Below are 272368 nucleotides of genomic sequence, written 5' to 3' on the forward strand. Positions count from 1 at the left end.
AGATGTAGAGTTGTAGATGTAGTGATGTAGAGAGTTGTAGATGTAGAGAGTTGTAGATGTAGAGATGTAGAGAGTTGTAGATGTAGAGTTGTAGAGAGTTGTAGATGTAGAGTTGAAGAGAGTTGTAGATGTAGAGTTGTAGATGTAGAGAGTTGTAGATGCAGAGTTGTAGATGTAGAGAGTTGTAGATGCAGAGATGTAGATACAGAGTTGTAGATGCAGAGTTGTAGATGCAGAGATGTAGAGTTGTAGATGTAGAGGTGTAGATGTAGAGTGTTGTAGAGTTGTAGATGTAGAGAGTTGTAGATGTAGAGATGTAGATGCAGAGTTGTAGATGCAGAGTTGTAGAGATGTAGAGAGTTGTAGATGTAGAGATATAGAGTTGTAGATGTAGAGTTGTAGATGCAGAGTTGTAGAGTTGTAGATGTAGAGATGCAGAGTTGTAGATGTAGAGATGTAGATGCAGAGATGTAGATGCAGAGTTGTAGAGAGTTGTAGATTTGGAGTTGTAGATGTAGAGATAGAGTTGTAGATGTAGAGTTGTAGATGCAGAGATGCAGAGTTGTAGAGAGTTGTAGATGTAGAGTTGTAGATGTAGAGATATAGAGTTGTAGATGTAGAGTTGTAGATGCAGAGTTGTAGAGATGCAGAGTTGTAGATGCAGAGTTGTAGAGTTGTAGATGCAGAGTTGTAGATGTAGAGATGTAGATGTAGAGTTGTAGAGAGTTGTAGATGTAGAGATGTAGAGTTGTAGATGTAGAGATGTAGAGTTGTAGAGAGTTGTAGATGTAGAGATGTAGAGTTGTAGAGAGTTGTAGATGTAGTGATGTAGAGAGTTGTAGATGTAGAGAGTTGTAGATGTAGAGTTGTAGAGAGTTGTAGATGTAGTGATGTAGAGAGTTGTAGATGTAGAGAGTTGTAGAGAGTTGTAGATGTAGAGTTGTAGAGAGTTGTAGATGTAGAGTTGTAGATGTAGAGAGTTGTAGATGCAGAGAGTTGTAGATGTAGAGAGTTGTAGATGCAGAGTTTTAGAGTTGTAGATGTAGAGTTGTAGATGTAGAGTGTTGTAGAGTTGTAGATGTAGAGAGTTGTAGATGTAGAGATGTAGATGCAGAGTTGTAGATGCAGAGTTGTAGATGCAGAGTTGTAGAGATGTAGAGAGTTGTAGATGTAGAGATACAGAGTTGTAGATGTAGAGTTGTAGATGCAGAGTTGTAGAGTTGTAGATGTAGAGATGCAGAGTTGTAGATGTAGAGATGTAGATGCAGAGATGTAGATGCAGAGATGTAGATGCAGAGTTGTAGAGAGTTGTAGATGTAGAGTTGTAGATGTAGAGATAGAGTTGTAGATGTAGAGATATAGAGTTGTAGAGAGTTGTAGATGTAGAGTTGTAGAGTTGTAGATGCAGAGTTGTAGATGCAGAGATGTAGATGCAGAGTTGTAGAGATGTAGAGAGTTGTAGATGTAGAGTTGTAGATGTAGAGTTGTAGATGTAGAGATATAGAGTTGTAGATGTAGAGTTGTAGATGCAGAGTTGTAGAGTTGTAGATGTAGAGATGCAGAGTTGTAGATGTAGAGATGCAGAGTTGTAGATGCAGAGTTGTAGAGTTGTAGATGCAGAGTTGTAGATGTAGAGATGTAGATGCAGAGTTGTAGATGCAGAGATGTAGATGCAGAGTTGTAGAGAGTTGTAGATGTAGAGTTGTAGAGTTGTAGATGCAGAGTTGTAGATGTAGAGATGTAGATGCAGAGTTGTAGATGCAGAGATGTAGATGCAGAGATGTAGAGAGTTGTAGATGTAGAGTTGTAGAGTTGTAGATGCAGAGTTGTAGATGTAGAGATGTAGATGCAGAGTTGTAGATGCAGAGATGTAGATGCAGAGATGTAGATGCAGAGTTGTAGAGAGTTGTAGATGTAGAGTTGTAGATGTAGAGAGTTGTAGATGTAGAGATATAGAGTTGTAGATGTAGAGTTGTAGATGCAGAGTTGTAGAGTTGTAGATGCAGAGTTGTAGATGCAGAGTTGTAGATGCAGAGTTGTAGAGATGTAGATGTAGATGCAGAGTTGTAGATGTAGAGTTGTAGAGAGTTGTAGATGTAGAGATGTAGAGTTGTAGATGCAGAGTTGTAGATGTAGAGATGTAGATGCAGAGTTGTAGATGCAGAGATGTAGATGCAGAGATGTAGATGCAGAGTTGTAGAGAGTTGTAGATTTAGAGTTGTAGATGTAGAGATAGAGTTGTAGATGTAGAGATATAGAGTTGTAGATGTAGAGTTGTAGATGCAGAGTTGTAGATGTAGAGATGTAGATGCAGAGATGTAGATGCAGAGATGTAGATGCAGAGTTGTAGAGAGTTGTAGATGTAGAGATAGGGTTGTAGATGTAGAGATATAGAGTTGTAGATGTAGAGTTGTAGATGCAGAGTTGTAGAGTTGTAGATGTAGAGATGCAGAGTTGTAGATGCAGAGTTGTAGAGTTGTAGATGCAGAGATGTAGATGCAGAGATGTAGATGCAGAGTTGTAGAGATGTAGAGATGTAGATGCAGAGTTGTAGATGCAGAGATGTAGATGCAGAGTTGTAGAGAGTTGTAGATGTAGAGTTGTAGAGTTGTAGATGCAGAGTTGTAGATGTAGAGATGTAGATGCAGAGTTGTAGATGCAGAGATGTAGATGCAGAGATGTAGATGCAGAGTTGTAGAGAGTTGTAGATGTAGAGTTGTAGATGTAGAGAGTTGTAGATGTAGAGATGCAGAGTTGTAGATGTAGAGATGCAGAGTTGCAGATGCAGAGTTGTAGAGTTGTAGATGCAGAGATGTAGATGCAGAGTTGTAGATGCAGAGATGTAGATGCAGAGTTGTAGAGAGTTGTAGATGTAGAGTTGTAGAGTTGTAGATGCAGAGTTGTAGATGTAGAGATGTAGATGCAGAGTTGTAGATGCAGAGATGTAGATGCAGAGATGTAGATGCAGAGTTGTAGAGAGTTGTAGATGTAGAGAGTTGTAGATGTAGAGATAGAGTTGTAGATGTAGAGTTGTAGATGCAGAGTTGTAGAGTTGTAGATGCAGAGTTGTAGATGCAGAGTTGTAGAGATGTAGATGTAGATGCAGAGTTGTAGATGTAGAGTTGTAGAGAGTTGTAGATGTAGAGATGTAGAGTTGTAGATGCAGAGTTGTAGATGTAGAGATGTAGATGCAGAGTTGTAGATGCAGAGATGTAGATGCAGAGATGTAGATGCAGAGTTGTAGAGAGTTGTAGATTTAGAGTTGTAGATGTAGAGATAGAGTTGTAGATGTAGAGATATAGAGTTGTAGATGTAGAGTTGTAGATGCAGAGTTGTAGAGTTGTAGATGTAGAGATGCAGAGTTGTAGATGTAGAGATGCAGAGTTGTAGATGCAGAGTTGTAGAGTTGTAGATGCAGAGTTGTAGATGTAGAGATGTAGATGCAGAGTTGTAGATGCAGAGATGTAGATGCAGAGTTGTAGAGAGTTGTAGATGTAGAGTTGTAGAGTTGTAGATGCAGAGTTGTAGATGTAGAGATGTAGATGCAGAGTTGTAGATGCAGAGATGTAGATGCAGAGATGTAGATGCAGAGTTGTAGAGAGTTGTAGATGTAGAGTTGTAGATGTAGAGAGTTGTAGATGTAGAGATATAGATGTAGAGTTGTAGATGCAGAGTTGTAGAGTTGTAGATGCAGAGTTGTAGATGCAGAGTTGTAGATGCAGAGTTGTAGAGATGTAGATGTAGATGCAGAGTTGTAGATGTAGAGTTGTAGAGAGTTGTAGATGTAGAGATGTAGAGTTGTAGATGCAGAGTTGTAGATGTAGAGATGTAGATGCAGAGTTGTAGATGCAGAGATGTAGATGCAGAGATGTAGATGCAGAGTTGTAGAGAGTTGTAGATTTAGAGTTGTAGATGTAGAGATAGAGTTGTAGATGTAGAGATATAGAGTTGTAGATGTAGAGTTGTAGATGCAGAGTTGTAGAGTTGTAGATGCAGAGATGTAGATGTAGAGATGTAGATGCAGAGATGTAGATGCAGAGATGTAGATGCAGAGTTGTAGAGAGTTGTAGATGTAGAGTTGTAGATGTAGAGATATAGAGTTGTAGATGTAGAGATATAGAGTTGTAGATGTAGAGTTGTAGATGCAGAGTTGTAGAGTTGTAGATGTAGAGATGCAGAGTTGTAGATGCAGAGTTGTAGAGTTGTAGATGCAGAGTTGTAGATGCAGAGATGTAGATGCAGAGATGTAGATGTAGAGTTGTAGAGATGTAGAGATGTAGATGCAGAGTTGTAGATGCAGAGATGTAGATGCAGAGTTGTAGAGAGTTGTAGATGTAGAGTTGTAGAGTTGTAGATGCAGAGTTGTAGATGTAGAGATGTAGATGCAGAGTTGTAGATGCAGAGATGTAGATGCAGAGATGTAGATGCAGAGTTGTAGAGAGTTGTAGATGTAGAGTTGTAGATGTAGAGAGTTGTAGATGTAGAGATGCAGAGTTGTAGATGTAGAGATGCAGAGTTGCAGATGCAGAGTTGTAGAGTTGTAGATGCAGAGATGTAGATGCAGAGTTGTAGATGCAGAGATGTAGATGCAGAGTTGTAGAGAGTTGTAGATGTAGAGTTGTAGAGTTGTAGATGCAGAGTTGTAGATGTAGAGATGTAGATGCAGAGTTGTAGATGCAGAGATGTAGATGCAGAGATGTAGATGCAGAGTTGTAGAGAGTTGTAGATGTAGAGTTGTAGATGTAGAGAGTTGTAGATGTAGAGATATAGAGTTGTAGATGTAGAGTTGTAGATGCAGAGTTGTAGAGTTGTAGATGCAGAGTTGTAGAGATGTAGATGTAGATGCAGAGTTGTAGATGTAGAGTTGTAGAGAGTTGTAGATGTAGAGATGTAGAGTTGTAGATGCAGAGTTGTAGATGTAGAGATGTAGATGCAGAGTTGTAGATGCAGAGATGTAGATGCAGAGATGTAGATGCAGAGTTGTAGAGAGTTGTAGATTTAGTGTTGTAGATGTAGAGATAGAGTTGTAGATGTAGAGATATAGAGTTGTAGATGTAGAGTTGTAGATGTAGAGTTGTAGAGTTGGAGATGCAGAGTTGTAGATGCAGAGTTGTAGATGCAGAGTTGTAGAGATGTAGATGTAGATGTAGAGTTGTAGATGTAGATGCAGAGTTGTAGATGTAGATGTAGAGTTGTAGAGAGTTGTAGATGTAGAGATGTAGAGATTTGTAGATGTAGAGATTTGTAGATGTAGAGATGTAGAGAGTTGTAGATGTAGAGTTGTAGAGAGTTGTAGATGTAGAGTTGTAGAGAGTTGTAGATGCAGAGAGTTGTAGATGTAGAGAGTTGTAGATGCAGAGTTGTAGATGCAGAGTTGTAGATGCAGAGATGTAGAGTTGTAGATGTAGAGTTGTAGATGTAGAGTGTTGTAGAGTTGTAGATGTAGAGAGTTGTAGATGTAGAGATGTAGATGCAGAGTTGTAGAGATGTAGAGAGTTGTAGATGTAGAGTTGTAGATGTAGAGATAGAGTTGTAGATGTAGAGTTGTAGATGTAGAGATATAGAGTTGTAGATGCAGAGTTGTAGATGTAGAGATGCAGAGTTGTAGATGTAGAGATAGAGATGTAGATGCAGAGTTGTAGAGAGTTGTAGATGTAGAGTTGTAGATGTAGAGATAGAGTTGTAGAGTTGTAGATGTAGAGAGTTGTAGATGTAGAGTTGTAGAGAGTTGTAGATGTAGAGTTGTAGAGAGTTGTAGATGTAGAGTTGTAGATGTAGAGTTGTAGATGTAGAGAGTTGTAGATGCAGAGAGTTGTAGATGTAGAGAGTTGTAGATGCAGAGATGTAGATGCAGAGTTGTAGATTTAGAGTTGTAGATGCAGAGGTAGAGATGTAGAGTTGTAGATGTAGAGTTGTAGATGTAGAGATGTAGATGTAGAGTTGTAGATGTAGAGATGTAGAGAGTTGTAGATGTAGAGTTGTAGAGAGTTGTAGATGTAGAGTTGTAGAGAGTTGTAGATGTAGAGTTGTAGATGTAGAGTTGTAGATGTAGAGAGTTGTAGATGCAGAGAGTTGTAGATGTAGAGAGTTGTAGATGCAGAGATGTAGATGCAGAGTTGTAGATTTAGAGTTGTAGATGCAGAGGTAGAGATGTAGAGTTGTAGATGTAGAGTTGTAGATGTAGAGATGTAGATGTAGAGTTGTAGATGTAGAGATGTAGAGAGTTGTAGATTTGTAGATGTAGAGTTGTAGATGTAGAGTTGTAGATGTAGAGAGTTTTAGATGTAGAGAGTTGCAGATGCAGAGTTGTAGATGCAGAGATGTAGATGCAGAGGTAGAGATGTAGAGTTGTAGAGAGTTGTAGATGTAGAGTTGTAGAGAGTTGTAGATGTAGAGATGTAGAGTTGTAGATGTAGAGATGTAGAGAGTTGTAGATGTAGAGTTGTAGATGTAGAGAGTTGTAGATGTAGAGATAGAGTTGTAGATGTAGAGTTGTAGATGCAGAGTTGTAGAGTTGTAGATGCAGAGTTGTAGATGCAGAGTTGTAGAGATGTAGATGTAGATGTAGAGTTGTAGATGTAGATGCAGAGTTGTAGATGTAGAGATGTAGATGTAGAGTTGTAGAGAGTTGTAGATGTAGAGATGTAGAGTTGTAGATGTAGAGATGTAGAGTTGTAGAGAGTTGTAGATGTAGTGATGTAGAGAGTTGTAGATGTAGAGAGTTGTAGAGAGTTGTAGATGTAGAGTTGTAGAGAGTTGTAGATGTAGAGTTGTAGATGTAGAGAGTTGTAGATGCAGAGAGTTGTAGATGTAGAGAGTTGTAGATGCAGAGTTGTAGAGTTGTAGATGTAGAGTTGTAGATGTAGAGTGTTGTAGAGTTGTAGATGTAGAGAGTTGTAGATGTAGAGATGTAGATGCAGAGATGTAGATGCAGAGATGTAGATGCAGAGTTGTAGAGAGTTGTAGATGTAGAGTTGTAGATGTAGAGAGTTGTAGATGTAGAGATATAGAGTTGTAGATGTAGAGTTGTAGATGCAGAGTTGTAGAGATGTAGATGTAGAGTTGTAGATGTAGAGTTGTAGAGAGTTGTAGATGTAGAGATGTAGAGTTGTAGATGCAGAGTTGTAGATGTAGAGATGTAGATGCAGAGTTGTAGATGCAGAGTTGTAGATGTAGAGTTGTAGATGTAGAGTGTTGTAGAGTTGTAGATGTAGATGTAGAGATGTAGATGCAGAGTTGTAGATGCAGATTTGTAGAGTTGTAGATGTAGAGATGCAGAGTTGTAGATGTAGAGATGTAGATGCAGAGATGTAGATTCGGAGATGTAGATGCAGAGTTGTAGAGAGTTGTAGATGTAGAGTTGTAGATGCAGAGTTGTAGATGTAGAGATGTAGATGCAGAGTTGTAGATGCAGAGATGTAGATGCAGATATGTAGATATAGAGTTGTAGAGAGTTGTAGATGTAGAGATAGAGTTGTAGATGTAGAGTTGTAGATGCAGAGTTGTAGAGTTGTAGATGCAGAGTTGTAGATGCAGAGTTGTAGAGATGTAGATGTAGAGTTGTAGATGTAGATGCAGAGTTGTAGATGTAGAGATGTAGATGTAGAGTTGTAGAGAGTTGTAGATGTAGAGATGTAGAGTTGTAGATGTAGAGATGTAGAGTTGTAGAGAGTTGTAGATGTAGTGATGTAGAGAGTTGTAGATGTAGAGAGTTGTAGATGTAGAGATGTAGAGAGTTGTAGATGTAGAGTTGTAGAGAGTTGTAGATGTAGAGTTGTAGAGAGTTGTAGATGTAGAGTTGTAGATGTAGAGTTGTAGATGTAGAGAGTTGTAGATGCAGAGAGTTGTAGATGTAGAGAGTTGTAGATGCAGAGATGTAGATGCAGAGTTGTAGATTTAGAGTTGTAGATGCAGAGGTAGAGATGTAGAGTTGTAGATGTAGAGTTGTAGATGTAGAGATGTAGATGTAGAGTTGTAGATGTAGAGATGTAGAGAGTTGTAGATTTGTAGATGTAGAGTTGTAGATGTAGAGTTGTAGATGTAGAGAGTTTTAGATGTAGAGAGTTGCAGATGCAGAGTTGTAGATGCAGAGATGTAGATGCAGAGGTAGAGATGTAGAGTTGTAGAGAGTTGTAGATGTAGAGATGTAGAGTTGTAGATGTAGAGATGTAGATGTAGAGATGTAGAGAGTTGTAGATGTAGAGATGTAGATGTAGGGAGTTGTAGATGTAGAGATGTAGATGTAGTGTTGTAGATGTAGAGATGTAGAGAGTTGTAGATGTAGAGATGTAGATGCAGAGATGTAGATGCAGAGTTGTAGAGGGTTGTAGATGTAGAGTTGTAGATGTAGAGATAGAGTTGTAGATCTAGAGATATAGAGTTGTAGATGTAGAGTTGTAGATGCAGAGTTGTAGAGTTGTAGATGTAGAGATGCAGAGTTGTAGATGCAGAGTTGTAGATGCAGAGTTGTAGATGCAGAGTTGTAGAGATGTAGATGTGGATGTAGAGTTGTAGATGTAGATGCAGAGTTGTAGATGTAGAGATGTAGATAGAGAGTTGTAGATGTAGAGATGTAGGGTTGTAGAGATGTAGAGTTGTAGATGTAGTGATGTAGAGAGTTGTAGATGTAGAGAGTTGTAGATGTAGAGATGTAGAGAGTTGTAGATGTAGAGTTGTAGAGAGTTGTAGATGTAGAGTTGAAGAGAGTTGTAGATGTAGAGTTGTAGATGTAGAGAGTTGTAGATGCAGAGTTGTAGATGTAGAGAGTTGTAGATGCAGAGATGTAGATACAGAGTTGTAGATGCAGAGTTGTAGATGCAGAGATGTAGAGTTGTAGATGTAGAGGTGTAGATGTAGAGTGTTGTAGAGTTGTAGATGTAGAGAGTTGTAGATGTAGAGATGTAGATGCAGAGTTGTAGATGCAGAGTTGTAGAGATGTAGAGAGTTGTAGATGTAGAGATATAGAGTTGTAGATGTAGAGTTGTAGATGCAGAGTTGTAGAGTTGTAGATGTAGAGATGCAGAGTTGTAGATGTAGAGATGTAGATGCAGAGATGTAGATGCAGAGTTGTAGAGAGTTGTAGATTTGGAGTTGTAGATGTAGAGATAGAGTTGTAGATGTAGAGTTGTAGATGCAGAGATGCAGAGTTGTAGAGAGTTGTAGATGTAGAGTTGTAGATGTAGAGATATAGAGTTGTAGATGTAGAGTTGTAGATGCAGAGTTGTAGAGATGCAGAGTTGTAGATGCAGAGTTGTAGAGTTGTAGATGCAGAGTTGTAGATGTAGAGATGTAGATGTAGAGTTGTAGAGAGTTGTAGATGTAGAGATGTAGAGTTGTAGATGTAGAGATGTAGAGTTGTAGAGAGTTGTAGATGTAGAGATGTAGAGTTGTAGAGAGTTGTAGATGTAGTGATGTAGAGAGTTGTAGATGTAGAGAGTTGTAGATGTAGAGTTGTAGAGAGTTGTAGATGTAGTGATGTAGAGAGTTGTAGATGTAGAGAGTTGTAGAGAGTTGTAGATGTAGAGTTGTAGAGAGTTGTAGATGTAGAGTTGTAGATGTAGAGAGTTGTAGATGCAGAGAGTTGTAGATGTAGAGAGTTGTAGATGCAGAGTTTTAGAGTTGTAGATGTAGAGTTGTAGATGCAGAGTTGTAGAGTTGTAGATGTAGAGATGCAGAGTTGTAGATGTAGAGATGCAGAGTTGTAGATGCAGAGTTGTAGAGTTGTAGATGCAGAGTTGTAGATGTAGAGATGTAGATGCAGAGTTGTAGATGCAGAGATGTAGATGCAGAGTTGTAGAGAGTTGTAGATGTAGAGTTGTAGAGTTGTAGATGCAGAGTTGTAGATGTAGAGATGTAGATGCAGAGTTGTAGATGCAGAGATGTAGATGCAGAGATGTAGAGAGTTGTAGATGTAGAGTTGTAGAGTTGTAGATGCAGAGTTGTAGATGTAGAGATGTAGATGCAGAGTTGTAGATGCAGAGATGTAGATGCAGAGATGTAGATGCAGAGTTGTAGAGAGTTGTAGATGTAGAGTTGTAGATGTAGAGAGTTGTAGATGTAGAGATATAGAGTTGTAGATGTAGAGTTGTAGATGCAGAGTTGTAGAGTTGTAGATGCAGAGTTGTAGATGCAGAGTTGTAGATGCAGAGTTGTAGAGATGTAGATGTAGATGCAGAGTTGTAGATGTAGAGTTGTAGAGAGTTGTAGATGTAGAGATGTAGAGTTGTAGATGCAGAGTTGTAGATGTAGAGATGTAGATGCAGAGTTGTAGATGCAGAGATGTAGATGCAGAGATGTAGATGCAGAGTTGTAGAGAGTTGTAGATTTAGAGTTGTAGATGTAGAGATAGAGTTGTAGATGTAGAGATATAGAGTTGTAGATGTAGAGTTGTAGATGCAGAGTTGTAGATGTAGAGATGTAGATGCAGAGATGTAGATGCAGAGATGTAGATGCAGAGTTGTAGAGAGTTGTAGATGTAGAGATAGGGTTGTAGATGTAGAGATATAGAGTTGTAGATGTAGAGTTGTAGATGCAGAGTTGTAGAGTTGTAGATGTAGAGATGCAGAGTTGTAGATGCAGAGTTGTAGAGTTGTAGATGCAGAGATGTAGATGCAGAGATGTAGATGCAGAGTTGTAGAGATGTAGAGATGTAGATGCAGAGTTGTAGATGCAGAGATGTAGATGCAGAGTTGTAGAGAGTTGTAGATGTAGAGTTGTAGAGTTGTAGATGCAGAGTTGTAGATGTAGAGATGTAGATGCAGAGTTGTAGATGCAGAGATGTAGATGCAGAGATGTAGATGCAGAGTTGTAGAGAGTTGTAGATGTAGAGTTGTAGATGTAGAGAGTTGTAGATGTAGAGATGCAGAGTTGTAGATGTAGAGATGCAGAGTTGCAGATGCAGAGTTGTAGAGTTGTAGATGCAGAGATGTAGATGCAGAGTTGTAGATGCAGAGATGTAGATGCAGAGTTGTAGAGAGTTGTAGATGTAGAGTTGTAGAGTTGTAGATGCAGAGTTGTAGATGTAGAGATGTAGATGCAGAGTTGTAGATGCAGAGATGTAGATGCAGAGATGTAGATGCAGAGTTGTAGAGAGTTGTAGATGTAGAGAGTTGTAGATGCAGAGTTGTAGAGTTGTAGATGCAGAGTTGTAGATGCAGAGTTGTAGAGATGTAGATGTAGATGCAGAGTTGTAGATGTAGAGTTGTAGAGAGTTGTAGATGTAGAGATGTAGAGTTGTAGATGCAGAGTTGTAGATGTAGAGATGTAGATGCAGAGTTGTAGATGCAGAGATGTAGATGCAGAGATGTAGATGCAGAGTTGTAGAGAGTTGTAGATTTAGAGTTGTAGATGTAGAGATAGAGTTGTAGATGTAGAGATATAGAGTTGTAGATGTAGAGTTGTAGATGCAGAGTTGTAGAGTTGTAGATGTAGAGATGCAGAGTTGTAGATGTAGAGATGCAGAGTTGTAGATGCAGAGTTGTAGAGTTGTAGATGCAGAGTTGTAGATGTAGAGATGTAGATGCAGAGTTGTAGATGCAGAGATGTAGATGCAGAGTTGTAGAGAGTTGTAGATGTAGAGTTGTAGAGTTGTAGATGCAGAGTTGTAGATGTAGAGATGTAGATGCAGAGTTGTAGATGCAGAGATGTAGATGCAGAGATGTAGATGCAGAGTTGTAGAGAGTTGTAGATGTAGAGTTGTAGATGTAGAGAGTTGTAGATGTAGAGATATAGAGTTGTAGATGTAGAGTTGTAGATGCAGAGTTGTAGAGTTGTAGATGCAGAGTTGTAGATGCAGAGTTGTAGAGATGTAGATGTAGATGCAGAGTTGTAGATGTAGAGTTGTAGAGAGTTGTAGATGTAGAGATGTAGAGTTGTAGATGCAGAGTTGTAGATGTAGAGATGTAGATGCAGAGTTGTAGATGCAGAGATGTAGATGCAGAGATGTAGATGCAGAGTTGTAGAGAGTTGTAGATTTAGAGTTGTAGATGTAGAGATAGAGTTGTAGATGTAGAGATATAGAGTTGTAGATGTAGAGTTGTAGATGCAGAGTTGTAGAGTTGTAGATGCAGAGATGTAGATGTAGAGATGTAGATGCAGAGATGTAGATGCAGAGATGTAGATGCAGAGTTGTAGAGAGTTGTAGAGAGTTGTAGATGTAGAGATATAGAGTTGTAGATGTAGAGATATAGAGTTGTAGATGTAGAGTTGTAGATGCAGAGTTGTAGAGTTGTAGATGTAGAGATGCAGAGTTGTAGATGCAGAGTTGTAGAGTTGTAGATGCAGAGTTGTAGATGCAGAGATGTAGATGCAGAGTTGTAGAGATGTAGAGATGTAGATGCAGAGTTGTAGATGCAGAGATGTAGATGCAGAGTTGTAGAGAGTTGTAGATGTAGAGTTGTAGAGTTGTAGATGCAGAGTTGTAGATGTAGAGATGTAGATGCAGAGTTGTAGATGCAGAGATGTAGATGCAGAGATGTAGATGCAGAGTTGTAGAGAGTTGTAGATGTAGAGAGTTGTAGATGTAGAGATGCAGAGTTGTAGATGTAGAGATGCAGAGTTGCAGATGCAGAGTTGTAGAGTTGTAGATGCAGAGATGTAGATGCAGAGTTGTAGATGCAGAGATGTAGATGCAGAGTTGTAGAGAGTTGTAGATGTAGAGTTGTAGAGTTGTAGATGCAGAGTTGTAGATGTAGAGATGTAGATGCAGAGTTGTAGATGCAGAGATGTAGATGCAGAGATGTAGATGCAGAGTTGTAGAGAGTTGTAGATGTAGAGTTGTAGATGTAGAGAGTTGTAGATGTAGAGATATAGAGTTGTAGATGTAGAGTTGTAGATGCAGAGTTGTAGAGTTGTAGATGCAGAGTTGTAGAGATGTAGATGTAGATGCAGAGTTGTAGATGTAGAGTTGTAGAGAGTTGTAGATGTAGAGATGTAGAGTTGTAGATGCAGAGTTGTAGATGTAGAGATGTAGATGCAGAGTTGTAGATGCAGAGATGTAGATGCAGAGATGTAGATGCAGAGTTGTAGAGAGTTGTAGATTTAGTGTTGTAGATGTAGAGATAGAGTTGTAGATGTAGAGATATAGAGTTGTAGATGTAGAGATATAGAGTTGTAGATGTAGAGTTGTAGATGCAGAGTTGTAGAGTTGTAGATGCAGAGTTGTAGATGCAGAGTTGTAGATGCAGAGTTGTAGATGCAGAGTTGTAGATGCAGAGTTGTAGATGTAAGGAGACGCCGGATTCGGAGGGATCCATTCGCAGGTTTTTATTAGAGCATCAGACAGGCAGAGTCAATGACAGCAGACAGGGCAACGTAGAGCAGACAGGATCGTAGTCAGCGGGCAGGCAGGGGTCGGGGCAGGCAGAGAGCAATCAGCAGTACGGTCCGGGGTCACTAAACAGGGATCAAGACTAGGAGAAAACGCTCAGAAATGACAGCCGGGGCAGAATCAAGACTTCGCAGTGAGTGTGTGGGTGTCAGTGGCTTTTGTGTGTGTGTCAATGAGGTGCAGGTGTGTGTGTCAATGAGGTGCAGGTGTGTGTCATCAGTGGTGTTGTGGAATCAGTCCCAGGTGTGAAGCATGATGGGAGATGGAGTTCGAAACCAGTTAGTACTCGGGAGAGGGGTCCCTCCGATGGCGAGAGGGAGGCGGTGCGGGAGCGTCCTTCGTAACAGAGCCCCCCCCCTGTGAGCGGCTCCTGACGCGAAGAGATACGCGGCGCCGAGGTCTTCCGCGGGGACGAGGGGCCGGCTTCTCCGGGTGTGCGCGATGAAACTCCTCCGTGAGTGTGGGGCCAAGGATGTCCTTAGCGTCGGCCCAGGATCGCTCCTCCGGACCGAACCCCTCCCAGTCCACCAGATATTGGAGGGTCTTGCCCCGGCGTCTGGAGTCGAGCAGCTCATGCACACGGTAAGCCTCCTCGCCGTCGACCAGGATGGCGGGGGGAGGTTGTGACGTGGATCTCTCCTCCCGCGCTCCTCTCGGGCCATCGGCAGGTTTTAGCAGGGAGACATGGAATGTAGGGGAAATACGGTAGTTGGCGGGTAGGTCTAATCGAAAGGATACAGGGGTAATTTGCTTCTTAATTTGAAATGGACCCTCATACCTGGGGCTGAGCTTGCGACATGGGAGTCGAAGTCGGAGGTCTTTGGTGGAGAGCCAGACCCACTCTCCGGGACTGTACTGGGGACCAGGACGACGGCGACGGTTGGCCTGACCTTCCTGGCGTCTAACGGCGTGGAGGAGGTGAGTGTGGGCCTGGTTCCAAGTCTCCTCGCTTCTCTGCAACCACTCTGTAACGGATGGTAGGTTAGTGGGCTCCCCTGACCACGGGAATAGCGGTGGCTGAAAGCCCAAGACGCATTGGAACGGGGTGATGCCCGTGGCGGGTTTGACCAGCGAATTCTGGGCGTATTCGGCCCAGAATAGATATCTGCTCCACTCCGTCTGTTGTCGCTGGCAGTATGAGCGGAGGAAACGGATAACGTCCTGGTTCAGACGCTCAGTCTGCCCATTGGATTGTGGGTGGTAACCGGAGGTGAGGCTGACGTTAACGTTGAGGCGTTGGAAGAAGGCGGACCATACTCTGGAGGTGAATTGGGGTCCCCGGTCTGACACTATGTCCTCCGGTAGTCCGTAGAAACGGAAGACCTGGTTGCAGAGCAGTTCCGCAGTGGCTAGTGCTGTGCGAAGTCTTCTGTAAGGAGACGCCGGATTCGGAGGGATCCATTCGCAGGTTTTTATTAGAGCATCAGACAGGCAGAGTCAATGACAGCAGACAGGGCAACGTAGAGCAGACAGGATCGTAGTCAGCGGGCAGGCAGGGGTCGGGGCAGGCAGAGAGCAATCAGCAGTACGGTCCGGGGTCACTAAACAGGGATCAAGACTAGGAGAAAACGCTCAGAAATGACAGCCGGGGCAGAATCAAGACTTCGCAGTGAGTGTGTGGGTGTCAGTGGCTTTTGTGTGTGTGTCAATGAGGTGCAGGTGTGTGTGTCAATGAGGTGCAGGTGTGTGTCATCAGTGGTGTTGTGGAATCAGTCCCAGGTGTGAAGCATGATGGGAGATGGAGTTCGAAACCAGTTAGTACTCGGGAGAGGGGTCCCTCCGATGGCGAGAGGGAGGCGGTGCGGGAGCGTCCTTCGTAACAGTAGAGATGTAGATGTAGATGTAGAGTTGTAGATGTAGATGCAGAGTTGTAGATGTAGATGTAGAGTTGTAGAGAGTTGTAGATGTAGAGATGTAGAGATTTGTAGATGTAGAGATTTGTAGATGTAGAGATGTAGAGAGTTGTAGATGTAGAGTTGTAGAGAGTTGTAGATGCAGAGAGTTGTAGATGTAGAGAGTTGTAGATGCAGAGTTGTAGATGCAGAGTTGTAGATGCAGAGATGTAGAGTTGTAGATGTAGAGTTGTAGATGTAGAGTGTTGTAGAGTTGTAGATGTAGAGAGTTGTAGATGTAGAGATGTAGATGCAGAGTTGTAGAGATGTAGAGAGTTGTAGATGTAGAGTTGTAGATGTAGAGATAGAGTTGTAGATGTAGAGTTGTAGATGTAGAGATATAGAGTTGTAGATGTAGAGTTGTAGATGCAGAGTTGTAGATGTAGAGATGCAGAGTTGTAGATGTAGAGATAGAGATGTAGATGCAGAGTTGTAGAGAGTTGTAGATGTAGAGTTGTAGATGTAGAGATAGAGTTGTAGAGTTGTAGATGTAGAGAGTTGTAGATGCAGAGTTGTAGATGTAGAGTTGTAGATGCAGAGTTGTAGATGCAGAGATGTAGATGCAGAGATGTAGATGCAGAGTTGTAGAGATGTAGAGATGTAGATGCAGAGTTGTAGATGCAGAGATGTAGATGCAGAGTTGTAGAGAGTTGTAGATGTAGAGTTGTAGAGTTGTAGATGCAGAGTTGTAGATGTAGAGATGTAGATGCAGAGTTGTAGATGCAGAGATGTAGATGCAGAGATGTAGATGCAGAGTTGTAGAGAGTTGTAGATGTAGAGTTGTAGATGTAGAGAGTTGTAGATGTAGAGATGCAGAGTTGTAGATGTAGAGATGCAGAGTTGCAGATGCAGAGTTGTAGAGTTGTAGATGCAGAGATGTAGATGCAGAGTTGTAGATGCAGAGATGTAGATGCAGAGTTGTAGAGAGTTGTAGATGTAGAGTTGTAGAGTTGTAGATGCAGAGTTGTAGATGTAGAGATGTAGATGCAGAGTTGTAGATGCAGAGATGTAGATGCAGAGATGTAGATGCAGAGTTGTAGAGAGTTGTAGATGTAGAGTTGTAGATGTAGAGAGTTGTAGATGTAGAGATATAGAGTTGTAGATGTAGAGTTGTAGATGCAGAGTTGTAGAGTTGTAGATGCAGAGTTGTAGAGATGTAGATGTAGATGCAGAGTTGTAGATGTAGAGTTGTAGAGAGTTGTAGATGTAGAGATGTAGAGTTGTAGATGCAGAGTTGTAGATGTAGAGATGTAGATGCAGAGTTGTAGATGCAGAGATGTAGATGCAGAGATGTAGATGCAGAGTTGTAGAGAGTTGTAGATTTAGTGTTGTAGATGTAGAGATAGAGTTGTAGATGTAGAGATATAGAGTTGTAGATGTAGAGTTGTAGATGCAGAGTTGTAGAGTTGTAGATGCAGAGTTGTAGATGCAGAGTTGTAGATGCAGAGTTGTAGAGATGTAGATGTAGATGTAGAGTTGTAGATGTAGATGCAGAGTTGTAGATGTAGATGTAGAGTTGTAGAGAGTTGTAGATGTAGAGATGTAGAGATTTGTAGATGTAGAGATTTGTAGATGTAGAGATGTAGAGAGTTGTAGATGTAGAGTTGTAGAGAGTTGTAGATGTAGAGTTGTAGAGAGTTGTAGATGCAGAGAGTTGTAGATGTAGAGAGTTGTAGATGCAGAGTTGTAGATGCAGAGTTGTAGATGCAGAGATGTAGAGTTGTAGATGTAGAGTTGTAGATGTAGAGTGTTGTAGAGTTGTAGATGTAGAGAGTTGTAGATGTAGAGATGTAGATGCAGAGTTGTAGAGATGTAGAGAGTTGTAGATGTAGAGTTGTAGATGTAGAGATAGAGTTGTAGATGTAGAGTTGTAGATGTAGAGATATAGAGTTGTAGATGTAGAGTTGTAGATGCAGAGTTGTAGATGTAGAGATGCAGAGTTGTAGATGTAGAGATAGAGATGTAGATGCAGAGTTGTAGAGAGTTGTAGATGTAGAGTTGTAGATGTAGAGATAGAGTTGTAGAGTTGTAGATGTAGAGAGTTGTAGATGCAGAGTTGTAGATGTAGAGTTGTAGATGCAGAGTTGTAGATGTAGAGATGTAGATGTAGAGTTGTAGATGTAGAGAGTTGTAGATTTGTAGATGTAGAGAGTTGTAGATGTAGAGAGTTGTAGATGCAGAGATGTAGATGCAGAGATGTAGATGCAGAGATGTAGATGCAGAGGTAGAGATGTAGAGTTGTAGAGAGTTGTAGATGTAGAGATGTAGAGTTGTAGATGTAGAGATGTAGAGAGTTGTAGATGTAGAGTTGTAGATGTAGAGATGTAGATATGTAGAGAGTTGTAGGTGTAGAGATGTAGATGCAGAGATGTAGATGCAGAGATGTAGATGCAGAGTTGTAGAGAGTTGTAGATGTAGAGTTGTAGATGTAGAGATAGAGTTGTAGATGTAGAGATATAGAGTTGTAGATGCAGAGTTGTAGATGTAGAGTTGTAGAGAGTTGTAGATGTAGAGATGTAGAGTTGTAGATGTAGTGATGTAGAGAGTTGTAGAGTTGTAGAGGTGTAGATGCAGAGATGTAGATGTAGAGTTGTAGATGTAGAGAGTTGTAGATGCAGAGTTGTAGATGCAGAGTTGTAGATGCAGAGGTAGAGATGTAGAGGTGTAGAGAGTTGTAGAGATGTAGAGAGTTGTAGATGTAGAGTTGTAGATGTAGAAAGTTGTAGATGTAGAGTTGTAGATGTAGAGATATAGAGAGTTGTAGATGTAGAGTTGTAGATGTAGAGATGTATATGTAGAGATGTAGAGATGTAGATGTAGAGAGTTGTAGATGCAGAGAGTTGTAGATGCAGAGTTGTAGATGTAGAGTTGTAGATGCAGAGTTGTAGATGTAGAGTTGTAGATGTAGAGTTGTAGATGTAGAGTTGTAGATGCAGAGGTAGAGATGTAGAGATGTAGATGTAGAGTTGTAGATGTAGAGATGTAGATGTAGAGTTGTAGATGTAGAGATGTAGAGAGTTGTAGATTTGTAGATGTAGAGAGTTGTAGATGTAGAGAGTTGTAGATGTAGAGAGTTGTAGATGCAGAGTTGTAGATGCAGAGATGTAGATGCAGAGGTAGAGATGTAGAGTTGTAGAGAGTTGTAGATGTAGAGATGTAGAGTTGTAGATGTAGAGATGTAGAGAGTTGTAGATGTAGAGATGTAGATATGTAGAGAGTTGTAGATGTAGAGATGTAGATGCAGAGATGTAGATGCAGAGTTGTAGAGAGTTGTAGATGTAGAGTTGTAGATGTAGATGTAGAGATATAGAGTTGTAGAGTTGTAGATGCAGAGTTGTAGAGATGTAGATGTAGAGTTGTAGATGTAGATGCAGAGTTGTAGATGTAGAGTTGTAGATGTAGAGATGTAGAGTTGTAGATGTAGTGATGTAGAGAGTTGTAGATGTAGAGAGTTGTAGAGTTGTAGAGGTGTAGAGGCAGAGATGTAGATGTAGAGTTGTAGATGTAGAGAGTTGTAGATGTAGAGAGTTGTAGATGCAGAGTTGTAGATGCAGAGTTGTAGATGCAGAGGTAGAGATGTACAGGTGTAGAGAGTTGTAGAGATGTAGAGAGTTGTAGATGTAGAGTTGTAGATGTAGAGAGTTGTAGATGTAGAGTTGTAGATGTAGAGATATAGAGAGTTGTAGATGTAGAGTTGTAGATGTAGAGATGTATATGTAGAGATGTAGAGTTGTAGATGTAGAGAGTTGTAGATGCAGAGAGTTGTAGATGCAGAGTTGTAGATGTAGAGTTGTAGATGTAGAGTTGTAGATGTAGAGTTGTAGATGCAGAGGTAGAGATGTAGAGTTGTAGATGTAGAGTTGTAGATGTAGAGATGTAGATGTAGAGATCTAGAGAGTTGTAGATTTGTAGATGTAGAGAATTGTAGATGTAGAGTTGTAGATGTAGAGAGTTGTAGATGCAGAGTTGTAGATGCAGAGATGTAGATGCAGAGATGTAGATGCAGAGATGTAGATGCAGAGGTAGAGATGTCGAGAGTTGTAGATGTAGAGTTGTAGATGTAGAGAGTTGTAGATGTAGACGAGTTGTAGATGTAGAGATGTAGATGTAGAGTTGTAGATGTAGAGAGTTGTAGATGTAGAGTTGTAGATGTAGAGTTGTTATAATGTGATGAACGACTGCAGCGCGTTGAGGGTTGATGCTGCTTCACGTCAAGTGGCGTGAGGAGCACAGACGCATATAAAGGCCTTTACATGCGTCTAGGAGACACTCGGCTGGATCCTCATTGGTCCAAATAAAAATTAAAAATCCCTCAGTCAGCGACGCGAAAGTTTCAATCCTGCCGCCGCGCGGAATTTTGGGACGTAATTATCTTCTATACTTTCGTGCAGAACGGCGCTCTGGTTCTTATTCTGAGCCTTCCTAAGAAGAAGAATGAAGATCAAGCCAGCTTGTTTCAATTAGTGTTAATTACAGGAATCGTGGAAAAAGGTGCAAGTTTTTTTTTGTTTTTTGAGGCGGCGGGGGATCCGTGGTGCCCCCCGAGGCAGCGGTTCAACATTCCGCCCTGCACATCTGGGTGTGCTTGTGAACGTATGCTAATAACAGCCCTGCACGTAACGTAAGAGACGTCGGACTGTTTGGTCCGGGCCGTCCATGTTATTCGCGTACTAAAGTGACGAACACACCCGGAATGATCAGCGTGCTCGGCTGCAGCTTTGGTTTCATCCTGGTTTGTAATCTGTGAGACGGGATATTTATGGCGATCGGACACAGAGAGACTCGGGGCTCCTGAAGGGCAAAAAACCAAACGAAGGTTCACGAGTTCTACTGGAACAGAAACCTTAAAACAACTGGGCGTTCTGCTCGGGTTTACAGGAATACCAACACCTCTTCCTGCAAACAGCCGGCAGATCAACGATAGACAACATGGATCGACTCAAAACACCACAGAGATCAATTTACTTCTTTTATTTATTCTCTCAAAGTAGAAATCGTTTTTTTTAAAGTGCATTTGTACAATGTGGATTCTTCTCGGGGAGCATCAACGTTTGCTGTATCGCTCTTTTTTTTGGTGAATAACCCAAAATGTTTTTTCCTGTCAAAAAGTGCTTCATACGGATCAAAATATCAGGCGATGCTCAGTGATCGCTTAGTGTCTGAATCGGCGTTTCAATGGTTCGAGTTACGCAGACATCGTGAAACCTTCTGGTGAACTAAACTTGTCATGGGGAGATTATTTAGCCAGTGATGACAAAATGAAATGAGAAATTAATTTCACTTCCAAGCCCAATTTATTTCCCCCCCATTTCAATTATTTGATCATCCAGAATAATTACCGTTCCCCCCCTGAAGACACAAACGTCTCGTTTTCTCAAGAAGAGAGAAACCAAAAGGTTTTGTTTTTCTCAAGAACAAATTCTCCTGGAAAAAAAAAGCTTCTTTGGAAATCCATCATTTGGATTTTTCCCTCTGGAGGTGTTTGAATCACCGACGTGTCCCCAGAGAAAACAGAACAAACATCAACTCTTCAACACAAGCTGCTCATCTCGTAAACACATTTAAGACATTTGAAGACAAAAAAAAAAAAAAAAAGACAAAATGGAACAAAAGATGGAATCACCACGTTGGGACGAACAGAACAAATCAATCGTAGATCCACAACAGAACGACATTCGCATCGAACGCGCTGCCGATACGCGACACACACTCGGTAATGGCTTTGTGTTTCCATTGGCTTCGTCAGAAGAGAACGTGCTTCAGTGATCATTTGGCTACTTCATCCACCGTGAACCCCTCAGAAGAACGAGGTCCATCAAAGGAAGAAAGGCAACAGTACTTCAGTCAAAGAACCGGCGGCTGCAGAGCGCATCGCCTCCTAAAGTACTCATGCGACAACCGCACGAGAGGAAACGAGAGCGCCGACCCACGACCCACGTCCATCGGTGAAATGTACAGGGAACTATTGCACGGCGCGGTAAACATGGAGCGACGCCAACAAGGCGGAACAACGTGCACGTCGGTCCTGTACGACGTCGCGTGTTGAAATGAAGCGACTTCAACGTGGAAGACAAAGAGGGGAGTTGAAATCGATGAAAGACGACGGAATGATGGCTTTGAAACGGGGGGGGGGGGGCGAAGCGCCCTCCGACCCGCCGTCACGTGTAAACGAGGGTTCAGTCTCAACACGGGGTCGTTAGCTTAGCTGCGCTTTATGTACATTGTCGTCTTTTCCCAACAGACAGCCGGTCATCTGCAAAAGGTCCAATCGCGGGTTTCGCTGTGAGAAATAGAAAATAACACTAAATAGAATGAAGGTATCGCCTTGGAAGCGTGCAGACCGGAGTCCCGTACCCGCCACCTCCTCACGCTCTGACCATCAGAGGAAAAGAGAAGCGTTGTGGTGGAAACCGCCCCCCCCCTCACACCCCGGAGTCAGAGTACATGCCGTTGATGAGGTAGTCCACCTGGGTGTAGTCCTTCCTCCGGTAGCTCTCGTAGGCCTGCGTGACAAACACGCCCACCGTGACCAAGAAGAAGAGCAGGCCGAAGAGCAGCACGGCCAGCAGGGCCGCCGTATCCACCAGCCGGCTGGTCAGGGCGGCGCCCGCCACGCCCGCCACGGCGCCCGTGGATGTAGGACCTCTGGGTAAAAGGGTTTGGACCGGTGGGCCCCTCGCTGTTGGGGCGCTCGGCTGTGGCGGGTCAGCCGACGGTTCTGGAGGAGACGCCTTTGGACCCCTGGTTGTGGGAGTGGCGACAGTTGCATTGCCAAGCATGGCCGTGGTGGTTGCTTCTGCAACTGTTGCGGTGTGTTCTACAGCTCCAGATGTGGATGTTGCTGCAGACGTTGTTCTCGTTGTTGCTGCTGCTGCAGACGTTGTTGCTGCAGATGTTGCTGCTGTTGCCGTTGTAAACGCTGGTGTTGGTGTTGTTGTGGTAGACGCTGTTGATGTGGTCGTAGGCGCTGGTGTTGTTGATGTTGTTGTCGTAGGCGCTGGTGTTGTTGTCGTAGGCGCTGTTGATGTTGTCGTAGACGCTGTTGATGTTATTGTAGACGCTGTTGATGTCGTAGGCGCTGGTGTTGTTGATGTTGTTGTCGTAGGCGCTGTTGTTGTTGTCGTAGGCGCTGTTGATGTTGTCGTAGACGCTGTTGATGTTATTGTAGACGCTGTTGATGTCGTAGGCGCTGGTGTTGTTGATGTTGTTGTTGTAGGCGCTGGTGTTGTTGTCGTAGGCGCTGGTGTTGTTGATGTTGTTGTCGTAGGCGCTGGTGTTGTTGTCGTAGACGCTGTTGTTGTTGTTGTCGTAGACGCTGGTGGTGTGGGGGCTTCAGGTCCAGTGGATTCATTCCTCAGGTGTCCCGTCCCATTGGGCCAGTCCTCCTGCGTACCGTCTGAGGGACCTTTGAGATGCTCATCTGTGGCATTTACAACAACAACAGTCAGCACCACATGTAAAAGGTTAAAAACATCAATTCATCATTGAACACACGTGACGTGAACAACACACTGTATGTAAAGGCAATGTGGGGAGAAGCAGCACATCAGTCTTTGGAGCCATTTAGAAGACATGTAGTTTAACGATTCTCAATGTAAAAGTGGAGGCAACGCTTCCAGACCTTGAGGCCGGTGAGGTGACGTTTTCTGAGGGACGGGCGGTTTCTCAGCCATGACTTTTGTGACCAATTTGAGATTTCAGTCAAATCAATGAAGCTGCAGAGCTGTGGGCTAAAACGTCTCTGTACAACATGCCGGGGCCCCGTGGAGGAACCCGCAGTGTGCGTTGAGTCAATACAGCAGCCCTTCAAACAGAACATGAACCCAAAGGGCCACCAGGGTAAGACTCCGCCCATTGTAGAGTACTAGTATAGTCTATAGCAGTACTAGTATAGTGTATAGTAGTATAGTGTATAGTAGTATAGTGTATAGCAGTACTAGTATAGTGTATAGCGGTATAGTGTATATCAGTATAGTGTATAGTAGTACTAGTTTAGTGTATAGTAGTACTAGTATAGTGTATAATAGTAGTAGTAGTAGTATAGTCTATAGTAGTACTAGTAGTATAGGGTACAGTAGTACTAGTGTATAGTAGTATAGTGTATAGCAGTAGTAGTATAGTGTATAGCGGTATAGTGTATATCAGTATAGTGTATAGTAGTACTAGTTTAGTGTATAGTAGTACTAGTATAGTGTATAATAGTAGTAGTAGTAGTATAGTCTATAGTAGTACTAGTAGTATAGGGTACAGTAGTACTAGTGTATAGTAGTATAGTGTATAGCAGTAGTAGTAGTATAGTGTATAGTAGTACTAGTTTAGTTTAGTGTATAGTAGTACTAGTATAGTGTATAGTAGTAGTAGTAGTATCGACTAACGTGTTGGGGATGTTCATTTCAATGTAAAATGAATACGGTGGCCCTCATGCTCCTGTATTGTGCGAGAAGTCAGTACATGGCACATGGCCACATGTTGTGAAGGCATCTGGGGATATCTGAGCTGTGTCTCGGCGTCTGCAGCGCCATGTGTTACCTTGTGTTGTGACGGCCGGAGTCACAGCGGCCTCTCTGGGCGCTGAGGAGGAGCAGCGGGTGAGGAGGAGGAGCAGGCAGAGGAGGCGAAGACATGCAGACGGACTCAGCGTTGAGGGACCCGGGGACATGGTGGGCTGGGGAGGTATCCACACACATACACTTGAACAGTCGGGGTGTTGAGGCTCTGCTGAAATGGGAGGATGGAGTCCAGCAGGAAGTGAAGGCAGCATCCGCTCTCTGGACCTGCACGAGACACCGACACCACCCATCAATTCTGTATTAATGCACCGGAAACAAGGATTAAACCACAAGTTCCCTTAAACAGCTGTAGGTGAAGTGACTGCAGTCACAGATCCTGCCCCACGTGGGGCTCTAGTGCGTGTTTGGGTTCATGGTGATGGGAGGGCTTCAGTGACGCAACCCCTTCCGACCCCCCAGGGGTTTGGTTTCAGGTTGCCCACAGACCAACGTGGGCACTGACTGCCCCCCAGAGCAGGTCAGTGCAGCAGAGGCACGCGATGACCAAAAGGAAGCATGAAACCTTTTCCTGCAGAGGTGTGATTTTATACAAATAAACCGAAGCCTGGAGCTTCCATATGTGATCACAGATGAAAATATAATACCAAATGTTTCCTACATGAGCCGGTATGGAAGAACCATAAGACCCCACCTTAAAGAAGCGTATCGTCCTCATGAAGGTCCCCTGATTAATCGGAGCGCCTGTGAACACCATGACCTCCTGAATGGTTGGTCAGCGTAGGTGATCGAAGCACCTTCTAACACTGAGGGAATCCTGAAGGCACCTTCCCACCATGAGAACGGCACCTCGCGGTCGGACGGTGAGAAAGGAACCTTCCACCGACCGCCGCTTTTCCCCACTTTGATAGAGCTGAACCTCGTGGGATTTTCTCTACCAGTCAAGAGGTTTGGACCGAGCCTCTGACTGGTACTGAATGAACTGCTGGAGAGAACCGTGGCAGCGCCTCCTGGGGAGGCTGGTGATTGGCCGATAAGTGAGTCATCTCGAATGCAAACAGGGCGCCGGGAAGCCGGCGTCACACCCCTACTGGTGTTTACATCTACTGGTTTCCACCCAATTAAAGTCAACAAGCAGCGTAACTTAACAAACAACGAAAGAAAGAAAGAAAGCGTGCAGGGCAGCAGAAGTCCAGTGGCTTCAGGCCCACGACTCCAGAAGGTTTCCTCCATCCGGATCCACCGCGATGAAGATGCAGAGGGACACGTGTTCAGACGTTTGACGTCACGGGGTTAGAGTCGCTTTAAACACAAACACGCGCGCGCGGGGGGGCGGGGGTGGGGGTGGGAAACCAGTCGTTGGTGTGACGACCGGGGTCAAGGTTCAAGGTCCGACAGCGACGAGGACTCGGTTTGACGTCACCTCCACGCATGACGTAACAACCATTTAAAAGCCAACCGACAGACGCAACCGCGGAACAGAAACGTAACGTCACTTGAAACGCAAACCGCCGTTTAACCGCGCGAGCAACGCCGAAGTTTTGGGCCGTTTTCGGGCCAACTTTTTCTGCGGGAAAACTCCCAAATACCCGCGAAGTGCGTGTGGAGACGCTGCGGGTGACGTTAGCTAACACGCCGGCACCGTTTGACCGGAGAGAGAGAGACACACCGGACCACGGCGGCCCCGCTGCGGAGAACGTACGTGACCGATGAAAACGTCACCTTTCACCCTCTTACCAGCGGGGTGCTGCGGACAGTTCGGGCAGGTAGCGGCGGACGGAGGGGGACACTTCCTGTAGCGGCGGAACGCTTCTTCTTCTACGGCTTTATTTCCGGCACGGTTGGCAAACCGCCGGCCGGCGCGCGCCCCCTGCAGTTCACGACCAAAAACACGATGGGATTAAACACACACACACACACACACACACACCTGCTGCAGTTACCAGCCGTGTGTGTAATGACATGAAATAACAAAAAAAAAGCATCTCCTAAAGTGAGGTCTTTACATTCCTGTCAGGCTTTACTCCGCTAACCTGCTGTGTTATTTTATTACAACACTGGTGACATTTGGGCTGTAATGTCAATCATAATCCAAACCCAACTTTATGCACACTGACGTGTGAAATATTCTAACACCAATTTATCAGAAAGCGTTATTAAATCCAGAGGCACACAGCCAACAACAGGGGGGGAACAGGTCACTGGTGCACATGCAGAGCAGTAACCAGCCCAGACACACTACTGGACGAAAAGCTTGCAATATGAAAATTATAAGTAGATCTAGATCCACTTAGACTGACATTTGTTTTAACACAAACAGTGGAATAAATTAGGGGAAAAAAAGATATATCAGTTATATGTGTATACTTTATAGACATAATAATTAATTGTACAGGCTGGAATACTATCCTTGACCACAGTATTGCAGTCAAGTTTTATATAAATATTACATTTAGTCATCAAAGCAATTTTGACAAAAAGCCGTAAAACGCCATTCAAAACGACGCACTTTCATACTAAGAAGTACGAAATAAATATCCTCAATTGTGAATCATATTACATTTGACGTTGTCGTGGTGACATGACGGTTGTTCTCAAAGCGCTGTTTCATTCATTCACGAGGGGTCAGAGGTCAGGGGTCAGGGTTAAGGGGTGACGCGGGCGTTGGTTTCGTGCGTACGTACGCTTGTTGTCGCTGCAGGGCCACCCGGGGGGGGGGGGGGGGCGGGCCGCGCTCACTGTGCGGCAGGTCGCTCGCGCCTCGGTCGCGGTCCAAAGTCCAAAGAGGAGCGACGGCCAATTAAACCCCCCCCCCGAGGGCCGCGAGGGCAACGCCCCCCTCCCCGCACGCGCGCACCGCGGCCGGTCAGCCGGAGACGTCAGAGCCAGAGACCCAGCAGCGGTGACGCTTGACGGTAGACCTGTTGAGACCCGCTCCGTCCTCCCGTCCTCCCGTCCTCGCAGCACCGGACCCTCGCGATGTCCCTTCCCGCCGCCACGCGCCTCCTCGGGAGCGCCCTGAGGGCCCGGCTCGTCCCCGCGGCCGGCCTGTCGTCCAAACCCGCCAAACACCACATCTCCGCAGGGGTGAGTGCCCGACAAGGACACGGACACGCGTCCCCCCCGCGGGGCGCGCGCGCCCGCGCTCTCATTAGTTGGCGTAGTTTTAATAGTTTCATGTGCTTTGCACTTGTCGCTTTTCACCGCTAAATCTAAACCGCGTCTTATTGTCCTGTTCATGTGTCCCGCAAAAAGCTCCGCTCCGCATTTTAGGAATTCGATCCGATCAGATGAGTTTATTTTTAACTCGCGCGCTTCGCCATTATTGCGCACCGGTGCGACACGTAGTTAAGTTTCTATTCCGAGTGACCTTGATCACGTGAAAAAACGACATTTTGATAAGGAAATAAAAGCAGCAGGAACATCACATTCTTTTAAATGAATTGTGGAAATAGTTGCATTGAATTTGATGAGCCAAGTACTTTTTCTTATGTTATTAATATTATACATATAAAACTATATTTATGACGTTAATACATAGTTGCACTGCACCTTTGTGGTTTGCACGATCGGTGGGACCTGACGGGTCCTGACGGGACCTGACGGGACCTGATGGGTCCTGACGGGTCCTGACGGGACCTGATGGGTCCTGACGGGTCCTGACGGGACCTGATGGGACCTGACGGGTCCTGACGGGTCCTGACGGGACCTGACGGGTCCTGACGGGACCTGACGGGTCCTGACGGGTCCTGACGGGTCCTGATGGGACCTGACGGGTCCTGACGCGTCGTGTTGTGCGTGTCCCTCAGGAGCAGGCGGTGGCCATGACGGTCCTCTTCGTAGCCATGCTGGGGCCCTCCGGCTGGATACTGGCTCACCTGGAAGACTACAAGAACAAGAAGTAGAGGAGGAGGAGTGCCGTGGTGCCGTCCCGGATGAAGATGCCAGTCTGCCCCCCCCGTCCTCCTCCAGACGATGACGCCACGCTGTTTGTGCACTTCTCGTGCACGTCTGTGCACGAGCTCTTACCAATAAATGTGTTAATTGCAGAGTGCGCGTCCTGATTCCACAATGAAACGAAAGCAGCCTCTGGATTCTGTCGATGTCTTTACTGACGGAATTGTTTCAGCTTGATGAAGTCAGACGTGGGGCTGCTCTTCTGGTTCCTCTGATCCACACACACGGGTCTGAGGTCACGCTCAGATCCTCCTGCCGAGTCCACACAGGCCCAAATATTCTGCCATATTATATATATCCAACATTATTCTCAGCAATTAAGAATAAATACTTTAGCTGGAGTTCTGTATTAAATTACTCACATTATGACACGTAACATGTCGTTATTATTGGTCACAATAAGTTTATGGTGCATAAATGTGCAATTTATTACAAATATGCTCTGGGTTCCAGGAAGTGACCTAGTGATTATTTATATGAAGGAACATCTTTGTCATTACGTTTGAATGTGTAGAAAGAGGCGTTTCCTCATCAAACGGGTTCACTTCATTTCACATCGGGGATGAGAAACGAGGAGACGAGGAGGAAGAGGAGCGACGGAAAGAGACTGAGATTTGTACACTTTGTGATCTCTCAACTTTCCGTTATGCTTTATTGTTTTGTAGTAAACGGTGTAATAAGGACAAGATGTTTCTGACCAAATGAATCATAAGCTCAGGATTTAGCTGCTTATAAAATGTTTATACAAAAAAGGAACTTTAATATCCAGCCTACGTCTGTCAACTAGACGTGCGTTTATTCAACACGTCTTTGTCTCAGACGTCTCCGATACTGTGAATCCCAATTTAAAAGTGGACAAAGACGGCTTGAACGTGATTCGGTGTTTTAAATGAAACGCAGCGGTGAGGAGGAGGCAGAGATGAAGCACGCGTCATAGAGGAAACTATTTTATTCCAGAAAAAAAAGAATAAATAAACCATTGGCACTTAATTTACTCTGATTAAAATCAACTTTTAAAATCTGGTTAAAACTGAACAGAAGCGGTGCAGGAATGTGGAAATAAAGAGGTTCTATTACAGCAGACGCTCACACGCGACTTCCACCAATTCCATCACTTTACTACTCTAACATCACAGGAGCGTCCAAAGCTAAATGCTTGAGGATGGAAGCCGTTCTCTGCAACAATGAGCATAATAATGATTCAAAATCAAGAGTTTAGCGGCTCAGTGGACTCCTCAGTGACCCGACGTCCTGCTGGTGAGCTGAGGAACTGCGCTCTGTTGGGGATCCAATAAACTGGGACGGGCCCAGTCTGCACCTCCTTTTCTCCTTCTGCACATCCGCACCGCGCGGGACAGTCCTGACTGACTCGTGCTGCTGTGACAGATGTCGGAGGGTTGCACGTATTCTCCGAGGGGATGAGAAGATCCAGCGTTTGCTCTTGCGTCGAGTTGCAGAGGCTCGTGGGATTAACTAAGACCACGGCGGCGTGAACACAATGTCCGGAGGGAACGCGCACAAACTACAAGGGAAGAAACATTCTGTGTGTGACAGACGGCAAAATCAATCAGTACACGTTTATGAAATTCAATTGAAAATAAAAGAAAGAAATTCTGTGCGGCTGATGTTTGTGTAGAAACGACCCGACGCGTTAAAGTGAGACAAAGGCGCTGAATGTAAAATCAAAGGCCAATAATGAAAACTTGTATGTGGATTGAGTTCTTTGTTCAGTGTACCGCAGAAACATTTGGTCATGAGGATTCAAAAAAGCTATAAAAGACCTGGAAATAATTTAGAATATGTAAAAATCCATTCAGTGTGACAAAATGAGACACCTGTAAAATCACAGAGAGGAGGGAAGCTCTCGTTTAGTGAACGGACCCCCCCCATCTACTCCGATGAATCAGTGACATTCTCTACGCTGCATGTGCCATAAAAAGGATCGTAAGAAAAGGAAAAAACTTCACTTGATGCTCGTTTTGAATCAACTTGTGTACAAAGTTTCCCACTAACTGGAATGAACAACAACACGCAGGCAGTCAGGTTTCAGTTAGACTCAACAAAAACACGAGGAGGAACAAAAAGGAGCAGCGAGAGAGACCGTGGTGAAGAACAAACTGCCCTGAAGAGAAAACACCACTTTGGAAGTTAGAAAATAGAAGTTAAGGCCTCAAGGGGAAAAGCCAGAATCTTTGCATATAACCCTTGTGTTCTCGTCCCCGTCATTGCATGGAGTACACACACACACACACACACCCTGAGATTAGGTTAGTGTCGTCCAGCTGTTAACCCGTAGCCCCTGGCAACAGGGAGATAACAGCATCCACATGGTGCAGGAACGACTGAAGGGTCACGCAGCATCGCGCCGTCCTCCGGCGGAGGCGTCACACGGACGACCAGCAATCAGAATCCACTCCGCCAGCAGGACACCAGGACACGCGTCCCGGGTACCACTCGCTGCTGCTAGAGGGTGGCGAGGACCCGGAGGAACGAGATGATGAGGACGCAGAAGGACTGGCCCACGCCGAACACCAGGGCCTCCAACGAGATCATCCGCTTTCCCGCCGCCTTGTACACGCCGGCTATGGCTGCACCTTCACAGTGGATGTTAGAAAACGAAAACCAGGGAAGAGCGTTAGAGTCAAGTTTCATTCCGATACGTTCAAGTTGGAATCAGTAAATGCAAACTTACATTGAACCGTAAAATGCAGTTGTGGACGAGGAACATGAATGATACAACATAGATTAACGTTAGCTGTTGGTGCTAACGTTAGCTGCTGTAGGTAGAACATTGTAAAACACACAGAGGAAGTGATTCCACAGTGTTTTACAAATGAGGGAAATGTGTGGAAGGAAGCTCCTGCGTGAGGTTCTGACCTCGAGGTTTCTGGTAGCATGAGATCTTTACCCGAGCCAGATCAATAGGACCCAATATACAAGAACGGGTAGTGGCTTACTGGTGAGCATCCCCCCGAAAACCGGTCCGAGGAGGCCCATGAGGAGGATGGCGATGGGCATGAACCGGGCCATCTTGTGCTGGCGCAGCGTGGCGATGGACAGCAGAACCGCGGGCAGGTGGAAGATCAGCGAGGAGACGGCGGCCCACAGGAACACGCCGTACCACATCTCTGGACAAACACACGGCAAAGCACGTTGCGCAGGACGCTTGGCAAATAAAAGGAAAACAACAGACAACAGGCAGAGACGAGAGTCTCAGGTTGACTTTGGCCTTCAAGTAATAAAAGGAAGACACATATTCTTCATTGCATTACACAGGAGCAGCTAGTGTCTAAAATCTATGTTAATGGACTCTGATGTGCTCTTTCTTTCCAAAAGGGAATTCCTGGACATGGACTTAGTAGGCCCGGCTCGGCCCGGCTCGGTGTCCTCGGGCTATCGAACCGGATGTTGTGAGGCGAACAGCTGGGTCTCTTCCGCTTATCAGCAGTAGACAAAAGGCCTCGACGGAGGCTCAGCGGCGGGTTTGAATCAACTTAAAATAGCGAAGCAACTCACAACTTCTAACTTTAAAACCACCAACAGTAAACAGGACAACAGCGCCAACATACACGCCTAAAATAAATATAATATAAGAAGTAATAAGAAATATTATACAGGGAGTTGTGATCCCAAACACCCGTTGGGATACAGCAGGAAGTTAGCTGAGCTAGCATCACTGCTACAACGTACCGTGACTAAGCTAACGGTACAAACGCGCGGGAACGTATTTAAAGGCAAACTCGGCACATCCAGATGTTACCCATGTTCGTTAAAAGTAACTTCCAGAGGTGCCGAAGACGTGACAGCCTTTCAGTACACACACACACACACACACACACCGCCCGCTAGCAGGCTACCAAACATTAGCCCACCTGAGAAGTCGTCGAGGGACGTGTCGTTTCCTCGGTGCGAGCCATTTTTCCTCGGCACTAAATTCAACCCGAGTATTTGCTGGACGAACCCAATGTCGCTGTACCGGTCCTGCATGTCTGGACCCTGTACGCTACCCAGCACGGAGGACAGACGGCCAGCGCACCTCCAGAAACCACGCGAGTCTGCGGGGGGACCCGACGCAACAGGGCTAGCTAGCATCAGGCTAGCCGGGCGCTGTCAACACAACAACTTCTTTTGACGTCACGCGAAACGACGCGCGGTTCGCCCCGGCGCCGCGTCTGTCAGGCGGTTAACGGCGCCGCCGGAGCCGGCAGCGTCCGGGTTCGGTGGCGCCACGGATCCACATCGGCGGCGGCGGATGGTCACAACGCGGCCCGCAGGGGAGGGAAAGGCGGGAGCGGCTGGACGTGTCTGCCGTTAGCGCGTAAACTGCCTGCGAGGCTAAACTCCGGGAATACTTGTCCCCACAGAGACACCTGAGTGGGTCACAATAGAGACGGAAAGGCCGTTATTTCACTTTCACTCGGTAATATTCAAAATGTATTCAATTTGTATTAACGTCACCAACATAAATGTATATATATAAAATATTAAGGTAAGTTTGAGGTTTATTAAAATAGCTGAACCTCCCTGACATCTCAGTATTGAATAATAATAAAATAACAATACCTATAATATTTCAAGAACATGGTTTGAAAGAAGTTTCTGGCTCAAATTGTCAAATAGACCTGCGTAGGTGTGTGTGTGTGTGTGTGTGTGTGTGTGTGTGTCCGTCTGCATGTTGCACAGTGAGCTGCAGAGAACCCCCGAGTCAGTTGCTTTCCTACTACTTAACATGAGATGTGAGTGATAATTCGTAGACGACGTCGACAAAGCGGATAGTTTGCATGCTGGTCGCTTAAAGACGTCTCCGGCGGGAAGCTTCTGCTCTCGAGGTGTGAGGGAGACACGCACCTGCTCCTGTCACACGTGCACGTTCCTCGTGAGGAACATCTCTGAAGTATCAGACCTGAGTTCACCTTAAAGACGGAGCGACTCTGAGCAGCAACTCTGCTCCTCACAAGAATAACTGATTTAACACCATCGTAATCCAAGATGCGATGATTAGAGGAGGCGAATCAATAATCATTTAACTAACTTCCAATAGTGGGAAGAGATCAGCAGGAGAAAGGCACCAAGTCACTTACATTACACACAACTATTCCATCTAATATGAAGCTCATGAAACATGCTTATGAATATTATTATTACAGAGCATGCAGAGTAACACAGCTGTAGGCCAAATGAAGATGAAAGTGAAAGGGAAACATTCACCAAGCATTCTTTATTGTCTCTTGAACAGAAAAATCTACAAACATCACGTGGCTTCCAATGAAATCCACCCACAGTTTGCATTACGTCGTGTGTTCCCACTGATATGACGCACGGCAGCCTCCACGACAAGTCGCCTCCCACCCGTCAGGCGCCGGAAAAAAAAAATGAAGACTCAAAAAACGACAGATTCATTCGACACGCGCGGTCCCGGCAGAAGAAGCGTCCGCTCTCGTTTCAGTTACACAATAAATATCACCCGCGTATCAGCGCTGTCCGCCTCCGTACGGTTTGACCTCCGACCCGGAGGCGCCGCGATGTTTGTCCGACGTTTTATCGTTAAGATGTGTAGTCTTAGGTCTGACAAAAAAAAAACTTGAATAAATAGAAAAGCTGTTTTTGGGTGCGTAGGATGCCAATCGATAAGATCTTGACGGGGAGGTGATTTCTTCACGGGTAGAACTTGTTGTTGTTTATCTTCTTTTCTTTTGTCCTGTGGTGCAAAGAAAACAAGAGCTGTGACGTTGAGACGGGAGCACGCGCGGCGTGGCGTGGGGGCCCGCGGGGGCGGGGGCGGGGCGCTCACCTCTCTCCGCCGCTGCCCTCCCGGGTCAGCGGGTTGTGTTGGCGCGGCGCGGCGCGCTGGATGTTAGTGTGCGTGTCGTACAGGAAAGGCTCGCCGCCGACCTCCGCCTGCTTCTTCTTCAGCTGGCCGGAGGACGAGTACAGCTCCTCCTCCGCTTTCTGCGCGGGCGAGTCGTGTGAACACGAGTGCACATCTGTGCTGATGTCCTGCGTGTGCGTGTGCGTGTGCGTGTGCGTGTGCTCACCCCTGACTGTTGGACGTTGATGAAGACCAGCAGAGACGCCAGCTCCAAGTCTTCACTGTAGCCGTTCTTCAGCGGCACAGAGCGGTAACCTGGAGGAACATTTCCTGCAGTCAAGTTCCTTCCGTGTTCCTTTACGACACCATGACAAGGGTCATGCCTAACTCCCCCCCCCCAACACGTATGTTAGTTACATCAGAGCGGGATGAAGCTTCTCTGCGTCTCCCCGGGTGTAAACGCTTCATACCTCCCCATGGTTCATTTAGCAGGATACACACCAATGAAACGGACGCTTCAGGTAGTCGGGAGGCACCGCGTCCCCTCGTTGTCCCTCCGTCCTCTACTAGTAAAGAGAGCTCGTGTCCTTTGTATTTATTCCAATAATATTGGAAAATATTAGGCCACACTTATGGCGCGTTTCCACCGAGCGATACGGGTCGGGTCGGGTCCCTTTTATTTGTGTCTCCACCGCCAAAAGCTGAGAATGGTACCAAAAATCCTTTTTGGGTTCCCTTCCGTTGGGGCACCTGGCACAGTTGTTTGGTACTAAAGGGCGGAGCTAGACTCACTGCAGAGCGTTGATTGGTTGAAAGAGTGTCGTCATTTGGGGAAAGACAACAACACGTAACACGCTTGCAGCGTATAGCCTTTGCTCAAACAAAGATGGCCGTCTCCTTGTGACAAACAGCCGCATATCGAGAAGCAGGAACAGGATCGGCTGCACGTCCTCCGTTGTTGTTTGCGGTTAGCTTTCAGTTTTCGCGCGATCGAATGACGTCAATCTACTTTCCGTCATGTACCACGCCTATCAAGTGACGTCATCACTACTTTCTGGAATACACCACGCCTATCAAGTGACGTCATCACTACTTTCTGGAATACACCACGCCTATCAAGTAAGGGTACTGTTGGCGGTGGAAACGCTCGCCAAATCATGGTTAACAGACCCGACCCGTACCGTCCCGCTCGGTGGAAATTAAAGCCTTTGGTTACATGCCGGTTGGTCTCTGATGTTTCTTGTGCAGAATATAAAGATTTTTTAAACAGAATCGTTATTACACAGGACGATTTTGATGAAATATCTCATCAATGACCTTTGCATTCGGTTGCTTTTCCTGTCAGAACCTTTTGTCAAACTATTTGCACATGAATGTGAGAACACACACACACACACACATATATATGTGTGCATACTACGTGAGCTTTTCGTGTCCCCCCCCCCCCACCTGAGCGGATGCCTTTGACGGGAAACGTGGCCTGAGCCAGGAAGTTGGGGTCTGAGAACATGTCCTCCTCGTTCACCACGAAGCGCAGGAAGGTGAGCTCAGGCTCGTGCACGGTGAAGACCGCCGAGTCCGCCGGGGACTTCCACACCGGGTTCAGACCGTTGTCCCCTGCAGGCGACAGGACGACAGCGCCGGTCACACGAGCACAGACTGACAGACAGACAGACTGCCCCCCCCCCCCCTCTTTCCCTGGCGCCCCCTCCTTACGATAGACCATGGTCTTGAACTTCTCCTCGTCGTGCCCGCACAGCTCGATCTCCACAAAGGGACTGGCGATGCTGCGTCCGGGCTTCGGCAGGTGTCTGGCGGCGATCACCTGCAGACGCACGCAGCTGCAGCTCATCACGGTGTGTGTGTGCGTGTGCGTGTGCGTGTTTGTGTGCACGTACCCGAACCACAATGTCGTACTTGACCTTCTTCCTCTCCTGCTGGGGCTCGTAGCCGTCGTCGCGCATGAGCTCCGGCTGCAGCACGTAACCCGTGCGTCCGTTCTGACTGAAGAGGGCGCTGTTCAGCTGAGTGTATTTATCTGGGGGACACGACAAAAACGTGCAAAACGTGCAAAACTGTTACTTATCAGGGAACAAATAAGGGAAAAAAGGGGCCTGTGAGTGCAAAGTGATGCACACGTTTAACTTAACTGATGGCTTTCTGCACAGCGTGCACCCAGCCTTTGGCTCGGCGAGTCAAAAACCAGTGGTGTGGTCTGTATTTTGGTAGTGAGTGCACCCTGACTGCTGTAAAATGTGCCACTTGTGTTGCCGTTGACCCCCGTTTATAAATAATGCCCCAAACTGGATTGGATCTGGACTGGACACCACGGCGGGCCTGATGTGGATAACGATCTGTGCCCCCTCCCCCGAGATGCCCCGCCGCCACCGCACCTGCAGTCTGAAAGTTGAGAGCCACCATGTGACAGCCGAGGGCCCACAGCGGGTAGGGGTCGTAGTTGGACGACTCCACGCGCTGGCCCTTCGGGTAGACGCGACTCAGCGCCTTGCGGTTGTAGCACAGGAACTCCCTGGTGCGGCTCTTCCCCGGCATCTTGTTCTCCACGAAGGAGCGGATCTGCTTGTAGGTGTAGCGGTCTGCGGGGGGACAAAGATTTGAGGGGTCCGCGTCGAACCGCTGGTAGTTCCAGTCGATGGCAACGGACCTGTGAACCTCACACGGGCAACAGTGAAAGCTGAGGCCCGTTGCCTTTTCATGGTGAACTTAACTGCCACTCATTGCTGGCAGATACAGATCTCTTTGAATGTTTGGTTACTGCAGCAAAACTCATTTCGCGCTTCTCGCGGTTTTACTTTGCTTTGTAAATCAAAACTTGGCACCGATTCTCCACCGTGAGGCCGCGGCGGTTTTATCGTCAGATCAGCAAGTCGCTCGCCTTCGAGGGCCTCTTTCCGTGTCTGCATTGTTTACCAAAGCGGTCCTTCTCCTTGCTGAGCGGCTGACAGTAGACCACCAGGTCGGACATCTCCATGGCAACCTCTGCCTTCTTCTCCACTTCCTCCTGCTGTCTGATCTGAGATTGGACAGAAAAGAAACCGCCACTTCCTGTTTGCACGGCGATGCAGGTGGAGCGTGCCCACTGTGCCTACCAAGCAGGTTTCGATCGTGAGCCGCCCCCTTATAGCTTTAGCGTGAACTAGTGTTCCACAGAATGACGGCGAGGAAAACCACGAGGTGAGCAGTCACATTTCATAGCAAAATGATGCGAGCAGCGACTGAGAGAACGCTGGTATGAATATCAGACACACGGGGTGAGATGCTGACCACTCGTTCTTGGTAGTACTTGTCGTTCATCGCTCTCTGCGTGATGTTCCAGCCCACTTGGTACCACTCGAACAGCTCCTCCAGGGAGTCGGCCGCCAGGTCGAACTGCAGGCTGTCCTGCTCCACGTCCTGCAGGGTCAACACGTTGGGCTTCCCGTTCTTACCGCTCCTCACTGGAGACGAGAAGCTCGGTGAGGGGGGGGGGGGGGGGGGACTTATACACTTTGTACACTTTGGGATCAATCACGTGTATCCCTCAAAATTAAATCACCCTAATTGCTTAATGGGGGGGGGGGGGGGGCGGCAGACGGCCGCCTCCAGTTCTGAGGGGTTAAGCCTCCTCGCAGTTGTCTTATAACCTGCATTCTCTATACTCACCAGCAGGGGGCGACTCCTCCGGTCTCTAGAAACAAGACTCGACTTCTCTCTTAATTTAATCAATATTGATAAATATAAATGAAAGTTTATGATATTACTCTTCTTCAATAAGTAAGTCGCTCTGGGTAAAAGAAAAATGTAATGATTTTTTGGTTTTGCTCGGCTAATTGCTCGTCCGACTACTCGGAGGACTCACAGTTTTGGATGTTGCACTTGGAGATGTCCACCACGCCTTTACACAGCTCGCCCAGCGGGTTGTCCTCCATGTCCTGTTTCAATGCACGCAGTGGATCGTTATTACTACCATCACTATATTATTGATTGATCGTGAGCTGGACGCCAACGTTCACCTGTCCTTTGACGTCAGGTTTGGTGTTGTTGGACACCTCCTCCACAAAGTTGGACGGGAAGAAGAGCTGCAGCCTTCCGCCGTAGTCGCCTTTCCACCTGTCGAGCCACACGGTGAACGGCGCGTGCTGGTGGTGATGCATTGCGTGGGGGGGGGGGGTAACGCCCACTCACCATCCGTTGCTCTGCTTTGAGACGTTGTGGATCAGGGCTCCTTTGCTGAAGCTGTGCTCGTCGGGGTTTTTGGCCTGGTAGCTGTAGACGGCCCTCACTGTGCTTTGAGGCTGGAGGAGACAAACGCACACTGTCGTGTCTCCGCCGTGTACGGTTGGCAGTGTGTGTGTGTGTGTGTGTGTGTGAATACACACCAGTATGGGCTCGATCTCGTTGGGCTCCACGTAGGTCTTCACCTCGTACAGAGAGGCACAGTCCTTCTCCTGTGGCAGCACGGTACACATTCAGGACACGTTACTGGATTTAAAAACGTACCGATTCCAGGCTTAAATGTTCAAGTAGCAGCAAGCGGACAAGAGGGTTCGTTTGCAGAAATTCGGGACTCCCAGTTCGTGAACCTAATGACCTGTGACGAACAAAGTACTATGTACAAATTCAATGTTGAGGTACTTCACTGGACTACAATATCCCCATTTGATGGTACTACTTTGTATTCATCACAAAGGTAAATATTGCACTTTCACTACATGTGTTTGCTCCTGGTGGAACTCACGGTGCTGAAGTGGTCCACCAGCTCGGGGGTCACTGGGTAACGCAGCTTGATCTTGCGATACAGCGGCTTCTTCCTGAAGTACTCGACCAGGTCCACGAGGCTCTCGAACTCCGTGGTGGTGCCCAGAAGGTACATGTTGCCCTCCTTCTGGACGCGGCAGTGTTTGACCTTACCGTCGCCTCTGAATAAGACACACAATTAACACACGCGCGGATCCGGCAACGGCAACGAAAGGCTGAACCGCCGTCGCACCTGAACGTGATGGCGAAGGAGTCTGGTTCTCCTTCCCTCTGTCGGATGAGGAACGCGCCGTCTCTGGGAATCCTCAGCAGGTAGTCCTCGGCCTGGCCTCTGCTCAGGTTACTGTAGAACCACCTGCACACACACACAGCCCTGCACGGTGAATCCCAGCCGTGTCCTGAATGCACGCCGACTCGCAGACCCTGCGGCCGGACAAGGATCCCGCGGAGGACACGTTTGACGAACCCTTTCTGCAGGTGCGGGTCGGGCTGCGGCACGGCGCCGGTGAGGCGCAGCTCGAAGTCCTGGCAGCGCAGCGGGTTCTCCCTGTAGTGCTGGATCAGCGAGTACACGCTGGGGAAGTGCAGGTTCGGCGTCAGGTAGAAGTACGTGTGCGGCCCCTCCGAACCCGAGCGGATGCGGCAGTGCTGGACTCTCCCGCTGCGCCTGAACACACGCACACAAAAGGTGCTCAGGGGGGGGGGGGACACCTTTGGCGTGTTCCGCCAGAACGAGACCACCACGGCGTACCAGAAGGAGAGGGTGAAGTCTTTGACGTAGGTATCGCTCGGCCGGGCCAGGAAGGTGCCGTCTATCCCCCCGTTCTCCACGCAGTAGTCGTGGATCAGCCGCTCGGCCATCACGCGGCCTTCCTTCAGGCGCCCGTGGAACCACGGCTCCGAGAGGTGCAAGTCCTGGAACTGAGAACCAGGAGAAGGACTTATGCTTCCTTCCTTCCCCGATATGCACAGCACCAAAGGGTTGACCGGTACCGCAGTTTGATTTCCGTCTCGCATTTAACGTTTGATAATAATGATCACATCAGAAAAGGGAGTTTAAGGCTAAAGTGCCTCAAAGCCGACCGCCACGTTATATTAACAGTTCATGCGTTGTTGTTTTTTCGTGTCTTTACCTTCCGGGGATCGTCTTCCTCCTCCTCGTACTCCTCTGCATAATACAGCTTGTCCTCAGAGATCACGCAGTAGTGCTTGTTCCACCGCTGCCAAAGACACGTCAAGACATACGCGTTGGACTTTAAATGCAAAGAGACGACTCACTCGGGTTGGAATATCATCTTTTTTCTCCACATCAATCCCGACGTGTTGGAATCATAACCCGGCATGGATAATAAGGTTGTTACAGGGTTTGTAGTGGTCTGTCGTGATGCAGGGTTAGGGTTAGTTACCTGGTCCACGGGGTCCCAGATCTCCAGGTCTCCCTGTTTCTGCCCCTTCCTGAGGTCTCTGGTGATTCCTCCCTCCACACTGAGCTTCTTGTGCTGCACCAGGAGGTAAACCAGAAGGTTCACAAAAACCCATCGACGCCTAAGGCCCGGCCAGCGGTGAACAGCTTCGGTACTTTTCGGCGTCGATGAACGAACGAACGAAGATCCCGCGGAATACGGCGATGTGGATTTGGGCCGTACCTTGAGGATGATCTTGCCCCTGAGCTGCGTCGGCGACGGCAGCTGCTCGGCCATCTCCTCCACCGGCTCGGTCAGCAGTTTGTCCCCGAACACGTCTCTGAAGATGCGGGCCATCTGGCGCTGCTGCTCCACCGGGCAGTGCTCCTCTATGGACAGGATCACCGGGAACCTGAGGGGGGGGGGGGGGGCTTTATTGTTACCGTTTCCTAACTGATAGTCTTAAAGTGGCACAAGACATTTTTGTTTGGTCAAAAATAAAATATTAAAACTAGTTCCATTAGTGTAAAAAAAGAAAAAAACAACTAAGTGGAGCTTAATGACATAATAATATTAAAATAATAATAATAATATTAAATAATAATAATAAAATATTAACAATATTAAATAATAATATTAAATAATAATATTAAAATAATAATAATAATATTAAAATAATCTGAGCAAACATTCACGCAAAATCTCAAATGCAGTTGAGCAAGTGACCTTTTTCTGGATTTTTCACAGCTTTGTCTATCAAGCCTAACACATTGCTCACAATCAAGCCAATGTGGATAAACATTAATATGGGCTAGAAAGCCGACTCTGTTTGAGCCACAGATGCAGTCGCGGCGTTTCCTGTCACTCTTACTCGGACGTGACAAATGCGTGATCGTTGATGGCTTTGACCACATCCTCAAACTTGATCCTGGTGGTCCTGGTCCAGCCGTGGTAGATGATGGGCTCCCCGGGCCCTTCCCAGCAGTCCACTGCAACGGGGCAAAGTGGCACACAAACACACAATAAGCGGGTGCTGACGGCGCAAGACGGCGCAAGACGGCGCGCACAACGGGACGGATCGCACTGACGTTCCACACAGCGGCATCCCAGACGCAGGCAGCGCACGTAGGCCTCTGTGGAGGACTCACTGCGCAGCTGGTCCCCGGTCAGGTAGCTGGGGAGACACGGGACAGGGGACAGGGGACAGGGGAGAGGTCAAGCCGTGTTGCCTCTGCTTGTGTTACCAAAAGAAAAGGTTTGTAATGCGTAACTCATTGGTGGTAATAAAACAGTTGGCTTCCCTTCATGAATCGGCTATAAACCATTAACAAGGACAACGGTTGTGTTGCCAGGGCACAAAAACAACACCCGCATTGGGTTCACCAAACCAGTGCCCATGACGTAACTTTAACTTCAACCAGAACAGTGTTTTGTTAATAAACCCAATTTGTAAAGCAGACCTTTTAACTTCTTATACTTGGTCATGGAGTGCGAGTGAATGTCACTGGCGTGGTGCACGCGTGCGCCTCATACTCACGTGTTGTGTGACGAGTTGATCCAGTAGTGGGACAGCGGGTTGTTCATGTCCAGGTTGCAGATCTCGGAGAACTTCTCATTCCACACAGAGTTCTCCTTGGAGAAGAGGAAGCTGAGGAACTAGAGGAGGAATCGGCTTCAGATGTAGGCAGATGTTTTCCCGGTACGTTGGGCGTTTGTCTGGGAGGCGTATTGTGCGGCAGCAGTCCGACAGAGCAGAATACCTCGCTGACGGTGAACTCGGGGTCATTGGTCTTCCTCATGGTGTCGTCGATGAAGGTGGTCATCAGCTCTCTGACCTGGTTCAGGTCACTGGCCCAGGATTCCTGAGGGACGAGAGGACGGCAGAAGAGAGCGACGTGCTGTCTGATATCCTGTTTTTGCCCCGTTAGCTTTGGTCGGCTACAGGACAGTTGTCCTGGATGGACAGTTGATGGACAGCTGGACAGTTGATGGACAGCTGTCCTGGAGCCGATTATCATATCAAATTGTTTTCTGGAAATTTTCCTCATTATTTGCTGCATATTTAACATGCAGCCAAATCTAGACTTTGAATCTTTTCGTTTCACTTTTTTCAGAAACACGACATTTGCTAATTTCTTTATTTTTTTGCTGGTAAACAACATGTTTTTTGCGTCATTTGGCGAGAAGCACAATAACCGTTCAGCATATTGTGATTGAGGCATCGCTGTACTTATGTGACCTTTTGCTGGTAGATGAGGAATCGTTGGAAGTCGTGGAGCAGGACTGCTGAGGCCTCTGGTTTATCCGTGTTACTGTATGACGAGCCGGAGCAAACACACGGTCACACAAAGTACACAACGTGCTCACAAGCATCCGTTTACATCAGTGTGTTTGGCAAAGCTGGACGGGAAAAAAGAAGCTCACCCCAAAATAAAAGCACAGGATTCCCTTTTGAACTCATCCAGGATCTGTGTTCAGAAGATCATGTGAATGAGGATGCTGTAATAATACATATATAATACATATATGAATTATATTTAATCATTTCAGACTCACCTCATTCTGTTCGAACATTATGAGGTTGTACAATTTATGAAACTGTGCAAAGTCCAGGCGGTCTTTCTTTCCTCCCACTTCCTGTGACAGCAGAACAAAATAACAAGGCCGAGACTGAGAAAGACTAGTTTGCATTCTGGATTAGACTGCTAGTCCTCTGGTGGACCAGAACGTGACACGCAGAGGAGAACACGGGAGAACCTGGAACTTGTCTTTGAGGGAACGAGAGCTGGGGGGCTTGTAGTTGATGGAGGCAAGCAGAACCTTCAGCTCCTTCATGGAGATACTGGGAAAGACACAAAGATCACAACCGCACACATGTTGTTGCGTGTGAAACATTTAGAAAGAAGATAAAACTGAGCTTGCACATGTGAACAGTACCTGTGTGTTTTGGTCTGATTGACAGAATACATCTGCTTCCTCAGCCAACTGGGAGATAAGGAACACATGGGATCAGTTGTTGGATCAGTGGTTCTCACTAGCAGCTGTGGTACGTGTCCGTTAGTCTACCTCTCGATGAGGACCGGAGTCGGAGCTTCCAGCGTCTCCTGCCTCAGCAGCTCTAGTCCTGTCAGCCACTTCTGGGCCTCCTGCACAGAATCCGCTGGAAAAGGAGCAACGCAGAAAGTGTCACTGTCCACTGTGAGGGAATCTGATCCTGTGTTTAGGAAATACTTCTATAGGGTCATTGTTCACACCAGTAGAGCTGTTTGGCATTCAAGCACACTTTGCTGAAAGCTCGGCTGAACATAACATAATCCACACTGTATCAAAGCACCGCATGGTGCGTTCAAAAGCACTGTATGGTGCATTCAAAGACACTGAATGGTGCATTCAAAGACAATGCATGGTGCATTCAAAAGCACTGCATGGTGCATTCAAAAGCACCGCATGGTGCATTCAAAGACACCGCATGGTGCATTCAAAAGTACCGCATGGTGCATTCAAAAGCACCGTATGGTGCATTCAAAAGTACTGCATGGTGCGTTCAAAAACACTGCATGGTGCGTTCAAAAGCACTGCATGGTGCGTTCAAAAGCACTGTATGGTGCATTCAAAAGCACTGCATGGTGCATTCAAAGACACTGCATAGTGCATTCAAAAGTACCGCATGGTGCATTCAAAAGTACTGCATGGTGCATTCAAAGACACTGCATAGTGCATTCAAAAGTACCGCATGGTGCATTCAAAAGTACTGCATGGTGCATTCAAAAGCACCGCATGGTGCATTCAAAGACACTGCATAGTGCATTCAAAAGCACCGTATGGTGCATTCAAAAGTACCGCATGGTGCATTCAAAGACACCGCATAGTGCATTCAAAAGTACCGCATGGTGCGTTCAAAAACACTGCATGGTGCGTTCAAAAGCACTGTATGGTGCATTCAAAAGCACCGCATGGTGCATTCAAAGACACCGCATAGTGCATTCAAAAGTACCGCATGGTGCATTCAAAAGTACTGCATGGTGCATTCAAAAGCACCGCATGGTGCATTCAAAGACACTGCATAGTGCATTCAAAAGCACCGTATGGTGCATTCAAAAGCTCCGTATGGTGCATTCAAAAGTACCGCATGGTGCGTTCAAAAACACTGCATGGTGCGTTCAAAAGCACTGTATGGTGCATTCAAAAGCACTGCATGGTGCATTCAAAGACACTGCATAGTGCATTCAAAAGTACCGCATGGTGCATTCAAAAGTACTGCATGGTGCATTCAAAAGTACTGCATGGTGCATTCAAAGACACTGCATAGTGCATTCAAAGACACTGCATAGTGCATTCAAAAGTACCGCATGGTGCATTCAAAAGTACCGCATGGTGCATTCAAAAGTACTGCATGGTGCATTCAAAAGTACTGCATGGTGCATTCAAAGACACTGCATAGTGCATTTAAAGACACTGCATAGTGCATTCAAAAGCACCGCATGGTGCATTCAAAAGCACCGTATGGTGCATTCAAAAGCACTGCATGGTGCATTCAAAAGCACTGCATGGTGCGTTCAAAAGCACTGCATGGTGCGTTCAAAAGCACTGCATGGTGCATTCAAAGACACTGCATAGTGCATTCAAAATCACTGCATGGTGCATTCAAATGCTCCCCTTGCAGCTGTGGATGAGCGAGCCACGGAGTGAATGTAATGTTTAGATCTGTTAAATGGATTTGGAACCAGTCGTGGTTAATCGTTAAGTGATACTTGTTACCCAGACAGGTTGGAAGGAGATGTGCATTTATAAAATGCATTACATTATCAGGTAAAAACTAGGCAGTCATAGAACCTGCATGTCCAGCAGGGGGCGACTCCTCTGGTTGAATAGACCTCTATGTGAAAATGACTCTACTTCTCTCTTGATTTATTCCCCCAGTAAAGATTGTCAACATGTCTTTATGGTCTCAGTCTCTAGTTTCACGTCTTCTTCAACACAGCATGATGTTCATTTAGTAATTATGGTCCATTTAGAGTCAATTAGCCCATAAAGCCGAGTGTCATTTAGGGCGGGGCTCCTGTGATTGACGGGTATCTGCCGCTACCAGAACCGCACAAGGCGCCTCCACGTGGTTCCTCTGCATGGAAACTTCCGTGTATCGGTTGCAAAAAACATAATGGCGACGAAATCCAAGATAGAGACGGCAAAATAAAGTGTGTCATCGTATAATTAACTGGTGTTATGCTACAGTGGGCGCGAGAGCACACCCGCTGCTTTAGCTTCTTAATGATTATAACAGCGAATAAAGACCATTTCCAGATGATGGTTCACTTTTACACTGATCTGATCTCTATGAAATCCATTTAGTTTAATATTCATAAACATCATTGAAATATGAGCGACTTTATAGTCGAGCTGCAGACGACGTCCCTTTCAGCATGTTGAGTTCTGGTTTGACACAGGAAATGATCAACAGAACACCAAAGATCTAACGTCATTTGGAGGAACGAATAAAGATCTCACCTCCCAGGCTGAGGGTGTTGAGGACAAACAGTGAGCCGTAGAAGATGGTGAAGCAGGAGTTTTCATCGTGTTTGTCCTTCCCGTCTTTAAAGCGCTCAAAGTCCTTAGAGTTCCTCCCTGGACGAACCTCCCTGATCTCAAACAGGTCCACTGAAACACAGCAGTTATCTATGGGTCATCACCTGGGCTTCAGATGAATCCAGTCACGTGGATCCTCTTTTAAACACTTAAATAGTCCGTTTTCATGCCCCTAAATTTCCCCAGAAATGGGATTAATTCAGCAACTAGCATTCGACATTTACCTGGTTTACATGTGAAGCTAACGGGAAATGTTTTAGCAGCTTATGTCATTTATCTGAACTTAGAAATTCACATTTTACTTGCTCAATAACACAAATAGCATAGCAACAAAAGTTGATAAAGTCGTAAGGCCAAGCGGCTAACAGAGCAGCTAGCGCCGTTAGCCATGCTACAAGCTAGCATCCTAAAACGGGCTGCTAATTCTAACAAAGAATAACTTTGTGTTCCGTATTTCTCAATAAACCAGTTGTCCGGAGCTTCACTCAAGTTGTGTATCGAATAAAACCTTTTTCATTTTGAGACGTTAACGTGCTAAGTGCGTCCCACGTTAGCATGCAGAAGGCTCCCGCTCCCTCGCTCTTTACCCAGAGGCCCGTTGAGGCAAAGCGCCACCCTGAGGCAGCGCCTCCTTCGAGGACGGAGGGACAGAATAAGGTCTGCCCACATTTCAAATGTAAATAATTGAAAATATCCTTCTGAACATTTGACTTTCCACCTTAAGCAGCACTGAGGTTCCCGAAACTATGGCACATTACGCACGTTACGCTAAGGAAATGACTATTGTGGTTAGCGTGACGTATGTCGTCCCAATGGAGACGAGACGAATGAGAACCATTCAACGTGAACCACGCGGGAGACGACGCCGACAACGCCGGCGGGCGACGGTTTCCTACTCACGGACGCCGTCGGTTTTGTCCGCCGTGCGGGTCCACGCCACCTGCCGGGTCTCCATGATGACCTGCACGGTGAGCCGCTCCGCCTTCTGCCGGAACACCGTCATCACCACCCCCATCTCCAGGTCCCGCTTGATCGCCATCTTCTTGTACTCCGTCATCTCCAACTGCTGCTTCGGTCGAGCCATCTCTGCAGCTGAGACGGGGGACAGGGGGGACACGGGGGGACACCAGACGGCTGTGGTCAACGGGAGCTTCATAATGTGAATGACAGGTCCTTTTTGTGTAGTCTGCAGTCTTATTAAAGACCAGGATGAGCTCATGAAGCCTGTTTCCTTTAACGTGTATGTTCATGTTCAAGGTCCTGAAAGGATCTGAAATCATTACAAAAGATGCTTCATATCCAGCAATTCAACATTAACAGCGTTTCAAAAAGCAAACAAAGTGAAGAGCGCTGTGTTTTGCGCGTCGTGGCGTCAATGATTAATCCCACACACTCGCGCCCTAAACAAATGATGCCGTCCCTGCGGGAGGGATCGTTTCTGTCGGCATGACTGCGGCATTGTTCCGTCCCGCGAAATGTCCTCACGCCGCCCGCGAAGCGTTACACAAATACTGCGGCGATGCTCCAGGAGCGCCGGCGTTCATGTGAAATGAGGATGTTGCTCTGTTTCTGTGTGTTATTCCTTATACACACTCACAAGTGTCTACACGCTCTCTCTCGTGCTAAATGGGAGCAAATAACCTTCATTTTGTGTGGTCGGGATGAACCGCTGTCAGAGGCCCTGAGGGACGGACGGTGGGTTTGTGAGTTGTCGGTTTGACTGAGGTCTAAGCCGCCGTCCCAGCGCGCTTCAGCGAAACGTGGAACAAACGAAACATTTTGGAGACACAAAGAGAACAGCGGCGCCTTCACCTGAAGCCAAAGTCGAGAGGCAAGCAAATAATGGAGATAACACACACACACGCACACACACACACGCACACACTTCTGCAAATTCCTCATTGATTAGTGTGAAATGAAACGGCGTCTTTCTGAGCGTCAAACAGCGGCTGTCAGCGTGCAGGGAGCGGTGCTCTGGGGGCCCGGTGAGTTGATGAGAACATGAACGTGATGATGGGATAACACAGCTGCTCGGGGGGCCCCTGGTCCACCTCCGGCGGCGTCGTCGTCCCCCCCCCCTGAAGCCGCTCTCTGGGTGTGCAGGTGCGCCGCCGCAAGTGTGAAGTGGTTTGCATGTGAGCGCGACACCACCGGAGGCCCCGTTTGCACTGCGACCCCCCCCAAGCCGCGGGCCCTCCGCTGGGTCGGCTACACACAAGGGACGGAGGGCTCTCGGTACTCGGGAGTTCTGGCAGCACTAATGAACCTCCACACATGTGAAATACCAGCAAGCACCAACACACCCCGTTTAACGACAGACGTGCAGGAAGAGAGAGGAGAGCATCCCGGTGGTCCCGAGCCCCCCCCTTTAGTTCAAAGGGAATCGCCACAAGAAACATGAATGAATCCAAATCATTGGTGATAAACTACAAAGTGTCGCCCGTGTCCTTCTTGTGAAAAGACAATTTGAACATTACAAATAAAAAAGTTACAGTTAAGTTACTGCACGAAGAGCTGCTTCATATCAACGCAATATTTAAAGTAGCATGTCTCCCCCCTAAAGAGGGGGAGGTGGGGGGGGGGGGGGACATGGGCATATGTCGTCAGAAAGAGAAACATGTATAATCACAACTTGTCGGTATAAATGAGCCTTAAGGTGTGAAGTGAGCGCACAAAGGAACCGACACGGGCCCGACACCCCGCTGTGAGCGGCCCGGGGCACGAAGCCGACCCCCGTCCTCCCCCCCCGTCCTCCCCCCGTGCAGAACGGAACCCGCTGACCGTGAGAGTGATTGAAGCGCTGGAAGGAGACACCGGACCCACCTTTGCGCGCGAGGAGCCGGTTCTGTTCCGCCGTCTATCCGCGCATGATCGTGAAAGTGGTGAAATGAGGCGCGGGGGGGGGAGGATGTGGAGCTTCAGGCCGCCCGCAAAACGGTCAGTTCCTCAATCTGCGTGCACAAGGAAGTAAAAGTGCACTCGCACTGCAGCGCGGCCTGCAAGTTGTAAAAAAAAAAAAAAAAAAAAAAAAAGCCCCGGAAACCAGGCCGGTATCTATGCAAACCGGCCCCGCGGGTGTCACCGGGAGCGCGCCCGCGCGGCCCCTCCGAGGGGGGCCTCGTGGCCCCCGGGGGCCCCCTCAGCGGGCCGCGCCCCGGGGCTTTAAGCGCAGAAACACGCGCCATCTTAAAGAGGGCTCCATCGACCCCCGTGCAGTCTGACAGGTGGTTGTCAAGCTGCATTAATGTACAAAACAACAACAACAACAACAACAAACGCATTTCCTGCAGCAGTGGAGGATTAAGTGCCGTGAAAAGGGTGTGACATGTGACATGTGATATGTGACATGTGACATGTGGTGATCCCCAGCACCAAATACGTTCACATCTCTGGAAATAAAAGTCTGCAATAATTTCCATAAACAAATACGGAGGCCGGCATGAGGATTCTTCACGGGCCGCTGTGTGCGATATGTGAGGCATTTGCATGTGTAACTCGCCTCAGGTGATTTGCATGGCAGCAGAACAGGTGGGGGGGGGGGGGGGGGGGGTGAATACAAAGCTGCCTCTGCCTCCTGGCGGGGGGGGGGGTCGGGGGAGGGATGTGGTGGTTTAGGTTATGACACACACAGACCTGCTGGGTGTTAGCGTTTTAATATTGTTCCGCAACTTTCTTTTTATTCACCGCGATGACGATGACGTCAATATTCGCCCACATTTTGCTGATGCGAGTGTAACGTTCAGGCTCATTAGGAAACCTCGGTCCTTCTGACGTGTCCGCGTTCATTATGAAACACCAACGGGAATGAATTAAAAAAAGTTGGTAAAAACGGGTTGAGAATGTGATGAGAAAACCAGTTTCACTCCCGATTTGTTGACATTTTATCAACCGTTGACGTTCGTTACGTTGAGATTATGTCGAATATGATACAATGACACAACACACATTGTGCGACGTTGTAGATTTGCTCCAAACAAGAAAGAAACAACACGATGGCCGTCCGTCCTCCCATTTAATGCGACGTGGTTGGACACACAGCAGAGCAGAGGCTACAGACAGAAAGCTGGAGGTAGATTTGTCTTCACAGCTCCTGGAGATCCGCCCGTCCTCCGAAACCGTTGATCCTCGACGTTCCGCTGCCTCGTATCCACTTGGTTGTTTCTACCGTGTGTGCTGAGGATTTACTACAGCGGGTTCGCCTGGATGCTCGGAGGAGCTGAGGGGGGGGGGGGGGGGGGGGGGGGGGGACACGCCTGAGACACCTTGGTTCCTCTCACACCTTCAGAGATCAGAATGGACTAGAAGATGCCTTCAGACGCGGTTTTATTAGCAGTGACTTCTCACAGCCGATCGGCGACTTTAGTGTCGTGTGCAGTTACTTTTGAGCCCTCGGTGGGAAGACTCTGCTGTTCCAAACTGACTGAGCTTCAGCTTTTGGCCCAGAAGAACGGAGGAACATTTCCATCTCGACACGTAAGCTGGTGGAGTTCTATCCGCTCGGGGCGGCTGAATACTCACGCAGGCAACAGACGCTTTAGTTCTCGTTGTTTGCGTCACAATAAAGAGGTATTTAGCAGCTCAAACGTAGTGCGTTTGTGTTCATCATCATCAACGGCACAACAAGAGGAGCCTCCTCAGTGTGTGAACGGGTGAATTATGACACGAAGGGTAAAACAAATCATCATTACATTGGACTCATAATGGTTCTTATCTACAGCGAGTTGTAAACTGGCTTATTTGAGAAAAATGCACTTTCTTGTTTCTTGTTCTTCTGAGTTTGTTTCCTTATGGTTGAAATGTTCTTATTGTGAGTCGCTTTGGATAAAAGCGTCAGATAAACGACACGTGATGTAATTATAATGTAATATAATTATAAATTATAATGATATGTAAATTAAAGCCTGCCTGGGAGAAGAACCCGAATGCTTTCAGTGCCATCGAGAACACAAGTCTCTTGTGGGAAAACAACAACAAAATCCACCAGCCTGAAATAGTGCAGCTGAACAAAAAGAAGGGAAATAAAGACTTTTCCCACCATCATTCTTCATCGTTTTCATTCTAGAATAATTAAAAGAACCCGGCGAGGTGAGGTAGGTGCTGCGCGGAAGGCAGGGAAGGAGAAACCTCGGGGTCGTATGCTGCATGTGACATATGACCCCGAGGCCCCTCCCTGGTCCTCCTCCTCCTCCCTGAGGCCCCTCCCTGGTCCTCCTCCTCCTCCCTGAGGCCCCTCCCTGGGCCTCCTCCTCCTCCTCCCTGGTCCTCCTCCTCCTCCTCCTCCTCCCTGGTCCTCCTCCTCCTCCTCCCTGGTCCTCCTCCTCCTCCTCCTCCGGCTCCCTGAGGCCCCTCCCTGGTCCTCCTCCTCCGGCTCCCTGAGGCCCCTCCCTGGTCCTCCTCCTCCGGCTCCCTGAGGCCCCTCACTGGTCCTCCTCCGGCTCCCTGAGGCCCTGACTGTGCAGGGTCTTCCCCGTCATCTCCATCATGGCCTGGACCTCTAGATCCGCATCCAGGACGCTCTTCCTGCAGCCGCCGTCCTCGTCCTGAAACACACGGAAGGAGCGAATGTGAGCGAGTCTCCCCGCTGCTTTGTTCACCGGTCCCAGTGGAAACGCACGCCGCCCGGCTGCATTTTCGTCCATTAAATGAAGTGGCTCTGACCTCCTCCGGCGCGGGGGGTCTGCCCACCGCCCACACCTCCACCGAGTCCACGGAGAAGTCCTCCTCGCCGGAGAGCCGGGGGCTGCCGTAGGTGGTGCACTTGGGCCGCGCGCGGCTGTGGCCGCGGCCGAAGTCGCTGTCCAGCCACAGGCCGAAGTACCCGTGCTGACCGCCCATTCCCTGAGGGGGGGGGACGAGAACACAGACGTGACCAGTTTGTCAGCAGGAGACTGAATATCAGAAAGCACGAGGAGGAGGAGGAGGAGGAGGAGCCCCACCAGGCCGTTGGGCATGGTCTGCTGCCCGTGGTTGAGGTACATGTAGTGCTCGTTGTAGCCGGTCGCCGTGTACACTCGCAGTCGGGGGGAGACGGTGAACAGGAAGCACCTCGAGTCGCCTGCGGGCACAGAGATTATGGTCACGGAGTGAAGATGTCGTGAGGATGGCCACGTTCCTCCTGTCCAGCCCCGCGCCGCGCTCTACGGCAGTCGAACAGCGGCGTGGTTCTCACGCGCTCACCCTGGAACTGGGGCTTGACCTCCCAGCCGCGGGAGGCGAAGGCCCCGAACACGTGGCCCCCGGCGTCTCTGACGAGCAGCAGCGTGGGGCCGCCCCCTTTCGTCAGGCCGCTCGCCATGCGGGCGAAGCTCTCCCCGTGCAGCTGCGTGGAGAACACCAGCCTCCAGGGGGCGCTGCAGCCGTCCGGCAGCTGCAAGGGGCACAGGAGTTGTGCGAGTGTGTCGTTCAAAAGGGCAAAAGGTCAAAGGGGGGATTTTAAGTTGCTAGATGATTAAAAAACAAACAGCTAAGCTGTTTTAAAGCAAATGATCGATGAGCTCGTTGACCTGTGCGGCCAGAAACATCAGGGTGGGAACGTCCAGCAGCACGCGCGTCAGGTCTCTCCAGGGCGTCTCTTTGCAGGGGGGCAGCAGGCGGGGGGCCGGCCGGCCGCCCAGGGACACGTCCAAGCCCTCGGCCACCAGCATCTCCAGGTACGACGACACCTGGGACATCCTGAAGATCCAGTCCTCCACAGAGGAAACGTCATGACCTGCCTGATCTGAGGAGAGGAGAAGAACGGAGACGTTTACGGGGGAGGTGGCGCGTAGAGGGGGGGGGGGGAAACGACCTCCGTGTACCCGAGGGTCCGAGTTCAGAACAAATCTGCTCCGCCAGGAGTTCGACGCCCCGCGACTGGTCACCCATCTTCTCCGGCTGCCAGGCCTGCAGGTGCCCCCTGTGGACCAGGGTCTGGACTACAGCCGAAATCAGGTCCTGGAGGAACTGCAGGAGAAAGGGCTTGAGTGAGGACGGAGGGCGCCGGGACGAGGGGGGGGGACGTGCCGCACGGCGCCGCCCGCTCACCTCCGCCAGCCGCTCGCGCGGCACAGACGTCCCGGCCTCGTCCCCGCGCTGGGACATGGCCACGACGAGGGGAGCCCGCTCTTCGGCGGTGCCTCGCAGGACGTCGGCCAGGAAGATGACCAGCTGCTCCCGGCTCACCGCGGAGGACGCTGCGGCCGCGACGGCGGCGGCTTCGCCTGCAGCTGCCGGGTCGATGCGGCACATGCAGCGGTAGAGCCTCCTCACCATGGAGTCCGGCGCCACGCTGCCCATGGAGGACTTGGGGGCGGGGGGACGGGCAAAAGGAGCGCTTGATTATAGACATACGGGTCACGGCGTGCCCCCTTCGCGCCCCCCCCCGCCCGGCGCGGTCTCACCTGCAGCATCTCCAGAGTCAGAGCGGTTTCCCCCGCCGCCGAGGCGCCCAGCAGCCTGTCGAAGACGCCCTCCACCGCCGGCAGCTCGCCGGGGCGGAAGCGGGCCAGACGCTTCTTCACCACCACGCTCTCCGCGTTTCCCATGATGCCCTGCGAACGCGACCACAGTGAGGACCAAGGCCCGTTGTTTAACACCAACCCCCCCCCAGAGCCAGTAACTCCATCCAGCTGCCTACGCCTTTTGCAATGATGTCAATCATTTGTTTTGGGATTTTAATAAATATTTGTATGCATTGTAGCACACACGATTTTACTGTTTTTCCACGTTACTTTTGGGGCACATGCGCCTTGACCGTCTTACACACAATAGCAATGAGGATCGATCTCAAAATTACTGACTTTACTCAAAATTACTGACGAACAAAGCAACTAAACTCCGTCCGAAAATGTCGTACGTGCGCGTCGTCCCTCGTGTCGTCTCCCAGGGCCGAAATAAGACGTCAAACGCCGCGAAGCGTGGATTTACGTGATGAAACAGCCGCTGCTCACCGCGCTTCCTTCTCCTCGGCGATCCGCTGACGCGCGTCACGTGACGCGCGGAGCCGCGCAGAGGCTCTCGGGTAATGCTAGCAGCTCTCAGCTAGCTGCCGGCCCGGCCGCCGTTGTCCGCCGCGGTTTGTTAGCTTCGGCTAAGCTAGGCTAGGTAGCAAAAGCGCCGTCCTTACCTCACGTTTCCTCCGCGACCCTCCGGGCGTAGAAGGAGCTCGTTCCCCCCGAAAAGAAGCGCACCCGGACGGGGACGCCGAGCCGTAGAAGCACGGCAGCTCAAGCTCTCCAGTCTGCAAAAACCGCTAAATTGTGTGTGAGCCGAGCGAGGCCTTCGAGCGACGCATGCGCAGTGTAGGTGCGCGGCGATGCCGCGGGGCTCCAGCAGGGGGCGCTGGAGAGCTGGACGAGACAGATATATATAAAGCCTTTATACATGTTCGTATATTAAGCTTTTAAATCAATGAGGGCTGTGGCCCTTCGACCCCTCCAGCAGGAACAACCGGATTTTACAAGTAAAGTGCCAGAAAAATGAGACTAAATGAAGCCATTCATTTGAACTGAAGTGTGGTTTACACTTTTTATTTTAACGTTTTGCACAGGCGATACAAAGTAGACACCGACAACGCCACTGTCCCCCAATCCGATCGCCCACCCATCATCCATCACGCCCACGCAGACGCCTGCCGATCGACGGGGCGCCGCGAGCAGGAAGTGCAGTCCATCTTCCACCAGCAGAGTCTGCACAGGAGCAGCCGGAGACCCGCACGGCAGACACTTGAAAAGCGCCTTTTAAGGGCATGCGGTGCGCCGCGTGAGGGCCCCCCCCCACCCCCCCCCCCCCGTGGGTGTGTTGCATTGCAATGAGGTCCTGTAGGACAGTGGATGCGCTGACGTTGGTGAGACGGTGGAAGGTGAAGGTGACGCGCAAACAGGATACCGATAGATGAACGAGAAGACAAAACAGCCAGACGATGGTTTTCCGAGTCGTCCGGCGTGCGTCTACTGCACAAGTTCCCAAAGTTGACATCTGGGTGACATTTGACCTTGTAGCCTGTCGGCCCACATAAAGAGAGCACTACCTACTGTGGGCATGGCAACCATGTTGATCATTAGACCTGTAGACTCTGGCTTATGTTTTGGCTACTTGTTCCTTCAGAGTCTGAAACTCTCTGAAAGCTGAGACGCAAAGGACGCAAGTTCCAAATGCCCGGAAACTTTATATATATATTGAGTGTACAGTTGTAAAAAGGTGAAGCTCAGACCCGTTTAGTCTCCATCTGGCTGCTTCTCTTTGCTGCTTTCATTTCTCCATTTGTCAGTGAACCGGACGGCGCACACGGGGGTTTTGCGTGTTGCTCACAGGTCTCAATAAAACGGAGCCCTGTCTTGATCGCGGCGTGCGTGCCGGGACTCGCCGGTTCTTCTTTTCTCTTCCCTTCGCCTGCCGGGGCCTCCTCTCGGCTGCATCCCTATATGGTAAAAGGGCTCGCTGCTGTCGCCGCTGCACAGGAAATACGCTATTTGAATGCCACGTTTGAAAAGAAGAGAGAGAGAGAGAGAAAAAAAAAAAAAAAAAAGCCACACGCCGCACGTAGACTCGGCGAGGCCTTCAAAGTCTTCTCGTGCGCTTTAGGAAATGCTTCTCTGGGGTAATTGTAGCTCACTTGCGCTTTCTCCGTTTTGTCTGTGTTCTCCGTCCAGCGGGTGAAGGTCAAAGGTCGTTCTTACATGTGGGTCGCTCTGCACGCGTCTCCCGGAGGAAGTCAAACGGGGCGGGCGTCGTTTAAAGTGGACACGGTTCTTAGCCGAGCGACGTCCCGGCGCGCAGAGGCCGATCTCGTGAGACACAGGAAAACACGCTGCAGTCACGCATCTGGTGACTGGAGGTTACTCGATTGACTTTACCACCAATCACTGCGGACATCACTTTGTAAATACTGATTTGGGACGTAAACTGTGAGGAGAACCAGGACCTGCCGGTCCTGACCCGGGACCAGACCCGGGACCCGACTCAACCTTGGACTTGAATGTCTAGACTTGCGAACAACAAACCGCTGGTGACACTTGATGCAAGAAGTATTGGCTGCAAGAAACGTAATCTCATTAAGCTTCTTAACCCACTAATTGTAAGAACGTTCTCGTGTAATATTTGGCAACTGGAAATATTTGCGTGAGTGTGCAACAATATAATCAACCCGACGCAAACACACAAACACAAAGAACCAACTGGTGGTCCGTCCGGGTCAGCTGAGCCACACGATATGTACTGTTTTAATAAACGCACTGCGTGTGTTCATCTCCTCGTCTTCGCAGCTCCTCTTCCTCTGCGTCTCTGTGCAGCAGGTGAGACGTCACACATGATTCAACCAATCGGACGCCAGCGAGACACGTTGGCCGTATCCTCTGACGTACCTGCAGCAGCAGCGCGTTCAGTGGGTGACGCGTCCCGTGCTGTTACATCTGCAGCAGTACCCCCCCCCGGGTACGTCCGCCAAGTACCAGAGCACCTGCTTCAGGTGACAACGAGACCTTCTCGAATCTGGAGGTCGTTTGCACAGACGTACGAATGCTGCATGAGCCGCAAACGCAAACCGATCGTGTCTTAAGGCGCCGCGTTGCACCAGTGACGACTTGCGTCAGGCCGCCAGCGGCCGTTAAACGTGTCTCAGCACAACAAATCAATCTCCCCGCGATCGGCGTCCGTGCACCGGCTAGTTAAGGTGGCGGAGTCGTCTCATCAAAACGCACAAGTGCGACCTAAAAGGAAACAAAGCGCATCGTTTGGGAGCAACAAGCACACGGCCAGGACAAGTCTCTGCACGCCAGTGAAGGTCGGAGGGAAAACGCCAGAGACAACAGCGGGGGGGGGATGTGGCACGTGATGAGGAAAACACACCAGGGCAGGAAGCAGGAAGTCAACCCGGGGACACGAGAGGCCGGACACTACACAACAAAACCCACGCTGTGACGTCCTCGCCAGCAGACGCGGATGAAGGATGGACAACGACGAGAAAGATAACACGAGGAGACACAAGGAGACCACAAGGAGACACAAGGAGACACAAGGAGACCACAAGGAGACACGAGGAGACACAATGAGACCACAAGGAGACACAAGGAGACACAAGGAGACCACAAGGAGACACAAGGAGACACAAGGAGACCACAAGGAGACACGAGGAGACACAAGGAGACCACAAGGAGACACAAGGAGACACAATGAGACCACAAGGAGACACAAGGAGACCACAAGAAGACACAAGGAGACCACAAGGAGACACAATGAGACACAAGGAGACACAAGGAGACACAATGAGACACAAGGAGACCACAAGGAGACACAAGGAGACCACAAGGAGACACAAGGAGACCAGAAGAACGAGATCGCAGCAAAAAGGGGTTAAACAACCGTAAATAGAAACAGGGAAATAACAAACTCACAGTTCCAGTCCTTCATTCTCGTCATAAATGTCCGTACAGAAACGCGGAAGCGGTTCGACCTTTGGATGCAGAAGGTTAAATAAATGAATGACCATCTAACCGGGTTTCGCTGATCCGTGCGGAGCCGAGAGTTATAGTTTGATTAAACGCTTCAGCGGCAAATGGATTCGCGGTGCGTCGTGTAAGTTAAATGGGGAGAGAAGGAAGCGCAGCGTTTGTGTGAGACGCACACAGGGGCATCGGCTCCGACAGGCGACAACTGGCCTCGGAAACAAACGCCACTGTCGTCGCCAACGCCGCACATGATGCAACGGTGTTCCCGTTCCGTTCACTGTGCCGAGTCAGAACTCTGCACAAAAAAATGAAGCAACACAGATGACGTCTTTAAATAAGAGGGGGGGGGGGGGTCATCAGTAGTAACACAAGTGACATCGCATCAGACAGACGCCCCACTGTCGCAAACTCGCTGAGCAAGATGCTCGTTTGGGGCGGGGGAGTGAAGTGGCCCCCGGCTCGTTAGTGACCAACAATGGCTCCTGTGTGCAGGAGGGCCCCCTGCCCGCCCCCCCTTGTCACATGGCCGGCAAGCGTCTGAACAGAGAGACCCCGAACCCCCCCCCGACAGCCCTTCGTCCACCCGCCACACATGATCTCCCCCTCTCTCCCTCTTCACGTCTCAGGGTGGCCCCCAAAACCTTTGCAATTTACATTTCACTCCCATTGAAGTAAGTCGTGCCGGTCCTGCACCCCAAGACGAGACAACGGGACCTATTTCTAGTAACTACGTCATGTGGTGCTGGACCACAGAGCAGAGCAGCAACGCTTCGTCTTTGTTGTAAAGAACCAAGAGGTGGAAGGATGTGAGCTGGCTGGAGGGACGTTGGGCAAGATGCAGCAGGCTTAGTCCACTATGCAGGCTGCAGCAGGCTTAGTCCACTATGCAGGCTGCAGCAGGCTTAGTCCACTATGCAGGCTGCAGCATAGTTAGTCCACTATGCAGGCTGCAGCAGGCTTAGTCCACTATGCAGGCTGCAGCAGGTCTAGTCCACTATGCAGGCTGCAGCAGGTCTAGTCCACTATGCAGACTGCAGCAGGCTTAGTCCACTATGCAGGCTGCAGCAGGCTTAGTCCACTATGCAGGCTGCAGCATAGTTAGTCCACTATGCAGGCTGCAGCAGGCTTAGTCCACTATGCAGGCTGCAGCATAGTTAGTCCACTATGCAGGCTGCAGCAGGCTTAGTCCACTATGCAGGCTGCAGCATAGTTAGTCCACTATGCAGGCTGCAGCAGGCTTAGTCCACTATGCAGGCTGCAGCAGGTCTAGTCCACTATGCAGGCTGCAGCAGGCTTAGTCCACTATGCAGGCTGCAGCAGGCTTAGTCCACTATGCAGGCTGCAGCAGGTCTAGTCCACTATGCAGGCTGCAGCAGGCTTAGTCCACTATGCAGGCTGCAGCAGGCTTAGTCCACTATGCAGGCTGCAGCATAGTTAGTCCACTATGCAGGCTGCAGCAGGTCTAGTCCACTATGCAGACTGCAGCAGGCTTAGTCCACTATGCAGGCTGCAGCAGGCTTAGTCCACTATGCAGGTTGCAGCAGGCCTAGTCCACTATGCAGGCTGCAGCAGGTCTAGTCCACTATGCAGGCTGCAGCAGGCCGAGTCCACTATGCAGGCTGCAGCAGGTCGAGTCCACTATGCAGGCTGCAGCAGGCCGAGTCCACAATGCAGGCTGCAGCAGGCCTAGTCCACTATGTAGGCTGCAGCAGGTCTAGTCCACTATGCAGGCTGCAGCAGGCTTAGTCCACTATGTAGGCTGCAGCAGGTCTAGTCCACTATGCAGGCTGCAGCAGGCTTAGTCCACTATGCAGGCTGCAGCAGGCCTAGTCCACTATGCAGGCTGCAGCAGGCTTAGTCCACTATGCAAGCTGCAGCAGGCCTAGTCCACTATGCAGGCTGCAGCAGGCTTAGTCCACTATGCAAGCTGCAGCAGGTCTAGTCCACTATGCAGGCTGCAGCAGGTCTAGTCCACTATGCAGGCTGCAGCAGGTCTAGTCCACTATGCAAGCTGCAGCAGGTCTAGTCCACTATGCAGATTGCAGCAGGCCTAGTCCACTATGCAGGATGCAGCAGGCCTAGTCCACTATGCAGGCTGCAGCAGGTCTAGTCCACTATGCAGATTGCAGCAGGCCTAGTCCACTATGCAGGGTGCAGCAGGCTTAGTCCACTATGCAGACTGCATCAGGCTTAGTCCACTATGCAGGCTGCAGCAGGTCTAGTCCACTATTCAGGCTGCAGCAGGCCTAGTCCACTATGCAGGCCGCAGCAGGCCTAGTCCACTATGCAGGCTGCAGCAGGTCTAGTCCACTATGCAGGCTGCAGCAGGCCTAGTCCACTATGCAGGCTGCAACAGGCCTAGTCCACTATGCAGGCTGCAGCAGGTCTAGTCCACTATGCAGGCTGCAGCAGGCCTAGTCCACTATGCAGGCTGCAGCAGGCCTAGTCCACTATGTAGGCTGCAGCAGGTCTAGTCCACTATGCAGGCTGCAGCAGGTCTAGTCCACTATGCAGGCTGCAGCAGGCCTAGTCCACTATGCAGGCTGCAGCAGGCTTAGTCCACTATGCAGGCTGCAGCAGGTCTAGTCCACTATGCAGGCTGCAGCAGGCCTAGTCCACTATGCAGGCTGCAGCAGGCTTAGTCCACTATGTAGGCTGCAGCAGGTCTAGTCCACTATGCAGGCTGCAGCAGGCTTAGTCCACTATGCAGGCTGCAGCAGGCTTAGTCCACTATGCAGGCTGCAGCAGGCTTAGTCCACTATGCAGGCTGCAGCAGGCTTAGTCCACTATGCAGGCTGCAGCATAGTTAGTCCACTATGCAGGCTGCAGCAGGCTTAGTCCACTATGCAGGCTGCAGCAGGTCTAGTCCACTATGCAGGCTGCAGCAGGCTTAGTCCACTATGCAGGCTGCAGCAGGTCTAGTCCACTATGCAGACTGCAGCAGGCTTAGTCCACTATGCAGGCTGCAGCAGGCTTAGTCCACTATGCAGGCTGCAGCAGGTCTAGTCCACTATGCAGACTGCAGCAGGCTTAGTCCACTATGCAGGCTGCAGCATAGTTAGTCCACTATGCAGGCTGCAGCAGGCTTAGTCCACTATGCAGGCTGCAGCAGGCTTAGTCCACTATGCAGGCTGCAGCATAGTTAGTCCACTATGCAGGCTGCAGCAGGCTTAGTCCACTATGCAGGCTGCAGCATAGTTAGTCCACTATGCAGGCTGCAGCAGGCTTAGTCCACTATGCAGGCTGCAGCAGGTCTAGTCCACTATGCAGGCTGCAGCAGGCTTAGTCCACTATGCAGGCTGCAGCAGGCTTAGTCCACTATGCAGGCTGCAGCAGGTCTAGTCCACTATGCAGGCTGCAGCAGGCTTAGTCCACTATGCAGGCTGCAGCAGGCTTAGTCCACTATGCAGGCTGCAGCATAGTTAGTCCACTATGCAGGCTGCAGCAGGTCTAGTCCACTATGCAGACTGCAGCAGGCTTAGTCCACTATGCAGGCTGCAGCAGGCTTAGTCCACTATGCAGGTTGCAGCAGGCCTAGTCCACTATGCAGGCTGCAGCAGGTCTAGTCCACTATGCAGGCTGCAGCAGGCCGAGTCCACTATGCAGGCTGCAGCAGGTCGAGTCCACTATGCAGGCTGCAGCAGGCCGAGTCCACAATGCAGGCTGCAGCAGGCCTAGTCCACTATGTAGGCTGCAGCAGGTCTAGTCCACTATGCAGGCTGCAGCAGGCTTAGTCCACTATGTAGGCTGCAGCAGGTCTAGTCCACTATGCAGGCTGCAGCAGGCTTAGTCCACTATGCAGGCTGCAGCAGGCCTAGTCCACTATGCAGGCTGCAGCAGGCTTAGTCCACTATGCAAGCTGCAGCAGGCCTAGTCCACTATGCAGGCTGCAGCAGGCTTAGTCCACTATGCAAGCTGCAGCAGGTCTAGTCCACTATGCAGGCTGCAGCAGGTCTAGTCCACTATGCAGGCTGCAGCAGGTCTAGTCCACTATGCAAGCTGCAGCAGGTCTAGTCCACTATGCAGATTGCAGCAGGCCTAGTCCACTATGCAGGATGCAGCAGGCCTAGTCCACTATGCAGGCTGCAGCAGGTCTAGTCCACTATGCAGATTGCAGCAGGCCTAGTCCACTATGCAGGGTGCAGCAGGCTTAGTCCACTATGCAGACTGCATCAGGCTTAGTCCACTATGCAGGCTGCAGCAGGTCTAGTCCACTATTCAGGCTGCAGCAGGCCTAGTCCACTATGCAGGCCGCAGCAGGCCTAGTCCACTATGCAGGCTGCAGCAGGTCTAGTCCACTATGCAGGCTGCAGCAGGCCTAGTCCACTATGCAGGCTGCAACAGGCCTAGTCCACTATGCAGGCTGCAGCAGGTCTAGTCCACTATGCAGGCTGCAGCAGGCCTAGTCCACTATGCAGGCTGCAGCAGGCCTAGTCCACTATGTAGGCTGCAGCAGGTCTAGTCCACTATGCAGGCTGCAGCAGGCCTAGTCCACTATGCAGGCTGCAGCAGGCTTAGTCCACTATGCAGGCTGCAGCAGGTCTAGTCCACTATGCAGGCTGCAGCAGGCCTAGTCCACTATGCAGGCTGCAGCAGGCTTAGTCCACTATGTAGGCTGCAGCAGGTCTAGTCCACTATGCAGGCTGCAGCAGGCTTAGTCCACTATGCAGGCTGCAGCAGGCTTAGTCCACTATGCAGGCTGCAGCAGGCTTAGTCCACTATGCAGGCTGCAGCAGGCTTAGTCCACTATGCAGGCTGCAGCATAGTTAGTCCACTATGCAGGCTGCAGCAGGCTTAGTCCACTATGCAGGCTGCAGCAGGTCTAGTCCACTATGCAGGCTGCAGCAGGCTTAGTCCACTATGCAGGCTGCAGCAGGTCTAGTCCACTATGCAGACTGCAGCAGGCTTAGTCCACTATGCAGGCTGCAGCAGGCTTAGTCCACTATGCAGGCTGCAGCATAGTTAGTCCACTATGCAGGCTGCAGCAGGCTTAGTCCACTATGCAGGCTGCAGCATAGTTAGTCCACTATGCAGGCTGCAGCAGGCTTAGTCCACTATGCAGGCTGCAGCAGGTCTAGTCCACTATGCAGGCTGCAGCAGGCTTAGTCCACTATGCAGGCTGCAGCAGGCTTAGTCCACTATGCAGGCTGCAGCAGGTCTAGTCCACTATGCAGGCTGCAGCAGGCTTAGTCCACTATGCAGGCTGCAGCAGGCTTAGTCCACTATGCAGGCTGCAGCATAGTTAGTCCACTATGCAGGCTGCAGCAGGTCTAGTCCACTATGCAGGCTGCAGCAGGCTTAGTCCACTATGCAGGCTGCAGCAGGCTTAGTCCACTATGCAGGTTGCAGCAGGCCTAGTCCACTATGCAGGCTGCAGCAGGTCTAGTCCACTATGCAGGCTGCAGCAGGCCGAGTCCACTATGCAGGCTGCAGCAGGTCGAGTCCACTATGCAGGCTGCAGCAGGCCGAGTCCACAATGCAGGCTGCAGCAGGCCTAGTCCACTATGTAGGCTGCAGCAGGTCTAGTCCACTATGCAGGCTGCAGCAGGCTTAGTCCACTATGTAGGCTGCAGCAGGTCTAGTCCACTATGCAGGCTGCAGCAGGCTTAGTCCACTATGCAGGCTGCAGCAGGCCTAGTCCACTATGCAGGCTGCAGCAGGCTTAGTCCACTATGCAAGCTGCAGCAGGCCTAGTCCACTATGCAGGCTGCAGCAGGCTTAGTCCACTATGCAAGCTGCAGCAGGTCTAGTCCACTATGCAGGCTGCAGCAGGTCTAGTCCACTATGCAGGCTGCAGCAGGTCTAGTCCACTATGCAAGCTGCAGCAGGTCTAGTCCACTATGCAGATTGCAGCAGGCCTAGTCCACTATGCAGGGTGCAGCAGGCCTAGTCCACTATGCAGGCTGCAGCAGGTCTAGTCCACTATGCAGATTGCAGCAGGCCTAGTCCACTATGCAGGGTGCAGCAGGCTTAGTCCACTATGCAGACTGCATCAGGCTTAGTCCACTATGCAGGCTGCAGCAGGTCTAGTCCACTATTCAGGCTGCAGCAGGCCTAGTCCACTATGCAGGCCGCAGCAGGCCTAGTCCACTATGTAGGCTGCAGCAGGTCTAGTCCACTATGCAGGCTGCAGCAGGCCTAGTCCACTATGCAGGCTGAAGCAGGCTTAGTCCACTATGCAGGCTGCAGCAGGCCTAGTCCACTATGCAGGCTGCAGCAGGCTTAGTCCACTATGCAGGCTGCAGCAGGCCTAGTCCACTATGCAGGCTGCAGCAGGCTTAGTCCACTATGCAGGCTGCAGCAGGTCTAGTCCACTATGCAGGCTGCAGCAGGCCTAGTCCACTATGCAGGCTGCAGCAGGCTTAGTCCACTATGTAGGCTGCAGCAGGTCTAGTCCACTATGCAGGCTGCAGCAGGCTTAGTCCACTATGCAGGCTGCAGCAGGCTTAGTCCACTATGCAGGCTGCAGCAGGCTTAGTCCACTATGCAGGCTGCAGCATAGTTAGTCCACTATGCAGGCTGCAGCAGGCTTAGTCCACTATGCAGGCTGCAGCAGGTCTAGTCCACTATGCAGGCTGCAGCAGGCTTAGTCCACTATGCAGGCTGCAGCATAGTTAGTCCACTATGCAGGCTGCAGCAGGTCTAGTCCACTATGCAGGCTGCAGCATAGTTAGTCCACTATGCAGGCTGCAGCAGGCTTAGTCCACTATGCAGGCTGCAGCAGGCCTAGTCTACTATGCAGGGTGCAGCAGGCCTAGTCCACTATGCAGGCTGCAGCAGGCCTAGTCCACTATGCAGGCTGCAGCAGGCCTAGTCCACTATGCAGGGTGCAGCAGGCCTAGTCCACTATGCAGGCTGCAGCAGGCCTAGTCCACTATGCAGGCTGCAGCAGGCCTAGTCCACTATGCAGGGTGCAGCAGGTCTAGTCCACTATGCAGGCTGAAAGGAATCCAGAGGAGCAGAGGACCTGAGGCGGAGACACAACGTGAGGTGGTGAGTGTTTTAGCCGCAGCATAAGTTCCGGGTTTGTGGTGGACGGCTGGAGAATATAAAGCCTGGAGCTCGATTGGTGGATTACAGCTCTGTCGGTCAATTAGTGGGAGGAGCTCCGCCAAAGACCACGACGAGCTTTCTGCTGGTAATAAGAGCTTGTAAATTATTCACATTACAACAAACAAAGTGCAACAATGACTCTTATGAAAGCAAAAGGAAAACGGTCTTACAAACGAATGCATCACGTCCGCCCATCCAAAACACGTCCTTGGAGACGTTATGAGCTGATTCACCGTTGACTGACAGGCCTGACGGCCTCGCAGCACTCTGGTCTGCTTGGATCTGGGCCCCCTGCTGAGCCGTGACCAACCAAATGCTGAATGAGTCAAACAGACAAAGATCCAACGTGAAGGGAAACCGACGGACTACATTTTGAAAGGCTTTTGTTCTCCAAACTAAATGTCTCACACTGCTGATGATTTTACCGCTGTAAGTGTTTCAGCCTTTCAGCGTTTGGAGGCAAACATTGTTTTTGTGGGCTATTAGAGATGTTTAAACAGGAGCAGACGCACATGTCACAGATTAGATTAGACATTTAGAGCGTCTCTCACAGTGTTGCAGTCCAGACTAAATACATATACACATAAATGAGGTAATAAACAGGCAGTTCAGAGACACAACCCCCCGTTTTGGCCTTGAACTGATTGTCTTTGTCTTTGCTGCTGATTCAGGGCGTCCTCGCCGCCAAGACCAACCTAGAGGTTTAGTGTCACCGCGACACCCGAGTGCACTTTGTGACTACATCCACCAACACACATACTTATATGCACATACAACATATTTATTATAAACAAATTCTATTTCATTTATTATTTATAAATATTCAATATTTTATTTATTATTTATAAATAGTTTATTATTTATAAATATTTTTTATTTATTATATAAATATGTTGTATTCACATACAGCATATTTATTATACACATATTTTATTTTATTAATTATATAAATATGTTGTATTTATATACAACATATTTATTCTAAACATATTTAATTTTATTTATTATTTATAAATATTTAATTTTAATTTATAAATATTGTATTATTTATAAATATTTTATTTTATTTATTATATAAATATGTTGTATTTACATACAACATATTTATATTTGGTTATGTAAAATAACCTGAAACAACCTAGAGGTTTAGTGTCAACGCGACACCCGAGTTCACTTTGTGACTACATCCACCAACACACATACTTATATGCACATACAACATATTTATTATAAAAAAAAAATATTTTATTTATTATTTATAAATAGTTTATTATTTATAAATATTTTTTTATTTATTATTTATTATAGAAATATGTTGTATTCACATACAACATATTTATTATAAACATATTTTATTTTATTATTTATAAATAGTTTATTTTTATTTCTTATTTATAAATATTTTGTTATTTATTATTTATTATATAAATATGTTGTATTTACATACAACATATTTATATTTGGTTATATAAAATAACCAAAAGCAGCCTACCATCATCCCGTTACTGTGAGGGCACTTTGCTTCTAAACACGGACAGAAAAAACAAACAAGTCCGTCGCCAACACGTGGAGACGACGGGTGTCCAAAAGACAATTCTTGCCTTTCTCTCTTTGTCCTCGCACACGCATGCTTGGACAGAGCACATGACTCCCTGTGGGTTGTAAAATATGCTGCCGTGTTGAGGCGGCCCGAGGAATGCAGGAAGGGTCTGAGTGGTGCCGCTCTGCAGGGACCAATCGAAGTGCTGAAGCCATAACCCAGTGTCCCCCCCAGAACCTTCAGCCTGAACCCTCAGGGACCTCATTGACCTCACCGGCTCTGCAAGGGCTTGAAAGGAAATTCAAATGGGACTTTGTACTCTGTAAAGAGGCTGTGGACCAACAGTGAAAGGTACAACCGCCACGTTCGTCTTTAACAAAGCCCGACGATTGTTTTCCTGGATGTGGGCGATCGGTTCCTCCGGAGACACGCGTGACAGCAGCAGGGAGGCCGGATCCCGTGTGTCTCCTTCACGCCCCGAGAGAAGACGCTTCCCACGAGAGACGCTCCTCAAATAGTTATATCTCATCATGTCATCATGACTTATTTAAGCTTTTTTTAGTCCGACCAGCCTCATTGACAAGCACGTAGCTGAATGATGGAAGAGCTGGGTTCACGTCACAGCACTGAGCCGTTTCAGATCCAGATGTTCCAGGAGGAGAGCCACTGGAATGGTCCTCGCCGGGTTGGCAGTGCTCATCACAAGTCCGCTCTCCACCCGCACTGACCAGATGTTGCTCCAGCAGCAGGGCTGATGTTGTTTCATGCTTGTGGTTTGAAAAACGCACACTGACATGCTGATCTGAGCGAGTGGCTTCATCCCTTCTCCCGTGTGCGGCCTGCGCGGGATCCACCAATAAATGTGTGCAGTCGTGTTGAGGACCACCAACGCTTCCTCATTTTCTGCAACGTGCAACTAAATGATTATTTATAAATGCCCCCAAAGAGAAAATGAATCTAAATGACATCTTTAATTCCCACAATGGTCAACTGTCACTTCCCAACAGAGCGACACCAGAGCTCCGTCATTATGCAAGCGGCGATTAGTCCGTATGGATCACTGCGGAGCACGTGCACACGCACGCGCACGGGCTGAACTGAAGCCACGTCTGACCAGCAGCCGAGTCACGAAGCCATCGACGCGTTCGTCAGCTGTAGCAGAACTATGCATGAAGGACATCTGTCGTTGCCGGGTGCAACTAATGCAACCGTTCAAACCTCGATTGAACTGCATAAAAAGGAAGGAAGTGGGATGTCGGCGCAGCAGAAAACACGGAAGCAAACTGCACCACATTAGCGCGCTGATAAGTAACTCGGTAACGCTGCTTCTGGAATGACTAACATTAAATAAGTTATGTATTCAGCTATTTAATGCCCTAACAGGAGAGCGCGTCGCTGCACCGGTAACCATGGAAACCCCTCAGGTAAACGCTGAGCTGCTCCGTGTCCTAAACAGTCCCCGTCACGGCCCCGAGGTGCAGGGCAAGAAGTGCACGTGTGCTTATCCGAGATGTCGGATTACGCGTCAATGTTATGAACGAAGTTTGTGGCCCTTCTAGAGGATTATGGCTGAAGCACAGACGAGGTCCAACAGGTTTTTTATGGTTGTAAAACGTCGTATAACATGAGATGGTGAAGAACCAGTTTAGAATTAATGCTTAATAGACACACAAGACGCTCAACTTTTGGAAAAAAAACATCAATTTTATTTTGAAATGACAGATCTTGTGCCCACTCAGTTTTCTTTCTTCCTCTTTTTTTTTTCCAACCATAATTTCGTTTTTTTGAAAATCTCTTCTGCCAATGAGCAACAACAATGCTCTTAAAAATGAAATAAAAAAAAAGGTAAAACTCTTCGGAGAAAATAAACTTGATCTAAAAATAACAAACAAAAAAAGAAAAAAAAGGTACAAGAAAAACATCCATTGATTTATTTTGAAGGGACGGGGGAGGAGAGAGAGGACTCGAAACCAAATAAACAAGAGATGCTACAACGGGGAAAATGGCTCTTCACCGCGTCCCGCTGCCAATGCGAGCATGACAGCCAATCACAGTGTAGTGTTCACCAGCTCCCATGATGCCCCTCTCTCCCCGGGAGGCTAAGGCAGTCAAACACAGCGGGTTACAGGAGGCGTGGACCTCCGAGCGGTAGATTGTGAGATGAATCACCAGAGGGAAAGATCTCCGGCCCGGGGGGGGGGGGGAGATCTTTTTGAGACTTCGGGGGGAAAACATTCAATATTTGACAATAACTGCTGCCGTGGACAATTTATCAGCTGTTCGTCGGTGTTCTTGTGGCTTAATATCTACAGGCGGAAAGCCTGCCGTTAGATCGCGTGCTCTGATTCTGCCACGGCTTCCATTGATCACGCCCAACAAAAAGCGGAGGGGGAAAGTAAAGAGCAATGCAATCAGGTCCAGAATTGATCATTCACGAAGAAAAGCCACATTTGGACTAAATATAAGCAGGGATTCACAGCACAAAGCACAAGTATGAAGACAGACGGGTGAGTTGCAGTTGGCAACGGTCAACTTTGAGGCTACAATCCAAAACCACAGCAGTCTGGCTGCAGACGAGGAGCTAAACGTGGACGACATGACTCGGCGTTACTCACAGCAGCCACAAAGCATCAAGCACATGGTTAGAGAGCGGAGATCTTCTCCTGCCGGAGGTACAGTGTGTCGCGACCGAGAGCTGCGCTGTCAAACACAAAGAGCTTCCTAAAAGTTTGGTCCTCGTCACGTGGAAACTTCCCCCCCCCCCGTCGCCCGGCTGAGATGAGGAGGAGCGCGATGGCCAACCACGGACCTCCTGGGGAAGAGGGCACGGGCCGCGAGTGGCGAGGAAGGAAGGTCGACCCCCCCCCCCCCCCCCCCCCCCCCTCACTCGCCTATCTGACGCTACGGCTAGCAGCCAGTTAGCTTAGCTCAGTACCGAGACTTAACATAGGGGGGAAAATGGGAGAAAAACAACTAGAATCATACCAGCGCCTTGAATGCGGTTTAATTTACGGGGCCTCTTTGTTTGATTGGTCCAGTCTAGAAATGCAGTTAGCAGCGCCGCTGGTTTTGGAACGGGACAGAAAGTTTGTTCATTAGCTTCAGAAGTGCTGGTAGTCAGCGCCGGACAGCCGTTCCTTGTTCCATTATGCTAAGCTAATGTTGTTATTCCGCTCAAAGACAAGAAAGTGCTATTTATCTTCTCACGTTAGGGGATTCACACACCGGGGTAACACATATTGTACGGGTAAAACGTTAGCATTAATGCATGAATAAGCCTCTGAGTTGTATTTACCAATGAGGGTTAATGTTTCGGAGCATTTGCACTGCAAATAAACTAATCATGCTGTACGGAACGCGTTCAGTGGAGTCTCTATTTGTGCAACGACACGACTCTGTAAGCTGGACGAGATGGCCAATTCATTCACACCTTTCATATGTTGGTGTCATTTGGACAAGCCTCGGGCCACCGAGACCCGGACTTTGAGGAAAATGCGCTGTCGCCTGTCTTACTGAAGCTGTTAATGGTAAAAATAAGGGAACTACAGTTTTCTATTAAGCCGGTGTTCAGCGTTGGGTCGCATTAGATTTACGCTGGTCCTGCTGCAACTCACATTTGTTTGCGCGGGCATTTCCCTTTTCGTAAAGCCTCCACCCCGCCCTCGCCCTCTGCCCAACCTCCACCCTCAGCGGCACACCCCTCCCTGACCCCACCCCCCCTCCCCACCCGTCCAGTGGACCACGACACTGCTCTACTCGGCCTGGGCGTCGTAGTTGGCTCCGCCGGCCTTCTTCAGCTCTGTGCGGATGTTGTCCGCGTCCAGTTCCCTCGGGTCGCTGAACATGAACTCCTTGGCAAAGTTCTGGAATACAAAAAAACACGTTCAGAAAATCCAGTTACTTTTCACACGTAGCAGAATGGGAACATATTGTGCCTTTTTTTTTTATATTGTGCATTTTTTTTTTATACGGATCGCAAAAAATACAAACATGATTTTTTTTTCTTCAGAGATCGTCAATAATTGGCTCATTTAGGCTTTGATCTACTTTAAATTGGGATATTGGCGCCGTGCTAAATGTTGTGAATTAGCGTATGTGAGCACTTTACAATAGTAAAGTGCTCACATATGGTGTGACAACAATGTGGGGACAAAGAAACAATAATTGTTAAAACTTCCATGCGCGTTAGCTAGCTAGCTTAGCGCGTTAGCTAGCTAGCTTGCTAACTCCCACAACTTCATGCTAACGTTACAGAAGAGCACCGCGTAACCGGCAGGACTTGGTATATGTTGGTAGAATATTTAGCCAGATTTAATTGTTTATAACCGTTGAAATAGCTTATGCTAACCTCAAGCGCTGCTAGTTAATGCTAGTCGCTAGCATCTTGAGTGACGTTATGATTAGCGTTAAGGGAGAGCGCCGTGAATTGGATTCTTACATGAAAAGCTGGGACATGTGTATGCTAGTAATTAGCATTAGCTCAAGCCATGTGAATGCTAGGGATTAGCATAAGCGCTTCGGAAGCTAGTCCAAAGGGTGGAGGTTAGTCTTCACGGTGAGGCGCGTCCATGTTTCCCTCGGATGAGCCAACCGCACAAATTCACTAGTAGCTGCTATGGAAATTTATAACACAAAATGTGTGAAAAGACTGTCGCTATCAAGCTAACAGATAGCACGTCTGTAGCGGTTAACATAGCTCTCTGAAATTAGGCTGATTATTCACTGCATTGTGTCTTTAACATTTCATTTAACAAAGAGTTGATAAAAAAGACTTTCCCAACTAAAGCTAAGCTAAGCTAAATGTCTTCATGAGGATTCCTTGATTGAATAAAAACCATCATTTGTCCGACTCTCTGCAAACGATCCGTTCACCGAAAACCACACAGCTTCACGACGCGCGAGCCGCTGACCTGCACGATCTCTTTGACCAGCGCCTTGTCGGTGCTGATCTTGGCGCGCTGCAGCCCGCTGATGTTCTCGCCGATCCAGGTGATCAGGGTGAACTTGGCCCGTTTGCTCATGGCGTCCCCCATCGTGATCCGCACGAAGGCAAACAGGCGGGCGTCATCTGAGGGAGGAGACGGAAGAGGCCGCGTTGAGAATCAGAACAGTGCAGCCGAGGTTCACACATTGGAACGCAGATGAATACAAAAAGGTTCTGTTTTTTTTTTTTTTTTTAAGGTTCCAAACGCAGCGGTGGAGTCCGAGCAGCTGAAACCTGAACATTTCCTGCATGAGACGCCAAAACATTTGTGGCGCTTTCTTCTCCCGGCTTGCACCCCCTCAGGCCTCCAGAACCCCCCCTCAGGCCTCCAGGACCTCCAGGACCCCCCCTCAGGCCTCCAGGACCCCCCCTCAGGCCTCCAGGACCTCCAGGACCCCCCCTCAGGCCTCCAGGACCCCCCCTCAGGCCTCCAGAACCCCCCCCTCAGGCCTCCAGGACCCCCCCTCAGGCCTCCAGAACCCCCCCCTCAGGCCTCCAGAACCCCCCCTCAGGCCTCCAGAACCCCCCCCTCAGGCCTCCAGGACCTCCCCTCAGGCCTCCAGAACCCCCCCTCAGGCCTCCAGGACCTCCCCCTCAGGCCTCCAGAACCCCCCCCCAGGCCTCCAGAACCCCCCCTCAGGCCTCCAGAACCCCCCCTCAGGCCGCCAGAACCTATTCAGCTGAAACAATGAGCCTTTTCGCAAGCTGCACTGGTGACAAACCCATCGGCTCTTAAGTGGCTTGTACGAGCGATTTAAGGAAACCTTTTGAGTTTGAATGAAAAGCCGTCGCCACGTTGTGTTTTTGCAACCAATAAACAGCTGACATGTCCGGATGTGGAAACTCTTGACGGATCTCTTCACTGGAAAGGTCTTTTTTTTTTTTAAAACAAGAGTCGCACTCGGTGGATTTCTGTCACGTGTAAAAAGGGAACAGAGAAGCCGCAGCCAAAAACTGCCAGAGGGGAAGAAAAGAGCCACGAACACGAACACGCCTCCAAAAGGCCGACGGAGACAAGGCCATCATTTAAACTGGGAAGTGAAATAAACAGCGTGAATTAAAAGCGTTGTTAAAGAGGTTTGGGTTCCCCCTCAAAACCCAGGAAGTCTCCGGGTTTCATTTTCTACGCAGCGCCAAGATCACAAGACAAGTGATTTATGTCGGTTTGTTTCCCGTTTAAAGAACGCTGGATTTCATCTCCCCCGTATTATAATTAAAGAAGCGGTTTGTCTGTAACGCAACAATAAAGACAACGACCATCACATAAATAATATTCTCAAATCAAAGAGCCCTAAAAAGGTCACCAGCCAAGCGGCTGAAACCGGACGTTCAGCCATCAGCTTCCTGTGCTCTCAACTATTGAGCAACTCATGTGCCGACTGAAAAGAAAAGTGTGTTTAAGATATTAGGAACGCTTTTAAGATTCGGTTTTCACCACTTCGACTGAACCCGTTATTCGGCCTCCACAAGTCGTGACAGTTCACATCCCTGCAGGACGACACAAACTCTGAGAGTAAATCAATTGACGACGGACCGAAGAGTCGATGGCACCACAGGTCGATCCTTTGGGTCTCAACGAAACGTCTGCAACATACTTGTCAAAACACCACGAGGATCCTTTAAAAAAAAAGGACCCGGTCCGAAAAACTGCTCCCATTTCACAGTGACGACACAATGAGGAAGCTCATTCCAGCCACTCGTGCGTGACGACGGTTTGCACACAGACTCACACAGAGTTCCTACGTTATCAGCAGTTATCAGACCTCCTCCGTGGCCGTGTTCTCAGATCAGAGCCGCCGCACGTTAAAGCGGAGCGGCCACCATAAAGGAGTCTTATCGGGTTCAGCAATGAAGGACACTGTGAGGTTCGACACCCGGTGACCCTTTGCCTCCACTCTCAAAACGCATTACTTCCTCACTTTTGTTTCCTGGTTCCGTCTTTCCTCGAGCCGCGCTGACTCTGCACTTTTCTCCATGAGTGAGGTCATCATCTCCCAAGGGGGATGCATCCTGACAACCGGGTCTTTATCATCTAGGGTCCCTTGGTGGAGGAGCTCCTCGGTTTTCGGACGACGTTCTGACAGACAGACGGAACGCAAGCGAAGCTGCTGGTCCGATTCACGCGTCCCACAGAACGGACCAGTTCTATTTCAACCAAACACCACCTGCTTCACCTTTGGAGCCGACCTAGAAGAACCTCGGAGGAACCCCAGTCCATCGGGGTCAGCGCGAATGGAGTTCAGCATTCTTGTGCAAACTGGGCACAAGACGTGCAAACATGCGAAACTCTGACCCGCTGGTGGCGCTAGAGGAAAGGTCACGGTCCCATTGAAGCCATCAGCACGACAAAATGCAATATTTACTAGAACAGCAATTGTGGGAGGACAGGACGCCTTCAGGAGACGCCGGGTTTCCCCCGAGGCGCCACGAAGAATTCACGACGGCGACTAAATAAGTGATTGCGTGGCGCCACATTTTAAATCAGCAGACCTTGTGCAGCAAAAGAGGCAACAATGTATCAGAGAGCCACACCCGGCAGAGCAGCACGCGTCCACGCCAGACGCTTCCTATATGCTCCCCTTTCTCTTCTTGAGACGAACCAAAGCGGCTCCACAAGTCTGCTGCGTTAATTCACTCATGTAATCCCGATGGAGGTGCTATTCTGGAAGAAGAAGCAACAGGTGAACATGAACGCCGACCCGACGGGGGAACCTAAAGTTCCCACAGCTCCACGTAGCAGATTCACGAGAGCAACACACAGAGAGATTAAGCGCTTCGTCTTGTGAAAGACAAAGACAGGACATTGCGGGAGAGATTACGCGGCGCGGTCCGGCTGCAGGGCTCAGGGGGCCGGTGGGTGACGGAGCACCGGGCGTTTTAAGGGATTAGTGTCCTGCCACGTCAAGCCGCGTGGCCCCGTCCACACACACACACACACACACACACACACACAATAAGATCCAGCGCTTACCTGTGCACATGCTCTTAAAGTCCTCGTAGTCCGCCCCGGTCCCTGCGGGCAGGATCATGGCGCCCTCGTATTTGAACGCGGCCCTGGAGGATGCACAACGACCACCGGCGTTACTTACCGCCACCTGCGACATTGTGGCGCACATCGAGCCCCCCCATTTTTTTATTTTTTTATTTGTTATTTATGCAAACTGCAGCAATGCACACAAGATCGCCCCGCAAACCCCCCCCGATGCGAGGTGGAGGTGGTATGGGGGGGGGGGGGGGGGGGGTGAGGAGGGGAGGGGGGCGTATCGGCCATGTGCGTGTGTCACGACTATAACGTTATCCTCTGTGAATACGGGACAAAGGAAATTACTGCTGCCCCGCCGGGGGCCTGGTGCGGGTGCAGCGTGCGGCCGCTGGCGCAGAACGCGGATCGGACGGGATCAGCCGAGGACGGGACGGGACGGGACGGGGCGCTGCGTCCAGCGTGCGCGCGCGCGCGCGTTGGCTTTTTAGGGCGGAACCCGGCGGAAGGATGGGAGCCGCAAAGCGCCTCCGACGCGCCGCTCCAGCGCGCTTTCAAATATCGAACAATTTAAAACGTTGTGTTGGTTAAACGCGGATGTTCACGTGACTAAAACGCGCGGCGCATCTTGCCGTCCGCGTCCCCGGGGGCGCGTCTTCCACTCGGCGCGCACCCGGTTCGCGGTTTCGCAATAGAAGTTGACGTTTTATCCAAAGCCTCTTATGGATCCTCCGCGCGTCGCCGCGGAGGCGCAGTGGGCGGTACCGGCTCACCAGAAGGGACGTTTATAACGAAGATCTGATGGTAAAAACGGATTGATCGACGCATTGGATGTTCGCTGGCGGGTTTCCATTAGTCGCGCGACACCGAAGGTTAAGTGTTTTTTTTTTTTTCTAGATTAATCGCATCCTTTAACGGCGCGCGGGGACGTGCGTGCCGCGCACTCACCAGTTCACGTCCGTGTTGTCGTCTCTGACTTGGTTGTAAGCGTCTCTGCAAGCCTCTTTGTCGATTTGGGTCGCCATGTTCCCCCTCAGAGAGAAGTGGGAAGAGTGGAAGTCGCCGTCGTGTCGGTCCGAACCCGGAGAGCGCTGCTGGCACCGCGTCAAGGAGAAGCTCTCACGGGCGGGCGATGCGCATCGGGGGGTCCGCGGGTCTCGCTGCAGAGCTTCGCTCCCAAAAAAAAAATCACACGACCTCCGCACCGGCACCGGCTGCTCTGCTGCTCTGCTGGGCCGATCAGACCGATGGGTTCACCTTCTACTTGTGGATGATGGACGGAGTGAGGCCGCCTTTAAGGCAGACGCAACGCTCCGACCCCGATGTTCCGGGAAGGACTTTCAAAATAAAGCTGAACAAAAAAAGAGACGGGGGAATTCCTGCAGCCAAATGGTTCCTGGTTCCTGATTCACCGATTGTGACTTTATGTGTGTTCACATACATGTTTATTAAGGTTCATCTCAAAATGGATGGATCGATAGATACTTTATTGATCCCCCGAGAGGGAAATTTTGGTATCACAGCAGCATGTACAGGGAAGAAAATAGGATAAAAAGATACACATTATATACAATATAATAAGATAGAAATATTAAATTGAATTACATTAAATAAACTAAACTGAAACAAAAGAATAACCTTCCAAAAGAGACATTAATAATAATTTGTAAAAGGAGAAGAGGAAGCAGCAACATCGTGTTTTTGATGAGGACACCAGCTGCCACTTTCAGATTCCTCTTGAAGTAGGTTTCATCATCACAGCGCATTAACCTCACAAGCAACGTCTAGTTTACTTACATTTGCTGTATATTTGATCTGTTATGGAGGTGAAGGTGAAGAAATGATTAGTTTACAAGAATGTCATATATGCACAGAAACTAACTGCTGCACTTTGAGGAATCAGATATTGTTGGAAGGACAACAAGTTCGTTCTTTTCTTATGCGAGAAAATGCCAAATACCTTTGCATATATAATATTATTTTTCAGTGAGACACGTCAGTTTTATTCTGAAGGCAAAACAGTCAACTTCCGGTTTTTCTTGTTCTAACGGATCCAACTTGCCTTGTGCGGAGGTATTGAAATCCACACATTTGGCTTTTAGTCGTTTTATTTTAGTTGCAAGCTTTTGTCCTGTAAGGTCAATTATTTGGAAGTATACGAGCAGCCACATATTCCAAGCAGCACAGTACTACACTACCCTGAATGATGTAGTATTTGGCTACTCAGTACTTGGCTACTACAACAGATACACATCTACACACCACAATCAGTGAGCCGGGCAGGGATTGCATGTAGATTGTACTACATTAAAGTACAGTATGGAGTACAGTCAGCACAGAGGCTAAAGGCGTCGTCCCTTCTTCCGGGCGCAACCTGCAGCCTCCACCAGCTCCACCTGCTCCATAATGACCGAGCAGGAGGGGGGCAGCACCGACCACCCGGCCTGAGCTCCACCACTGCACCGCTCCGCCACCTGCTGGTGCAGCAACAGCCCATCTGAGTAGTTCCAGGGAGCAGCTGCTCACATGAGAACGGAAACGTTATCGATGCACATCAACGGCCTTCACGATACGCGTTTTGTGCATCTTGATGTAAAACGTTGCAGTCAATGTTACTTTGCTTTATGTACTTCATGCTGTCACATGATAAATGTTTATGTTTTAAAAGATAGATGTTGACAGGATGTCGGTTACACCTCAAAACCTTTTTTAACACGCTGGTGTTAATCATTTCTAGGGGTTTTATCATTAATACCAGCGTTTCTCCGTTTCAATGTCATGGTGGTTACAGGTATGTTTTGGATGTTTCTCTATAGTGATCCAGCGCTTGACGTGACTACATTTCAATTTGGCTTCCATTCAAATTTGATTTTGAATGTTACACAAATACATTTATTTTACATATTGACTTTGATTAGGCGCGTGTCCGTTTGCAAATCCACTTTTTTAAAGGGATTTAAAGACCTACAATCCAAGTGCTCTTATTTATAACCCTCACAACTACATAGTCTACAATAATTAAGGACGTTTGGAGAAAATGAAATACAGTATTAAAGCAGCCTTCGCAATGGAAGACATTCACTTGTTTAGTGTCCTTTTATCTAGGACCATGGAGACAGGCTTTGTGGGCGGGACCCTCCGCTCTCCGCCAATCAGAGGCGCGCTTCTTGGGCCGCGGTGCCCACTGGGATGATTGACAGGCTCAACCAGGTTCTCCGGTTCTGTTTTTATTGTGGTTCTTACCGGTAGCAGCATGTTTCTGCATCGTGAGTGTGGGTCGGTATCTGTAATTCGGCGTGTGATCAGATCTTGAACGTAACTCGCGTAGACACGATCGCGTCATCGGTCTGAAAGGGTTTGGTTTCAAAATAAAGGGCATACTAATGAGGTGATGACATTTCAAAGCGAAAATGATCTAAACAGTCATGTTTTTGAGAGCGCGTGGGTTCCCGGCGGTAGTGTCACTCATTTAGGTGTCACCTCCGTGTCTGAAGCTCCACGGGTGCAGCAAAACAATAATTCAAGGCGTTATTTTGAAAACCTACGCCGGAAGTCGTTTGTTTATTGGAGCTAGCTTAACATGCTACACTGACCGGCTCTTTCTTACTGTAAGTAACCGTGTTTTTTGGGGGAGCACGTCTCTCTGTAAAGAGAGTTTTTGGACAGTTTGTCCAGCGCAACCAAGCTCTTTCCGTCGTTGACGAGCGTCGGCCGGTTCGTCCTTAAGTCGAGCTGCGCCTCCTTTCCGCTGCTGGCCGGAAGTAACGAGGACGCGGGGGACCGCTTCGTGTTGCGCGCGCATCTTTGGATCTCAACAACGGGAACCCGCCTCGACGGTGCGCATCAGGACGTGACGTCACTTACGGTTGACGGTTTGTGTCTTCCAGCTGACGGACCCGCGTACTGTCGCAAGCACGGGGGGGACAGAAGGGGGGGACAGAAAGGGAGGACAGAAGGGCCCTGCGCGCGAGGACACGTCTGCGTCAGGTGAGGATACACGGCTTTGCTCTGACGCAGTGACGTTGTACCGCGACACTACCTTTACGTTGTGGTGCGTGTTCTTTAGAGGATGCCCGCGTGAGGAAGCGTGATGGCTGATGGGAAACCGAGTCCTGCGTTTGGGCCCCGGCGGATCAGTGAGTCCTCCAAGGTCTGTGTGTGTGTGTGTGTGTGTGTGTGTGTGTGTGTGTGTGTGTGTGTGTGTGTGTGTGTGTGTGTGTGTGGCTGTCAAACTATTGCAAACACACATTGTCAACTGGGCGCTAATAAGACGACAATAAGGGGGGAAACTTGGAGCACCGTGTACCAAACGGCGGCGTTGTGTCTGCAGGTGTTCCACTGGGCGGACCAAGCCGCCGAGGCGCTGCGGGGCCTCGACGAGCAGCGGCGCCGCGGCCAGTTCTGCGATGTGGTGCTGGTGGCGGACAACCGGCGGGTCCCCGCCCACCGGGCCCTGCTGGCCGTGTCCAGCCCGTACTTCCACGCCATGTTCACCTTGGGCATGAGGGAGGAACGCCAGCAGGAGGTACACGACCGCGTGTCTCAAGTGTGCGACGTCCTCCGCATCCTGCCCATGTCCTCTTCCTGTCTGCAGGTTGAGCTGGTCGGGATGTCCTACGTCGGTCTGAACGCCGTCGTGGACTTCCTGTACAGCGGCGAGCTGCCATTGGATGGAGGAAACATCGACCGTGTGCTGGAAGCTTCCCACCTTCTGCAGGTGAGACGCTGTTCAGCCCAAAGGGGCGAATGAACTGGGGTGTCTCATGCTCGTACGCAGGAGGACCAGTTACCATGGATACGCCACAAAGCGCTGTGGTGTATAATGTGGACAAGGCTGAAAGATATTTGTCATTCATTCATATTCATTCAGTTCACCAAGAAAGTGTCCAAAATAGTTTTTAACAGTTGCTAAATAAATAAATAAATAATAATAATAATAATAGTGTTCTCATCATTTAGTTCTACTTATAACATTGAATGTAATGAGATACATCTTCCAAAATTCTGAATTTCGTCAGTAGATATGTTCTATGATACACACCAGGCAGCAGGATTGTAATGAGGACAAAATAAGCCCAAACCCTCCCACCTCCCAGGGTTTATATATATGATAGAAAACGTATTACAAATTTTAGGAACTAAAACATGATGGATGGATTGAGATTCTGATGGATTGAGATTCTGATGGATTGAGATTCTGATGGATTGAGACTATGATGGATTGAGACTATGAAGGAGTCAGACTATGATGGATTCAGATTATGAAGGATTGAGACTATGAAGGATTGAGACTATGATGGATTGAGACTATGATGGATTGAGACTATGATGGATTGAGACTATGATGGATTGAGACTATGAAGGAGTCAGACTATGATGGATTCAGATTATGAAGGATTGAGACTATGATGGATTGAGACTATGATGGATTGAGACTATGAAGGAGTCAGACTATGAAGGATTCAGATTATGATGGATTGAGACTATGAAGGATTGAGACTATTAAGGATTGAGACTATGAAGGATTGAGACTATGAAGGATTGAGACTATGAAGGGGTCAGACTATGAAGGATTCAGACTATGAAGGATTGAGACTATGAAGGATTGAGACTATGATGGATTGAGACTATGAAGGAGTCAGACTATGATGGAGTCAGACTATGATGGATTGAGACTATGATGGATTGAGACTATGAAGGATTGAGACTATGAAGGATTGAGACTATGAAGGATTGAGACTATGAAGGATTGAGACTATGAAGGATTCAGACTATGAAGGATTGAGACTATGAAGGATTGAGACTATGAAGGAGTCAGACTATGAAGGAGTCAGACTATGAAGGAGTCAGACTATGAAGGAGTCAGACTATGATGGATTCAGATTATGAAGGATTGAGACTATGAAGGATTGAGACTATGATGGATTGAGACTATGATGGATTGAGACTATGATGGATTGAGACTATGATGGATTGAGACTATGATGGATTGAGACTATGATGGATTGAGACTATGAAGGAGTCAGACTATGATGGATTCAGATTATGAAGGATTGAGACTATGATGGATTGAGACTATGATGGATTGAGACTATGAAGGAGTCAGACTATGAAGGATTCAGATTATGATGGATTGAGACTATGAAGGATTGAGACTATGAAGGGGTCAGACTATGAAGGATTCAGACTATGAAGGATTCAGACTATGAAGGATTGAGACTATGATGGATTGAGACTATGATGGATTGAGACTATGATGGATTGAGACTATGAAGGAGTCAGACTATGATGGATTGAGACTATGATGGATTGAGACTATGATGGATTGAGACTATGATGGATTGAGACTATGAAGGATTCAGATTATGATGGATTGAGACTATGAAGGATTGAGACTATGAAGGATTGAGACTATGAAGGATTGAGACTATGAAGGAGTCAGACTATGAAGGATTCAGACTATGAAGGATTCAGATTATGATGGATTCAGACTATGAATGATTGAGACTATGATGGATTGAGACTATGATGGATTGAGACTATGAAGGATTGAGACTATGATGGATTGAAACTATGATGGATTGAGACTATGATGGATTGAGACTATGAAGGATTGAGACTATGATGGATTGAGACTATGATGGATTGAGACTATGATGGATTGAGACTATGAAGGATTGAGACTATGATGGATTGAGACTATGATGGATTGAGACTATGATGGATTGAGACTATGATGGATTGAGACTATGATGGATTGAGACTATGATGGATGGACGTGTGAAGTGTAATCATGCTGCTCAGGTGTGTCGCGTGGTGGACTTCTGCTGCCAGTACCTGGAGAGGGAGGTGAGCGAGGACAACTACCTGTACCTGCAGGAGCTCGCCCTGCTCTACAGCCTGGAGCGGCTCGACGCCTTCATCGACCGCTTCGTCCTGGCGCGCTTCGCCACGCTGTCCCTCACCCCCGACTTCCTCAGCAACACCCCGCCGCACAAACTGGCGTCCTACCTGTCCAGTGGGCAGGTAAACAACCCGCCTCGTTCGGGTTGTGTAGCCACCGCGCGTTTCTTCTCCACTTCGGGAGTTCTCCAAGAAGCCGCTCCTCTCCCCGTCCTCAGGTCCAGCACCGCGGCGAGCAGGAGCTCTTCCAGGCCGCCATGCGGTGGCTCGCCGAGGCCCCGGAGCGGACGGCCCACGCCGCGCGGCTCCTCGCGCACGTCCGCTTCCCCCTGATGCCGGCGGGGGAGCTGGCTGAGCGGGTGCGGCCGGCGCTGCAGGCCCTCCCCACCACGGAGGCCGGCTGCGAGGCCCTGGTGGAGGAAGCACTGGGGTACCACGCCAGGCCCAGCGCCCAGCCGCTGCTGCAGACCGCGCGCACCGCGCTGAGGGGCGGGGCAGAGCGCCTGCTGCTGATTGGAGGAGAGGTATTGTCCAGTTGAAAGGAGGGACTGGCCCACCTCTCTGCTTCTCCATGACCACGTAACCCCCCCCCCCTTCCTCCAGGTGTCGGAGCGTGGCGAGGAGCTGAGCGCCAACGTGTGCCGCCTGGACGCCGAGACGGGCGTCTGGGAGGTGGAAACCGAGCTGCCGGCCAAGCGGAGCCACCACTGCCTGGCAGTGCTGGGGGGCTTCGTATTCGCCGCCGGGGGAAGCTCGTCCAGGGACGACGGCGGGGACGCCGCCTGCAACCTGCTCTACCGATACGACCCCCGCCACGGCCGGTGGACCAGGGTACCCGGGGGGGGAGACGTACTTTTGTGCAGGCCGTCCTGCCTTTGAGGGGTCTGAGTCGGCCATGCTTTTTGTCTCGCAGGGCGCTCCGATGATCGAGCGGCGAGTGGACTTCTACCTGGGGGCGGTGGGAGACTCCCTGATCGCCGTGGGGGGGAGAAACGACACCGGCGCGCTGTCCTCGGTGGAGGTGTACCGTCCCTCTGAGGACTGCTGGTCCTACGTGGCCGCACTGCCCAGGTAGGGACGCGTGGCGCCTCGGGGTTTGGCACTCGTGGTCCCCTGAGGATGTACCGTTAACTCCTCCCCCCCCCCCTCCCCAGGTTGACTTACGGCCACGCTGGGACGGTGCACCGCGGCGTGGTCTACATCTCAGGCGGTCACGACTACCAGATCGGCCCGTACCGCCGCGACGTCCTGAGCTTCGACCCGGCGGCGGCGGGCGGGGCGTGGGCGAAGCGGCGGGCCATGTCCCTGGCGAGGGGCTGGCACTGCATGGCCTCCCCCAACCACCTCATCTACGCCATCGGGGGCAGCGACGACCACGAGGACACGGCGGAGCGCTTCGACATCCTCCACGTGGAGTCCTACGAGCCGCGCGGCGGCGGCCAGTGGACCCGGGTGGCGCCGCTGCTGCTGCCCAGCAGCGAGGCGGGGCTCGCCGTGTGGGCGGGGAGGATCTACGTGCTCGGGGGCTACAGCTGGGAGAGCATGGCGTTCTCCAGGGCCTCCCAGGTGTACGACCCCGACGAGGGCTCGTGGTCCAGGGGGCCCGACCTGCCGAAGTGCGTCGCGGGGGCCTCGGCGTGCGTGTGCGCGGTGAGACCCTCGCCGGCGGCGGAGACCAAGGAGAGGGGACGCGGGCCGAAAGGGGGATCAAACCCCACGTAGCAGCGTCGCACTCGACGAGGTCATCGGGCTGCGACCTGTTCTGGTTGGGAGAAGAACTCGCTTTCGTTTATAAATCTGCTCGACCTGCAGCGGAGACACGTGGGACCGCCGGGGGGAGACGAACGTCTGTCCCGTCCACGTCTGCCGGAGCCGAGTGACGGAAAATAAGACTCAAATGCAAATGACGTGTCGGCGCCACGGCGTCTTTAACATGCAAAGAAGAAACATCACAACCGTAACTTGTGTTGAAATGTGTTTTTGTGTGTGTGAACAGATCAAGTTTGGCCTAAAATTCTTATTTCTGTATTATATTTAATAAAAAAAAAAAAGCAGGTGTTGAGACAAACGTGCAGTTTTATTCATTACAAAATCTGACGGACAACCTGGTCTTTGTTACATCACGTTCTTAAAGGGCCGTTTTCACTTTGAGGATTAAGCAAACGAGGCCTGGAGGATCCCCGGCGCGTGGCGCCGCCTGCAGCTGCTCTCCAGCCTCGTTGTCGTGGTGATAGCAGACGGCGTCTCTCCTCTCCTCATGCGAAGGGGTAGTACGGATGAGACTGGACTCTGAGAGACAGGGCGGCAGGCCGTCACCACGTACTACCGCGTACTACCGCGTACCAACATGTGCTGTTGTCCACTCACTCTTCGAGCGTGAAGGTCCTCCGGCCGCGGTCCAGTCCTCTCAGTGCCCTCGTGTCCTCGTCGGTCAGACTGAAGTCAAAGATCTGCACGAAAGTCGAGAGTTGGACAAAAGAGGCCCCAGTGAACCCGTGACTCTTGCGGTGCAGCTGCGTGAGACGCGTGTTGGGACGGAGCCCGAGGGGACGGGGACGCGGTGAGCTTCTACCTTGGTGTTCTGCATGATGCGATGGGGGTTGTCGCTGTTTGGGATGACTGCAACGCTCTGCTGCACGTGGTACCTCAGCAGTATCTGAGAGAACGCTGCTTTTACTAACAAGGGAACACGCGCACACACACACGCGCACACAGCACTCGACATCACGGACCTGTGCAGGACTGCGTCTGTGCTTCTGGGCTATATCGGCCACCACGGGGTCCTCCAGGAGCTTCTCTGGATCCGCATCTCCTCTGGACCTGAAGCAAGATACAAAAGGCATAGCTGATGTTTTCGTCTTTTTATCGCGGAAAGGAATCGGACGCGAGGGCCCCCCCCCCCCCCCCCGCTCACGTCTCTGGGGGTCCAAGGGGGCTGAAGGCGGTCACGGCGATGTCCTTGGATCTGCAGAACTCTATCATCTCTGTCTGCGCCAGGTAGGGATGAAGCTCAACCTGCGGAACGACACGGCGCCACACAGCGAGGCGTTTTAAAGCGCAGCCCGTTGCTACGTCGCGTGACCGCTACAGTGACGTGCCGCGGTACGAATAGGCTGAACGTGCAGAACCTGGTTGACGGCAGGAGGTTCTCTGCACAGGGCGACGAGTCTCTCCAGCTGCAGCCTGTTGAAGTTGGACACGCCGATGCTCCTCACCTTCCCCGAGGCTTTCAGGGCTTCCATCCCCTACAGGGAGACACGCAGCAGAGCACACGCGCATTGTAGTTCGTAGACGGATGATTATTATTGTGGGTGAACGTGTCAGGTTCTTACCCTCCACACGTCCACGTAGTCCACGTCAGACGTCAGCACCCGTCCGTCCTTCTGTGGGAAAAGCTCGTCGCCCACTTTCTAGGATGAGGAGGAGGAGGAAGAAGAGTCAAGCCGTGTTTCACCACGTGATTAGAATGACAAAGCAGCTGAATGCAGATTGTCCGACTGGTACGTTTGGGGTTTATTGTGCTCAACCTTCAGGCCGACGGGGAAATGCACCAGGTAAAGGTCCAGGTAGTCCAGCTGCAGATCCTTCAGGGACTTATTCAGGCATGTGGGGATGTCCTCTGGGGCGTGGTGGGTGCACCACAGCTACACAGCGACGGCACAACACAAAACACCTTGAGTTTAGGCAGCAGCCGCCGATCCGCTCGTCACAAATGCACGGGTGCGAACAGACGGCGTCGTCCCCCCCCCCCGGGGGCGTCGCCGCTCCACCCACCTTGCCGACGACGAACATGTCGCGGCGGCGGACGACGCCCTGCCGCATCTTGGAGCGCAGGGCCTCGCCGACGTGCGCCTCGTTGCCGTAGAGGCGGGCGGTGTCTATGTGGCGGTAGCCCGCCGCGATGGCGGCCTCCACCGCGCCCTGCGGCGAGGCGCGGGGCGGACGGGAGCCCTGCGGGGAAACGAGCAAACGGGGTGAACAGGCGTGTCACACGCGTCCTGCGCATTGAAATTCTTGTGCTTGTCTTTTCTGGACAGCCGACCGATTTTAAAATTAAAATTAAAATACGATATTTACATAAATGTACATGAAATAAAAATAAAAAGGAGGAAAAGTGCAAAACTGAGCCGGTTGTAAAAAGAAAAACTTTGACAACGTTGACTAGCAGCGATGGAGACGGTGACCTCCACCCTCGAGCTGAGCGCCTGACTAGATGATCCAACCGACCTTCTAGCACGTAGAAGGTCTAACAGACTCGGAGGTCTCACTTGAGTGACAGGAGGCCCGGTGACAGTTGGTCAGACCAACCGTCAAACACAGAGCACGCGGGTGTCCTCTTACCGATACGCCGCATGTGTTCATCACAGCCAAACAGGAGATAAATCTATCAGACCGGTTTGAATGACTTGTGCCGTTTGACCTTGAGGGGTTTCGGGCGACCAGGAGACGGCAGACTTCTTTGGCAGACGTCCTCCGGTAAACACCGTCGCGCCTTTACGACCCCGGAAAAAAAAAACAGAGATCCGAGTGCACAAAGTACCTTCCACGTCCCGAAACCCAGGAGCGGCATGCGGGTGCCGTCGCTCAGCTCCACGGACCGTCCCGCCTCCATGGAGACGCCGGACTCAAAGCAAACTAAACCCTCTTGCTGAGGCGTCGGGCCTCTTCCTCTTTATCTCCCCGACGGCCACCGTCGGGTCGGCGTTCCTTCCTCTTTACTCGACTTCCCCCTCGCTGAGGCCGCGGCGTCTCTCTCTCTCTCTCCTTTGCTTTATCGCTCCGGTGGTTAATCATTGGGCAGCAACACAAGCACCGTGCCGCGGGCGAGGAGGGAGGGGCATGTCGCAAAGGTCACTCGTCTCATAGGGGCCGGAGGGCCCACACACACACACACACACACACACACACAGGTGAATGTGCTGTAATCTGTCCAGGGCATCAGACGGCGGTGTTGTTGTTGTGTGTCTGCGCGGTTTGCTCTCAAAAGTAAAGGACGTGTTAAAAACGACTTGATACATTTAAAAGTTTATTCTCAAAACTACTCAACCAGTGTGGCAAGTTACTGAAAATGAGTATTTAGTTACAGCTACTAGTTACTTCTTTTAAAGGTGATTGAATTACTCACCAGTTACTGTGTATCAAAAGTAATTAGTTACTCTGGAATGAAACTTTTAAGTAACTTTTATGCTTTTTAAATGCAATGAATATAAATGGTACTGAACAGTCAAACACAATAAACACATTTTTTAGACCTATTTATTGTAATCAACAGGCCTTCAAATCAAGAAATAGTACAAAAGTCCCTTTTAATACTTAACTTAATACAGAATAACTGTTTCAGGTGTCGGACTCGACGCACAACGTTTGGTGACACAACTGTTTAGTGCCGACAGGCAGCTGTTTACTTACTATTTGCCGGCCGGCCGCTTCGCGTCACCAAAGAGAGGAACATTTCAATTTCAGTAATTGTAACTGCGTTAATTTATTTTAGTTGCATGCTCGTTACCGGTAAAAGTAGTGGAATTACAGTACTGCGCTACTTTGTAACCAACACTGGTCGTGTATGATAATACCCCCCATTAAAATCACCAAGCAATGTCATCGGTTGAAGGTATTTGGTCGATTACCCCAAAACGTTGGCCCGCCGATGCCACGGGCGAACACTGGAAAGCGTTTAGATAACGCGCACGCAAAAACATAAAACGTTAAAATGTCCCAGCTCGCAATGCAACAAAGAGAAACGTCTCATCGCCCCCGGTCAGAAACCGCACAACGTTCCACCGTCACGTCGTGATGGATGGCGTGAAAACAAGATATAAAATATGCTGTTGTGCGCCGTTCGGTCTGTTGTCGATCGGCAAACTGCTTTGTTCTTACAGCCAACACGTTTTTATTGGCTAGCTGGTAATAAAACCAGTAAATACATTTATACGTGACGCACAATTGACGCACAGACACAGAGAATGTTTGAATGTTCTGATGAAGGCCACGCCGATGTAGTACGTAACATGGATACTAGTCTATGTATTAACCTCCCATTGGGGCAGCGGGGACGTCTACAACACTGCAGCTCACATCAAGGAGGTTACGTCACAGCATTGGACAAATCATATAAATACACACAAACACGCTGCCTGTATAAAATATAAATATTAGGTCTGCTCGCTGCAGACGCTTCACATCACAGTCAGACGCCTTTACGTCGCCGCGCTGACGCCGACGCGCAGTTTTCTGCATCCTAACTCCTTCATCTTTAACTGGACATACGGCAGAATAAAAACGCCAAAGCCGGTTCCATCAGCGGATGTTTGACGGCGGCGTCCTCCGCGCTCCGCGCTCGGCGGGGACGCCGTCACTGGTCCAGGTTGTTGCCGTTGCGGCTGCGGGGCCGATGGTGGCGCCGACAGAAGTCCCGGATCCGACCGCAGGCCTCCACCATCATCTCCTCGGGCACCGTCACCACAATGCGGAAGAAGTTGGGGTACTCGAAGGCCTGGCGAGGGGGGGGCGAGAGGATAACGGCCATCAGAGACGCGTCTTTCTCTAAATGTGAACGAAGGGGACGACGGGTCGCTGAGGTCTTACCGAGGCAGGGAGACAGAAGACCGACTGCTCGGTCACCAGTTGTTGAGTGAAGTCCACGTCGTCCTTAAAGCCTGGAAAGTGGTCCATGTCAATCCCCACCTGGACAAATGTTGTAAAAAGGGGAGATTTTCATCAATTGCCACCTCGTCGGGTTTTTCAATCGCCACATAAGCGGGATAAACCACACTCACCATGAGGTACATGGCTCCTGAGGGCATGACGGGGTTCAGGCCGGGGACGGCGTTCAGCTCATTGAAGCAGATCTCAGAGTTGGTCTGAAGAAAACAGTGTGAAGCATCAGCCTTTTATATGAACACGTGAGTGTTAATCACAAATCAGCAGTCAGATTGTGTTTAAACACGAGTGGCTGCCGCTGGTTGGTTTGCCGCGCCGTCTGTCTGATAAGTTGGCTCAACTTTTAGCAGGATGTTCTCTCTCTGTCTGAAATGCTTTGACCACATCATCATTTTAGCACATTAAATGTCTGCAGAATCCATTCTGGCTCCCGACAACACGTCAAGAAGACGTTGTGTAACGTTAACCCATCCAGGGACCCCTGAAGCAGCATTAACGTCTATAGAAGACGAGTCGTTGGGTGCAGATGGGTGCCCACCTTCAGGAAGCCGACGGTGCTGTCGTAGAAGCCTTGGGGCGTGTTGTTGAGGATGCTCTCCAGGGCTCCCTGGACGACGGTGCAGGCTCCCAGGATGCGTTGGCTCAGTTTCAACAGGCCCTGGCGGATCTGCGGGCAGGAATGCGAGCGTCACCCAACGAGACGTCTTCTCGTTCCCTCCGCCCAACCCGAGAAGGCGCATACCTTTGACCCAAACACGTCGTTCCTGTCGTGGATGAGGATCCATCCCATCCTCCAGCCGGGAACCAGCCAGCGCTTAGCCAAGCCGCTGCAGGAGAGGACGGGCACGTCGGTGCTTAGGGACGCCATGGACGGGCAGCTGCATCCCGGGAAAACCTGATGACAACGTGACATGCTGGTGACGTAGCGCTCGGGTGGCTATTGAAATTCTCATTCCAGTCTTCAGCAAACTGCTAGCTTGAAAGCTGCGAGTAATCGTGGTGTCATTGTGGTTGTTCATCGTCCTTAACAAGGACCGGACTATTTGCCACTCCAAAGCTGAAGCTGGTTCGGTGCCTTTTTGGGGGCAAGACGTTTGACCCCAAAGTGGCCCCCGTGGCTCCCCGGGGGAGGAAGGTTAGCTAGGCCTTGATGGACAGGAGCGAAGGGGCCCTGTCATCAGTGCATGAATGGATGAACGATGACGTCCGGTGGTCGGAGGACTAGAAAAGCTCCACGCGAGTACATGTGTTTCTTCTATCGGTCTCTCGGCAGTCAAACGCTCCCCTGGGCGATCAGGCTGGAGGGGTCTGACGGGGTCTGAGAAACCAGCTTATCCGGAGCGCTGAGAAAGAACCGACTACGCACCAAAACAACAACAACAACAGAAAGATGCTGAAGCAAAATGAAAACAAAGCTTTCATGTGTGAATGACCCTTCTGACATTAGACACATCCTACTAGATAAACAGGGTATAAACCCATGAACTACTGTGCAGCACAGAGGCTTTGGGGGGGGGGGGGCAGTAACCACATAGAAAGCTGGTTCTCATTAGAAGCCAAACCTCTTTGGGATCCGCCCCGCGTCCTATTGGTCCGACTGCTACGAATGACATAACAGCAGCGTGAGCCACGAGCCGGAGTTCGCCCCCCCCCACCTCCTCGCAGGAGGACCACAGAACCCATTGTGCTCAGCCAGGTAACGCTGATGCACGAAGGGTTACGGCCGCTGTGCAGACCTACACGCATCCTCCACCCAGCGGGGGGGGGGCTCGGTTTACTGCTCGGGCAGTTTACTGCTCTTATCCCTCCCCCTCCCCCCCCATTCCAGCTCCCCGCCAGACCCACAGCCCCGTTCCTCGCAAGCTGCTCCGGTGCCAGAACCCGACTTCTGCACTGATTGCAAACACATGCACAAAATCGCAAAGTCATTCTGGTGGGCTTGAGTTCAGCGTTGAGCGGTCGGGCGGAGATGCTTGAACCCAGACACCCCATTTTTCCATTTGCACCAACAACCCAAAACTGAACCCAAATTGAAAAACTCAATGGTGAGAAATCTTTGTTGTGGCTGCTCTTTATTTTTTCCACATGTGTCCTTGAACAAAGAAGCCTTGACTTGTATCATCACAATGTCACCAGGGCGGAAAACTACTGGCAAACAGCTCGCACCTTATCTGCCCGTTCCCCTTGACCTGCAGCAGTCTGCGTTCATGTGCACATCTGTGTACACGTTTGCATGACCTCCGGTGAAAGTTGACCGGTTCAGGCTCGTCAAGGCCGACGGCCGGCGCCAAAGCTCCGGGACGAATGTGCTGGAAATGTCTTTTTTTTTCTTGGAAACATTCAAATTTGGTCTTTTTAACCCTTTATGATCTCAACTTATTTGACATTTTTTTACCATTCGTATATAAAGATTCAATCACCGTTCTTGCTGATTAAACGTGTACCAAACCAATGTCCATTTATTTGATGGTTTTCTCACATTAATGAAAAACATTTCGGTTAAATGTGCCGTAGTTGTTTATCACCTGAAGTCCCACGAGACAGATGTTACCAAATAAACCTAAAAGCAGAAGATTAGATGAAAGTGAGAATAAAGCTCTTATACATTGTCAAGCGCTAACAAGACGTGCAGCACAAACGTCAGACGCCAACATGACAACCGTCTATCAACTATCTGTTATCCTGGATAAGGTCTGCCACCAAACGCCGAACCCAAGACTTTGTGGCGGTTCGATCGCCGGCTGAGCCGCCTGTGTCCTTGGGCAAGAACCGTAGCCCAAAATGACACAGCTACACAGCCTGATGCTGCAACACGACTTGCCCTTGCTGACCCCCCCATGCGCCCCTCATTCACGGCACATACCCCCACATGGAACGCAACCCGCACCCGTCACTGTGGCGCTGCAACTCACCATGTCGCTGTAGATTTCATCCGCCAGAACGGGGACGCAGCGTCTGGAGGCCACTGGAAAAGGAGACAAAGACAAATTCTGCCGTTTCACTTGGGACAAGCCAAATGCCGCCGCGGGTCCAAATTCACGCTGCCCCCCGACTCCACTGCCAATACGAAGACGTGCAGCGATTGGAACGTCCTCGTGGCGGACCGGCAGCTGACCTTGGAGGATTTTCCGCAGGTGTTCCTCGCTGAAGACGGAGCCACACGGGTTGGACGGGTTGGTGACGATCATACAGGACGTCCTCTCGTCAATCAGGCTCTCCATTTGCTGCAGGTCCACCTCCCACGACTTCTCTGGCTGCGAATCAGAAGGGAGGTTGGGGTGATGGACGCTGCGGTTAGTTTAGTTTACGCCTCACCTGCCGAAGACCTGGAACTCACTCGTTCATGGGTTTTATTGAGACGTAAGCCGTCACCTACCAGCAGGTTGTAGAGTTTGACCTCGATGCCCATGGAGACAGCCAGGGTCTTGTAGAGGGAGAAGCCCGGGCACGGGACCAGGATGTTGTCCCCGGGGTTGCACAGGACACTGATAGCCAGGTCGATGGCCTGACTGCAGCCGCTGGCCAGAATCACGTCCTGCAGGAACCAGAACACCCACACACAAGTTGACGCAGGCGATGAGGACGAAAGGAAAGGTCGGAGGTGTTAGACGGGGGGGGGGGGGGGGGGGGGAGCACCTCGGCCTCCAGCGGCGCCTCGGGGCAGCTGTAGAAGCTGGCTACGGCCTGCCGGCTCTTCAGGTAACCTGCCGGCGGGCAAACGGGTGCGTTAGATTGTTAGAGGCGTCTTCTCTGGTTGGGCTGCTGAGCATGCGACACGCTGACATCACCACCACATCTCACTCCTGTGCATCGGTTTGACTGTTTCTAAAAAACTAAAATCCCATTTCTTTCCTCTCACGCCGATGTCGTGCAGCTCACCGACAGAAGGAGCGTAGCCGTTGTACTGTTGGGAGTCTATGGCGTCTTTCAGCGCCTGCAGCACGGCGTTATCTGTCGGCAGATTCCCAAACACAGTGGGATCCCCTGGGGAACAAAGGTGATGGAAGGCCTCCAGTTAGGAGCGACTGAGGGTCAAAAGACTGAATAAATAGAAGGTGCATGCGGTGAATAGTGTTGTGGTATTCGGTCTTATTGGCCTGACTTGTTTCTGGTATCAGACAGGAAGTGGAACTCATTCGTCATTGATGATATTTACATCAAATAGATCATATTTCTCCAGAAGTGTGTAAACAGGGATTTGGTCACCTATGGAAAGCGAGATCATGGGTTTGTCCGGGTTGGGCGTGAGCTCCATCCCGTCCACGATGGCCCTGATGGGATTCAGGGTGTTGTTGGCCATCTCGGAGGGCCTCACGTCCCACCTCTGCCTGCGGCTCGCGGCCTTGGTGGGACCGGCGCCGCCTCCGACTCCAGGCGAGTTCTGTCTTCGGCTGTTGCCGCCGGTTTGGCCGCGGACTTTATTCCCGTTCAGCTGCACCGCGCGGGACTCGTTGTCCATCGTGGAACTGACGAAGAGGACGGCGAGCAGAAGAGCAGCAAAGCACATTTACTCAATTCAAGTCTTCCCCTCCGGAGGAATAATGTATCAACTCCTTTACATTTACCCAATAGATGGAATTGGTCTTTTCTTTACTCAGTTTTTTGACTTTATGTCATTTCATGAAATGTGTGTTTCGGATTAAACTCCCAACCCTGTAATAACAAGTCAAAATGATTTCCTCTTCATCTTTTGATAAAGATGAATTCATAACATATTACAATATGTAACAATGTAACACGCAGTCAGACTTCTCACTGGCTTTACTTACTTTAAGACATACAGACCGAGATAACCCAGAATAAAGGTGATGAATAGATTCTTTACATTCAAAGAGCATAATCTTGCTCGATTCTTAAGAGTTCTCCCCCAAATTAACATTATTATCCAAAAACCATCAGCTTCTGTAGCTATTTGTGACATCCTCTCCCTTGAAAAACACCTAAATAACAAACCAGAACGTCACGCAAACACCTTCCCAGGTGACTTGTTTAGCATCAGACAATCCTACTCGCCACTTACCTCCTTAGATACGCGACTCCCAGAAAGCAGCGGCGCGTGCGGGACGATGAACAGTGAGTCGTGGGGGTTTCGCGGCGGTTATATATGGAGGGCCCCCGAGCGCGGGTGTAGAGCCTTGCCCTCCCTTCCATTGGTCGAGGCCGAGGGCTGAGCCCTCACACGCCTCCTACGCCGCTAACAAGAACCATCCGCGCAATCAATTACCTACCGGGGGGGGGGACAGATGCGTGGCGTCGTACTGGAATCAACAGAGAGGGCGCAAAGTGCACGAGCGGCGGCATCCCTACATATTCCCATAGCGTGTGTGGTCACGTGACCCTCAGTGGGAAACACTGCAGAGGCTGAGGGGGATTTGCCTTTATAGCTATTGGTGGGGGGGGGGTTGACGTGCTAAAGCGAACACCACAACGGTACCGCATGACGGACACGTAGTCGCTGCGTGCTGCGATGAGAGCACCTCGACATGTTCCAGTACCTTCGGCGGGTCGGTGACCTGCGGTTTGCAGCGGGAAGGGAAAAGAGCAGCGGGCCACGCTGTGGATAACATATGTAACAACATCTGGGGAAAAGCACTCCAGCTGTTTTGAGGTTTTCAGGGAGGAGGCCCGCTCTACAGAGAGAGTGAAACGGCGCCAGTGGCGGTGAATTAGGTCGTCTGGGGGAAGCGGGGGCAATGAGTGCTGTACTTTTGCACCAATTATGACAAGAAGGTTTATTTTATTTGTATTGATAGCAAAAATAATTCATTCCACAGTAGTTTTAAGGCAAAAAAACCTGCTGAACTTTCCACTACACCCGGCAACAAATATGAAACAAGCCACCGATCCAGCTGGTACGTAAATAGGAAAACTGCATTTGTGACCCTCGCGTCCCTCAAAAAAAAATGCAAAGTCATGGTGGAGTTTCAGAGCTCGGCCTCCAACATGCAGCTGGCACAAGCAAGCGTGTGTTACCTTGCAAGCACATACTAAGGTGTCACATACAAACACTGAAGAGGAAGCACTATTGATACCTGCAGACAACAAACAGGGCAAAGCTGAACGTCAGCTGCATCCTCATTTTACCTTTAAACCCACTCAGCTGCATTGTGATGCATTCAGGCTCCGTCCAGTGAACGTGGCAGTTATCGCATTATTATGATAATGTAAAACATTGTGATGCACAGTTCTTTGAAGACGATATTGTCCCAGAAACATAAAGATATATATTGTAGATTATTTATGAGCCGTTGACCCTGCAGCTCTGACATCCAAGCTGCTAATAACAAAGGAAGCAGAGCGTCGGCTCATCGGTCGTCGCTCTTTGGCCTCGGATGTGACGCAACGCTGCCGCAAGAAAACCAGTAAACACGCACAGCTCGTACGCACGCGTGGAGATAAATAGAACCGATCGAATCCACCCTAAAACATCATCATTTGATGCGTCAATGCAGCGCTACGTTTCTGTAACGAACGCGTCCTCCGATAAAAGGCGTTTGCAGTCAGTCACTTAATGATATGATGACATCATCGGCGCTGACGCAGGGATTCCACGCTCACCACGCAAGCACACTTCACTTTTTGAGAGGATTTTCTTTTTAATGGCGTTACATAGTATCCCCCCCCCCCCCCCTCGGTACTTTGTACCTCGCCCTCTAACCACCACCGGCTCGCTTCTTGCGCTTTACGGAGATCAACTACGTCACATCAGATCACAGCTACAGCGGTTCGATGAACTAAATTCATTTTATTTCGTAAAGCCCCCCAAAAATCCCAAATTTTGCCTGAAAGGGACTGAAAAGGGGACCTTCAACGGCGGAGAGAACAGGAAAAACCCTCAGGCGGAGACGGGATCTCCGTCCCAGGATGTGCGTGGGACGGGAACGATTCAAATAGGGGGCAGAAGGCCACTGCAGCAACGACCTCCACCCAGACAGAAGCACCGTCAGGCAGACGGCGGCGAGGAGAGAAGAGAGCGGAAGCTGCTTCCACAGGAGAGGCGCTGGATGACTGGAGGCTCCCGTCCTACTTCTTAAGACTTTACACCAGCTTCTCAGCGGGTGGAGGACACCCGGGTCTGGTTAAACAGGCTTTACTGTGATGTGCATCAGGGGTCTCCGTCTGTCTGCGTGGTGCTACAAGCTCCTTGTAATAGGATCCCTTTCAAGTTCTTGTTAATACGAGTCCTGCAGGATTCTGCATCAGCTGCAGAAGCTCAAGAGAACTACGAGACCTGATGATGAAGAAGTGATCCAGCATAGAACAAATTTGATAGATTAAAGATGAAAAACACAGTTCTTTTAATCTGAGGGTTTAAACGCACACGTCCTGGTCAGAGAGACGCGGAGATTCTTCTGAGCCACGCAGACGTTCCACTACCCACCAACTGATCCAGGATCTGATCAAATAACCCGTAGAATCATCTTTAGTTCAACAGGACGTTGCAGGTCATCCAGGTTTTGATGTCCTCAAAGTCCAACAATCATTTCTAAACGCCCGACATTAAGGAGGAAGGCATTTCTCGGGTGGAGGTTCTTTCTACAACTAAATCATCATCATTTTAATTCGTCCGTAGGGAAACCACACGGCGAGCATGAAGCCCGTCACGCGTCAGCGCTCCTCGTTACACATTAGATCCTGAACATGTGATGAACTTGGAGGTTATTATGGAATAAACACGCCGTCGTGGGCCTGAGAAAATGTTGCACGCGTTGAATATTTTACTTATTATTGCATTATTGTAGTGAACTTATTGAAATGTAATATCTCTCCACCTCTAAAGCAATTTCTAAAGGTTTGCTTTCTAGAAGCGGCACATGGCACAACTTTTCATATGTCACGTAACATACAAGCACACACACACACACAATATGATTTTCTCCATTAGGGATTAACAAAGTATTTGTTGACGTTCTTCACGGTCAAAATATTTAATTTAGTGCAGCGTGAATTCTCCAGCGCACATGCTGCGCTACTGCGAGGGGAGTCTCTTCTTCTTAAAGCGAGGTTTATACTCCGGGTCGCCGTGAAACGGGTCCTCGCTGTCACTGCTCGAATCACCCGAGTAAAGAGTGTTGACGTCAAAGGAAGAATCGGCATCTTTGTCCTCGTCCTCGTCCCGCCTGCTGGCTGGTACCACGGAGGATCTGGGCTTTGTCGCCCGACAGCACTGCTGAGCACTCAATCTGTAAACCCTCACGTAGGGCTGCGGCAGGTCCGGCTGCGGCAGGTGGTCCCGCGGCAGGTCCGGCTGCGGCAGGTGGTCTGGCTGCGGCAGGTCAGTCCGCGGCAGGTCCGGCGGCAGATGCGAAGCCTGACTCGGCGGTGACGGCTTGGCGTGGACCCTTGGGCCTCTGCTGGGCTCGGCCCCGAGGGCCAGACAGCCGGCAGGAGATGAAGGAGCCGGTTCCATTTTGACCGCGGCGTTTGGGGCGGTCGCTGCTGCTGGGTGGGTCGCAGGGTCTTTGCTCGTTGCTAGAGGTCCGGCGTCGCGCTCTGCGGTGTGGCGGTGAGGAGACGTCAGCACCTCCGGACCGAGAACCCGTTTGACACCGGACGCGGGCGTCAAGCGTTTCAGAAGCACTCGACAGGGTTTACAGGTGACGGAGGCAATGTCCAGCAGTCGGACCACCGGGGACAAGCGGACGGACGCGCGAGTGTCTCTGGAGGAGAGCGGAAGTTCTGTATGAGACGCATCAATCCCCGATCCAGCGGACCCGGACCTCCGGTCGCCTTCAGGAGCCTGGACTCCGGCGAGAAGGTGGGCGGCGGTCTGCGTGGGCGGACGTGGTTGGTCAGGGGGCAACGGGACGATGTCAGAAGGCGTGAGGTCCTCCGATGAAGGGGCGTCGGGTGAGGACGACGGGAACAGCAGCGGGGACGAGGAAGCGTGGGCCTGTGGCGGCGGCGGCAGCTCTTCGGAGCACTCCTGCAGGATGCTCCTCACCCATCGCTGGTGCTTGGAGCAGAACTGAGGGGAGGCGGGGGCCTCCTCCGTCCTCCTGGCCGCCTCCTCTCCGTCGGCCTCTGTCCCCCCCAGAAAAACCTCCGGCTGAAAGCGCGGGAGAGTCTCAGGGGGCTCTGAAGAACGCCGCCGCCGCAGAGCGGGCCGAGAGGGCGGAGACATCTCCATTGCCGTCGACGGAGACGTGCTGCCCGGACGACAGGAAGCAACATCTGGAGGGACGGAGAGGCGGCGCATCGTGATTAACCAACGCAGGACCCACATTGAAACACAGGAGGTATCGCACATGGAAGCACAAAGAGACCGGATTCCGCTTCGAGTGAGTCACTGAAGAGCAGAATCTTCTCACCAGACCTCGGCGCTCGTCGCGGCCAACGCCGCCGTTAGCCGCGACTAGCACGTAGCACACGGAGCTACGCGTCGGACTGCTTTCCGTCACGCGCTCAATTGAATGAATTCATGAGATTCTCCATCACGTGACGCGACACAGGACGGCGCCCCCTTGGTGGGGTGTGCTCGCTGTGCCGCCGGTGTGCCCCCCCCCCGTTTGGTTTACCCCTCCTGGGTGTGATCATCTGCACGGTGGTTTTGTGTAGCAAACCTTAGCGTGTCAATGTGGACGAGGTGGATAACGTGAAAAGCGCCGCGTCTCGTCGGGTGCAATCGAGATTCGGGGGCGCGTTGTTGTTGATCACTAATCGATGGGACCTGTAGAAGGAGTTACTCTCCTTGCAGGGGGGGGGGGGGGGGGGGGCCACGGCCACCATTGGTCAGAGAACGGTCACCCAGGTGAGTCCCTCCCCGTTTTTCCCCATGGAAGGTTTTTCATTGTCTGGGGAGGTTTTCCTGTGCCGATGTGTACAGACTACAAATTTGCCTCAGAGGGCTTTGCAATTTGCGATTTTGGGCTCTACAAAATAAAATAAACTGAGGGGGGGGGTCACACAGTGAGCTTCACTTCTGCAGGCGGTCGAGTTTCTCACCACAGCGCAGCAGTTTCTTCAGAGTGGTCGCTACGTCGGCGGCGTCAGAGGTAATTACTTCCATCAGCAGCTTCTCCTCCTCCTCCTCCTCCTCAGTCACAGGGCTCTCCTTCTTCAGTATCTGGTGCAAACATCCATCCAATGAGACGTTTGCATCATGGGAGGGCAGAGGGAATTCAAGAGAGGGGGGACTTGAGAAACCCAGTCTCTCCTCACCCCGTTTCACAATAAAAATCAAGAAGACATTTAAATAAAACTACTTGTGACCAGAAGAGTCGCCCCCTGCTGGCCAGTATGCACATTTACACTTCACTGCAGAACCGCCGGATCTGATCGACCAAAATGATGCTTTCATAAAGAGCATCACACACACACACACACACACACACCTTGTCAATGTAGGAGTCTCCTGGTAACGCGGCCTCCAACTCTTGCAGGTAGTGCAGCAGCCGGTCCTCTACTTTCTGGGCGTAACGTTCACCGTACTGCTCCTCCATCTGGTTCTGAAGGTCAGCAACAACCAGACGCGTCACCACCACTAGCAAACGTCTGGCTCGCGCCGCTTTAATGCGATTGGCGACGGCAAGTGTGCCGTGCGTTGGCTCACCGCGACGTAATATTCCAGTTTGTCCTTGTTCATTGCGAGCGCTTGTGCCAGAGTCTTAAAGTCCAGATGGTTCTTCCTCATTAGGAACATTTCACGTTGGCTCTGCACAAGAGAGAAAGGACGCAAGATGTTTGTGATGACAAGAGGCCGATTACTGCAACACTTAATAACGTGCATCAACTGAGAAACAGGCGGACAGATGAAACCAGATGTAGAAGGTACACCTACACATTGGCCCTGGTACTGAGGGAGTTTACTCGGGAAGAACTGGCTGGTTTTTAACACGGTTTCCACCATTCCTCGGCCGACCCGGAGCATCCTCATGATGACCTGGAAGCAGAGACACACGCGTGTGTGAAGCACACAGTGAACGGATGGATGGATGGATGGATGGATGGACGGATGGATGCTACCACTCATCTGCTCACCAGCGTCTTCAGACCAAACGTGATCTTCATGTGTTTGATGGAAGCCACCAGGCCGGGCAGGAGCCGGTGAGTGGCCTCCAGGAAGCCCACCGCTCGCTCGAACCGCCCCACGTCCCGGTTCTTCACGATGGAAAAGACCCGAGCGGCGGCGACGCGGAGCCTCCACGGATCCTCCAGGCCGAGCGGCCGAGGGTCCACGTCCGGCCAAACGGACGCGTCCACGGCGGAGGTCATCCTGCTCTCATCTACACACACACACACACACACACACACACACACACACACACACACACACACACACACACAGTAAGGTATTCCACTGTGACTGTCGCTCACGTGACTATAACTTTGTTTTAGCTGCACAGTAAACAAGCCTTAACCGACCTTGCTGTACTTCCATCATCTAGTGAGCCCAGACGTACTCGGTGATCCACAGGAAGTTGCGTGTTGCCGGCGGGCCGCAACTCCATCAGGAGTCTAGTGGCGCTCCGCCGCGTCAGGTTTGTGCCGGAGGACCCGGATGAGCCGTCTCACAGCCCCCCCCCCCCCGCAGAGACGGACATGTACCGGCGTGTCGCGGGCGGCTGCGAACGGTTGCGCGCGCTCTTATTGTCTACGGCGGTTCGCTACAAATTACATCCGGGTCACGCTCTCCGGTGGCCAAAATAAAGTTACGGACGGAGCTTCCCCTGTAAGAAACATTGGCGCATACGACGTATAGTCTTTTATTGTGAAATCTGGGAACCCGGAACTAGTCAAACGGAGCTTAAACGTCTCTTTTCCGGTCGTCACCTTCAGTTCCGAGTATGTGGTCTTTTTTTTTTCTGTTACCGCGGAACCATTCAGCGTTTTTTAAACGTGCAGCTAAGGTTACAATGCTTAGTTAGAGGCATCTGGACTTTGTGTGTGTGGGTGCGTAGCTCAACTACGCTAACGTGCTAACAAGTTAGCTTTGTGGCTGGCTACAGCTATTGAATGGATGGAGTTGTTTAGGCTCACCAGCGTACCCCGTCGGCGGTGTTAGCTGAGCAATAGAATCAATTAATCCAGTCTAAAACTAACTGCGCAAATATTTGTGTGAACCAATAAAAGTAAAGTATATGATAAAATGACAAAACGTACTTATTGCCCTGAAAGCGTACTCGGTCAGAATAATTTAAATGATGTCATAGACCATGTGACGTAACAACTCCACGCACATTGGCTTTAAATTCTTGAATAATTCTAGTAATACACAGCACATAAGCGATGTAGGTCACCCTGACCTCCACCGTGGAGGATCATGGCCTATTTGTGTGTAACGGATCCTTCAGTGGCCACTGAAAGGGAAATCAGGTGTTTTGTTTGTTTGTCCACAGACGTGCTCCAATGGTGGTGGGGGGGTCTTGTGACACTTTGAACCAAACAACCTCCCTATTCCTGCCTCCTCGACCCCCCCCCCACGTGTAACCAGCCCGCAGCGCCGCCATGAACCAAACGTCCTGTGCGTTCCTGCTCCAGCTCTCCAGGGGGGGGCTGACAGCGGCGGGCCGCCGCGGCCGCTCGCACTCCAGCAGCATCAAGGTGCGCCCCTATCTGCAGTACATAAAACGCAAGGTCCTGTCCCATCCCAGCCCCCCGTACAGCCACGTGTGCCAGGTGGGCGACCCGGTGCTGCGTGCGCACGCGGCTCCCGTGGACCCCGCCGCCATCCCCGGCCCGGAGGTCCAAAAGGTCATCGCCACTATGGTGAAAGTGATGCGGAAGCTGCGGTGCGTGGGACTCAGCGCGCCTCAGGTCGGGGTGCCTCTCCGCATCCTGAGCCTGGAATACCCCGAGAGGATGGTGAGGGACAGCCCGCCCCCCTCCAGGGAGCTGCTCGGCCTCTCCGTGCAGCCGCTCAGGATCTTCGTCAACCCCCACATGACCGTCCTCGACAGCCGCACGGCGCTCTTCCAGGAAGCCTGCGAGAGCATCTCGGGCTACTCGGCCGCGGTGCCCCGCTTCCTGTCGGTGGGAGTGTCGGGTGTGTTTGCGGCTCAATCCAACGACATCTCACCTAAGATCTGTTTTAGCAGGTTTAAGATCAGTTTAGTAAAGTAATCCCCGTCTCTAAAACTGTTAAACTCATAGAATACCCCCCCCCCCCCAGGTCTGAACGAGAAGGGGGAAGCCGTCACGTGGCGCGCCAGCGGCTGGCCGGCCCGGATCCTCCAGCACGAGATGGACCACCTGGACGGCGTCCTCTACGTGGACCGCATGGACAGCAAGACGTTCATCAACATCGGCTGGCAGGAACACAATGAGTAGCGGACCTTTCGGGGGGGACAAACGCGGCGGGACGCAGGAAGGGACGCGCCTGTGTGGAAGTCCTTCACGACAGCGGAGCTGATAGTGAATCCTGATTGTCCCCCCACGACCGTGGACGGGTCCAGGACACGGAGGACTCGCCTCAGGACAAACGCGACGGATTCTACGTCCGTCGCTTTATCTGTCTGAGGCGTTGAGATTGTGTGCGACGTGACGAGTGATACAGGCGAATAAAAAGGAGGCTGACAGGTCCAGTAGGGATCCTCTGACCTTATTGCATTGCAATCTGCACTCATTGTTACACGTCCAGAACCAATATTTGGTTATTAAATTGTTTTTTTGCAGCGCAAAGAAATAACAGCATCAAATCTTTGGGAATGGAAAGAGTTTTTCATGCAATAACTACAAGAAATATCACAAAATGCACATGTTTATTTCATCATTTTTATTTAAATACCTAGTTTGACTTTGACCCATTTTAAATAACCTGTCCAAAAAGGAATTACAGTTGCGGTCAAAAGTTTACATACGCTTCTAAAGAACATAATGTCATGGTTCTCTTGGGTTGGAACACATACGGCTTTATCACAAAAAAGCATTCAAGTTTGTTTCTTTTATCACTTTTAACAAAATCTGCTGGGTCAAAAATATACAAAAATATACATAGAGCAGTGCTGATACTTGGTTACGCGTCACGTGGCCATTTCCACTTCAATTAGGCGCTTTTGGGAGCCGTCCTCAGGCTTCTCGTTGAATCTTTGACCGCTCCGCTTGACAGAATTGGTGCAGTTCAGTTAAATGTGATGGCTTTCTGACATGGACTTGTTTCTTCAGCGTTGTCCACATGGTTTAGCCGTTCTATTACCACTTTTGATGTGTGTTTGGGGTCATTGTCCTGTTGGAGCACCCAACTGCGCCCAAGACCCGACCTTCAGGCTGATGATTTTTCCCCGGGGTACGTTTTGGGGCTCCTGGAGAAGCCGTGAGGAGCCAAACAGCTGGATTTCTGTTTCGTCTGACCACAGAACTTTCCTCAGAAGGTCTCATCTTTGTCCACGTGATCAGCAGCAAACCGTCGAGCCTTAAGGTGCCGCTTTTGGAGCAAGAGCTTCCTTCTTGCACGTCAGCCTCTCCGTCCATGGAGATGCAAAACACGCTTGTCTGTGGACACGGACGCCGGTGTTCCAGCAGCTTCTCATTCTTGGCAGATGTGCTTTTTGGTGGTTCTCGGTGGACTCTTCGCCCTCCTGACCAATGTTCTCTCAGCAGCAGGTGATAGCGTGTGTTTTCTTCCTGATGGTGACCAAACAGTGCCGTGCAAACTACTGTTTTCACTGTTGCTCTTGTCTATTAAATTAGACAATAAAGTTGAATCTAATCTAATCTGCTCTTGGGACCTGCAGCTGCTTTGAAATGTCTCCAAGTCACTTTCCTGACTTGTTCAAGTCAATGATTCGCTCTTTCCGATCCACGCTGAGCTCCTTTGACTTTCCCCATTGTAGCGTTTGTATCCAATGAGCTTCATTTAAATGGCCTCAGAGAAGCTGTAGTCACTCATAATCACTCACAAGACGGTAAGAGGCCATAAGGCTCATTTCATTGACACAACTTTCTCACCAATATTGCTAATTCATGTTGCTGTATGTATATTTTTGACCCAGCAGATTTGATCACTTTTTCTGTTAACGCATAATAAAGTCAAACAAGAACCAAACTTCATGAATGTTTTTTGTGACAAAGAAGTATGTGTTCCAATCAAAAATCAGACTTGTAGAAATAACTGGAAACCCAAGAGAGCCACAACACTGCGTTCTTTACCACAACTGTGTCATCATGTTGGTATCAGCTGGGGAGGTTCTGTCGCAGGAGGCGGGTCAGCTCGTGTTAGTGTTTGTCGCGTGAAGATGACGTCCCAGGCCCGTGGCTATTTCACACGCTTCGGTTAAAGTCAGTCCCGAGTTGAAGAAATCAGACCTGTCGTTATTAGGCATAGAAATATCAGTGTAGAAAAAACACGTTGCCATATTAAGAAATATCCTCCAACCTGATATTGATTACACGCATTCAACATTTTAAAAGTTGGTTTTCAAGCTGAAATCAAACACCGCTGTTTAAGAAATCGCTATTTTCCCATTGACAGTGAAGGCCACTCTGTCCAATCGTTGGGCACCAAAAATAATTTTAAACCTAAAAGGCGCCATTTTCCCCCCTTCGAGTAGCCCGCTGCGACTTTACTATCGTCAAGAAACGTTTTTCATGGACAACATGGACACATTATTGAATACTGGGCTCACTATGAATGCCTCTAAGTTCAAAAGCTCACTGGAACGAATCATAGACAAGGTGCGTTGGCGAGGCTAGCAGGCTAGCGGGCTAGCGGGCTATCGGTGGATGCGGCAGCGTAGTAGCACAGCTAACGTTAGCTTAGGCTAACGTCAGCGATGGCTGCTTAACGTTTCCTCTGTTTGTTTTCAACAGTATTCAAAGCTTCACTCCCAAGATGGGGCTCTGGAAGTCGACCTGGACCACACCAATTGCCGCAGTAAATTTACTTATTTAAATTTAATTTATCTAATTCAAGATCACAGTAAAAGGCGACGTCATAGTGACGTCATGCTCTTTAGGATGTGTTGTGGTAACAGTAACGTTGATATATATTATAAATATTCATATTCATAATGTATGTCCATATATTAAAAAAGCGTTTTCACTTCAAATGTGTCTTCTAAACGATCCATCAACACATTTGACTGTTTAAACACGAATTCAATGATATAAGTCATTTTATTTTTGTCTTCACTCGGTTAAACGGACCAGTCGGTCATTTGTCTCCCGCTTTGTAGTTGTCTCATGACCTCATTGTGTGTCTTTTTCTGTCCTCGCTCTTTGCATGATGAAGCGTTACAACAATACATCCAGCGGTCTAAAGCAGAGATCACCCAGCTGGAGTCAAAGGTCTGTACATGAGTCACTGTGGGAGAATCCTGCTGGGTCGACATCGACTGATTTCAACAACCCGAAGATAACGTTCATTCATGTCAAACGAATAATACGTGTTTTACTCAAGATGTTTGTATTCCTCAGCTTTCAGTGACTTAACAGATAGCAGTCAAGTTCAGAAAATAGAGATGCTGCACGACTGTTGGATAAATAAAAACGATCACCGACTCGTACATTTGTGAATCGATTCAGAATCGTAGATGAATTTCAGATCTCATATTTATTCCTTAAGACTTCGATGTGTTTTATCGTCTTTGAGTCCTCGTTAAGTTTAGATATTAAACATGTGTGCAGTGATTTACAACCCAATACTTGTCGTTTCCTCAGAGCCTGACAGACTTAAGCGAGGAATCGATGACGGGCACGTATCCAAGACCGAACACAACAGCAGCAACTCACCATGTTTGTGTTTATTCATTATTAATCTGAATTCTTTGACATTTCGTCCTCCCCAGTCCAGGACATTTCAACAGGCTCTCCGGTAAATGCACTTAATTAATCCAAACACTTCAGTATCCAGTGATTCCTATTTATTCATTGTGGTTTGTTGTGAACAGTTGGACGTCTTGCATGAAGATGGCGGCGCTGACGAGACTCGGTTGCCTCTGGAGGACAACGGTGAGAGCAGGAAAGCAACAGACGTTTAAAGCACAACATGGCAGAGCAGAGCTATCGCATTTAAAAAAAAAAACGCGCGATGTCGGAAGTATGGAAAGCCAAACGTGTTTCTAGCCGCTGTTCTTGGTTTGGTGGACGTTGATTTATTAGAGCTGCAGTATCTGGACTTCAAAAGCATTTATTTACATCCAGCTATTTATACCCACATGTCAAATATGATCTTATAACCGAAGAAACTCATAGGTGACCATGTTCTCCTTCCTTCAGGTTGGTCTCACAGCGACTTGACTGGTCTGACCACGAGCTCGCTGGAGGACAACCAGAGGAGCGTTTCTGAGACGGATGTTCAGCCCGAGGACGGAGACCAGGAGCTGGAAATGAGCCTGAGGAGTCACGGCGGCTCTCTGGTGGAGCTCTACCCCGGCATGATCAGCCGAATAGGAAAGGCGTGGCGGCGAAAGCACGTCTTCGAGGCCGCCGACACGGTGCTGAGGCGCTACGGCAGGTGGAGGCGGCACGCGGGCAGAAGCAGTCTCGGCAGCACCTTCATCGTCCCGATGAGACACAACGGCCGGAATCCAGAACGCGAAGCAAGCCGCACGCCGTCAGGGGAGAGCCGAGGGCAGTGTGTGGGGACAGAGACCACCCACCGGCCCCCCGTGAGGACGGTAAACGCGTCTCCTCGGGGGACGCGTCAGGAGCACCACCAGCCGGTCCTCGTCATGGACTTCTCTGGACCTTCTGAGGCCTTCGAGCCACGGGAGAGCTCGCTGAACGAGACCTTCACGGTGTCCCAAGCTTTCGGGCCAGGGGAGCCGCCCTCTTTAGGGACAGGGGAACCGCCCACTTTCCGGCTGGGGGAACCGCCCTCTTTCCGGCTGGGCGAGCCGCCCTCTTTAGGGCCAGGAGAACCGCCCACTTTCCGTCTGGGAGAACCGCCCACTTTCCGGCTGGGGGAACCTCCCTCTTTCCGGCTGGGGGAACCGCCCTCGGCGTGCACGTTCAGTCCCTCGCGGTCCTGCCGTCCCGCTGCCAAGGCTCCCACAGACACGCCTTCCAGGTCCAGGAGGCCGTCGCTCAACGCGCCCTCGCTGCAGGCGGACGTCTGCTCCGCGTACGCAAGCGAAACCGCCGAAGAAAGATCAGACTTCTACGGCTCTCCGGTCCGGCGGGGTCCTGCGTGGGCGGGGCCCGGCCTCGGCAGGTCTCCTCGCGGCTTCTCCAGGAGCCCCAAAACGTACCCCGGGGAAAGCCTTCCCAGAACCTCTCCGGGGAGATCGAACTCCACCCCTCCGCGGAAGACGCTTCGCCCTCGAGACGTGCATCCCTGGCTCCACCCACAGGCAGCGCCGGCGGCAGGCCGTCTTTCCTTTGACTCCTCCCTGCGGCCCGTCCGCGTCTCCTACTCGCCGAAGAAGCTCGACGAGGACTTCCTGAAGCTCTACCACAAGTTCGTGTGCCAGAGCCGGTCGGCGTCCTTCAGCGGGCTCCCCTGCCGCTTCTGTGCCAGAAGCTCCGAGGCCGGCCGGGCTCCTCCTCCCTCGTCCTCGGCCCTGGCGGCTCTCGCCCTGTCGCCCCACCGCTCCCTCCTGAGGAAACGCCACAGGGAGCTGGACCGGGACGCACACCCCCTGTCCAAGCGCTACCGGGACGAGCACTGCCCGTCCTCCCCGGGCTCCAAGCGCCACGGCAGAGAGGTGCTGAGGCGCCGTCTGCTTCAACCTCAATACGCCGCCGGGCCACAAGGCGCGTTTTCACGGACTGAGCGTGTGGCGGCGGTCAGCGGACGCACATCAGGAGGCCTGAATGAGTCGGAGCGGATCCGCCTGCCGTCGTAAGCTCCTGAGGTCACCTTGAGTTCTTTGAATTTAAACAGAAAAGTACCTAAAACACCAGAAGAGAGAAGGAAAAGCTAACGAATGTCAGTGAGAAGCTTCTTCGTGGTCGATGTTCACTTTCTCAGTAGATTTCTTATCTGTTGCTTGTAATAAAAATGTCTGGAAAATAAAGCGCTTGTTTTCATTTCATCAGTTACACTTTTACATTATTCTCATGCACATTAAGGCCGAGAAAACAAAAGCAACCAAGAGGCCAAATAGAACTTGGATGAGGAAAATAAACTTTGGTCTGCAGCCTCGTGCGCTTTTCTGACACTAAATTCTTGAGGTTTAAATGTGAAACGTGGGGGTCGTGTAGGAATCGTGTGACGTGATCGATCGTCGTGTTTTAAGGGCTACAAGCAACGAGCTTCTGTTCTTTAGTGACGCCGTGGATTCTTCTAGATGTTGATTCACAAAACCACCACAAAGAGACTCAAATTAACCATGAAGTGAACTAAAGGGGGGGGGGTCATAATATACGTCTCCTCTCTAAATGTCGGTTGTAAACTAAACCGAACAATGTGATTTGCCATTGTCTAAATAAGTCTGTGGGACGTCTCCTCGGTGCGACCACAGAACCTCGCCACTGTCCCGGAACGAGGAGACAACTTGAGAACAATCCCTCAAAACGGAACAAAAGCATTTCAAACTTTTTACTTACATTACGTCACATGTCATTTAGCAGACGCTTTTATCCAAAGCGACTTCAGTGCATCAAACCACAAGGACACAAACTCAGAAGAACAAGAAAGTGCAATTTCCTCAAATAAGCCGATGTACAACTCGCTGTAGATAAGAACCATTATAAGTCCAATGTAAGTGCTACAGGTAGTTAGTGTGTTAGTGGAGGTAGAGTCTGAAGAGGTGTGTCTTTAGTCTGAAGATGTGAAGGCTCTCTGTGGTCCTGATGTCTTCAGAAACCTCCTTCCACCATTTAGGAGCAGGACAGCAAAGAGTGGTGATGCTTTTGGCAGCAGAGATAGAAGCAGAAAAAGAGGAGAGAAAAGATTGAAAGATGACCAGTCCGTCGGGTCATCAGAGGACAGAGTCTAGAGAGGAGGAAAGAGTGAGAAGGAGTCAGTAGAAGGGAGAGCTCATAGAACAGAGGAGGCCAGAGAGGAGGCAGAGAGGGAGCGAACAGGCACAGAGTCAGTTAGTTGTAGAGAGTAAGAGATGAAGAAGTGGTCAGACACGTGAAGTTACAGAGAGGTTGGTGGTGGAGCAGTTTCTAGATGTAGTCAAGGTGATTGTCGGCTTTGTGAGGAGGAGGAGAGGGACTGAGTGACAGAGCGAAGGAAGAAAGTAGGTGTAAGAGGTCAGATGACTTCTATCTGGATGTTGAAGTCACCCAGGAGGACGAGCGGACGATCGTTTTCAGGGAAGTTGGACAGGAGAATGTCCAGTTCTTCCAAGAAATGACCCAAGGAGCCTGGTGGACGGTAAAGGACAACGATAGTTAATTGTACCGAGTGAGTAACTGAGTAAAGACAGTGGGGTGGACGGTGGTGGTAAAGAGAAAAGCTCCATTTGGGTGAAATGAGTAGACCGGTGCCACCACGCCTACCAGTGGGCCTGGGAGTGAATAGCGGAAGAAGGCGCCGCATTCAGCTGCCCAAAAGACTCCCACGAAAGACTCCCTAGTCTTTGTCCTGCTCGTCTTGACTCCCACGGAAGACTCCCTGGTCTTTGTCCTGCTCGTCTTGACTCCCTAGTCTTTGTCCTGCTCGTCTTGACGTCTTGACTCCCTAGTCTTTGTCCTGCTCGTCTTGACTCCCTAGTCTTTGTCCTGCTCGTCTTGACGTCTTGACTCCCTAGTCTTTGTCCTGCTTGTCTTGACTCCCATAGAAGACTCCCTGGTCTTTGTCCTGCTCGTCTTGACTCCCTAGTCTTTGTCCTGCTCGTCTTGACGTCTTGACTCCCTAGTCTTTGTCCTGCTTGTCTTGACTCCCATAGAAGACTCCCTGGTCTTTGTCCTGCTCGTCTTGACTCCCACGGAAGACTCCCTGGTCTTTGTCCTGCTCGTCTTGACTCCCCTGTCTTTGTCCTGCTCGTCTTGACTCCCTAGTCTTTGTCCTGCTTGTCATGACTCCCATGGAAGACTCCCTGGTCTTTGTCCTGCTCGTCTTGACTCCCTAGTCTTTGTCCTGCTTGTCATGACTCCCATGGAAGACTCCCTGGTCTTTGTCCTGCCCGTCTTGACTCCCTAGTCTTTGTCCTGCTCGTCTTGACGTCTTGACTCCCTGGTCTTTGTCCTGCTCGTCTTGACTCCCTAGTCTTTGTCCTGCTTGTCATGACTCCCATGGAAGACTCCCTGGTCTTTGTCCTGCTCGTCTTGACTCCCTAGTCTTTGTCCTGCTTGTCATGACTCCCATGGAAGACTCCCTGGTCTTTGTCCTGCCCGTCTTGACTCCCTAGTCTTTGTCCTGCTCGTCTTGACGTCTTGACTCCCTGGTCTTTGTCCTGCTCGTCTTGACTCCCTAGTCTTTGTCCTGCTTGTCATGACTCCCATGGAAGACTCCCTGGTCTTTGTCCTGCTCGTCTTGACTCCCTAGTCTTTGTCCTGCTTGTCTTGACTCCCATAGAAGACTCCCTGGTCTTTGCTCCGCTGGCTTCGCGAACACTGAAGCGAACGCTTCCCTCGACCTCCGGGTAAACACTCCCTCGTCGGTGGAAGTCGGCTACGGTCGCGCTGACCAGTCCCCCGTTGTTTAGGAGACAAAAGGTCGATTGGCGTCGGCAGAAACTCCTCAAAATGAAAAACACCAACCGGTTGACACCTTAATCAGTGAACAATCACCATGTGGTGTTTTGACAAACTGGGAGTTTAAGGGTTCACGTCTCTTTTGCTTCAGAAGAGACGGCAGAACAGAGTCAGATCAGGTCAGATCTTGCAGAGTTAGGAGGGCAGTTAACTTAAGAGTCTAGAACACCAACTGGCACCAAACTGAAAGAGCTTAAGCAAAAACAAAGAACTGGCAGTAAAACGGCAAAAAAGCAAATCAGCAATCAAGGGTTCAGACGACCCCCCAGCTTTCTGAGTGATGACCTTTTCTGTTAACAGATAAAGTCATAAAAGAACCAAACTCCATGAATGTTTTTTGTGACAAAGAAGGATCTGTTCCAATCGCTCTATCAGAGAAAGATCAGAGTTGTAGAAATAACTCGACATGATGCTCTTCACAAGCGAACGTAACCCTTTGACCACCGCGGTCTCATCGCGTTGGCATCGGCCGAGGAGGTTTCACGCAGAGCCGAATTAATGGTTCAACCCGATTTACCTGTAGCGTTCGGTACTGAATGACTTTGCCCTTCGGATCGGATCCTAGAAACGCCGACTCCAGTAGAACTTGTGTCCAAAACGCTGCACATCTTTAATAAACAGGTTAAGATGTAACGAAGGCTGATGAATACATTTTATTACAGAAAAGTTGGCAATAATGGATTTTTTCATTTTCAAAAAAAAACGAACATTTAAGTAACTGTGCAAAACAGAGAATCATTTGTGTGAGTAATTAATGACGGGGAGGTTTCCCGGCGTTTCCTTGGTTACGCTCGCCCCTTTTCATCTGGGCGGGTCTCCCGTTTAACAATCAGAGCTTGACAAGCGTTCCTCGTGGTTTATTAATATACATTTAAGGTTTTCTCTCTCAGAGTTGTACATTCTTTGACAGTGGCGTGACCCTCGGAAACCATTATTTACTTCTTACAGATGAAAACAGACGTTCTTGTGCTTCACGCTAAGACACATATGAAAGAAAAGGAAACAGCACAAACGGTAACAATACACAATGTTTAAAATACTGATAACAGTAAATATGGCCGATAAGTAGAAGAAGTGAATGGCGAGAGTGAAATAGAAAAGAGCGCAACTCACAACATTCCACCATTCATTGCACTCGATTTTAGAAAACACCGGAACTGTCGTTTCCAGCCGAGCACATTCTAAGGCACTGCGACTCCGCTCGCCGGACGAGTCACACGGGGGACGACTGGTCAAACGTTTGGCCGCAGGAGCACGTGACGGGACTCCGGTACCAGCAGTTGCTGCAGTACTCTTCGCCGCAGTAGCGGCACAGGACCAGCGGCTTGCGGGCGCACGCCGTCCCGCAGCCGCACACCCCCAGCGGCTTGATGTTGTGGTGCGTCTGGCAGAAGTCGACGTCCCGGCACGAACCGGCGTGGAAGACGCCGCAGCTGAAGCACAGGGCCAGCGGGTCCGGCTGGCCGCGGTCGCAGCACTCGTGGTAGGCGAACGGGTGACGGGGCGTCATCATGGCCTCGGGGTCGCTGCACAGGGCCAAGGAGGACATCGCCACGCCCTCCGGCGGCGGCGACGGGCTCAGCCCGAGGCCCCCGCCCTGCAGCGACAGCGGCTGGAACTCGCTCGCCTTCTCGGTCGGGCCGTCGGGGAACGCCGTGTCCGGCTCCTCCGCGTAGCGAGGCTGGAAGGAGGCGCCGGCGGTCCCGCGGTGCGTCGCGCCGCGGTCGACGCAGCCTCCGAGACAAGGGGGAGGAGCCTGCTCGTAGAGGCGGTCGGCGTCGGCCTCGCTCCTGCAGAGGCCCGTCGCCCCGACCTGCAGGCTGCGGGCCTGAGAGTCCGCCTTGTCGGACCTGGACTCTCCGCGCGGCGGGCGCCTGGCCTGCCTGGCGCCCGCCGCCACCGCCGGCGGCTCCCTGCTGGGCTCCGGCGGCTCCGCCCGGCTCAGCCGGCAGTCCAGCTTAGAGACGCAGGTCTCTCGGGGCGACGCGGAGGACGGCGACCTCACGCCGTTGCTGTGGGCTTTGGGGGCCGACGCGCCGCTCTGGGCCGCCGGGGTCAAAGAGTGCGGGCTCTCGTCGGCGGCGTGGAGAGCCGCCTCCCGCTGACCCCCTTTGACGTGCTGGTCCGTGTACAGATCCACCTCCGCTTCTCCGTCATAAGGCTGCATCAGCTGGTCGGAAGCCAGGCTCTTCTTGGCGTTGTCCATGGCGGCCTGTTGAGGCGAGCGGACAACGGATTCAAACTCTAAATCACGACGGAAAGGGATTTACTTTGCGCTCACTTTACTTTTACGTAGGAGAGGTTCGCAATCTGCACACGTGAGCCGGGGGCGAATGGGCGGCGCTTATCGAAGCGGCCGGACGTACCTGCGGGCCGTGTCCTCTCTGCCGCTCCCTCACCACGCTCAGCTCCCACTGGGCGTCGCCCTCGCGCTTCCCCAGCGCCGCCCGCAGGAGGCGGCACTCGCGGCGGGCCAGGAAGAAGGCACACGACAAGCAGAGGAGGTCGCTCGGAGAGGCGGCGGCGGCGCCGCCCGCGGGCGCCTGGAGGCGAAGCTGCTCGCTCCGGGACGAGCTGGCCTGGTAGCCCAGCAGGCCGAACAGTTTCTCGACCTGCGGCATCGACAGCACCGGCTTGATGAAGTGGGTGAACATACCGGAGTACATCTGGGACACACGGGACAAGGAAGGAGGGTTTTGTTCTGGTCTGAACCAATCGGGTATTAACAAATTTAAAAAAAACTGCTGATTTTCTTTCTCAGCCAACCTTCACTACTTTGTACTCGTCCCTCCAGGGGCCGAGGTACAGGTTCAGGGCCGCCTGCTCCAGGACCTCAAAAGCTTTCTCCAGGCCTTGCAGCCCTCCTCCGGTTCGGACTCGCCCGGCACCAGCTGCCCCGCCCGCCGCCGCCGCCGCCGCTGCAAGCGACTCCGCCATCACCCTCAGCGGATCCAGGCCCAGGCAGTGGGCCTCCTGGGCGTCGGCGTCCCTCAGCAGGCCCTCCGCCTGCGTCCACACCTCCTCGTCTCGACACGCCAGGTTGGAGCCTCGTCCCACAATTTGCTGCTCCAAACTGCGACTGTAGGCCGCCACCAGGTCGCCGGCTCTCTGCCTGCAGACGCTCATCTTGCGTTCAGCTGAAGGGGGAAACGGATGTGAATAATGAAACCGTCTCTGCAGGACTCGTATTTACACAAACAGGGATGATGGTCAGCCTGTAATTATTTAAATACACTTCTCTTTCTAAATAAATGTACATAAGTTCCATCGGTTAGTAAGTTTACCAACTATATAAAACAATCACAACAAATATTGCCGTATCTTACAGTGTATTATTATGTCTTATGGGACGAAAATAACCGAGGGACACCGTAAAAGTAAATGATATTACACCCTTTGACACACAAGCAACGTTAGCTTAGCCTCCATTACTTTGGGAAACAGGATCCTTAAGTGAAAGTGAAAGTTGTGAAACTTTCTCTGCGTGAAGGAAGGAAACCGAAAAAAAAAGGTCCAGTGACGCGTCTGTCGACGGCAGCGGGTTCGCTCGCGGTCGTTGATCGATACGCTGCCTCGGTCGGACGTTAGCATTAGCGTTAGCATCTAGCTTAACAGGTGCACGCCGATAGCTGCTCCGCGAGCTTCCCGTCGCGCGTTGGTCTCGCTTTAACGTCAAGACGCCTATTAAACAGATCCATATTCACGTTCGAAACACGGACCGACGAAAATTCTAATTTTAGAATTTTTCCAACGGAAAACCGACGCGTTTCATTTGACGGGAAAAGATCCAGGAAGTCGCATGAAATCAAGTCACAGAAAAAAATGGGAGTTTTTTGTTGTTGTTGTTTAGGGTAAAACCCGCGCGTTTAGGCGTTAGACGACATCGCCGGTGACAACGCATTGAACTGCCAGCATTGCGGACGAGATGCGAACCCCCGAACAGAAAGCGCCCGTGACGTCGTAGGCTGAAGCGCCCGTGACGTCGTAAGCTAACGTCCGCGCGCCGCTCCGGCCGGAAGTCCGCTCAAACCCTCGTCTAGTCGGCTCACCTGTCCGCCGCTTGCTCGGGCGACTAAAGCGTCTCCGCTGATAGCCGCTGTAAAGTAAACATTGTCACGTGGCCTGGACTTTCCCCGGCCGCACGCCGGTGCGCGTGCTACGAGCGCCGGGGCGGCCCGGCGGGGGAGTTTAGCTGCGAAGAGAACTTTCGACTCAAAACGGTGATCCGCAATGTGTCGTAAACTAAATCATGGTTAATCCCACAGCAGCTACTGATGAGAAATGCGGAATGAAATCACCAATGTCGCCGCTTAAAGCTTTTATATCTCAACACGGCGTGATGCCGCACATTGTCCACTAGATGGCGGCGTTTTATCTACAGATCGCCCCGCTGGCCTTTACGTGGCCCTCGTCGTTTTTTTTTTAGAGGCGTGGCCTCAGCGACACGAATACAAGGGCGGGGACTGTGGCCCCCGAGCTCACTTTAGAGCATCCCGGGTGCTGTGCACAAGTCAGCAGCTTCACTTTCATCCCCCTACCTCCCTCCCCAAACAAACACAAACACACACACACACAAGCAAGCGTCGTCTTCCATCCTGCAGCAGACCTGTGCACAAGAGCTGGGATGTCAAACTCAGACAGGGTGGTGTTGGCCCTCGGAGGAGCCGGCACGGTTGGCTCGGGGATCGTTAAGGCGCTGCTGGACAAAGGTAAGCCGGCTCCACTCGGAGACACCAATGGAAGCTCCTCCCTCTGTCGCTTTGTGTGGAAATATGGTCGAGATGCGCTTTGAAGAAGACTTGCGTTCGTATGTCGCCTCTGGAAGAATCCCGGTGAATCTGTCCAAACGCTTCTTACACACGATAACGTGCAGGTAATACTTCTCCTGAACATTTTAGTCCTTTATACGACGCGTTTCCAGGGTTTGAATTGTTAAATGACTGACTATTGATGTGCTGATGCAGACACAGTAATTGGTTATTTGCTGTGATGTGTTGATGAGCCGGCTGGTCTGTCGAACACTAACCGTTAAATAACGTTAAATGCATTGTTTTAAGTGTGCGTAGTGACTTTAGCTATATGTTTGTTTTAGTTTTTGTCTTGTTGGATTTTTGCACTCAAAGTCCCAAACAATGACACAAATCCCAACTTTGATTTCAGACTGCGTGAACTTTTTCTGAACGTCATTTTTTTAAAAGTACGATTAGAGTTAAAGCGGCCAGTTTGGATTCATGTAATGCGTCTCGTGTCGGAAGGGTTCAAGGTCGCAGTGATCTCCAGGGACAGCAGCCGTCTGGAGAGGCTCCAATCCTTCGTGTCCCCCGGCACAAAGGACAACCTCACCACCATGGTGGGGAACGTGGGTAAGTTGGGTCTGGCAGCTCTCCGTCCACCTCCAGCTTCTTTGTCATCTCCTCTATTTAAAATCTCCTTTAATAGAGACTGACCTCCTCTAATGCTAATTGTAGACGGTGTGTCTCTGGGAGGCTTTACCTTTTCATCTGCCCGTGTTATGGCTGCAAGGGGCACCACGCCAATACGAACTTGATGGATCCAATTGTACAAATAAATGATGATTGACGGTGATGTGGCTATACGTGTCTCATGTCACGCTAGCGGCTCCATCAAGCATGCTAACATTCCCACGATGACAATTTACCTTGTGTTTAGTGAGTAGGACTTATTGGGGGTAATTGCCGCTTTTATCCAAAGCGACTTACATTACATTTTTAACCCATGGCTTTTTATATTTTTGCCCCGGGGGGGGGCAATTGGGGGTTAGGAGTCTTGCTCAAGGACACTTCGACTTGAGGCAGCCAGGGCTCGAACCACCAACCTTGCACATATGATACAGTCCTCTGGAAAGCACAGGGTTGGTGGTTCAACTCCCAGATATGATGTTGCCTGAGTCGAATGGTCCCCGAGTAATGGCGCGTTTCCACCGAGCGGTACGGGTCGGTACGGTACGGGTCGGGTCGGTACGGTACGGGTCTGTTAACATGATTTGGCAAGCGTTTCCACCGCCAACAGTACCCTTACTTGATAGGCGTGGTGTATTCCAGAAAGTAGCGATGACGTCACTTGATAGGCGTGGTACATGACGGAAAGTAGATTGACGTCATTCGATCGAGCGAAAACTGAAAGCTAACCGCAAACAACAACGGAGGACGTACAGCCGATCCTGTTCCTGCTTCTCCACATGCGGCTGTTTGTCACAAGGAGACGACACTCTTTGTTTGAGCAAAGGCTACATGCTGCAAGGAAAAACACAGCGCAAATGACGACACTCTTTCAACCAATCAACGCTCTGCAGTGAGTCTAGCTCCGCCCTTTAGTGCCAAACAACTGTGCCAGGTGCCCCAACGGAAGGGAACCCAAAAAGTGGTACCGTACGGTTCGGATTTTTGGTACCATTCTCAACTTTTGCCAGTGGAGACACACATAAAAGGGACCCGACCCGTACCGTACCGCTCGGTGGAAACGCGCCATAAGACACCTAACCTCCAAATGTCTCCTGTCTCCTTTAGCATAGGATAAGTTGGACCATTGCAGAAAGGGTTCACTTGGACCAAAACCTACTCAAGGAGGCTTGTTGCATAAACCGAAGGATATGTGACAAACTTCCTTCACCAAAGGAAAAGAGGGGCTTTGGGGGGGGGGTACGGTTCTCTATCATGGGACCTGGAAGGCGATCCTCTCCTCAAGTCTTGCTGTTCCAGGGTCAGAGGAAGGAGCAGAGCAGGCGAAGCAGGACCTGCTGAAGGCGGTGGGGAAGGTGACCGACATCGTGTCCTCCCTGGGCTTCAGCTGGTGGCAGGGCGGACCCCCCCACACTCAGTCCCTCAAGGACCTACACTGGGTGAGCACACACACGCGCATAAACCCGACGCATGCGGGTTAGTGGACACGCAGTGGTCATCACAGTTGTGGCATGTCCACATCGTGTCTTAAGGTGGTCTGTCCCTCTGTTGCTTGGAGGAAATTCTCACATTTTATCCCCCCCTCCTCGCTCTCTCCAGGTCATGGAGACATTACTTTTCAGCACGTTTGTGTCATGGAAGGCCTTCTTCCCCCTGGTGAGGGACGACCCCGGCTCCACCTACTCCTTCATAACAGGTGACTCTTTCACCCCCGCCCCTGACTAACGTATGGGATGTCAATCATTATAAAAGACTGATCCGTGCAGGTTGAACTGAATGAACTACAATATTAAAATCTTCCTAGAAACATAAATATTACATATTTCCACTATTTTCACGAATAAGAAACGTTCATATACAGTATGTACGTGTGGCCCGTGGTCACATTTAACCTTAAACCCAGCACATAGACCCCCCCCCCCCTGCCAGCTGGGTTGACTGTGCTCTGTGCTCAGGGGGAGCCGGGGAGAAGTTGCTGATGCCCGGCACCGGCTTCCTCACCGTCGGCGCCGCCAGCACTCTGGCCTTCTGCCAGGTGCTACGAGACGAGTACCCCGAGCTGCCCTGCAAACTCAACCAGGTGAGACTGGGTCTCCTCAAGCCCCGCCCCCCCTCCTCAGGAGGACGCGACCGCCAAGATGAGACGCAGCTACAGCAAATTACTCCGCCGCCTGATACAGATACGGTGCATCGACATTGCAATGGTATTATAGGGGGCGCTATTGGTGCTAAAGTGGGTATAAAGAACGTTTCCATGCTTCAGTCAGACCTCTATGAAGATAAAATCGCCCTACACACCTGATAGGGAACGACTTGTAAATGTTCTTTCAGACAAAAACCTGAAACCAAACGGGAGAAATATAGAATTTGTTGTTTTTTGGTTTCAGGATTGCGCCACCTGGTGGTGATTTCATTTGTCCAAATAACGCTTTGTGCCTGCTAAAGAGAAAAGGAGCATTTCTGATATTTCTTTTATTACATGTCATTTAGCTTTTATCGTTTTATCCAAAGCGACTTACAATAAGTGCATCCAACCATGCATTCGAATGATACAACTGTTGACAAAATACATTTAAAATGCATAAAAAGGGATGAATAACCGTGATTTCAGTTGAATTTCAGTTTAATATATTATTTTGGATCAGGTTTGATTTTTCTCTACATGACATGTCCATAGAAAATGATCCAGAAATGAGCCGCCCACATACCTTCATTATTTACCATGTTTATCGTTCATTCAGCTAGACTTTGTCATCCCACCGCTGATCTTTTTATAAACACCATTTATGTGGAATCTCCCCATCATGTCTCAAGCAGATTCTCGGTGTCACAATTCAAAAATTAGAGAAACATTTAAATTGCAATATGACACATAAGCGGGCGTTTAAGGAGCCGCGTGTGGCGTTTACCAGTATGATATTCAGAACTAGGAAATGTGCAAAATGTGTTAGTTTTCTCTGGCTTAGAACACATTGCAAAGGAATGAAGTTGTTTCTTCTGACTGTTACGGACCTGCCGGCTCCTCCTCCTCGTTTTGTCTATTTGCATCTCCCCTACAGGTGAGCGGAGCACAGGTGTGACGGGTTTCCTATGATTCCTTCCAGGAACACCTGGGATGGCTTTATGTATCCTGAGGGGTTTAAAAGCTGGGGAGATCTGGTGGAAGGAGGGCTGCCGCTTCTCCTTCTCTCACGCACCGTTTTGCTGCTTTTGTTTCCTTTTACATGACTTTTCACATACCCTGATTTCATACGCTTTCAGTTCTCCTGACTGACACTTATACGGACTTTATTTACTTTACGTTGCTCATTCGTTGTCCTTAATAAACGGTATTTTCTTTCAATCAACTCATCCGCGTGGTCTTCCCTCTCTGTTGCATGGCCAGGCACAGGCAGAACGTAACAGAATTGGGGGCTCGTCCGGGATCGATCCAAAACGACGTCGGTAAATATATATTAAAAAAATATATATAATAATGTATGCGTTTGAATGTATTGAGACCGTTTCGTTTAGGTGCGTCTGATTCGGAAAGTGCTTTTGATCGTTCATTGATTCGAACGTGTTTTTTTTGGGAAGACGCATGCGGATTAAGGGGAAAATCAATTGCGTTTGGAACAATTGGTTTATTTATTTATTTTGTTGGTGCGTGAGGAGGAGAACAATTAGGTAAATTTGTACCTTGGCCGTCGTTAAAGTAGGCCAGGTTGAAGTATTGGCGGTGAGCGATTGTTTGACAAGTGTAGGTCTGCACTGCGCGTCAAGATTGATTGATTTGATAAAGTATTCGATAAAATTATCAGAGCTTTACGAGTGCCCGTTAGTTGTAATGTTTGTTATTTTAGTTTGTTATTTTTGTGCTATCCTGGGCAGAGGGCACCGTCGTGGAAGCCTTCTTTAACGGCATTTTGTCGGGGAAGTTAAGGCTCCGCTGATATTGTGTAATAAAAATCTCTGTCCTTGGGATATGCATGAAGAGGATCGCTATTTTTTCTTTCTTTTTACAGGGCAGCTCTGTTTTGTCTCGTCTGATGCGCAGTGTGGTAGCCACATTTGCATTGGGAAAAGGTGAGCTTGTTATCTTTATTTGCAAGAATTGTATGGGGTAAAAATCGTTTCATTTGTATGGCTAGTTTGGAGGATTTTTTTGTTACTCCATCCGTGGAGGTTTTGAATAATTTGACAAAGGATCAGTTGCGCCGGGTTTGTGACCATTATGGCCTTGACTTAGGTTTACCAAGAACAGCAAAATTAGCCCAGATTAGATTGTCCGTTCAGGCTGAATTGGTTGTTAAGAATATTTTGTCACCTGAATCTAAAATTATGGATGATTTGGGAGAAGCACTGTCGACACCTCATTCGACAGGGTGTTCTAAGGTGGCGCTCACGTTTGAGCAACAAAAGGTGTTGCTAGAAATGCAACAGGAAGAGAGAGAAGCTCAACGTGAGGCAGAACGTCAAGAGAGAGAAGCTCAACGAGAGGCAGATCGACAGGAAAGAGAAGCTAAACGCGAGTTAGAGATGGAAAGAATAAAAAGTGAACGTGATGTGGCGTTGGAACGGCTAAGACTGAGTGCTGAAGGTAGGCTTCCAGTTGATGGGGAGGAGGGTCCTGCTCCTAGGGAGTCTTTGCGTTCCCCTGATATATCTAGCATGGTTAGGTTGCTGCCAAAATTCAATGAAAGAGATCCAGATATTTTCTTTTCTTTATTTGAGAGTGTGGCTGATGACCGTGGCTGGACTGACTCTGAAAGAACGTTGCTAATCCAAAGTGTTCTTGTAGGTAGAGCGCAAGAAGCGTTTATTGCCTTGCCTGTACCAGATCGAAAAAAGTATGTCAAAGTAAAAGAGGCAGTGCTTAAAATTTATGAATTGGTTCCTGAGGCTTATCGTTTGCGGTTTCGCAGTTGGAGAAAGGGAGAAAAACAGACTTATACAGAGGTAGCGAGGGAATTGTACAGCCACTTTAATCGTTGGTGCTCCGCGGTGGGAGTCACTACTTTTGAAGAATTGTCTAACCTGATTGTTTTAGAACAGTTCAGAAACATCCTTCCGGAGCGCGTCGCTACACATATATTTGAGCAGAAGATGAAAACCGCAGCGGAAGCCGCAGTTGTGGCTGACGATTTTGCTTTGACACACAAGTATAGTTTAAAAGACACAGGTCAGATTTATCAGGAAAAACGTTTTGGACGTTTCAATAGAGCTTTGGGGTCTTCTTCGTTGGGTTCATTTGAGTCACCTACTCAGAGTAGAGTAGATTCACATTCCAATCAGTCACACAGAGGTGCTGTGAGTTTTCGCAGAGATTCTAGGTTTTCTGCGTTTACACCTGCCAGTCAGGCTAAGAATGATGCTGATGTGTGTCGATACTGCTTGGAAAAGGGGCACTGGAAGAGAGACTGTCCTGTGTTAAAGGGGAAAAGTCAGAGAAAGGGTACTGAGGTAGTTAGGGGGGTCACACTTGCTGTATCTGAGCCTGTTAGACCTGCTAAAGTTGTGATGGGTGAGACCGAGGTTAAATCTGAAGGCATTGTGACGCCATTTCAGCTATCAGGCCTTTGCTCTGTTGGGGCCAGTGAGAGAAACGGTGGTCCTGACTCAGTTGTGCCTGGGGGAAGTGGTTATTTTCCTTTTGTTACGGATGGGTTAGTTTCACTGGTGGGTAGTTCCAACCAAGTGCCAGTTAAGATACTTAGGGACACAGGGGCGTCTGAGTCTTTTATCTTGGAGTCTGTATTGCCTTTTTCTGCAGACTCTAGTACTGGGAACAATGTTTTAGTCCGGGGGATTGGGTTGCAAGTTGTCTCTGTTCCATTGCACAGGATTAATCTGCAGTCGGATTTAGTGCAAGGGGAAGTATCAATAGCAGTTCGCCCTTCTTTACCAATAGAGGGCGTCCATCTTCTTTTAGGTAACAACCTGGCTGGAGAACGTGTCTGGCGTGATGTACTGCCCCCTGTAATTGTTAACAATGTTCCTTCTATTCCAGCCGACAGTGACGTTGGTGGTCAGAATTTGACTGTCTTTACAGCTTGTGCCGTGACACGGGCAATGAGTCGTGCCTCTAATGATGACGTTTCTCAGAGTAGAGAGTTTAAGTCTGTTGTTGTGCCTAATTTACCACCATCTCTCTCTCATAGTGATTTTGTTCCAGCTCAAAAGGAGGATGCAACATTGAAAGATCTGTTCGTTGGGGTGTTAACGGCTGTGGAGTTGCGAAATGCATCGCGAGGGTATTTTATTCAGGATGGGTTGTTGATCCGGAAGTGGTCCTCTCACACTGACGACGGGGTTGATGATCCAGTGTTTCAAGTGATAGTACCATGTAAGTTTAGAGACCTGGTCCTACAGACAGCTCATGGGAATGTAGCGGGGCACTTGGGGGTTAGAAAAACCTATGACCGTCTTATGAAGTACTTCTATTGGCCTCGCATAAAGAAGGATGTGGCAACCTTCATTAAGACGTGTCATGTATGCCAGTTGACGGGGAAGCCAAATCAGGTGTTAAAGCCAGCTCCACTTTACCCTATTCCAGCTCTAGGGAAACCATTTGAAAATTTGTTAATTGATTGTGTAGGACCATTGCCTTCATCTAAGTCAGGGAGTGTTTACCTGCTGACGGTAATGTGTCAGTCTACCCGGTATCCCGCTGCCTATGCGTTGCGTACAATCACAACTAGGTCGGTGGTGAAAGCCCTTTCACAGTTTATTTCCATCTTTGGTATCCCTCACACTATACAGAGTGATAGAGGCTCTAACTTTACGTCACGCATATTCAGAGAGGTGCTCGAGCAGTTGCGTGTGAAACATCAGCGTAGTAGTGCCTATCACGCCCAGAGCCAAGGTGCTCTGGAGCGTTTTCATCAGACACTGAAGTCGCTTCTCAGGGGTTATTGTGTCGAGCTTAACAGAGACTGGGAAGAGGGACTCCCATGGTTGATGTTGGCGGCACGAGAGGTAACCCAGGAGAGCACGGGTTTCTCGCCTAATGATCTGGTCTTTGGACATAGAGTTCGGGGGCCTTTAGCGGTCTTACAGGGGGAGCTGAAATGTCCTGAGTCTCCTGTTAATTTGTTGGACTACGTAAATGGTTTTCGTCGTAGGTTGTTTTTGGCCTGTGAGATGGCGACAGACAAACTTACAAAAACCCAACAGAAAATGAAGAGTTGGTATGACCGTCGAGCTGAGCCAAGGGTGTTCAGTCCTGGGGATCAGGTATTAGCATTATTACCGATAGCAAATTCTCCGTTCCTTGCAAAATATTCAGGTCCTTATAAGATTGTTCGAAAAGTGTCAGACCTAAATTATTTACTTTCTACACCCAATCGTAGGCGTTCCACTCAACTCTGTCACATAAATCTGTTGAAGTCCTACTACAGCAGGTTTCCAGTCTCTGCGGCAGCAGAGTCTAGTGACCTGGTTATTCCAGTTTCTTTAGCCGCAGTTGTCGGGGCTCCTAGGGCCATTGAGACTCCCTACATGGGGGCAGAAAGTAGTGGTGAAGATGTGGTAGGACCTGATGACTGTGTGCTGAAACCTCGTCTGAGGAACTCTGAGAAACTGGCAGAGTTAAATACATTGTTTGGACATTTGCCAGGGGAGCGTGCATCAGAACTGTCGTCTTTGTTGTCTGATTTTCCTTCTCTATTTTCAGATACACCATCATGTACTCATTTAATTGAGCATGATATTGATGTTGGTGATGCAGAACCAATAAGACAGCGGTTCTATCGGGTGTCACAAGACAAACAGCGACACCTAGAGGCAGAGGTGAAGTACCTGTTGGAAAATGGTTTGGCTAAGCCTTCCTATTCAAGTTGGTCTTCACCCTGTATATTGGTCAGTAAACCTGATGGGACTAATAGATTCTGTACCGATTATCGTAAATTGAATAACATCACAAAATCAGATTCTTTTCCACTCCCAAGGGTTGAAGATTGTGTTGATCGGGTAGGATCAGCAAAGTTTGTGAGTAAATTTGACCTATTGAAAGGATATTATCAAGTCCCATTGTCATCTCGAGCTCAGGAAGTTTCAGCCTTTATAACACCATCTGGGTTATATTCCTATTCGGTTATGAGTTTCGGGTTACGAAATGCTCCAGCCACATTTCAACGACTTATGAACCGTGTTGTTTCTGGGTTGCAGGGATGCGCTGTGTACCTCGATGATGTGGTTGTGTATAGCGAGGAGTGGTCTGAACATCTGGACCGTATTCGGGCTCTCTTTTCTAGGCTTGTTGATGCTCGCCTCACTGTAAATCTAGCCAAGTGTGAGTTTGCCCAGGCTACAGTTGCATACTTGGGGCAGATCGTAGGGCAGGGGCAAGTGAAGCCGGTCCATGCTAAGGTGGTGGCTATTGATAAGTTTCCTGTCCCTACCAACAAAACAGAGTTGCGGCGGTTTTTGGGCATGGTAGGGTATTACCGCAGCTTTTGTTCAAACTTTTCTACAGTAGTAGCCCCTTTGACTAATCTGTTAAAAGATAAAGTGAAGTTTGAATGGACTGTGACCTCTCAAACTGCTTTTGATAATGTCAAGTTGTTGATGACTTCTGCCCCAGTTTTGATGGCACCCCGTTTTGATCAGCCTTTCCAGATGCAGGTTGACGCAAGCCATGTGGGGGCTGGTGCGGTGCTCCTGCAGAGTGATGAGCAGGGGGTGGATAGGCCAACATGTTACTTCTCAAGAAAGTTTAATTGTCATCAGTTGAATTATTCGACTATTGAGAAGGAAACATTGGCGTTAATCTGGGGTCTACAGCAGTTTGATGTGTATCTAGCTGGGGGCGCTGTTCCTATCACTGTCTACTCGGATCACAATCCACTGACATTCCTCCACACTTTAAAGAGTCTTAGTCAGCGCCTTATGCGTTGGGCTTTATTTTTGCAGCCATACAATTTGCACATACGGCACATTCGGGGCGTGGACAATGTCATGGCTGACGCTTTGTCCCGTGCTCCGGGTGGGCTGGAGTGAATGCTTTGCCTTGGCCTCTATCTCTCTCTCTTCCTGTCTCTCCACTCTTCTTCCGCTTAATCTCCTTAAATGTAGCTTTCCAGGTACCGGGATTTGCGGGAGCTCTTGGTATGCGGGAGGGTGATTGGAGCTGCTGGAGAGTAGAGTGGTTTTTGGCCTGTGGACAAAAGGGTTCCTGTGTCCAGTCCATGTGAATGGGCTGTCAACATACCGAAACGAAAGTTAAGTGCTCATTTTGAGTTTATAGATTCATTTAAAAAAATTAAGAATGTTTTGTTTATTTTTTTTGTGTGGGGTTTCGAACATTTTTATTGCAGAGGCCTTTAGGGGCCTCTGTCTTAAGGGAGGGGGTGTTACGGACCTGCCGGCTCCTCCTCCTCGTTTTGTCTATTTGCATCTCCCCTACAGGTGAGCGGAGCACAGGTGTGACGGGTTTCCTATGATTCCTTCCAGGAACACCTGGGATGGCTTTATGTATCCTGAGGGGTTTAAAAGCTGGGGAGATCTGGTGGAAGGAGGGCTGCCGCTTCTCCTTCTCTCACGCACCGTTTTGCTGCTTTTGTTTCCTTTTACATGACTTTTCACATACCCTGATTTCATACGCTTTCAGTTCTCCTGACTGACACTTATACGGACTTTATTTACTTTACGTTGCTCATTCGTTGTCCTTAATAAACGGTATTTTCTTTCAATCAACTCATCCGCGTGGTCTTCCCTCTCTGTTGCATGGCCAGGCACAGGCAGAACGTAACATGACCGAACCCGCCCCCTCCCCCAATCCCTTTACGGACAGGTGAAGATCAACGCCGGCGTGGCCCCTCCAGAGCGCTCGGCCCCCGGGTACCTGAGCAGCCTGGACCTGGGCGAGGCGGTGGCCTCCCTCGTGGAAAGACGGAGCACCTCCCACTCCGTCTTCACCGTCAGCTGCCCCGCCGACTCGAAGGCCGTCATCCTGGAGAGGAGCCTCTAGACCCGGGAGATGCCGCCGCGGCACCAACCCTTCGTCGTCCCGCTCAACTCCCCGGAAAACACTTTCAGAGTCTTTGGTTCATCCGTTTCCTTACGTTCTTCCAACAGCAAATGTTGGCTGTTTTAATGATTCCTCTACATTCTGCTACCCGTCCTCCCTCCGCCTCCTCTGCATGTGTAATAAGAAAAGAATTCAAACGATTCACCAAACCTTCTTGCTGCTTCACAAATGTATCTGTTAAATAAAGTAAGCTTGGTACAAAACTAGACCTCTTCAAGGAAATGATCACGTATGTGCGTATTGTCATGCATGTCAGTTACTCTCACCGTGATTTGATGAAATCACAGAACATTCTGGATGAAATGAAGTCAGTTCAAACCACCGAAAGGATAAAACAAAACATTTATATGCAAGAACATCTACAAGCTAAGAAAACTCATGCAGCGTAGAAGTCGAATGTAGTCAGGTGCCAACAGGTCACATGGTGCACCGAGCGGAGGTCGTGAGGCCCGACTTCAGATATTCACGTTTCACTGCCTGGTTTTGGTAAAACTCAGATTCCTTAATACGGCACCGAGGCGTCTCCGTCTCCGTCTCCGCTACGGATCCAATACAAACAAACGAGATCCGTGCCACGTTGTTGCACCTGTATGAAATGTGGAGACGAGGTCAATCGTCCCCAACGGGGACAATGACTCAGAACAAGCGAGGACGACGTCTGCGGTTGGGCTTCGTCACTCACTGCTTTTGTTTTGAACTTGTCGGCTGACAGCTCAATGAGGCCAAACCCTAATGAGGCGGGGGGGTCTGACGTCAAAATCTTAAGTTCTCCAGTATAGTTTAAGACCAAATACCTGCGATGTACTCGGTGGCAATTAGCAAACGTCACCTCCAAGAAGCTTCCGCGCAGCCGTTTGAGCGTTTGATGCGGCGGCGGCGAGGAGGAGGAGCAGCAGGTCAGCGGTCCTCTGCTTTGGATGAACAAAACCTCAGCGGCTGCGACCAGAGGAAGTAAACGCGGGAAACTGGATGGAAAACCCGCTGGGACCGTGGCGGTGTGGCGCTCGGCCTCGTCGTGAGAGACCTCGCCAAAAAACCCGCACCGCCAGACGCCGTGGCGACTGGCAGGGTTTAGCTCGAGGGGGCGGGACAGGAGAGAGTGTGTGTGTGTGTGTGTGTGTGTGTGGTCCCTCGTGAGAGATCCCCTTTCCCTGACCGGCGGTCCGCTCATAGCACCGCCATGACTCACCGCTGCCTGCACGCTCGCTGCTTGGGAGATGATCGATGGAGGCTCACGCACTCTGGAGTCACGTTATCGCCACGGGGGGTAAAACACGGCCTGAACACGCCGAGGAAGCCCATCGATGGGGAATCTATAAAATATTACAAGACGCTAATTTAATGACTTAAATATTACCTCTTTATTTATTTCTCACATTCATTGTTCTCATTCGTACAGTCCCACCCTTTCACAATAAAACAGTTTAATAAACGCAGCAAAATGTACAATAAATCCTTTGCACGGCTTGATCATTATGCAAAATATACATTTTTAAATATTACATTCATATTTTTTGCAGCCTATTTTTAGTATTTAGGCAGTGAACCCATAAAAGTTTTAGGACATCTATTTACATCTTTTGGATCCATGCTAAATATTAAATTCAAACCAAAAGTACATAATGACAACGTATAAAAAAGGAAAACCTGCTTCATTTCATCCAAACAAACAGAAAAACATTTCTGAATATTTCATCCGTCCATTTAAGTACAACTGAGTCACTGGACATCATCTACTCGAGGACACTGATTAATTAATAATCAGTCACAAGTGAACTTGATCTGCAGGGAACAGGATAAAAAATGTGATATTGTAACACCAGATTCCTTCAAGTAAACAGCCACCAGCATTAAAACAAACAAAAAAACAACAACTCCACAGGAGAGCTTCCAAAACGTGAAACGTCTGTAAAGAACGGACGTTTATAGCAGACACAAAGCTTGTGAACCATCTTACCCAACTAAGAGCACACGTGTTCCTCGCTAAGCGTGGACCCGTACGCATCCATAACACGCATGATGTTACAACAAACAGTGAGGTGACACTGCGTAGAGCCTCCACCCCCCCCAGTGTCTCACATCTTATAGTCGCTCTCTGGAGGCGAGTCCGTCTGCAGCCAGCGTCTCTGTGCAAACTGAAAGTGATCCTCCATTGGAGCCGTCAACACCCAAAGTGCAGGAATTCTGATTTTTGTATTTCGGTGGATTTTTTTGCCACCAGCTTTAAAACACACGCACGCACAGCTGGAGGCGCTTTCAAATTGGTTAGAACACTGAGAAAGAAAAAAGAAGAGCGATAAGGGGCGTCGGCTCGTGTGGCTTCTTCCCGTCGGGGGAGAAGAGCAAGACGAGCGCTGAGGTTCCCGGGACGGATCCCGGGAACGACGTGCAACAGTGCAGTGCTACCCGGCTCCCAAAAAGGCCTCGCAGTGGGAGAAGAGCACAGCACCAGGAGGCCCTCTGGTCAGGTGACGCGCGCCCGCACAGCCTGCAGGGTTTGGGGGGGAGGGGGAGTCGGGATGAGCCGCCTGCAACACAAAGCAGAGGTCCTCCCGTTACATTTCCATCACGCGCGGGTTTCACGGGACTCTGGGACGAGGGCTGAGCTGCTTCAGTCAGGCAGGAAGCGTTCTGCTTTCTGATCCAATGCCACGAAGAACTAAAAACCAAGCAGGAAGTGGTGCATTTGTAGGGGGGGCGCAAATTATTTAGTGAGATGCGACTGAATTCCACTAAACTGGATGGAATATTATGAAATAGAACGAATAGAACTGTTCAAACATGGATGAATATCAATTTAACCGTTTAGAATTCTGAAGCGATGCTCCAAACAACTGTGTATGACTTTGTGAAGTATGACTTTAACAGGATCGAGTTGTTTTCTCAGTCCAGTTTTACCATTTAGGAGTATTTACAAATGAACGAGCCAGTTTGGGTTAAACCGCGACCAGGAGCGCTACAGACCTCTGTTGGCTTCACAAACAGTCGCCATATTTGATTGATTCCTTCTAGATTGGGAGGATGGACGAGCACTGTGGAGCATGCGTGCAACACGAGCACCAAGAGGACACGTGAACCTTCTGGTGGACACCATGAAAGCCTTTCTGAAATCAATGTTTAGCTTTTCTCTCCATCCTCCTTCTACGAGCTGCTTCCAGGAGAAGCCCAGTACTCTGCTGTCAGAGGCGTTGTACTGACCTGAGGTGCAGTCTGGACGTCTCCCTACCTTGTCTCAGAAGGGGTTGTCCGTAGGATGAGGAGCTCCTCCGGTGCACAACGACTCGATGTAGGCCAAGGCACTCTGCAGGGAGGTCAGACAGTAGCCTTCCTCTCCGATCAAATAGCTGAAAAACACGTGCCGATATTAGCCGAGGGGGGCGTCATCGGAGGAAACTGAGAGGCGAAACGGACACAAACCACTTCACGTTGAAACAAAGCATTACGACACACAGTCCAAACATCAGCGGGGACGACGCAGCGAGAGAACGACGTCATCACGGACACGAAGGTCTGCGGCAGATACTGAAAATGACACGACAATCGCAAACACGCCACCGACCAGCTTTGTAACGGACGCGATCCTGATCTGATCCAATAAACCATCATTTGTTGGTAACCTTTCCTCCCCAACAAAGAAAACTCTCTCACCATCTCGTCCATTCACGTCGCTCATGGCGTCCACCTCAATGTGAACAGCAAAGCAGCGTTTCAATTCGACCGAGCGCTGAAATGTTCGGGATAAGAACGTGAACACCAGGCTTCTTCGTCATTGCTTAGTTGATGTACTGTTCAAAGGCTTGTTGCTACTTTGGTAACTTTGGGAGATGGAATCTCTGACAGCTGACTCGACGCATCACTTCAGAGACCCGACCGTCCGACTGGCTCCTCCAGCGGCCTTCACTCAAACACCACGTGGGACTCGATGTGTAAAACCCAAATGCCCCGACGTTCCTTCGCCACTGCCCGTCTGTCCGGACGGGCTTCAGGACGTAGGGTTCCTGTGGCGGTGAGTAGACCCGTCTGGTCTGCAGACCCTCAACGGAAGACCACCGGCCCCCCCCTCGCTGCATTTAGACCCCGCACCTCACCAAGAAGATAAACACAAACTTGTCACGCGCAAACTGTGTGGCATTAATATACTGGAGCGGAATGAAGGCCTTTTTAATTCTGAAGCACTGTTTCTGTTCCCATCGCACTTCTTTTCATCACTTTCACCATTACGTTGGTTCCCCGCGGTGCACGTGTGCCATTAAAGCCAGCAGAGAATAATATTGTGATAATATCTCGAGGTCCTTTGGGTGTGTCCCCCCCTCCCCCCACAGTCTCTGTACAGGACCATCCAGGAACGTCATTCCTTCAACATGTCATTGCACCACGTTTTCCCCTCCATGGCGAGGACTCACCCTTCGTGAATGAACTCCTCCAGAGCGGCGCATTCAGACACCAGCTGAGGACACTGGCACCGCAGAGCCACGAAAGACAGGATGGGCAGCAGGTCGTCGGCCCCGCTGGCAGACACAACGGAGTGCAAAAGTAAACAAGTCGTAAATAGTGCGATGGCCAAATGAAATGATGCTCTTAATGGGGTGCGTGTTCCTGATAAAGCTCCCCCTCGCCCTTCTCTCTCCCTCCCTCCCTGAGATCAGTTGGGAGGACGAATTGCGGCCCTGGAGATGACGACGGGCTGATAGCGTTCTCTCTCTCTCTGTGTGTGCAGACAGCGACCGCTTTGTTTATCAGGACTCACACGCAACGGATAACTGCTGGCTTGCGTGAGAAGGCGGCCTGCCGGCCCTCGACTGACCCCGGCCGCCTGCAACTGGATACTCGCCTGCTGCAGAGTTCTGGAAGGTGTGGACCAGTGTTCATTTTGGCAGCTATTTTTGATTTAGTCTTTAGACGAAAAATGCACATTAGTTTTAGTCACATTTACTCTACAACTTGTCTTAAACTGCATAATTGTCCAGCTTGCAGTACTTGGTTGTCCCTCCTATAGGACAGGCCTATAGATGTCCCTCCTAGGACAGGCCTATAGATGTCCCTCCTAGGACAGGCCTATAGATGTCCCTCCTAGGACAGGCCTATAGATGTCCCTCCTAGGACAGGCCTATAGATGTCCCTCCTAGGACAGGCCTATAGATGTCCCTCCTAGGACAGGCCTATAGCAGGTCAGCAAACGTTTTGACTCTTGAACAAATGGTTGAAGTGTTTGTGTGAGTTGATATAAATGACATGTGAATCATTACATGAAAGGATTTGGATTCTAACAAATAGCAAAGCATTTATTTGCAAGGCAATTTAACAAATTGGCAAAGGTGTAACAACTTGATGAGGACCAGGGACCTAAACGCAACACTTTGTTGTCTTTGTCGGTTTACTTGCGATGCTTTTGACACTTCATGCTCCTTTATTGTTTCCACTGTCCCAACAAACGAGACCTTAACGTCCTACAATCGCTGCACTACATTATTTTCTTGGCTTCAGAACCTGCAATGAGTTTATTACGTTAGACGTGTTTGTGACGGAGCGTCTCATCCAGCGAGGAAACGCTGCTGCCGTCGCCAGAGAACAGAGCAGAAAGGTCCGACGGTCTTTAAACGCGTCTTCATGTTTCTGTGAAGCAGCGCGGCTTCAGCCTGCTAACAGGCAGCTAACAGGCAGCTAACAGGCAGCTAACAGGCAGCTAACCCGAGACAGCTGAGCTAAACTAACGAAGCCACGTTCAAACTCGCCCAAGCGTAAAACATTCGTCGCGGTCCGTAGTCGGTGAAGAACCACCGCTGCACCGATGCGAGCGTTCTGGGTTCGTGGATGACGTCATCATGGCGCGTTAACATCGGCGTACTTTGCCGGTCTGTTGTCTGTCAGCTGCGTGCGAATTTAGGGGGGAAAAGTATCGTGACTTTGTCAACCACCAACATGTTTGTCTCGTTAACGAAAGTTAGAATAGATTTAGTCAGTTTTTATTTTTTAAGATCGTTTTCATCACGTCTTAGTCATGGAAAAAAGGTTCGCTAACGAAAAATTTCCTGTGTTACGATCTTGTGAGTTCACCACTTCCAAGTGTAACGTGCTCTCGTCCCGCGTTGGTCCTGATCTCCTCCTGAGGGAAGATTGGGCTCCATTGTGGGTTTGCAAAAGCATTCCAATTCAGTGGATGCCAAAAAGCAGCAGAGACGCAGGGGGGGGGGGGGGGGGGGGCCTTCTTAATTAACAATACGCCGCGGAAAGTGGTGACCAGTTTAGCTGCACAATGGCAGAGAGAAAAGAAAAGGACCTGGACAAAAGCTCCGGAGAGAACAAACAAGCTCCGGCTGGTTGGAGACAATGAGCAGAAGAAAATAGGAACGCCGGTGAATGAAGAGTAAAGGAGGGCAGCGGGTTCACTATGTGGACTACAGGGAAATATGCATCGTTAACACGAGACACAATAATCCCTGCTGGCATCTGCAGGCCGGGAACACAGCAGAACATTTGATCCCGAGTCCGGTCGGGATCAAAACACACGTTGTGCGTCATAGAAAGCAAACGTGTGTTCAGATGGATGACAAAAAAAACAGCCACTTATCGGCTGGCAGCGAGCGGCAATAAAGGGGAAGGGAAGTACACCTTCTACATTTGCGCTTAAGTGGCCATCGGCTACATCGCGGTGTCGGGGAATGAGCTTCTAGTGTCACGAGTTTCTAACGGAAAAGAAACCGGCTGACGAAAATACCGGCAGCCGGTGAGACGTCGGACGCGAACGACCTTCCCCGAGTCCACAATGAAAAACAGAACAAATGAACCTCGCGTGTTTCGGCCCCGTTTGACTCAAAAACAAACGATCCGGTTCTCATTCCGTGACACTGCGCGTTGTGGCCAATTCGTATGTATAATTTTCCAGGTCCACACTACAAACAGGAACCCGTCAACGTCACGACGTCTCGCTTTACTTTGCTCCTCCGAGCTTTGGAGGAGAGCAGCGCCCCGGTCAACTCGTCTGCTCTGCCGTCGCCGATCACGTGTCCCGAACGCGAGGAGACAGATATGGAGCAGGAGACGGAACGAGAGCGAACGGAGGAAGGGGAAGCTATCAGATAACGCTAGTGAGGAGGACCGAGATTTGTTAAGCGATACTCTGCTGTTCAGACACACACACACACACACGAGAAAACCCTCGGGTGATGTTGGTGACATAATCTACAGCCCTATTAAGACACTAACACTAACTTTTAAAAGCGTCTCCAGGCCGACAACCCGGCCGTGCGCTTTTGGTTGCAAAGACGTGGTTAGCAATTTGTCTCGCTTTAGCATAAGACACTAACGGTCTTAATAATGAGGGGTGGGGGGGGTTCAAGGCATCCAAGGGAGGGAGCCGGCGCGGTGAAGGAAGGATTCAGTATTTACACGATTGTACAAAAACAAAGTTTCTGCTTAGATCAGGAACAGCTGGTCTTTGAAAGCTTCAAAGTAACCATTTGCAGCAAATTTAGATTACGTGCAGGATAATTCAAGGGCGGCACAGCGGCCCCCGCGGGATGAGGAGCCCCGGATGATGTGAAGACACCACAAGACGACGCACAGAGGAAAATACTTCCAACCGATGCTTCCAACCGATTTAAACACGGAGTACACGACACACCGCGCGTGCAGCACAATGAGTGCTGCAGCCTACTGAGCCTTTGTGCGACTCTGACTCCAACTCATCTTCCCACAGCCCCCCCGTGGGGCCCTGGGTCTGTTCCAAGCCCAGACAGGACGACCCACTTTAGGCCTGGAAGAGGAACTCTATGGGGGGGGTGCCGGCCTTAACCGGGCACTGATGAGACCCGACAGGCAGCTAACGAGGCCTGAAGTGATGTTTGCGTACTTCCAGGGGCCGTCAAAAGGATAAAACAACCAGACAGTCCTTCACCGTTTGTACTGATGCATTGTGTCACTTTAAAATGTCCGTTTTTTTATTTCCCCACCAAGAATTGCCCAGTGAGTGATTTCATATTTGCTGCAGTGGTGCCAAATACTGAAACCCCAGAGGTGTGATTTACTCACATGGCGGCTATTTTTTGGGGCGAGTCCACCTCGTGTAGGCACCTGTAATCCTCCGCGCAGGCACAGATCAGCCGCAATGTCCGAACTGTAACAGAGCATCAGCAGAAAGGAAGAAATATCAAACCTCCAAACAGCTCAGATATCTACAAAGTGGATACGAAGCTCGCATCGCCACTGCTAGGCCTAAAAATCAGCCGGAAATTTAAAATGCAGTCAAACTAGATACAGTCAACACAAGGTGCATTGAAGTCAATTCTTAGAAGTAATAATAAATATAATGCTTCGTTGGATGACAGCAGACTGATCTCACATGACTCCTACAACACGTATGGAACAACAAAATATTAGTTTACACCAGAGTAAGAAAGATGGTGATTGAGGCAATTTCTCTGAGATTACTTGCAGTACCTGTTAAACACATTTTCTCATTGAATGTCCAAACTCCTGACAGGTACTGTGCAGTAATCTGCTCTTGACGGAGCCCAATGATCTTCGTATCTACTGTAGCGAGCAGTAGCAACAGGTCCAAAACCATCACCAAGCAAACAATCACACTTCAAGAATGTAAAACAGTCTACAACTAAATGACTTGAAACAAATGAAATGAAATGAAACAAGCCTCTTGACTTACCGACAACAGAACAGACCACTGAGCATCAACAATCGGGACTCACCGATGCACTCCAGCTTCCTCTGCGGACAGCAGTCTTTGACGAGAAGCTTGAGCTCCTGAACGGCGGACTCGTAGGGGTAGGAACCCTGCAGTGCGTCGGGGTCACCGGGGAACAGTTTCAACGGGACGCCGACTTCCGCCGGCGAGGCATCCCGGTGCCGCTTCATGCTCGCCTCGAAGGCCTGCTCCCGCTCCCTGTGGACCCTCCTGGGGAGCGAGGACACGAGGGCATCAGACGGGGGAGACGCACGGCGCTTAACACGCAGTCGTCGCTACACATTTTAAGCAGTGTGTGGACTTTAAGAAAAAACAAACACATTTAAACTTAAAATAAGAGGTGGTGGTGCATTGGTTTAATTTTTAAGTGACTTTGGTCAAAGTATTACAACCTGGAAAAAGTGTGTCACTGCTGCCCGCGCGTGCATTGAGTTTTATTAAGAAAAAGCAACTGGCAGTTTAAATCTATGAGATTATTGTGGTGGAGGTCAATGCGATAAAATACTTTTAACGCAGTTAACGTAACTTTGTTCACCCTCCGGTGTGCGCTGACCCCTGACCCCTAAAACCGCAGCGTCAGTTAGATGGGAGAGGCGGTGGTTGAAGATGGGAGCTTTTCGCATCGGAAGTGAAACAGACGGCTACTTCCATCTCAACATCTAACCGCTGTGACGGCGTCCTCAACAAGACAGCGGTGTGGAAACGCCCTGCTAAACGTGGGGAGACCGTTGGCACATCGAACGCAGCCGGTAAGTGATGGAGAGTTGAGCGCAAAGTGCACGAGGACAACAGGAAGAGTCGCTAGTTCAACATGTTCCACCTCCAAGACGATCACATGTGTAGTTCAGTGTTCTTGGCCAATTATATTAATTGCTAATTTGCATTCAAATGAATACTGGAAATGAGCTAATATATGTTTGCGCGTGTGGTTTTCCTGCAGTGATAAATCATGCCACATCGGTGGATGGTATTGTAATAATAGGTCTCGTGGAAAAGGAAGAGGAACGTGTACATTTAGTAGAAGTCAGTAATGGACAAACTCACAAATTTGCAAAACAACTGATCTTTTCAAAGACTTGGGAGTGTGTCGAGAATCAAACCAGCACCACAATGGGAAGAGGATGACAGGACTGGAGTCGCAGTGCCACACGCTGGTCACGACCCACACTGTGTTCTTACGCAATAATCTATGCAAACGCTTAATACATTAGATGAAAAAAAGCTGCCTTAACTTTGAATGCCATGAACCTATTAATACTTTAACTAAAGCCAATTAATGTACTTTGACATTACATAGTTCTAAGATCTTATCTTAGCTACTTGTGAGATTGAGTCAATGGTTATAACAACTATAACCAGCAAAATACTTTTTAGCAGCGTAAAACACCACGATACAACAGCTTGTGACACAAACAATTTGTAACACTAATAATTGTACATTTCTCAAAATGACTCTTCAGAACTGCATGCTGGGTTCAGCTCACAACAAGAAGTAACTGCTGCTACATGAAAACACGGCTAGCGATACGGGAGGAACAACGAGAGACCAGAGATGGACCAACACAACTTATGCCCAAAAGAGGAGCTGAGTCTGTTTGGAGGGTTTTTGGTTTTGACGTAAGTTACGTTAGATCAGAAAACGATTTATTGCAAATTGTGTCGAGCCTCTTGTGGCAACACTAGCAGCCGCAACAAGCAAACTAGCTAACATGCTAACAAGGCGGCCAGCGAGCGGCGAACAGCTGATTGGGTAGCTGGCGGTCCTTTTCGGGGTCAATGAATTAATGTGTTTACTTGACAAAGCAATACCGTCACATACCGGGATACCGTCTGAATCTTTCTAAATACCACGTTATGGATTTTAGGCCATACCGCACAGCCCTACTTCCAGGACCCCGAAGCGAGCCACAAAAAGCTTAACCGACCCCTCTCACCACGGACAGAACCGGTTTGTGTCTCTTCCATCTGGCAGGAGGCTGAGGTCCATCAGGACTAAGACCTCCCGCCACTCAAACAGTTTCTTCCCGTCGGCAGTCGGGCTCATCAACAGAGCCAGTCCCCCACTGACTGATTCTGACATCCCACCGGTCACTCCCTTCATACCCCACATGCACACACACACTTGTCACGTTCTGTTCTCTGGTGCACCTTATTTCTAACTTTTTAAAACTTTTATTTTTAATTTAAATTCCTCTTGCACCACGTTGTCTTGTAATCATTGTCTTACTCTCTGATGTTGTGCACCAACCACCAGTCAAATTCCTCATGTCTGATATAATTTGGTAATAAATGTTCCTGATTCCTGATAATATGAACCATATAGTTTGAGATTAAATTCCTCTCTACTGCCAGTCACTGACTTGAGCTTATTTGAATTTACGTTAAATAGACTATTTACAGCAGATGGAACAAAGCTGACGCCAAGTGGAGCTGATTGGCTGTTGCCCTGCGGACACGTAGTAACTATTCACTGTGTAACGTCATTAACTACTATTCACTGTGTAACATCATTAACTACTATTCACTGTGTAACATCATTAACTACTATTCACTGTGTAACATCATTAACTACTATTCACCGTGTAACATCATTAACTACTATTCACCGTGTAACGTCATTAACTACTATTCACCGTGTAACGTCATTAACTACTATTCACTGTGTAACGTCATTAACTACTATTCACCGTGTAACGTCATTAACTACTATTCACCGTGTAACGTCATTAACTACTATTCACTGTGTAACGTCATTAACTACTATTCACTGTGTAACATCATTAACTACTATTCACCGTGTAACGTCATTAACTACTATTCACCGTGTAACGTCATTAACTACTATTCACCGTGTAACGTCATTAACTACTATTCACCGTGTAACGTCATTAACTACTATTCACTGTGTAACGTCATTAACTACTATTCACTTATGTAACAACATTAACTACTATTCACTTATGTAACATCATTAACTACTATTCACCGTGTAACGTCATTAACTACTATTCACCGTGTAACGTCATTAACTACTATTCACTGTGTAACGTCATTAACTACTATTCACCGTGTAACGTCATTAACTACTATTCACCGTGTAACGTCATTAACTACTATTCACTGTGTAACGTCATTAACTACTATTCACTGTGTAACGTCATTAACTACTATTCACCGTGTAACGTCATTAACTACTATTCACCGTGTAACGTCATTAACTACTATTCACCGTGTAACATCATTAACTACTATTCACCGTGTAACGTCATTAAATACTATTCGCCGTGTAACATCATTAACTACTATTCACCGTGTAACGTCATTAACTACTATTCACTGTGTAACATCATTAACTACTATTCACCGTGTAACATCATTAACTACTATTCACCGTGTAACGTCATTAACTACTATTCACTGTGTAACGTCATTAACTACTATTCACTGTGTAACGTCATTAACTACTATTCACTGTGTAACATCATTAACTACTATTCACTGTGTAACATCATTAACTACTATTCACCGTGTAACGTCATTAACTACTATTCACTGTGTAACGTCATTAACTACTATTCGCTGTGTAACATCATTAACTACTATTCACCGTGTAACGTCATTAACTACTATTCACTGTGTAACATCATTAACTACTATTCACCGTGTAACGTCATTAACTACTATTCGCTGTGTAACATCATTAACTACTATTCACCGTGTAACGTCATTAACTACTATTCACTGTGTAACATCATTAAGTACTATTCACTGTGTAACATCATTAACTACTATTCACCGTGTAACGTCATTAACTACTATTCACTGTGTAACGTCATTAACTACTATTCACTGTGTAACATCATTAACTACTATTCACTGTGTAACATCATTAACTACTATTCACCGTGTAACGTCATTAACTACTATTCACTGTGTAACGTCATTAACTACTATTCACTGTGTAACGTCATTAACTACTATTCACCGTGTAACGTCATTAACTACTATTCACCGTGTAACGTCATTAACTACTATTCACCGTGTAACGTCATTAACTACTATTCACTGTGTAACGTTATTAACTACTATTACTATAAGACATGCCGAAAATCTCAGTGTCGATATTATTACTATACAAGACAAGCCTGTCGTGAAGACGATATAAATACATATTAAGTGGTTCAATTGGGCTCAACAGAACAGGGATTTGACTGGTAAGAAGCATTCCATGTCTAAGAGAACCCCTTACAGTACGAACGTCGACGTGGGCTGCAGTACCTGAACAGAACCACCAGGGCGCTCCACAACGGCGTGAAGAAGGCTTCCTCGATGCTGGCGAGGCACAGGTCTTTGGAGCTAGCTGTGTTTAGACACTCAAAGGACAGCAAACACAGTGACAGAAGCTGATCTGAAACACAGAGAAACACATCAACCAACTACTTTCATATCGTTTGTTAATTCAGCCTCAAAAGGTTTAACAGCAACAAGGACCTTCTTGCTAGTAATCTCCTCTCATCTTCAACCACTTAGCAGGGTCGGGGAGCTCCAGCAGCTCTGGGGGATCCCAAGTCCTGGGTCTCACCTACCCGGAGTGGGCTAACAATCAACAGTATAAATATCCTCACAAAAACTCTCCATCCTCATAGATCAGGCTCACCAATTGCAATGTGAATGTCTTTGACCACGGCCTTCAGGTGTTCCGTCAGCGCCCTCATCTCCAGCTCCTGCACGGTGCCTTCTTCCTGCTCTCGCTGCATTGAGGGGTCGAAGGTCAGCTCTGAGTCAGAACCGGGGTCGTCCGTGCTGCCATGGAGCGGCGCCCAGTCCAGCTGGGTCAGGAACTGCTCCAGATCCTCGAACGAGTTCTCCCGATCCACGCTCGCCTGCTCGTGAGGCTCCTCGTCGCCCTCCTCGTCGCCGTAGTCTGAATGCAGGTGGTGAGAGCGGGAGCGGGAGGGGGACAAGCCCGCGCTGAAGCTGTAGCCCCCGATGCTGCTGCCCCTGCTCGGCCTCTTCTGGGTTTCTGTGTGGTCAGATGTATGATGTATATCGGTGGTCCCCAACCACCGGGCCGCGGGATGAGCTTCCGAGTTCATTTTTATCGCAAAGATTCATGTGATTCAAAATTGTAGTGTTGGCCGGCACGAATACTGCTTTTATAAACACTAATACTATTATCAATCAATACCTTGGTTATAATTGATAGACATCTTTAACAAACAAAAGAAATAAAACTAATTAACATTGCTTTGTAATTCTTTAAATTAAGACATTTTTTAATAATAATATTTCAACACCCACACTACTGACAGCAGAAACGTTAACAACACACCAGGTATTTACCACCGTCCTATCGCCTTTCGTTTTGAACCAGGTATTGGGGGGCATCCGTAGTCCTGAACACCCATTTTTTTTGCTTGCCATTTTAAATCTGTCCTCTGGTATTCACGCAACCAGAAGATGAGAAAATCCACCAGATAGGCGCGAGCTACTGGAGCTGGCGCTTACCAGCGTGATGCAGGCTGTGGGTGCTGCAGGAAGGCCTCAGCGGCAGGGCAGCGCTGTGGGGGAGGCCTTTACTGACGATGGGGTAGAGCCGGTTGTACACCCGGTACTGGTGTTTCCTCAGCAGCTTCACCACCGGGTGGTCCGACCGGCTGTAGAACCCCGGACAAATGTTAGCTCGTCCCTCCTCTGGCCGTCATATAATCATTTGATTTTAGTGTGTGTAACAACAGAGAAACTAGACACTTCCGAACAAACGCGCATCGACAGCCGAGCAGGAAACTAATCAGTTAAAGTGGTAAAACGTTTAAATGTAACGACTAAGCTTAGTGTTGCGACTTGATAGTAAGATCGGGAGTAACTGGGTGGAAGCCAGTTAAAGCAGGTGAACTGGTCTGGATCCAGAGTTTACAGTCATGTCAGCTTGTTACATTACAGATTATAGGCACAAAAGATGCCATGTTGACGAAGACATTCATCAATGTTTCTATGCAGTTTATATTTTCTATATTCAGGATGTTCAGGGACCAAAACCCTCGAAGCTCCACAAACAGGGAAGTTCACTGATACAACAAACATCTCGTAATCAAAAGCACTTTAACCCTGTGAACACAAAAGCAGGTTTGAAAAGCCGGTTTTCTTTAAAAAAAAAAAAAAAAACATTAGCAGAAAAGGCCAATTCATCATTAATCACAGCTGACAGATTCAACAGGTTTGGATTTAACACTCCAAGTGTGACAAACTCTTCCGTCAGGAAAGGAACCAAATTGAAGCTTATGATATTTGATAGAAATTGCTTCATTATACATGTTTCATTCAGTATTAATTAGGGCTGCATTGAGTAGTTGACGTAGTCGACGATTATAACAAATTGTCGACGCGGATTTCTATCGTTGACGCGTCGTATATTATAAAAATATTCGGGGTCTTTGTCAATACATCACAGGAAGTGCTGGAAAAAGAGGTGTCTTTTCACAGCAGCACGACTTCTCATGTTTCAGTTAGTTACCTGAGCAGGTAGGAGACGAGACCTGAAACCAACGCCTCATCCCCAGGATTCTTCCTCATGTTGGCTTTCCACAATTTGGGCCAATCCTAAAAGAGCAAAGATTAAAAAGTAATAGTAAATAACACGTTGGCTAATTTACCTATAAAACCATAAATGTTGATTCATTTTATTTTACCTGATCAACCTAAATCGGATCACGGCCACTTTTCTTTGTTTGTGAAAGAAGAAGGTTTATAAGACGCACAAAGCCGTTTGCTCCTCAGCTTGTCGTATCATCACATATTGAACACTCCAAGTTTTCTCTTCAGACCAAGTGCAACTCAAAAAGGTATCACTTTGTGTGCTGGTAACTTGTAATAAAGTCTTCCATTACTCTTGACCCAAGCATGAGGGTTCACTTACGTGGTCTTGCTCATATTCCAGGACGTTGGTGTAGAGAATACGCTGCTCCTGCTCCTCCGTGGTCATCGCGCCAGATGCTGCGAATCTCCTGTAGCGACAAACTGACCGTCAAAGATCTTCTTTGTCTTCGTCAAAGAAGATTCATGAGTATGAATATTAACGAGTCACTGATGGTGTTACGTGTCGTAAGTGAGGCGCCGCAGTATGACGCATTATTCTTTGTGCACTGATTAAGTGTAGAAAGACAACGTATGCATAATGTCCAGAGTAAGACACATATAATATATATATAATCAGGAATACAATATCATAATAATGGCAGATACATATTCTTTAAACTCTGTGTGTCTTCAGAGAATATTTATTTTGGCCCACGTGGTTTTGGGATTTCCATGCTGTGTCACTGAATGAAAACTACACCTCCACTACTGTTGGGCCCTGACGTCTGGTGATGTTGTTCGTGGCCAAAAAGCAAAACAGTCTTTTCTCTACCGGTTTACAAAAGTGACTAAACGCTTAGCTGGAATGTATTGAGTGCTTTGTCAGCAACAGATAACAGCACGGGCTCCTCAGGGAGCCAGAAGCACAGCATGCACACGCTGGTTACAACTAACTCGTAGTGAGATTTCAGAAGAACATTATTTTTGAGGGCGACATGTATTTTAAAGCGCTTATAGAAAGAAAGCGCAAGATAGACACGGAATGACCACATTCAGTGCATTTGTCTGAGAATGGCAGCGTACCTGTTGGCCTCCTCCTGTAGCCTCAGTCTTCTCTCCTCCATCTTCCGCTGGAGCTAATTTCCCAGCAAACATTAAGGAAACTCCAAGCATTGTGGTCCTTATACTGACTAGCTCATAGTTATATATATATATATATATATATATATATATATATCAGTATTCCACAGTCAATCATTTAAATGTATTGTGTTCAGCTGTTTGCAATGACAGCACCTGTTAAATGTGTTTGAACACCTTCCCTCTGGCAGGAGGCTGCAATCCATCAGGACCAAGACCTCCGGCCCCACAAACCGCTTCCCGTCAGCAGTCGGGCTCATCAATAAAGTCCAGCCTGACCGGCTCCAACCTGCACTCCAAGCACAAGCTTTGCACATCCTTTCCGCACTTTATTTAATATACAATACACTGGATACTTTATTCTATTTTTGAACACTATTCTTGTTTTTTGCACTTTGTGACAAGAAAGATTCCTTTAACGTGCAACACACTTCGGGTCAGTTTGCTGTATGTCCGTCCCTCCACCAAGTTGATATAAAGGGGATTTAAGTGCTGGGAAAGGTTGTGTGAATAAAACATCAAACATTGCCTTATAGATAGACGTAGAGTTTAGTGAAAAGAGATTTAGTGAAAACAAAAGGATACAGCATCCTGTCTGGCTTTGGCTATAATCAGGTTCTCCATCATCTGTCGCTGGAGCGACAGCGTCTGCATTGGATGGGAGAGGAAATTAATTAACATACATACAATTCAATATACCAAAGGAAAAAGAGAGGTTATAAATATGTTAATTGTTGGCAAAGAAATAAGCATATTGTCCATAAATATGTGCCATTATGTCGTGGGCCTCCCCAGTTCCCATTGGTTATTAAAGTCACTGAAACACAATCACAATGTTACGATAAGGACAAGGCAAACACCGAGAGCCAAACTTACACAATCAACCCGCACAGGAAGACGGTCAGAAGTGACAGCTGCCACTGGGCCATAAAGAAAACCACATCCCGTCCAACGGTTTCATTTAGAAGAGCACAATAACAGCGTAGTAATTCAAAATTTAAAAAATGCTCAGTGGAGCTGAGAAGGTTTTATATTGTTTAGTAAAGCTAACGCCGGGTTAGAAAGGTCGTATTTGTATTATTATTTTGGGACGCGCCTCGTGATATTTAAGAATCTTAAAACCCAAATGGGTTCCATGCTGTAAATAAATGGAAATCCTTCCTCGTGGTTTGTACCATTACCAACACGTCGGCTGCTTCTCGCCGGTGACTGCGCAGGCGCGACGAGCCCGCGAGAGCTAACGTCAGCTAACAGCTAACAGCTAACGCTGACAGCTCGCGGCGTGGATTCACAGGCGCGTGACTTTACCTTCACGAAGCTCTTCAGCGTTCTCCAGGAAGCACGGTGCTCCACTTGGCGCTGAAACATTTTCCGTATCTGAATGACAAGTTAACGTTATTTAAAAAATAAAAATAAAAAAAAAACCTCCCGACAGAACTCAGAATGGAGATTTGACTTTGAATTAGCTTAGCGTGTGAAGCCGTGGCAGTTAGCGTCGGCTAACAAAACGTCTCTCGCTACAGGTTAAACGTCGTGTCTGTCCGCTCACCATCTTGTTATCTGACTTGGAGGCAGCTAAGGACCGAAGAGACGAACGCCGGCGGCGGTGGAGAAATATCTGCTTTTTCAAGCGTTTGCGTTATCTTGCGTTAAAAGACCTCGCGAGGACAGAAGTGTCCCCCTCAGCACACCGCGGCGTCACTCAGGCGTCCGCCATCGGAGCGACGCGCGAGCCCGCGAAGACTGACAGCGGACCGGAAGTACCGCCGACAAATTCCAAAATAAAAAGGTACACGCAGGAAGTCGCAGAGACAACTAATGGAAAGAAACATGCGTCCAATACATGGCGTGGATGCGAAGGCCAAGTCATCTTCATCCAACATTGAGTCAGTTAGTTTTTATACATGTTTTAACGTAGTTGATTCTTCTGTTTCCAACCACTAAACCAATTTCAGAGATACTGTCCTTTCATAGTTTTTTTTTTTTTAGATCTTTCCCTCAAAACTACAAATCTCAACCCCATGGTGACGCTAAAGGAAAACTGAAGAAGTCACCAGAATACATCTTATTGTAACAACAATCACAAAATAAACACCCCCCCATAGTCCCCCCATAAGTTTGAACTTTGACCGTCTGGTGACAGTAGAGAAAAAGTCAATAGGTTTAATCCTACTAATGTCAAAAAATACACCGGCAGTCCATCCAATTGTCGTTAGGATCCATCAATATAGAAAACAAAAAGTTGCACGTAAAATATTGATGATGCAGCGATCAATGGATGGAACCATAATCAGTCAGCAGTGTTGCAATCGTGCGACTGATGAAACCCTGAAGTTGCTGGTAAACACATCATAGTCACATGTTTCCTCGCGGGTTCACCGCTCTGCGATGTCTGTGGAATACTGAGAGCCCACACACCCTTCGTCTGGTTATGAGATCCACATTCGTATAAAAGGAGGTTGCATTGTGGGAAACCTCTGAAATGGCACAAACCTCTTTGCCCTTTTAATTCCACACACAGAGACACACACACACACACACACACACATACCAAAGACGTCTTCTGGTAGGCCTGACCAGGTGTGAGCCTCGCCAGACGAGCTTCATAGTTGGCTTTCAACTTCTGATTCAAACGTGATGCTTCTTCAATGGGGGTCAGCTGTCTGCGGCGTGCACGCACACACACACACACACACACACACACACACACACACACACACACACACACACACACACACACACACACAAACAACGTGTCACTTAAAGGGTGTGTCACAGGCAAATAAAACAATCTCATGATGGTGTCATTGTTCTTTAGCGGCTTTCACTGCTGATTTCCCTGATATTCTCTTATCCACTTGGACAACATTGTCATAAAAAAAAGCTCATAAAACCACCAATAGCTGCCACATATGGCAGCGACAAGATTCTGTTCATGTCACTTCTGAATAAACTTACTAAAAGTAGCCTCAGAAATAGTTGATTGCAAAGACGACGCAGAGAGGGAGCGACACATTTAAAACCATCACAGGTCTAAAGTGTAGAGCAGTCGGGGGTTGAAACGTGCAGGAAGGTGAAGCGGAGCTTCTCTTGTCCCTGACGCGTTGTCCACTTTTCAGAGCACTTCTGTCACCTAATGGTGCAATATTTTCTCTCCTCGATTGAAAACCAGCTCCTACTTTTTGCTCGCGTCCCGTGACTCCACGGTTTGTAGTCTCTGGAAGACTTCAGGGGGCAGGAAGGGGGAGACGTCCCCATCGCCATCCGACGGCACCCCGCGGTGACCGGCCGCTTCACCGGGAGAATCAAACAGAGGGGCTGTGAGAGAAGAGGTGAAAACAGAGAGGGGGGGAGGGAGCGGTGATTGGACAGAGCACCCGAATCACGTGCCGGGGGCGGGCTCAAAAGCTAGCAGTGACTAAACAGCGGCGCGTGCTCCCGACTGGACGCACTCACCGGCGTTTGCCGCAACGGCGGCCGGTCGCGGGGGGCTCCGCTGCGATTGGCCAGGTGAACGTGAACGGGAGGCGGCGGGGAGGTCGGGGGGCTCGCCTCTCCTCCCCACAAAGGCCTTGGATCGCTCCAGACACTGCTCTGCCAGCCTCAGCATCCGCTCCACCTCCACCACGTCCCCGTCCTCTGCGTCTGGGGGGGGGGGACACGGAGGACAGAGCCAGTGACTCCTGCGGGGAGGGGGGGATTGATCGAACGCAGCCCTATTGAATGGAAAGGTCGTCACATGGCATCTGAGATCTGATTCGCTTCACAGTCGACTGGACTGCGGCTGATTAGTTCACTGCTCAGATTACTCATCCGGCGTGAACTGGTTCACTGAGCACAAGGAGAAAGCGCTCAGGCTTTGCTCTTATGTATCTCGCTTTTGTGATTTCATTTTATATTTAGTGAAATCACAAAAGATAAATAATATGTTAGTAAACAGTACTATTCGAACGTGTAGACACATTGAATTAAATGGTAGTTGTTGACATGCCGATGACTACTTGTGTATCTATGAACGTGCATGTGTAAATACTGCACACACACACAGTCATTCCTCAACAGTCTGGGAGCTTTATGTAATCATGTCCAGCACAACACCTGGATCCTGGGTATCCAGTTGTGCACCAACATCCGCTGCTGCTGTAATTATTACGCAGCAGTAGTTGTTCTATTGTTGCTCTGCTTGCTGCCTTGTGACTGTGACATCATTCATCCTGCTCTCGTGTCCGTGCGGATAGCGATAGCGGCAGAGGAGGATCCCTCTGAGCTTCATTGCAATTGGAAATTGATTTACTCAAATGAGCCGGCGCAGCAGAATCCGGTGCCTCCTCTCGCCTGCAGGCCGAGAGAGTCGCTCACGCCGTTATCTCCTCCAGACGGCGCCTTTCCCTCGTGTCAGCAGAGGAAACGCTCAAAGAGAAGTGACCACATCGCGCCGATCCCCGCTGCCCTTTAACTGGTTCCTCGTGACTTTTTGGACTTTTTAAGATTTTACTGCTTGTTTCTAAAACCTTTTGTGTCGTGAGCTTTGCCGACATCTACACTCTAAAAAGTGACCTCTAACTACTTTTATTTGACCTTAAGGGAAAACTACATGATGTGAAGGAGAATTCATGAGCAGACAGCAAATAATAACCAGAGAATTATGATGCACGACAGTCGTTAAATGTTGTCATTCGGTTATATTTAGCTTTTTAACCGCTCAATCATTTATTATAGGCCTGGATTTGCTGTCATCTAAGTGGCGCAGGACTCCTTAGTCAACGTCTGTTTGTGGCGGTTCTATCCTCCTCCTCTAAAGACGCATCAGCCCAAATGCCACCCTAATAATAACCATAATAATAATACTTTTGTTTTTTATTGCGCTTCTCCAGGAAGACGCTTTACAATGACAGAAAAGAACAAAACCAGACAAAAAAAGAAACAATCAGATAAAATCAAACTAAATAAGTTACATGCCGCCTGAGTGTTCGAGGCTCTCTGGCAGACATTTTGGGCCTTTTGTGAAACCTTCCCATAGATCAGCATTATATGCTGACTTTGCCAAAGGGATTTACCCACAAGACATTGCTCTGTGACCATAAAAACGAGATGACCAGTGAGATGTTAAAAACGGCAAACAAAGAGGACGGCACGTGTGCGTCCAGACGTCTAAAAATATTAAAGATGGGGAATAAAACACATGAAAGCAGTCTATTTACAAATGTATTCTTCCAATAATACATTGAAATCAGAGAGTAAAAAGTATACATACCCTCAAATGAAAATCATATTTTTCAAGTGCTGTTCCATTTACATGTCAAGCCGTTTAGCAGGTGACCTCAGCTCAGTCCCTGAGGGTTCAGGGTTCGGGGGTTTAGGGGGGACATTGGGATCGGGACGTCTTCCCTGCAGTACTCTAAGCAGCATAACACTGTAGCTTAGAAGCAGCCTGAGAATTATTGATATCGGTCTACTGCTGCGAACAGGGTCAGCCACGATTGTGAAATATCTTGAATATCTGCTCATGCAAGTAAAAAGACAAATCAATAGGACAGCCAGCAGATGTGTACTGAGGTAACAGTCCTTACATGTAAGCTCACAATGAGGACGGGTCAACTGTTACGCGTGTGGCAGAAGGCCTTCACAAGGGAAAGCTCTTTGGAGTAATCTGAAATCATGCTTTTATTCCCAGACCCAGTCCAATTAAATGCAACCTTCTTTGTTCATGTTGGCAGTTGGATTGTGGGCAGGTAGAAACTGAGAGGAAACACCGACAGACAGACCGGTGCAAGCGAAGGAGCCGTTAAGGACTATTTGGGGCAGATGGTGCTAAAGGTTAGAAACACAAACAAATATGAAACGCACCTTGTAAGAAAATAAAAATCATAAAAAAAGGCTGCAAAATCCAGTAAACACACTGAAGGGAAATTGAACACGCGGTTAGATATTCATCATAAACGTCAGTTACGTCGATGCTCTGATCTTACCTTGCGAAGCAGCTTCCTCCAACAGTGAATGTGAGATGTAGTTTATCGTCCGGAGGTATTCACAGTAAGCCTCCTGCAGAGAGACCATATTACCGTATTATTATCTCTGTGCTAGATGTAATAATACAATAATATATAACACTGGAGAATACAAACAGCATCCTCCCCTGTTGGTACGTTCGACATCAGTCGAGCTGAAACAGCACATGGTTTACGAATAAATAAATACATCAAATCGACAGTAGTAAATTAAATCTGACCGAAGCAGATTTTCATACACTGCATTCAACATTTCAGGTGATTCGATAGAGACGAATGAAATGTCTCTCCTGTTATTGACACACAACAGGTTAATTCTGCATACTTGCTGTCACATGAGACATAATGGTGACATGTGAACACTGGCTCCGGTAAAACAATGTAACAGCTTATTGTGTCGCGCTATCTAATAAAATGTAACATATTACGAAAGTTAATGGCAATCTTTATAGAATGCTAATTGATACGTAAACTTACGTTACTTCTTCCTTCATGACATTAACTATCACAAACTATTTATGAAAAATGAAGCGAGAAGGGGACACATTTAGCAACAAGATGGTTTTAAACGGCTCTCTGCCGCCCCAACTCCATTAAAATTAGCCACAGCTAGCTATCGTTAGCTAACGGCGGCTAACATGCTAACGGTTCCCGCCCCCTCCGTCTGTTTACGTCGCCACAGACCGGCATCCCGCCCGGTTAAACCCTCCCGCCGGCGGCGCTCTCGTGCTGCGTAGCCGCCGGGCAGCAGCTCGCTACCTTGTGCTTGTTCTCTCCGTCCAGCTGTATTGCCACTTTGGCCATTTTCATGGCACTTTGAAGCGGCTTCGTCGCGCTGTCAGCCGTGGCCATGATTACGCTGCAACCTGTTCTTCTTCTTCTTCTTCTTCTTCTGCTTCTGCTGCATCGTCTTCTTCCTGTTTCGCTGTTGAAGGTCGGTAAACAAGTGTTAGAGGTGTTTGCTGCCACCTGCTGCACGGCAGCGCAATGCGATGTTACTCACGTGATTGAATGAGTTAAAAAAAACATCATCAAAAAGTACATACAGATAACACATACTACGAATGAATGAACAAATACACGTGGCTGTAAAATGTTATAGCTAATTAATAAAAATGTCTGATATTATGATGCGTGGTTGCTGTATTTGAGTCAACTAATGACCTACATTTCCACCAAATGTGATTAAGGAATTGAATGACATGATACCTGCTGGTGTGTAGCTGATGACAAGCGAGGCGTAAAAAACCCCTCCCAGTGCAAGAGCAATGAAAAGATAATAATAATAATATAAAAAACTGCAAACCTGCATTTAAAATGATGTTGTTATGGAGATATTCTGACAAATGGAACTGAAATCAATGTTCCATTTGATAAATCGAACACACAGGGTTTGTAACCAATTAAATCTAGAGACCATGGTGACTGGCTCCGCCCCCTTACTGTCAAAAAGAACAACAGCGAGCACGTAGAAAACACCTTCGAGCGCGAGACGGAGATTTGCTCACGGATGTTTGATTTACGCGCGAGCATCAACCCGATTTGCGCTCTCGAATTTTGACAGTGATTTGCCGCCATAGTTTAAGGATTCAAGTCTCTTTTGCTTCACTGGCACTAAGAAACGGCAAGAGCTAAAGCAAGCTAGCAATCAAGTTATCTTAAAACAGTAGAATCAACATCACATTTAGCAGACTAGCTTGGTTTAAAGAGAAGATACTTAGTCCGATTTCAGGTCGCCTGGATGTCTGAAGGCCTAATAGTCGAGATGCACACTGAAGCGTTCAGAGCGATAAAGGAGAAACAAGGAGAGACCAGAGATGCACCAACGCAACTTGTGCCCAAGAGAGGAGCTGAGTCTGTTTGGAGGCTCTTTTGGAAAATCCGACGTAAGTTCGATCAGAAAACGATTTCTTGCAAAGCCTCTGGTGGCAACACTAGCAGTGTGCACTACTATTCACTGTGTAACGTCATTAACTACTATTCACTGTGTAACGTGATTAACTACTATTCACTGTGTAACATCATTAACTACTATTCACTGTGTAACGTCATTAACTACTATTCACTGTGTAACGTCATTAACTACTATTCACTGTGTAACATCATTAACTACTATTCACTGTGTAACATCATTAACTACTATTCACCGTGTAACATCATTAACTACTATTCACTGTGTAACATCATTAACTACTATTCGCTGTGTAACGTCATTAACTACTATTCACTGTGTAACGTCATTAACTACTATTCACTGTGTAACATCATTAACTACTATTCACTGTGTAACATCATTAACTACTATTCGCTGTGTAACGTCATTAACTACTATTCACTGTGTAACGTCATTAACTACTATTCACTGTGTAACGTCATTAACTACTATTCACTGTGTAACGTCATTAACTACTATTCACTGTGTAACGTCATTAACTACTATTCACTGTGTAACGTCATTAACTACTATTCACCGTGTAACGTCATTAACTACTATTCACTGTGTAACGTGATTAACTACTATTCACTGTGTAACATCATTAACTACTATTCACTGTGTAACGTCATTAACTACTATTCACTGTGTAACGTCATTAACTACTATTCACTGTGTAACATCATTAACTACTATTCACTGTGTAACATCATTAACTACTATTCACTGTGTAACATCATTAACTACTATTCACTGTGTAACATCATTAACTACTATTCACTGTGTAACGTCATTAACTACTATTCACTGTGTAACATCATTAACTACTATTCACTGTGTAACGTCATTAACTACTATTCACTGTGTAACGTCATTAACTACTATTCACCGTGTAACGTCATTAACTACTATTCACTGTGTAACGTCATTAACTACTATTCACCGTGTAACATCATTAACTACTATTCACTGTGTAACATCATTAACTACTATTCACCGTGTAACGTCATTAACTACTATTCACTGTGTAACGTCATTAACTACTATTCACCGTGTAACGTCATTAACTACTATTCACTGTGTAACGTCATTAACTACTATTCACTGTGTAACATCATTAACTACTATTCACTGTGTAACATCATTAACTACTATTCACTGTGTAACATCATTAACTACTATTCACTGTGTAACATCATTAACTACTATTCACTGTGTAACGTCATTAACTACTATTCACTGTGTAACATCATTAACTACTATTCACTGTGTAACGTCATTAACTACTATTCACTGTGTAACGTCATTAACTACTATTCACCGTGTAACGTCATTAACTACTATTCACTGTGTAACGTCATTAACTACTATTCACCGTGTAACGTCATTAACTACTATTCACCGTGTAACATCATTAACTACTATTCACTGTGTAACATCATTAACTACTATTCACCGTGTAACATCATTAACTACTATTCGCTGTGTAACGTCATTAACTACTATTCACCGTGTAACGTCATTAACTACTATTCACCGTGTAACGTCATTAACTACTATTCACTGTGTAACGTCATTAACTACTATTCACCGTGTAACGTCATTAACTACTATTCACTGTGTAACGTCATTAACTACTATTCACTGTGTAACATCATTAACTACTATTCACTGTGTAACGTCATTAACTACTATTCACTGTGTAACATCATTAACTACTATTCACTGTGTAACGTCATTAACTACTATTCACTGTGTAACGTCATTAACTACTATTCACTGTGTAACGTCATTAACTACTATTCACTGTGTAACGTCATTAACTACTATTCACTGTGTAACGTCATTAACTACTATTCACCGTGTAACGTCATTAACTACTATTCACTGTGTAACGTCATTAACTACTATTCACTGTGTAACGTCATTAACTACTATTCACTGTGTAACGTCATTAACTACTATTCACTGTGTAACGTCATTAACTACTATTCACTGTGTAACGTCATTAACTACTATTCACTGTGTAACGTCATTAACTACTATTCACTGTGTAACGTCATTATATTATTCAATGTGTAACGGCTTGGGAGTATGATCATCCCGAGGGATACTGTGGGAGGTGCTGTGGGAGTACAGGGTGAGGGGGTCCTTGCTTGGGGCCATCGAACCCTTGTACGCCCAAAGTGAGAGCTGTGTTCGGGGGCTCGGCAGTAAGTCGAAGGCGTTTCCGGTGGGGGTCGGCCTTCGCCAGGGCTGCGCCTTGTCACCAATCTTGTTTGTGGTTTTCATGGACAGGATATCGAGGCGTAGTCGGGGGGAGGAGGGTCTACAGTTCGGTGGGCTGCGGATCTCATCGCTGCTTTTTGCAGATGATGTGGTCCTGATTGCATCTTCCGTCTGTGACCTCCAACTCGGGATGAGGATTAGCACCTCTAAATCTGAGGCCATGGTTCTCAGCAGGAAACCGATGGATTGCCTACTCCAGGTAGGGAATGTGTCCTTACCCCAAGTGAAGGAGTTCAAGTACCTCGGGGTCTTGTTCACGAGTGAGGGGAAGATGTGTGAGTTTGGGTGGAGAATCGGAGCAGCGGGGGCGGTATTGCACTCGCTTTACCGCACCGTTGTGACGAAAAGAGAGCTGAGCCGGAAGGCAAAGCTCTCGATCTACCGGTCAATCTTCGTTCCTACCCTCACCTATGGTCATGAAGGACGGGTCATGACCGAAAGAACTAGGTCACGGGTACAAGCGGCCGAAATGGGTTTCCTCAGGAGAGTGTCTGGCGTCTCCCTTAGGGATCGGGTGAGAAGCTCAGCCATTGGCGAGGAGCTCGGAGTAGAGCCGCTGCTCCTTTGCGTCGAAAGGAGCAAGTTGAGGTGGTTTGGGCATCTGGTGAGGACGCCCCCTGGGCGCCTCCCTAGGGAGGTGATCCAGGCACGGCCAGCTGGGAAGAGGCCCCGGGGAAGACCCAGGACTAGGTGGAGAGATTATATCTCTGCACTGGCCTGGGAACGCCTTGGGATCCCCCAGTCACAGCTGGTAGATGTGGCCCGGGAAAGAGAAGTTTGGGGTCCCCTGCTGGAGCTGTTGCCCCCGCGACCCGACCCCGGATAAGCGGTTTAAAATGGAATTTGCTTCTGGGGAACTGCTGGACAAAGTTTCCTTGAGATCTGTAGTTAAGGAGAAAGACAGGACAAAATAAATAATACCAATTTGTTTTATTTTGTAACAATAAAAAAGTTGAGTTCATTGTTTTACATTCCATGGATTATATTACATCACATCACACGTCATTTATCTGACGATTTTATCCAAAGCGACTTACAATAAGAACATTTCAACCATAAGGACACAAAGTCAGAAGAGCAAGAAACAAGAAAGTGCATTTTCCTCAAATAAGCCGATTTACAACTTGCTATAGATGAGTGACGTTATAAGTCCAATGTAAGTGCTCCAGGTAGTTAGTGTGTTAGTGGAGTCTGAAGAGGTGTGTCTTTAGTCTGAAGATGTGAAGGCTCTCTGTGGTCCTGATGTCTTCAGAGACCTGCTTCTACCATTTAGCAGCAGGACAGCAAAGAGTGGAGATCTAGTCGAGTGTTCTGCTCTCCGCAGGTGTCCACGCGGCAGAAGAACGACTGCTGATGCCGAGATGCCCGCGCCCGGAAAGGCCTTTTTCTTTCAAAAGTCTGAGACCACGATGGTCCACCTCTAAAATCTTCTTTTGTCTTTCAGTCGGATCCGCACGGTGGAAACACCTCTGCGTCTGCTCTCTGTGTGTTCAGTCTTCAACAACGTTTTCAAGTTCGGGGCGTCTGCTTTTATTTCCTCTGGAAGCTTTTCTCGTCTTCTTGCGAGTACGTTCTTCACATTTACGTCTCCAAACGTCTCGCCATTGATTCATTAATGGCAATTTTACGTGCAGCCGCTCTGTTTCCTTCTCCGACAGCCAGATTGGTTGCCAGTAACTTAAACGCGCCGCAGGGTTCAAAGCGTGAGAAAAAAGTAACGGCTTATAGTCGGGAATTTACGATACATTGAAAACAATGTATAGTACGAGGACTACAGATTTATTGCAGACCTTATTGTGTGTAAAAATGTCCTTTAGTTATAATGAGGATGATGTATAATATAGACATAAAAAAAATACAATTAATAAACATTTTAACCAAATTTTACCAAATAAACCTAATTAGAGGGTATTCGTTAATACATTAATGTGATAGAAGTAAATAAAATGGGGCGAAAATAGTAACTTCGTTCCTCATTTGCATAATAAATTCTTCATTCATTCTTCACGACATACAAACATATGAATATATTTTAGTTTTCGACAGCAGAAGGAAACCGAAGCATCAAAAAGACAAAATGTAAACTGCAGGTTCAAAAGAAACAACTGTGAAATAGTAATGATTTGAAGTCAAGTGATGTTTAGAAAAACTGAAATTTGTATTGATTAGGTTTTAAATTTAGGCTTTACTTCTTTTATCAATGTATTCCAATGTAAATTAAAAACAGTGAATGAAAGTCATTCACATTTTGGTTGTAGCTGTTACATTCCTTTGGATGTCTTTAGATTACATTTCATTAAACTGCATACGGATCTTTGTGGGAAATGATTCCCATAACTCATGAACCTCCTCGCACAAATTTCCAAAGTAAAAGCACATCACGTTGGAGTTCTGGTGAAATGGGTTCTCTCGCAGTCGATTCCCTTTGATGAACTGGACACTCCACCTTTTAACGTCTCGTAACTCCATGGTTACAAATTACAAATTTAATTACGCACACTAATAGCATTTTGTATATTAATGTGTGCACAGAATCCCACTTCATGCCGCGTCCTGCAGTAGGTGACCACTGGGGCTCTCAACATGGCTCAAAAATGACGTGAGAATATTCGCTTAAAAAACACAGATATTCAAATATATTTAGTTAAGTTTAAACCAATTTAACAACATATTACCTACAACTGACTTCTATAATTTTAAAATCTAAATCTTCTACTAGTCTCTTGGATCCGATTTCTGTCTGCTTAAGGACGTCTTCACTCGATATGATGAATCTGTCTTTGTTGACAGGACATGTACCACAGTCCTTCAAGGTAGCTGTAATTAAACCTCTTCTTCAGAAACCTACTGTTGCTCCAGAGGTGTTGGCTAACTACAGACCTATCTCTAATCTTCCCTTCCTCTCTAAGATCCTTGAGAAATCCATTGCTTCATATATTCATTCATTCATTAGACGGTGACTGCTGGGAACAAAAGGCGCCGCGTCGGAGCTCAGCCGCGCCTCCAGAAGCGAGTCTCCGCTGCTCATTGGTGGAAAATGATTTCAAACTGTCCGCCAAATCTCAGAGGTCCCGCCCTCTGCTCTCGCGCCTGGAGCCTCTTCTCTGGTTGGTGCGCGCGTCAGGGACCGTCCCGCCCACTCCGCGGACATATAAAGGAGGGTTGGACGCGACCACCGACACTTCCTTTCCTCCACACAGTCTAACGATGAGCGGCAGAGGCAAAACCGGTGGAAAAGCCCGAGCGAAGGCCAAGACCCGCTCCTCCCGAGCCGGGCTCCAGTTCCCGGTCGGTCGCGTCCACAGACATCTGCGCAAAGGGAACTACGCGCAGCGTGTGGGCGCAGGAGCCCCCGTCTACCTGGCGGCCGTGCTGGAGTACCTGACCGCCGAGATCCTGGAGCTGGCCGGAAACGCCGCCCGCGACAACAAGAAGACCCGCATCATCCCGCGTCACCTGCAGCTGGCTGTCCGCAACGACGAGGAGCTCAACAAGCTGCTGGGCGGAGTGACCATCGCTCAGGGCGGCGTGCTGCCCAACATCCAGGCGGTGCTGCTGCCCAAGAAGACCGAGAAGCCCGCCAAGAAGTAGAGACGGAGGCCTCCATCTGCACCACAAAGGCTCTTTTAAGAGCCGCCAACCCCACGAAAAGAGCTGCGGTCCACATGTCTCAGTATGAAGCACAATAACAAACTCCTTTCTAGTGCTTTGCATTTGTTCTGAGTGTTTGTGTATAAAACACTTTGAGGGTAATTAACTGATTTGGGATCAACTGACCAGATAACTATTAGATCAGTATTTGGTTATAGATCAAGTCATTGATGCGGTGTTTAACACTGGCACAGTGCCTACGACTTTTCCTGTTGTCCTTTTTGATGTTTTGCTACTTCAGTAAATCTCAATGTAAAAATACAGTGGATATTTGTCGAATCTGTCACTGATTCCAGTCCATCAAATGTCCTATTTGTTTATTTAAAAGGATCCCCATTAGCTGACGGTGAGACGACAGCTAGTCTTCCTGGGGTCCAAAAAAAAAATACATAAAAGAACAGTAATCACAATCACAATTACTCACATATATATGCTTGACCACCAGCCAAGCAAGACGGTCATGCATCTCTGCAACACTAGTTCGCAAAGAACAACCAAGAACCAGTCTTGCAGCCTTATTTTGAGCCTCTTGTAATTTTTTTAAATGACTGCTTGCTGCAGCACACCATACAACAGAACAGTAATCCAGACGACACAAAGCCAATGTACAAACAACACGACTGAACAACCGTGAATTTAGAAATTGTTCACATTTAAGCGTTACTGCTACAGCTCTACCCATTTTAGCAAACACTATGTTGATGTGATCAGACCATAACAATGTGGAATCCAGCCAAAGTCCAAGAAGCTTCACCTTTTTTACCTGCTGTACATTTTGACCATTTACTTGTATATTCATTTTCGGATTATCAGATAGTCTATGCTTAGAAACAAATATTATACTCATAGTTTTTGAAATATTTAGAACAAGTTGATTTGTTTTGATCCAGTTATACAATTTGCTCATCTCGCAAGACAAATCCCGATTAAGCTCTGAACATGTGGGGGCTTTATAATAAAGAGTGGAATCATCAGCAAACATAGTTAATGTAGCCTTACTGAGTATATACGGCATATCATTCGTAAAAATCGAAAATAACAAAGGTCCGAGGCAACTTCCTTGAGGAACACCACAATCCAGGGACTTGCTACAAGATAATACACCATTAAAATAAACTCTTTGCGACCTCTCCGACAAATAGCTCTTTTAGCCAAACTAACCCGATGGTTGATGTCGAGCTACATGATTCCTCACAAACTAATTTGCGCTCAAACGTTAATTTAAACTACTAGACTTCAGTCATCAGAATAATTGCGCTCATCCAACTTCTAAAGTCACATCACAAAGTGAGTCTAGCCATAAAAACACAAACTGTTTCACTTCCGTGGCTCAGTGTGCTGAATGCCTACAAGTCCTGTTAAGGTGCACTATAATATTTATTTATGACTATTATACATGTATTTGTCTATTCTGGATGAAAAAAAGGTGTGTGTCATGTCTTGACACGTCAAGAATTGAAGTGTGTAACTGTAACTATCAACAGGGCCCTGTGATTGTGAATGGTTTGTGTGACGGTCATTAGATGATTTCAGTGCACACAATGATTCTTACAACATGATTCTCAATGTGAAACTCACGAGACAAACTCGTGTTAAAAGCACCAAAGTGATTCGGTCTCAATAGAGAAATCCGCCTGTGAGACGCATGCGCAGTATCACACAGAAGACAACCAATCACGCTCGAGCGACCGCACAGTTTCATTTGCATCTCGTTCATATATGAACACCGTCCTGTTCACATCGCGAAATTGTCAGTCTGCGACAGAGACTTGAATCATGCCTGAGGTTGTGAAAGCGCCCAAGAAGGGCTCCAAGAAAGCCGTGTCCAAGGCCGTCAGCAAGAGCGGCAAGAAGAAGAGGAAGACCAGGAAGGAGAGCTACGCCATCTACGTGTACAAGGTGATGAAGCAGGTCCACCCCGACACCGGCATCTCCTCCAAGGCCATGGGCATCATGAACTCGTTCGTGAGCGACATCTTTGAGCGCATCGCCGGCGAGGCCTCTCGCCTGGCTCACTACAACAAGCGCTCCACCATCACCTCCAGGGAGATCCAGACCGCTGTGCGCCTGCTGCTGCCCGGCGAGCTGGCCAAGCACGCCGTGTCTGAGGGGACCAAGGCCGTGACCAAGTACACCAGCTCCAAGTGAGCCTGATGTAGACCACCAACCCAAAGGCTCTTCTAAGAGCCACCCACCTCTTCTAAAGATCACTTCTATGTTTCCCCACATGTTTGTTATCCTGTCAAACACGATCAAAGCACTATTGTTTAGCCCTTAACATCTGTTGAAAATGGGAGAGTGCCAGCATTTGTGAATAGACCTTTAATACACTGCAGAGCAGTTATTTATCTTTCATTTTGTTTTAATATATAAGGGGAACACAAATTCCAGAACACAGCAGGTACATTTTGTCTGTTGGGAAATTTGTCTTTTGTTGGTATATTGCTTCAGAATGCCATGGAGCCTGTGATCCCAGCATTGAAGCCTTGGTGTGTAACTTGTTTGTGTTCTCTCAACTTGACTGACCGACATTTGCAGAGCTGTGAATGCGACTGAATTGTGACTAAATTTGACTGTTCTCAGAATTAACAGCCCTCAGAGCAGCAACTTGTGTGTACATGATTCATCTTTGCTCATACATGAGTATTTATTATACTGTATTAATAAAGGAAACTCTTTAAGGGAGGATTGGGTGGCTCTTAAAAGAGCCTTTTATAGAAGCGTTGGTTGTTCAGACTGAGGTCAGTTTACTTCTTCTTGGGTGCTGCTTTCTTGGCTTTGGGCTTAGCGACCTTCTTCACGGGGGTTTTCTTGGCTGCGGGGGCCTTTTTCACCACCTTCTTGGGGCTCTTGGCCGCCTTCTTGGGGCTCTTTGCTACCTTCTTGGGGCTCTTGGCCACCTTCTTGGCCGCTGCGGGTTTCTTGGCCTTCTTCGGTGACTTCTTAGCGGCTACAACTTTCTTCACTGCCGCTGCTTTGGGCTTTTTGGCCGCTGCGGGTTTCTTGGCCGCGGGCTTCTTGGCTTTAGGAGCGGCTTTCTTTGCCGGTTTGTCGGCGGTGGTCTTGCTCACCTTGAAGGAGCCGGAGGCCCCGATCCCCTTGACCTGGACCAGAGTCCCCTTGGCCACCAGGCTCTTGATGGCGGTCTTGACGCGGGCCTTGTTCTTGTCCACATCGTATCCTCCGGCGGTCAGAGCCTTCTTGACGGCGGCAGCGGACACGCCGCTCCGCTCCTTGGACGCGCCCACGGTTTTCACGATGAGGTCGGAGACGCTGGGACCGACCGTCTTCGGCCTGGACGCCTTCTTCTTGGCCGCTTTGGGCGCGGCGGCGGCGGCCGCAGCTGGAGCTTCTTCTGCCATTTCGTCCCGCTGTTGTGCGTTTGCGTCGTCGAGGACTCGGGAGACTGAGACCGATGAAGAGCTCGAAGCAGCGGACTGCACTTAAACGCACCATGAGAACCGTGGAGACTCAACCCGGCCCGGAGCTGCTCGTGCAGCGTGAAAGTCGAGTCACGTGTGTTTTCTCTCCACTGATTAAAGACTAAAAGCTAAATGTGCTTCAGGTGCTGGAGGCTGAAGGCGGAGGAGCCGATAGCGGACTAGTTTCTCTGCGTGTTCAGGTCACGTGGAGCTCTGATGATCGATGCGTTTGGTTTGAGGAGCCTTCAAACGTCACCTACTCAGCGCCGAGGACAGCGCTGATCAGCGGCTTTTCCCACTCATTTCTCTCCTAAAAGTATTTAAAATACATCAAATCTCCATCAAAAGTCTGTTTCCAAACTGTCCACGTGTTGGTTCAGGGTGTCGACGTAAAACCACCATGAGATGTTGATCAGTATTTGATAAAGTGCAGTTTTTGTGGAAGCAGCAAACACACTGACGGTGGTTACAGTTGAATCAGAGCTGCTCAATGTGTCTTCTGCTAATAGTTTTATTCAACACGTTAATCATCAAATATACTCACACACTAATGTTGGTTTTTGGGAAGCTTTTATATTCCTATAGGACTATTATTGTAACACTTTATTTCTATTCTGATGAACATAACACATGTAATCATTATTATCACTATTATTAAGCCACAAATGAAGTATTTCTATGCCAACATTCAAGTCTTCTGATAATAAGTTATATTATAAATAAATTTACATTTGAATCATCAAATAACGAAAAACCAATGTGGCCTTTTTTTGGAAACTCGAATGTTGTAATAACACAGTTATTGTACCACTGATGGTGTGAAATAGTATTCAGCTGATGAAGGAATTCAGCACTAAAAGTTTGAATTTTTAGTGCTGTCATTATTATATTGTGATTATTTTGTATGTAGATCAACTGTGAACAGCGGAGCACATGACACGCGATTAGATGAATGAATAACTTATTAACTCACGATGCTTCTACTTCAGCCCAAATAACAAGCTGTCTGCTCGACACACGAGAAGGTGACATTTCTCTCTCAGTTGGTTTTATGTCCTGAGAAATCATGTTATTGATGTTTAATATGCATCAAGTTATAATCATCAAACACGCTCAAACTCAATGCTGCTTATTTTGGGAAGCTTTGATTAAGAAACACTCATTGACATTATTAGTATAGAGCTGATGAATGAAGTCACCACAGATGCAAAGTTATATTGAGTTGAACATATCTAAGTTAATCATTACTATTATTACTGTTAAATAGTTAAGTATTCCTGAGAAAAATTAAAAAATACTTAGTTCCAACCCTTGTATGAGTGTGGAACCTTCAATGCAGTAAAACACTAAAACAATTCACAAGCAATAATATGAAATTAGAATGAGAATTGAGTTTGTGGCGTATCTCTGATTCATCAGCATCCAACGTTTAACAAATTAACAATTGTATTCAGACTGACACTCTGAAATTGCATAATTGGAACCTTTGGCCTGACAGGAAGACAGGAACAATATTGTGTTTGGGATAATAATAATAATAATAATAATAATATTATAATATTCAGATATTCACCCCCTTGACTTATATTTATCAACCAATATTTTCTGTTGGGTTTTAACTGGTATTTTTTCAGGGTAAAAGAAAATCAAGACTAGTGACGACTATATTTTAAGGACTGAAAAGTAAACTTTAACACGCCTGAAAGACGGATGGTGTACAGAGTAAAAGAAATAAGAAATTAGTCCTCCACATGGACCCATTGTGGATGTGATGAGACGGAAATATGGAGATTATATTTTATATATATATATATAAAAATATAAATCTATTCTTTTATTTAAGCATTTACTTATACATGTATTTAAGCATCCATTAATACATTTATTAATTTATACTTGTCCTTTTAAGCTCTCCGTCAAATCAACATGGTGATCTGAGATCAGATAATTTCCTAAAACAGCTTTAGATGACAGAATATTTAAAATCCCACATAATTCTATTTTATCAGTTAATGATTTAATATCCTGTGGCCACGAGGTGGACGTAATTTATGGGGAATGATTTGAGATGAAAATGAAGTTTAGGCCGTCGAATGTCAGTGCCACACAAAAAAAAAATAAAAGAACATAATTTTAAACGCACGTTAAAAGGAAAATCAGCTGTTTATAGAGAACGTGGGTGGCCCTTAAAAGGACCGTTGTGGTTTTGGTAGTAAAAGTCGGCCTTTATCCCCCGAAGCCGTACAGGGTGCGTCCCTGTCTCTTCAGGGCGTAGACCACATCCATGGCGGTCACCGTCTTCCTCTTGGCGTGCTCGGTGTAGGTGACGGCATCGCGGATCACGTTCTCCAGGAAGACCTTCAGCACACCGCGGGTCTCCTCGTAGATCAGACCGGAGATGCGCTTCACTCCGCCGCGGCGAGCCAGACGGCGGATAGCGGGCTTGGTGATGCCCTGGATGTTGTCGCGGAGGACTTTACGGTGACGCTTGGCGCCTCCTTTGCCGAGTCCCTTTCCTCCCTTTCCTCTTCCGCTCATGTTCACTGGTCGGTTTGGTTCAAAGATGATGAACTCGAGTCAGTTCACAGACCTTTAAAGCCAGTCTGAGGACGTGATGGAAGACGGAGGCGGGGCTTTGACGCGGCGCTGCAGCGCCTCCTGCTGAACGAATGTGTGTTTTATTGTCTTCTGCAGGACCAAATAAATGCTGGAAAGATCAGAATCTGAGCAACACATCTGTTACATGGTGAGTTTTGTGAAAGTTTTCTACTCAAAAGTACTTGTGGATAAAATATCGACGATGATCTTGATCCAACTCTAAATCCATCAGCAGATATTAATTTTTGAATTATGTCTATTTATCCCATCTGAGGTTTTGGCGACGTGGATCACTAGTAACGTTAATGTACATCTGATGTTATTTATTATGGTTATATACCAGTCCAGACAAAGGTCTTCTTCGCCAGAATACATATAACTTATTGTACGATGTGTTTAATCACGCACTGGCCTGGCATCCATGGTTTGTAACTCGTGAGTTGCAACATTAGGAATAGTTTTCTGTTCTAGTTCTAGGCAGTGAGATGTTTATAGAATAAAAATTAATTAATGCAGACTGATGCCAATATCAGTGACTATTCTCATACGTATGAATCATGAATTGATGGTCACGTTAAGGAATGAGTTCTTTACAGAGAGTGAGGTGGCTCTTAAAAGAGCCGTTGTGGTGTCAGTAGGAGCAGACTTCTCAAGCTCGCTCCCCGCGGATGCGGCGGGCCAGCTGGATGTCTTTGGGCATGATGGTGACCCTCTTGGCGTGGATGGCGCACAGGTTGGTGTCCTCGAACAGGCCCACCAGGTAAGCCTCGCTGGACTCCTGCAGAGCCATAACGGCGGAGCTCTGGAAGCGCAGGTCGGTCTTGAAGTCCTGAGCGATCTCTCTCACCAGACGCTGGAAGGGCAGCTTGCGGATCAGCAGCTCCGTGGACTTCTGGTAGCGACGGATCTCCCTCAGGGCCACGGTACCGGGCCTGTACCGGTGAGGCTTCTTCACGCCGCCGGTGGCCGGGGCGCTCTTGCGGGCGGCCTTGGTGGCCAGCTGCTTCCTGGGGGCTTTGCCTCCGGTGGACTTACGGGCGGTCTGCTTGGTTCGTGCCATGATCGACTGGTATCTCTGCTCGGAAGAAGTGTGCAGGTCGGGAGGAGACGCGCTGCTATTTAAGCGGGGACCGGCTGTGGAGCGGGGACGCAGCTTCAGACCTCGGCTCCTGATTGGTGGAGGACTCCTCCCGGAGCTCAGCCGCGCCTCCACAGGAGAGTCTGCGATGCTCATTGGTGGAAAACTATTTCAAACTGTCCGCCGAATCTCAGAGCTCCCGCCCTCGGTGCTCGTGCCTGGAGCCGCCCGGCTCGCTCCACGGACACGTGCATTGTTTGCTGGTGCACCTTATTTCTGACTTTTTTTAACTTTATTTTTAATTTAAATTCCTCTTGCACCACGTTGTCTTGTAATCATTGTCTTATAAAATATTTCTTATCAACCTACATCTAATATAAAACTTTTTTCATGGACTACTGGGATGTATGATTGTATGTGTATGTGATGTTTTGTACTAGTGTGTCTCTCGTGAGCAACTAGTCAGTATAATTTGTGGTGATTGTGTACTTTACAGTTTTGTGCTACCACTATAAATTTAATCATGGGCCCCCACCTATAAGCTTTCTTTAGCTTCTTTGGGGGACCCATTCACCTTGCCCAATTAATCTTGTACCTCCCCAGCTGTGTTATGTTTCAAGTGGTATTGTGTGAATAAATAAAATTCATTCATTCATTCTCTGATTCAAATTCCTTGTATGTCTGATATAATTTGGTAATAAATGTTCTTGATTCCTGATAATATAAACCATATAGTTTGAGATTAAATTCCTCTCTACTGCCAGTCACTGACTTGAGCTTATTTGAATTTACGTTAAATAGACTGTTTACAGCAGATGGAACAAAGCTGACGCCAAGCAGAGCTGATTGGCTGTTGCCCTGCGGACACGTAGTAACTATTCACTGTGTAACGTCATTAACTACTATTCACTGTGTAACGTCATTAACTACTATTCACTGTGTAACGTCATTAACTACTATTTGCTGTGTAACGTCATTAACTACTATTCACTGTGTAACATCATTAACTACTATTCACTGTGTAACGTCATTAACTACTATTCACTGTGTAACATCATTAACTACTATTCACTGTGTAACATCATTAACTACTATTCACTGTGTAACATCATTAACTACTATTCACTGTGTAACGTCATTAACTACTATTCACTGTGTAACATCATTAACTACTATTCACTGTGTAACATCATTAACTACTATTCACTGTGTAACATCATTAACTACTATTCACTGTGTAACGTCATTAACTACTATTCACTGTGTAACGTCATTAACTACTATTCACTGTGTAACGTCATTAACTACTATTCACCGTGTAACATCATTAACTACTATTCACTGTGTAACGTCATTAACTACTATTCACTGTGTAACATCATTAACTACTATTCACTGTGTAACATCATTAACTACTATTCACTGTGTAACATCATTAACTACTATTCACTGTGTAACATCATTAACTACTATTCACTGTGTAACGTCATTAACTACTATTCACTGTGTAACATCATTAACTACTATTCACTGTGTAACATCATTAACTACTATTCACTGTGTAACATCATTAACTACTATTCACTGTGTAACGTCATTAACTACTATTCACTGTGTAACGTCATTAACTACTATTCACTGTGTAACGTCATTAACTACTATTCACCGTGTAACATCATTAACTACTATTCACTGTGTAACGTCATTAACTACTATTCACTGTGTAACATCATTAACTACTATTCACTGTGTAACGTCATTAACTACTATTCACTGTGTAACGTCATTAACTACTATTCACTGTGTAACATCATTAACTACTATTCACTGTGTAACGTCATTAACTACTATTTGCTGTGTAATATCATTAACTACTGTTTGATGTGTAACGTCATTAACTACTATTCACCGTGTAACGTCATTAACTACTATTCACTGTGTAACGTCATTAACTACTATTCACTGTGTAACGTCATTAACTACTATTCACTGTGTAACATCATTAACTACTATTCACTGTGTAATATCATTAACTACTATTTACTGTGTAACATCATTAACTACTATTCGCTGTGTAACGTCATTAACTACTATTTACTGTGTAACGTCATTAACTACTATTCACTGTGTAACGTCATTAACTACTATTCGCTGTGTAACGTCATTAACTACTATTCACTGTGTAACGTCATTAACTACTATTCACTGTGTAACGTCATTAACTACTATTCACTGTGTAACGTCATTAACTACTATTCACCGTGTAACATCATTAACTACTATTCACTGTGTAACGTCATTAACTACTATTCACTGTGTAACGTCATTAACTACTATTCACTGTGTAACATCATTAACTACTATTCACTGTGTAACATCATTAACTACTATTCACTGTGTAACGTCATTAACTACTATTCACTGTGTAACGTCATTAACTACTATTCACCGTGTAACATCATTAACTACTATTCACTGTGTATCGTCATTAACTACTATTCACTGTGTAACGTCATTAACTACTATTCACCGTGTAACATCATTAACTACTATTCACTGTGTAACGTCATTAACTACTATTCACTGTGTAACGTCATTAACTACTATTCACTGTGTAACATCATTAACTACTATTCACTGTGTAACATCATTAACTACTATTCACTGTGTAACGTCATTAACTACTATTCACTGTGTAACGTCATTAACTACTATTCACCGTGTAACATCATTAACTACTATTCACTGTGTAACATCATTAACTACTATTCACTGTGTAACGTCATTAACTACTATTCACTGTGTAACGTCATTAACTACTATTCACCGTGTAACATCATTAACTACTATTCACTGTGTATCGTCATTAACTACTATTCACTGTGTAACGTCATTAACTACTATTCACCGTGTAACATCATTAACTAATATTCACTGTGTAACGTCATTAAATCACAGATTACAACGGTCCCAACGTCTCGTTGCCATCTGTAAAGATAATCTTATTTATAAGAGAATTTTTATTTTGAAAAATGAACTGTTCAAAGGAAAAGGTCAGTCAAAGAGAATCCACATGCAAACACCTATTTACCCGATCAAGTGCAACAAAGACTGAATGTGCGGACGGGAACAGAATCTTCTTCCCAGCAACAGGTTGTTCAGCCAAAGGAAAGCGCTGATGGACCATCTGTTAGAGCTCAGGATATGACTCCTCTAACACAACCTGGATATAATGATCATAATCAAGGTGATATCTATCACATCATTCAGAAGCAAAGTGACATAACCACTCTTCTAGCTCAACACAATCTCTCTTCTACTTTACCACCAAGAGACATTCCCGTTTATGATGGGGATCCCTTGCAATATGGAGTTTTCATCAGGGCATTCGAGAGAGGAGTGGAAAGAAAGACTGATGACTACAGCGACTGCCTGCATTTCCTAGAGCAATATACCAGAGGGTATCCAAAGGATTTAGTCCACAGCCGTCAACATTTGTCTTCGGCTGAGGGCTATAAAAGAGCAAAAGAGCTGCTTAAAGAACATTTTGGTAGAGAACATAAGTTTGCTACAGCATACATGGACAAAGCATTTGCCTGGCCAGCGATCAAGCCAGAGGACGTGAAAGCATTGCGAGCGTTTACATTATTCCTGAGAGGTTGTTGCAATGCAATGGAACAGCTCACCTATATGGAGGAGTTGAACGTCGCTTCCAGTATGAAGACCGTTCTTCTGAAACTGCCTTACAAGCTCAGAGACAAGTGGAGGAATAGGGCATGTCAGCTCCAGGAACAACATGGACGTCAAGCTAGTTTCTCTGACTTGGTAGACTTCATGGAGAGACAAGTGAAGATATTGTCGGATCCACTTTTTGGGAACATCCAGGATGTCACAGCAAGAGAGAGGCCGAGACCAAGAGGAAGCAGTTTTGCAACTACTGCAACACCTGTGGAAATGCCAATACAGGAAAAAATGACAAGTGGAATGAAAAATGTATCCGTCACTAACCCTCAAAATTCCTGTTTGTTCTGTGAGAGAGATGGTCACACATTGGTGCGGTGTCCACAGACCAGGAAAAAGATGCACAGGGAAAAAATTGACTTCTTAAAGAAAAGGGGAGTCTGTTTTGGCTGTTTGAAGGTAGGACACATGAGCAAAGACTGCGATAGTTGTTTGACTTGTGACATCTGCAACAAAAATCATCCTGAAATACTTCATATTGAATAAAGAGACATAGGGAGGAAAACAGAATTGGATGGAAAATCAATTGGGAGCAATGCTGTTCTCTCACCTCATACGTGTGGGCATATTGGGGCCGGTGAAGAAGCCTGTCTCTTCTCTATTGTTCCAGTACAAGTTAAGACCCCCAAGGGAGACACTGTTGCAGACGTATGCGTTTTTGGACCATGGAAGCTAAGCCACCTTCTGCACAGAACGCCTGATGAGAAGACTGAATGTAACAGGACAAAAGACTAGTATTCTTTTGCGTACAATGAACCAAGTGAAACCTGTGACTAGTCATCATATCCCAGGTTTAGAGATATCAAGTCTGGACAAAACTGATTTCATACAACTGCCCAATGTATTTACACACAAGATCATGCCTGTTTCCAAGCTCAACATTCCCAGACAAGAAGACCTGATTCAATGGCCTTACTTGAAGGACGTCAAGATTCATTATATAGATTCTGGCATTGACCTGCTCATAGGCACAAATGCTTCTAAGGCATTGGAACCTTGGGAGGTGGTCAACAGCCAAGCCAATGGACCATACGCTGTGAGGACCCTATTGGGGTGGGTCATACATGGTCCTTTGAGAGGAGACAACAGCAGGGATGAGAATGGCTGCCCTGCTGCTGCTGTCAACCGACTGTCCATCGTGAACTTAGAGGAGCTACTGGTTAAACAATAAAATCACGACTACAATGAAGAAACCTGCAAGGAAACAGAGAAAATGTCCAGAGAAGAGATAAAATTCCTGGATATCGTGAATCACTCATCAAAAATTACAGATGGTCACTATTGCATAGACTTACCTTTCAAGCAAGAAAATCCCCGCATGCCAAGCAACCGTTGCATAGCAGAGCAACGCATCCAAAACCTGAAACGCAAGTTTGTTAAAAATGAGAAGTTTCGCGAAGAATATACAACTTTTCTCAAAGAAATGGTTAACAACGGCTATGCGGAAAGGATACCAGAGGATCAGCTGAATCATACTGATGGGAAACTCTGGTACATCCCACATCACAGGGTGTATCACCCGAGGAAAGGAACCTTGAGAGCGGGAACATTAATGAACAATTGCTACAGGGTCCAGATCTTACTAACTCACTTATAGAAGTACTCCTCAGATTCAGACAAGAGCCTGTTGCCCTGATGGCTGACATCAAAGCATTGTTTCACCAGGTCAGACAACCATATTCACTACTTGCGATTCCTATGGTGGCCTGATGGTGACGTGCAGCAGGATCTCGTCGAATATCGGATGAAAGTACACCTCTTTGGAGCAGTGTCATCGGCAAGTTGTGCAAATTTTGCACTAAGAAAGATCGCTGAAGATAACCAAACTCACTTTCCAGCAGAGGTTATAGACACCGTAAAAAACAACTTTTACGTAGATGATTGTTTGAAATCCATGTCCACAGAACAGGGCGCTGTTCTTATGGTAAGAGACCTGACCACTCTCTGCCAGAAGGGAGGATTCATACTGTCTAAGTGGATCAGCAACAGCCGTAAGGTATTGGCATCCATTCCACAAGAAAACAGAACCAAGGAAATAAAAGAGTTGGACTTGGACAACCTGCCGACGGAAAGAGCACCAGGATTGGACTGGTGCGTTGAGACAGACGTGTTCACGTTCAGAATGACTGCACCCTCACGAGCATACACCAGACGCGGCATCCTGTCCGTGGTTGGCTCTGTATACGACCCTTTGGGATTCCTGGCGCCATTTGTTCTGCCAGCCAAACTGATTATGTAGGAACTCTGTAGAAAACACCTTGGATGGGATGAAAACACACCCCAAACCATTTCTCAACAATGGACACAATGGCTGACAGATCTAAACAACATGACAGAGTTAAAAGTGGACCGTTGCATGAAGCCCACAAACCTTGGTCAAATTGGACATGCACAGTTACACCACTTTTCCGACGACAGCGAAAGTGGATACGGTACATTTTCATATCTTCGACTGGAAAACAACGAAAAGGAGGTGCAGGTTGCCTTCATGATGGGAAAAGCAAGAGTAGCACCATTAAAGCAAGTAACGATTCCCAGATTGGAGCTCACTGCTGCAGTTCTAGCTGTCAAAGTGAATATAACGCTTCGGAGAGAATTACAGCTTCAGCTGAACAAATCCACCTTCTGGACGGATAGCACAACAGTGCTGAAATACATCACCAACGAAACCAAACGTTTACGAACCTTCGTAGCAAATAGAATCTCCTTCGTAAGGGACGCTACCGACGTGTCACAATGGAGATATGTCCGCACAAAGGAAAATCCGGCAGATGAAGCCTCACAGGCGTCTTTTTCTAAACCACGTGAAGCTTTGACGTGTGTGTGTGTTTGTGTGTGTGTTTGTGTTTGTCTCGTTGTGCGATCTTTTGATCAATGTGGACGTTTTATAAAATCCTACCATGGAATATTCCTTTTGTACATGACTTCTAATAACTGCTTTTCCCCTAAAAGATTAACCGGCCGCCTCCGTTCTTCTTTCCTCATTTCAGGTTTTCAGATTCAGAGAAGAAGAAATGTGAAGAGGAGGCAAACGGATGAATGAAGGAAATAAAAGGCTTCATATCAGATGCGAGTTCTCTTTAGAAGATGCTTTGTGGTACTTGTGTGGTTGGTTGTAAATCCGCTGATGAGGAAACACGCCCCCCCGTGGTGACGCAGGAGATGACACCGACGGGACGGTTCTGCTGGTTGGTTTGGTTCCACGTGCAGAATGCTCACAAACACAATTCAATCATCTTGAATTACACAAATCCACAGTTATTAGATCCGCACCGTCACAACAAACACGAGCTCATCGGACGCCTGAAGGACCCCCCCTCACCTGCTGACCTCATCGAGTGAGAAGGTCCACACTACCCGTCCTTTAGAGTCTGGACCTGTGTACTCAGACCCCCCTCTGACCTCAGACCAGAGAATGCCCTCTGACCCCAGACCCCCCACCATCAGTCCACCTCTCAGTGACAACAGATTGAACTCCAGATCCTGCACTGTTCATTATGTCACATTACAGGATGTTTTATCAAGTTATATTACATTACATTCTATTCTATTGTATTATATCATATATTATTTTTTATTAAATCACGTTGCTACATTATATTCTACTATTTTATAATTCATGACATATTAAAGTAGATTTGAACTATTTAGAAATGCAGAAAACTTAAGTTCATATCACTGTAAGTGTTTCATGGGAAAATGACCTCTGACCTGTGTGTGTGTGAGTGTGTCTCTAGGTACACGTGCACTATTGTATTCCCAGTTCTGTTTGAGTGGAGAACAAAAAGGTCTCAACTTGTGTCTTTGATGGAAGAAAAGGAAGGAAGTGGATTTGTAGCCTGACGTGTTTCAATGTAAAATAACAAATTTCATACGTTTCTTAAATCTTTCTACACAGAGACGCTGATGTGTAAAAAAAAGGCCCAGTGGACACAATTTACTATGAAAGTATTTTATTAACATTAAATTCATACAATTATATTCCTGTTAACCCAAAGTAATACACGAAGGGACTAAACATTATATTAAAATAAAGCAGAAGTATCTGAAGAAATTAGATTTGAACACATTCAGAAAGATTTGAAGTTAAAATGAAATCGGATCAAAAAGAATTACACATATTTCATTATTTTTGTCCTTGCAATCAATCCTTGAAAAAACAATTACATGCTAATGAAGCACACACACACAAATGAGGATAATTAATCACAGATACATTGATCTCATATTGGGGGGGAGGGGGGGGGGTGACACATAAAGAGTAAGATTAAACCCTAATTAGGACCCAACATCTAAATTATCTACTGATTCATCTACAGATGCAGTCCAGACCAGCTCAGGTACCCCTCACCTCCTCCACCTGCATCTACACCCACATGAACCCACATCAGCTGTACAGACTGAACTATGTGGTGAGCAGAGAGGAAGGTTCTCCACCAGGAGGAGACTCTCCCTCCTGCAGAGAACACAGAGACACTGAGGAACCAGACCAGAACCAGAACCCAGGATAAAGAGGTTCAGTGAATGTGGTGCTGAAGGTGTGGAGGTGGATCAGTGTGTCAGAGGAGACTCGGTAGAAGGACAGAGAGCCAGCAGGACAGTCCACATACACTGCTACTCTACCAGAGGAGGAGGAGCAGGAGTTGATGCGTGTTTCTGTCTCATTGTGAAAGACAGAGTAACCTCCATGAGAGCAGATCAGACTCCAGGACTGATCATTCATTCCAAACCAACAGTCTCCACTGTCTCCTTTCCTCCCGATTCCTCTGTAACTCACTGATACGTAAACTCTTCCACTCCACTCGACCTCCCAGTAACAACGACCAGTCAGACCAGTGCTACACAGCAGGTTACAATAGTGGTCAAATCTGTCTGGATGATCAGGATATGACTGATCATCCTTCCACACATGTGTCACCTTCCTGTTGTTGTCAGACAGTTTGAGGTATTTGTGTACTGTGTTTGTGTCGATTGTGAGTTCACAGGAATCTGATGAGAGAACAAGACACAACACAGCTGCAGTTATTAATCATGTGTTCATCTACTGACACGTTGATGGTGACATCACAGAGGTGAATGAGTGATGTCACAGTGTGAAGATGGTTGAATCTTCATGAATCAAAGCACACTTACACTTTCTCAGACCTGGTCTGAACCATCGGACTCCAGCAGGCTCCACCCTGAAAGGAGGAGGGGGGTCAGAGCAGCATGGAGACATGGACATTACATCACTCTCACACACACAGCTTTTTCCTTCATGTCCACATGGAGCACCTCTTCTTCTTCTGATTGGCCGATGACCACAGCTCATCATGAGATCAACCAGCTGCTCCCACATCCAGCAGGTTCACATCAACATGATGGTTCATCGGGAGTCTTTGTGTCACCTGATGGATGGAAGTCCACTAATCTCTCTTTTAGCGGTTTTTGGTCTCCACCACCTCCTGAAGCTTGGAGCTAAAAGAGGCTAACCAGCTGTGTAGAGCTGCAGACATGGAGACTATTCTCTGTGGGTTCATCTCTACCACATGACTGAAATTACTACAGCACCACAAACCCTCTGATGGAGGTCGGGGAGGAGGATGGGGAAGGGGGTTGAGGAGGTACAAAGGGTCTGACTGACACTGTTGTTCACATCCCATCTCCTAGCAACAGTCAACACTGGTTGACACCTGTAGTCTGAAGGTGAAGGTGTTACAGCTCAGGTGGGTCTGCAGCCACAAAGCACTGCCTGAGTCCCCCTAGAACTTTCTCTCAGTGCAAAGCACCAAAACCAGGTGAAGCTAAACTTTCCTCCTGTGATGAACCATCAAGACGTTTTTTGAACAGATTGTTTCTTTGACGGTTTGTCTTTCAATGATAATGTCTGGACTAAAGGACAACACACACTGGAGGCAGATGACCAGCATCTAAATATCCAAGTGTTGTTGACTCATATGAACCCACCTTGATGCCGTCAACGTGTCAGGTGACACTGTCCTCTCTTATAATGTGGAGACAAGACAAGGCTCCAGAGAAACAACCCTTTCATCACCTTCCTCCCTGTTTAGGCTCATCCTGGCTACTGTTCCTTACTACTTCTGTCTGTATTGATGTCTCATATGGGACACAAACAGTTTGATGAGTCTCTGGTAGTTTGAGGTCAGCTTGGTGTGTCAGGGTCTTATTAACCAGGCTGACAGTGGGACAGAGAAAAGGTTTCCAGCTCCTCTAAAGACTGATGGTCTGTGGCTGCAGCCTCTTCCTACCTGAGAGTCTCCAGTCTCCAGTGTGGATCCTCCAGTCCAGCAGACAGCAGCTTCACTCCTGAGTCTCCTGGATGATTGTAGCTCAGGTCCAGCTCTCTCAGATGGGAGGGGTTGGAGCTCAGAGCTGAGACGAGAGCAGCACAGCCTTCCTCTGTGATCAGACAGCCTGACATCCTGCAAATACACAAAAAAACACACATGTCACATGATCTTAGGGAGCTGTGAGCACTAGAAGGTCACCGCAGGAATGAGATATTGTCGGCTACTGAGGGGTCACATAAACATGGTTATACACCCACTAATGTACACCAATACTCCAGTAACATTACTGATGATTAGAATTGGTCTTCAATATTTCTATTTGTAACATTATAATATATATATTATAATAAAAATAAACTTTGATTTAAAATCATGCAAGCAGAAGGAATCTCATGAAATTCAGAAATGTACCACTGATGTAAATTACATTACAGGTCATTTAGCTGACGCTTTTATCCAAAGCGACTTACATTGCATTTATAATCTATGGCTTTTACATTTTAACCCGGGAGCATCCTCTCTACCCCTGCGCCACGTCAACCCACCATAAATAAAGACACCAAGTGGAGATTAATTGAATCCTGACCTGAGAGTCTCCAGGTCACAGTGTGGACTCTCCAGTCCTGCAGAGAGCAGCTTCACTCCTGAATCCTGCAGGCCGTTGTAGCTCAGGTCCAGCTCTCTCAGACTAGAGGACTGGGAGCTGAGAACTGAGGACAGAGCTTCACAGCTTCTCTCTGAGAGGTTACAGTCACTCAGTCTGAAGAAACAACAATAAAGAAAATATGAACAAGTAGAAAATATGGCAGCATGTTTAAGTCATTATGTATGAATCTAACTCTCTTACTTACAGAGCTTTGTTGGAGGCTTTGACCACTGGCAGCAGCCTCAGAAGAGCCTCCTCTGAAGCACAGTATTTCTTCAGGTCAAACACCTCCAGATCTTCTCCTGATGACAGTAAGATGAAGACCAGAGCTGACCACTGAGCAGGAGACAGTTTATCTGTGGAGAGACGTCCTGATCTAAGGGACTGTTGGATCTCCTCCACTAGAGAGCCATTATTCAGTTCATTCAGACAGTGGAACAGATTGATGCTTTTCTCTGGAGACACATTCTCACTGATCTTCTCCTTGATGTACTGGACTGTCTCCTGATTGGTCTGTGAGCGACTTCCTGTCTTTGTCAATAGACCTTGCAGGAGAGTCTGATTGGCCTCCTGGGAAAGACCCAGGAGGAAGCGGAGGAACAAGTCCAGGTGTCCATTAGGACTCTGTGAGGCCTTGTCCACAGCACTCTGGTAGAGACGCTTTGGTTCAGGATTGGGTTTAGAGCGTTTAGAACGGCAAGAGGTTGTTTGTTCTTCTGACAACAGATTGACACCAGAGCTGAAGAAGGTCAGATGGACATGAAGAGCAGCCAGAAACTCCTGAACACTCAGATGGACGAAGCAGAACACCTTGTCCTGGTACAGTCCTCTCTCCTCTCTGAAGATCTGAGTGAACACTCCTGAGTACACTGAGGCTGCTCTGATATCGATGCCACACTCTGTCAGGTCGGATTCATAGAAGATCAAGTTGCTTTTCTGCAGCTGATCAAAGGCCAGTTTTCCCAGAGACTCGATCATCTTCCTGCTCTCTGGACTCCAGTGTGGATCCGTCTCAGCTCCTCCATCGTACTTGACCTTCTTCACTTTGGACTGAACCACCAGGAAGTGGATGTACATCTCAGTCAGGGTCTTGGGCAGCTCTCCTCCCTCTCTGGTCTTCATCTCCTCCAGAACTGTTGCAGTGATCCAGCAGAAGACTGGGATGTGGCACATGATGTGGAGGCTTCGTGAGGTCTCGATGTGAGAGATGATCCTGCTGGCCTGCTTCTTATCTCTGAACCTCTTCCTGAAGTACTTCTCCTTCTGGGGGTCGGTGAACCCTCTGACCTCTGTCACCATGCCAACACACTCAGGAGTGATCTGATTGGCTGCTGCAGGTCGTGTGGTGATCCAGAGGCGAGCAGAGGGAAGCAGCTTCCCCCTGATGAGGTTTGTGAGGAGCACATCCACTGAGGCCGACTCGGTGACATCAGTCAGGATCTCACTGTTTTGGAAGTCCAGAGGAAGTCGACACTCATCCAGACCGTCAAAGATGAACAGAACCTGGAACTCTTCAAACCTGCAGATTCCTGCTGCTCTGGTTTCACTGAAGAAGTGATGAACAAGTCCCACCAAGCTGAACTTCTTCTCTCCCAGCACATTAAGCTCTCTGAAGGTGAATGGAAAGGTGAACTGTATGTCTCGGTGGTCTTTGTCTTCAGCCCAGTCCAGAGTGAACTTCTGTGTTAAGACTGTTTTCCCAATGCCAGCCACTCCCTTAGTCATCACTGTTCTGATCGGTTCCTCTCCTCCAGCTGAAGCTTTAAAGAGGTCTTCTCGTCTGATGGTTGTTTCTGGTCTGGCTGGTTTCCTGGATGCTGTTTCAATCTGTCTGACCTCATGTTCTTTATTGACCTCTGCAGTCCCCCCCTCTGTGATGTAGAGCTCTGTGTAGATCTCATTCAGAAGGGTTGGGTTTCCTGCTTTAGCGATCCCCTCAAACACACACTGGAACTTCTTCTTCAGGTTGGATTTGAGTTCACGCTGACAATCTGCAGGAAGAAGTCCTGAATGAAGACAACAAAGAAGATCAATAGGTCAAAGAATATATTTAAACATGTGTTTTTCTCAGAGAATGACCATGAATATATTCTGTCCATCTCTTGAGACATTAGTAAAGAATTCATCAGCATCGTAAGTCTTTAGAGAAATCCTCTTACTGCTCTGCAGACGCTCAGCCAGGTCCTCCTGCTTCATTCTCCTCAGGAAGTGCACTGAGATCTTTACAAATGCTTCCTTGCTCCTCCTCTGCTCTTCATCCAGCATCTCCTCATCCTCCTTCTCTGAGCATTGTGGGTAATCTGAACTCACAACCTTCTGGATCATCTTCAGCTCGTTCTTTACAAAAGTGAGGATGTTCTCTTCCAGCAGCTGGAACAGAATATTCTATGAATGACACAAACTAAAACATGGAAGCCACCATCAGGTCCATGTTGGACAGACGGACAATCCACTTGTCCACAAAGTGCAGCATGAAGATGATGGTCAACTGAGAGATGTAAAAGTAGTTGTTCATGTACACACCATGAAGATGGAGTCCATGTGAGTTTGATGCTGCTGGGCAGACGGACCTGAGGGAACCTCTGAGCTCTCCTGGTCCTCTCTGTGGAGGAACATGAACCATCAGCTCACATGGTGTTTGGACCAACAACACCAATACAACATTAGTTAAAGATTTTGGCTTCTGTCATGATTGATCACCATGGAAACCAGATGCTGAAGACTGTTGATGATGACGGACAGTTTATTAGTTGAGTGACAGTCATCAGGTTGATCTGGTTTTAGTTCTTACTGTGGGTCATAAAAACAACGTCTGCAGACCTCTGCATCTGCATGGAGTCCAAAGACCACATCAGCTGGTCCACAGAGCATCGAGTTTGTTCTAATCACATGTTCATTCACAGTCATCTGTCTTCAGAAACCTGCAGCTGTCTCCAGATGTGACCTCTGCTGATCTTGATGTGATGGAACTAGCTCACATTGTGTTTACATAATGTTTGTACTTTAGAACTGAGGATCAGAACAGTTCTTCATCTGTTAAGAACTTACTCTGGCTCATGAGAACAGCGTTCATCTCTGAACTCATTTAGACAATCTTTGGACCGATCACTCTTCATGGACACACATGTGGGTTCAGGAGACTTTCCTCTCTGCTGATGTGACCTGAAAGAAACACTGAGATCACATCATCATCTAATCATGAAGCATCAGCTCACATAGTGTCCGTCCTCACAGAGACCAAAACAAGTCAAAGGTCCCTGACGTGAGGTCAGGAAGTGGACCAGGTCTACTGGTCTTGCTGGTCCCACTAAGAATCAACAGCTCAGTCTTTCAGCTCACTGTTTTCTTCACCAGGCAGTTTGGTTTAGTCCCAACAGGTCTCACCAAGTCCTCCATGGAGCTCTCCCTCCCTCACTGGACACTGCTGAAGGGACCTGGAGCAAGAAACCCAGAACCTCCACCAGAGAGTCTGATAGAAACACCTCATCCTCAGCCTGAGACCCTCACCTTGCATCAACAGAGGGACCATCTTTGAAGTCTTGAGGAGGGCTCGTAGACCGGATACGCTCTATGTTCACACAGCGGGGTTCAGGTCCAGGATCAGGTCCAGGTCCTGGTCTCTGGTGGATCCTGGTCACACATGTAGAACCAGAGTCAGTGAGTCAAAGACGTTGGGACATGGAGGAGACCGGAGGACAGTTGGAGATGGTCCTCTCACCTCTGAGCTTTGGTCTGGCTGTCATGTTCCCCACACAGAGGAGCTTCAGAGGGACGGACTCCGTCCTCTGGGTCCTCACCCTGATTCATAGCAGAGTCCACAGCTTCACAACCACCTGCTGGGAGAGCTCACACATTATTATCTTCAAAGGACAAACACACAGAGCTCATTCACCTCAACACTAAAACTCTCATGGGACACTTTGTGTGTTGTGTCTGTTAAAGTTTAGACTTCTGGAGGAAGACAAACTTCCCTTTTCCTTCTTTAAAATGCTCGTCCTGTAATGAGGGTTAAAGGCTGAAGGACGTGTGACCACAGTGGTGCATCCATCACAATGCAGATGTGAATCTCCCTCATTGTGTATTATTCTGTGTGTGTGAGAGTCGCTCTGCAAGAAATCAGGAACAAAGAAATATCAGCACACTGCGAATACTGAACAGCAATATCTGCAACAGTTCTTTCTTCTTGCTCTTCCATAAAGGACAGATATGTGGAGGACACGCTGCTAGTCGTCCTGTGGACAGATTGTCCCCATCAGCTGTGGATCTGTTAGACTTCTAGTGAAAGACAAACTTTTTTTTTCCTTCTTTAAACGATGTTAACGTGTGAAGAGACGTCATTTTAAATGCTCGTCCTGTTTTACAAGATAAATGTCATCTCTCGTCTTCCAGCAGATGGAGCTGTGGTGTTTCTCCTCTTGATCTCCTTCAGAGTCCAGAAGTCAGTAAAACACAGACCAGTAAGGTGACCTGTAGCTGTCCTGATGGAAACACTGTGGTTACCATGGTAACATGGGGAAGCTTTCTTCTGATGGGATGGTTCACTTCACCATGTGATCAGTTAGTAAAAGCTCGATTACAACCTGCTGATTAATTAGTGTTCAGTTTTTCTCTCAAGAAACAAACACATTCAAACACATAAAAAGTGACTACATGTCTTTAAAGCAGATGAAGAAGTGAACATGAAGCTTTGTGGACTTAAAGGACTGAAGCAGCAGGTGAGACAAACAGAGCGTCTCTCAGGTGTGTTTCAGGAACAAAGGCCCAGGTGAGCATTGTGGTCCCTGCTGGGTCCTAGTGCCCCTCCGTCTGCTACCTTCCCCTCCTCATCAGTAACAGTCCTCACAGACCCCAGATCAGACTGAGCTCCTCTTCTTCATCACAGCGTCATCATTCAGACTAACAGCAGCTTCTCTCTGCCTGCTCACACAGGCGGCATCTTGTTTCCCAGCTTTAAACAATCACACCTTCACAACCTTCAATGATGTCATTCAACCAATCACAGCTGCACTTACTGAGCTCGTAGACATGAACTTCCTCAGTGAGCAGCTCTCTTCTGTCCTCAGCAGGTCCGTGTAGAAAAGGAGCTCCGTGCTTCACTTCAGCTTCCATCAGACGGAGTGGAGTGACGCAGCTGAGAGTGTTTTTATTCACTCCTCTTTGATGATCAGGTTGAACCTGTCGGGGCGGAACAACTCACCCACGTATCAGTGTTAAGCCGCGTGTTAAACCATTTACCTTTATGACAAACTGCAGCTTCCTCAAGTACATGTTGTTACATGCAGCATTCTACTCCCTCATCACGTGGCACCTTGAACCCTCTGAATATATCTGCTCTGCAAAGGATTGTGGGTAAGAACAACCAGTAAGGAAGCCTGCTTGTGTAGGGTAGGAAAGGTGGGCACTGCCTAACCTGCCAAAATTCAAACATAAAAGCATTTCAATGAAAAAAAAAAAGTTTATTTATTGCTTCTAGGACCCTGAAGCGAGCAAAAAAGATTATAGCCGACCCCTCCACTGCTGGCCGACCTTTGACCTCCCACGTTTCTTGGCACTGAGACTCGTTCTCCTTCCTCTCAGATCGCAGAGGGCCTCCTCTCCGTCCGCCTGCTAAAGGAAACTACAGAAAGGAACTGGAATTGCGTGTGTGTGTGTGTGTGTGTGTGTGTGCTGGTGGCGGTGTGGAACCAGAGAGGAAGCCGTAACAAGTTCAGGAAGCGAGGAGTTTATCACCCCGCCGAGCACGAGAGCTGGGAGGACATCCGAGAAAACATCCTGAACTACAACGAGGAGGGGGGAGGACCATGCGCACACACACACACACACACACACACACACACACACACAGTGAGGACCATGTCGTTACTAACGGCTTACGATTACAAATAAAACCAGAACATTATCTCAATCAGGTCGTTTCTATGTGGAAACCTGCATTCATTTTATTTCAACCCAAGGCGATCTTACCTCAACCTAACTATTTCATCATCTTTGTTACACATAACTAAGTTGTTTCTTTTAAAGACACCGTTATTGTTGGAATGCATTAAGCATTCGAGTATTGTTCTTGGAATCTTTATTCCAACATCTTCTATTTCTTCCGTGCAACCTTTCAACTCTTCACACTTTGAGCTGTTAAAACTATTCAAATATTAAAATGTTCAGCTCATTCAGGAGAGGGGGGCTATGACTTTTCAGCTTTCTACCTCTTAAGATTGAATTTATATAAACCAATAATCATCAATATTTTAACATGGTTTTCAAATGGAGTTGGTTTTCAAATCCTCTTAAACTTCTTCAACTTTCCGATATTTCTCTCCGCCAATCTTTCAGCTCCAGACACCATTTCAATTTTCAAATGTTGACACAAGTCTTAACTGTTTTATGAAAAAAACTGCTTGTTGATATCTATTGTACTTTTTTCATAATCACTGATTATGTTTCACTAGTTATTCGCTCCGTTTCTGAGTTTTAGATGAGTGTGTATTGCGTTTCTCAGAGTGAGACATCGAGGACTAGAGTGTGGGGCAGCGTCAGAATCTGGTTAAAAAAAATGGAACGTCTGTCCTCAGACCCAAAGTATACACTTCTGAGGCTTAATTTCTTTGGATGATGGCATGGTTGTGCTGATTGGATACATGTGACTATGGAATCCCAGAGTTCTTTAGTTTTGGATTCAGGAGACCAACAGTCACACAACCTCTGCCAAAAGAAATCTAGAAATATAAAGAGAAATATCTGCCGACATATTTCTCCAAAAATCCAGAAGGTACACGTTTTGTAAACGGCCACGGGAGCCGTATTTATTACCGGAATTAAAACTTTGACCCCCCCTTCCTCTCTGACTTAAAATGCAGCTGAAAGATACTCATGCTATGGTTGGGGGCAGCTGTGTTTCCATTTATGGTAACACTGTGACCATCATGAATAATAGAAGTCGTACAGAAAGCAGGGAACGAGATGCTGATGTTAAGGGTGATTCACACTGTCTGAGCGACAGCATTTTCACACATGAACCGAGGAGATCTGTGATAAGATCGCAAGTTGCACTAAAATAAACTCACTGATCTTATCACAACGAGAAGAACTGTTTGCGGTGTAACTTCTTGCAGGGGAGCGCAGAATGACTGCACATCATCAGAAATGAACAACCAAAAAGCACTGAAGGGTGGTAAAGACTGAAGCCCATTTAGAAAAAGGTAATGATACAACCAACAGGTCCCAGCTATTAAATCCAGGTAAACAGCCTGTTAAAGTGTGTTCAGTGTCAGAGGGGATGTGTGAGGAAAGTAGGAACCAATGATAAATGACTTGTATTGTGGTTTTCTAGTCTTCTGACCCCTCAAAGTGCTACACACACCTGACAGCCTGCTCGGGAAACACACCTCGGCCGCTTGTATCCGCGACCTTGCTCTCTCGTCACGACACAGAATATGTGACCATGGGTGAGACAGTCTGAGCGCAGACCGCACGGTAAATTTTCCTGTTGATCTTATTACATTACATTAGATGTCCATTGAAGATGTGAAGGCTCTCTGTGGTCCTGGGGTCTTCAGAGAGCTCGTTCCACCATTTCGGAGCAAGGACAGCAAAGAGTCGTGATCTAGTCGAGTGTTTCGCCCTCAGTGAGGAGGAACAAGCAGTTTTGCAGATGCAGAGCGGGGAGTGCGGGTCGGGATGTCGGGTTTCACCAGGTCCTGGATGTAAGCTGGACCCCATCCATTCACCCAATGGTACGTGAGCACCAAGACCAGTCGAGCTGCTGCATTCTGGATGAGCTACAGAGGTCGAATGGCGGTGGCAGGGAGACCAGCCAGGAGGGAGTTGCAGTAGTCCAGGCGGGAGATGAGAAGAGCCTGAATCAGTACCTGCGCTGCCTTCTGAGTGACAAGGGGACGTATTATCCTGATGTTGTAGAGCGTGTATCTACAGGATCGTGTTGTTGCAGTGATGTAGGGAGTCAGGGAGAGTCGGCTGTTGAGTGTTGTGGAATATTTCAATAAACTAGTTCGGGAGAAGAGAATGCTTTTATTAGATAAACATTGAAAGAATTCAGAGTCTTGATGAATGATTAAAGTTGCAAAAAGTCCATTTATTGCTTCCAAGCAGGAGGTCAAATACACCAGCATGTATCACAGTGCTCTGTAGAGATGGCGTCTCCAAGCAGTAAGCTTTTTAATACAAATAGGAAGGCCATCCTCAGTGGCAGGTACGAGAAGTGGCAAACCAAGTTGAGATAAGAACCAAGGTTAAGATGAGGGTAGCACACTCAGTTCCATTGTTAGAAACATAATAAAATAAAAATGTCGAAACATGGTCTAACCCATGAGTCAACTTAGCATAATGAGCAAAATAGTGTTTAGGTAAACACGGCTTGCCGTCGGGTCCAGTCCAGATACCGTTGGTGTAAACACAGCCGGATCTGGACCAAAGCCGTCTTTCATCAGGGGTAGAGAGTGACTGCTCAGTGACTCCTCAGAGCACATGAGAGCACAGGTAGTGGGAAGCGGAAGCAGAGCAGCAGCTTTTGTTATGTTATTTGTTGTGCGCTTAAAGATTTTTCCCGTGGATTAAGTTTGATAACGGCTGTTCCATTTGTGAGTAGTTTGGAAGAAAAGGACCAAAAAGGACATCCTCTGTTTTTTGGTGTTTGGTTTTGGTATTGATATGATCAAGGCAATTCTTTTTGGGGAGAGGGTTTTCCCTTCACCGAAAATGTCATGACCCAGGAAACGCACATTTAGAGACACAAATTGTAATTTAGAAAGGCTCCTTTGCTAAGTGCTGGAGTAGTTTAATCGTGTCTGTCTGACACTGCATTTGAGTAGGCGCTGCAATTAAACAGTCGGAAATATTGGTGTCCTGACCGGTGAGTCTGGACATGGAACTATCACCCCTGCTTCTAGGAGCAAATTGAATACAGGTGTAATACCGTCAATGGCCTCTTGTCGCAGTCTACTAAAATTGTAAATTCTTTCCCTTCCACAATTACTCTTGTAGTTGGCATGTCTTTGTATGAATCTGATGTAAACATAGCATACGTGAGTGGCAGTGGTCTGGGTGTATTCTGTTGCTGTGGCTCTAAATGAGAAATAATGTCGAGCAAGGCAGCATGTTGTCGGTCTTCATTGCAGCATTGTGCCTGTGTGAGATGTGTGTGTGTGTGCCCGTGCGTGCATGCAGTTAGTGCAGAAAGCGTTTCTTCATTGCAGGCTGCGGTGTGTGTGTGTGTGTGTGTGTGTGTGTGTTTCACTTCCCTGCTTTGGAGAGGAAGCAGTCGGTCCTCCATCACACATGCGCTCTCCCTCCCCCACGCACTTCATGCCAAATTGTTGATCACCTCTGTCAGCAGCGGAGTAGCGCTGTCGTTCAGGTGGTTGACATGCCTGGTTGGAACGGTAGGGACACTCTTTGAACCAATGTCCTGTTTCGCCACAGTTAAAGCATTCATCGCGTTGCGCCTCTCGTGGGGCCCATCCCTGGAAACGCCTTCTCCTCCGACGATTCAATCCCCAGCCTCGTCCTCTCTGTTGACCCCTGCCGTAAATATGACGAAGTGGGTGGGGGTTTGGGCCTTATTCCACACCCAAAGTCATGCTGCAGGTTGGATATCAGTCACTGTCGGTGGGCATCGTGGTGTCGCGTTCCGACACCACGACACCCATCCGGTGCCGGGACCTGAATCATGGGGGCCTGGATGAGGGCGCCGTCAGAATTACCATCCCTACTGTCCATATCAGACCATTGGCCGGCCAGGGGCTTTGGGGTGGATTAAGCTATGGGGTAATGCGAGAAGGGGTTGGTCAGGGACATTGGTGTTGCTGGACCGCCCTGGTTCTGGAGTCTGGTGACGCTGCGGGTCTGGCATGGAGGTGGTGGTTGACAAAGTCTCCCAGAAGAATGGAGGATGGTGGAGGAGGACTAAGGGGTTCGAGGAGGTTGGAGACTAAATGTGCGTTTTTGTCTCAAGACTAAAACTAAATCAAAAATAGCTGCCAAAATTAACACTGGAGCAAAGACGAAGATCAGCCAAAGGAACAGTCGGTGAGTGGCACAACGGTCTCTACTTGTAGTCACACAGAGGCTGGATGCATCCTTTCAATCCTACCTGTCAATGTGCATGAAGGGAAACCGAATTATACATACATACATGTATTCCTGGATCCAGAAGTACTGACACTTTCTGTTCTGAAAGTCTAATGGAAAGACTTTTTGAACAGCAGTTTTTATTTTCTATATTCAGGATGTTCAGGGACCAAAACCCTCGAAGCTCCACAAACAGGGAAGTTCACTGATACAACAACAAACATCTTGTAATTAGGGATCCATTGTAGTTTGTCCATCCCAGGAGTGGGATTCTCCTTTGACGTTCTCCCTCAGGTTTCTTCTTTTTTTCCGTCTTGGAAGGTTTTTTTTTCATGTGCCGACGTGAGGGTTTCGGGTCGGAGGATGTCGTATGTGTACAGACTGTAAAGCCCTCTGAGGCAAATTTGTAATTTGCGATTTTGGGCTCTACTAAATAAAATGGATTGAATTGAATTATATTTTTGACCCAGCAGATTTTGTCACTTTTTTCTGTTAACCCATAATGAAGTCATAAAAGAACCAAACTTCATGAATGTTTTTGTGACAAAGAAGTATCTGGTCCAATCACTCTATCAGTGAAAAATCTGAGTTAAAGAAATAAGTGGAAACTCGAGAGCCATGGCATGATGTTCTTTACAAGTTTATGGGAACTTTTGACCACGGCTATAGACTATGAATAAATGAACAAATACATGTAGCTGTAAAATGTTGGCCTATAATATAATGTGTGGTTGCTGTATTTGAGTCAACTTATGACCTAAATTTCCACCAAATGTGATTAAGGAATTCATTGACTAGGATGATACCTGTTGGTGTGTAGCTGATTACAAGCGAGGTGTAAAAAATCCTTTCCAGTGTAAGTACAATGAGAAGATAACAATATAAAAAACAGCAAACCTGCATTTAAAATGATATTGTTATGGAGATATTCTGACAAATGGAACTGAAATCAAATGCGTCTTCCATTTGATAAATGGAACACAACTTAAATAAATAGACATTAATTCATCGTATTACCGGGTCAAAGACAGGCGTTGGTGTACTGAACGAATGCGCCGTGGAATCCAAAAGATGATCGGAGCAGTTCAACACGCTGCAGCACTGCAGTTTCGGCATGTGTATATTGTCTCAATGATAACCTTCTGTGGTTACTTCTCGCTATTCACTGCGTGAAATGATTCGTCCCTGATTGACAGACAGGCGATCTGTGGTTACGTGGACGCCACTGGCTCTGACTCGCTCTGTCTCTGTGCGTCTCCGCCAGCCTGTTGTGCTTTATTACTGTGAAGCTGGTGGGCTTCTTCCTTCCTTTGTTTGCGGCCCACAAGCTGGGTGTTACACTGCAAATTCATTCAGCAAAAAAAGTCAACTTGGATTTGTGAAGTATTGGAAGATTATGTAGCTATCTGACATCAAAAAAAGAGCAAATATGTATTTATTTGTTTGTTTCATGAACGCATGCATCGATACATTTTACAAAATGTTAATATGAAGAATAACGCAAAACAAGGGTTAATGGGTCAAATGGTTAACGGGTGTTTGAAAGTAAGCTGCAGGGTGATTGGACGAGGACGAGCGTCAGGAGGACGAGCGTCAGGAGGACGAGCACTAGCCCTCGGTGACTTGCTGCTGCTTGAAGGCTTCCTGAGCCCAGTTCACATAGTGGCCCACGCAGATCTTCCTCCTTTTGGCAGTTGTGACCCTGCAAAAAAACAAAGAAATCCATGGAAACGGTCATACTCTCTTCCTTGAAATGTGATCCTTATTCACTGCTGTGGTGAGTAACAGAAACCAATGTCCAACATACACAAATGCCTTTGCACCACAGCTGCTGTGGGTCTCCATGACGGACACGATTTGTTTGGACGGCACCCTTCCTGTAAAGTATTCAAAGCAGCACGACACAGGTGACATTTGTTCCACTGCCTGGGCTGCAAAGACAAGAGAAAACCAGGATTGGTGTCAGAACACATGGAGACACATTTAATCAGGCTGCAACTACATCCATATTTATTACTTTTAATATCACTGGGTAGACATCTAGGAATGTAAGTTACAACTATATACTATTCAAAAATAAGTTTGTATGTTTTTTATGTAATCGTCTGTTTAGGGAATGCTCTAAATTGCGTACTTTGACTTCACCTACAGTTAGAAAATTCAGTAACCCAAATGTATCTCAAAGAACTTGTTTAAGTCGTGATGGAAAAATAACTATTTTTCTAAATAATGTTTCTCAGATTCATACAAAAACAAACACATTTCTACTAGTAAATAGATAAACATTTAAGCCATTTATCATATACACTAAATCCCGCTGTGGCGACATACCACTGAGAACATGGCCACTCAGAGTTTGGGGGTTTTACCTATTTGGGTTATTATTATTATTTTCCCTTATGTATATTAAATAAAAAGACGCAGCATATCTAAATAGTATTTATTTAATTTAATCTAATTAAATGTGATATATCTAATATTATATTGGGTGAATTTATATATATATATACATATATATATATAATATAAACTTGAAAGTGACATTAAAAGCAACGGATTTATAATAGAAATGTATGACATCATTAACAAATAAGAATGTAAATTTGTAATTAAAATTACTGTTAACAGGATTGAAACCATTGGATAATTATCAACACTAAAATGCATTAATCAAATGATTCATCACCATGGGAAACAAAAACAGAGTCAGGACTCACGCATGGCGATGCAGCAGTAGATGGAGACGGACAGCAGGAGTCCCACGGTGCAGCTCAGAGTCCTCATGGTGTCCTCGGGTACAAGTGATGATGCTCTTCTGTCAGCGTGTCCGTCCAGTCATCTGCTGAGTCGATCTCACTGACAGCGGCTCTTATCTCTTCATGAGTGGGTGTCTTTACAATTTTGGGTGACAGGAAGTCGCCCAAAGCTTCATCAAACAGCCACCAACACTTCATCGGCTGCTCTAATTGATCGGTTGCATTTTAAGTCACTTTCATTTCATTGTCAACGAGAGAAGCGAGCTGATACTATCAACACAGATGAGAAACAAATGGGATCTTGTCATTCTAAAAGGCATCACTGCTTATCAAGCAAAGTGCTGGTCGGGTTGACTGACAGATTGTGAAAGAACTTTGTACAGAGAACAATAAAAATGGTATAAAATTGTTAGAAAGCTGAGCAGATGATTGATCAGTGAGAGAGAAAATGTTAAAGGGAATTAAGGGTTAGAAGTTAAAACAAGTAAAAAAGGGGAAGCATCATTCATGCCGGGAGTTACAAATTTGTAAAAGGGGGGTGGGCACCCCTCACTTTAAAAGACTGTTATAAAATAAGAGGTAATAGATTTCAAATGCATAGAAACTGATCAACAGAAATGGGATGCTGTAAAGATATACAGCATCCCATTTGCCACCTGTCCATCTGGGGCATTTAAGGAAATGTTTGGGGCTGGACCCCCGTTAGTTTGGAGTTTAGCTTGGGTTAAGTTTGGGGGTTAGCTTGGGGTTTAGCTTGGGTTAAGTTTGGGGGATAGCTTGGGTTAAGTTTGGGGGTTAGCTTGGGGTTTAGCTTGGGTTAAGTTTGGGGGTTAGCTTGGGGTTTAGCTTGGGTTAAGTTTGGGGGTTAGCTTGGGTTTAGTTTGGGGATAAGGGTAAAGGTTGCTGTAGTGGAAATGAGTGAATAATGTCCTTGGGAGAAATCAACAGTACCTTAACCTTGTTCAAGATGTTTGTTCAAATATAGAAAAAGAATACAGAAATCATCAAACACAAGCCATAAGTACAGATTCAATGACTCATTAGAAGGACGGCACCATACAACAGAAAGCATGTTAAAGGAATTAACACCTTGACCCCCCCCCTCCTGTCTGACTCAAACGTCAACGGAAAGATACTCATGCTATGGTTGGGGGCAGCTGTGTTTCCATTTATGGTAACACTGTGACCATCATGAATAATAGAAGTCGTACAGAAAGCAGGGAACGAGATGCTGATGTTAAGGGTGATTCACACTGTCTGAGCGACAGCATTTTCACACATGAACCGAGGAGATCTGTGATAAGATCGCAAGTTGCACTAAAATAAACTCACCGATCTTATCACAACGAGAAGAACTGTTTGCGGTGTAACTTCTTGCAGGGGAGCGCAGAATGACTGCACATCATCAGAAATGAACAACCAAAAAGCACTGAAGGGTGGTAAAGACTGAAGCCCATTTAGAAAAAGGTAATGATACAACCAACAGGTCCCAGCTATTAAATCCAGGTAAACAGCCTGTTAAAGTGTGTTCAGTGTCAGAGGGGATGTGTGAGGAAAGTAGGAACCAATGATAAATGACTTTTATTGTGGTTTTCTAGTCTTGCGACCTCCCTAAAGTTCTTTCTGTTCTCTCTGGCCCTCCCAAACTTGACCAGCGACGACATGTACAGCCGCATGTCGTCATTCCGCCACTGGTTGTCGAGGTGGTGCCCAGTAAATAATGTGGGCTTCGTTGATCACTGGAAGACGTTTTGGGGAGAGCCTGGTCTGATTAGGAGAGACGGCATCCATCCCACTTTGGACGGAGCTGAACTTCTTTTTTAAGAACCTGACCCAGTTTCTTAGTGGACTTGATCCATGACCCAGAGTTCAGACCAGGGAGCAGAGTCGCAGTCTTACACACTTCTCTGCGCTTCAATCTGAGCAGTCACTCTCATGTCTCTATCATGAACCCTATAGAGACCTTGTCTGCCCCACGGACACACTTATCTAAGTTAAAGGTAAACAACCGAGGAGTTGTAGTAAATAACTTAATTAAAGTTAAAACTAATAATGCAACAGTGCAACAAAATAGGAGAATTAAAGGGGGTCTTTTGAATATCAGATCTCTGTCGTCTAAAGCTGTTTTAGTAAATCAATTAATATCAGATCACCATGTTGATGTATTTTGTCTTACTGAAACGTGGTTGTTGGATGAGGAATATTTCAGCTTAAATGAAGCGTCTCCTTCGAGTCATGTTAATACTCGAGGCACGGGCCGGCAGCTATTTATGACTCCTGCCATTTAATAAACCGTGAAATAAGGTGGATTATAACTCATTTGAAAGCCTGGTTTTCAGTCTCTCGCAACCGATCTGTAACGGAGGTGGGGAAGGCAGGACTCAAACGAAGAGTTTTGGCCAGATGGCCCAAACCTGGCAAAGAACAGACAAGGGGCAGGAGGGAGGGAAACCAGAGACGATTATCGGACCGCCCGGGGAACTCTGGCTGGTCAGACGGTCCAGGCAGGCGGTCAGACAGCCGGGGAGCTTCCGGGGGGTCGGTCCGGAGGACGGTCAGCAGTCTGGCTCCGGAGTGCCGACTACAGGGCTATGGAAGTCTCCGGAATCGCCGGCTGGGGAACGCGGGAAACCTCCGGCGTCGCTGGCTGGGGAACGCGGGAAACCTCCGGCGTCGCTGGCTGGGGAATGAGGGAAACCTCCGGAGTCGCTGGCTGGGGAACGAGGGAAACCTCCGGAGTCGCTGGCTGGGGAACACGGGAAACCTCCGGAGTCGCTGGCTGGGGAACGAGGGAAACCTCCGGCGTCGCTGGCTGGGGAACGAGGGAAACCTCCGGAGTCGCTGGCTGGGAAACGCGGGAAACCTCCGGGGTCGCTGGCTGGGAAACGCGGGAAACCTCTGGAGTCGCTGGCTGGGGAACGAGGGAAACCTCCGGAGTCGCTGGCTGGGGAACACGGGAAACCTCCGGAGTCGCTGGCTGGGGAACGAGGGAAACCTCCGGCGTCACTGGCTGGGGAATGAGGGAAGCCTCCGAAGACGCTGGCTGGGGAATGAGGGAAACCTCCGGAGTCGCTGGCTGGGGAACGAGGAAAACCTCCGGAGTCACTGGCTGGGGAACGCGGGAAACCTCCGGAGTCGCTGGCTGGGGAACGAGGGAAACCTCCGGCGTCACTGGCTGGGGAATGAGGGAAACCTCTGGAGTCGCTGGCTGGGGAACGAGGGGAACCTCCGGAGTCGCTGGCTGGGGAACCCGGGAAACCTCCGGAGTCGCTGGCTGGGGAACGAGGGAAACCTCCGGCGTCGCTGGCTGGGGAACGAGGGAAACCTCCGGAGTCGCTGGCTGGGAAACGCGGGAAACCTCCGGCGTCACTGGCTGGGGAATGAGGGAAGCCTCCGAAGACGCTGCATGACGTGGGGGGCTGGACATCGGGACACCGGTCAAACCCCTGCCAGAGCCCCCCCCCTCAAGGGCCGGATCCCAGACTGGAGGCGTTGGAGTCAGGAGTCGTGGGGCCGGTACCGGGGTCGTGGGCTTGGATCCGGGGGGCGGTTGTGTAACATCATTCGCTGTGTAATGTCATTAACTACTATTCACTGTGTAATATCATTAACTACTGTTTGATGTGTAAAATCATTAACTACTATTCGCTGTGTAACGTCATTAACTACTATTCACTGTGTAACGTCATTAACTACTATTCACTGTGTAACGTCATTAACTACTATTCACTGTGTAACGTCATTAACTACTATTCGCTGTGTAACATCATTAACTACTATTCACTGTGTAACGTCATTAACTACTATTCACTGTGTAACATCATTAACTACTATTCACTGTGTAACATCATTAACTACTATTCGCTGTGTAACGTCATTAACTAGTATTCACTGTGTAACATCATTAACTACTATTCACTGTGTAACATCATTAACTACTATTCACTGTGTAACATCATTAACTACCATTCGCTGTGTAACGTCATTAACTAGTATTCACTGTGTAACGTCATTAACTACTATTCGCTGTGTAACGTCATTAACTACTATTTGCTGTGTAATATCATTAACTACTGTTTGATGTGTAAAATCATTAACTACTATTTGCTGTGTAACGTCATTAACTACTATTCACTGTGTAACATCATTAACTACTATTCACTGTGTAACATCATTAACTACTATTCACTGTGTAACGTCATTAACTACTATTCACTGTGTAACATCATTAACTACTATTCACTGTGTAACATCATTAACTACTATTCGCTGTGTAACGTCATTAACTAGTATTCACTGTGTAACATCATTAACTACTATTCGCTGTGTAACATCATTAACAACTATTCACTGTGTAAAATCATTAACTACTATTTGCTGTGTAACGTCATTAGCTACTATTTGCTGTGTAATACCATTAACTACTTTTACTATAAGACAGCGGTTCCCAAACTCAAGAATGCTGCGGTTCACTTTGAAATCTGAAAATCTTTTGCAGGCCACGCAAACCTTTAATCACAACTCTGATCAAGACATAAACTCGGGATGATTAAATGACCTTAAGAATTAAACCGATCCGGTGGAGACGGTGCTTTCAGGGTCCGATCGATACTGCGAGGTGCGTCCGCTCCCGCCTCGCCATCTACGACTTAAATCTCCGGCTGCTCTCCAGCTTCGCCGCCTGCCAAGGGCTCCTTTTAGAATAACTTATTTTCCCCGTTAAGATGGTTCAGCTACTGTAGAGAAAAGGGCGTCGTCTCTCGCTCTTTAATCTCATTATGTGCTCGGCAAGAAAGACAGCTTTGTTTCTCCGACGCGCCCTGAAACAAGCTCCATATCTCACGCGCTTGAGCGACGCTCAGCATCTTGCCGTCGTAGACGAGCTTTGGCATGTTTGGCAGAGCGCCTTGAGCGCCGTGTACAACCAGCATGAATCAACCAATTAACCAATCTGTTCGTTTAAATTGTTTGTGCTTCATCAATTAATGTTTCACATAACTAATGTGCCGCATCATACATATTTTTATATCAATTTCAAACTTTTCAAAATTGAAAATTAAAAACGTTTTATTTATTTATTGTAAATGACCTCTCGCGGCCCACCTGCAGTACCTTCACTTTGGGAATCGCTGCTCTAATGCATTTATTTACAAATGCCATTTTAAATTCATCTCATAGCACTTGGTTGCTTTTTAGCTGTATACATTTACTTAACTTGCACTACAATGATGGTAGTAATTTAATGAATAAGCTTCAAGTGAACATGGGGGTGTGTTTGTGAGTTTAGTTCTGAAGAAGTTCTGACATTAAAACAAATCCTGTTAAATTTTCTTATTTGTATTTGTTTTTATGTTCAAGGAGCCACCTGTACTTTCTGAAGTATTTTTGCAATGTATTTGCCGTTCTGTTTTAGAATAAAGGGCGTCAATTAATCGTCGAAAGAATCGACCGATTAATCGATTATCAAAATAATCTTTAGTTGCAGCCCCACATCCATATCTCAGTTAATTAAGCCTGTTGTGTTTGTTACTGTACGTCTTACTATTGACACATTTTTCTCGATCATAGTATTACACCAACATCTTCAATTTTTGGCGCTTGGACTATAAACAGGAAACAATGTAGGTTTGACTATATCTAATTGTTCAATCAATCATATTGATAGATTTTTCACTGGTAAAGAGCAAATTCTCGCTAATTTTGCAAATATGATCAGAAATACAATATCACAATAATGGCACGGCTGTCACAATATCAATATTTTTTGTTGGTTTATTCCACAAACAGTTATTGCGATATGCGATGTTATTGCAATTTTCAGATCATTTTATGCCACTGTTATAATGACAATATAATAGCATAGTAATAAAAGTATGTTGTTGTTATGGAGATAGTCTGACAAATGGAACTGAAATCAAATGTGTGTTCCATTTGATAAATGCAACACAACTTAAATGAATAGAAATGAATTCATCCCATTACTGGGTCAAAGACAGGCGTTGGTGTACTGAACGAATGCACCGTGGAATCTAAAAGATGATCGGAGCATTTCAACACGCTGCAGCACTGCAGTTTCTTGATTTGATTTGACTTGATTTGTGAAGTTTTGGAAGATTATGTAGCTATCTGACATCTTTGAGCTATATTGTTAGTTTCAGGCAACCAAAAGCATATCCCTTAAAAAGTGTGTTGAGCTCTGAAATGTCACCATGCTGTGGCCCTTCTCAAGCTTTATTAAGCAACAGCCAAACAGATATGTATTTATTTGTTTGTTTGTTTGTTGTTTCATGAATGCATGCATCGATACATTTGGTAAAATGGTAATATGAAGAATAACGCAAAACAAGGGTTAATGGCTCAAATGGTTAACGGGTGTTTGAAAGTAAGCTGCAGGGCGATTGGACGAGGACGAGCATCAGGAGGACGAGCGTCAGGAGGACGAGCGTCAGGAGGACGAGCATCAGGAGGACGAGCACTAGCCCTCGGTGACTTGCTGCTGCTTGAAGGCTTTCTGAGCCCAGTTCACATAGTGGCCCACGCAGAACTGCCTCCCTTTGACAGTTGTGACCCTGCAAAAAAACAAAGAAATCCATGGAAACAGTCACACACTCTTCCTTGAAATGTGATCATCATCATGAAAGGACTAACAAAAAGACTTGCAAATTGTAGCACTTGAATTGAACTTTTAACGCCACTCATCTAACAAATTGTAAATTGGCTTATTTGAGGAAATTAGACTTTTTTGTTTCTTGTTCTTCTGAGTTTGTACTCCTATGGTTGAATGCACTTATTGTAAGTCGCTTTGGATAATCATTATTCACTGCTGTGGTGATCTCGGGTGACAGAAAACAATGTCCAACATACACAAATGCCTTTTCAGGACAGCTGTGGTGGGTCTTGGTGACGGAGACAATGTTGTTTTTCGGGACCGTTACTGTAGAGAATGTAAAGCAGCACACCCCATGTGACATTTGTTCCACTGCCTGGGCTGCAAAGACAAGAGAAAACCAGGATTGGTGTCAGAACACATGGAGACACATTTAATCAGGCTGCAACTACATCCATATTTATTACTTTTAATATCACTGGGTAGACATCTAGGAATGTAAGTTACAACTATATACTATTCAAAAATAAGTTTGTATGGTTTTCATGTAATCGTCTGTTTAGGGAACGCTCTAAATTGCGTACTTTGACTTCACCTACAGTTAGAAAATTCAGTAACCCAAATGTATCTCAAAGAACTTGTTTAAGTCGTGATGTCAAAATAACTGTTTTTCTAAATAATGTTTCTCAGATTCATACAAAACCAAACACATTTCTACTAGTAAATAGATTTACCAGCCATTTATCATATACACTAAATCTCGCTGTGGCGACATACCACTGAGAACATGGCCACTCAGAGTTTGGGGGTTTTACCTATTTGGGTTGTTATTATTATTATTATTATTATTATTTTCCCTTATGTATATTAAATTAAAGAACGCAGCATATCTAAATATTATTTATTTAATGTAATCCAATTAAATGTGATATATCTAATATTATATTGGGTGAATTTATATATACATAATATAAACTTTATTGACTTTAATAACTTTTTACATGTATGACATTAATAAATAAGAATGTAAATTGTTTAAAATTATTGTTAACAGGATGGAAACCATTGGATAATTATCAATTGGAGCATTAATCAAATGATTTATCAACATGGGAACCAGAAACAGAGTCAGGACTCACGCATGGCGATGCAGCAGTAGATGGAGACGGACAGCAGGAGTCCCACGGTGCAGCTCAGAGTCCTCATGGTGTCCTCGGGTACAAGTGATGATGCTCTTATGTCAGCGTGTGAGACCAGGCATCTGCTGAGTCAATCTCACTGACAGCGGCACTTATCTCTTCATGAGTGGGTGTCTTTACAATTTTGGGTGACAGGAAGTCGCCCAACACTTCATCGGCTGCTCTAATTGATCGGTTGATAAGAGACACAAACCGCATTTCAGGGCGCAAACTAACAACAACCAACATAAGCAATTTAAGTCACTTTGCGATGCATTTCATTGTCAACGAGAGAAGTGGGCAGCCCTCACTTTAAAAGACTAATAAGATGTAATTGTAACAGGTTGGTCCTTTGGAGGGGTCTTGGAATGACGGGCACGAGGCAGTCGGGTCCATTGTAAATGTTGTTGTGTGTGTGAAAATATAAATAAAAACCAACACCGGCTCCAGCCTCCTCGCCTCGCTCTCCCGCTGTCGCCGGATCTCTCCTACTTAACAGCAGAATACTGATTGTTGATTCACATCAGCTGAGGCCAATTGCCTCCCCCGGCACCGTTCCCTGAACCACTCCCTTCTCAGTCCCCCCCCTGCAGCTGAGCCAAACCACGCCCGCCACCACATACCCCCACCGCCCGACTTAGGCCGGGGAGCCATCCGGCCGAACCTACTTCCCCCCCTCGCCCTCGAGAGGGCGGGAGAGGAAGTCCGCCACGACCATCTGCGCCCCCGGCCTATGGACCACCTTGAAATTAAAAGGCTGTAGAGCCAGATACCACCGAGCGATCCGGGCGTTAGCATCATTCATGCGGTGGAGCCATTGGAGCGGGGCGTGGTCCGAACAGAGGGTGGATGAGCGTCCCAGGAGGTAGTAGCGTAGGGAGTCGACCGCCCACCGGATGGCCAGGCACTCCTTCTCTACTGTGCTGTACCTGGCCTCCCTCTCGGACAGCTTCCTACTGATGTACACCACGGGGCGGTCCACCCCCCCCCACCTCCTGGGACAAAACGGCCCCCAGCCCCCTGTTCGACGCGTCGGCCTGCAGAATAAAGGGGAGAGAGAAGTTAGGAGTATGAAGGAGTGGTTCCCCACAGAGAGCCTGTTTTACCTTCTCAAACACCTGCTGGCACTGCTCCGACCACTGGACCGGATCCGACGCACCTTTCCGGGTCAGGTCGGTCAAGGGGCTGGTGAGGTCCGCGAAGCCGGGAATGAACCGCCTGTAATACCCTGCCAGCCCCAAGAACCGCCTCACCTCTTTTTTGGTCTTGGGGCGCGGGCAGGCTGCGATAGCAGTTGTCTTGTCCACCTGAGGGCGCACCTGCCCGCCCCCCAAGTGGTACCCCAAATACCGTACCTCCACCCGTCCAACCGCACACTTCCCCGGGTTGGCGGTGAGCCCCGCCCGTCCCAGCGCCTCCAGCACCGCGCCCACCTGCCGCACATGCTCCGCCCAGTTGGTGCTGTGGATAATCACGTCGTCCAGGTAAGCGGCGGCATATGCCGCGTGCGGACGCAGCACCCGATCCATGAGACGCTGAAACGTGGCCGGGGCCCCAAACAGCCCGAAGGGAAGTGTGGTAAATTGGTACAAACCGTACGGGGTGGAGAATGCCGTTTTCTCCTTGGACTCTGGCGACAGAGGAATCTGCCAGTAGCCCTTGGTTAAATCCAGTGTCGTGAAGAAACGTGCAGTGCCTAGCCGGTCCAGGAGTTCGTCGACCCGGGGTATTGGGTAGGCATCGAACCGTGACACGTCATTCACCCTGCGATAGTCCACGCAGAACCATACAGATCCATCCTTCTTAGCCACAAGGACGATGGGGCTGCACCAGGCACTGTTGGACTCTTCTATTACCCCCAACTCCAACATACTCGCCAATTCCCTCCGAACCACTTCTTTCTTGTGTTCGGGCAACCTGTAGGGTCGAGACCTCACTGTCACGCCCGGGGGCGTCTCGATACTGTGAACTATGAGGTCGGTCCGGCCTGGCAAGGGAGAGAACACATTAGCATAACCGCTCCTGCAACCTGGCAATGTCCGCTCTCTGGCTCTCGGAGAGATGAGCGTCTCGAGGGAGCGAGGTATGATTACCTGCTTTTGGAACCTCCGGCCCCAGCTCCTCCCCTTCCGATACCGCAGAGACCAGAGAGACGGACTCCACCCCCCTCCAGGCTTTCAGGAGGTTCAGGTGGTATATCTGTGTACCCCCGCCCCTGTCAGACCGCACCACCTCGTAGTCGACGTCCCCCACCTGCCGTGTGACCTCGAAGGGCCCTTGCCACTTGGCTAGGAGTATAGAGTTGGAAGTAGGAAGCAATACAAGTACCTTTTCTCCCGGTGTGAATCGTCGCAGCCTGGCCCCTCTGTCGTACAGCCGTTGTTGTCGCTCCTGGGCCTGCAGCGAATTCTCTCGTGACATCTGGCCCAGTGTGTGGAGTTTTGCCCGCAGGTCCAGGACGTACTGGATCAGGTCCAGCACCCCCCGCGGCGTCCTGCCAAACAAAAGTTCAAAGGGAGAAAATCCCGTGGAGGCCTGGGGGACCTCCCGCACTGCAAACAACAGAGGGTCAAGCCAGTGGTCCCAATTACGTTCATCGTCGCTAATAAATTTACGGATCATGGACTTCAGAGTCTTATTCATGCGTTCCACCAGCCCATCTGTCTGCGGGTGGTACACGCTCGTACGAATGGACTTAGTGCCCAGTAACCCGTAAAGTTCTCTCAGTGTGCGCGACATGAACGAGGTGCCCTGATCAGTCAGAATCTCCTTAGGGATTCCAACTCGGGAGATGACCTGAAACAGCCTGCGCGACGCTCTTTGCAGAGATATTGCGCAACGGCACTGCCTCCGGATATCGCGTTGCGTAATCCACGAGAACTAACACAAAGCGATATCCGCGTGCGCTCCGGTGAAACGGCCCGATGAGGTCCATGCTGATCCGCTCGAACGGGACCTCCACCAACGGCAGAGGACGCAACGGCGCCCTCGGAATGGCCGGAGCGTTCACTAACTGACACTCCGGGCAGGACGCGCACGTTCCCCCCGGATGCCTGGCCAATAAAATTGGGTCATTCCAGCGCCCGGGCCTGTCTCTCCACCTGGGCTTGGAGCGCCCCCAGGAATTGCCGGTTCGCCTCTGCCTGCTCCTTCTGGACGGCCGCCAGCTCCCCGATCATCTGGCCGAGCGCCACAAGCGGCTGGGTCGGCATGCCCTGCCGGTGTGCGTCAGCCGACATTTCCTCCCCCCAGCCAAGTTGGGTGCCACTGTAACAGGTTGGTCCTCTGGGGGGGTCTTGGAATGACGGGCACGAGGCAGTCGGGTTCATTGTAAATGGTTTTTATTTATATTTTCACACACACAACAACAACAACACACGCCTCCTCGCCTCGCTCTCCCGCTGTCGCCGGATCTCTCCTACTTAACAGCAGAATACTGATTGTTGATTCACATCAGCTGAGGCCAATTGCCTCCCCCGGCACCGTTCCCTGAACCACTCCCTTCTCAGTCCCCCCCCTGCAGCTGAGCCAAACCACGCCCGCCACCACAGTAATACATTTAAAATTCATAGAAACTGATAAACAGGGATGCTAAAATTATGTATGCTGTAAAAAAATATACAGCATTACAGTGTTTCAGGGACATTTAAGGAAATGTTTGGGGTTGGACGCCTGTTAGTTTGGGTTTGTTTTGGTTTTGTTTTGGTTTAGTTTGGGTTTAGTTTAGTTTAGTTTGGGTTTCGTTTAGCTTGGGTCTAGTTTGGGGATAAGGGTAAATATTTATGTTGTGGAAATGAGTGAATTATGTCCCTGTGAGAAATCAAAAGTATCTTAACCGTGATATTTATTCAAATATAGAAAAAGAATACACAAATCATCAAACACAAGCCATGAGTACAGATTCAATGACTCAATTCAGCTGAAAAGGGACAGAGTTCCTACTGGGCAGCAAAGAAGTCTGTCAAAGCTTCTTGGTCTATAGAGAAGCTTTAATGCACATCGGAGCTCCACGTTGTCTGAACAGAAGGACGGCACCATACAAGGGAAGTGGTAAAGTGTAAAGTGGGTGGTAAAGACTGAAGCACATTTAGAAAAAGGTAATGATACAACCAACAGGTCCCAGCTATTAAATCAGCTGTTAAAGTGTGTTCAGTGTCAGAGGGGATTTGTGAGGAAAGTAGGAATCAATGATAAATGACTTTTGTGTTTTTCTAGTCTTCCGACCCCTCAAAGTGCTTTAACACTACATGACACTCTGCTCGGGAAACTCACCTCAGCCGCTTGTATCCGCGACCTTGCTCTCTCGGTCACGACACAGAATTTGTGACCATGGGTGAGACTCTGAGCGCAGACCAATTCTGAACTTCATCTTCCAGCTCAGCTCTCTCTTCACAGGGACGGTCGGGTGGAGCGCCTGTTTCACTGCTGCGGTGATCCGCCTGTTGGTCTCCTGACCCCCCCGTGGGTATCCTACCCTTACTTAAGACCCCGAGATTCTTGGACTCCTTGGCTGGAGCTGGGCAGTCTGGCTAATCTTGTCCACTTGGCACCTTGCCACCAAGGAGCTTTTTGAACACAGTAGCAACTTCAGTTAGGCACCTCCCCCCCCAGGAATTGCCTGTAGTAAGCCCTACTTTCCCTTCCTGAGTCGTGGGATGGTTTGAAAGAACCTCCTTGACACCGACCAAAAGTCCTTCTTCGAGGCTTCACCGAATTCCTCCCGTCCCCGAGAGTTTTAGCATCTGCAACCACCATCTGCAGCCCCTTTGGCCTGCCGTTACCTCTCGGCCATCCTGTCCAGCTCAGCACCCAGCGGTGATATGCGGCCGCAGACCAAATGATACAATTACAAAGTCAACCATTGATCGCCGGTCAAAGGTGCTCTGGTACCAGGTGTATTTTATGAGCCACCTTACATGCGAATATGGGGTTTGTTATGGAAAAACCATGGCCAGCTCAGAACTCCAATAGCGTGACAGGGCAGGGTCAGATCAAGCAGGTGGTTCCTCCCAATCACAAAGTTATTGCCCATGTGTCTCCCAGGAGAATTACGGAGTTTGTCCGATGGCGCCCTTTCTACGACCCCTTCCAGCATCCCCAAGAAGGAGGATCCTCTCAACTACTGTTTGGTGCATAAGCACAAACAACGCTCAGAGTCTCACTCCCTGCAGCAGCGAAGCGATCCCTCTCGACCTCAGGGAAAGACTCCAGCGCGGCGGCGCTCAGCCAGGGGCTCGTGGGTATCCCAATTCCAGTCCGGCGCCCCAGACCTTGAGCAACTCCAGGAAAAGAAACAGCCCAACCCTTCTCAAAGAGCTGGGTTCCAGAACTTGCCGTTGAGATGATCCCAACTGTATCCAGCTGGTACCAGTCCGGGCAGACCAAGACGGGCAGAGCCTGAAGAAAAAACATGCCCAACGGCAAAGGCGTCTGCCTGCAGGACCCCTCCTGGGTCAGGCTCCGGTAGAGGGCCCTGGTTTCCCCGGTCCGGGTGAGGTGACTGTGCTCCTAGGACCGCTGAACATCAGGTATTTTTGAACGGCTCCACAAAACACAAAAAACACACAGAAAAAGTATTTGCCCCCTCCCTGGTTTCCTTTTTTTGCACACTTAAATCATTCAGGTCATCAAACAAAGTTGAATATCCGACAGAGATAACCGAAGTAATAACAAAATACAGTTTTTAAATGATGATTTAATTTATTAAGAGAAAAAAAGATATCCAAACCCACCTGGTCGTAGAAAGTAATTGCGCCCCCTTGATAAATCCTGCATGTAACGTAATTACCAACATTTTTTGGAAAGCTAGGTTACAGGGCTAATGACTGCCAGACCTGCTGAATCAAAAGATCAGAACCTTTCTCACAAAGTGAGGTACGCTAAAAGATCTCAAAATGTAAAACATCCAGCAACAATCTTATACGAACACACAAACGGATGAGAGACAAAGCAATTTACATGCATCAGTCCGGGGAGGATTACAAAGCCATTTCTAAGGCTCATACCAACAGTCACACAAGGTGGGGGCCGTGTGATGGTCGGGGCTGCTATGCAGCTTCAGGACCGCGGCCTCCTGCCGTAATTGATGGAACTATGAATTCTGCCCTCTATCAGAAAATACTGAAGGTGAATGACGGCCATCAGTTTGTGACCTCAAGCTCAAGAGCATGTGTGTTCTGCTGCAGGACATTGACCCAAAAGCTCCCAGCAGGTCCACCTCTTAATGGCTCAGAAGAAGCTAGATGAAGGTTTTGGAGCCAGTCCAGACTTAAATCTGATTGAGATGCCAAGGGAGGCACAACCAGTTATAAAGGTAAGAGGGCCATTACTTTTTCAAGTAGGTTGGAATGGATTTTTTACCTTAATAAAATCATCATTTAGAAAATGCATTTTGTATTTGTCTTTGTCTAATAATAGAAAAGTTGCATGTGACAAATATGCAAAAATTAAGATACCAGGAAACCTGCGTGGTGGTGACTGAAGCGATGGAGACCGCATGATAAACTAGATCTTATCTCTTTTCTGTTTTTTTAAACTGTTTTCCGACGTGTGACCTATTTAGATTTGGACATTTTGTGCATCTGTAACCAAATCAATTTCGTTCTGATCATAATCCATGATTGATCTTTATATCTGTGTCAATTGACTATAAATATATTGAGATTTAATGTGAATATTTCTTTTAATGTCATGATAATGATGTATTATCAATATTGGCTGCATATATGGCAATATAAATTATCCCCACCTTAACCAGCAACATCAAAGTGATCCACATGCATGTGTGTCAATAATTATACTTCAGTAGTATGAAACGTATGAATCTGAAATAAAAAGTACTTTTACTCGCAGCGGCCCAGTCGCCCCAAAGAAACTGATCTCTACTGTTGTTTTGTTGTGTGATTATAAACTAACTTTACATTTAGTTGTGTTCTTCAAGTTCTCTCAGCCTGAAATATATCATGCTCCGGAGGAGAAGCTTTTCTTCCTAAATGATATGAAATGAAATAAGATAAGATACTTTTTGTTCGGCTTTTAAGTCTTTTGCTGTGTAGCGGCAGGTTGCTAAGCAACAGGAGCAGCGGATGTAAAGCTGATGACGCAGGCAGGAAGTGACCGCGGAGGCCAGACCGCTTCAGAGACCGCTCGGTTGTTGGAGGACGCAGGCAGGGGGGCAAAAGTTAACGAAATGTTTTTTTGTTTTTTTGTTCGTATGTTTAAGGAGACGTGTATCGGGGACCTTCCTTTTTACAAATAAAAAAAACTTTTTTTTTTACCTGGACCAAGTCGTTTGTTTGTTGATGGTGCGACGGCTCTCTGCGGCCGGCAGGGGGCGAGTGTGTGTGTTGCCGGTGCGACGGCTCTCTGCGGCCGGCAGGGGGCGCTGTAGGACACCTCCTCCCGTGTTTTGTGCCGGTAAACGAGTACTTCCGGGTTCTGGTGTTTACTTCTAGGAGCCGAGCAGCAGTCGAGAACTGCCCTCCTCATGGCAACGAGGTTCTCTTTTAAAACGACATGTACTTGAGGTGCTAGGATCCACACCGCGCGACGGTAGGCTGCGTCGTCCATAAGCCCGCCGTGCCGTGACGTCACGGCGCGAGCTAGCAGGCGCTAGCGTGCTCGCGCAGGCTAACCGGCTAACGTTAGCCTTCAACGCCAACAACGAAACGTGTGTCAAAATGTGTCGCAACGTGAAAGTTACAATGCTCCTCTCGTGGTTTTAGATGGTGCTGGTTAAAGTGTTGACGTCAGAGTTGTGATTTAATTGTAATTCTTATGGATTACACTTAAAATATGGTGTCTGAACAATAAATAGTGGCGCAGCAGAGCGTATTGTAGCTGGAGCAAGTGGTCATATACGTATGAACAGTTCGGGTACTTAAACCAAACCGTCAACTTGGAAGCAATTTGTGAATGTTTTAAATTAGGAATAAACGTTTAAATCAGAATCACAACCATTTAATGCTGTAGTACGTTGGACACACAAGGAATTCGTCATGGCGGCTGGTGCAAACATTGGTGCTGTGCATGTTGTTGTTGCACTTTGAAGTATTAGTTTGCATTAATAAAGTGTGGACAGTAAAGTGTAACATTATGCATTGTGTACTCCTCAAATCTCCACAGCGGCCCCGGCTGCAGGGCTCCATCATCGGGACTGGCTGATGAAGAGTCCGCCATTGCAACAGCCATGAAGAAGAAAAGCAGACGCGCGAAACCGTCGGCGGCTACGGGACAGCCCGGCGGGACGCGCCCAGCGGGGGGCGTCGGCGAGGACGAGGGGGCGCCCGGACTCCGGGGGCGACCCCGGAGGAGCGTGCCGGACACCACGGACGGTTTGTACCGCGACTCCACCGCCGCGGGGGGGGGCAAGAGCGACAACCCTCGGACGCCGCCGGAGAGCAAGTCCAGAGCGCCAGGTGCGTGTCGCAGGGGATCGCACTAAACCCAGGGCGGGGCGGTATGGACCAAAGGTCGTATCGCGGTATGTTTTGGTTGGATATCGATATACGGTATATATCCCGATATTTTCTCCACATTAAAAGGGAAGAAGACCTGAACGCAAATGTGAAAGCAAAGTCAAAGCCAAATATGACATGTCATTAGTCGTTTAATTGAAACCAGCAATTTCAGTTAAGGAGTTCAAATAAAATAAAATAAATAAAAATGAAGAAAATAATAAATTAAATTAAACAATAAACAACTGCTCAGCCGTTCAAATAATAATATGTAAACATAGTGTATAACAGGAGTATTCTTTTTGAAAACAAAACTCCATATGGTGCACATAAATAAAAAAAATATCAATGCAAAATGGGTCACATTAGCGAGCCGACTTCAGTATACATGTTTGGGAGTTCTTCTCTTGCAAAGTAGTTGCGACTGGGAAGCTCATACCTCGGGTTCATCGTTTTCAGGAGCATCTTGAATCCGACTTGTTCAACATTGGCAACGGGCACCATGTCTTCAGCAATGTGATAGGACACCGCTTTCGTTATAGTGCACCAAGTGTCACTTTTCTTTTCGTAAGGCACACTGCGGGAAAATGAGGTTTGCAGCGAGCTTTGTTTCGGGGGGCTGGAGCTTGTTCGGGGTCGTTTCTGGCATGCGGCTTCTGTGGCGCGCAGGTTTCACACATTCCTCGGGTTGCAGTTTGTGCCGTTGTTATAGGTGGTGAAAAAGATTTGAAGTGCTCTCACCCCTGGCTGTAACCTGTTTATGGGACTCCCTACATATAATGTTATTTTGTTTCTCATCGGATACTTTAAATCTTAAATTTTTTTTTTTACGAACCAATTCCTCCTCCGCACGCTGCGCAGACGTTGTTGCTTCCTCCATGTTTGTTGGCGTGTGTGTCCCTGCCCCTCCCCCCTCTGCGCGGGAAAGAGGATGGGCGGGGCGAGGGCGAGAAGCAGGGCAGAGAGCTCCGGGTCGGCAGCTTGCTTGCAGAGCGCAAATGGAAATATATCGATGTATGCGAAATTGTCTAATTCCATATCCCATTAAAAAATATATCGATATATTCGTTTATACCGATATATCGCCCAGCCCTGACTAAACCCCCCTTTAATAGCGTGGGGCCTTTTTCTTACCCATCTGTTGCGTGGTGATGCTCTGCGAACGCCACAATCATGTTAGTGCAAATAACTTTGTTTTGAGCACACGTTTGACGTAACGCAAAATTCAATTTGCAGCCATTTTTCTCTTTGAGAATCCACTGATCTGCTCAGAGACCCATCAGAACGCTGAGCCGTTGTTTTCCCCCCAGCAGGCAGACTGTCGACGGCCCTCTGTCGCCTCTGCCACGGGAAGTTCTCGCCGCGCAGCCTGCGGCGCGCCTTCGACAAGTGGCCCCAGGACGCCGTCGAGTCGGACGCAGCCGCCCGGTCGCCCCTCCTGTTCCACGCAGACTTCCAGCGGCTGGTCGGCGTGCAGTTGGACCGAGATCCCCGCCTGTCAGAGTTCATCTGCAAGAAATGCCACTCCAAGTTCTACAAGTGCCACGGCATCCTGCTCAGGTTTCTGCAGAGAGTCAACCTCCCACCGGTTGGGAAAGAGAACCTGCAAAGCTGGTGAGTCCCAAGTAAGGACCAAACAAAAGAAGGATTCTGGAAGAAAAATCTACAAATGAAAAACAAGAGTTTGTTTCCATTTCAGGAAGAAGTGTCCAGAGGCCTCGATGCACCGCGCCGCAACAAGTAAACAAAAGCGTTGCCGTCTGCTTTTTGCCTCCACAAACCACAAGTTAACTGACGGCGTTACCGTTCTCCTCCCAGCGCCACAGTCCATCACCTCGGACCCCGAGTGCCTCCGCCGCCTGGTGTCCTGGGCCCACCACCACGGCGAGGCCTGCCGCTGCTGCCCCAACCTGAGGGAGGTGTTGCAGGAGCGGTGCCGGGGCTCCGTCAGGGCCGTTTGGGGCTGCGTCGACGGCCACAGCTACGCCATGGGCGCCCGGACGCTCGCCGCGGACCTGTGCGCGGGGGGGATTTCGGAGCAGGACGGTGAAGAAGCGCAACCCAGCGGGGACGGAAGTACGGGCGCTGAGGCTCGGCGCGGTCCGCCTGCACTTCCTGCACAGACGCAGAGCTCGGCGGCGGCGGACTGTACCGACGACACGGAAGGTGACGTCTGATCGCTGAATTCCTTTCTGAGGATCTGTGATGGATGTTTTTCTCGGGGCCGGTTCCTCCGTCGCGGTCGCCACCCAATTGTCTTGTGGTTTCCCCGTCCTTAGACGCCGGCAGCCAGCAGGGGGCGTCTCCTGCTCCGGCGCAGCTGGAGGACCCGGCCGCTGACAGCGATGCGTCAGACAGGTCAGTCACACCGTTTCTTTCCAATGTGATCGGATTAGTTAAAAGGGCCACAGGTCATCAGCGAGGACTCACTGTGCGTGCGCGCAGGTTCGACTCTGAGGGCGACTTTGAGGAGGGCCGGAGAGGAGAGTTGTCCTACGATGAGATGTTTGAGCCGTACGCAGACAAGAGGTGGGTCCGGTTGTTCTAAGCGGCGGCGGCGGGCGGAGGGTTGACCCGGGTTCTGCGTGTCGAGTGAACCTTTCTGTCGCCCCCCCCAGAGCGCGCAGGGTGACGGCCCCCAGCAAGAGGAGAAGGAGCCCAAAGGCCCTGGCGGAGCCCAAAGTAAAGAAAAGGCCGGGGCCCAAACCCGGCTGGAAGAACAAGCTGAAACCTAAAGGGTACGTGACACACGGCTAAAGGCTAAAGGCTCTGACTTTGACCTCAGCTGGAAGCATCCTAAACCCTCACAAACTGCTTGTTTCCAGAGAGGAGCTGCCCAACATCTACAAGTGTCCGTATCAGGGCTGCACCGCCGTCTATCGAGCTCCCGATGGCCTGAAGGTCAGAAAGAACCAAAGCTCAGTATTCTGATTCTGATATTCGCTGCGTGTATATACCCCTGGAAGCACCACACAGTTCTAATGGGGACGGGACCTCACTTAGGATAAGAGCAACAGAATTGTTTGTCACTTTCTTCAAATCCCTAAAAAACCGTCGTGCAGTCGTAAGCTGAAGGACTTTAAAGTCCTCGATAGTCCGCCGGCTACTTCAGCGCTCCTCAAGCAGCGCCGCGAATGACCGTGTCTTCCTGTCGGCTCCCCAGAAGCACATCAAGGAGCACCACGAGGAGGTGAAGGAGCGACCCTGCCCTCATCCCGGCTGCAACAAGGTGTTCATGATCGACCGCTACCTGCAGCGCCACGTCAAGCTCATCCACACAGGCGAGTTCCTCCATTTGGTTGAACCGCTGCTCGTCCGAGTGAGGACTTTGAGTCTGGAGTAGAATCTACAAAGAATTCATTTCAAAATCTTATGGGTTTTTTTGTTGATTGACTCAAATTGGCAAATAGAATTTTTACAGGTAAGTTAAAACAGGCTGCACCTGTGAAATATGTTGTTTTTACAAACGTGTGGAATTGTTTTTGGTTGTATTACTTTTGCTTATTTCTGACTGAAGCGTTCCTCACACGTGACGCGTTTGAGGACCCTCAGAAAGATGGGAATCTGACCGTTGTGTAAAGAATTACCGTATTTTCCGCGCTATACGCCGCCGCGCCTTCAACGAACGACCTATTTTACGGCATTTTTCATACATGTGTGGCGCATGAGATCCTGCAGTCAAACGTTTTGGGCGTCGGGGCGGGTGGAGACGGTGCGTTCAGGGTCCGATCGATGCCGCGAGGTGCGTCCGCTCCCCACGCCTTAAATCTTCGGCTGCTTTTAGAATGACTTATTTTACCGCGGAAAATGCGGTACGCTCTCTTTGGGGCTCAGATTGTTGACGTGCATTTTGGCTGAAGTGTGTCTTGTGCGTGTTTGCAGAGGAGAGGAACTACATTTGCGATCAGTGTGGCCAAACCTTCAAACAGAGGAAACACCTCTCAGTCCACCAGATGAGACATTCGGGGGCCAAGCCACTCCAGTGAGTACCGATCACGTCACGTCGCCGCTTCCAATCTTCTGCAGTCGGTGTAAATAAAGCATGAGCCCTGTATTTTATTTTGGTGGGTCGTTAAGAACGAACCACGTGACATCGCGCTCCTTCCCCATCAGATGCGAGGTGTGCGGCTTCCAGTGCCGCCAGCGGGCGTCGCTCAAATACCACATGACCAAGCACAAGGCGGAGGCCGACCTGGAGTTTGCGTGCCTGATGTGCGGAAAGCGCTTCGAGAAGGCCCACAACCTGAACGTGCACATGTCCATGGTGCACCCGCTCATTCAGGCCAAGGTTCAGAGAAGCAGCCAGCAGCAGCAGCAAGCCCCGCCCCCTCCTCCTCCGTCCTACTCAGACCTGCACGCCATGGCCCTGAGCGGGGAGGCGGTTCGGCAAGACCACGACAGATGACGGCGGGCGAGCCGAACACGTTTAACTAACGGCAACGAGGGGCCGAGCTGCCGAGTCAGCGGGTGGAACGGAACTCTTTGACACGTGTCACAAAAAGATGAATGACTTTTGGACAAAACGATTCCCTGTGTTTTATTTTCTATTAAGTTATTGCGTTACATTACTATTGGCGCTAAAAGGGCTTCTGATGTTCATGTGTCCTGTGTGCATTATGTAGAAAAATACGTATAAATAAAACGTAGGAATTCTTTTTACAAAGCAGTATTTAGTCCCGTTTCTGGGAGGCGGTCGAGTCAGAACCACCAAGGTGCAGGTGAGAAGATCCGGTGTCTTGGCATCTGTTAGAGGAAGTCCATCTCTGGGCTGAGGCTCTCGGGCTGGAGGTGCATGGAGAGAGCCGCTGCCACCTCGGGGTCCAGGTCTGAGCACTGGGACTCCAGCTGGGGGGGGAAGAGACCGTGAGAGTCAGGTCCACTTCGCCCAAAATACATCTAAATATATTAAAGTAGCACAATCCATGGTAAATTTATTCTACTCGGGTCTCAAGGGGAGCTCTGAAATAAGGGAAAATGGTGGGTGGGGGGGCGGTTACCTCCCTGAGTCCACTGGAGGACGCGGCGCCCGGCGGCGTCTGCGGGATCGCTCCCAGGAGAAACTGTTTGGCGCGGCTCAGAATCCCGAAAGGCTCCACCTGAGAAAACAAACTCGGCGTTTTTTTCCCCCCAACGTCGTCCCGCTCCAAAAAAATAAAAAATAAATAACCGCGGCTCGCTCACCTGAGGGGGTTCGGCCACGCCTCCCTCCAGGAAGAGCCGCAGCAGGCCGGCGTAGCAGGGGACGGCGGTGCGGAGGAAGCCCGGGCTGCGCGCCGCGCGGCGCCGCAGCTCGGCGCTCTGCCGCAGCAGCAGGCTGGACGCACGCGATTTAAAAAAAAAAAAAAAAAGAGGCGCCGTGAGGACGTCGCCTCGGCGAGCGGGAATGTGATGGTGGAGGGGAAAATGGAACCGACCTGTAGAAGGCCCACGGCATCAGTCGGGCGAACTGGTCCGACATCACCGCGGCGATGGGCTGGTAGACGCCTCGTTCTGGCGGTTTCGAGAGGGGAAACGTGTCACATTCCAGTGCTTCAGCGGGGGGGGGGGCGGGATGATGAGAGGCGTGTCACTTACCGCTTGGATGGAAGAGGAGGAGCCAGTCGGCGCAGTCCACCAAGGCCAGCAGCAGGTCGCTGCACAGAGCCGCCGACGCCGCCCCGCGGGGGGTCTCCTCCTGCGGACGCAACGCGACACACTCAAGAGAGCACGGCGCCATCTAGAGGGAGACCTCATTTACAACACACTCACTGACGGCAAACATGGACCAAATTCACATCACACGGTCCTTTCATGCCTCTAGTTATTGACCTTCTGACCTTTTGGGTGACCCCTTTCCCCTCTGACTGCATATGAAGCGGAAATGCTTCACTGTAATCTGACCCTCGCTGGCAGAGGCAGCTGTTGGTAATTATGAGGTACCTGTGGATCCAGGAGGGATGACAGATGGTCCTTAACGCACAGGAAGAGCAGGAAGACCAGCACCTGAAAAAGAGATGAGACAGCAGCAGGTAAACACTTGCTTAAATAGTTTAACTGCTACTGTGGGAATACGTCAAAAATAACCTAATTTGTAAAGTGTTTGTAAAAATAAAAGTGCACATTAGACTACTTTTGAATTCTGCACATAACACTGCAATTAGAAATGTCAATCATTGCCCAGCGCTAATATATATATTTTTATATAAATTTATATTTATTTATTTAAATTTATTATTTATATTTTTTATATATATATATAAATATATATATATTTTTATATTTAAATTTTTTTATTTATATATTTTTTTATATTTATTTATATATATATAAAATATATAATATATATATATGTAAAATCATACATACACAGGTCAATAATAACACGGTTATTGAGAGGTGTGTTCTCACCTGTCGGTGCAGCTCGCTGAGGCCCCGCCCACCGCTCACGCTGCCTCGCCAGGCCCGGTGCAGGCTGGCAGCCAGCAGCAGAGCAGCAGCAGCCGCTGGCGCCGCCGGCAGCAGCTGCCCCTCCTCCAGCCTGGACGGCAGACCGATTAAGAATGGAATCAGATAGATGGAACCTCGACGCGAGCGCATACTGAAACCGGCGGCGCGACTTTGCGCGAGGTCACCTGCAGGCCCAGGTGCGACAGTCCTCCAGGAGCTGCAGCTGCGCCGGGAGAAGCTCTCCGTCACACAGACGCCGCCAGAGGGACGACAGCACCGGAGACAGACGCTCCCACCAGTGCTACACACACACACACACACAAAAATAAAAGATTTATGAATCGGCAACCTTACTGCTGTCATGGATTTCATAACCACATAATATGACCATGTGATGCAGGTTGTTCCATCGTTTTGATCACTATAAATACGTAGAGGAAATCCAGCGTTCTGATTGGTTAAGAGTGAGTCACAAGCAACGGGTTGGATTTTGCGCAAACGTTAAGTTGACATTTCAGCTTTTAGCTCGGTGGCGATCGCCAAAAAAAAAAACACCCGGAAATCCCACAAATGATGAGTTTGGGGCGAAGCTTTTCCAACCGGACAATTAATTAATTAATTAATTAATTAATTAACACAACCAGGACCACGAAACTGGAGCATCTTTTATCGCATCGTTCACGTTTGTGGAAGTGAATCTGTGTCGTGGGACGTGTACAAATGTCAGCTGTCGCTTACTGAATCGTTCAGACACAAACCACGTTGTTAATGGGCGTGGCTGAAATCCGGTCGCCATAGTCGCTCGCTCCTTTTGTGCGACGCACGCTCCCGATCTAGAATCGATTGCTCTTCCCGGATGTTGCGGTTTTTATTATTTGCGGTTGAACGTTTTGCAGTTGAATATTTTAACATTGAGAAACATTCAGATACGTGATTTCAATGCATAAATATTCAGTGCTACTTTTTCTTCCCAAAATCCGACGACACAGATTCACTTCCATGACGTGATGAAACGCGTCCGACGGGAACAAAAGAGCTGTGGGACGCGACCCGGCGCGAATAAAACCGACGTTACCGCGGCGGAGACCAGGAGCAGCGGACAGCAGACACTGATCTGGGACCAGGCGTTGTTGACTTCTTCCCCGGGGCGTCCGCAGCGCGCGCCGGCACACAGCAGCCCCTGGAGGACACGCAGAGAGAGAGACAGAGAGGACAAGTGGGGCAACAGCTCGCGCATCGGAGATCGCGTTCCCCCGAGTCGCCACGGACGCATCCTCACTCTCAGGAAGTGTGACGTCAGGTGGCAGGACAGCAACCCGACCGGGGAACAGGCCCGTCTCTGCAGGACGGACGGACAGGACAGGAGGTGAGACGGGGGGGGGGACACAGGTGGGCTAAGGACGACCTCCGGTTGGGACTCGACGAGCGGCTCACCTGGAGCCGATTGACGTGTTCCACCAGCGCGTCGACCTCCAGAGTCGCGCCGCCTCCGTCGGGCTTCACTTTAACCAGCAGCGCTGCAGGGAGAGCCAGCACCACCCTGGACACACACACACACACGCACAGACACACACACACACACGCTCAGCAGGCTGCACAACGAGCGGCGCGGTGAGCTACGGCGCGGCGCCCACCTGTTCCACGCGTCCAGCACGCGCTGCAGGCCGAGCTCCGCGCTGACGCCCGCCGGGGCTGATGAGGCGCATCGCCGGGACGCCGATTCCAGCAGGAGGTCGCACACGCCGGGTCGGCCGGTTCCGTGGCGGAGGTCGGTCACTTGCATCTCGTAGACGAGCTCCTGCGCGCACACACAGTTTATTCTGATTAACGTGTTCAGGGCCACGACACACTTTTCACACTGGTTTACAATCCACACACACACACACACACACACACACACCTGTAGGCGGGACAGGATGTCCGGCAGACAGGTGCCTGTGACGGACACTCTGACATCCTGCGTCTCCACACTCCGGCTGCTGTGGACGTTGAAGATGAAGAGTCACTTTTAACCGAAGGCGTAACTCTCCATCGTCACGTGGCTCGGAAACACACACACACACACACACACACTGCATCCGCCGTGTGCGCACAACGTGTGTTGTCGTCGTGCACATCGCACACCGACCTCAGCTGCTGGTCCATGACGGCGCGGAGCAGGTGAGAGCAGAGGATCCTCGTGTCTCCTCCACAGCCGCCCTGCTCCTCCGGACGGGGCAGGTAGAGCTCCCAGCAGGCCCACTGCTGGTACTCCTGACTGCACACAAACCACAGACTAATGGCGCCTGTAGGCGTGTGCGTGTGTGCGTGTGCGTGTGTGTGTGTGTGTGCTCCCCGCCGTTACCGTTCTGGGTCCGACAGCGCGTCGTCCCCTCTCTGAACGCTGAGCTCCGCGGCGAGCCATTCGGACAGCGGCAACTTGAACAAGACAACGAGGGGTCGAGGGTCACCGGGCGAAGTCATTTAAAAGGAAACAACCCGCGACGCAGCAGCGCCCTCGCCCAACGGGTACGGCACCTGGTATTGCGGCTCGCGCTGCAGCTGACGGAACGCCGGGTGCCTCCACAGGGACCCGGCGGCCTCCCTCCAGGTGGCGCCCGCCGCGGCGCCGAGCCACGGGCCCGGCGGCGGCTCCTGCCCCCGCGGGCCGCCGGCCGCGACGGGAGACGCTCTGGTCTCAGGCGACAGCCTCGGGATGAGGTACAGCAGCTAAACCAGCACACGTGGAACAATAATGCAGATGCACGATAATCCTCACTGGCGTCATGCATGTCGGTGGCAAAACGTTGTGAGCACATCAGTGGGAGGATCTAGAGCTAATGCTAAGCTAATGCTAAGATAGCTTAAACAGGTGACCCATCGTGACACTCACACCCCCCCACAGTCCTGAAAATGATGCATCAAGATGCTTCTCCTCTCAATTAAATGGCTGCAGAGAATTTGGTTGGACACGATCCGGTTCGACCAATCAGAAGGTGGCAGCCGCCCTCCGCCAACATAAGAAGCTCCGCCTTTACGTGCTTGAAATGGGACTGAAAGTAAAAGAAGAGGAAGGAGACACCTTCTTGTAGAAGCCGCTGAGGACGTAGTCCTGCCGCTGCTCCGGCGGCACCGCGTCCCCTCTGCAGATCCCGTAGGACAAAGCAGCCACGCACAACCTGCGCGGCAACACGGAGACGGTGAGAGGAGGTCCCGCCCCGCGGGGGGGGGGGGGGTTGCGTCCTGCGCCGCAGCCGCGCAACCTCACCTGACGCAGAAGAGCATGCCGGCGCGCGTGCCGCAGGCCAGCGCCGAGCTGAGGGCCTCGTCGACGCGCACCGGCCCCAGCAGCCGGACCGGAGGACCCCGGGGGGCGCCGGCGTGGAGATGCACCGCCAACGCCGCCAGGCCGAGCTGGTGGGCGGCGCCCAGCGAAGACGCCTGTGTTTGGACAACGAGGGTAGCGGGTGAGGAGGAGGAGGAGGCGTGCGGTGGGGGGGGGGGGGGGGATTTCGCGTACCTGGTTGCGGAACAGGTCCCGGAGTCGGTGCACGAGGGCGGAGAGGAGCTCCGCGTTGCCGAGCAGCGTGCCGACAAACATGGAGGCCCAAGAGCTTTGTCTGAAAACACATGTATTTACTTATTATTATTATTTATTTCCTATCGTTTAGCAGGAATATCGTCTTTTTGGGCTCACTTGTTGGGAGGCTTCGCTCTGGAGGCGTTGATCACGCACTGGCAGAAGCTCCTCAGGATCACGTCGACCACCTGAGAGGGGGAGAGAGAGAGAGAGAAACAGGCTTGCACACCGACGCACGCGCTGAAGGGAGCAGGCTCGCCGGGCGGGCGCCGAAGCGAGAGGAGCTTACGGTGGCGCGGCGCCCGGGGAGCTCGACGGGACCACCGGGGAAGACGGCGCTCAGAGCGTGGGCGATCCGGGACAGCCGGGCGGACAACTCTAAAGGCAGACGGGTGAGACGTCACTTCAGTCTGTCTCTCGCCCCCCCCGCCGTGTGTGTGTGTGTGTGTGTGTGTGTGTGAGACGTGACGGCGTCCTACCTCCCTCACTCGCCTCATCGAGCAGCTGCGTGAGCTCCTGCAGCTGGACGCTCAGAGCCTCCACGGGCTCATCGTCGGTGTCCGAACACGCGGCGCCGGCTGGAAACGCACAAAGCGCCGCACAAATAGGGATCACATGAAGAAGAAGAATAATAATAAACAACACTTCATTTCACAGGTGGGTTTGTTTTTAAAAGGAACTGATCAGCAGCTCTGAGCTCATAGGAACAAATAATTATTCTCATAGTTATTTTTCTTTGTCATGACGGAGAAAGAACGTCGCCACACGACAGCAATCTTCGATTATTTAAATGTTGTAAACTATGGAGCATAAACACATCAAAAACCATGAAATCAAATGCTTCTCTGCATGTGGTTGTGACTGAATCTGATTCATGCGCTTGAAATAAAACAGATTTTAAGCAATAAAAAGGAAGCTCATGTTCGGGGGTTTGTACGACAACACACGACCCACCGTCCTCGTGCCTCCGTTTCTGGCAGGACTCCACATACTGGGAATACTGGGCAGCGGGAACCTTATCTGCCCTGAAGACACAACAGTGTCACAATACGCCGACAATCGATGCATGACGATACGACTGCGGACGCACGGGTCTGAAAAAGTTGCCGTGTTGGCACCTCGCGAGGTCCCCGCAACAACTCACTTTCTCAGAGCCTCGATGAAGCTCGTCCGCGCGTCGGCCTGGACGGGAAGCTGGAATTCAAAAGACAGCGTCAAGACAAAAACGCGCACGCGTGGGCGGTGACGGCGGGACGGCGGGCGCTCACCGTCCTCGGCCTCAGCAGAGCGGGAAGGAAGCGCGTCAGGAAGTACGGCCGCCGGAATATACTGAGAGAGAGGGGGAGGAGTCAACGAGTGCTCTCTGATGTCCGCGTGGAGGCCTGCTGTGCTGCGAGTACCTGGCCTCCATCACCGTGGCGGAGATTCTCCCTGTGCTTTCAAACAGAGACACGGCCTTCTCCACGTCCTGCACCGCCTGGCCCTGCACACGCACACGCACACGCGTCACAAACGGTTCAGATGTCCACAAAACAGCAGCTGAAATACATCATTCGATGCCAGTTAAAAAAACGCGCACGTCGTTAAAGCGACGCGGTCGCGCCGCCGCCGTTACCTGCAATGACGCCGCGCCTTCGCCAGAGACGTCCTCGTATAAACCCATGTCCTCCACTGGCTCCTGCACACACACACACAGGTGTGAAAAAAAACACGTGACCGGTTCAAAAGAGGACCGACGCCGTGGATTTTTACCTTGAGGTCAGCCAGCCGGGTCTTGGCCAGAGAGACGTACTCCATCAGGAGACTCCGGTGCTTCACAGGTACGTATGGAGACTGCAGGATGTGGACCTACGAGGGGGTGAAATGATATTTATACAATATATAATATAATATTCATGCATCCTCCGTGTGGGTTGTCCTTCATTCAGAGGATCCCCGCTGGTGTCCACTGGGTCGTCGCTTTAAGCAGACAAGCCCGGGGCGAATGTTGTGGGACGTGAGAGAGAGAGTGTTGCGACCTTGAGGTACTGCGGGGGTTCAAAGGGCACCAGGTCAGACAGGAACTTCAGCAGAAAGACCAGGGATTTCTTACTGGCCGCATGGGGGCCACCGCCTCCCCCGAACGACATCTGGAAAAAGGGGGCAGAAAAGCACAGGTCACGATAAAGACGACGTTAATCCAAACCACGTGTGTGTTTGCGAAGCACGACGCGACACCTTGAACCAGCTGCCGTAGGACGGGAAGACGGCGGGTCCCTCCAGCGCTCCCTGGCGCGCCAAGAGGAAAGCGGTGATCATGCTCTCCAAGTCGTAGCCTTCAAACGCCGAGCTCAGCAGTCCGGACAGCAGCTCTGCTCGCAGGGGGAGAAGCGGCGAGAGTTTTACGGCGGTGATGCTTTTAAGCGTCTCATTTCCCTTCATCCACGTGCATTCTGGGTTCCTCAACCACCGTAAAAGCGGCGCTCTCACCTCTCAGGCGGAGCTGCGCGCCCGGGTTGCACACCAGCAGCGTGGACAGGAAGCACAGGACGTGCTTCCAGTTCACCTCGCGGGTCTCCAGAACCTGCCGCAGGTGTCGCAGCAGCTGCTCCACACCGAAGACCACGGCCAGCTGTAACAACAACGTTGATTCCATTTGCAAATAATTGCACCAGCCGAGCTGCTTTCCCGATGCTCTTGTGAACTCAGTCCGTTCTTGTGCAGGTTTGTCTCTGACGTCCTTGGACAACTCTTGGTGGTTGAAGGTGTGAGGTATGATCACCTACTGAGATCGGGTTACCTTGTGTGCTTCTTGGGCCCATAACTGGTCATCGGGAGCCAGAGTTCTTGCCGTTTGCTCGGAGGTTCAAATACTTATATTTTCTCCATCAAATGCAAATAGTCATAAAATGCAGTTTTCTGGATGTTTTTTCTTGATATTCTGTTTCTCACTGTTAAAATACACCTACTAGTATAATTATAGATCACACATTTGCATCGGCAGGGGTTTCAAATACTTATTTTCCCCACTGTACGTGAAAAAAACGGCACACGTGACGGTAAACAAAAGTGCTTCAAACATTTACCTTGCGGAACAGAGAGGTCAACAGCGCGTTGGATTTGGCGAAGGTCCACTCGTTCTGCAGGGCGACGGCATCGGACACTGCGGGTTTGAGATGAACTGGTTTTTACTCATTTCTTAAGTCTTTCCCGAAGCGGAATTTCCGAACCCCAATAGAGGGTTAACCAGGTTTAAGTATAACGCATTATCGAGCAAAAGGAGGGCAGCATGTACTTACCGGTTAATTGCGGCTTGTAAGTGAGAGTCTGGGTGAGCGAGTGTGTGAAGAACCGCTGAAGGGTCTCTCCCGAGGCCGAAACCCCACACAGCGAGGCGTCGAACACCTCGAGCCTGATAGGCAGAACAAACAAGAGGCAAAAAGAACAAATACATCACCCAGAACTGCCGCCTACACCTTCTGTGAGGACACAGTAACCTCCGACCCCCCCCAGATACTCCGGGCGTTACGGGAACACGCCAACGTGGGAGCGTCTTTAAACCTGCATTCTCTCTAGTGGCCATTAGAGGGCGCAAAGGTCACATGGTATAAAAGTCAGAGGAAAAACGCTCTACTTCTGACTTGATTTATTCCCTCAGTAAACCACAAATTACTTTATGGTCTCAGTCATCATTGCATATTTAAATTAATACGGGGCTCTCGTCATTATTAGAACCTGTTTCCCGTTTCTTTAGACACAAGCTCTCGTCATGAAGCTCAATAAGACACACAAACCATAGCTCAGCTGCAGCACACGGCGGCATCGGACTCCTTTCCACAGTGTCAAGCAGCCCTGAGGAAGGAAAAAAAAAAAAACAAAGTGTTGCAGCATGAGCGTTGGAGTACGACACTCAGACGTTAGTAGCGGTCTGAAGGCTTCAGCCGATGGCCCGGGGCCACGCGGACTCACAGAAGAGCAGGTCGTCCAGCGCCGAGCAGCAGAGCAGCTGCGCCTTCCTGTCGGCGGCCGCCGGCCTCGGGCTCAGCTCAAAGCCGCTCCCCACCAGGACGCCGACCACCGCTGAAACACAGGCGCTCCTGCCGTCAGCATCGTCCACGGCGGCGCGGCGGCATTTGGGGAGAGGTTTACTGGGAGGCGACTCGAGACCACCAGCGGATTTCTTTTCGTAGCTCGGGTGGTCGCTTTTAAAAACGCCGAACCCTGGCAGGGCAGGTCTACGGCTTCGACACGGGTGTGCGGATGAAGCGGCTCCATTTTATTCCCTCGGCCGATTTCAGAACGTTAGAGGGGTGTTGACACGGGCGGTGTTATTCTACAGAGCAGCCATGACATCATGTTGGACACGAGGGACGTCTTAGTGCAGAGGCCTGAAAGTGGGGGTCAGAGGTGACCGGCCCGCCGTGCTACAGTGACCCCCCTCCCCCCAGTCATAAGTGAAACTGGTTTCCACGGTAACCATGAAGGCGTTAACTGCTGTTGCAATGTTGATGAATGAATGAGCCACTGTCCTTACTCGAGAGCATCTTCTTGGTCTCCTCGCCTCCACGTGCAGGCGTCCAGCCGCACAGAGCCTTCAGCTGAGACACCAACCACGGCCTCGCGTCTTCGTCACTGCAGGGAGAAACAGAGCGACGGGGTTGGCCGGTGTCCTCTGCTGCAGCAGGACGTCCTGAGTGTTCAGGTAGTTTGGACGTTTGGTCCCAAAAATCAACGGAATAATCGTCACACATTCAGAGAAAAAGGATGAACTTGTTCCAACCTCCATTAGATGCAGATGGTCAAAGTAAATGATTCACTGCTGTATTTACAGCAGCAGTTTCAGATCGTTATTAACAGTCAAACCCTCTAAAGAATGTCTGCGCTTCATTAGCGGAGCACTTCTGTGACTCGTTATTATCTGACGCGACACTAAAGGCTAAACTCACCTCTCTATGATGTGCCTCAAGGTGAGGATGTTGTAAAAGTGGAGATGGCACACCACCTCCAGGTCGGGAACGCGCTGTACAAATAGCACATGATAACATTCCATTTACCAGTCTTCACAGGAAGTCCAGGCTCTGTCTTTTTTTTGTGGACGTTCAGCCTGACTAAAGGGATGAATCCACTGTTCAGAACAACTTACTGGAATTACAAATTGTGCAAAAGCGTCATCAGAGCACACGCACCTGATCCCTCCTGTACTCCTGCCACAGCAGTTTGGGGCACAGCGCCCCTTGTGACAGCAGTTCTCTGCTGGACTCCAGCAGGACGCACAGCTGGACCTGAGGAGGACGGGGAGGGGACACATTTTTTACATCACGCGTCACATTTTAATCCTCTCGCTGGAGTCCCACGGGTGTTTGCGCAGCCCAAGTCACCTCTTTGGATAGGTTAAGACACTGCCGTTGTGTGTCCGCGTAATGATGAAAATTGGGTGGCTTTTTGCGGTTATTGAGGGCAACGAAAGGCGGAGACCTGCCCATCAAAAAGGTTACCAATGGCAGCCTCGAGTGTCCACTCAACCTCATTCAGGATGCACTGAATGCAGGAAATAGTGATGCTTGAGGAGGCTTGTTAAAGCACGTGCACGGTGCTCACGCGGACTCTGACTCGCCGCCGTTCAAAACAAATGAGAAAACTCACGCGCTGGGAGGAGGTGAGGAGCCCCCTCGCCTCGTCCTCTCCCTCGCCGACGATCTCCTTCAGCCTCTCCACCACCATCGTCACCGACAGCGCCGCCACCGGGACGCCCAGCCGGCGGGCCCGCCGCCGCAGCTCCCGCACTGCGCACAACAACGACCCGCCCCGCGGTGGCCTTTAGCGCCGCGCCACGCGTTTCCGCGGGGCTCCTTTTATGAAAGCGGACGGCCGTCCAGCAGATGAAGGCCGCGGGGGGAAAAGGTAAAAAACCTCCGGGGGGGGAAAACACTCACCCAGCAGGGCGGCCGAGGCGGCGGACGGGACGCCTCCAGTCGGTTTCTGCTCGCCGTTCCGAGTGTGGAGAACGTCCCACGGATCTGTATCCTGAAGAGACGTAACACGTGTCATCATATCACACATGTGGTAATTGACCCAGAAGAATGATCATGAATCGTGGCGTTTGTGCAGCCCGGTGGGCGCTGCTGGTGGTACCGAAGGCCTCTCGCTCACCCCGACCTCCCTGAGCAGAGCGCAGATGTTCTGCTGCTGCTCCAGCAGCTGGATCGCCGCCTGCTGCAGACCGCCAGCATCTTCCCGCTTCGGCCGCTTCGCCACGCGGCCGGCTGGGAAAAACACACAAAACGCTCCAGATGTTTTGAGTGGACTGTTTCAGCAACGAATAACACGGACAAATAGTATGTCATTGGGTCACTTTGTTGTACTTCAATAGCAAAAACGAGGAGGCCCTTGTGAATACAGGTTCAGGTGTTTTCTACCTCATGAAAACGCGGATCCCTCCTAATAGTTAAGGGGCAATAGAAGGTATCGACGGGGTATTCAGATATTCAGCATGACGCCGCTACTTCGAGCCAAAACTCCACCTAAGAACCCGCCAACTCTCCGCTTCCACAAAGTTGACGTAACGTCAACAGGCGCGAGACATTCTGCGTCGACGCGGAAGTGACGTGGCTGAAACAACGTCTGCGGCGCTGGTTTTGTGCGGCGGGTTCTCGTTGCTCGCGGCTAACGCGGCTAGCCGCTGTCCACTCACCGAGGAGGCTCGACAGAGTCCTCTTCTCGGGAGCCGCTTCACACGAGTCGCTCGCTGACATTCTTCGGTCTTCTGCTCTGCTGTGTGTTCGGTTCTGTTGTGTGTTCGGTTCTGTTGTGTGTTCGGTTCTGTTGTGTGTTCGGTTCTGCGACAGAACGCTTCGCTTTCCTGCGGCGCTGTCAGCTTCTCCCCCTCAACCGCGTTGCCCCTCGCGCTCTCCTCTCCCATTGGTCTGGGCGAGAGCCAATCAGGAAAGACTATTTCTATGTGTGGGACAAACAGAAACTATTCCAGAGTTTTAAAGGATTTATTATAGGGTGTAGGAGTTTTAAAAGATAGTCCTTTTTTTAAATTCTAGATGACTTCATTTACAAAAAAAAACGCCTGTCTGTCTGTCTTTACCATCTCTTGAAGTCATTTTATTTTTGCGTCCCACAGAGTCCTCTTCTGTTTGTTGCTAAGCAACGTTCTTTGTTATCAAACACAACTCCGGATAACAGAGCAACATGTTGTGAATCACATTTAACTAAACTGTTTGTCTGTTCTGGCGTTGCTGCACACGAGCACGTGTTTGTTCAGCTTATCTGCGTTCAAAACGGTTGAATAAAAGTGAAATTGGAGTTGCTATGATGTTATTTCCCCATGATTTGTTGTTACATTTGATGTCACACAGCCCTCTCCTGCGACCTCTAAAGAGGGGTCAACAGGCAGCCATGTGGTTTCTTTACGATCAGCATGCAGGAAGCAGGAAGCGGAACGTTCCAGTGGGGATTTCTGACAAAGTGGGTAACAACTCACCTTTGTCCCCATGTTGGTATGTGTGTTGGATGCTTGCCATGCCCGGCGGGTGTGCTGGAGGCAAGAGGGGAGGGCAGGCAGTGAGGCCTAGTGTTTGTGCAGGGGATGAAGTCAGCAGTGACATCATTGGGTTGGACCAGGTATACGGGGGGGACGTGTATCAGGGACCTGCCTTTTTACAAATAAAAAAATCCAAGTCTCGCTTGCCTGCCTCCTAATTCCAGGATTCTCTCGGCCGTGGCAGCCTCACAAGTGGTGTCACAAGTGGGATCCAGGCCAGTAGGAGACAGTGAAGAAAATGTCAACCAGACAAAAGACAAAAGCAGCTGATCCTCGACAGAAGGCGGAACAAGATGACAGAAACCAACAAAGGGACAGCAGGTGCCCAACCCCACGAGCAAGAAAGTATAACTCAGCTGTCAAGACTTATGAAATCCCTGATGTTGCATCAGCAGGCTGAGCGCGATGACAGGACAGAACATGAACATAAGCAACAGGAGGAGCGATGGAAGCGAATCCAGCACCAATTTGTACAGCTCCAACTAGAGGTAACCCAGGACCGTCAGGCTCCTCAGTACCTACAAGAAGGTGCAGCAGCCACACCTGCCCACTTAGGCCTAACCGCGGATCCAGGATAGGCCGGGGAATGCTGGAGGACGGCATTCCAAGTTGGTTCTACAAAGAAGGTGAGGACATAGAACATTATTTAATCACGTTTGAAAGAATTGCTCATGCCTGTCAGTGGCCTCAGGATGAGTGGGCTTCACCTAGCTTCATTGCTAACCGGTAAAGCACGGTATGCACATGTAGCTATGGACATTGATCAGGTGTTGTGCAGAAATTTGAGCTCCGCTTCGAGACCTATCATGTAAGGTTCCGTGCCACTGGACCAGGAGAAGGGGGAACTCCTAAAGGGCTGCAGGTCCGCCTCAAGGATTTGTAGCAGTTTCTCAAAATCCTGAATCCAGACCTTTGTACCTGGATTAGAGAGCGAAACCTGAGGTCCTCCAAAGAAGCAGCAGAACTGCCAGAAGTTTTTTTAGCTGCCCGCCAACCAGTAAAAGGGCACCTTTCACCCACCCCATCGAGTAGGGAAGTTAGTAATGCGTTTAGAGCAAACACAGGACGTAGCTCCCTCCCCTCAAACCCAGCTGCACTTGAGCCAAGAAACAAAGCCCTCTTAGCTTGTCATGCTTCCGGCCAAAAGGAACATCCTAAGGCAGAATGTCTAGGGTACGAAAGGGTCATGTTTTGTAAAGAGACAGTTGATGTTTTCTGTATTCATGGTGACAGAGTACGTTACTCCATAGCTGAGGTAGCTATGAAAGTTGAAGGTCAACACTACTTGCGTTCAGTAGGGGTGTTTAATCACCTGCCCTATCAGGTTGTGTTGGGCTCTGATTTACCTATTCAGGCGGAACCGATAGCCAAGCAATCGCGTGAGGCTAAAGGAAGCTGCACCAGCGAAAATTTGCCAGCTGTTACTAGGTCAAAAAACAAGCAAGAACAAGTCAGTTAAGCAGAGGGGGAAAAGCTGCCGTTAGCAAATGAGGAAGTCCCTGGGGGGGGAAACCAAGCAAGAGAGAGAGAGCGAGAGGAGACAGGACAGGGTAAGACCTGTCCCTACCATCCACAAACCGATTCAACAAGACCCTCAAGTCTATGCTGAAGAAGTTTGTGGGTCAGATTGGGACCGATGGCTGCCATTTGTGCTGTTTGCATACAGACAGGTTCCACAAGCCTCCACAGGGTGTTCACCCTTTCCAGCTGCTAAATGGGCATCCAGTGAGGGGGTCCCATGGATGTCTTGAAGGATGCCCGGGAGGGTCCAATGGCACAACAGCAGTGCAGGGAGCTGTCATATGTCATATATGGCCGATAACAGGAGCTTGCCAGTGGTCATCTGACGGACGGGCAGCAGCGCCAGAGGAGGAGTTATGATAAGGCCGGAAAGTTCTTTTATTGCTACCAACGTCAGACAGTGGTCTCCTGGCTAAGTGGCAGTGGCCTTACAAAAAAAAGCTGGCCAGACTGGTCCCAGGATCAAAGCAGGAAGTGGAGGAGATGCTGGTGTAGCCCGGTGGTTTTGGTTCCAAAGAAAGATGATCCGAAGCTGAGATTCTGCGTTAACTTCTCAAAGTTAAATGCTGTGTCTGCCTTTTGATTCCTATCCAATGCCAAGGGTTGATGAACTGATTGAGCGGTTGGAGAATGTTAACTTCCTAACCCCCCCCTTGAACTGTGTAATGGGTACTGGCAAAAAAAAAAATCCAGAAAAAGTCTCTCTTCACTGCCTCCTAATTCCAGGATTCTCTCGGTCGTGGCAGCCTCACAAGCTTTTTATTCTCAATAGATCATAAATTGCGTGCCATTGTCGCATTACGTACAACATTGATGGTGGAAGAAGTGTTCAGGTTCTTTCCTTGGACGGAGGTACACAGCAATGTAAATGTGCCACATTGCATTTAAAGGCGCTGCACACTAAAGGTCGCTTATAAAGACAAAGAACAGGGTTGGAAAAAAGTACATATCATCCAGACAGGATAACATGTGCTTGTATAATATGTCCTTGTCCAACCCTTACTAAGTATTACAATGGTTTATTATTAATGCAGAAGTATTTATTTATTCATACGTCGTTTAACAAGAGATCATGTAACATTTGTATTTATTTACCCTAATTTGTTGCTACATTCGAGCACAACAGCATCCATGAACACCAGAAAGTGGACCCGAGTGCATCAGGGCCTATTTTAATCGGCCAGTACTTTTTTTTAATTTAGTCATTTTTTTCTTGAACTATTATTTTCTGTTTTTTGCCGTCACAGGCGTCACAACGGCAGTCAGATGTGTTTTCCAGGTGAATATTTGCCAGAAATTGACATTTGTAAGTAAATAAATAATATTTGATCAAATTCAATTTAAAACAATAAAACCAAGCCTGAACTAGACACCGTCACATTGTGTCTCTTTGAAGTTGTTCATTGTCTCTTTGCCTTTTGAGTCTGTGTATCTTTGTAGTGGCTTTGTGTGTCTTTTTGGTCGTTTTCGCTTCTTTTCACAGTTGGTTGGGAGTCCAAACGCCTCAGTGCGGCCTATTAGCTGTAGTCGCCTTCGCCGCCTTCGCCTCCCCTCCGTCTCCCTCGTGTCCCTTTTCCCCGATGCGGACGCACAGCGACGAGGACGCGGGGTTCCATGCACGCGACGCTCGGCACCAGCGTGCATCGGCTGATTAGAGGTCCTGTGTTTACTAGTTGACGTTTCGTCACTTTGTGGCCACGTTGTGTCTCTTTGCAGTAATTTAGTGTCATCCTAGTTGTTTATTGTCCAATCATGGTCATTTTTGTTCCGTTTTTTTACAACGTTTAAGTGTGTCTTTGTTACCTTTGTAGTTGTTTATTGTCAATTTGTGGGGAGCCGTTGCTGACGACGACCATGTATTTAAAACCATTCGCTCCATGTGGGTCAGTGCCTCTGGTGGCAAGAAGTCAATAGTTCTCCAAACCAAAGGTTGGTGTCGTAACCCCCCCACGCAGAAGCGCCAAAACGGCCCCGACTCGGGAGAGAGAGAGAGATCATGTTGCTCGTCGTACAGTCACCGCGGCCCCCCCCCGGAGACGCCGGGGCCTTACGGCCCGAGCGCATTCCTGAGAGCTCCCGTCAGGTCTGCCGGGCCGAACGCAGGCCCCGTCTGAGCGGCCCTTTGTTTTCCCACCACAAAAAACGAATTGAAAAGAAAGCTGCCCGCTGCTCTCGACGCGTAAACAGGAAGTGCGGCCTTTACGTAATAATCCCTTCCCCCCCACCCGCCCTGGTTCCCGCTAAACTGGCTCTAAAGAAAGAAACAGGAAGCAGCTGTCGTGCGTAATGACGAGCGCGTGTTCTGGATGTTGAACCTGCGGTCGGCGGTTTTTCTTTATCAGGAGTAAACAGATGAACCGTGTTCTCCGGTACCAAAGGTCCCCTGAAGCAGACGCGTGTCTCTTTTGTCCCTAAAATCTTTTCACCTTCGCATTTTGCCGCTCGGATTGAGGCTTTTGGCTTCACCTTCCCGTTCGGTGTCAAAAATATCCAAAAGCCGGAATCTCAAGTCCGACTGTGAAGTTACGCAAAAAGCTTTTCACCGCCGTCAGCGAAACGGAAGCGTCGCCGCTTGATGGACGGGGACGGTTTGACGCGAACACACACACGCGAAGCCCGCTTCAACAACGCTTTATTTACCTTTTCTCCACCTCTCCTCGCTTATGTTCAAGTACATGGATTGGCAAATCCGGGAGACACAATCAGTGGCAAATACTTTCAGAACATCACGTCCCCGTTTGATTACATCCCAAATAATTTCACTTAACCCCTAAAACACCCCCCCCCCCCCCCCCATTAAGACACATGGACCTCTTGTAAACATGATGCAAATCAATATTTGCGTTTTGATTACAAAAAGTAATCTGGTAGAAAAATATCTTTTCTTTTCTAGGTATGTCTCATTTTGGTAGGAATATTTACACCGACTACCTCACAGTATAATCTGGGTTTAAAAAGTACACACACTGTAAAACAAACAAGGGTCTCGAAAGGAAAAAAGGCCTTTGGTTTTCATGAGAAATACGAAAAAAAAAAAAAAGTCCAATCGCCGTCCCGGTCGAAGACGAACACCAAAATGTCCACAGTTTGGAAAGAGTTCTTCGAAGAACGACGGATACAATCAGGCGTCGCTCGGGGGGCCGCCGGACCCGCACAGCTTCCGCCGGACGTAGTAGCCCAGGACGACGAGCAGCATCTCCGACGTGCTGCTGAGCGCCACGATGAAGGGCGCCTGGGACGCAAAGTCGGCCTCGGCCCGCCGGAAGGACAGCTGCATGACGGCGAGCGCCAGCAAACTGTTCTGGACGCCCACCTCGATGCTGACCGTCTTCCTCAGCGGCGGGGCCAGGCCCGCCGCCTTGGCCAGGACGCCGCCGACCACCAGCCCCAGCAAAGGCACCGTCACCCCGGCCACCACGATCTGGGGCCGGACGTTGGCCAGGATGGACGCGCCCATCTGGTAGGCCATGAAGATGCCGCCCACGATGAGCGCGAAGCTGAAGGGCCGGATGAGGGCCAGCAGGACGCGCGTGAGGGCGGGCAGGCGCAGCTTGACCAGCATGCCCAGCGAGATGGGGATGGCGATGAACAGGAGGGTGCCGAGGATCTTCACGAAGGGCACGTGCAGGGCGGCGTGCACGCCCAGGAGCCGCCCGTACAGGGCCGACGACAGGGGCATGGCCGCCGCCGCCACCACGGTGGAGACCAGCGTCATGGAGATGGCCAGGGTGACGTCGCCGCCGAGCAGCAGGCTGTACAGGTAGCCGCCGCCGCCGCCCGGGGCCGAGCAGGCGATGACCAGCCCCAGGGAGAGCGCTTTGGGCAGCGAGGCCAGCCGGGACACGCAGTAGGCGTACAGGGGCATCACCAGGAACTGCCCCAGCACCCCCAGCAGCAGCGGCACGGGGCTCTTCAGGAGGCCGCGCAGCACCTCCACCTCCACCTTGCAGCCGAACGCACACTTGTTGACGAAGATGAGGGGCAGCAGGGCGAAGAGCACGGGGTTCTCGGAGAAGTGGGCCAGGCCGCCGGACTGGACGAGCCGGGCGGCCGGGTCGTCGCCGCCGGGCGCCACCCGGATGGCGTAGTCGGTTCGCTCTTCGATCACAACCGGCGCCGAGTCCAGGTCCAGGTCCAGCAGCTGGATCCGCAGCTGGGCCCGGCCCGGGAACCCGGAGCGGATGCTGATGACGTAGCTGCCGCCGCCGCCGCCGTCCGTCACGTTGAGTACGGAGAGGACCTCCGGGTCCAGGGAGCGGACCGACACCGTCTGCTTCCGGCTCCTCTGGCGGCCCTGCCTGCTGGCCGCGGCGACCCCGTACCGGCTGGAGATCACGATCACGCCGTTGGTGTTTTCGGGGAAGTCGAACTCCCGCGACGAGCCGTCCCCGATGGAGATGTACCCGCCGGCGGCGGCCGTCAGCTCGGCGTCGACGGTGAGGTTCCCGGTGGCCCACGCCCGGTCCGCCCGGCCGGTAACGAGGAAGACGAGGCAGCAGAATGTAAATGTGGTCCTCATCTTACTGCCGGTGCGGAGGCGGAGGGGCGCCGCAGAGACGCGCTTCTTTTCCTCCCCCCTCCTCCTTCACTTCCCTTCCCCCGGCGAGCGGCCTCCCCGGACGGTCAGACCGCCGGCGCGTAGCGGCAACACGTCAAACACGTCATCACAGTCTCCGGTACAACACGTCGGCGGCCGGCTCCGCGTCTCGTCCGCTTCCCATTTCCTCGCTGCCTTTATACCCGGAACCAAAACATCGGCCGCCCCGCCCCGCGCCGCCCCGCCCGAGCGCGACAGCTCTACGGCGGCACAAGCGCTCCCTCTCCCTCCCTCCCCCTCCGGCGCGCACTCTGGCGGATTCCCCCTCTCCGTCTGCCCGGCGCGACGGTGGTCGTCTCGGGCGACCGAAGCCTCGCGGAGTCCTCCGGTGTTTATCGGGTCCCCCGGTTGGCGACGACGGAGCGCGGCGCTGCTCGGCTGCCGGTGGTCCGCTGCTGAGGTTTTCCTCCAAGCTGGCGCGGGTCAAAGTCTTGACTTCCGCCCGGGTGTTTCAAAATAAATGCCAATAACTAAATGAAAAAATAAATAGAATACAAGGTCGGGTTAAGCGAATAGTTTTATACAAAATGCCCCTCAAATAAATCTATTAAAAGAAAATGTTCATACACGATACATGAATTTTGTATTTCAAATATTGACTTTTCGTTTTTTTCCCAATTCGGTAGAGCAAAGTATTCAGGTTTGGGCTTCATAATGTACACAAAGCACTGGTGAGCCACTACTGCTGTAACTAAGCAAAGCTCTTAAAAGACGACAACCTGGATCCACCTGGCCAACTGTAGGAAACACTAAAACCAGGAATAATATGCCTTTAAAATAAAACAAATTGTATATATATAACTTGCGAAACTAGCACTATGCTAGAGCGCATGTTAGCATGGATCGCTATGTATCACCATGCATCTGCATTAGGCTATGTAGCCAGACCCAAACTAGTTGACATCTGCCACACAGATAAAACATTTACCTTGACGGAACATCCGTTGAACTTGAACTTCTTTTTCTATTTGTGGAGAAAGTACTTTTACCATTTTAAATAGAAAATGACTCCAATCATCTCACATTTTATTGGCCCATATGAGAAAATACTCAAAAGTAAGAAAAATAATAATAATAGTAGTAGTAATACGTGTTTCAAATACAAGTAATAGAAATACCGCCCATCTCTGGATACAAGGCATGTAACACGTTTGATAGTTTCAGCCACTCAAGCTCGTGTTACTCATTCGCGTTCGTAATATTTGTTTCACTTCACATCTGGGCGTCGTAACCAACGTTTCCTTGCCTGATGTCGTTACTGCAGATTGTTTGCACGCGCGTTTTATTTGTTCAGAGGAAACCTCCTCCACTTCCGGTCTCCCGGGGTAACCCGGGCTACCTTGACGTCACAATCGCCATCATCTAAGGAGCGGTCACGTGGGAGAGGGAACACCACGGTGTGTGTGTGTGTGTGTGTGTGCCAGGGATTACCCATCACGCACGCACTTCATTTCCCCACCGAAATGGCGGAAAACCCTCAGAAATAAAAATAAAAAAGCGATAACGCTAAAGAGAAAGTAAAGCAGATAAGAACGCGTGAAAGGATGTCACGTGGTATCGACAATTACACTCATCGTCACACGCTGTGTACACACAACACACACGTAAGGGTGCAGTCCAGCTGCACTACGACCACATGGAACGCGACGCTTTGGCCCCGAACCACACATGAGAGAGTTAAATAACATTAGGAGCCAAAATGCTTTCTGCGCCCAACGCAGCTGATTAGGTGGAGGACATGTGACGTGATGTGTTGACGTCGGGCAGACATCATGTTTATAACACCATCCCGACGGGAGTTTTGGAGCCACACAGCTGGACGCCGTTCATCGCATTAAGCGAAACACACACTGCAAAAAGGTAGAAGAATATAATTATAGAAGAAGAATATATTTACACACACACACACAGTTTGGGACGGACTCGTGGGGATGATTACTTTATTTTCAGTGTTAAAAGTGAAGTTAGCCGACACCAAAGCATCACACCAGAAGAAGCCCGCTGCTCTCTGGTCTGAGGTCCTTCAGGCACTGGCGGGACGCCTACGCGAGCACCTGCATTCGATATAAGGCGTTTAAAGCAAACAGAAAAGAGTCTGATACAGATGTGAGGGCGAAACCACAACCCACAGGCGTAGATCCCCGTCGGACACGAACCGAGAACTGTCCATTTAAACTGTCAAAGACCCAGAAAACACGGTGGTAGATCTTCTCCCCTGAGATCCTGAGGAGGAGGAGGAGGTAAAATCCAATGGGGGGGTTCCAGGGGGAGAAACAGGAATAGATGCAGTTTTTAGCGTTGTGGGTGGGAGTATTTATAGAGCCGGGGGGGTCGATAGGCTCATTAAGCCCTGCAGGTAGGAACAGTTCGATAGAAGCGCACACGCACGACTCCCGCCACCGTCTTTAAACTCGCCCGCCGCCGCCGCCGCCTCTTCCTGGGGGGGCGCCTTCAGTTCCTCAGGGCGGCCAACCTGCAACCGTGGGAGGGACAGACATGAGGGGGGGGGGGGGGGGGGGGCTTTAGTGGAATGAGACACAAGCTTTAAAAACAAATAAATGACATTCCCCCAACCGTCATAGCGTCAGGAACCCCGACCCGGACCCGTGGGGCACGAACGCAGCACGCCGACTAAAGCTTCCGCAGGGTGTCACGTGATCTACGTGATTTTCACATCACGCCGACTCCCTCGTGGGATTTTCTTTGTGACACGTTGCCCTAATTTACGGCTCCTGGTAATATCTCCGCGACGCGGAAAGACCTCCGGGGCCAGAAGGACGTATGCCGCGTGTATGTGGGCGGAGCCAAGAGACGCCGTGAACGACGGCAGCAACCGTAGACGCGTTGCACGGGAAGCGGGCGGCGTCTGCTTGAAAACGTTGTTGCCCGGACTGAGGTTTCCAAACCTGGGGAGCGTCGCATTGATGCACGTTCAACACTCTGGTAGCAACCTGTCAATCACAAGGTAGCCCCGCCCCAAAGAACAGCCTGTGTTTGATTCTGAAATGGTCCATCATTTACTAAATGAACATCATGCTCATTGGAGAAGACTTGAAACTAGAGATTGAGACCATGAACTTGTGTTTACTGAGGGAATAATAACTTTTTGTAATGTTTAAAACTTTAAAAAATCCCACTTGTGGAAAGGACCTAAAATGCCCTGTTTTGTCCAGATTTTCTCTTAAAAAACAGTGATCAAAGGATCATCAGAATTCCTTCAATAAGCTCGACCCTGAACGCAGCACAGGATGAAGGACTCGTAGTGGGTCACCGAGAGGGTTTTTCCTTTGAGGTGATTCCTGCACTGTGGGACCTTTAAGGACCCACGAGGCGGCCGAGCAGATGCGAACCCAAACCCTCCTCGTGGCCCGGCTCCCAACCCGACCCTCCTCGTGGCCCGGCTCCCAACCCGACCCTCCTCGTGGCCCGGCTCCCAACCCGACCCTCCTCGTGGCCCGGCTCCCATCCCAACCCTCCTCGTGGCCCGGCTCCCATCCCAACCCTCCTCGTGGCCCGGCTCCCATCCCAACCCTCCTCGTGGCCCGGCTCCTAACCCGACCCTCCTCGTGGCCCGGCTCCCATCCCAACCCTCCTCGTGGCCCGGCTCCCAACCCGACCCTCCTCGTGGCCCGGCTCCCAACCCTCCTCGTGGCCCGGCTCCCATCCCAACCCTCCTCGTGGCCCGGCTCCCATCCCAACCCTCCTCGTGGCCCGGCTCCTAACCCGACCCTCCTCGTGGCCCGGCTCCCAACCCTCCTCGTGGCCCGGCTCCCATCCCTCCTCGTGGCCCGGCTCCCATCCCTCCTCGTGGCCCGGCTCCCAACCCTCCTCGTGGCCCGGCTCCCATCCCTCCTCGTGGCCCGGCTCCCATCCCAACCCTCCTCGTGGCCCGGCTCCCATCCCAACCCTCCTCGTGGCCCGGCTCCCATCCCAACCCTCCTCGTGGCCCGGCTCCCATCCCAACCCTCCTCGTGGCCCGGCTCCCATCCCTCCTCGTGGCCCGGCTCCCATCCCAACCCTCCTCGTGGCCCGGCTCCCAACCCTCCCCTCCTCGTGGCCCGGCTTCCAACCCAACCCTCCTCGTGGCCCGGCTTCCAACCCAACCCTCCTCGTGGCCCGGCTTCCAACCCGACCCTCCTCGTGGCCCGGCTCCCATCCCAACCCTCCTCGTGGCCCGGCTCCCATCCCAACCCTCCTCGTGGCCCGGCTTCCAACCCAACCCTCCTCGTGGCCCGGCTCCCATCCCAACCCTCCTCGTGGCCCGGCTTCCAACCCAACCCTCCTCGTGGCCCGGCTTCCAACCCAACCCTCCTCGTGGCCCGGCTCCCAACCCTCCTCGTGGCCCGGCTCCCAACCCTCCTCCTGGCCCGGCTCCCAACCCTCCTCGTGGCCCGGCTCCCAACCCTCCTCCTGGCCCGGCTCCCAACCCTCCTCGTGGCCCGGCTCCCAACCCTCCTCCTGGCCCGGCTCCTAACCCTCCCCTCCTCGTGGCCCGGCTCCTAACCCTCCTCCTGGCCCGGCTCCCAACCCTCCTCGTGGCCCGGCTCCCAACCCTCCTCCTGGCCCGGCTCCTAACCCTCCCCTTCTCGTGGCCCGGCTCCCAACCCTCCTCGTGGCTCCTAACCTTCGGGACAGCTGGTCCTCCCGGTCCTGGCTCTGCGAGCTCTCCGCGCCCACCGAGGTGGCTCCGGCGGGCAGGTGGCTGAGCTGGTCCATCACCTCCAGGCCGCTCTCCTCTGCTACCCGGTGGATCAGGTCGTCCACCTGCTCCTGGGGCGTGGTCAGCGTCATCGCAGAGCTCATGGAGTCATCCATCACCTGGCGTAGGGGGGAGGGAGGGGAGGAGGGAGGGAGGGAGAAAAGAAAACTCATGGAGCTGCAGGACTGGGTTTATCCAACAGCAATGAACATCGTCTGCGGACGCTCACCGAGGTGTGGACGTCGAGGTTCTGGACTTGGCTCTCGAACTTGTCCATGACCGCAGAGACCTTCTGCAGATCCATGGAGCCGAGAGCTTTGTCCAGAGATTTGGTGACCTGGCTCATGTTTTTGCTCACCTGACGGTGGGAAAAAGGAGGAGGAAAAAGCGGCTTGTGTCATTGGGGAAAAGGCGCGGCGGCTTCACCGCCGTGCATCCGCTGGGCTGAGCGCAGCAACTCACCGCCTTCATGGTGACGGCGCTTTGCACTTTGGAGGCCACCGCGTCGACCCGGGACGCCATGCGCAGCCAATTGAGGCTCTCGTTTTTCTTCCGGATGACGTTCTCCGCGTACACTCGGGCGCACTCCACGTTTTTCTGCTGCAAAGCCTGGCGACGGGACAGGGACACGGTCAACGCAACTCCAGTTCGCCTCGGGTGAACTTCATCTAGAGAACAAACGCCGCGCGCTACAGTCGAGGTGGGGGGGCGGGGCTCTGGGGAGGGAGGGGGCGCGGGGCTCTGCTGAGCGGAGGGGCGGCCACTCAGAGAGTCCCGGCGCCTTTCGCTCGACAAACGGTTCATAAAAGGAGGGAAGCAAACAACAATAACGACAACGGCGACGCATCAGACGAAGGCTCCGCCCCCTGCTGACGGATGGGCGGAACTCCCTGCTGCCGTTCGGCCGGACAAATATGCATTTTTGCGGACTTGTTACACAATAACAACAACAAAGAGAATTCCAATCATAGAGCGGCGGGTAACAAAAGGCAAATACAACTGAATATATTAATGAATATTTCCATTAGTTTCCAAGTATTGAAAATAGAGTACAATAAAATAAAATATCTGTGTTTATTTTTACACACGGTGGATATTACATTAGTTATTTAGCTGATACACGTGATTCCCTCTATGTTGGCTTATGTGCTTTCTTTAACAGCGGCGGGACACAAGATGAACTGCATGAACAGTGACTCACAAAATGATTCCACTCAAATGCGTAAATAATCAAACAAATCCAGATAAATAAATAAAAACTGATGTCTGCTGATCATATGTGACATGATGCTTTACATGTCATATATATATATACACACACAGTATATATATGCAGTATATATGTGTATCGACTCACCTTCTTGACTTTGGCCTGCTCTTTCTCAGACTCCTTCTCGGCCTTTTTGGAAAGTCTCTCCAGCTGCTTGGAGGTGAACTGTGAACCGTGAAGGAAGACGTACAGCAAACGGGTGATTAATATGCACAAAAACGCGTTAAACCTCCTAAACGGAAACTTACCTTTAGCTGGAAGAGCGTTTCTGTGGGGGACAAGGGGGGAGACAAAGTTATCGGTCTGTGACGATATACTTACGTCACTGAAACATTATCTTTTCACTCTCTGAGAAAGCTGCTCAGCGCACTTTTTCACATGTTTGAGCCTCTGATGCTCCTTGTAAAAGAATAAAAAATAAAAAGACAAATAATAAATAGGTTCAAACAAACCCGGAACTGAATTGTTGTGGAATATAATCACGAAGAGGGACGTTTTGTCAAAATAAAAACCAAAACATTGCGGGAATATAAGTGAAGAAGTGTTTGTTACGCTTCTTCATCCACTGCAAACATATGATCTGATTTTTATACGCACACAATCAAGGGGGGCGATAAATACAGCATGAAAAAAACTTCATGTAGAATAAGCTGTCACTTTCCGTTTGAGGTATTTATGACATAAAGAGTGTCTGAGGGCGTGGACCTGCTTTCGTCGAAACTACACTCATTAAATATGACAGGACATTTCTAACGTTACCGTGAATTGTTAGCAGGTATCAGGTATTAAATCAAACCAACTGACTAAATAATAGTTTGTCGGCGGATACAGTTGAATACGGGTATAAATAAACTACAAACCAGGTAAAACAGGTCTGACAGCTCAGCCACGCTAGCTAGAGCCACCGGGCTAACGAGCTAACGTTAGCCATTCCTTATTGTAGGTTGTGTAAGCTAACGTCGGCTAAAAAAACAAAGGCGACGCCAATCAAGGTGGAGCGGTCGGGTGTTAGAATGCGACATACCGTCCATGGCGACACCAACTCCACTCCAGGGTTACAGAGAAAATGTAAGTTTCGGCTCCCAACGCTCTCGGTTTGTTTTAGTTTGTTTTGACGAGGCGCCGGATCCGACTTCCGGGTCCCACAGCGGTCACGTGGTCGGAATCTCCCGTCTTCCCCTTCGCTTCTCCTCGACGTGTGTTGACAGTAACTAGGGAGACGTCGTATAATGATGTTTAACAGGAATTAAAGATGATGATTATTTGACCCTCTTAAAACGTATTATTTATTATTTGGCAGCTCAACGTCTGTGTTTACCGCGTGTTTTGGTTACCAAACATTGTTGTATGACTCGTTCATTGTCATTTGGATTATTTCATGGGTACATATATTGTAACGTAACCACGGTAACGCTGGTTTATCAGCCTCTTAAAGTCTCAGCTAATTAAAAAAATATATACCTGCAACTAGCAAAGCAGAATCCTATTTCTTGTTCTTGAAGAACAAGGCTTGCAAGTTCATGTAAGGGAACGGACGAATGAATTCACTAAGCGTGTGCATGTCTGGGAAAGATGGAGCAGAACAAAAAGTGGATGTTTTCTATCTCAGGTCAAATATAACAACACCCTATACATACTATATCCCCCATAGCTTATATTCCATAATGGGCGCAGGCCTTGTCTCATTGTTCTACATTAAAGCAATAAGGACACACAACACATAATAATCTTATACGGTCGTTTTCATATTCAGATCCAAAGGTAATCACGTGACAACCCACTTGTGGTATTTTCTTGTCACAATCAAAACGACCGTTGTCGTTCCCAATTTGCCCATGAACTGCAGCGTCTCCGTGTCCCATCGGGCGCAGGATTACCACCAGCGTCTCAGACTGAGCCAGTGATGGAAAACAGGCGGGGGTGGGGGGGGGTGGAGGCTGAGGGAGCAGGGGGGCTTAGAAGTAGCACACGCCGGCTCTTAAATCGCCCACTGTGGAGCGCGTCGTCGCGTGGACCAAGCAAAATGTGAGCGCGTCGCGTGTGGACACGTGGGGACCGTAAACACAGCGGACTGGAGCCCTAATGGGGGCTGGAGCGAGCCAGAAGGAATTTACAGGTATGGGTTGAATCGATCCGTTAACCCGCGTGACCTCGGCATAGTCTGTGTTGTTGTTGTTGTTTTAGGCAAAGGTTTTTTTACCAAGATTCTTTACATTATCCTGCTTCGGTTTAGCTTAAAGCGGCAGTCCGGTGGCCTAAAGTTGCCTAAAGTGTCCTCTGACATGCAGATGACCACTTGTCTTCATTACCGTAGAGTGAATGCGAACCGGTTTTAGCAACAGGCTGCCAAAATACTTCAATCTGCCTTTCGCTCCCTCGTATACCTCCACTGTGCTACTGTGTTAAAAGATAATAAAGATAATAGAGCAGTTGAATCCATAGAAGATGCTTAATTATTGTTGTTGATCACAACAACGAGGGTGAACATGATGTAGACGCAGCAGTAACACTCTTAAGAAATTAGCACAATCCAATTTAAAAGGTGCCAATGCTCTTCATGCCAAGCGGAAACACTGAACACACATCTTAGCGCGCGCACACACACACACACACGCAATGCTGGAAATCCTCCATCGCCAGCAGGTTCACCTGACCTGACCTTCTGAATCCCCTGTAGTCTGGTCAACATATGTGAATGGAGGTCATCAGGTTTAGAGTTCATCTCGGACGAGAAGGAAATGGCGTAGTCGTGCGTGTGCGGCGCGGTCATGTCAACCCCCGCGTCTTCCCACCTCCGACCCCTCTGGGTTACAGAGAGCCCGCCCCCGCCGCCGCCGCCCGACGCGGAGGCCGATTCAGCGGAGCGGCCTCCGTGCCCGCCGGCCATCCTGATCACAGCTCCATCGCGAGAGGACATCCACGCCTCACCGTCCACGTTGACCTTAGCCGAGACCGCCAAGGACCGCCAGCCGACCTCCACGCCCTTTGTGGTGGGGAAGAACCAGGTGGACAGACAGTGACCGGACATGTCGCGCTGCAGAAGGTGAAAATAGTGCTTTTCCCGCTCCCTTATGAGTAAAAGCCATCAAAAGTAAAGCATAATCAGTAAATCAACATGAAACATACGCAAAACACCCCTGACTGACGTGCAGTTGTCTGTGTGTGTGTGTGTGTGTGTGTGTGTGTGTGTGTGTGTGTGGTTGCTCTTATCATCAGTGTATGAATGACTGTAAATGGGTGAACGATAACATTTAAAGTCCATTTACAAAACACTAAGAAACAGCACTTGAACTGCTGGGCGGCGCCAATATTAGTCCAACATTTAGCCAGATTTTTCAGTTTTTGAAATTAATTTTATTTTAACTCTTTTTCTTTCTTTTTACCAGTTGCTACAGCGTTAAATATGTGTTACGCAACATGTACAATCCATTCACATTTCACTAGACTCCCCAAACATCTCTCGTCGTTAGTCGAAGGTTCAAACTCCGGGAAAGCTCTTGGTCGCCCATCGGCCCGCCGGCGGAGAAAGCGCGATGGCGGCGGTCCGTGTAGTCGGCGCCTCCGCGGACCCTCTCTCGTCTTCTTGGGCTTGGACGCGGTCTTGAGCGGGAAGATGGAAGCCGCAGGCGACGACGAGCCGGAGCCCATAAAGCTCAAGTCCATCAAGAACAATAAAACCTTCACGGTGCCTCAGAGTGACCGGGTAAGAGAACCCGCTCGTTCGTGGGTGCGGGGGAGGGATCGAAGCGGAACTCCGTTTAGAACTCGTGTAGTTTTAACGACGCGCTGGTGTTCTAACGCCACACGCGACACGCAGATCACGTGTTCACGCGTATAAAAGCCTCACGTCGCCCGGTGGGACACTCGGCGTGTGTTTCACACAGGAGACATTAAGCATGGCGGAGAAATATCACCGTGTAGCTTTCCCCTCGACATTGAACGCAGCAACGCAGCAATGCTGCGTTCAATGTTTTGTTGACGCAGCGTCTGTTTTTACGACGCGCGGCGCAAATTAAATCATTCCCGCTTGATTCAACGCTACTTACGCATTTTATTTCCTTGGAAATTGTGGATTTTTAAATGGAGTTTGGCACCCGAAGGAGAACGTCCACCGGAAGGTGCTCGCGTTTAAAATAATGAATTAAACTATTTTCCCGCGCTAATAGAATACTGATTATTTAGATCCCGGACTTAATGTGGAATTAAGGTCCGACTGTGCAGCGGCTTCAGTCATCGTCCTAAGCAGCAGACAATCTCATTACGGGCTTCCTCCAACACACAGTACATAACACATCAAAACCCATAACAACAACACACCAGCCCCCGTGACCCTTCCGGTGTGATCACGTGACCCCGTGGAGATGATGGACGGATGATGAAACTCGCCGTCGTGCGTTTCTTTCTAGTTCGGCAGCTGCAGGAGCGTTCGAGAGTTCGAGAAACTCAACCGCATCGGAGAGGGAACCTACGGCATCGTGTGTGAGTCACGCAAAAAAAAGTGTGTTTGACTGGGAACCAAAGAAATGGAGCCGTGTGCGTAAACTGTCCCGCTGTCCTCCACGCAGACCGGGCCCGGGACACCAAGTCGGAGGAGATCGTGGCGCTGAAGAAGGTCCGGATGGACAAAGAGAAAGACGGTGAGGTTCCTCCTCGTTTTTTTTTTTTTGTTTCCCGATGAGCCCACCGGTTTTATTTACGGCTTTATTTACCGAGTGCACTTCTGGTTCTGCTCCTTCTGGGTCAGGCGTCCCCATCAGCAGCCTGCGGGAGATCACGCTGCTGCTGAGGCTGAGACACCCCAACATCGTGGAGCTGAAGGAGGTGGTCGTCGGGAGTCACCTGGAGAGGTAGTGCAGCGCGGCGCGGCGCGGCCCGTGGAACTATCGACACCTGCGGTGGCGTCAACGCCGTCCTTCTGTTTGTTGTTTTTCCTGTTCAGCTTGTTCCTGGTGATGAGCTACTGTGAGCAGGATCTGGCCAGTCTGCTGGAGAACATGCAGACGCCGTTCTCCGAGGCTCAGGTAGGACACGGGGCGAGACCTCCCGAACGTCTACGCGCTTTATAATTCACACCTTTTTGACGCGTCCTCTGCGTCGTCTCACCTCCGCTGTCCTCTTCCAGGTGAAGTGTATCATCCGCCAGCTGCTCCGAGGCCTGGAGTACCTCCACCACAACTTCATCATACACAGGTCGGGGACCCGCTGCGGCAGTAAAAGTTGTGACTGCCTAAATATTTTGAGGGTGTTCCTGCATGCGGCCCCCTTGCGGAGGGGACAACTCACTCTAATCTCATTACCAGGGACCTGAAGGTGTCTAATCTGCTGATGACGGATAACGGCTGCGTTAAGATTGGTGAGTCGGCGCTTTTAACCCAAACTACCTGCGCGGCTCTCACTGTAATCCCATTATTCCTACACTGCTGCCCCCAGGCTACGGCCAGCGGTGACCTTCGACCTCTCCGTACCTCCTTTTTTTCCTTTTTACAGTAACGGGTCATTTGCCGTGTTGTGTAGTCATTTCTCTCTTTACGTTTAAAGACCATCCGGGTTAAAGGGTCTCAGTTTCATGTTGTTTTTGGGGGGAAATAATCTTTAACTCAAGCTATATATATATATATATATATATATACATCTTTTCTTTTTTCAACTTTATTTCAGACACATGGGTCCATATGGAAATAAAAAACAATAAATAAATACAATATGACATGAAGTGTCACCGATAAACAAGAGGAACAATTTGTACATAAGATCGATCCTGCATGTGACTCGTCAGAAAGCGGACTGTGCTCTCTAAGGAGAACCGTCCTGACATCTGTACACATGTTTGTTTGCACACTGTTTACCACCAGCAGGGGCCTCAGGGGCTTAATGTGTAACTTTAGTTGTCATGATAAACCTCTTCAAGGGTTCGATTTCATGTCATATATTATATATATAAATAATATATATATTATTGTTTATTATTATTTATTATATATATTTATATTTATATTTTATTTATATATATATATATAATAAATATATATATTATATATAATATATATAAATAAAATATCAATATATATATTATATATATTTATTATATATAAATAAAAAATATATATAATATATATATATTTATATAATATATATATATTCATATTTTATTTTTATATATAATATATATATATATTTATATTTTATTTACATATATATAAAATATATATATATTATGGATCAATGGTTATTACTCTTAGCGGTAGCATTTCATGGACCTCTTTCTGGTTTCCCTGCATGCAGCTGACTTTGGCTTGGCCCGGATGTACGGCATCCCCCAGCAGCCCATGACGCCCCGCGTGGTCACCCTGTGGTGAGTGTCTGCAGGCGGCTCCGCCCTCTTTACCGGGAAACCCCCCCCCCCCCCCTCTCCCTCCATTGCATTGAAGGTAACCCCTGTGTGGCTTTAGGTGATCCTTGTGCAGCGTCAGTGGAAAATCCTCCTTAATCTCTCAGTAATCCTCCCCGTTAATACGAGCTGTCACAATAATGTGCCCCCCCCCTCCCCCGTCGTCTGTTTGCAGGTACAGAGCTCCAGAGATTCTCCTCGGGACCAAGACCCAGACTACAGCTCTGGACATGTGGTGAGGCTCCAACCTCACACGCCGATCATATGAACGCTACAATTGAATTCACAATCATAGCTCCCCTTTTAATCAACGTCAATCCACCAGAGGGTGGTCACTATATTTCGTATTCATCGGCTACTGTGAATACAATGATATATATATTTACTTAGTGAGGTGACCCTGAATCACCTCTGTGACATGACGGGAGTATTTTCTAATGGTTTCCCTTCACAGGGCCGTCGGCTGCATCCTGGCGGAGCTGCTGGCTCACAAACCTCTGCTGCCGGGAACCTCCGAGATCCATCAGGTCGACCTGATCGTTCAGCTGCTGGGGACGCCCAACCAAAACATCTGGCCCGTGAGTAGCGCTCGTCTTCGGCGTGAAGCGAACCGCCCGGGATGTCCGGCGATAATGAAGTGTGTGTGTGTGTGTGTGTGTGTGTGTGCAGGGTTTCTCTCAGCTGCCCCTCATTGGTCAGTACAGCCTGAGGAAGCAGCCGTACAACAACCTGAAGAATAAATTCACGTGGCTGTCGGAGGCCGGACACCGACTGCTCAACCTGCTCTTCATGTACAACCCACAGCGCAGGTACACACACACACACACACACACACACACACACACCAACGCTCGCTGAAGAGCCTGCAAGTGGACCAGGAGGTGATTGTGGTCTGTTTCCCTGCTGCAGAGCCACCGCCAAAGACAGCTTGGAGAGCTCCTACTTCAAAGAGAAACCCCTGCGTGAGTAAAACCACCATTTCGGGACGTGGATCCCGCCGGAGCCGGACTTGACTTGACTTGACCCGCTCTCCTCCGTGCAGCCTGTGAACCGGACCTGATGCCGACCTTCCCCCACCACCGCAACAAGCGGGCGGCTTCCTCGGCCGACAGCCACCCGAAGCGGGTCAAAGTGTGATCGACGTTTCCTGGAATGGACGAGGATTTATTCCGGAATATCCAGCTAGTTTGGACCTTTTTGGTTAGCATCAAAAGGCGTCTGCAGCACCTGCTGTGCACCGAACGAACCGAATGAGGACAAAGTCGCCTTGACTAATGGTCCTTTTGTGTCACATTTCAGATGTTGCATCAGAAGCTTCTATTCTGCGATCGTTTTCTCTACTTTCAAAAAGGCACGATGAGTTGAACCTGAACCTTCGGCGTTATTTCCGTTTCTTTTGAGTCGTTTTAAGATGCAGGCTTCTCTTTTTTTTTTTTTTCTGCAGCCATGTAGCACGCGAGTCACCGCCTTTTTCCTCTTGACCACCGCAGCCCGAACGCGCCGTCGCCTCTGACAGTCTTCAGCCCGTCACTCTGCTGCCGCCGCTGTGTTTTTGGGGCCGACTCTCATTTCTTTGAACCCATCAAGTCCCGTCGTAAACCGTCAGCCTTTGTTTTTTGCACCGTGACTAAAACACTCGGGGGGGCCAGTGAACAATTCCTCTCCTCGTCCAGCTTTTCCCCTGATGCACTGTAAATGAACGCTGGTGAAACCATCGAGACGTCCCGCAGGACGGCTTTAAAATGAACTGAAGGGCCTCGAAATATGTCGACGTGATTAACGTGTGAAACTAGTGCCTTTTTGTTCATTTTAAACGTAGTTTATTAATGCAGGTTGAATCCAGTAGTGACGGTTACACTGAACTCGCTAGGTAGCACACGTATGCTAAGCTAGCACATGAGTGACAGCCGACAGCAGATTAAAAAAGGGGACTTTGCAGTCGTCTTACTTTAGCATGTGGCGTATGTTGCATCCCAAAAGGAAAAATACTGCAGGTGTAAACACTGTCTCTCCGTTAGAATCAGTCAAGTTGTATAAATAACGTAACACAAAATGCTCATCGAAATACATTTTAAATAAAAGCAACAAGGGCCAACGTCAGTGTGGCTCACAGTCAAGACAAGTGCATTGTGGGAAGGATGACGTCACCGGAGCTCCCGTGAGAAGATGGGAAGCCGCAAAGTGTTTCTCAACGTGCCGTTCAGCTTTCACACGATCTCACGATGCTCCACGACAGCCACCAAATGAACCTGTGACGGGGTTTTTTTTCAATAAAGTTTTGGGGAAATCAAGCGGACCTCATTGTATGAAACCTGCAGTGCTGCCTTCACAGACCTCACGAGTAATTCGTTTAAATAACACAAAACGGCACAGCCGAATACAAAGACACACACACACACACACACTGGCAGGAGAACCTTCTGTTGTTCCTTCATTGCGGCCCAAAGCAAAGTGCAGTAAAACGTTAAAATAAAGTCCTTCAGTCGGGCAGATTGGGCTCCGAGAGACAAACTAAAAGCATCTGGATTCTGATGCCGGTCGGGTGACGCGTTTGCAACGTTGTCTGAAATCGAGGGCAAAGACTTTTACCGTCCGTCTACCAAATCACACCAAAACGTTTCCGGTCCGACCTCCTCCGGGGATTCAAGAAGTCCCTCCATTCTGACATCCACGAGAGGCAGCGGACCAAGCGCTCCGATGAGAGACGAGAGGACTGTACAGCAGTGGGGGACGGGGGGACGGAGGGGACGGGGGACGAGGGTCCGTCTCTCAGCCTTCCATCCCAAAGTCGTCGGTGAACTTCTTGACCTTGAGCAGATCTTCGGTGTTGACGGTGGGCCGCGTGGTGGACAGAGAGCGCAGCATGTCCGACTGCAGAGAGGGAGGACACGCGTTACTGGACACGGTTTCCCCCCGTTGCCGCGGGCGATGCCACGACAGAAGCATCATCAATCATTTTAAAAATTTAAATATAAATATTACATTTGTACCGTGACATCGTTCGAATTTACCTTCGCCTAATGCTATTTTTTATATCTCATTTATGAAACGGTACGGAGGAGATGTGCAAAGGAGGAAATTACACGGATGCTACAAATGATCCAGATCTATAAAAACGAGCCATTTCCTCCAATTGAAATCAAGCCGCGAGTGTGTGCAGCTGCTTCAGCCCCTTAAAGCGGTCAATGCACCTCGTGAATGATTGTTTTGCTTGGTGGGTGACGGTAACCATGGCGACCGTCTGTCCCTACGGAACAAACCGCGACCATGAGTCCATGAGGTCGTCATCACTGCAGATACTCAGAGACACGGAGGTCGTACTTGGTGATACAAAGTATTCAAGAAGAAGTTGCAGCATTGACCGTGTGTGTGTGTGTTTGTGTTTGTGTGTGTGTGTGTGTGTGTGGGTGCGCGTGTCTCACCATGCACACTATGGGCTCTAGCAGCTTATCGCTGGGCACATCCATCCAGGTCAGCTCCATGGCGGCGGGGTCGCCGGGGGAACACGGAGTCAACAGGTCGTCCACCATCAGCTGGCTGTTGGCGCGAGAAGGACCGCGGACCTGCAGAGTGGGACCCAGGAGACGAGAGAGGGATGGATAGGGACTGGATTCTACCAACACCCCCCCTCCCCCCCTTCGGCCCCAGCGAGCGCACCTTTTTGAAGTGGGTGGCAGACTGGACCTTCCTGACCGGCTGCATGAGGGCGTCCCGGACGATGATGCTGATGTCGGCGCCGGAGTAGCCGTCCGTTTTGTGGGCGAGCTGGCGCACGTCGGCCTCGCTCAGGCTGTGCGGCGTGTTGCCGAGGTGAAGGCGGAACATCTGAGAGCGAGCCGGCTCCTCCGGCAGAGGGATGTAGATGCGCTTCTCAAATCTGACGCGACACAAGAGGACGAGGTCCGAACGACCGGTTTCTCACCAGCCTCACAAAGCCTCCACCAGCACCACCTCAGTTTCAACCGTTTAAAATGTCCACCAGAGTGATGTGAAGGCCCGTATGTGGCCTTGAGGAGCATCTAAGGCAGAGATGGGAACGCCTGTTGTTCCTCAAGTAGTGTTATTATGGTACGGATGGCGTTTTAACGTTAGTCCTTAGAAAGGGAGGAAGGAGGGGCCGGGTTTTCACTTGGTTCCTTCCTGCACCCTCACAGCTCAGATGAACCCAGAGGAGAAGCATGCGTAACTTTTCGGAGAACCCCGATCACGCTGCGTGTCGCAGTTTCTCCCAAAAAGCTTTAACAGAATCCCTGAGAACACGTCAGGATAACTGAATGCTCATTTTAACTGAACAGAGCCTGAACGCATCGTAATTTAACTGAAGCCCCCTCACCGCCCCCTCACTGCCCCCTCAGCGCGCCCTCACCGCGCCCTCACCGTGACCTCACCGCCCCCTCAGCGCCCCCTCACCGCCCCCTCACCGCCCCCTCACCGCCCCCTCAGCGCGCCCTCACCGCGCCCTCACTGCCCCCTCAGCGCGCCCTCACCGCGCCCTCACCGTGACCTCACCGCCCCCTCAGCGCCCCCTCACCGCCCCCTCACCGCCCCCTCAGCGCGCCCTCACCGCGCCCTCACCGCCCCCTCACCGCCCCCTCACCGCCCCCTCACCGCCCCCTCACTGCCCCCTCAGCGCGCCCTCACCGCCCCCTCACCGCCCCCTCACTGCCCCCTCACTGCCCCCTCAGCGCGCCCTCACCGCCCCCTCACCGCCCCCTCACCGCCCCCTCACTGCCCCCTCACTGCCCCCTCAGCGCGCCCTCACCGCCCCCTCACCGCCCCCTCACCGCCCCCTCACTGCCCCCTCACTGCCCCCTCAGCGCGCCCTCACCGCCCCCTCACCGCCCCCTCACTGCCCCCTCAGCGCGCCCTCACCGCCCCCTCACTGCCCCCTCACTGTGACCTCACCCTGTGTCTGTGTCTGAAGTCAGAGCCAGTGAGCCACGTTTCTCAGACTAATAATAAAAATGTGTGACAACTTGGGATAAAATCTCTTTTGGGGCATTAATAAATAAATGCGTAAACACGCCCAGCAACAGTTTAGGACGAGTGACCTCTGACCTTCTGCGGATGGCGGCGTCCAGCACCCAGGGGATGTTGGTGGCTCCCAGCACCAAGACGCCGTCGTTGTTGTTCCCCACACCTGCAACACCGGAGCGCTTTGGTCAGCCCGCGTGCGAGTGCCGCCCGCCTCCTTCGGCCTCACAGGGCGGCGCCCTGTGCGGATGCAAGCTGATGCGTCCCGAGCGCAGCTCGTGCGGGGGAGGCCTCGCACCGCGCCCCCCCCCCCCCCCCCCCTCCCCGTGGCTCACCTTGCATCTGGACCAGGAACTCCGTCTTGATGCGGCGAGCCGCCTCGCTCTCGTTCTCGTTCCTGGAGCCGCACAGCGAGTCCACCTCGTCGATGAAGATGATGGAGGGTTTGTGCGTGCGAGCCAGGTCGAACAGGTTCTTCACCAGCCTGGGAGACACCGGGACAACGAGAGGGAGGATGAGGCTCTCGAGGAGGCCCAGACGGACCCCCCTCCGTCTCAACCACGCTGAGATTTCGGCGGGTCGAAGAGAGCAGCGAGGACGTACTTCTCACTCTCTCCCAGCCACTTGGACATGAGGTCCGAGGAGGAGACGGAGAAGAAGGTGGAGTTGTTGGCCTCGGTGGCCACGGCCTTGGCCAGGTACGACTTGCCCGTCCCCGGCGGGCCGAAGAGCAGGATGCCTCTCCACGGAGTCCGCTTGCCTGGGGGCACAAGGGTGACGTTGGTTCGCGAGACGCCGATGACATTTCAAAACTTCTAAAGTGACATTTGTGGCCAATCAGGAGTGACATTAAATATAATAAATCAACGACTCGTTCTGCATTGAGTTATAAAATAAAAGATCCAGCTGACATCCTCTGATCAGATTGTATCAAAGAAAAGTAACAAATCAAGCCTCCTAATAATTGTACTGTTCTCCTCGCCGGTACGAATATGGAGGGTTGGAAGTCCGTGGATTACGGTGCGCGAGCGCATTTTGTTTTGGGGGATTATTCAGCAATCCAATTATTCCTGGTGTTGTTGTGGGATGAACCCAGGAACCTTTGCACTGGTGGGACTGGGCGGATTGGTGGGGTTGGGGTAGTATTAATTGGTGCAGCCGGGTCGTTTGTGTCGGCACGACGTACGCCGGGTTCGTTATTTTGCCATAATACATAGTGTTTGCTGGTTAACCGTGTGGTGTCTTTAATGTGTCGGGGATTAAAGGAGCCGCTTAAAGGAGGCGGATTACAGTCGCCTGCGATGCCGATATCAAATCCACCCAGTCCCTTTTTTTTAATAGCATATGTACTTTTTGCTTCAGGGTTTGTAGATCAGGAGAATTGTTACAATTAAGTGAAACATTTGACCTTGACATTTTGGATTATGAAAAAAATAATAAGCTTAAATGTTTACGGGTGACGTGACTCTGGTCTGGTTGACTCAGCCGTCCTGGCAAGATGCGAACAGCAGAACCAGGACGTCACGCCACAAAAACGCTTTTATTCCCACCTGCATGAAGCCCCACGACGCATACAATGTATTACGGTTACAGTCATCTCTTCTCTCCGCTAATATACACGAGGGATGCGCATCTCCATCCCTGAGGACGATGCGGTACACATCTCGATGCACTGCCAACGATCCGATGCATTAAAGATACATAAAAGCTACTAATGCGATACGATACGATTCACTCCTACTGCGATGCAGTGCGAGTCAACGAGATGCGATGCAAAGTAATATCATTCTATGCAATTTAATATGGTGCATAATGATTTATTTATTTGTCGGACAACAAATAATAAACAAGGTCTCTGACAAAAGATGACATGTGTGTGTGTGTGTGTGTGTAAGTGTTCTCTTAATGTAACTTTTTTTTTTTTTAATCATACCTGGCAGTCACAACAGGATTTGCTTCATTCTAAACAAATGGATCAACTGCCTCACTCACTAAATTGACTAAATCACACTCATTTGTCCGATTTTGAGGTTTTTCCTACCGTGTCGCCTCTTCAGGTGCGTCCATAAATTAGTTGTGCTGCCGGTGTACTAGTCCATATTTTACAGATGGGATGAGATTTATCGAATTTCCCGTCTTTCTTTGGAAATCCAAAGTGCTGCCAAAACCTTGGATTTATTGCGAGTGTTCGGGACGTCTAACTCTCCATCCGCCATGGTAACGCTCTCCCACGCGCTCTCCCCTCCAACTCGCGCGAGACTTCACGAGAATCGGCCACTGAACGCAGCGGAGATGAGCGCGCTTAGAAACAGTCAGAGAGAAGTGGTGTTCGCCTACACACGAATCTGTATGAATACATCGGATCGTACCGATGCAAAAATGTTGGAAACGATTCATCCCACAAGGGATCCAGTGCACACTTTTTTGATCCGGGTCATCGCAACCGTGAGCTTTTACCGATGCGAAACCGGTGAATCCTCCCATCCCTAATATACACTTGACACTTTAATAAGATAATAACTTTGTTGTTTTAGCGCTCACCCTGTTTGTTTGACTGACTTATCATGTACGGGCGAGGTAATAGGCAATAAACCACAACGTCTTCCCTAAATAACCTTTTTAGTTTTATATAGCTTCGTTCTCACTAAAGTATTCAATAAGTTTGGGCGGACTTAGGGCGTCCACACGGTACCTGTGAAGAGATGAGGGAATTTGATGGGCAGGATGACAGCTTCCTTCAGAGCTTCCTTAGCTCCTTCCAGTCCGGCCACATCGTTCCAGCTCACATTGGGCTTCTCCATCACAATGGCACCTGGACGGAGGAGGAAGGAGGAGGAGGAGGAGGAGGAGGAGGAGGAGGAGGAGGCCGATGCAGACGAAAGAAACGTCTTTAAGGAGGTGATTCTACACGTGTAGCGCTGCCGCAAATACACCCTCACTACCACACGACCCCCCCCCCCCCACCCTCGGGTATTTACTCACCCATAAGTTGCTCCTGCAGCTTCTTCCTTTCTGGATTTTCACCCTCGCTGTCGCTGTCGCTCCTACACCAGGATACAAACACAGATGTTGACAGCAGTGCAGCGGAGGCCACAGACTCTGAACACGTTTCCCAGAGGACGGCAGGAGATGGAGGACCTACTTGTCATTGCTCTGCGCCTCCTTCACGGGCTTTTTGCCCTGTTTGTCTTTATTCTTCAGATAGTCTTTCAGCTTCTCCGCCCGGTCCAGGTACTGCATGCACTTTGTTCGTATGCTCTCCTTTGCCTTGTCGCTGTGCGCCTCATCTTAAGGGGACGGACCAAATTGCAAACCACAATGTGAATGAAGACCCAACAACAGGAAGGTTGCTAAGAACTAATGGACCAGCCGTCGGCCTGCTGCACTCACATTTGATGGCATGAAGGAAATACTCCACAGCGTGCTGGTACAGACGCAAGGCCTCCTCATAATTCTTCGCCTTGTCTTCCTCTGTGGCTTTGGTAACAAGATCAATTGCTTTCTGCAGGCGGGGAAATACGGTCAGAGCGATGTGGGTGTGAGACGGATACAGAAAACCCAAGTTAGTCATCGTCACGTGGGTCCGGGGATGTCAACACGGGGGGGGGGTGGATCGAAAACTAGTCACGCTAGTAGCATTCAATAGCACCAAATAGCATGCTGCACCAAGGGATCCTAAACGTTTCACGGATTCTACGACTAAATTGGCTTGAATCGGGATTAAAATGCTCCACCGCGTCGCGTTAAACCGTGTGTGTGTTTTTCTCCCCATGTGCAGCGCACAGATACGACCCTCGCCGTGAGTGAGTTCATATCGTTCCGTTTATTGTTCACAGTGATCTTATGAGCTTGTGTTTATTTCCCGCTGGCTCAGACATGACGGGCTCGAGCGTCAGCCGTCCGTGCTAGCGGCTGCTAGAGTCCGGGCTGCGGGGAGCTAACGGCGGCTAGCCGGCAGTAGCCTACCTGTAATGTTGACGTTGTCATTTCATCTCCCTCTTGCACGCCGCGGCTCAGATTTATATCCCCCGACTATCCAAACGCGGGCGTGTTGAATGAAAAGAACCCGTCAGTGGCCCCGAGTAGCGAGGGGACAGGTTGCTCTTGACATGACAAAACCAGTGCGTTAAGCTAACCGCTAGCTAATAAGACACCCTGCACGGACCAGACAACACCACAGCAACAAGGAGGCTCCTCCCCCTTCTTCTTCTTCTTCTTCTCCTCCCTTTCTTCTTCTTCTTCTGCTGCTGCTGTAATGGTTGGTTACATGATGATTACCGCCACCTGCAGGACACAAGTGTGTGATTTGAGTCTGAACCCTCGGGTCTGTGGCGGTCGTCAGTATCACTATCAAACTCTAAAAGGACTTTAACTAACGCTTTGCACATATCACGTGACCGTGGCAACGTCACGTAGAATCGTGGGTATTTATTTCAAAGTCGCCACTTACCAATTTGAACATCTTCCAGGCTTTGGCCTCCGGAGATGAGAGGAAATTGTCAAATAAGATATTTACACATCAAAAAAGTACTACTTCTCATCAATATGTATTACTGTACTAGGACTTTTGATGCCTTTAGTAAACATAATACAATGCCGTTCTACTCCCTTTGTTGTATTTTTATAGTATTCTAGGGCTTTTAAAAGGCCAGCATGCAGCTAAGGGTCAAAGGTCACCTTCAAACCCGGAGATGAGTAAGGCAACCGTTTTTTTTTTACCATGCAATGATGTTTAAATCCTTATTTGATTTATCATACTATGACTTTTAAGAATTTAGGTCAACATACTATATAAGGGCTTTTTCGACAAACTAGAATTTGACTTTTCATATGACTTTATTATGGGTTTGATGATTACTTAAAAACACTTTACAAATGCCTTTTTGATAGTCTCACTATACATCGAACTTTCATGACTTCTGACGTGAATATGCTGTCCGCCGGTAACTTACTGAACATGCTACACTATCACGTTTTATACATAAAGTAATATGGCTTCATGTGATGTTTTGTTCACGTACTGAACTTTAAAAATAGGTTGCTTGACTTGTTTAATAAAATAAAATGATACAATTTTGATTTAGCATTTCCACACACTGTATAATATCCATTACTAAGACGTGTGAACATTTAGGGACTTTTATTTTTTACACACTATACATTTTAAATAACGTGGCTTTTGAAAACGTTTTCCCCCATTTATTTTCCCAATCCAGAGCCAGCTATAACTCTGTACGACTCTTTTCAACCCGCAGCGTGTCATGTCTGTACTTTAAATAACACTTTGCACTTCCTGTCCCTGATTCATCTACATTCCGACCAACAGATGCTTTTAATGTTGAAATTGAAAAGAGACTTTGGAATAAAAAGCACCGGAAACTTGGGATGGATCTAGTTTTTCCAATTGGAAGAGTAGAAGGTTCAACTCTTTTTAGGGCTTAAGACAGCTGATATTATGGAATTATTCCGATAAACACACTTGCCCTGTAATTCCCAGCTCAGAGTTTGTAATCATCCCACTTTCTAGCCGCATTGAGCTGCATTTCAACATACGGATTCAAACTCCATTCAAAAGTTCAAATGTTCTTTTAAAACCCATTTGGATTTCTCTCTTGATTTGAGCTGCTTTTCCATCCAAATGCCAGACGGCGATGAGCCTTTTCACGGCCCGAGAGAAAATGACATATTCTAGTTTTACTTCCGTTTTTTGGTTCCAGCGTATTGAAGAGATGCGTGAGGCTGCTGCACGTTGGAGTAGCACTCACACGATTGAAGGAAAAAACAACAACACGTGCCTCCGAGTCCGAGTCCGTTATAAATCGTCAGGCCCCTGTGATCTGATTCTGCCACAAACAAACACTCTGTGATTTGTAACAGTTTTATTGGTAGGTATTTACATTTGATTATTACATTGTATATACGGCACGCTGGAAGGAAGTCTAGAGGAGTTTGCATATGACAGGTTGCCGCTTCCTCCCGTTGTGCTCCATGATTGTGAGCGACGCGAGCTGCCACGGATATTACCTTTGGTTCAGAAACCCACTTCGTGGAAACGTTGCTTTGCATAGACGGGACGGCCTCCCCGTCGCCAGGAGGCGAACGAGGCGCCTCGAGGGGGAAGCAGAGGAGAGGTTTTACATTCACAGATTAAAAAAAAAAAAAAAAAGGGGGCTCCGTTGGTTAGTGCGTGGAGCTGAAAGACGGTGGACCAACTTAAGACAATCAGGTCTGCGCAGCGGGGTCGGACCGACGTGGAACCAATGGGAGGAGGGCGGAGCACAAGGGCCACACGGGGACTGACGCACGCGGCGCTACATGGGTACGCGAGTCCGCTCGGTGTAAGAAAAGAGAACGAAGAAAAAGGCAAATTAAAACCCTCACGAGGACGTCCGAGTCCCAAAAAACAGAAGGAAGGTGGTCCCGTATCCGAGGACGGAGCTTCACCCGGGCTTCACTTCTCCGTTGTGTCCAACAGAGGCCCCACCGACTGCTACGGTTCCCGTAGCAACAGAAACCGAAAGACGGTTTCCCCGGGAAAAAAACGACCGGAGCGACCGGAGGGGGCCCGCGGGGAAGACGGGCAATGAGTTCGCTCACGGCGAACTAGCGCGCCAACTAGCGAATAACACGCGGCGGTCCTGACGCGATTTCATTTTTCGTTTCAGTCACACGTGCGTCGGCGCTCCAAAGGCCTCCGTTGTCACGGAGACGGAGGGATGCGAGTAAAAGCTCAGGGAGGAAGCGAGACGGTTTGCGTGACGGTTACTCCCTCGGACTTTGGTCGGCGCCCCGAGGCTTTAACGGAAGCAGAAGCAAAACGCCGTCGTCTAACCCCAAACACAACGGGACGCGTGTTTACGGTCCGCGGCCAGGAGAAACGCTGGCGTCGGCACGGCAACGGGACACCGGCTACCTCAAGCAAACGACCGCCATCCACTACTGAGATCAGTATGAGGAGGTCATGCCATCGTCGGGTACACACACACACACAAAACAACAACAACACAGTAACATGAGTTACTGTTAGCAAGTAACACGCTTCGCACTATAAGAGTAAAACTATCGCTTGCAAAAGTTGGAAGCTTAAACTTTATCGCGGCAGCAAAAGAAGAAAAGCGATACAAAGAGTTCCTTGGATACGTTTAACGTGTGGAAAGGCACAGTTGGCGCTCCTGATTACGACAATAGTTAATGCGCTAAAAACGCACACACACACACACACACACACACACACACACAGGAAGGCTGTCGTGGAATGATAGGCATCGTCTAAAAGTCCTTCCGGAGCTTCTTGGATAACCTCGCGTCAGATGATCAATGCATCGTTTCATGGAATGTTCGGCTATTTTTAGTACTCGATACTTTTCGTGCAACCGTCTCTGGACACTTCATGGCTTTCATGACGCCGTTCCCCTTTATCGCAATACAAATGAACGCAACAGGCTGGAGGAGAAGTAGGAAGTCTGACTCGCGGCTTCAGCTGGAGGAAAAAAAAAAAGAGAAAGAAATGGGAAATGAACCCTCGGGTCTCGGCGCTGCGGCGGCGGCGGCGGCGGGCCGGCTCTTTCACGTCAGAAGGCCCATTCGGGTGAGCTTGGCTGACAGGAAGGAGTGGAGGACGAAGACGACCGGCTTGGGACCCGAGTGGAGGTCGAACACCTGGGAGGACGGAGAGACACGCCCCCCCTTTTACCAGCCGCTGGTCACGTGATCCCAACGTCAAACACCACTGACATCATTACTGTGCGTTTCATCCCATTGTCTCACCATCTCTCCCTCGGGACCCCCGAAGTCCAGGTACAGGTTCCTCATCCCGTCGTCGGCGGACATCTTGAGCTTCTCGTAGGGGTACCTGAACAGCACGGCGCCCCCGGGGGGGTCCGCCGGCTCCCTGGTCACCGTGAAGCCCTTCTCGTAGTGCAGCGTGAGCCGGACGTCCTGCCGGTTCAACGTGCAACCTGGAGGGGGAGGGAGGGAGGGAGGGAGGGGGAGGGGTTAGTGAGCTCTGGGGCGGAGCTTCGTGAAAGCACCAACGGGGAGCCCGCCCCCTCCACACAGCGGCCATGTTGCTACGGAAGCCCAGAAGGGACACACACACGCACACGCGCACACACACACACCAATGGAGACTTCTTTGATGAGCTCGGCGGCGGCGTGCGCCCCCTGCACGAGGGCCCGCGTCCACGTCGACAGATCCCACTGGGTCTCCACTCGGAAAACGTGGGACTCGATGCCGCGGCCGGTGCCCGTCCGGGTGACGAACGCCGTGTCCGAGCCCTGCGGCGGCGAGCCCCGGGCCCCGCGACACTGGACCAGCCTGGGGAGGAGCGCAGAGGAACACGTGTTGGCAGCGGTCTGCTGGAGCGTGTCCACGGGGAGGCGTTTGAAGGCGAGACGCGTGTCTTGGCGTCCTCACCTGGTGGCCAGCAGCGGGTGCGTGAGCAGAGGCGCCGACCAGGACTCCCGGCTCCACGGCACCGACTCAAAGAGCAGAATGTCCTTCTCCGTCAGCGCCATGACCACCGGCTTGTGCTGCTGCCGACCGCCTTCCAGCTGCACCTGAGGGAGGGAGCGCGTCCAGACAGTCAGCGCCCGCGGGCACGGACGGCGGCGCCGCGATCCACGAAGGACATCCGTCCCCGTTCCACTCGCGTGAAACAGTTACCGACCCCACAAAGTTAAATCTTCTTAATTACAGATACGCCGGTCGATGCCAGAAACGTGAGCAGATGCAAATTACAACAGAGGTATAAAGACGTAGTTTCACAGGCACACGTTGTACACAGGTGAGGCAGTTTGACGATTATTAAAACATTTAAAAAAAAAACTTGAGACCACCTTCCCATATAAATTGAGATAAATGACTTATTGACCATGTTAATCTCTTTCTTGGGCATTTTGGGAGGTGATGTGGTTAAATAGCTCATCCTGACAGTCAGTGGGCGCCCGAGTGTCAGGATGAGTCACGGCTGACTGAGTGTGTGTGTGTGTGTGTGTGCAGCCGCCGCCGTCAGTGGGCGGGCTCTGCAGGAAACGGTGCGACGCAACGGAAGACGCCACCAGCGCTTCCTGTTTGAACCCGGTCAAGATAAACAAAGCCAGGCGCGGGGACCCGGCCCTGAAGGGGGCCCTTCATCGCGGTGAAAAGGGTTAAACGTCCAAGAAAACACGGGCTTCCTGTTCGCTGCCGCGGCGCAGAGATCTGTGCGCGGGCAGTGATTTTGGGGGAGAAAAAAAAAAAAACACTTCCTTTCTCTCCTTCCTTTCAAAAGCAACCTGTGTTTCAACTTTCGTTTCTGGACGACTTGAAAAGCACCAAACGTTGACTGCGATGGGCATAAGGAACTTCCTTGATGCATGCTAAGCTAGGCTAGGCCCGTCCGTGAACTCAATGAAACCGTAGAAAAGTCTAGTTATGTAGTTATTGGCCTTCCGCCTGTGATTGGATGCTTAATAATGATTTAAAAACCATTGAAACTGCATGTTCCCATCGGCCGAGCGGGGGAGTAAACACACAAAATACCTGTTCGGCCAGCCAGCCGATGTGCTGGAGATGGGGGTGCGCGGGGGACGAGGCCCCCAGGTAGGCGTTGACGTGGGCCAGCGTGTGCGGCAGCAGGGCGGCGACGTTGGTGTGGACGGCGGTGAACCAGGAGTTGGCGGTGGCGCCGTCCTTGCAGCGCAGCACCACCGTGTGCTGGCCGTCCGGGGAGTGCAGCTCCAGGAGCCTGAGCGGGACGCCGGCGATCGAGAGGAAAATAATTTAAAAAAAATGTCTTTCAAAAGTTACGATATTTTAGCCTTTTTGCGACCAAACGTCGTCGCCGCCTCGTCCCCGGCGTACCTGTTCTCCAGGTCGGGCATGGTGAGGTTCCTGCTGATGAAGCACATCTTCAGGCTCATGACCTTCCGGTCCCTGGGCGAGGCGCCGCAGTGTTTGGGCGACCCGGAGTCCTCGCTGCCGCTGCAGCTCGGCGACTGGGCGCGGGCGCCGTCCCACGGCAGGTCGGCCACCAGGGACGGCTTCTTGAAGAGGGGGGAGACCTCGCGGATGTACTTGACTGCGGAGGACAAAGGAGGAACGCGGTTTAAAAATCAACCAACGGACACCTGATACCTGATCATTTATTTTAATTTGGTACCTTGATGCCATACTCGATATCTGATTATGACACCAGGCTCTTAAACGTCCCGCTTCCCGTCTAAAAGGCTGGATCAGCTGGTCCTGCTTGGTCCAACACCATCATCAACAATGTACGCTTCTCGTGAAATATTACCGTTTGGCTTTTGAGAAAAAAAATCTCTGAACCGTCTTTAAAACCGGATCGAACAAACGGCTGCGCTCTGCTTTCGCTTGATCCTCGTCCGCGTTGACCTGCTCTGCGCTCGTGTACGTACGTTCCATTCAGCAAAACAGTTTAGAACTAAAGTCATTTCTAACTCTCGTGAGTTGTTGAAGTGTAAATCTTGCAGGTTTTGGAGAGAAACTTGAATAAACGCAGCATCAAATGCGTGAAATGAAAGTTTCCCCCACGGCGCTCGTCTGAACCGGCCTCATTTTTCGGCCCTTTTACAAATATTTGAGATCCACAGAAACATCTCATCCTACTACAATAAACACGGAGTTTGCTCAGCTGTTAAACGTCCGTGGGATTCTTCCCAATAGCACCCAGTCGCTCCTAAATACACTTTGGGGCCCCGTTCGGGGTGAGACTTCAGAAAACAGTCGCAGGAAAAGCTTTGGCTCAATTCTGTCCATTCTGATCCGCTTGGTAAATTTGGCCCCGGGGGGGGGCCCCCTCATTACCAGCTTTTGTCCCCCCCAACGCACGTGTCCGCTTCGCATGCACGGAGTGCGTCCGGGTAGGTGTGCGCATTGGGTCGCCGGGTCGCACGGGTCAGATGTTTGGACGCACTTCCTCCTCCAGTCGACTGACGACGCGTGAAACCAAACTCTCTCTCTGTGTGTGTGCAGGCGAGGTCACTGTCGAAGCTCACCGTGTTGGTTTTGGCCGGCGCAAGCGTGTGCACGAAGGGCTGCAGAAAGATGAACTCCTTTGCGACGCATGAGTCCCTACACGCTTTGTGTGTGTGTGTGTGTGTGCGTGCGCGTTACGCGGCGCATGACTCAAGGAGGAAGGGCCGGTAGAGACGCTGAGGCAACCAGCCAAGAAAGCAAAGGCTCATTGCCGCCGCATCGCCCACAGGCTCTGCAGACATAAGTGCTTCGGGGGGGGGGGGGGGGGGGGGAGTGTTTATGCCCTCGGGCCGCGCAGAAAGGGGGAGGGGGGGCGGCGGGGAGGGTGTCTTTTCTGCAAAGCTGCGCTTTCGGGCCTAATAATCGGATTTGCCGCAGAGATGTGCGGCCGAGATTTTTTTTTTTTTTTTTTACGTCCGCAGAGAGACGACCCCGGGGGGGGGGGGGGGGGGGGGGCGCTGCTCTGCGGTCTACATCATGTTTACATCTTCGCATTTCCACCCAATAGCTCGCCGAGCGACGCTGCTCTCCGGGCGCCCCGGCGGTCCAGCGTCATGTGTTTCGCAGTACTGCGGCGATCTGCAGTCGTGTAGCATCGCGTGTCTGCAAAGCGAGTGCCCGTCAGCAGGTCCAACTCCCCGCGACATGAGGCGCAATGTGTGTTATATTTGGAGCTCACGCCAGGACCTGCAACCAGAATAAGCTCCTTTCCAGGACGGCCCAGGTCTCCTGTGTATGTGGGGGGGTGAACTGAACCTGAGAAGCCGAAGAAGTCTGGAATTAATGCACGGACGGAACGCGCAAATATCTCTGCTGGTGGCTCAATTTGAAAAGAGGCAAAAGAGCTATCCGTGTCAGTCCTACCGGATAACAGGTTTTAACTGGGAGCTGTGCGTGCATGTGCGTTAATGTTCTGCAGATCCACCCGTTTAATCAGTGGCCCAGAGAAAGAGGAAATGGGAACAATTCGTTTTGCGTCGCGGGCCGACGGGAGTTGCACAACGAACGTGGTTCTCTGTAAAGGGGAACGTGGGAGCAGGTTGTCACCATTATCAGGAGTTTCTGAATTTGTTGATCTCACTACTTAGAAACTGTTGGTTCCAGCCGATTATGACCCTCGGATAAACAACAGCGAGAGGAGCTGCTAGCAACGACAATTCCGACCACCACGAAAAGCAGCAGGCGAGTCAGTTAGCATTAGCCGCTAGCAGGCGGCGGGCAGCCGGGTCCCCGCTTGGTCTAAACAAAACGGAGCTGAAGGCTGATGTTTTATGGGGGATTGTTATAGGAGACACGCGTTCAAGCTCTATTAGGTCAAATATAAAAACTGAACATAAAAAGTTCTGGTGTTCAAATCTTGTGGAATGTGGGTTTTTGGCGGGAAACTTGAAGTAATCCAGTCGTTTCAAAAAAGGAGATTTTTAGGTATTGGAAAATCTTTAAATATGGCGCCATAAATATGGTAATGTCACATTTGTCCATTATTTTTCTCCACTTCTCTGGCTCTAAATTTCGATATATAATATGTTTATTGACGTGCTATGATTAGGAATTGGGTGATACATTAACGGTGATACATTGCCGCCGTGAAGCTTGTGAGATGTTGCCACCGCGGACCACCGTCCATCTGCTCCTATTCAACTCTCTGGCTAAATGAAAGCGCCGTGAGCGCCGCAGCCTTTAGACGGCAGCACTAGGGCAGCAACATCGAATCGATAAAAATCGATGATTAAAAGCGTTGGCAACGACTTTCATTATCGATTCGTTGTGTCGTTGTCCCGTTTTCAGCGTGAGCGACGTAAACAAGCCTCCTGTTCACTCGTCATCCAGCTGGTCAAGCTAGCGTTAGCTCGCTAATAACAGCAGTAAAGCAGTTAGCTAAGACTAAGACACGTTTTTATTTACTCGCCTCTTTTGGACCATTCATTTTTCTATGCGTTGAGGGTGTGTTTGTGAGTGTAGTATAGAGAACTAGTTCTGACGAATTTGAGGTTCCGTTTTAGAATAAAGGGTTGGAAATTATAGCTTTTTAATGCCGTTTAAAAAAAAAAAATCAGATTAATCGATTAATCGAAGAAATAATCAACCGATTAATCGATTATCAAAATAATCGTTAGTTACAGCCGCCAGCCAGCACGGACATCCAACAGTTGGTCACGAGACGTGGCCTCTGAAACAGCCGAGATGCTGCATCCATTTCGCCCTGTCGGCAACGGCCGCGTCCAGCTCCAGTCACGCCGCCCGCTTTCCTGCCGGATAATAAATCGATCTCGAATAGAAAATGTGCTTTCAACTCGCACGCCATGTCTGTCGGCCTCTTTGTTGGGAGTGAAATGAACTCATTAGTAGTTCTGGCAGCACCGCTTTTGCTTCTAATTAGGTCCGCACACAGAGGACCAGTTACATTGTGACCTTAAACGTGTCATTTTGACGCGTGCAACGAAGACATGTTTCGAGCGCAGCTTGAAAAGCTCTCTGTGCGAGAGGACAGGAGGGGGAAAAGGATGCTGTGCAGGAGCGTGGAAGAGTCTGACTCGACATATTTGGTTGCGCGCACACGCAACAATCTGACGGTATGGCCGAAATTACAAAATAATAGCTTGCAGAGCAGCGGGTGAGGCAGTCAGACCCCAGCTTTGGTATTTCCCCCCCCCCCCCAAAACTGCCCAGAAATTCCTCTGTGGTTTGGCCTGCTGCTCTCTGGTTTCTTACAGTCTTACTGTCTCTCTCTAGCTGTCCCCCTCCTGTCCCCCATTCTTTCCCTTCCCTCTCGGACGGTTTTACCTCCGTCTTTTGCTTCTTAAACTCGTCCCCTTTTCATTCTCCCCCTTTTACCTCCTCCCTCAAAGTCCCTTTGTGCATTAGAGAGCTAATGGGAACAACATGTCCGTGTGTGTGTGTGTGTGTGTGTGTGTGTGTGTGATGGACGTCCTCACGCGTGCAGACACACATTCACAATGGCGTCGGGAACTCGTTCAGGGGGGCTTACTGATCGCTCCTCTTGTTCAAACCCCGCTTCGTATCTTAAAAAGGGGACGATTTGATGACGCCGACATCCGACAATTCGGGTCCACGTGACAAGGCGAACGCAGAGATGCGACTTCGTGAGCTACAAAATGTGTTGGGAGTGAAAATGTGCAGACGCAGTATAATTGCACATTTGCACATAAATCAGCCTTTTTGGCACTTCCTCTGTGCATTTGTCAAAGTCAATATGCTTTTGGTTAGACGTTCTACTAGCAGAACTAGATCAGTGGAGATCTCTCAAGTTCATTTTAGGGCCTTTCTTTGTAAAGTGGCTAAATGACAGGAGGTGTCAAAAGTATTCACATTCATTACTCAAGTAGAAGTACAGATACTGGGGTTTAAAAAGACTCCTGTAGAAGATGAAGTATCGACTCAAGCGCTTTACTTAAGTATAAAAGTACTGGTTTCAAAACTACTTAAAAGTAGAAATGCAAAAGTAATGTAAGAAAGTCGCTGTGTTGTGCCAGACTCTCAATAAAACATTTAGGACAAACTCACGGTCATCATCTAACGTTACGTGGAATCTGCGTGAGGAAGAGGAGGAAGAGGAGGAGGGTCCGTGTCGATAAATACCAACTTTCCACCGCTTTTCCCACCCGGTGTCGCTCCGATCTGCCGGCGCATCGCGGAGAAAACCAACCGGGTGTCTGGATGCTAAATGTTTATACTTCTCATCCAACCACAATCACGTTCACTGTCCGCATGGCGCCGTTTATCTGGATGGGGTTTTTTTTGTGTTTGTGTTTTTGAACTACGACAAGCCGGAAGTAACGAGGCTGTTTTTAAAATGTAAGGAGTAGAAGTAAAAAGTCGTCTGAAAAATAAATACTCCAGTAAAGTATAGATAGCCAGTAAGTATTTGTACTTCGTTACTTGACACCTCTGCTAAATGACACCACTAATCCCGCCACTGAAGCACTTGAGGAAATCACGAGTGTGCGATCTACAACACCGGCACCCTATAGGCCACTTTCCTGTGAACAGCGACTGTACGTTATCGCCGACTAGAATACGGGTAGATGAAATCCAGCGTTCTGATTGGTTGAGAGTGGCTCACTGGGGTACATTATGACCACCGGACAATAACCACTTGACTCGACGTACGTCAGGATACGGGACAGGTCGAAAAGTTTGATGGGGACGATTTGTTGGAGAAATGATCCATCTGACACATTGTGCTCCAAACTCTCAGAAATATTGGGACACCTGAAAACAACGACACGTTGAATGATTGATTTGCCAAATCTATACAACTGGATACCACTGAAAATATGCAAGAGAGTACCTGAAAGTTAAAACCAAGCAGGTTGTACTGTAGAAAAATACTTGAAACACTAAAATATTTACGAAATTAACTTTCCCGTGTACTTGTATTTCTGACGTATTATGGGAATAAATGTTTGCCGTTTCCAAATCATTGAAATAGCCCAAACTAATTTGTGTTACAGCATTAAATGGTCACTTGTTAGCTGGCATGAATCTAACTAGTTAATATATTTACTACTAACATCTAAAAATCAAAATTGGCAAACTGGTGCGTGTCCGTCGCATTCCGGGAGTCCATTTAAAGTTCTCCGGCTGGACACCAGCGACATATCTGCCGATGGGACATCGCAGGCACCGCACTGACAGGGGCCCAGTAGGGGGGGCCGAGCGCACCCCCCCCCCCCCGTCCCGTCCCGTCGGGCAGATCTCGGCCCTGGTTTCCCTCAATAGCCCCTGTGTCCTCCAATTACCCGCACGAAAGGGCTCCTTCCTCCCGCCGCCGGGATTAACCAATGAGACGCCAGCTGACAAACTAATCATCTGGACATGTGGGATATTATGTCGGTCAGCTGGCGTGGAGGGGTGGTGGTGGTGGTGGTGGTGGGGGGGGGGATTAATCAGTCCGGGATACGTCATGGGTTAATGGGGCAGAAAAGCCCGTATTCAAATCGCTCCTGTGGCCAACAAACCTTCACTCAACGGGCGAAACCAAGATCCCAGGCGACCGCATCCGGCCCCAAATACCTTTATCAACATAATAAGGAGCTCCAACTCCGCATATCCGCCAGGTTACGGCTTCATGCCAACAGGTTAAGCGCCTTGCCCAGGGACACATGGACGCAGAGGTCGGCAGGGCCCCCGGCATGGAACCGCCACCCCTTCCGATTGGAGGACGACCCTGCTCTCCGCTCAGCCGCGGTCGCCCACGCTCACCACTAAGGCTCAACTTATTCCCCCGCGTCGGATTGTCTCAACTCGGCGCGTATTCCATCTCTTCACGTCCCCCCCATTGGTTCAGTTCTCTCTGTTTTAGGTGAAACGATCTTGTGTGTCCATCCTGGATACAATGAAATAAGATTGAAAGAAGCCAAAGAAGACGAGAGACTCTGGAGTGGAGCTGGAATATTGGGATCGACAACCTTTACAGATAAAACACTTTCGCCTCCGCTGTTGACCTTTGCCCTAAATATGCACATGCGAGCGGAGGTCAGGAATGTGGGGCACCTAAGCTAATTGTGAGGGGGGGGGTATGTGTCGTGTACGTGGCATGGCGTCCTGGGAGAGACTCGCTCCGTCGTGGGAGACGGCAGGAGGAGACACTGGGAGGACGCCCGGAGCTCGCCTCTGGCCCCAAGCTGACAAACAGTGACGGAGGGCCGACACATTCTTCCCAAGCTTCCCATTCATTTGCTGCTAGCCAGAAAAACATTCGATTAAATATTGAGCAACCTGTAACTAAGTGTTCAGTTGCTGCAGACAGAGCAGCGCTCACTAGACGTTTGTCCCCCCCCCGTTAGCTCTCCCTTTTATCTCCGTTTTGGTCTCCGCCAACTCTCAGGAGAAACATCTGGCCCTGTAGCCGCTGGACGCCGGGCGCTCAACCCTGGCCGGCCGCCCCCACGTTGCAACTTAACAGGCGGGTGAAAGTATCAGGAGGCAACGATTGAGGGTCATTGAACGGTTGGGTGAAAAATGCCACAATGGTTTCATTTATATTCCGTTTTGCAGTTGCATCAGACAACAAACAAGTGAGATGAATAATACACGTTCTATGGCCTCATACGACTTGTACATTTCCAAACGCACTTATTATTAGTTGGTGGGATTATTCACAGTCCTTACATGTTTTAGGACACGCTTCTACTGTAACACACTTCTGCATTACGCTACAATTGGTTGTCTATTCTGCTCTGTGCTGGTGAAACATGTGGATTTCCCCTCAGCCCACGAGCATGTTCCTCTTTGCGTTCGCTCACGGGCAGAATCAGCGCCTCACAGAAACCGACGTCATCGTCTCGTCCCCCCCCCCCCAGCAACCCGCCGAGGACGACGTGTGGAACTTCGGCAGCGCTCCTCCTCTGGTCCCAGACCAGCCGGGTCATGGGGGCCCTGATCGATCGATCGATCAATCAATGGCAGCATGAGTGCTGGAGGTGTTCAAGGCGATGGTTGTTTCGCGTGTGAGATGATGGCAGACAACGTGCATCCTGGGAGTCTTATTCAAAAGGAACCCGTAGTGTGAATACCATATCCTCTTTATTAATATAGCCCCTCCAGGTCATTCTTACACTGCTGGAGACGAAGCAACACTACATGTATAAAATTTACATTTTGATGTTATTAGTTTAGATTTTTATTTTTTATTTTTAAGTAAATTTATTGTTAAAAGTTTGAGTCTTATTTCTGAGATTCAGGGTGCAGGTAAGACTACCGCAGATATGTGTTTATATATCTGTCTAGTTTAAACTATAGTGCGTATATATCTAAATATTATAGCCTTTATATATATATAAATATTATAGCCTTTATATATATATAAATATTATAGCCTTTATATATATATATATAAAAAAATATTATATATATGTATTATATATATATATATTTTATATATATATATTTTATATATAAATATATTATATATATTTTATATATATATATATATATATTATATATATAATACATACTATATATAAAGTATATATATATATAATACATACTACATATAAAGTGTATAAGTAAGAAGTATAATAAGTTCTGGGGCCGCGGGGCTCTCCTCTCGGCCTCGGCGAGTCCTCGCCGTAGCGTGGGCTCACTTACCCTCCAGCGTTACTTCTTTCCCCGCCTTCTTCAGCGCCTGCACCGCCAGGTCGTGCGTCGCCTCCCGCAGGTCGCTCCCGTTCACCGACAGGATCGCGTCGCCCACCCGGAGAGCCCGGCTCTGGTCGGCGGCGAGCCCCGGGAAGATCTTGGAGATGAGGATCGGCATCCGGTTCTCGCGGCCCCCTTTGATGCTGATCCCGAGCCCGCCGGACTCCTGTTTGACAACTCGGACTTTCCGCACGGCTTCCGAGGAGCCGTCCGGGCTGAGCGCAGCGTCGCCCTGCCTCGACCCGAAGCTGGACCCGGGGCTACCGTAGCTGGATCCGGGGCTTCCGAATTCAGAGTTCGCGCAGTTATTCGGGTACTTCCCGGGGCTGTTGGGGCCGTAGTTGCCGTCGGTTTGACACCGGCCGACACCCCCGCGCCCCGGGCTGCCGCCGCGCGCCCTGCCCCCTTGGTTCTGGCTCTGGAGCTGCTCCGGACCCGAGGGCGGCACGCGAGCGGGGTTCCCCGGACTCGCCCCCGGCTCGTTTCCGTTCGGCACGCCATTCCGCGGGGCCGCCGAGGAGCCGTTGTAGTCCCAGTGGTTTCCCCCCGGCCCCGTCGCCTCCGCCTCGGCGGTTAAAGTCAGCGTTTCTCGGGTGAGCTCGGCGGCCACTCGGATCCAGCGGTCGCGCAGCAGAAGGTCCAGTTGGCCGCGTTTGTCCGCCCGGGTCCAGACTGCCATTCCTAACCGGTGAGGCTGCTCCGCGCTCACACTGAAGTCACCGACCAACTTTTTTTTTTTTTTTTTTGCCCCTCTTTCTCTCGGAGCGCGCACGAGCATCGACCAGGCCGCGCTGCCCCCGCGTCGACACACCCACCCCCGCGGAGGCTGCAGGAGGAGCGCGGGGAAGAACCGGAGGACCCTCCTCCGCCCTCCGGCTAAAAAAAAAAAAGGAAGGAGAAAAGAACAACTGGCTGTGACGGGCCAGTCCGGAGACGGCTTGTTGTTTGAGTTCAAGCCCTAAAGCTGTCCGGCTTCCACGCGAGAAAGCCAGAGCAGAATGTCCGGTGAAATCTTTCAAAATAAAACATGCAAAAAAAAAAAAACATTAACGCTACGTCTTCTTTTAGATTTGGAAAGCCACAAACACGCATACAACGTAGTCAAACGCATACATGGATAAGTTGGATGTTTTTTTTTTGTTACTCTGAAATACGACATGGACGCTTTTGTAATTAAAGGTTGACGAAGGAGCAATTAAATTTCTTTTCCATTTTACGCATTTATTCTGAAGGAATAATCTTTCGGCTTCCCGTTTCATTAGTTCTGTCGCCGTTGCTGCGGAGTGACAGCAGCAGACAGCCAATAGAAACGTCGCCCTGAGCGTTATTTATTCATGATGGAAGGGGCGGGACTCTTGGACGCATTACGGATCCGCTTATTACCCGCTCAGGTTGCCTCACTGTGCGGCCTCCATTAGTGGATGCAGCTGCCCGCTATTACTGTAGTTCTCATATTCTGCAGGCTTTAATAACCGAAACAGAGAGACACTAAAACGCTCCGTTTCTGAATCACCTTTATAAATGTGTCTTTTCCTTCAGTCAAAACCAAAGAATCGCAGAACAACCGTTATAAATACACGAAGGAACGTGAGGCTGTGATGTTGAAATGAGAAAATACTCCCCCAAGAGAGCTTGAGACAAGATGTCTGTCCCTCCATCGCAGACAAACGCGTCTGATTTCCCTTCACAAAATCACTAAACAACACGTCGAGAAACTCTTTCTTCTTGGGTCCACAAAACTGCACTGACTTCAACCGCAGAAGTGGTCAAATACGATGAATAAATCATTTGCTCGCCTCTGCTGTGGTGAGACCTTAATATCGAAGGAGGCCGGACAATAGGACACGATTTGAGATTATTATAGTCCCTGCATTTCGATTGACAAGTAATGGTAAATATTCATACTTCATCTTGGTGAAACGTGGTGAAAAACAGAGCCAGAATTAAAAAACAAAGCAATTATATTCTTTAAAAAAAACAACCAGTTGTTGCTTTTAGTATATGGGATGATTTTATTATAAATATTTATTGCTCAACTAAATTTAAGATAAAGTGATGCCAGTATGTTTTAGTTATATCCTAAAAGTTTTCAGCGATCGTATGCAATGCAATGATCTTCTTTGACATGAGTTTTTATTTTGACCCGTGCACAATGGAGGGAAAACACTTCACTTTTAAGGTTTTTGGACGTGTTTAAAAATAGCCGCATAATCGTTGCTGCTATAGTGGTGATATATTGTAACAGAGCCGAACGCGGCGAGCAGCTTTCACACAACAGCACGAGGCCGAAGCAGCACTGGGGGGGGGGTGTTTGTTGTTAGATTTTATTGCAGTTGAACTTTACTTAGCGTACAAAACCAAGGCAGATTGCAAGCGCCCGTGAGAAGTGAAAGAGGCGGGACTTCCTTTTCGGGCTCGCTTAAAAATCGCCATCATCGCGCTGCGTCGGTAACGAAAGAAGAACAAAAATAAAAAAATGGTTGTGGCCTTGAGCCTCCGGCCCGATACGTTCACAGTGCCGCCGCCGCCCTCGCACCTCGTCCGGCCGCCCGCGGGCCTCACAAGCATATAACAATATAATAAACACACACTAAAATTCTGTCTCTTGAATGCAATTTAGGACACAAACAAGAAGGCGACCGCGGGGGGGGGGGGTGGTTTAAGCGTCTCTAGCTCCTCGCTAAAAAAGCAGCCACAGCAAAAGCTTCATAGATAGATAGCAGAGCATCCATTGTGTCCTCACTGGTGTGTCACCATTAAAACCCTTAAAGAACTCCTCGTTCTGGTTAAGGAGAGGGTGTGTGTGTGTGTGTGTGCGTATTTAAAGAGCTTGATGGTGCAACACAGTGTAGCACGGGAGCAAAGTGCGCGTGCGCGCAAGCATGTGCCAACCCCGTGATTAGGGAGGAGGGTGACACTGGGGGTGACACTGAGGGTGAGGCCGAGGGCAAGTCTGGAGGTGTGACTGGCGTTGCAGTTGCGGCCTCTGGGGGGCGGCCTCCCTCTTGGGGGTGTTGTTGAGGACGTCCAGACTGCGGCGGCTGGAGGAAATGACGTCGGCGACGAACTTGGTGCATTCGGCGCAGACGTCGCGCAGCGTGCAGCCGTGTGTGTACAGGTGGGGGAACTCCTCCTCCACGGAGCGGCGGGACAGGCTGCGCAGGGACCTGCAGAGGGGAATGAATACAGATGCGAATACAGATGCTGTGCCGACGTCTGCAACAAATCAAATCATCCAAATTCATCCGTTTCAATGCAACCTGAGAAAAAAAGGGAAATAAAAAAGTCTGAATATTTCTGCCTCTTCGGTTTTCAAATCCGTCTTCAGATATTATGGAAGCGCTAATACTGAATCACAAAAAGGATATTTTTGCTACTTAACTATATGAAAATATATGACATAAAATGTTCTCTCGGGCATAGATTATATTCCCTCATATTTCTCAATTGACTGCTCCATAATATACAATAATACTAATATATAATATTAATTATAATTTACTGTGAAAAAATGAAATATTAGGAATCCAACGTTTTGTCAAGTTTGCCCACTTGTTCACCAAGAGGATTAATGTGAGATATCTAACTAATTAACAGCAAAGGAAGTGAGGAAGAACGAAGCCGTACTTTATCTTGTTTGCCTTTAATCTAATTTAACACGACACACAATAAAATTGTGTGAGAACAAAAAAAAGACCAGTAAAGATTAAGGTAATCTTTACTGATATAAAACCTACTATTCCAGTCTCTCCCCCGTCCGTCTTCGCACAGGCACAAGGAGTGAGGGTATTGACGACAGCTGGGTGACTGTTACATCATGGCCGCTTAGAGGCCACGGCGCTGATTGTGTAACACCAGCATGGGTCGGGGGGTCGGGGGGTCGAGGGGGTTGATTGGATTGAGGGTAAATGGTTAAGCGGCCGTTTCTGCTCAGTTTCTGCTCAGTTTCAGCTCCTCATGAACCCTTGTTACACGTTGCATTCGTCACCAGCTTTGTTCTCATATTGTTTCACTTAGAATTCTATAATGGCCTTAAGGTACGACGTTATCCACATTATTCATTAAGCATAAAGCAGCAATTACACTCGTAGAATTACTGCTCGTCTTTGTAAACCAAAAAGTTTACCTCTACATGTGGACGCACGGTCGTGACTTCATACATTTGTCAGCATTGGAAACCTGTTCTGTCAGATCGCAGTGACCTTTTGACCCTCAAAGATGACGTTGGTCGAAGTTGAAAGGTATTTACTCAAACCGCCGATGAAACGTCGCGTTCACAAGGATTGAGCGGATGGCCGGCGGGGAACACAATTATCTCTGGCACAGCATTTTGTTTTACGTTTTTTTTCTTTTATCACACCACATCCAAAGATTAAACTCGGGCCACGACCTGTGACCTCTTGAACTGGGACGTGGTTCAAATCAATTCAGGGTCTGGACAGTATCCAAAGTCATTTTACAAAGCGTGTTGGTCTAGGTGTAAACAAAGTGTTCTCTTTCTAATCATGCATGACAATGTTATCTTCCCCCTGGTGGGGAGGTGACCAATATAGAACAACGTTGTTCTTTTCCATCTCCTTCAATCATGGACAACAATTCAAAATCAGACAAAATCGTGTCTTTTCGGCTCTTCGGTGCAATCTTTGCATTCTCAGTCAGCTTGTATGAATGCATGAGCAGTCGTCTCTACAGGTGAAGCCAAACTCACTTATAGACTTGGCTCTTGTGTCCGTGGCTCCTCGGAGTGCTGTGGAAGCCAACGGTGTACACAGGAATGTGGGACACCTTCTTCGAGGGGATCTTCATCTGGACCAAAGGAAGACGAACCGGAGGAAAATAACGACAGTACTTACACACGTACACAACAAAAGTGTCTTTCAAAGACACGTCCTTCAGAACCACACATCCCACAAGGCAACAAATACAAACCGGCAACAGGACAACAGAAGACATGATGGCATCACTCACATATTGTGTAACGGTGGAGGGGATAGATGATGATTTGCAATAACAGTCAAAAGTTTGGACAGATTTTCTCATTCAATGAGAAGGTGTATCCAAACTTATGACTGGTACTCTACAGGTCACGATGCATAGTATTTGGATGAAGTCCTTTAATTACTTAAAATGTAAATATATATATAATGATTTGAAATTTCAACCGTATACTCCTTTTGGCTACCAAACGCTGAGGCCTGGTTGAAAACCAAGTTTAACAACTTTACTAAGTGTTGAGTGTGGCCATCTATAACACTATAAGTTCTTAAAGTTACCTTTGCACTGCAGGAGCCACAGACAGCTCTGTAAGAGAAAGGTAAAATGAATCAATGCACATACAGGTTCTTGCTAGCTTGGATCATATAATGGGAGCGAGAAATATGTCCAGTATGGAGCTTCTCTGTCTGTCTCTAACCCCTTGAGCAGCTTGAGGTGTGTTTCTTGTTTGTCTTTGATTCTAGATTAGATCATGGAGAAGACATTTAAACTGTACTCCGTACAACCAGTTGTTAATCTGATAGTCATCTCTTCTGACAGGTCTCTTCCCCGGCAAGACAGATAGCTGGTCTAATGCTGAAATGACAGGATGACATGAATGAATTAATACCACAGCTTCGTGTTTGCTTTAATCTAGCAGATGTGTACCTCAAGCAGCAGCTCAGTCCATCAACGTATACCTTTTCAAACTCCACCAAGGAACTTAACTTCATTAAGTTCATTCTGAACTAAAAGTAAGACGATTTTGGACTCCTTGTTAGAACGTTCGTTAGTTAAAAAGACCCTATGAAAAAGCAAAAGGGAAGGAGCTACCCTGGCCCCCATTTGGAGCCAGGCCCAGACGGCGGGCCCAACAGCGAGCGTCTGGTGGCCGGGCTTGCCGTGGACGCCAACGGCACAGCCCGAAGAAGTGATGCGCTACCTGTGGGGAAAACTGTAGCGCTGCTACAAGGGTGGCAGTGACAGTGGGGGGTCTAGAAGGAACAGGCCTGGACGGAAGATGCTGGCTCAGGGGACGTGGAACGTAACCTCTCTGGGGGGGAAGGAGCCGGAGCTTGTGCGGGAGGTGGAGCGTTATCAGTTGGATCTGGTGGGGCTTACCAGAGCCTCGGCTCTGGAACCACACTCCTGGGTAGGGGATGGACTCTATTCTACTCTGGAGTGGCCCATGGTGTGAGGCGCCAGGCGGGTGTGAGGATACTCACAAGTCCCCGGCTGAGTGCTGCTACATTGGAGTTTACCCCGGTGGACAAAAGGGTCGCCTCCCTACGCCTTCGGGTTGTGGGGGGGAAAACTCTGTCTGTGCATATGAACCAAACAGCAGCTGGGAATATTCAGCCTATTTGAACAACCTGAATGGAGTCCTGCATGGGGCAATGCGCAAGCAGGCGTAAAGCGCAAGTCACTGTGAAAATTCGAGAGCGCAAATCGAGTTGATACGGCCGCGTAAATCAAACACCCGCAAGCAAATCTCCGTCTCGCGCGAGCAAAAGTTTGTCTCGCGTGAGGTATTTGCTCACTTGCGGAACGTGAACTTCGTTGCTCGCGAGGAGAATCTCTGCTTGCGCTCGAAGGTGTTTTCTACGCGCTCGCTGTTGTTCTTTTTAACAGTAAGGGGGCGGAGCCAGCCAGCATGTTATCTTCATCTGATTGCTTAGAAACCCCGTCTTTGGATTGGCCGGGGTGATGCATTCACACAACTATAGAAGCCCAAAACACAAACGACACCTCTCTGTAACCGTAGTGGACCGTAAATGACAACCAGCTACAACCATCATTTACCATGGTCAGAGCTCCCACCACCAACGACGGGGTCTCCTTTACCACAAACTGGAGACAGGGCATTCGGCACGATGTTCCTTGACCCAGGATGGTAAGTGATGGAAAAATTGAAACGGCCAAAAACAGCCGCTAAACGGCTAAATAATTCAGCCGTTTAGCTGACTGGATGTAGGCAAGATTCTTGTGTTCCGTTCACACAATGAAAGGGATCTCCAGCCAATGTCTCCACTCCTCCAGAGCCAACTTCACTGCCAGAGGTTCCCGGTTACCGATCATAGTTGGTCTGGTCTGAAGACAGGCGTCGAGAAAAACCCCCACATGGGTGCAATTTTTGACCATGGCCAGAGTGTTGGGAGAGAACACCACCCACCTCACTGTCAGACGCATCAACCCTTAACCAAAAACTGTAGAGAAGAGTCCGGTTGCACCAGAATGGGTCTTTCAATTAGCTCGATCTGCTTCAGAGGACCACCGGAAAGGAACCGCAGGAGATATGAGTCTGGTCAAAAGAGCAGCAACTCTACTGTAGTCCCGGATAAAATGGCGATAGAAGTTGCCGAAATCATGGAACAGTTGCAACAGCTTCCTGGAGCAGGGCTCGGGCCAACTCACATTTCTCGGCTTTTACGAACAGTTTGTTATCCAGAAGCCTCTGGAGTACCTGGCGGACATGAAGGTGATGTGAGATCAAGGGAAAAAATCAAAATGTCAACCTGTCAAACCTGTTCAAAAAATCTCTCAAAACATCGTTCAACAACGCTTGGAAAACTGCAGGAGCGTTGGTCAGTCCGAAAGGCATTACCAGGTATTCGAAGTAGCCCAGTGGTGTAGTAAACACCGTCTACCATTTGTCTCCATCACAAATTTGTACCAGGTGATATTCGTTCCTTAGGTCCAGCTTGCTGAAAATGGTGGCTCCCCGAAGGGGTTCGAAAGCGGAACTGATTAGCGGCAGAGTACTAACAGTTATGTTGTTCAAGCCCCGAAAAACAATACACGGGCGGAGAGTCTTATCCTTCGTAGTAAAAAAAAACCCTGCCCCCAGAGGTGAGGAAGATGCTCTGATAATGCCAGCAGCCAGTGAGTCATTAATGTACATCTCCATTGCCTCTCTCTCAGGTTGTGACAGGTAATACAAGCGACTTGAGGGAAAAGTGGAACCTGGTAGAGGAGATGCTGAAATGGGTGTTGGGGGGGCTGTCTTGGATGACACGGCTCTTAAACACTGCGTAGAAGTCTGGGACAGTGGCAAAAAACTGACAGACCGGGGTGGTGGTACCTCTCTTCAAAAAGGGGGACCAGAGAGTGTGTGCCAATTACAGGGACATCACACTACTCAGCCTCCCTGGTAAAGTCTACTCCAAGGTGCTGGAAAGGAGGGTTCGGCCGATAGTCAAACCAAGGATTGAAGAGGAACAATGCGGTTTTTGTCCTGGTCGTGGAACGACGGACCAGCTCTTTACTGTTTCAAGGATCATGGAGGGGGCCTGGGAGTATGCTCATCCAGTCTACATGTGTTTTGTGGACCTGGACAAGGTGTATGACCGGCTCCCCAAAGAGATCATGTGGGAGGTTCTGCGGGATCTTGTTTGGGTTTTTTATGGATAGGATATCAAGGCGTCGTCGGGGGGAGGAGGGTCTACAGTTTGGGGGATTGCGGATTTTATCGCTGCTTTTTGCAGATGATGTGGTCCTGATGGCATCTTCTGTCTGTGACCTCCAACTGCCACTGGAGCAGTTTGCAGCCAAGAGTGAAGCGGTTGAGATGAGGATCAGCACCTCTAAATCTGAGGCCATGGTTCTCAGCAGGAAACCAATGGATTTCCCACTGCGGGTGGGGAATGGGTCCTTACCCCAAGTGAGTTCAAGTACCTCAGGGTCTTGTTCACGAGTGGAGGGAAGATGGAGTGTGAGTTTGGCCGGAGAATCAGAGCAGCGGGGGCGGGATTGCACTCGCTTTACCGCACCGGTGTGACAAAAAGAGAGCTGAGCCGAAAGGCAAAGCTCTCGATCTACCGGTCCATCACCTCTCCGTGATCACCTATGGTCATGAAGCCATCCTTCGTGGTTATACAACCATGAAGGATGACCGAAAGAACTAGGTCACGGGTAGAAGTGGCCGAAATGGGTTTCCCTTAGAGATGGAGAAGCTTGGATTAGAGACGCTGCTCCTTTGTGCCAGTTGAGGTGGTTTGGGGATCTGGTAAGGATGCCCAATGCTGGGAAGAGGTCCCAGGGAAGGTCCAAAAGTAGGTAGAGAGATTATATCTCTGCACCGGCCTGGGAACTCCTAGGGTTCCCCCATTCAGAGCTAGTAGATGTGGCTCGGGAAAGGGAGGTTAGGGGTCCCCTGCTGGAGCTGTTGCCCCCGGGACCCGACCTCAAATAAGCGGAAGAAGATGGATGGACCTTCACGTTATCTACAGAAAATATATTGAGCAGTTCATAAAAAAATAAAATATAACATCAGGCTCATGCTCTAGTATCGCATTGTATCTCGGGAAAAACAGCATGCGGCATTTAAGGATGAATGTGGAATAAACATTTCAGAAAACGGGAGGGATGTCAGTCTTGATACCTTTTACACAGTAAGCAGGTAGATGGCCATGAGAAGATAGGGAATTTCACCTTGCAGCAGCAGCAAACCTGAGAAACATGCACACACACACACACACACACGCACACACACACACACTGAGTACCTCTTCCGTAAACACAGGAAAGTGGGAAGAATCGATTAGCTAAGTTCCACGCCGGTACCTTGCCTCGCTTCAGGTTATTGTAAAGCTCTTTGTTCGGAAGAAACTTCTCCATCTCCGCTTTGACCAGAACTCGGCGCACGTTGATGACCTCATCCACCGTCAAAGCGAGACTCTCCACCGGGTGACTAAACTCCTCCTGAAGAGGAGAGGAGACCCAGCAGTTTTAGTTGACTCTATATTGTCAAATTCATTTAATTTTGGGGTGAAGAATTCCTTCGAGGCATTTAAAGAAAAATACTCTTTATTATTTCCATTTCTATGACCTAAAGCTCCAGAGCGGCTTCTAAATAGACCTCCCACCAAGGTAATTTGCTGAAGTTTCATAATTCATGACATCAATCTGTCATACATAAAATATTGGACGTATGATATTATTACAACGACAGACTTGTTTCAATGAGTTTCCAGTGCGCTGTCCTTACCAGTGAGGGAGTTGATTCTAACTCACCATCAACTGGTGCTTGTCTCCAGCTCTGGAGCCGGACGGCGTGTCCGACCTCTCCGTGGTCTCGTCAACCGAGCTCAGAGACAGGCGGGCCGGGGAGGACGGCACCCAGCCCTGAACCGGGTAAGAGGCTTGGGGAAGAGGAAGGGGAGGAAGAAAGGTTCATATTCTCCCCGTGCTTATGCATCCAAGTTACTAATGAGGACAGCCATTGGCTGCGATGTAATCCCAATACATTGTCAACGGACGCCCGCTACATGAGCCTGTTTGTGGTTCGGAATCAGCTGGATTCAGGTTACAAAAAGTGTACGACAACATTACGGAGCGAGTCTCACTCAAGGAATCCGGCGAGGTGTAAAAGACAGCGGTGATTTCTACAACGTGGTTGAGGTCTCTGAAGTCGATTTGAAGGAGTGGATTTATTTGATTGTTTATTATAAACCTTCTGTATGCATTATAGAAATAACCCCATAAAGAAATTAAACCATTATATTCATCGTTTGTTTTTGTGCCATGTGACTTTTTGCCAGAAGACAACGGTAAATAGGTGAGTTAGATTATGAGAGATGAGTGCAGGTGTCAAAGTTTGTTGTGTTGGACAACAAGTGTAGCTCAGCCAAAGTAACTTCATGGTTTAGCTTATTAAGACAATGGGAATGCAACAGACAGCCCGTGTGAACGTTTATCAAAGATATTTATTGGTCCTTAGGTTCACCCTGTAGTCAGGTACTTCAAATAACACCCCGAGTCCGCCCTTGACGAGGGAACCAGCCCTCATGTGGACGTACATCGAGGAGTTGCCGCGGGGGATAACATCTTCTGCCACCTTCTCCAATATTGGAACAATTTCGACAGCGGTTGTGCCCATTGTTCACGAGGCGACACGTAGCAAAACAAAGCTATCCCCCAACGGCCAAATCAAATGGGGACATCATCAGACAGTAAGTGAGACACAGCCACAAATCCCAGTCTAACAAGTCCATGAATTACACATCAGCCTCGTTCATTCAGCTCCGTCTCAGATCTCTGGCCTTCGTTTAGAGAGCTGGACGATCGACTCTGCTTCCGTGAATTATTCATCTGATTCCAGTGGAGTGATTCGGCCCATGCTGCTACATCTGTAACTTAGATCCCAGCTCAGTGGTTACTGTTAAAAAAGGAACTCACAGGAGGCTCAGTCAGTCGATGCTGGGAGGGGGTTAAATGCACGTGGCTGAATCTGGGTGCCTCTTTGTTCCTGCAAATGGAAGCTGTCAATTTGGCTCTAATGGAAAGTGAACCGGCTGAAAGAGGCCAGTAAAACGTCATCAGTTTGTCTACTTTGGATCAGCTGCAGAAGACACCGTGTTCTCAAGTGGACTCTGAACAGCCAGAGTGCTGTTCCAATTCCGAAGTCCGCATCTCGCCAAGAACGGTCATAATACCCGGATGTGACTCGCCCCGCACATTTTACCGAGAATCTAACTACCCAGATAAAATGGGCGGGTGTGTTAGTTCACCTATCTAACTGTAGCATGTTAATCACCGATGATGTCACCTATCTTACGGTATGTAGCCTCATTGATCACTATATTATATAGAAAAAGTACTATGAGTTTAATCACTATTGATGTAGAGACACAAATGAGGTTCAGGTTTAATTTAATTTATAGTGATGTTTGTGCATTCAACTGTACGAGGGCCACTACACTGGTTATCAGTTTCTTAATGTTTGAGTAACAAGAAGACAAACGGTAGGTGTGCACTTGGAATGTGCTACTGTCCAGTAAAATATGAATTTATTTAATTATTGTTACCGTATCCAACCTCCTCTTACTTTATGAAACCTTTATAAAACTAATGCAGTGTGATACAACAGCCCTGAATTCAATGTTCACCTCAGTTACGTTTTATGTGTTTCTTCCATCCAATATGAATACAAATGAGTTATACAGCTGTCAGTGTAAACCATTAAAGTTCAGCAACACCACAAACTACAGCTGCTCCTCTTTATCTTCTTTAGAAAGATGTTCGACTGTATAACAACTCTGAACTGATCCATTGAGATCCATCCATCCATCCATTGTCAAACCGCTTATCCTGCACACAGGGTCGCGGGGGGGCTGGAGTCCATCCCAGCTAACTTCGGGCGATAGACAGGGTACACCCTGGATTGGTCGCCAGCCAATCGCAGGGCTACACAGAGACACACAACCATTCACACTCACATTCACACATCTACGGGCAATTTAAAGTCCCCAATTAACCTGATCCCCAGAGCATGTCTTTGGACTGTGGGAGGAAACCGGAGAACCCGGAGAGAACCCACGCAGACACAGGGAGAACATGCAGACTCCACACAGAAAGGCCACTGGGTGGAATCGAACCCAGGACCTTCTTGCTGTGAGGCAACGG

At 48.8% G+C, this 272368-nt stretch overlaps 27 protein-coding genes, 1 long non-coding RNA gene and 1 pseudogene across 77 annotated transcripts in view; 8 read left to right on the forward strand and 21 right to left on the reverse strand.

The window, feature by feature from the left end:
* Positions 1-20175: 20175 nt before the first annotated feature.
* Positions 20176-25596, reverse strand: LOC144390742 (uncharacterized). Its single transcript, XM_078097041.1, has 3 exons — positions 25464-25596; positions 23749-23993; positions 20176-22639 (listed from the first exon to the last, which is right to left on the reverse strand). Exons 2-3 carry the CDS (start codon positions 23978-23980, stop codon positions 21642-21644), a joined length of 1230 nt encoding a protein of 409 aa, XP_077953167.1. The 5' UTR covers positions 23981-23993; positions 25464-25596; the 3' UTR covers positions 20176-21641.
* A 3021-nt stretch (positions 25597-28617) lies between these two features.
* LOC120808628 (transmembrane protein 170A) lies at positions 28618-32020 on the reverse strand. Of its 2 annotated transcripts, none has more exons than XM_040161653.2 (3): positions 31556-32020; positions 30641-30811; positions 28618-30277 (listed from the first exon to the last, which is right to left on the reverse strand). In XM_040161653.2, exons 1-3 carry the CDS (start codon positions 31773-31775, stop codon positions 30147-30149), a joined length of 522 nt encoding a protein of 173 aa, XP_040017587.2. In that variant the 5' UTR covers positions 31776-32020; the 3' UTR covers positions 28618-30146. The 2 variants fall into 2 exon arrangements, with proteins under 2 accessions (XP_040017587.2, XP_040017588.2); XM_040161654.2 differs by having other exon boundaries at positions 30641-30848; positions 31556-31849.
* An 862-nt stretch (positions 32021-32882) lies between these two features.
* LOC120808617 (1-phosphatidylinositol 4,5-bisphosphate phosphodiesterase gamma-2) lies at positions 32883-48270 on the reverse strand. The gene is made up of 33 exons (XM_040161621.2): positions 48060-48270; positions 46137-46328; positions 45159-45308; positions 42720-42813; positions 42591-42638; positions 42411-42495; positions 42210-42290; positions 42078-42121; positions 41893-41965; positions 41414-41515; positions 41191-41309; positions 40742-40827; positions 40525-40642; positions 39897-40065; positions 39657-39749; positions 39384-39470; positions 39002-39171; positions 38717-38917; positions 38483-38605; positions 38231-38411; positions 37872-37940; positions 37678-37787; positions 37506-37602; positions 37352-37424; positions 36778-36950; positions 36424-36526; positions 35886-36089; positions 35391-35530; positions 35209-35317; positions 34942-35109; positions 33719-33807; positions 33475-33632; positions 32883-33381 (listed from the first exon to the last, which is right to left on the reverse strand). The coding sequence occupies exons 2-33, from the start codon at positions 46318-46320 to the stop codon at positions 33339-33341; spliced, it is 3744 nt and encodes a 1247-aa protein (XP_040017555.2). The 5' UTR covers positions 46321-46328; positions 48060-48270; the 3' UTR covers positions 32883-33338.
* A 959-nt stretch (positions 48271-49229) lies between these two features.
* LOC144382905 (MTOR-associated protein MEAK7-like) lies at positions 49230-53811 on the reverse strand. 6 transcript variants are annotated; one of them, XM_078097042.1, is made up of 9 exons: positions 53071-53811; positions 52616-52765; positions 52260-52517; positions 52034-52178; positions 51740-51954; positions 51414-51603; positions 51173-51291; positions 50895-51074; positions 49230-50776 (listed from the first exon to the last, which is right to left on the reverse strand). In XM_078097042.1, exons 2-9 carry the CDS (start codon positions 52757-52759, stop codon positions 50654-50656), a joined length of 1374 nt encoding a protein of 457 aa, XP_077953168.1. In that variant the 5' UTR covers positions 52760-52765; positions 53071-53811; the 3' UTR covers positions 49230-50653. The 6 variants fall into 6 exon arrangements, with proteins under 6 accessions (XP_077953168.1, XP_077953169.1, XP_077953170.1 ...); XM_078097043.1 differs by having other exon boundaries at positions 53165-53677; XM_078097044.1 differs by having other exon boundaries at positions 53142-53540.
* Positions 53812-66935: 13124 nt separating this feature from the next.
* LOC144390748 (coactosin-like protein) lies at positions 66936-74701 on the reverse strand. Its single transcript, XM_078097063.1, has 4 exons — positions 74165-74701; positions 73208-73290; positions 70163-70320; positions 66936-69115 (listed from the first exon to the last, which is right to left on the reverse strand). The coding sequence occupies exons 1-4, from the start codon at positions 74239-74241 to the stop codon at positions 69005-69007; spliced, it is 429 nt and encodes a 142-aa protein (XP_077953189.1). The 5' UTR covers positions 74242-74701; the 3' UTR covers positions 66936-69004.
* LOC144390749 (uncharacterized) lies at positions 73870-75135 on the forward strand. The gene is made up of 2 exons (XR_013454590.1): positions 73870-74020; positions 74114-75135. It is a non-coding gene; the product is annotated as an uncharacterized LOC144390749 (long non-coding RNA).
* Positions 75136-76766: 1631 nt separating this feature from the next.
* LOC120809144 (kelch-like protein 36) lies at positions 76767-82187 on the forward strand. 5 transcript variants are annotated; one of them, XM_078097053.1, is made up of 10 exons: positions 76767-76824; positions 77104-77203; positions 77283-77366; positions 77547-77741; positions 77811-77933; positions 80021-80242; positions 80338-80643; positions 80723-80950; positions 81033-81190; positions 81274-82187. In XM_078097053.1, exons 3-10 carry the CDS (start codon positions 77307-77309, stop codon positions 81839-81841), a joined length of 1860 nt encoding a protein of 619 aa, XP_077953179.1. In that variant the 5' UTR covers positions 76767-76824; positions 77104-77203; positions 77283-77306; the 3' UTR covers positions 81842-82187. The 5 variants fall into 5 exon arrangements, with proteins under 5 accessions (XP_077953179.1, XP_077953176.1, XP_077953177.1 ...); XM_078097050.1 differs by having other exon boundaries at positions 77547-77933; XM_078097052.1 differs by lacking the exon at positions 76767-76824 and having other exon boundaries at positions 77013-77203.
* LOC144390745 (aldo-keto reductase family 1 member C1-like) lies at positions 82178-85134 on the reverse strand. Of its 3 annotated transcripts, none has more exons than XM_078097060.1 (10): positions 84660-85134; positions 83894-84070; positions 83671-83763; positions 83452-83529; positions 83248-83364; positions 83034-83134; positions 82852-82939; positions 82692-82775; positions 82487-82569; positions 82178-82408 (listed from the first exon to the last, which is right to left on the reverse strand). In XM_078097060.1, the coding sequence occupies exons 1-10, from the start codon at positions 84729-84731 to the stop codon at positions 82375-82377; spliced, it is 927 nt and encodes a 308-aa protein (XP_077953186.1). In that variant the 5' UTR covers positions 84732-85134; the 3' UTR covers positions 82178-82374. The 3 variants fall into 3 exon arrangements, with proteins under 3 accessions (XP_077953186.1, XP_077953185.1, XP_077953187.1); XM_078097059.1 differs by having other exon boundaries at positions 83647-83763; XM_078097061.1 differs by having other exon boundaries at positions 83647-83763; positions 84461-84840.
* A 2-nt stretch (positions 85135-85136) lies between these two features.
* LOC120808622 (tyrosine aminotransferase) lies at positions 85137-92145 on the reverse strand. 2 transcript variants are annotated; one of them, XM_078097057.1, is made up of 12 exons: positions 91800-92145; positions 90986-91245; positions 90659-90763; positions 90416-90483; positions 90156-90314; positions 89895-90033; positions 89692-89744; positions 87522-87674; positions 87318-87446; positions 86896-86979; positions 86705-86803; positions 85137-86612 (listed from the first exon to the last, which is right to left on the reverse strand). In XM_078097057.1, exons 1-12 carry the CDS (start codon positions 91928-91930, stop codon positions 86472-86474), a joined length of 1521 nt encoding a protein of 506 aa, XP_077953183.1. In that variant the 5' UTR covers positions 91931-92145; the 3' UTR covers positions 85137-86471. The 2 variants fall into 2 exon arrangements, with proteins under 2 accessions (XP_077953183.1, XP_077953184.1); XM_078097058.1 differs by having other exon boundaries at positions 90986-91432; positions 91800-91854.
* Positions 92146-94053: 1908 nt separating this feature from the next.
* On the reverse strand, positions 94054-98408 carry LOC120808621 (uncharacterized). Of its 2 annotated transcripts, none has more exons than XM_078097049.1 (7): positions 98144-98408; positions 97760-98004; positions 97560-97661; positions 97332-97433; positions 97114-97227; positions 96725-96845; positions 94054-95953 (listed from the first exon to the last, which is right to left on the reverse strand). In XM_078097049.1, the coding sequence occupies exons 1-7, from the start codon at positions 98160-98162 to the stop codon at positions 94749-94751; spliced, it is 1908 nt and encodes a 635-aa protein (XP_077953175.1). In that variant the 5' UTR covers positions 98163-98408; the 3' UTR covers positions 94054-94748. The 2 variants fall into 2 exon arrangements, with proteins under 2 accessions (XP_077953175.1, XP_077953174.1); XM_078097048.1 differs by having other exon boundaries at positions 97760-97994; positions 98144-98376.
* A 20-nt stretch (positions 98409-98428) lies between these two features.
* On the forward strand, positions 98429-100403 carry LOC144390747 (peptide deformylase, mitochondrial-like). Its single transcript, XM_078097062.1, has 3 exons — positions 98429-98563; positions 99118-99764; positions 99891-100403. Exons 2-3 carry the CDS (start codon positions 99227-99229, stop codon positions 100046-100048), a joined length of 696 nt encoding a protein of 231 aa, XP_077953188.1. The 5' UTR covers positions 98429-98563; positions 99118-99226; the 3' UTR covers positions 100049-100403.
* Positions 100404-102033: 1630 nt separating this feature from the next.
* Positions 102034-105675, forward strand: LOC120808619 (uncharacterized). 2 transcript variants are annotated; one of them, XM_078097056.1, is made up of 7 exons: positions 102034-102391; positions 102527-102590; positions 102948-103003; positions 103376-103409; positions 103504-103529; positions 103606-103666; positions 103934-105675. In XM_078097056.1, the coding sequence occupies exons 1-7, from the start codon at positions 102305-102307 to the stop codon at positions 105502-105504; spliced, it is 1899 nt and encodes a 632-aa protein (XP_077953182.1). In that variant the 5' UTR covers positions 102034-102304; the 3' UTR covers positions 105505-105675. The 2 variants fall into 2 exon arrangements, with proteins under 2 accessions (XP_077953182.1, XP_077953181.1); XM_078097055.1 differs by lacking the exon at positions 103504-103529 and having other exon boundaries at positions 102198-102391; positions 103376-103450.
* A 3270-nt stretch (positions 105676-108945) lies between these two features.
* On the reverse strand, positions 108946-112494 carry LOC120809145 (uncharacterized). 3 transcript variants are annotated; one of them, XM_078097110.1, is made up of 4 exons: positions 112357-112494; positions 111074-111444; positions 110674-110973; positions 108946-110519 (listed from the first exon to the last, which is right to left on the reverse strand). In XM_078097110.1, exons 2-4 carry the CDS (start codon positions 111431-111433, stop codon positions 109521-109523), a joined length of 1659 nt encoding a protein of 552 aa, XP_077953236.1. In that variant the 5' UTR covers positions 111434-111444; positions 112357-112494; the 3' UTR covers positions 108946-109520. The 3 variants fall into 3 exon arrangements, with proteins under 3 accessions (XP_077953236.1, XP_077953238.1, XP_077953237.1); XM_078097112.1 differs by having other exon boundaries at positions 112241-112407; XM_078097111.1 differs by lacking the exon at positions 112357-112494 and adding an exon at positions 111740-112346.
* Positions 112484-123939, forward strand: LOC120808625 (peroxisomal trans-2-enoyl-CoA reductase). Its single transcript, XM_040161650.2, has 6 exons — positions 112484-113016; positions 113563-113670; positions 115027-115166; positions 115327-115423; positions 115683-115807; positions 123500-123939. The coding sequence occupies exons 1-6, from the start codon at positions 112932-112934 to the stop codon at positions 123674-123676; spliced, it is 732 nt and encodes a 243-aa protein (XP_040017584.1). The 5' UTR covers positions 112484-112931; the 3' UTR covers positions 123677-123939.
* Positions 123940-125073: 1134 nt separating this feature from the next.
* Positions 125074-147119, reverse strand: LOC120808618 (VPS9 domain-containing protein 1). Of its 8 annotated transcripts, none has more exons than XM_040161626.2 (17): positions 146918-147119; positions 146120-146192; positions 143607-143795; positions 143330-143441; positions 142702-142813; positions 140736-140798; positions 140094-140146; positions 139351-139438; positions 138949-139034; positions 137943-138091; positions 137092-137457; positions 136713-136842; positions 132439-132644; positions 131765-131849; positions 128140-128244; positions 126963-127080; positions 125074-126264 (listed from the first exon to the last, which is right to left on the reverse strand). In XM_040161626.2, exons 1-16 carry the CDS (start codon positions 147008-147010, stop codon positions 126969-126971), a joined length of 2022 nt encoding a protein of 673 aa, XP_040017560.2. In that variant the 5' UTR covers positions 147011-147119; the 3' UTR covers positions 125074-126264; positions 126963-126968. The 8 variants fall into 8 exon arrangements, with proteins under 8 accessions (XP_040017560.2, XP_040017556.2, XP_077953224.1 ...); XM_040161622.2 differs by having other exon boundaries at positions 143330-143468; XM_078097098.1 differs by having other exon boundaries at positions 143330-143468; positions 143607-143866; positions 146918-147051.
* Positions 147120-153562: 6443 nt separating this feature from the next.
* LOC120808638 (histone H2A-like) lies at positions 153563-154463 on the forward strand. The gene has a single exon (XM_040161668.2). It carries the CDS (start codon positions 153588-153590, stop codon positions 153969-153971), a length of 384 nt encoding a protein of 127 aa, XP_040017602.1. The 5' UTR covers positions 153563-153587; the 3' UTR covers positions 153972-154463.
* Positions 154464-156386: 1923 nt separating this feature from the next.
* LOC120812403 (histone H1 pseudogene) lies at positions 156387-157489 on the reverse strand (annotated as a pseudogene). Its single transcript, XR_013454608.1, has one exon. The product of XR_013454608.1 is annotated as a histone H1 pseudogene (transcript).
* A 2168-nt stretch (positions 157490-159657) lies between these two features.
* On the reverse strand, positions 159658-159991 carry LOC120812412 (histone H4). Its single transcript, XM_078097167.1, has one exon. The coding sequence runs from the start codon at positions 159989-159991 to the stop codon at positions 159680-159682; it is 312 nt and encodes a 103-aa protein (XP_077953293.1). The 3' UTR covers positions 159658-159679.
* LOC120808635 (histone H3) lies at positions 159658-161892 on the reverse strand. The gene has a single exon (XM_040161664.2). It carries the CDS (start codon positions 161283-161285, stop codon positions 160701-160703), a length of 585 nt encoding a protein of 194 aa, XP_040017598.2. The 5' UTR covers positions 161286-161892; the 3' UTR covers positions 159658-160700.
* Positions 161893-168806: 6914 nt separating this feature from the next.
* LOC144390753 (protein NLRC3-like) lies at positions 168807-177141 on the reverse strand. Of its 5 annotated transcripts, none has more exons than XM_078097086.1 (11): positions 176819-177141; positions 175525-175642; positions 175314-175436; positions 174855-174968; positions 174330-174408; positions 173966-174176; positions 172012-173812; positions 171747-171920; positions 171119-171292; positions 170004-170050; positions 168807-169859 (listed from the first exon to the last, which is right to left on the reverse strand). In XM_078097086.1, the coding sequence occupies exons 1-11, from the start codon at positions 176913-176915 to the stop codon at positions 169276-169278; spliced, it is 3522 nt and encodes a 1173-aa protein (XP_077953212.1). In that variant the 5' UTR covers positions 176916-177141; the 3' UTR covers positions 168807-169275. The 5 variants fall into 5 exon arrangements, with proteins under 5 accessions (XP_077953212.1, XP_077953210.1, XP_077953211.1 ...); XM_078097084.1 differs by having other exon boundaries at positions 174855-174980; positions 176819-177015; XM_078097085.1 differs by having other exon boundaries at positions 174855-174980; positions 175525-175639; positions 176819-176943.
* Positions 177142-183307: 6166 nt separating this feature from the next.
* LOC120809777 (C-C motif chemokine 3) lies at positions 183308-184853 on the reverse strand. The gene is made up of 3 exons (XM_078097169.1): positions 184607-184853; positions 183697-183820; positions 183308-183591 (listed from the first exon to the last, which is right to left on the reverse strand). The coding sequence occupies exons 1-3, from the start codon at positions 184671-184673 to the stop codon at positions 183498-183500; spliced, it is 285 nt and encodes a 94-aa protein (XP_077953295.1). The 5' UTR covers positions 184674-184853; the 3' UTR covers positions 183308-183497.
* Positions 184854-199818: 14965 nt separating this feature from the next.
* LOC144390759 (zinc finger protein 276-like) lies at positions 199819-205549 on the forward strand. 9 transcript variants are annotated; one of them, XM_078097103.1, is made up of 12 exons: positions 199819-199981; positions 200555-200847; positions 202200-202500; positions 202586-202626; positions 202705-203052; positions 203166-203244; positions 203332-203415; positions 203505-203624; positions 203712-203787; positions 204050-204167; positions 204769-204868; positions 204964-205549. In XM_078097103.1, exons 2-12 carry the CDS (start codon positions 200619-200621, stop codon positions 205289-205291), a joined length of 1824 nt encoding a protein of 607 aa, XP_077953229.1. In that variant the 5' UTR covers positions 199819-199981; positions 200555-200618; the 3' UTR covers positions 205292-205549. The 9 variants fall into 9 exon arrangements, with proteins under 9 accessions (XP_077953229.1, XP_077953231.1, XP_077953230.1 ...); XM_078097105.1 differs by having other exon boundaries at positions 205000-205549; XM_078097104.1 differs by having other exon boundaries at positions 199841-199981; positions 202197-202500; positions 205000-205549.
* fanca (FA complementation group A) lies at positions 205398-217771 on the reverse strand. Of its 11 annotated transcripts, none has more exons than XM_078097073.1 (42): positions 217542-217771; positions 217001-217113; positions 216784-216874; positions 216494-216633; positions 216037-216132; positions 215797-215870; positions 215385-215482; positions 214820-214930; positions 214645-214702; positions 214150-214262; positions 213937-214013; positions 213341-213482; positions 213089-213222; positions 212890-213000; positions 212624-212719; positions 212487-212549; positions 212272-212354; positions 212140-212200; positions 212016-212065; positions 211826-211896; positions 211351-211449; positions 211161-211249; positions 210989-211059; positions 210812-210911; positions 210560-210732; positions 210374-210470; positions 209830-210021; positions 209657-209730; positions 209441-209569; positions 209213-209291; positions 208947-209110; positions 208747-208852; positions 208592-208651; positions 208388-208492; positions 207498-207613; positions 207274-207403; positions 206806-206868; positions 206461-206560; positions 206301-206376; positions 206068-206200; positions 205884-205982; positions 205398-205731 (listed from the first exon to the last, which is right to left on the reverse strand). In XM_078097073.1, the coding sequence occupies exons 1-42, from the start codon at positions 217600-217602 to the stop codon at positions 205633-205635; spliced, it is 4197 nt and encodes a 1398-aa protein (XP_077953199.1). In that variant the 5' UTR covers positions 217603-217771; the 3' UTR covers positions 205398-205632. The 11 variants fall into 11 exon arrangements, with proteins under 11 accessions (XP_077953199.1, XP_077953198.1, XP_077953197.1 ...); XM_078097072.1 differs by having other exon boundaries at positions 209213-209288; positions 216983-217113; positions 217542-217737; XM_078097071.1 differs by having other exon boundaries at positions 216983-217113; positions 217542-217737.
* A 4764-nt stretch (positions 217772-222535) lies between these two features.
* On the reverse strand, positions 222536-226008 carry LOC120809251 (P3 protein). The gene has a single exon (XM_040162928.2). It carries the CDS (start codon positions 224437-224439, stop codon positions 223042-223044), a length of 1398 nt encoding a protein of 465 aa, XP_040018862.1. The 5' UTR covers positions 224440-226008; the 3' UTR covers positions 222536-223041.
* A 420-nt stretch (positions 226009-226428) lies between these two features.
* On the reverse strand, positions 226429-234796 carry LOC120809254 (charged multivesicular body protein 1a). 2 transcript variants are annotated; one of them, XM_078097165.1, is made up of 9 exons: positions 233921-234796; positions 233146-233469; positions 231511-231697; positions 230735-230754; positions 230574-230651; positions 229679-229825; positions 229446-229574; positions 229142-229335; positions 226429-226990 (listed from the first exon to the last, which is right to left on the reverse strand). In XM_078097165.1, the coding sequence occupies exons 3-9, from the start codon at positions 231515-231517 to the stop codon at positions 226969-226971; spliced, it is 597 nt and encodes a 198-aa protein (XP_077953291.1). In that variant the 5' UTR covers positions 231518-231697; positions 233146-233469; positions 233921-234796; the 3' UTR covers positions 226429-226968. The 2 variants fall into 2 exon arrangements, with proteins under 2 accessions (XP_077953291.1, XP_040018867.1); XM_040162933.2 differs by lacking the exons at positions 233146-233469; positions 233921-234796 and adding an exon at positions 232268-232373.
* LOC120809253 (cyclin-dependent kinase 10) lies at positions 233402-239165 on the forward strand. 2 transcript variants are annotated; one of them, XM_078097158.1, is made up of 14 exons: positions 233402-233529; positions 233873-234189; positions 234893-234965; positions 235052-235123; positions 235231-235333; positions 235426-235507; positions 235609-235676; positions 235787-235839; positions 236769-236838; positions 237050-237109; positions 237329-237452; positions 237544-237683; positions 237784-237836; positions 237917-239165. In XM_078097158.1, the coding sequence occupies exons 2-14, from the start codon at positions 233890-233892 to the stop codon at positions 238009-238011; spliced, it is 1293 nt and encodes a 430-aa protein (XP_077953284.1). In that variant the 5' UTR covers positions 233402-233529; positions 233873-233889; the 3' UTR covers positions 238012-239165. The 2 variants fall into 2 exon arrangements, with proteins under 2 accessions (XP_077953284.1, XP_077953285.1); XM_078097159.1 differs by lacking the exon at positions 233402-233529 and having other exon boundaries at positions 233991-234189.
* Positions 238672-246207, reverse strand: LOC144390768 (vacuolar protein sorting-associated protein 4A). The gene is made up of 11 exons (XM_078097154.1): positions 245815-246207; positions 245239-245350; positions 244991-245135; positions 244831-244892; positions 244541-244660; positions 242452-242608; positions 242184-242332; positions 241933-242014; positions 240532-240751; positions 240297-240437; positions 238672-239745 (listed from the first exon to the last, which is right to left on the reverse strand). The coding sequence occupies exons 1-11, from the start codon at positions 245833-245835 to the stop codon at positions 239644-239646; spliced, it is 1311 nt and encodes a 436-aa protein (XP_077953280.1). The 5' UTR covers positions 245836-246207; the 3' UTR covers positions 238672-239643.
* A 1505-nt stretch (positions 246208-247712) lies between these two features.
* LOC120809256 (beta-2-syntrophin) lies at positions 247713-261015 on the reverse strand. Its single transcript, XM_078097100.1, has 7 exons — positions 259940-261015; positions 251693-251909; positions 251372-251576; positions 250265-250407; positions 249969-250165; positions 249616-249806; positions 247713-249507 (listed from the first exon to the last, which is right to left on the reverse strand). The coding sequence occupies exons 1-7, from the start codon at positions 260766-260768 to the stop codon at positions 249415-249417; spliced, it is 1875 nt and encodes a 624-aa protein (XP_077953226.1). The 5' UTR covers positions 260769-261015; the 3' UTR covers positions 247713-249414.
* A 1285-nt stretch (positions 261016-262300) lies between these two features.
* Positions 262301-272368, reverse strand: part of LOC120809255 (protein spire homolog 2) — a 23064-nt gene continuing 12996 nt past the window's right edge. Inside the window, exons 10-15 of the mRNA XM_040162934.2 lie at positions 269978-270105; positions 269528-269665; positions 269346-269413; positions 265264-265291; positions 264699-264796; positions 262301-263157 (exon numbers count right to left, since the gene is read on the reverse strand). Of these exons, the coding sequence (XP_040018868.2) occupies positions 262890-263157; positions 264699-264796; positions 265264-265291; positions 269346-269413; positions 269528-269665; positions 269978-270105 (728 nt within the window). The 3' untranslated portion in view covers positions 262301-262889. The remainder of the gene's footprint in view (positions 263158-264698; positions 264797-265263; positions 265292-269345; positions 269414-269527; positions 269666-269977; positions 270106-272368) is intronic.

Source organism: Gasterosteus aculeatus, chromosome Y (genome assembly GCF_964276395.1).
Source record: "Gasterosteus aculeatus chromosome Y, fGasAcu3.hap1.1, whole genome shotgun sequence".
Taxonomy (NCBI): Eukaryota; Metazoa; Chordata; class Actinopteri; order Perciformes; family Gasterosteidae; genus Gasterosteus; species Gasterosteus aculeatus.

What these genes read in the sequence shown, in the direction of transcription:
- LOC144390742 (XM_078097041.1), bottom strand. Translation starts at nt 23,980, where the DNA reads ATGCTGCCTTCACTTCCTGCTGGACTCCATCCTCCCATTTCAGCAGAG. An exon ending in TCCGGCCGTCACAACACAAG is followed by an intron (nt 22,640 to 23,748) that starts GTAACACATGGC and finishes TAAATGCCACAG; the next exon opens with ATGAGCATCTCAAAGGTCCC.
- LOC120808628 (XM_040161653.2), bottom strand. Translation starts at nt 31,775, where the DNA reads ATGCTAGCTAGCCCTGTTGCGTCGGGTCCCCCCGCAGACTCGCGTGGT. An exon ending in GTCCCTCGACGACTTCTCAG is followed by an intron (nt 30,812 to 31,555) that starts GTGGGCTAATGT and finishes GTGTTTGTCCAG; the next exon opens with AGATGTGGTACGGCGTGTTC. An exon ending in TTTCGGGGGGATGCTCACCA is followed by an intron (nt 30,278 to 30,640) that starts GTAAGCCACTAC and finishes TCCACTGTGAAG; the next exon opens with GTGCAGCCATAGCCGGCGTG.
- LOC120808617 (XM_040161621.2), bottom strand. Translation starts at nt 46,320, where the DNA reads ATGGCTCGACCGAAGCAGCAGTTGGAGATGACGGAGTACAAGAAGATG. An exon ending in TAATGTTCGAACAGAATGAG is followed by an intron (nt 42,122 to 42,209) that starts GTGAGTCTGAAA and finishes TTCTGAACACAG; the next exon opens with ATCCTGGATGAGTTCAAAAG. An exon ending in AGGAAGACGATCCCCGGAAG is followed by an intron (nt 39,172 to 39,383) that starts GTAAAGACACGA and finishes CCTGGTTCTCAG; the next exon opens with TTCCAGGACTTGCACCTCTC.
- LOC144382905 (XM_078097042.1), bottom strand. Translation starts at nt 52,759, where the DNA reads ATGGGAAACGCGGAGAGCGTGGTGGTGAAGAAGCGTCTGGCCCGCTTC. An exon ending in CGCGCGAGCGGCTGGCGGAG is followed by an intron (nt 52,179 to 52,259) that starts GTGAGCGGGCGG and finishes TTTCTCCTGCAG; the next exon opens with TTCCTCCAGGACCTGATTTC. An exon ending in TTCTGAACTCGGACCCTCGG is followed by an intron (nt 51,955 to 52,033) that starts GTACACGGAGGT and finishes TCCTCTCCTCAG; the next exon opens with ATCAGGCAGGTCATGACGTT.
- LOC144390748 (XM_078097063.1), bottom strand. Translation starts at nt 74,241, where the DNA reads ATGGCGACCCAAATCGACAAAGAGGCTTGCAGAGACGCTTACAACCAA. An exon ending in GACAACACGGACGTGAACTG is followed by an intron (nt 73,291 to 74,164) that starts GTGAGTGCGCGG and finishes TGCATCCTCCAG; the next exon opens with GGCCGCGTTCAAATACGAGG. An exon ending in CTTTAAGAGCATGTGCACAG is followed by an intron (nt 70,321 to 73,207) that starts GTAAGCGCTGGA and finishes CTCCTCCCTCAG; the next exon opens with ATGACGCCCGCCTGTTTGCC.
- LOC120809144 (XM_078097050.1), top strand. Translation starts at nt 77,307, where the DNA reads ATGGCTGATGGGAAACCGAGTCCTGCGTTTGGGCCCCGGCGGATCAGT. An exon ending in TGCTGCTGATTGGAGGAGAG is followed by an intron (nt 80,644 to 80,722) that starts GTATTGTCCAGT and finishes CCCTTCCTCCAG; the next exon opens with GTGTCGGAGCGTGGCGAGGA. An exon ending in GCCACGGCCGGTGGACCAGG is followed by an intron (nt 80,951 to 81,032) that starts GTACCCGGGGGG and finishes TTTGTCTCGCAG; the next exon opens with GGCGCTCCGATGATCGAGCG.
- LOC144390745 (XM_078097059.1), bottom strand. Translation starts at nt 84,731, where the DNA reads ATGGAGGCGGGACGGTCCGTGGAGCTGAGCGACGGCACCCGCATGCCG. An exon ending in AACCTCCTGCCGTCAACCAG is followed by an intron (nt 83,135 to 83,247) that starts GTTCTGCACGTT and finishes GTCGTTCCGCAG; the next exon opens with GTTGAGCTTCATCCCTACCT. An exon ending in AGGACCTTCACGCTCGAAGA is followed by an intron (nt 82,409 to 82,486) that starts GTGAGTGGACAA and finishes CCTGTCTCTCAG; the next exon opens with AGTCCAGTCTCATCCGTACT.
- LOC120808622 (XM_078097057.1), bottom strand. Translation starts at nt 91,930, where the DNA reads ATGGAAGGGAGGGCAAGGCTCTACACCCGCGCTCGGGGGCCCTCCATA. An exon ending in TCAAACTCTACAACCTGCTG is followed by an intron (nt 90,034 to 90,155) that starts GTAGGTGACGGC and finishes TCTGATTCGCAG; the next exon opens with CCAGAGAAGTCGTGGGAGGT. An exon ending in TCTTCTGTCTCCCTGCCTCG is followed by an intron (nt 86,613 to 86,704) that starts GTAAGACCTCAG and finishes CCCCCTCGCCAG; the next exon opens with GCCTTCGAGTACCCCAACTT.
- LOC120808621 (XM_078097048.1), bottom strand. Translation starts at nt 98,229, where the DNA reads ATGGAGTTGCGGCCCGCCGGCAACACGCAACTTCCTGTGGATCACCGA. An exon ending in CGTTTGGTCTGAAGACGCTG is followed by an intron (nt 97,662 to 97,759) that starts GTGAGCAGATGA and finishes CTCTGCTTCCAG; the next exon opens with GTCATCATGAGGATGCTCCG. An exon ending in GAGACTCCTACATTGACAAG is followed by an intron (nt 96,846 to 97,113) that starts GTGTGTGTGTGT and finishes TGTTTGCACCAG; the next exon opens with ATACTGAAGAAGGAGAGCCC.
- LOC144390747 (XM_078097062.1), top strand. Translation starts at nt 99,227, where the DNA reads ATGAACCAAACGTCCTGTGCGTTCCTGCTCCAGCTCTCCAGGGGGGGG. An exon ending in CCTGTCGGTGGGAGTGTCGG is followed by an intron (nt 99,765 to 99,890) that starts GTGTGTTTGCGG and finishes CCCCCCCCCCAG; the next exon opens with GTCTGAACGAGAAGGGGGAA.
- LOC120808619 (XM_078097055.1), top strand. Translation starts at nt 102,305, where the DNA reads ATGGACAACATGGACACATTATTGAATACTGGGCTCACTATGAATGCC. An exon ending in TGGAACGAATCATAGACAAG is followed by an intron (nt 102,392 to 102,526) that starts GTGCGTTGGCGA and finishes TGTTTTCAACAG; the next exon opens with TATTCAAAGCTTCACTCCCA. An exon ending in TCACCCAGCTGGAGTCAAAG is followed by an intron (nt 103,004 to 103,375) that starts GTCTGTACATGA and finishes TCGTTTCCTCAG; the next exon opens with AGCCTGACAGACTTAAGCGA.
- LOC120809145 (XM_078097110.1), bottom strand. Translation starts at nt 111,433, where the DNA reads ATGAGCGTCTGCAGGCAGAGAGCCGGCGACCTGGTGGCGGCCTACAGT. An exon ending in ACGAGTACAAAGTAGTGAAG is followed by an intron (nt 110,974 to 111,073) that starts GTTGGCTGAGAA and finishes CGTGTGTCCCAG; the next exon opens with ATGTACTCCGGTATGTTCAC. An exon ending in AGAGAGGACACGGCCCGCAG is followed by an intron (nt 110,520 to 110,673) that starts GTACGTCCGGCC and finishes TCGCCTCAACAG; the next exon opens with GCCGCCATGGACAACGCCAA.
- LOC120808625 (XM_040161650.2), top strand. Translation starts at nt 112,932, where the DNA reads ATGTCAAACTCAGACAGGGTGGTGTTGGCCCTCGGAGGAGCCGGCACG. An exon ending in CCCTCAAGGACCTACACTGG is followed by an intron (nt 115,167 to 115,326) that starts GTGAGCACACAC and finishes CGCTCTCTCCAG; the next exon opens with GTCATGGAGACATTACTTTT. An exon ending in CACCTACTCCTTCATAACAG is followed by an intron (nt 115,424 to 115,682) that starts GTGACTCTTTCA and finishes CTCTGTGCTCAG; the next exon opens with GGGGAGCCGGGGAGAAGTTG.
- LOC120808618 (XM_040161622.2), bottom strand. Translation starts at nt 147,010, where the DNA reads ATGGCCACGGCTGACAGCGCGACGAAGCCGCTTCAAAGTGCCATGAAA. An exon ending in GGAGGAAGCTGCTTCGCAAG is followed by an intron (nt 143,796 to 146,119) that starts GTAAGATCAGAG and finishes CCCCCCCCCCAG; the next exon opens with ACGCAGAGGACGGGGACGTG. An exon ending in CCCCAAAAAATAGCCGCCAT is followed by an intron (nt 128,245 to 131,764) that starts GTGAGTAAATCA and finishes TGTGTCTGCCAG; the next exon opens with CGGGGCCGACGACCTGCTGC.
- LOC120808638 (XM_040161668.2), top strand. Translation starts at nt 153,588, where the DNA reads ATGAGCGGCAGAGGCAAAACCGGTGGAAAAGCCCGAGCGAAGGCCAAG.
- LOC120812412 (XM_078097167.1), bottom strand. Translation starts at nt 159,991, where the DNA reads ATGAGCGGAAGAGGAAAGGGAGGAAAGGGACTCGGCAAAGGAGGCGCC.
- LOC120808635 (XM_040161664.2), bottom strand. Translation starts at nt 161,285, where the DNA reads ATGAGCATCGCAGACTCTCCTGTGGAGGCGCGGCTGAGCTCCGGGAGG.
- LOC144390753 (XM_078097084.1), bottom strand. Translation starts at nt 176,915, where the DNA reads ATGGAAGCTGAAGTGAAGCACGGAGCTCCTTTTCTACACGGACCTGCT. An exon ending in CGCTGTTCTCATGAGCCAGA is followed by an intron (nt 174,409 to 174,854) that starts GTAAGTTCTTAA and finishes GTTCCTCCACAG; the next exon opens with AGAGGACCAGGAGAGCTCAG. An exon ending in ACATGGACTCCATCTTCATG is followed by an intron (nt 174,177 to 174,329) that starts GTGTGTACATGA and finishes ATTCTGTTCCAG; the next exon opens with CTGCTGGAAGAGAACATCCT.
- LOC120809777 (XM_078097169.1), bottom strand. Translation starts at nt 184,673, where the DNA reads ATGAGGACTCTGAGCTGCACCGTGGGACTCCTGCTGTCCGTCTCCATC. An exon ending in CTACTGCTGCATCGCCATGC is followed by an intron (nt 183,821 to 184,606) that starts GTGAGTCCTGAC and finishes TTGTCTTTGCAG; the next exon opens with CCCAGGCAGTGGAACAAATG. An exon ending in TGTGGTGCAAAGGCATTTGT is followed by an intron (nt 183,592 to 183,696) that starts GTATGTTGGACA and finishes GTTTTTTTGCAG; the next exon opens with GGTCACAACTGCCAAAAGGA.
- LOC144390759 (XM_078097101.1), top strand. Translation starts at nt 200,619, where the DNA reads ATGAAGAAGAAAAGCAGACGCGCGAAACCGTCGGCGGCTACGGGACAG. An exon ending in GATGCACCGCGCCGCAACAA is followed by an intron (nt 202,627 to 202,704) that starts GTAAACAAAAGC and finishes TTCTCCTCCCAG; the next exon opens with CGCCACAGTCCATCACCTCG. An exon ending in TCGGGGGCCAAGCCACTCCA is followed by an intron (nt 204,869 to 204,963) that starts GTGAGTACCGAT and finishes TGGGTCGTTAAG; the next exon opens with AACGAACCACGTGACATCGC.
- fanca (XM_078097064.1), bottom strand. Translation starts at nt 217,602, where the DNA reads ATGTCAGCGAGCGACTCGTGTGAAGCGGCTCCCGAGAAGAGGACTCTG. An exon ending in GACCAAGAAGATGCTCTCGA is followed by an intron (nt 214,931 to 215,384) that starts GTAAGGACAGTG and finishes CCTGTGTTTCAG; the next exon opens with CGGTGGTCGGCGTCCTGGTG. An exon ending in TGACCTCTCTGTTCCGCAAG is followed by an intron (nt 213,483 to 213,936) that starts GTAAATGTTTGA and finishes TTGTTGTTACAG; the next exon opens with CTGGCCGTGGTCTTCGGTGT.
- LOC120809251 (XM_040162928.2), bottom strand. Translation starts at nt 224,439, where the DNA reads ATGAGGACCACATTTACATTCTGCTGCCTCGTCTTCCTCGTTACCGGC.
- LOC120809254 (XM_078097165.1), bottom strand. An exon ending in AGCAGGCCAAAGTCAAGAAG is followed by an intron (nt 229,826 to 230,573) that starts GTGAGTCGATAC and finishes TCCCGTCGCCAG; the next exon opens with GCTTTGCAGCAGAAAAACGT. An exon ending in ACCTCGACGTCCACACCTCG is followed by an intron (nt 229,336 to 229,445) that starts GTGAGCGTCCGC and finishes CCCCTACGCCAG; the next exon opens with GTGATGGATGACTCCATGAG.
- LOC120809253 (XM_078097158.1), top strand. Translation starts at nt 233,890, where the DNA reads ATGTGTTACGCAACATGTACAATCCATTCACATTTCACTAGACTCCCC. An exon ending in GTCGGGAGTCACCTGGAGAG is followed by an intron (nt 235,334 to 235,425) that starts GTAGTGCAGCGC and finishes TTTCCTGTTCAG; the next exon opens with CTTGTTCCTGGTGATGAGCT. An exon ending in ACTACAGCTCTGGACATGTG is followed by an intron (nt 237,110 to 237,328) that starts GTGAGGCTCCAA and finishes TTCCCTTCACAG; the next exon opens with GGCCGTCGGCTGCATCCTGG.
- LOC144390768 (XM_078097154.1), bottom strand. Translation starts at nt 245,835, where the DNA reads ATGACAACGTCAACATTACAG. An exon ending in TGACAACGTCAACATTACAG is followed by an intron (nt 245,351 to 245,814) that starts GTAGGCTACTGC and finishes CCCCGCCTGCAG; the next exon opens with AAAGCAATTGATCTTGTTAC. An exon ending in GACGCCGCCATCCGCAGAAG is followed by an intron (nt 240,752 to 241,932) that starts GTCAGAGGTCAC and finishes GTGTCGCGTCAG; the next exon opens with ATTTGAGAAGCGCATCTACA.
- LOC120809256 (XM_078097100.1), bottom strand. Translation starts at nt 260,768, where the DNA reads ATGCTCGTGCGCGCTCCGAGAGAAAGAGGGGCAAAAAAAAAAAAAAAA. An exon ending in GAAAGAAGTAACGCTGGAGG is followed by an intron (nt 251,910 to 259,939) that starts GTAAGTGAGCCC and finishes TGTCCTCCGCAG; the next exon opens with TCAAGTACATCCGCGAGGTC. An exon ending in ATGCCCGACCTGGAGAACAG is followed by an intron (nt 251,577 to 251,692) that starts GTACGCCGGGGA and finishes CGTCCCGCTCAG; the next exon opens with GCTCCTGGAGCTGCACTCCC.